The following is a 288,358-nucleotide window of genomic DNA, read 5'->3' as shown; positions in this document are numbered from 1 at the left end:
CTAATGATTGACAAGACAAAAGGATAAAGAATGAAGCACAGGCCCAGAACCATCCCCCTGGTGGTCTTATCATGGATGATTGCTTCCAGTTGACTCTGGCATCTAGTTTGATATTTATCTCGGTTTCATGCCATTCTGGCAATTACTGCAAGAATCTCCGTGGCTACAGTGTGTAAGTTTAAAGAGCACAGATAATCTTTACCAATAAGGCATTGATATTGTTGCCTGAAACTAGTAAAGCTAATCAGAATTGACAGCATGAAAACTTGAACAGATAAAAAAGCAGGAGCTTCGAAGATGGGGTCAGTCTTGTTCACATCAACATCTGTAAATGCTCCCTTATGTTTTCCTCTCTCACACCCAACACAGCAACAAGCTCTATAGCACCAAGGCCCTGCCTCCAAGACATATCTGGAGCGAATTCACTTTTTTAAATTTCCCTGCCACCACTCTAGTCCCATACACAGTGACTTCTTACCTGGGAACTCTGACGTAGCCTCACCAGTACCCTCTTGGCATTGTAGCCAGGGTCACTATTTTTAAAACGTAAGTCAGGTCATGTTCACTCCAGTGCTTGAAGCCATCAGAGGCCCTCCATTTGCTTCACCCAAACCCCAAACTTGGCATCTGATCCTGCCTAATGTAGTCCTTGCCTATCCCTCAACCTCATTTCACACTGCCTTGCTCTCTGCACTCCGGGAAGTGTCGGTGGTCCTCCCTCAAAGTCTTTGCATGTGCTGTTCCCTGTGCTTAACACCCTTCCCTCCCATATACCATGCCCTCTTTCTATCAAGAAATTGCTTTCTTATCCTTGGCCTCTCAGCACAAATTCTGCTTTGTCAGAAGAAACTTCCACGCTCTGGGATATGGATTAGGTTCTCCAATTGTTCTTATTTGTTCCATAACCCTGCACTCAGTTGTACATTTTGTAAGTAAAATGTCATTTCAGTTTAAAATCTGCTTCACTCATTAGATTGTAACTCTATGAAGATAGAAGCATGTCTGCTTTTCGCCCCAACTATCTACCCCACATTTACAGACAATATAGAGCAGGGGTTGACACAATCATCACTCAGTAGCATATGTAGAAAGGGTAAAAATGTTTGACATTTTACAATTATAACATATTTTCAAATGTATTTTTGAAATGTACATCAACCTCCATATTTTAGACATATTTTGAATATGTGACTCTAACTTAAGGAATACAAGCAAAAGTTTATTTAATGGTTATCTCTGAGGGTATTATACACTTAAAAATATATTTGTTTTCCAATTATCCACTGAGTACTTTCATCTTTAAAATTAGACACAAGCCCGGCCGGTGTAGCTCAATGGTTGAGCGTCGACCTATGAACCAGGAGGTCACGGTTCGATTCCCTGTCAGGGCACATGCCTGGGTTGCGGGCTCCATTCCCAGTGTGGGGCGTGCAGGAGGCAGCCATCCAATGATTCTCTTTCATCATTGATGTTTTATCTCTCTTGCCCTCTCCCTTCCTCTCTGAAATCAATAAAAATATATATATTTTTTAAATTAGACACAATATTCTATTTTTGTTTTTGAGAATATCCCATTCCTGTACTAATATGAATTCTGACCACCCACCATGTCCTATGATATAACTAGGCTAGGGGTCCAAGATATTGTGTTTATCAATTTCAAATCCAACTATACATGTACATATTTATCACTGGCATTAGAATACGTGTTAAATTCTCAGAAAGTAGAATTAATGTTTTTGGAAAAAAGTCCAACATAGACTCAGAAAATCATACCATACACCAGAAAAATTGAACTAATAACAAACAATGAGGATAGCATAGGTACAAAAAGAACTATATTCTTAGATCATGGCAAGTTCCTTTTTGTTAATTTAAGAATTCAGATAAATTTCAATGGTGGCATCTTTGGAGCATTAATATGGTCACTGTTTTAGTTCCATAAGTGTGTATTAAAAAGCCTTGTCAGGGTGATAACAGGTGGACAAGTGCTTTTTCCATCCCTACAGTGAACCTGAACAACGAAGACAGGTACCTGCTCTATCTACTCAAAGACGCCACTCCGATACTCACTGGTGGTATGCACTCCTCCTTTCTCTAACAGCCCTGTCGCCTGAATTAGACTCAAAGCTCCTTGAGGGCAGAAGAGAACTTTCTATACCTCTGTATACCTATCGTCACATGCATAGAGTGCTCAACCCACTCACATATTCATTTCATTCACTCGTTCATCTCACACATGTTATTGAGACCTGCAGGCTGTTATTCACAGCTCTGCTCTAGGATTTGGAGATGCAGCTCTGCATAGACCAGGTCGCTGCTTTCATGCTGCGTCCCTTCTAGTCGATATTACACAGCACAAAGAAATGAATTAATATCTGGTAATTCCTTGATTGAACGGCTGTTGGAAATTCTTGTCCTGAGAATCAACTACTTTAAAAGATTTAAGAAAGTATTTAAGAAAATAAGAAACTTTTTTCTTTTGTGGTGGTTCTTAAAAAATAAAATTAAGATTTTTTTTTTTAAATTCAGAAGCTAATTTTAGAACCCGAATACCATATGTAAGGAAGAAGATAGTGGATATGTCTTTCTCTCTTTTTGTGCCTTTTTAAATTTATAAATGCACAGTAGTGTGTTGTTCAGCCTGCATTCCAGAGTAATCATCACCATGGAAATTAGTATTCATTGCCAATCAGATCTCAACTGGAGTTCCATAAATGTTTTATAAGAAGGTTTATATAAAAGAGTATTATGACAGATCCAAGAGATGCAGGGCATACTGTTCTAACATGAGCCACATAGATCCAAGGTTGGCCAGAATACACCCCAGGAAGAATATGGAAGAACATAGGAAAGGACACACTCAACTTGCTTAAGATCTACTCAGTATCTGCTGAGCACCCCAACATAAAGGTTATTCCTTTAATCCCCACAACCTCATGGAGAGTTAGCAATAATTATTGCCAGTTTACAGAGTAGAAACTGAAGCTCAGAAAGATTGAGTAGCTCTCCTAAAGGTCCTTTGTCCTTAGTCAGAAAGCTTCTCCAGGGCTTGTATTAGGAGACAGGTGATATGAATTTTAAGTACGAGTTCTCTCAATTTACCAGCTTGAAACCTTAAGCAGGTTACTATGAGAATAATACCTATTTCATGTGAGGATGTCAATTTTTAAAGGAAAAGTTGCATGAAATCACCCTGTAATCCATAAAATACCATGGGAACTATAACAATTACTACATGTTAAAAATATGAAAAGTCTATAAAATATGAAAATAAAAATATTTTTTTAAAAAAATGGAGAAGGAAGATTATCATGTATGTTTTATGGGGAACAGAGAGGGTCAATAGCTATCATTAATCAAAAACAAATGTTGTGACAGGTTCCAGAAAAATGAGAAAATCACCAGAATATGATTGATTTCTGCAACTGAATTCCATGACTCATTCCCATGAATTCAAGGTGTAAGAATGAGACGGAGCCTAGCATGAGGAAACAGACCTGAGGTGTTCAGTGACTTGCTCAGAGACAGAGGCAAAATCAAGACCCCTGGCTGCTCCCCCCCAGCCCACACACATTGTGGTCCCCCAGCCATTAACACACTATAAATCATTTCATGTAATGAATGATGTGATGGGGACGGGGTAGTGAGAGGGACTGGTGAAAACCACTGTTATCAACAACCTGCTCAACGAAAATTAAATTGATGTCTTGGAAATTTTCACGATGAAGAATAACCACACAGTAGTGCTAACCATGATCTTTAAAGCTAAGTACATTACTACCCCACCCCCCTCCAAAGCCAACACTAAAACTTTACTATGTGTAGCCACCATAGACCTGATTAGGGCTGTGGCAACTCGTACCTGAACCAAGGGCTTAGTCATTAAGGAACCATGACTCTGTTCCTCAGATGAGAATGCTCTCATCCAGTGAACAAGTCCTATTTCCCCAAAATTGACTGGAACTTTGGGCCACCAGGTGGCTTCACACAATCTGTGATAGTCCTGTCAAAGGTAAAGCCATAGCGGAGCAGTCTGAATAATCTCTGGGCGCGAAGGATCTGAAGAGTGTTGACACTTGAAGTGCCGAGGAATGCAAGACTTCTTTCCTGGAAGACCCAAAGCATTCCTGTGAAATCCTAGCGGGTTTGCAAACCAAACATCCTGCACGAAAGAATTGGCTAAAAATAGCAGTCAGCGTGGTGGCACATTGATACCAGAGGAAATGTCAATGGCTTTGTAGTAGCTATAGATCTTTATAAACCTCTGTCTCCTCGTGGATATTCTCTTGCCTTCTTACTATGCAGTAAAAATCTACCCAATTCTTCTTTTCTCTCCCTCTCTCTCCAAACTTTGTTGTAAGACATTTTCTGCCGGGATAATAGGGAGACCTTTAATAAAATATCTTCCCCAAACCACCATTCCAAATCACTTGAGTTTCTCTTCTTCACTTCCATAAACAACTCATCATTAAGAGATAGTTAATTTGAACAGCTCCATAAGAGATAGGATTCCGTTTTGAAGTGACATTTAAAAAAAATGACAACCCTACAGTGATTGTCAAGTACCTACAACTATGCTCAGCTAATCCTCATGGTATTGCTGTTATCCCCAATTTAGAAAGGGCTAAGTGCAGAGAGATTAAAGCTGCCCAGTCTAAGATTAAAGGGTCGCTGACTAACATCTATAAGAATGAGAACCATGGAAAACTGAAACCCACAGATAAAACTGAAATGCTACTTAAGCCAAGAGCTACCTGTTTTGCCCGCCTTCTCTCTCTTTCATCTTCTGCGTCCTTGATAAAGAGGAAGCCAGGCTGGTAATTGCCAGGGAAGGAGCCAGCATTCTCCTGCAAGCCCTCTGATTCCGGTGGGCTGAGCCGTCCGTCCCCTTCAAAGAGAGGAGTCCCACAGCTCTCAAACATATTTACTATCCAAGCCTTCCCAACAGGAAGTCTCATCGAATGAATCACTGAAAAAGCATTTTGATGACCTGTCTTTAGGGCTATCATATCTTATGAATTTGTGCAGGTGACTTTTATTATAATGTTCTCATCAGCAAAAGAGAGAATAATAACGTTCTCTCTCTCTCGATTTTTCTCTTTTCCTTCTTATCAAGATTCACAGTTTTGATTTGATTCAAATTCAGGGTGGATTTTATTAAATTCCAAGACTTCATTTTTTTGAGTCTTTGAAACATCCTATTGTCTTGAGGGAAACTAGTAAAAATTCATGAATACACTATTTTCTCATAAATTTCTTTCAAGTTGTCAATGTTTTAAAAAATAAAAAACATTCAAGATTTAAGTTACATCACATTTGGAATGTTGAGCTGCCAGACGCTCTCAGACATACAACTCTATTCTGCTCTACTTTTTCACTTTCAATCACTCGAGCCCCTTTAGGAAAGATGGAATGGGGGTACTTTGTGTGGCAATGCTAGACGAAGCAGGTTCTGTTACAAGTTCCCTGGCTGAAAAAGTACACTTTCTTTCAGCACTATTGTACATCAGCTGTCTCTAGTTACAGCCCAAGTAGCTGTATAACATATGACTGGACTTGCTGCTAATGCAGGTACACAAATCCTGGGACAGAGACACCTTGTGCTACGGTAAAATGATCCGCCCCAGGCTCCCATTAAGTCATCCGGCACACAAAATGGGAGCTCACATCAGAGATGGTGGGAATTGGCTTGCATTCTGATTTTTATCTGGCCATTCAAAATCTTTAAAAAAGAGGGGATTTAAAAGTCCTCTTTTGTAGAAACTACGAATCCCATTTAAATAATCCTGACTCTCCTGGATTTAGAAGTAGGAGTCTAAGGTTGTGCCACTTTAATATTTAAAACAGTTGGACATACAAATTTAAAATGCTTATCATTACTTTTAAACTGATTTTATAATACTTTCTCTTAGAATTGCTTTTTATCCAATGTAAATGACATATGGTTTGCATTTTCCTTAAATAACAAGACTAAGACTATCATCATTGCCATTGTGACTATATAAGAAAGGGAAAGCGTGGGCAAGCAAGGTCAATACCTCACTATGTAATTCACCAGACATTACTGAGCATCAAGTGTGCCACCTTGGGCGGGGTTTCCCGGAGAGGCATGACATGGAAAGATGACAGGAAGAAAATGAGATGTCACGGAAATAAAAAATGAAAGAGAAGAGAGGAGAAGATAGCAAGCCCATTGTATTCCTAGTTATCTCAATCTAGTAACGTCTCTGTGAAGTGGTCTAATAGCACATATGGTCACATTGCTTCTTGTATGCGATATGTTTTAGCTTTCTCATTTTGACTGTTTTTCCAGACCAGAAATTAGAATTAATTTTTTAAAAATCTCTTCAGACAAACACTGGCCTAGACATTTTATATTACCTCATTTAATTATTATCAAGTGCTTAGGAAGAGGTCATATTAACTTCATTGCTCAGATCATGAAACTAAGACTCAGAAAGTTTCAGGAGTTTATTCAGAAGCACAGATCTAATAAGTGGCTGAGATGAGATACGAACCAAATTGTCTGGCTGCAGAGCCTGTGCCCATGTCACCACACAGAGCTGTCCACAACGACAAGTATCATCTGCCTTCAGCAGAGCATCCCACGGATGTGAACATGGAGACAGGGAGGCCTGAGACGGATTCGAGGCAGACTGCTTATGTGATAAAATATCTGAGTGGTATTTTCCATCTCCAAGGCAGCTGGAGGTTGAACAAATGTATGCTTTGGAGACAGGTTGGCTCTGCTAGGTCTGAAGAGGAGGGATTTGATCATACCAGAGGAGTTCATGAAAGAATTCCTACACCATTCTACCTTCTCACCAACAGTGCACAAGGGTTCCAATTTGTCCACATCCTCACCAACACACACACACACACACACACACGCACACACACACACACGCGCGCGCCATCCTAACTGGGCATGAGGTGATACCTCATTGTGGTTTTGCTTTGACCTTTTCATAAACCTTATCCACCCTCATTTTAAACTACCACAATTTCACTCTCTGCTTTCTTGCTACACAAATTCGTATCAACCTCTCTCCATGGGCCTTCCCATGTGCTGCTTCTCCTCCAACCTCCTTTCACTCCACATTCGTCCTATTCCAGCTCAAATGCTGCTCCACAACCAAGCCTTCCAACTGCAAAGGTCCAACAGCCAAAGAGACCAGTGCTGGGTTTTCTGTTTAACCCTCCCATAGAGCTGTGTCCCTTTCATTCAGAGCATTCGCCTTGCTTTGCAATTATACATTCAGTCAAGTGATTATTTGATTAATGTCTCTCCTCCGTTAGACTTAAAGCGTGTCAGGGCAGGACCAGTTATTTATTTCTCATCAGTACAAGACTAACCAATGAAAAAGTTTAGTAAATATTCTAAAAGAAAAGAAGAAGGAGCTAATGAGGTCGAGGGAGGGAGAGAAGGGAGGAAAAGGAGAGAAATGTAGGACAGCAAAGCAAAATAAATAAATGTCAAATGTCAGTGTGTGTTACCACCCAACCTGCTAGTCTTTCCTCTCCTCTCCTACCCAGTCTAACTTAGTAGATGGCTCTCTTTGCCACACTGCACAATGATATTTTTCATGCCATCATAATGATATTTTGAGCTGATTATCATTTAGGCTTCTAGCCAACAGGCAAAATGTTCCCAAGACTTAGCAGTTTAGCTTAGCAAGGTGTTAGATAAAACGTGTGTGAGTCTGTGGTACTGTCCTTAGAGGAAGGCTTATGTGGGATGAAACTGAGCACAGCAAATGTTTCTTCGAAAATAAATGCTCCAGCCTAGCTGGTATTGCTCAGTGGTTGAGTGCCCATCTATGAACCAGAAGGTCACAGTTCTGTTCCCTGTCAGGGTATATGCTTGGGTTGCGGGCTCCATCCCCAATTGGGAGTCGGGTGGTGGGGGGGGAGGGGGTGCGGCACATGCAGGAGGCAGCCAGTCAATGATGCTCTCTCATTTTTGGTGTTTCTATCTCTCGGTCCCTCTCCCTTCCTCTCTGAAATAGATAAAAATATATTTTTTTAACGAAGAGAAATGCTCCATTCACATCCATTCAGATCTCCCTCAAAGCCATTGTTCACTTGGTTCACTTGATTATGTAAAAACTAGAGGCCGGCCTGCCCTGATGGGGGCTGATCAGGCTGGGCCAACTGGGGGGAGGGGCCACGGGAGGTTGGCTGACCCTGCCCCCAATGGGGGGACAGATGGAGGGTCAATGGGGGCTGGGGCCAGCCAGGGAGGGGGGGACGTGGGAGGTTGGACAGCCAGCCCCGTCCCCAATCATTCGAGGTGATGGGGCCTATCGGGGGCGGGGCTGGCTGGGGGAGGGGCCATGGGCAGTTGTGGGGGCTGATCTGAGCCCCGATCAGGCCAGTTGGCTGCTGCAGTGCGCATCATAGTGACCGGTCATTCCGGTTGCTGGGCTTTTATATATATAGATGTTGTCAAAAGCAGCAGAAAGGCCAAACAACATTTTTAAATAACATGAAAAATAAAAAAATGGCCTCAGCCACCTTGTTCCTCAGAACATCCTTTCAGTAGAAAGCCTTTCCCTTTCCCTCACTGTCCTTCACATGGGTCTTGAGTGTCCTGATTCATGACACAGGGGAGCTTCTTCATCTACAATTGTTCTGCCACACGTCACCATCACCAGTGAACGAGATGGAAAAAATCCATCTGACATAGCTCAGGCTTTCTCCTACCAGTGGGACTCCAACAGCTGCATGAAGTCATTTCCAATTAACTGCAAATGATTGTGTATAAACGTTTCAACACTATTTTAAAATGATAATAAACAAAGTCCCGTGACTGGTTACAGAGGTTAGGTAAAGATGGTGGGTCGGAAAGAGGGGAAGGGAGTGGCAAAGAAATGAAACAAAGCTGCCTAACAGTCAGGCTTGTGGTATTTGTAAATGTCAATTGGCACTGAAAGATGGATGAGTTTCAGAACCTCAAAACCCTAAGAATGCATAATCTTAACTTAATAGATTCTTTCAGGCCCGGGTTACCACAGTATTCACAGTCATCGTACATTCATGGTAATAACATAATAGCACCTTTCATTCCCAAATCTCAGCTATTCGCACATCTATAAGCTAGCAACTTCTGAGCCTGTGATGAATAACTTCCTGGTATGTGCCTATGTAACTTGCTATAAAACAAGTGATCTAGTAAGTGGCTTCTTTTAGTAGAATGACAACTATGTGGACTAGATTATAAAAGCATAGCTTTAGGACAGGGTAACATCATGAAAATACTCTGCATATGGAAATTACCCTGGGATGGGGAAATGATAGCGTAACAAGTTTTTCAGCTGAGTTTTAGTAAAAGAACAATCAATGCAGTCATAGAATGTTTCTTTTTCCGAAGTTAAAAGGAGAGAAAACACACGCATTCTAAGTCGCCTAGAGAAAGATGGACCCGCAGCGTTGTCTTTTTTCTTTGTATTTTGTGTGTTTACTTGTTGATTGCTCATGTTGCATCTTTGGCAAAGCTAGACGAAGCTTGTTATTGTCCACAGTAAAAATAACCAGTTATTGGCGACGGAATTTCAGGCTGGGAAAGGAGTACTTAAAAACCTACCTATTTGGGGGCTCAAATGTACTCTCTTTTTTTTTAACCTTTGTATGTAAACAGTTGAACATATTTGAAGGTATGTGTCCTAAAAACCTTAAGAAAGCTATGGTTTTTATGAGGAGCTGCTGTAATTAAATTCAGAGTTAACCATCTCCCACAGGGAATAGTATAAAGATTAAGTTATGTTTTCTACATAAACTTTTAAAAATGTAATCTTCAAAGCTCAAAAAATTTTATTTTTCTGGGAATTCATTCAAAGTAAATCACTGCAATGAATGGGTCTTTGAAAAGTCATCCATACACCCTAAAACCCAATGATGAGATTCTACTTTTAAGATCCCAAAGAAAGACATTTCTTGTTAAGAATTTTTTTTTTTTTAATCTCACTGCTGCCTCACTGGGGTGACCAGCAAATCGCCATACTCTTCAGAGTCAGCTCTAATTAAATCCTCAAGAAGAAATGAAATGAGAACATTATTGGTGGTAGGTGATTGCTTCAGGTTTTCAACACACTAACTGAGATCAGAGAAAAATAGTACAAATTACAAGTGTAGATACAAGTCTATCTTAACTATATTAGACTTGTCATAAAAATGAACGGCACAAGCTGAGCTTGTCATAAAAATCATGTGGCAAATCTTTCGGTATAGCTTTCACATATCTAGATGCTGGCCCATTAGGTCAATATAATAGTAAATCAAGGTACATAAACATTCCAAAAAGTTTTGGACAGAATGAATTTCAATTGTCATGTTTTATTGGATGCCATCTCAGATCTCGTAAAAACTGGCTTTATTTGGTTTATGTTTATTTGTTCCGTCAATATATGTGACAATCATGAATGCTTGCTTATGTAATAAGATATCACTGTTCGCTGGGTCTCAGGAACATTATATTCGTTTGTTTTTGTTTTCCCAAATGGATGAAAGAAGCAAAACATACTCATACATTTTTTAAATTTATTGCAGCTTTTGGATTGCCATTCAAATTGAATCAATTTCAACACAGCAATTCAATTCAATTCTAAATTCAATCCTCCAGCACTTTAGAAAATGAAAACTACATTTTCCATGAGTCAGTCTTTGAATTACAAAATGTCCATCATCCAGGAGAGCTTGTTGTATCCATAAAACTAACGCAGCACAATGCAGGTGTTAATGTCCGCGGTACCCGCTGGTTATTTGGTAACATCCAATACTGAAAGGTTAGTGCTTCATGCTTGTATCTTATGTCTAACATTTCAAATTGCTCATGCTATCAAGTGCTTAATCAGTGGATCAAGTTTTTTTGTGTTGTTTTTTTTTTTCTTGACATTCCCCAGAGGGAGAAAAGTTTATTTTTCTTTATAATCGCAATGATGGAATGGAAGACTTTTAAGGAGAAGCAGCTGCCAGGATCACAGTGGTAATCACACTTCTTCCATCTGGTTCAGCTTCTCGTGTTGGACAGTCTCCCTTCTCTCCCGCACGGAGCGAGTAGAAACTCTTAGAGATGGAAAGTATGCATCTCTAACACCTACAGAATATATCCACTGAACTGCATTGCAGAACACTGGCATTCTCTAACAGGACAGAATGCTCTTCCTACTATTAAGGCATGAGTGAGACTTAAACATTCTAAGTTAGCATAACCTAGACTCTTTGTCCTACTTAAGTCCATTTCTTTCTTATCCCAATGGAGAAAAAAAGAAACTATATAGAACTTTTTGATATGCATATTATCCACTAACAACTTCCTTAAATTAACACACTTCATCTCCAAGTAAAAACAAAACCAGTTCCTCATAAAAAACAAACAGGTTTTGAGAATTAAGAATGTAATCATATAACATTAATCATGTCAAATTTTACTTCCTTGCTAATTTGTTGTCTCACAAAAAAAAAATAAATGAGTAAAACTAGGGATCAAGACAAAAGGTTCTATACTCTTTATTGGAGTTTTATTATTTGAACAAAACCTGTGCTGTTCATTTCCCTCATCTGCTTTCTCAGGATAAAATATCTGCCCAGTAAATAGGCTATGAGAATGCAAATATGAGTTTAGGTGGAAGTCTTTTAAGGATAAAAGCATTAGGTGATGGAAAAAAAATAAAATTTTAAAGTTTTTTTTTTAAAAGAATAAAAGTATTTTGCTATATTAGCTTTGTCATAAAGTAAATGAAGAGCTCACCAGCCATTTGCCACAGAAAAAGATCCTCTGACCTGGGACTGAAGGTTAAAAATCAAGGCTCTTCTTCTGAACGGATTCTCACAATGAGTTTCACAAATGACATTGCTCCACATAGACTTCGCATTATTTGGGCTCTGAGTTCAGGATACAATTTAAAAGGCTAAGTTTTGGAAAAAAGAGATGGAGACAGTCCTGCGATAAATACAATGGGATTCTTTAAATGACTGAGAAAGTATATTAATACCCAGACCAATGAGCACAAAAATCTCAACAGGAATTTTCCTTGAAGTTTGGCAAAATAAAAAGGGGAATGGGATGCAGCGGCTAGAAGGCTGGTCATATAAAATGGGAGGCATTTTGTAAGTTTTCTAATGATTAACTGGGCTTCTCTATTTTGTAATCCACATTTCTTTTCAGTGGGAGATAGGTAACACAGAAAACACAGTGAAAATGGAGTGCGGTGTGGCCAGGCCCTTATCTCCAGTTAATACAATATATTTTATAAATACATCAGTTAGGGCACCAGCCGGATTCTACTGCTACTATTTGTGGTACCATTCAGATAGAAGAAAATAGGGTCAGTGGTGGGAGGAGCACGGTTATACAGCCAAACTGGTCTTATCAGAATTGGGGCTGAATCATGGACAGGGTGTGTCTTACGATTTCCTGTCATTGTATCTTGAACAGGGTTAAACACACAGCCAGGCGTGATGTTGAATCAGTGAAAACTGACTAACAGAAACCAAGATGTAGCAGAAAAACCAACCTGTTGAGAGTTAACATTTCTTCGCCTGCTTCTCTAGAGTTCATGATTAGTTTTCACAGCATCAGTTATTGAATCGAGTGGCAGTGAAATAACATCCCAACATAAGCCTCACCATTCTTCAGAATCCTTGGCTGTGGTTATAAGATGATAAAGCATTGCTTGAAAAAAATTTTAATATATGAACTTGATTTAATTTATATCTATAAAGAGGGGAAGGATAGCAGAGGAATGGGAAGTGGGAACTTTTATATAGGTAGTTATTTGGGGACTATATAGGTTATCCCAAAAAATGTATATATACACTTCAAATAATTATAAAGGCAGTGTTTATTAAAATACATTTAATTTTCAAAATTGAGCTATCAGCTAGTAAAGTGTGTATACATTTTTTTTGAGCCTCATACATCCATGTTTCATTGCCCATCATATCTATCTTTTATCTTGATAGGATGGAGGCTCTATCATTGGACCAAAACAGGGCTGCTGTATTCCACACTCCTGGGCCCAGATCACTTTACTAAAAGTTTTTCCTAGTTTTTAGAAACATTCGCCAAAATTCACTTAGTTAAGGAGTCACTGCATTTCATAGGTCTGAAAAAGTATCTTCTGAGTGAGACACAATACAGCGTAAAAATCATCGCCATACCATCCTTTTAGAGTCTCTCTGGGTTTACTCAGCAGACAGACTCATTTTCCAACAAATCCTTTCAAATTTTTGCAGTTTAGCAGCTCATCCCCCCAAAAAAAGCAAAAGCAATATCCTGAGGGTGTGTTTGTTTCAGAAGAATGTGTGAAGAGATAAACATTTCTCTGCCAATGACCTCCTAAGGTAGATTTCCCACAATTACCTCCCAAAGTTCCTTCAATGTTTCATTAGACTTTATAATTAGCTATGTTGAGAACATAGTTCTAAGATGGTTCCAATTCCCTGAAGAACAAACAATTGTGTATATGACTATGTTTACCAAGAGAAAGCATCGTCTAATGAATGTGTGAAAACTAAGGCACCTTTATATAAGGAGAACATTTGAAATGAGCTAAATTAAACTGTGCAATTTAATACATGGTGGGGTCAGCGGGGGGGAGGGGAAGAGAGAGGAGGCTTAGCTACAGGTCTAGCACTGTATCTATACTATGTCTCCATCTATATCCCCTGCATTTTTCACTGAAGACCTGAGATAGCTTAACAACCCAACAAAAGCACTATGAAAGGATAATACATGATTTCAAATAAAACATCATTCATCAAGAAATAAAGTAAAGAATAGGCCAAAAAAAATCACCAGAAAACAACAGAATGCAAATATGCAGGCCACAAAATTTGTTTCTTGATGGTCCAAGTGAAAATCAAGACTTGGCAATTACATTATAAAGACTATACGTAAGTACCGGAGAGAATCTAAACTTGTTCTACCTCATAGCACTACAATATGTTTCTTATATGACGTTTTACATTATAGAGCTCCAAATGAGATAGTGGGTATATACTAGTATTCATAAACATTGGTGGGTATATATAGGAATAGGAATTAAAGAAATAAATAAATACTCTCCAAATATGTATATTGGATTTGAGACAGTGACTTCTTATACTTTCTAAGCATAAAAGCTAACATTATAACATCAAAAAGCAACTCAGGAAAGACATTGAAGGTGGGGAAACAGACGACCAAGGGAATTGGGTCTGAACCTCCACTATCCTGTGGTCTGGCTTCAACCAACGATGACCACTGAGTGTCTAAAGATGGACAGCAAGTCTTCCCAACAAGTCTATATATATTTTATTATATTAATAGAATATTAATATCAATATCCCCTCTCTCCAGTAGGGATTAGGGGCATAATGAACAAAAATCATTTATTAGAAGATCTTTGTCTTTTTATATAGATACAAATTCGTGCACCGGTAGAGTCAAGTCAGCCCACCCTGATGGGGGCTGATCAGGGGCAGGGCCAGCCAGGGTGAGGGTCCATGGGTGGTTTGCCTGCCAGCCCCACCCCCAATGGGGGGGGGGGGCTGCTCGGGGGCGGGGCCAACCGGGGCAAAGGGGCCCTGGTCGTTCTGGTCATTCTGGTCATTCCACCATTCGGTGGCTGGGCTTTTATTATATAGGATAATATCATATTTAGATGTATTAGACTCATGCATATAATCCAAGATCTATATAGAATCATACAGATGAGGAGGAAAAGAATTTAAAGATGGGTGCATGCTAACCACAAACTTATTCTTCTCCAGAATACTGTCCCACATATCCGTGGGGAACCTCTGCCTATTGGCCTCAACCATCCATATGTCAAGCCAAAATGGAATAGAAATAAATTTATGAAATTATGATGATAGCAACAATTGCCCCTCCTACTACTTACTGAGTATCTGGCACTATGTGACATACTTTACATTTATTATCTCAAAACTTCACACTAATCATGAAGAGCCCAAGATTTTCCTTTAAGGATTAAGGATTTTGAATTCAGGATCCAGAGATACAAATCATTTCTTACAGCATACCCCGAGAAAGACCCCTGAAACAGATAAAGCTATGTTCCATTCCTTTTAGTTCTTAATCATGATTAATGACGACGATGTCTAATATTTATTGCAGGTGTGTTATGCACCAAGCAGTCACCGCATTGAGAACCTCCCAGAATGCGACACGCCCATGGAATCGGTGCTATTGTTACAGATGAGGAACCTGAGGTTTAACGAGATTAAGTAACTTCTCTAAAGGCATTCAACTAGGAAATGGCAAAGCCAGGCTCCAGCTCAGCAATTAGGACTTCGGAGCAGGAGCTTTTAATTACTTTACCCTAGAATTAACATGTTGGTTGGGAATTATGCATAAAGCCCAGAAGAGCTCAGCCATTTGCTCTCAACAGAGGTGGACCAAAGACTTTTACAAAATCAATAACTTAGGAAATGTGATAGCAGCTTTAGCAAGATACAGAAAACAATCCGGATTGAACATGCATGACAACATTCATCTCAGACCACCCCTATCTCTGACTTCTTCCTCACAAGAGAAGCCGCAGAATCCCCCCGGCAAACTTTTCTCCCTGTGCTTCCTCCAGAGCACTCATTGGCCGCAGTCTTCCCTAGAAGAAACCTATCAGAAGGTTTAGATAATAAGTTACATTTTAAGAAGGATATTTTAATTTGAAAATTCCTTGGCGTTAAAATGTCAACTTGGTTCCCTTGTTTCACAGACTTGGGTATTGCCAAGTTGTCATTTCTTTCCAAAGATGATCTCTTATAACAATTGTCTTTAATAACTGTTTTAGGGATTATACTCACTAATATTATAATCAACATTGTTGACCCTAATATACTAGAAAATATGTAGTAAAGTATTTAAAAATAATTTGTCTTTTTGTCTTGAAGTATTCAAAGTGACACTCAGAAACTGAACTTTGAAAAAGCAATGTTACTTCAAAGCACTATTTACATCAGCAGTGATATCTCAAGAAACATTTTTAACCCAGATTTTGAAGAATGCATAGAAGTATATCTAACATGCTTTAAAAATACTATTTCCTGGTGCAATTTACAGAGAAGAGGACAAAGTACTTCCATAACAATCAGATAGATAGATAGATAGATAGATAGATAGATAGATAGATGATAGATGATAGATAGATAGATAGATAGATAGATAGATAGATAGATAGGCGATGTAACAGCTCTTTTTTTCTTTTTACAATAGATCTTTCCTTATGATACCTATACTTTTACTAAGGGACTATTTCATATTTTTAAATAGGATTTAAAAGGTAAATAAGCAGAAAGCATACAGTGAAGGCTCTTTTCAGCACAACATTTAGGTTTCAAATGACATGGTTACATTAATTTTCTGTCCAATTAAACTTTAACCTAGGAACCTTGTTTGTTTCAATGCTTGCCTCACAAGAATTGTCCAATAAATACACATTTATCTCCCATGCTAGGGAGTTTGTTTGGCACCCTACTAGTTATTTTGATATTTGCTTTAGTAAGAATAAGTTAGTAAATATAAATTTATCTTTGCACACTAACCAAAGATCTATAATCATTGTTAGAAACATTGTTAAAAACAATTGTATAGACATAAGAATGTGAGTGGTTAGTATGAATACATAATAACCTCTAAGTAGGCCCTCAAATTTTTAAAACATTTCTGCCATAAGTTATTTTATTGTAAATTTACCTTTTCAATTTGTTGGATAAAGCAAAGGGAAAATCTGATTTTGGAAACATATTTTTCACAATATACGTATTCTGAAAAGATGGATATGACATTGTATTTTAGACTGACTAAAGGAATCCCAAAGCTAATTCTTTAATAAAATTAATAAATGCAAGATAATTTTCTATCTTGTCTCATTCAACTGAGATTGCAAATGTCATATTTGCACCAAGTGAGGTCAGCCTTGACCCAGAAAAAAGAAGACATCAATAAAGGGTGGATGAGACAATTGAACTGCTTTCACCAGACTACCCTTGGGCTCTGTATTAAACTCAGTCCTTGCTTTTAGTGGCTGAATCAGATTCTTGGTCTGAAATGTTATATTTCTTCTTCTCTCTCGTTCTCAACACACACACACACACACACACACACTCACGTTTACATACAGAGTATTACAGGAAATGGCAGGCAGCTTCTGTCTTCCAACATAATTAATCATAGATTTTGCAAATAGAAAAGCATTGTGTATATAATACACATTTATCCTGGTATCACTGCCTTTGCTGAATTTGATCATTTTTATTACTATTATTATTACCATTCATCATCTGCTCCTAGTTTTGCCTTAAATTCTTTCAAAATTATTGAGAAATGAGGTTTCTGTCATTGTGTAGATAATCATCACCATAGCATAGCAGTCTGAATCATTTCATGTGAAGGGTGGATTTCAGGTGAGACGTACAGAGCTGACTCCTTTGACCTTCACGTAAATCCAAGTTGAATTCTCTTTGATATGAGAACAGGATTAGTATACTCTTGGCCGAAGAAATTCCCATTGTTGACCTAGAGTCTATGGTTCTCTGTCAGGTCTCACTATGTAATGGGCAGGTCTGTTATTGATCACAAGTTAGGATATGTCTAATTTAATCTCTTACTGGTGTGTGTAGTATTTGATTTGCCTTATGTACTGTACTATTTTTTTTTTACTTATGAACTATTGACTGAGTCTGTTTCTCTTGCATCTGTCTCTTCCCTACTAAACCACTCTCTCTACCATAGATCAGACCTCATCTATCTTCCTCTAGAATAGGGCGCCTAACTAGTTGCATTATTTTTAGCTTCATTGCTTAATAATAAATCTTCCATAGTGTCCATGGATGAATGCTAATGGAATGAATAAGTTAATTCATATGGCTGTAAATACTCTTGGTTGGGGTGTGTTTGGGTGCCGTACTTATAGGATTCTAATATAACATTTAGCTCATCCAAGCACAAATCCATTTATTCAGAATGAATTTGGTAAAGAGGAAATTTTACCTCATTTTTCCAACTCTAAATGTCAAACCCTTGACTCTGCTACACACTCTTACCTCTGGGAATTCCTGGGAGTGTTGGTTTGTTGGTTTCTATGTGGGTTCTGAAATCAGTGCTTCACAAAATAAAAAAGGATTATCAGGAATGACTGAATCCACACTGAAATGAAAAACAGAAAAGCATTGTGTATGTAATACACACAATACTTAAGAGTCCAAGTCACTGTGCACTCTTAAAATACATTGAATGGACTAGAACCACGGACAACCCTTAACCATGCAACTAAGGAATAGTTTCTGGGATCATGTTTAGTGTGTCCAAATGATCTTATCTGGACCAGATTGGCTGCTTCCTACGTCTGAGCCATTGGGTGTGAATCAGGATTGGTTGTGCAATGCCATCTTTCGAATGCAAGCACTCTGTAGGAGACTGATCTGACGATGCCCATCTCCTGTGGTCCAGAGCAGGGCGCCATGGAGATCAGCATCCTCTCTGTGCACTGAGATGAGGAAAAGATTTTAGGTTCTTTTAGCTGTAAGAGCATCTTCTTGCTTTAAATATGAGTGAAAAAGAATCCCTCGTTGAACCAAAACATACTTTTCATGTGGCTCCACTGAACACCCCTAGGCAGGAGATGTGATTTGATCACACCCAGCAAAACTGTGTGGAGTATCCTAGCGGTGCCATTATTTAGATTTATGGTCAACACACCTTAATTAAAGCACACGATGTCTTGGCCTCTATAGTGAAGCTCGTGACATCCAAATAATATTCTCTTTGCTTTTCCTGAAGACATGGGTATCCCATGCCAAACTGACACCTTTTCCATGCCCCTCCCATTTTATTGCAAATACATCTCCCCCCCACCCCCCCGAGATAAAGACCAAGCAACAGGGCTAACATGCACATCGATATAGTTTAATTTTTGTTTTTTATATAGTCTATTTTTAACCCTCAACCAAGGGTATATTTTATTGATTTTAGTGAAAGGGGAAGAGAAAGGGGGAAAAATTGATATGAGAGAGAAAAATCCATTGGTTGCCTCCCAAACATACCCAAACCAAGGATCTAATGCACAACCTAGGTGAGTGCCCACAACCTTTTGGTGTATGGGACCATGCTCCAACCAACTGAACCATCTGACCAGGGCTACAATCTTTGTTTTATATTTATTTTGCCACCTATCTACTAACCCCAAACAATAGTCTCTGAAACACCCAAGAATTATTCTTGATATTTTCATTTTTTCTCACTCAGTCTCCCATCATCAAATGAATAATTAATTGTGATGAATTGAACTACTGAATTAAAAATATTCCCTTTCCTTCCTTACAGACATGGTACTAGTTCAGGCCTTTCTAATTTTGACATAGACTATTGAAATATTTTCCTTTCTAAGTTTGCGTCTTATATTACATCCTCTTTCATTTCCCCTCTGTTCAGTTGCTAGAATGATCTATTTAGAATATAAACCTTAAAACTTACAATGGCTTAGGCTATCACTTTGAATATCACATGAATAAAAGTATTATCAGAATTGTGCCCTATCATCTTTGTTATCTTCAAGCAGAAGTAGGATGTTAATAAGAAAATATTCATTATACAAAGTTTATTTACATAAAAAAAAAGTCATAGTATTATAGTCACTATGTATGGGCAGAATGTTAACTTCTGCTATGGAACTGCCAAACCCTTTAGCTTTTCTAATTCTCTCATATCATGACTTGGACCCTTATCCCTAGATATGCCATGATTTATTCATGGCTACATGTACTAGGCTGTGGGGTATAGCCTTCTCAACATTCAATATTTATGGTTGCTATAGATGACTACAGCTTTTCCAATGGTTCAGCAATCCATACTAATCACTGATATGTGATCATTTCCCCCCATATGTATGCAGTATTTGTAATGGAGGACAGGTATGTTTGGAGTAGCTGAGAACTGTTGAATGAAATTCATCAAGACACTGATGTTACTTCCCAGTGAAGTCATCTTTCAAATGAGACCCCTCTGCCTGCAGCATTCACAGAGGATATAGCTCTTGGTTAGTGGGTACACACTGCTGACACATGTGCCTCAGAAAAGAATACAAAGAACACCCACTGGGGGTCACCCAATACCCCTTATCATTTTATCTATACCACACATTAGTTCTGTGTTTATAAAAAGCAGTAAATTGAAATTAGAAGGAATTCCCATGTGTCAAAACCAATTAGCTGTTTAAAGAAAATTATCCTATAATGTGTAACCTTGGTCTATCTGGTATAAAATATTGTTCCCTAAGTTACATTGTGCTTGTGTTTCTGAAAGAAGCTAGCTCACGAAAATTCCATTGTTTGAAGTTTTACCTTATCAGTATATTAAGGTTCTAATTAAGCTAAAAATAATAAAGTTCTCAAATATTTCTACTTCCCTGGTGTTCTTCCCTTTTTAGAGTTCTCCTCATTCTTGTAATTGTTTGAGAAGTACAAAACTCTGCTCTTCCACCATCCTCAGAACTTTCCCATTGCTTTCAAAATTAACCTTTAATGTTGTGTCCATGATTAAATGAAAACAAACATCACTGGCATTTCCTGTTCCCTGACCTACGTTTCCAGCCCCACTGAGGTCAGCTCCCACAACAGCCTGTTCTTGCTGCAAAAGTTACTTCAAAATATAACCTTTGCTTTGTGGGGGGAGTGTTAACACAGTCATCATTAACTATTATTCTCTTGAGTCCAACAACCCATTAATTCTTGCACCTGCAGAATATACTAATAGCAGCTAACATGTCTAAACCTTTCCTCAGCGTCTGTCTCAAATTCAGAACCAATCAGCGAATGCATGAAACTCTCCATTTTCTTTGCTTATTTTCTTACGTATGGATCTATTGGAATGTATCTTTTCCATTCATTTCCCATAACAAATTTATTAATAAATTTGGTAGGGAATCCACTGGAGTATGTATTTTACCCAACTCCATTTAAAAATCACTGCCAAATCTTAAGCTTTTTTTTTGGTCAGTAATCATTTTATCCTTCCTTAGAGATACATAATTATGGCCATGTCTATTCATTGGTATTTCAAACCCCATCACTCTAATATATTCTCCTTTTTAAAATATATTTCTATTGATTTCAGAGAGGAAGAGAGAGGGAGAGATAGAAACATCAATGATGAGAGAGAATCATTGATTGGCTGCCTCCTGCACGCCCCCTACTGGGGATCGAGCCCGCAACCCTGGGCATGTGCCCTTGACCGGAATCGAATCTGGGACCCTTTGGTCCACAGGCCGACGCTCCACCCATTGAGCCAAACCAGCTAGGGCTCTAATATAACTTTTAATCAGTCCTTACTATTTTCTCTGATGAACTATAATCCAAGTGAAGGTTTGCACTACTAATTTGGGATCAAACTTTTTCAATAATATTTTTGCAAGGAAAAGAAAAACTAAAATTTCATTTCTTTAAAATAATTATTAACATTACAGCGTGCTGAAGTCGCTGTTATTCTAGTTTCTTATTGTTCAGGCTAAGTTCTTAGAGAAGAACCCAAGTCCTTCTGCCTTGTCTGATCAATCACACTCAACATACTGCCTGGGGCCATGGACAATGAAACCCAGACACTTGCGCAAGGAAAGCAGCCAAGTGCTGGGAGCAGATTGCTAGGGTTCCTGACTGGCATGGTGCTACTACCTCAGATGCCACCCCAGCCTGGGCCCATGGCCACTGCAGCCTGGAGAATGAATGTTCGTGCCACCACTGCACTTGCCCCCACAGACTCACCTCTTCGGGTTATTTCTTCCCTGTTGAAAGCCTGAGGCTGGAGCATAGGCTGAGCTAGATTATAGGGCCAGAGAAGGTGTGTGCCTGGCCTTTTCAGATTCTGTACTGGAATTGTTCAATAGAGTAGGCATTTCCATAGCAGGGAATTGCTCAGTCACAGGCATTGAGTTCAGACGATGCTGTGCTACCAAAGCAATGTGCACTGTACATTGACCTTGATGTAGGTGGTCGCCTTTGCTTCAGAGATATCTTTTTTTCCCCCCAATCACTCTAAGAGCTTGGTTCAGGGTCATAATTTAGGTTCCCAGTGAGCCTGTTGCCCTAATCCATTCTTCTTTCTTTTCCATGTCTTGGGTTCTTGGAAGCACTCAACTAGTAAATCACATTTTACCAAGTCTGAGGTCAGTGAGGGGTGGGGGATGGGGGGGGGAAGAAAGGCATATGTACTATTTGAAATTCCTTAAACAATAAAATTAAAAATAATAATAATAAAAGTTAGCTACATATTAAAAATATTTAGATGCTAAAATAAATCACTTGTTCCTGTTTAAAAAAAAGAGAGAGAAAGAAAAGCAAATGTGCAAGGTGACTGGATGGAGGGGTCATTTAAACACTGATGCTGTGGCCGTACTCGGTAGTGCACAAATGGAACCGGCCTGACAATCAGAGTTGGGGGGTGGGGTGGGGTCCAGGCTCTGTCACAAGCTCACTGTGTGGTCACTCCCCTCCTGTCTCTTCTGCAGGAAAATGCTGGGCTGGGGTGAGACGGCCTCCAGGCCCCCTGCACTCTCTGACATCTATGATTTTCCCGTCACAGTAACATTTGCTGTAGCAATGGGGCATGGTGCCTGGGATGATCGTGTGCTTTGTTCCCTCAATGGAGGCTGAGGCAACAGTTTTATTGGGCACAAGCTGAGCTGTGTCAGCACAATGGAGCTGATTGGCTGGGCCCCAAGAGCAGACCCCAGAGAGATATTGATTCTGACAGGCAAACAATTAAAGAGGGAAATTGGTGGCTTGTGGATAAGACATCTGTGTGCTTGTGATACCCGTGGCCCAGCCTTCAATGTAACACGTGGTTTAATTGGGATGGACAGAAATGCTCTTAAGGCCATTCTGAAGAGGAGCTGGAGAATGTCTGTGGAACTAGAAATATACACTGAAATTTTCAAATCTATTTTTATTTTTCAAGACTTCCAATAGTAGAAATGACTTTCTCTTTATATTTATCACTTCTGAAGCCAAGTAATATGTTGAAAAATGAGTCAAAATCTAATTTTAACGTTACATGAGTACACTGGAGGCTGAGAAGCATTTGACAAGCCCCACTCCCACTTTTCCCCAACACCCCCCCCCCAATGAGGTGTCCTGCCAGCATTTCCTTCTGCATTTCATCCTTTTGCTCTGTGCTTTTTCATATTTGTCTCCCTTAATATATTTCCATACCATTCTTACTCTTTCAGAATATGCATATTTCTATGATTTTGTCTATCACAGACTTTCATCGTGTCCGTGACTGAGGTGCGGGGGCGGGGGGGGTGGGAGGGCAGACCCCTCAGTGTCATAGAGGATGATGAAGTTCTGCAGTGGGTGTGTTCCAGCACCACAATCAGTCCCTGGTGCTCACCCTTGATGTGATTATGGGCACACTGTCTGGTGTATTTCAACCTACTTCCACCAGGCTCAAGAGTGCAGATGTCAGGACCCTCTAGCAAGCCTTCTTACCACACTTGTCTCTTTAGTATATGTACAGGGTGACCCCCCAAAATGTACACACACTTAACAGCTGATAGTTCAACTGATGTTTCTTTTCTTTCAGTTTTAACTCATTGGAATTAATAGTTATTCAAAATGTGTATACAGTTTTGGGGGACACCCTGTATTAGTTTGTTAGAGCTGCCATAACAACATACTATAGACTGTGTGGCTGAAACAATATATTTCCATTGTTTAATTCTGGAGGCTAGAAGTTCAAAAGATCAAGGTGCTGGCTGGTTTGGTGCCCGACTTATGGAAGGCCACCTTCTCGCTGTTTCCTCACCTGGTCTTTCCTTGTGTGTGCAGGTGGGGATGAGAGAACCCTTCCTCTTCTTATATTCACTAATTACTGAATCTTATCACCTCACCTTCATGACCTAACCTAGTCCTAATTACCATCCAAAGACCCATCTCCAAATCCTATCACATTAGGGGTTAGGGCTTCAACATAGGAATTTGGGGCAGTGAGAGGATGCAATTCCGTCTGTAAGAGTATAGTACAACACAAAAACAGTCTATTTCCCAAGTATAACCTCTTCAAGGCCTACCTCTTCATGCTCCTTTCTCATGACACAACAGAGAAAGCATAGACCTTCCTCACCTGCATGCATGAGTTCTCTATTCCTGTTCCTCCACCTCTAGCATCCTTAGCAAATTCAAGGCCAATCACTTCATTAGATCTCAATAAAAGCTGGTCATAGTGTCTGAACCAGAGAAGAATGTATTACATATTTTCCTCATTCTTGTATTTTTGCTATTACAGTTGTCCTTTTACTTCAATGTTCTTCTTTTTTTCTTTGTGGTGGAAGTAGAAATAACACAAAATTTACTATTTTCACCATTTTTAAGTGTACAGATACATGGCATTAAGTACATTCACATTGTTGTGCAACCATCACCACCATCCATCTCCAGATTTTTTCATCTTTCAAAATTGAACCTCTGTACCCATTAACAACTCCTCATTCTTCCCTCTCCCCCCACAGCCTTGCAATCAGCATTCTACTGTCTGCCTCTATGACTACTGTAGCACCTCATAGAATTGGAATCTATGATATGTGTCCTTTTGAAACAGAGTTAGTTTACTTAATAATGCCTTCAAAGTTCACCTATATGGTAGCATGTGTCAGAATTTCCTTCCTTTTTAAAACTGAATAAGATTCTATTATATGTAAGCATCAAATTTTGTTTATTTATTCATGGACACTTGGGCTCCTTCTTGGGATATTACATATAACACTTCTATGAACATGTATATCCAATCAAAATCCTTCTTAATAAAACAAATCCTTGGAATTCTGACACTGCTCTGAGGAAGAATGACATTGATTGCTTGGTCATTGCAAAAAGGAAATGTTGCCGAAACCGGTTTGGCTCAGTGGATAGAGCGTTGGCCTGCGGACTGAAAGGTCCCAGGTTCGATTCCGGTCAAGGGCATGTACCTTGGTTGCGGGCACATCCCCAGTGGGTGATGTGCAGGAGGCAGCTGATCGATGTTTCTCTCTCATCGATGTTTCTAACTCTCTATCTCTCTCCCTTCCTCTCTGTAAAAAATCAATAAAATATATTTTTTAAAAAAAGGAAATGTTGCAAGCTATCTGAATGGATATTTTGATTGTGTGTAACCTTTGACCTTAAGGATACCTGACACAATTCTAAAACGTTAACAACTTCGTAGTTCTTTCATAGCTGATTGTCTTCATTAAAGTCTTTTTTCTTCTGTATATGCAGATTAATTTCTTAAGCATTTGAAACATTTCAATTTACTTTGATGCTTAAGGATTTATAGTACAAACAAGAGTAAAAAAAATTACCTGGCATCAAATTTAACATAAAATGAAATATAAAAATAATTATGATGTTTTCTTAGATTAGATTTCAGGAGATATAAAAGTTCACTTATATTTTCTTTCCTGGTGCAACAGAGAAATGTTAGAATATAGAGAATCTTAAACTCTTAACATTTAGATCTGGAAGAGGTTTTAGAGACAATTTATTCCTATCCCTCTATTTCACAGTTTAACAAATCCAGAGAGCTTAGATGATTTCTTTCTTTTGTTCTATTCATTCATTCCTTCATTCATTACTTGTGTGTCAATGGTGTATGCGACAGTGTCTAATACTATAAAGCATACACAAATTGATTATAATTTTGTTCCGACCCTTAAGCAGGCTATCTTCTAGCAAGATGGAAACTCTGGGCATTGAAATTCAACAACGCTGAGTCACTGCTATGTTCAGGCCAGTGTGCTAAATATTGAAGAAGGCGCCAAGATGAGAAGGAAGGCACACCCACGCTGAGTGAATGCACAAGCCAGTGGTGGGACAAGATGTGAATATGCTGAACTGTTAGAAAGGGCCCACGGGGGACACTGGGCACAGTGGGGGCTTGAAGGAGGTGGGGGTCACATCCATCAGGGGAAAATAAGTGACTTCTTAGAGCTGGTACTGCGGCAGGCCTCAGAGTACATGGATGAGCTGAAGAGGCAGAGGTGAGAGAATTGAGGAAGAACACAAGAGAGGAAGGCAGGAAAGGCTGAGGCTTTGCGGGGGCTCAGGGAAGGAGTGGAGGAGGTTTTAAGGGACAGCCTCCCTCGTGGGCTCTCTCATTAAGCTGTAGAGATAGAGGGACCAGTTCTAGTCCTGGTTAAACCTCAGGATCCTCATTTATAAAACCACAATATGACAGTCCCTGCCAACTAGGGTTATTGCGGAGATCAGAGGAGCAATGCTTCACAGTGTCTGGAACACAGAAACGCTCCCTAAATGTCAGCCATGGTAATGACTTTCGTATTGCAAAGAGCATTTTGATGTCAGTTGAAGTAAATGGAATTGAATATAATTAATTCAATTGAAAATGGATAGTCATTAGAGGATTTTGTACAAAGGAATGATATATTAATAAATACATTGTTAAAAATTAATCTGTCAGAGTTCTCTAAGAACAGGCAGAATGAAAAAAAGCAGGAGATAGAATATATATTGGCGGTAATGCAATAGCCCAGGGGAGAAGTAAGTAACAAGAGCCTCTTTATGTCTGTTGGAGTAGCAGTAATAACCAATCCATTATATTGATGTTAAGGGAGTAAAATTGGCAGAGGGGGAGGAGGAGGATAATGCCACTGATGGGGGGACAGTGGAATGGAAGGGAGAATCAAAGATGAACACTTAGCACCTAGGTTACAGCTGAGAGGGACATTGAAAGACAAACTGGAGTTCAAGGGGAGGATATTTTTGGTTGTACATATGTTGAATCAAAGAGACCAGCTAGGATGTCCAAGACACAGCCCACAGTGGAGCTGAGTGCTAGGTTTGGGCTCAGCAAGGTGATGCCCCAGGAGCAGGAACTGAACTTCATAAAATCACAAGGGAATTTGAAAGAACAGCAGATGGGAAGCATGAAGACTGGGTTTGAAATGATTTCTAATGGGTGAATGGTGAGGCATTGGAAGTGATCTTTAAAAAGGAAGTTAAGTAGGATGGTAGAGAGCAGGACACTGTTGCATTTTCTCTATTTTAACATGTTTTTCAAAATAGAGCAGGTGCAGACAGAGAGGAATGGATGGAAAATTATTTCCAGAAAGAAAAATGGCGAGAGCAAGGTCCTAGGGGAGGTGATTAAGATGCAAAGCCTAGACTCAAGGGGTTAGCAGCTTTCTGTGTTAAGGGTTGGGTGGTGGAGCCATGTGACTCCCTGTTATGCTGGTTGGAAGGGAGACAGGAGGCTGCTCGGACCAGGCTGTGTGAAGAGGAGCCTTGAAGCATCATCAGGGTTCTAGTTCACTGTGACTAATGGGGAAGGGAGTTCCCGAGCATGTGTGAACAGTTCTAAGGAATCAGGAAAAAAGCAGTGAAACATAATCCAGGAGGGAGAACACTGTATTAGTTTCCTGTGGATGCTGTAACAATTACCATAAATGAGATTACTTAAAGCAACAGCAATTTATTCCCCCAGTTTTGGAGGCCAGGAGTCTGAAATCAAGGTGTCATCAGGGCCACACTCCCTCTGGATGGCTGTAAGGGGAAATCCATTCATTGCCTCTTCCAGCTTCTGGTGCTGTGAGCATTCTTTGGCTTGTGGCTGCATCATTCTAGTCTCTACCTTCATCTTCATGTCATTTTCTCCCCTGTGTGTCTATTTCTAATCTCCCTCTGCCTCTCTCTCTTATAAGAATACATATGATTGTATTCAGGACCCTCCCATATAATCCAGAATAATCATATCTGCAAAGACCCTTTTTCCAAATAAGGTAACACTCACGGTTAATTAATTCTGGGAATTGGTAGGTGGACATATCTCTGGGAACCATTACCAGCCGAGCACAAATACTTTACAGGACATGACAAATGCAGTGAGAGTTCTAAATAAACAAATTAGGACAAGCAATATGTTGGATGCCAGAGGAGAGAAATCTAGAATGGCAGGTTTCTTACAGTGTGTGCCTATCAGAATTGTAACAAAAATGTCTAACAATGCAATGTGTACATGTATGTTACTGTGTGACTCAGCCATGATAACTCAGTAAGACAAAAAAAAAATAAAATAAAATACACCTCTTTCTACCTAATAACACCTTAAGGATAAAAATTTTGAGATACAAAAGTACAAATTTGTAATTGGATTATTTGTTATTAAGAAGGTCAGAGGTCACATCTTCTTACTAACCCTCCAGAAAATATGAAATGAAATGATGCCAACGTCTCTCCAGGTTAGGGTACTCTGTGTGAGAATAACCTGTTTTACTTAGGTTACAGAAGCTTGTTTTGCTAAAATACCAAAAATAGCGTATTTCAAGTCACTTGCAAGAAAAATATTTGTAGGAACTACAAAGTCTCTGGTCCACAAACCTGCTCACCGCATCGCAGGAACTTACAGTGGCCAGCTCTCCAATAATGCAGGCCTCAGTCCGGGACAGCCCTCCAGTTGTGATTTCCCCTTCCTGAAGCCAGGTTGTGGTTCTTAATTAAACAGTGTTCAACCCTTTAAACAGCCAACTCTTTATAACAGTCTTAGAACTGTGTAAAGAGGGAAGTGTGTAATTTTGTTTGCTCAAAGACTTCCTCCATACACAGAGCACCTTCTCTTCTACCCTGTCCCGCTCACAGAGGGAAATGTATTTTTTCCTCATCCCTTGGCCTGTGAGTGTATATGTAGGTGAGTACATCCACGTTCTCACTCAACAACCACGCTTTGTTACATGGACTCCATCCCTCGCTCCTGGAATGCCTTCTCCTGCTTCCCACCCGATGGACAGCTGTCCAGGCTTTGCTAATGCAACTCCTGTGCACCCGCAAAGCCGGCGCTCACCTCTCAAGCAGCCCCTTCTATCTCCAGGTGAGCTGGATGGTTCTTCCTCTGACTGAGCTGAAATCTGTTTTTCTGTCGTTTCCAATCATTTGGTCAAAGTTAGACCATTGGGAGCTCACCGAACAATAAGCAACTCTCTTTCAAAGCCCAGCTCATCAAATGCTTGATGTCCCTTCTTGCCACATAGCTGGCTCCAGGCTAAATGACCCAGATCTTTTCAATCAGCCTTCACACCTCCTAAGTCCCAGTCCTCTCATCATGCTGTTTGCTTTTGTTGTTAGTGATGTTCTAAATCCCTTTTCACGCGTCCTTCTCCACACCGCATCCCGTGTCCCAGATTTGGCCTGAGCAGAGAGGATGGCGGAGCAGAACCAGACCACATCACAGTAACAGCATGTGTCTCTCCACAGCCAAAAATACCAGAGGCTTTCTGACGCCGCCTCACGTTTTCTTTACGGAACAGTGTCTAGCAGGGACTTTAAACGCCTTGGACAGAGTCCTGGAATAATTGGCCTCAATGCTTTCACAGTAAATTCATAATTTTCCATCTTTGCCCATGGACTTGCTGTGTCTACTTGTTACATATTGTATTTGTTTGTAAATACTTGTGTTTACCAGGTCGACATGTGGTTTGCCACAGTCACTTGTAAGAGCAGACATGGCTAATGGCATGGGTTTTCTCAGAACTTTTAAGCGGGAACAAGTTGAGGATGCTGCCTTTTGGTACTTGTATGTTACAATAGAGAGTTTTAAAATCACACATCATTGACTTTATAGAAACTTATACGAATAAGACCAAATTCTTTTTCTCTGAAAAGATATCCCCCAAGTGTATGATGGAAAGTGGAGTGGGGGTGTGTGTGAAGCACGATTTGGCATTTAACAGACTCGCTTTTTTCTCTCTACAGAGATGCCAATGATATTTCTACAGCAATCTTAAACAGAGTCAAGGATTTAAGTCCATTTCTATATTAGTATATATTTTATTCTTTTTAAACATTTTGAAGAGCGTGATGAGAAATTATAAAAATAACGAGTTGGTTTTTTTCATTTCAGTTTATATATGGCGATATAGATGGTAGACCTAAAGAGATCTTGAAGTTAACCATGAAAGGCTACTTTTGAGCTATAATTGGCTGTGGTCCTATCCCACCAAGCCAATGGGTCTATAAGCATGGAAGTGGTCTGGGTGAAGATGTGGCCCCTGAGCTATGGTGGGTGGCCCTAGTGGGTGGCACTGTGCCTTCACTCTGGTCTCAGCCCTCTCTGAAATGCTCGTTTATTCAGCAGCAGGTGCCCTGGGCCATGTCTTATCTTTCTGAGGCAGGAGTGAAAGTCTACCTCACTCTCAGGTTATGTAGTTAATATGACAGCATTGTGCCCCTCCCCAGCATCCCATCTGAAGACTACAAACCCAAACTACATCCCAGCTTAAACCTTAATGGCTTTCAAGAAGAAGCCTGGAAACTGGTTCTGATCGTCTATAAATTCCGTTTTGCCAAACAGCACCTTCTCCTTTTCTAGGAACTTTGCTTGAATGCGTGAGGGTTTTGTCCTTCTTCCTTTTGCTACCATTCCCAAGCTAATGCTCACATCAAGAACAGAGGGTAGGTTGATCTATCAGTGTAGTCCAGTAATGGCAAACCTATGACACGCGTGTCAGAGGTGACACACGAACTCATTTTTTTGGTTGATTTTTCTTCGTTAAATGGCATTTAAATATATAAAATAAATATCAAAAATATAAGCCTTTGTTTTACTATGGTTGCAAATATCAAAAAATTTCTATATGTGACATGGCACCAGAGTTAAGTTAGGGTTTTTCAAAATACTGACACACCGAGCTCAAAAGGTTCGCCATCACTGGTGTAGTCAGTACTACCAGTAGAGTTACCTAACTTCTTCTGTAGGGAAAGCAGCAGCATGGCTAGAACTTTATTACTAACACTAGAGGCCCAGTGCATGAAATTAATGCACTGGGGGGGAGGGGGTCTCTCAGCCTGGCCTACACCCTCTCGCAGTCTGGGACTCCTCAGGGATGTCTGCCTGCCAGCTTAGGCCCGATCCCAGCAGTCAGACATCCATCTCACAGTCTGGGGCTCTCATATCTGGGACCCCTTGCTCCTTACTGCTCGCCTACAGTGGAGATGGGAGAGGCTCCCGCCACTGTCGCTGCGCTTGCCAGCCATGAGCCCAGCATCTGGTGAGTGGCACTCTCCATGTGGGAGTGCACTGACCACCAGGGGACAGCTCCTGAGTTGAGTGTCTGCTCCCTAGTGGTCAGTGTGTGTCATAGTGACCGGTTATTCCGGGTTGTTCCACTGTTCGGTCGATTTGCGTACTAGGGTTTTATTATATAGGATTGTTGTATTAAATATGTAACGATTTCTCCCAAGGACTGAGAAAGAATTATGTTAATACAATAAGAGAACTACCTAAGGAACTTCTTATTATATGAGCATTCCAGGAACACAGTGACTTCCTAAAAGACTAAATTGTTAGGAGCCTCTTTGAGTCAAGTCTGTGTTTGAAAGTAAAGAAATTGAGAGATCATGTGGGAAGTGGGTCCTGTCCCGGGGAAAGTGTTTCTAGATGAGTCTCCTATCATCTACCTGCTCAGCTCATGGACTGACACCAAGAAGGAGGCTGGTTCAACTCCCCAGTGAAATCAAATTATCCTACCCTACTGGGCCCTGAGTGCCACCCTGTGCTCCTTTTTCCTGATCTTATGAATCCTTTCCCTTGTTTTGGGCCTTTATTTTTGAGATTTTAACAAAATGTAGTAACTTTTGTTTTACTAAAAAATAGCACATAGCAAAAAATAGTACGAGTTCATTTTAAACAACAAGGAATACAGAAATATATAAAGGAGAATGCAAAATGCCACCCAAAGTCCCATCACCCTGATATGTAACTACCATTAATGCTAATTGATAAATATTAATAATTATCTCTCTAGAAGGACATCCAGATAGAAAAGATAAATGGGAACAATTTCCATCTGTAGGCACTATAAGCAGGTTAATTTAGTTTTTAAAGTCAGATTTATTGAGGAATAAGTTACATTCAGTAAAATTCATCTCTTTTAGATATACAGTCCTATGAGTTTGGACAAATACAGTTATATAAGCTCTACCACAATCAAGATATAGAATATTACTGTCACCCTGTAACATTCCCTCATGCCCCTTTCCTTCCCCCCAGCTCCTGGCTAAAACCGATCTGATTTCTGTCTCTCTAGTTTTGCTTTTTCCAGAAAGTCTTATAAATGGAATCATACAGGATGCAGTTTTTGTGCCTGATTTATTTCATTAGCATAATGCTTTTGAGATTCTCCCATGACATCATATAAAACAACAGTTTCTTCATTCTTACTGCTGAATGATATTTCATTGTGCCAATGAAAATTTTAGAGCTTTTCAGATGAGATTAATGAGTTTTTCCACATTCCTGCTTGCCCTTACTTGCTAACGTGGAGAAAACTTATTTTGAAAAAAATTAACTGACATACATGCAACTCTTGCATTTTCTTCATCATGAGAATCAGTTGGTTTTTCTACATAGAAAATACTATCACCAGCAAGAAGAGGGAGCTTGGTCTTTTCTTTTTCAATGCTTATGCAAATTACTTTATACCTTAGTCATATATACTAAAACCCATCGGGGTAATAATAGTAAGAAATGTTGTTGTCTAGTTCTTGATTTTAATTGAAAATATTTTAATGTCATACCTCTTTGGATAATGTTTATTTTTAGTTTTTGGTAAAGAGTTTCTATATTTGTCTGTCTCCATTTATTTATATTTTTAATGAGCAATGATTGCTGAATTCTGCCTTGTCAGTATATGTTTGTCCCTTTTTTTTCCATTTTATGAGTTTAGGATAGATAGTTGTATTTTTAATGATCAAGTCAAATATATGTGATGCTAATTCTTGGTTTACACCAAATAGAGAACAATAACGTTTAATATGGCTTATAAATGCATTCAAACTGTTATGTAACCAGTAATTCCCTGAGAAAAGCAACTTATTAAACAAATCTTTTCTTGTTGTTTTTCTGCTTATCTTAGCTTCTTTATAAAAAAAGATAACCTTTAGGGTTTTTTTAATCAGCTTTTACTTTTCTATCTAATGTGTTTAACAGATTGCAGATTGTAGTAATAGGTTTTATCTCTCTGGCCCTTTCATGGATGGTTAATATATGACATTATTATGGCTGCTGTTGATTTGTGCCCCCAGGAAGCCATTTTTAAAGGAAATATCATTATGCTTTTATTCTTCATGATCCAGAGGTCATTACAGATAATTTTATTCTTTTATTGAAGCAGATCTCTGACTTATGGCCTCCTTATAAAAAAAATTGCATTTCAAAATCCTGAGCTACAACCATGACTACAAAGAATTAACCAATTAAAAAGATACCTTGTTATTTTAACCTCACCAGCGCATTTTGTGCATTTTGCGATTCCTAAAGTTAGATTTGGGGGAACATGAACTATCATTTGGTAACACTCTAGTTTGTCCAGTACAAACCTGTGTCTGTCATTGCAGCATCCCATTGGGTTTAGCATTTGTCCCAGGATTTTAAATTTAACTAAATTAGTATTATTGCCGTTGTTAACATAAAATGTGTTAGCATTTACATTGCAATAAGGTTTGTTAACACTTGCATTGAAATAAGCCAATAGCATTTAGATCTCTGCTTTATTCTCCCAGGCTCTTCCATGGTCTGGTCTATTAATGTGTGAGACACATGAGCAGAGAAAGAAGGCGTATTTAGAACGGCTAAACCTGAAAGCTGACCAGTGATGCCTCTGCTCTCTCAGAAAAATTTTGGACATATTAAAGCCAACCCTTTCTTCTCACCTATGGACTGAAGGGTACTCATTGAAGGAGGTGTACAAACAAGAGACATGAGCGTTGAGGGGCAGCTAACTCCTCCCAGTTTCCATGAAGTATAAACCGGTAAACCCCTTTGTGAGTGTGAGAGCATTGTACCAGTGAAGATCAATGTTGAAAATGTATAACATGTTTAAACCTTAAAGTAAGAGTGATTGCAATTTTTCTAGGATTCTGTCATACCTAAGTACTTTACAGCCAAACCAAAAGTTGTACGAAGCACAAAATACAGAGGAGACTTGTTTTGTCATGGGTTAAAACGGAAAAGAATAGAAATGACCACCAGGGGTTGGGAGGTCGTTGATTAAAGTAGAGCATTTCCATATTATGACATATGATGCAACTTTTCAAAACAAGAAGATACATTTGTATATACTGAGGTTGAAAAAATGTCTTGAAAGCCATGTTCTTAAATGAAAAAAGACAAGGCAAAGGACGATATAGACTCTAGGATGCCATTTGTGATCAGTAAAGTCACACCTGCATCCATATGTCAATGTGTAGTCACATACGTGTGTGAGCGTGCAGCTGAGAAATTCCCGGAAGGTGCAGGCACACTGCTCATAGCGTTTGCCTCTGGAAAGGGGAGTTGAAGATTAGGGCTAAGAGGATGACTTTCATATTTATTCTCCTTGTATCTGTATTGTTTGCAAGATTAACAGAGACCCAAATGTGTATAATTTTTTTTAACTAAACATGGAAAAAAGAAAAGCCCCTCTCGCCCAGCGGGAGTGGCTCAGATGGTTCAGTGTCATCCTGGGCACCAAAAAGTTGCCAATTTGATTCCCAGTCAGGACACATGGACACATGCCTGGGTTTAAGGTTCCATTTCCTGCTGGGATGAGTATGGGAGGAAACCATTAATGTTCTCTCTCACATCAATGTTTCTCTCTCTCCCTCTCTCTCTCTCTCTCTCTCTCTCTCTCTCTCTCTCTCTCTCTCTCTCTCTCCCCCCCCTTCTTCCTGCCTCTCTCTAAGCATGTCCTCAGGAGAGGATTAAAAAGAAAAGCTACTCTCTAATAACTGCATCAACCCATGTCCTTCATGTGCAGATTCTGTTACCGAGTGACACGGGTTGACCACAAGGGGAATCTAAATGCCTCCACAACCTCCAAGAGAAGTTTTAGTGTTGTTGTTATTCTTATTGGGTTGTCTTTGTTTTGTTTTAACTAGGAGAGCTTTAACTTCAGAGTTGGGTAGATTGTAAAACAAGTGGCTCACGTATACCTCCTGGGACGAGAATTTTCAGATGATCTCCAAATGAATGACTCCCTCAAATTTGCTTTGAATCCTCCCTATACTTTCATGATGAAATCTGGTTCCATTCAACCAAGTATTCAGTTAATAAAAATAAAGACATTCTGAATTTTTTAAAAAAAGAATGCTTGCACATAACATGCAAAAACAAAACAAAACAAAACAAAAAACAAGGTAGGGGGAAATGTGATAATAACTATTTAACTTTGGAATTAAATAAATAGCCTTGTCCCTGTACTGGCATCGAGGTCATTCACACAATTAGAGCCAAGGGCACCTAATGGGAGGTTAATGCCAACAGTAAGGGAAAACAATCATTGCAGTGCTCAAAGTTACAGCAGGATTTATTTATATTTAGCTCTTTCATTTTTTTAAAAAAACTAATAAAATAGCAACAGAGAGTTGAATATGTGTGGGGAGATAGCATTAGAGAATGCCTAGGCCCTAAAGTTGTTGCTTAATAACTTAAGCAGGCCCTTAAATATGAGTTTTTTAATTTCAACAAACAATAGATATTTTAAAATCCTAAGTATGTAAAAATGAGAATAGAAAGTCATCCAACCTGCATTTGTTGAAGCCTCACTCTGTATCAGGCCCTATTTCAGGTGGGAAAAACACCCAAATTCCTGCCCTGGGTGGAGCGGGGGTGGAGGAGTGGGGGGAGGGGAGGGGGGAGGACTTACTTTCTAGTGAGCAGATTCTCTGTAAACCCACTACTCAACCAGAACTAAAGTATATAGTTTAGGTAATATTTTTTAATCTCTTCTTTTTGTATTTATTTATGTATTTTTTTGAATTTGTATTTTTTCACAAAATTGGAACTGTGATGTTTTATACTTAAACTAATGTAGCCACATTTTCTATATTATTAAATATTCCTCAACGGCATTATTTTCCTGGCATCATCGTGTGCCAAGTGAACTGTAGTTCATTCAATCAGTCCCTATTGTTTCAAGTCATTTCCTTTTTTCTTTCATCATCATAGATAACAATATGATGAACATCGTTGCAGATAAATCTCTGCACAAGTCCAAGACTACTTTTCAGGATAAAATATAAGAAAGGAAGTTGCAGGATAAAGGGGTTCCAGGATAGTTTTCTATTTCTGGTGAATTAACACATTATTAAGTATTAAAATTAATTCTTTTTTTATTTTATTTTATTATTATTAGTTAAGGTATTACAAATGTGTCCTCATCCCCCCCCTTAACCCCCAACCTCCCCCCCACACACACTCATGCTACCATCCCCCTGTTGTCCATGTCCATTGGTATGGCTTATATACATGTATACAAGTCCTTCGGTTGATCTCTTCCCCTTACCCCCGCCCTCCCCTACTTTCCTTCTGGGGATTGATAGCCTGATTGCTGTTTCTTTTTTTTTTTTTAATATTTTATTGATTTTTGACAGAGAGGAAGGGAGAGAGATAGAAAGTTAGAAACACCGATGAGAGAGAAACATCGATCAGCTGCCTCCTGCACATCTCCCATTGGGGATGCGCCCGCAACCCAGGTACATGCCCTTGACCGGAATCGAACCTGGGACCCCTCAGTCCGCAGGCCGACGCTCTATCCACTGAGCCAAACCGGCTTCGGCAAAAATTAATTCTTGATATAAACCAGCAAACATTTACTAGTACATACATAAAGGTAGAAATTTATATATCTTTTATTTAATTTAAATAAAGGGAAAATTATGTTATTTGATTTATATTAGTTCAATTACTTAGAATAAAGTTATGTTTTTATGTAGGTTATGTTTTTATGTCTATATATTAATAGTTCTCCTTAAGAAAATAGCATAATTTAGTTTTTAAACTTATTTCTTACTAGAGGCCTGGTGCACGAAATTCGTATACTGGGGGGGAAGGGTGTCCCTCAGCCCAGCCTGCACCCTCTCCAATCTGGGACCCCTCAGGGGATGTCCGACTGCCAGTTTGGGCCTGATCCTAAACCAGCAGTCGGACATCCCTCTCACAATCCAGGACTGCTGGCTCCCAACCGCTTGCCTGCCTGCCTGCCTGATTGCCCCTAACCACTTCTGCCTGCCAGCCTGATCACCCCCTAACCACTCCCCTGCCAGCCTGATCAACGCCTAACTGCTCCCCTGCTGGCCCAACCACCTCCAACTGCCCTCCCCTGCCAGCCTCGTCACCCCTAACTGCCCTCCCCTGCTGGCCTGAGCGCCCACAACTGCCCTCCCCTGCCAGCCATCTTATGGTGGCCCCTTGTGATGACATGGGTGTAGCCATCTTGTGACTGTATGGGCGTGGCCATCTTGTGATGACATGGGCGTGGCCATCTTGTGATGACATGGGCGTGGCCATCTTGTGACTGTATGGGCGTGGCCATCTTGTGATGACATGGGTGTGGCCATCTTGTGACCACATGGGGCAGCCATCTTGTGTGAGGGTGGATGGTCAATTTGCATATCACCTCTTTATTATATAGGATACCTTATTTTAGGGAACAAATGATTTTTAAAACCATAGTTTTGAACAATATTCAGGATAAATTATGAGCATAAAAGTGCATCAAGCCCCAGTCTTTCTCTAAAGTATTGATTTTTTTATACAAAGGCAGACATTGCAATCACTGCTATGTGACCACCCCATCCTGCTGGTCAGCATCCGGCAGAAACAGACACTCACTCCCCTAGATTTCTGAATTACGACCACAACACCCTTTCCTGGGGCAAGGTTTTTAAAATTTCAAGTTTAATTGCACTATAGTATTGAGAATTTCTTATCTGGCTAGATTCATGCTGGAAATTCAAGAGGCAAGGTGAGTTTGTTGACAGCTGCCACTCAGGAGAAGGAAAAACAGAAGCAGGTGTCATGAAGAACATACTTCTCCATCCCCATCTCCATAAGCTCCCAGAAGGTGAAAGACAAACATGTGGTACTGGGATTCAGTCTATCACAGAAGATGAATAGCAGCTTAAAAATAAAGCCATTGCAATGACTATAAATGGTAGATTCTACAAGAGGGGAAGAGAAGTTGGACCACTCTGTAAGTCCTTTTCTGGGTGAACTATTTGGGGAAAACACCTCTTTTGCACAGAATTAATTTTATAAGAGCATTTATGTAACTATTCATTCTCTTAGAAAATATTTATTGAGTCCTCTATATGCCAGATATTATGCTAAGCACTAACATACACTGATGAATAAAACAGATGTGTCAAGCTTACCTACCATCAATTCATCAGCAAACAGACCAATAATTCTTACCACAGTGACTCCCTCCACTACAGATACCCCATGAATATGAAGGTGTGATCAGTCTCACCAGCCACTGTCCCCATGGAAGGAAGTGATTAGGAGGTGGAGAGAGCTCCCCCGTCCAGAGAGAAGCCTGTGGTGCCCACTTCTGTGGAATAAGATGGAAGTGCAAGAGAAAAAGCACAAAAGCTCCTTTTCCCACCCGCTTCCTTGCCCTCCTCCCTCTCCCCTCTCTCTGTTCCTCCCACCTTCTTCTCTTGCTCTTCCTGAAGTTAATCCATAAATAATCTTCAATTTAGGCTCTGTCTCCACAAAGTTAAATAAAAGATGAATAATTAATTGTTGCATTTTTCCGAGCATCTAAAGAATTGAAAACAGAATGAAAATATTTCCCTTAAAAGCTGGTGGCATGTTTTTATTCACCATCACTGTTCTTCATTGCCATCGTCATTAGTCATTTGTGATATTTAGTGTACTCCAAGCACACATGTTTACATGTAAATCTTGTAAAATTCTCACAGCTCTACAAAGGGCGTATTATTGTCCTGTGTGAACTGATGAAGGAAAACGGGGGCCAAGGCTATTTATGCAGTTTGCCCAGAGTGGCGCCGTTGATAACACACAGGGCCCAGATTCCATCTCCCGTGCTATAAACCATGCACCAGCCTCCCAAATTAACTGCAGTTACTGTAGCTTACGCCTCTTGGATAACAGCTGCCTATAGAAGGAACCATTGGATTTCTCTTGTTTCCCTTGCATTTATCCCCCAAATAAATCAAGACAGAAGTTCTATGAAAGAGTAGCATCCGAATATGAGAACGAGGGAAGATACCAACTCTATATACTTTTAAAGCCTATTATACATTTTAGATAAAAAGTTTCAACAGAAATCTATGCTACTTCTAATAGTTCCTAAAGGGAAACCTATAGGAGAACCCCGGGAGAGAGAGGTCACCTCTGCATGTAAACCAGGGACTGTCATTAGCCATGGAAAGCTGCTATTTGTCGATCCAGAACCCTGGCACAATATCAGAGTTCTGTGTGTCAGAGGACAGGCATACTTCCAAACCAGAGCTCCTCAGGTGAGAAGATCTCTGAACCCCCAGAACCTGCACACGGACTGCAGCCATTAACACCAAGACAGCCTGTAGGTGGGAAAAGCAAAGGCCCATGGAGTCCCAGGGCACGCGCCCACCACAGTCACTGTCATAACCACCACTTCTCAGCAGCAGCAGAAGCCATGAAAGGAAGAAGATGCAGAGCCCCATGCAGGAGGAAGCCATGCATGCAGGACTCAGGAATTAGAGCATTTCAAGTGTCCACAGTTACATTCTATTCCTTCTGAGCATCAGGGTTAGCCTCCAGTATTCACAATTTATCAGGGCTTGGTTGCTTTGTCAGGGCTTTTAAACAAGTAAAGGGGAAGCTACGTTTCTGTAGGAACTAGACATTCCTCACAACACTTGAATAGCTACTTAAATCCTCGTGTTGTTCTAATTTGTAAAATCTACGCTATTCTGTTTGTACTGTACTGTAGGACCCTTGTATTGTAGGATTGTTTCATGGTCTCAGTGTCATTTATTGTCAGTCACAAGCACTCCTTATTCTCAGAACTGAATGTGCTGAAAAAGTCTCGTGTGGCTCACATTTTGTTAAGGTATAAGAAAATATGATTATGTTTGGAAAGTGCCTGGCACTATCCCATTGAAAGACTATATGGAAACATTGGTTTGGGTTTAGGGGTATATGCTATTGTAGTTTCATTGATGCAAAAGATACATACTAATTGCTTTTTGGTAATTTCATTAACTTTCTTTTTTTTTTACCTTATTGAGATATAATTGACATGTTATCTTGTATAAGTTTAATGTGTAGAACTTGCTGACCTGATACCCTTATATACTACAAAATAATTACCATCTTAGCTTTGGCTAATACCTCCACCACATTGCATAACCACCATTTCTTCTTTGTGGTGAAAACATAAGATCTACTATTTTAGCAACTTTCAGTGATAGAGTAGAGTGTTATTGCTATACATTAGGCCCCAGAACTGACGGTATCCATCTTATAACAGCAAGTTTGTACTCTTTGACCAATCTCCCCTTTTCCTCCAACTCCCAGCCCCTGGTGACTGCAATTCTACCCTCTGTTCCTATGAGTTTGGCTTTTTGTGATTCCACATATAAATGAGATCAGACAGTATTTGTCTTTGTCTGACTTGTCTCACTTAGCATAATGCCCTCAAGGTCCATTCATGTTGATGCAAAGAGCAGGATATCCTTCTTCCTCATGACTGAATAATCTGTAATAATAAAAGCATAATATGCTAATTAGACCGGACGACCTTCCGGACAAAGCCAGGATTATGAGGGAAGACTGGGTGCCGGGTTCCAGAGGGAAGCTGGTGCTAGCAGCTGGGGGAAGGAAGGCCTACCTTGCATGAATTTTGTGTATTGGGCCTCTAGTTGTGTGTGTGTGTGTGTGTGTGTGTGTGTGTGTGTGTGTGTGTTTAATATATTTTATTGATTTTTTACAGAGAGGAAGGGAGAGGGATAGAGAGTTAGAAACATCGATGAGAAACATCGATCAGCTGCCTCCTGCACACCCTCTACTGGGGATGTGCCCACAACCAAGGTACATGCCCTTGACTGGAATCGAACCCAGGGCCCTTCAGTCTGCAGGCCAATGCTCTACCCACTGAGCCAAACCGGTCAGGGCTATAGTTCTAATATATATGTCTGTATACAGCATCTTTTTTAAATTTCATTCATCCACTGATGGAGGCTCAGGTTGTTTCCACTTCTTGGCCATTGTGAATAATGCTGCAATGAATATGGAAGTGCAGACATCACTTCTGTTTTCGTTTCCTTTGGAAATTTACCTAAAGGTGGGATTGCTGGACCAAATAGTGGTTCTATTTTTAACTTTTTGAGGCACCTCCATACTGCTTTCCACAGTAGCTGCACCAATTTACATTCTCATCAACAGTGCACAGGGGTTCCCTTTTCTCCACATCCTCCCAAACACTTGTTATCTGTTGTCTTTTTTACGATGGCCACTCTGACAGGCGTGGGGTGCTGTCTCACTGTGGTTTGGGTTTGCTGCATCAACTTTCGTTTGGGAAATTACTTCCTGTGAGTCCCCGAAACTACTTGAGGGTCTAGTAATCATCAATGTGCATATGGAAAGAAGCTAACACAAGAGAATGACCAATGTCACTTAACCTCATTTTCTCAAACCCTAACACAGTGATGGGGACAGAAGAGGTGCTTGGAAAGTTTAAATAAATGAAGGCGGCTTCTTTCCTTAAGGTTCATGGAATGATTTAGAAAAACAAATCCTCAAGTAACATAGGTTCTACAAAAAGGGCGACAGTGTTCTCCTTCCAACCAATAGCAACACCTCACCAAAGTGGATTCACCTGGCAACAGTCATGATCCCAACGCCTTTGAAAGGGGGTGACAGTTCACAGCAGAACACACCTGAGTAAGCAAAGCCGGCGGTTCTCCCTGAGTCCTTAGTGCAGCATCTGTCTAGCTCTGCTGACCTCAGAAACTTGCTGGGCCGGGTTTTCTGATGCTGCCAGCAGTTTGGTCTCATTAGGGACACAGTTACTGTGATCAAAGTTCAAATGGGATCAGAGACAAACAGTTTGAAACATAACACTAAAGGAGTGGTTGTGGCTTCCGATTATTTCCAGCAAGTTGGGATAAAAACCCAAGAATCCCACAGTGGGTCATGAACAGAAGAGAAGCAGGAAACAGAGAGTGAAGGGCTTTCTGGGGGAACAAAGGCGGGAAAAGGGGGAAGGCAGGCTGTGATGTGCTAGTCTGTGGGTATCTTTCATCTCCTGAAGACAGTGTGTGTCTTGTAATTCCCCTAAGCAATGAACCTAACTTCTCATTGATGTTCATCTGCATTCATTCTCAAACTATGGACACTATATAATAACAATTATGTTTTCCTTACTTAAAGACAGATGTTTAGAGCATACAATAGCCCAACAAGTTTGAAAATGTGTTGTTTGGTCAACTCTGCAAATTATTGTAGTGGCTGGTTGTTACAATTATTTTATTTCTAATGTACAATACAGTTCATTGAAATTTTATCCTCTCCATGAGATTTTTCAACTTTTTATTCCCCTGAGGCTTATGCAGTGGTTCTCAACCTTCCTAATGCTGCGACCCTTTAATACAGTTCCTCATGTGGTGGTGACCTCCAACCATAAAATTATTTTCATTGCTACTTCATAACTGTAATCTTGCTACTGTTATGAATCATAATGTAAATATCTGATATGCAGGATGTATTTTCAGGGGTTGCGACCCACAGGTTGAGAACTGCTGCAAGGAAGGGACAGAGGGGTGTATGTTTTATGGCTATCTTTTATTTGAAGAAAATGTTAATAAAGCAACTGACACATTTAAATGATTCTTCAAAGAAACCCATTCTCCCAGAAGTAGAAAGAGAATCTTCTTTATTTTGTACCTGGGAAATTTGCTAAATGTGCCGAGTCAAACGCAGAAATGAGGCCCCATTTCCAAGTTCAAAGATCTGTTCATGAGACTTTATTCATTGCCTGGTGACTATGGCAGGCACTCCAGGTTGTCTACCCAACAGCCAATCTCTTTTCTTACCAAGAGAACCCCAGTTGCATGTGAAGTGACAACACGCACAAGTAAAAACTACATTTCTCAGTATCTATTGCAGCCAGTTGGCTCAATGAACCATGAGCATAAGTCACTGCATGGGATTCAAGAAACATTGGTCTATGCCTTACTGTCCTTCCTGTTTTCTCCCTCCTCTTGACTGGACAGTGAATGTGACTGCCAAGGTTGCAGCGGCCATCCTGTTGGAGCCAAATATAAGTCCAGATGCTAAGGATGACAACGCACAAAGATAGAAGGAGCTGGAACAGTGAGAATACAGGGTGTCCTTCATATAAGTCTGGATTTACCCACCATATGGGGTAGAAAAAAAATAAGCCCTTCATTTGTTTAAGCTGCAGTTATGTGGGTTTCTCTTACCAATTGAATGAATACCCTAAATAAAAGAATGTCCACATGCCATTCCTCAGTAAATGAGAGAGACTAGAAAAACAATTTTCTATCAATTATTTATGTCATCTCTGGTCTTAGTCTGCTGGTTAACATGGGAAACTGCCTATCTGATAGGGTCTGGGCTCTGTGACAGGCGCCCATCTTTCCCCAGGTGCTTGTCCATTTGTTTTCACTTGTTCACCACCAAAGGCTGGTTCTTTCCCAACAGTCTGAGCATTCAGAGCTTGGCTGTGATTGTGTGTTTGCCTCATGCTCCAGAAATCAGCGTTGTTTCTCCTCTGGATTTTACCCCAGAGGACTGTGTTTGCCTTTAGTATTTGGTTCTTATAGCAGAACATTCTGACCTACCTTGAATGAACATCAGATTTATATCTGGCAAATTGCCCAACCACTGCCCAAGACCAGGGATTTTTCTGTCCTGGTTCAGAATTTCTGTCCTGGTTCAGAAGCAATATTTCTGGTAGTTACCTGACACAGTGTGACATCCTCCTGGCGACAAGACAATCACCTTGCCACTGCATTTTGCCAGAGACCTTGAGCTTTTCTCTTTTCCCCTTAGCAGGCTTTATAGAAAGGGGTTGGTTATAAAAAATATTACAACAGGTGATGGTATAAAAAAGATGGAACATAGCCAACAATCCACACCTCAAATACTGGTGGGTGACTTATTGAGGTATCAGTGTGTCTGTGTGCTCTCTGTTCTCTCCCTTCATGTGTCTCACCCCAACATGAATTCCTGAGATTTGAGGGGTTTGCTCTGCAGAAAGTAGAGGGTTTCTATTTCTACTCTACTCCAGTCCTCTGACTTCCTGTTAAAACTTAGAGGCATTTCCTGTCTTTTATAGGGGCTTAAATAAACTGTCCTGAAGGGAGGAAAGAAAGAAGAACTTGGCCTTCGAAGGCCTCCCACAGGGCAAGATTTCATAACCAATGAAATGGAAGGGGTGGTATTTGTCCTGTGAGTAGCCTGGGGACTTGGTGGGACCTCAGAGAGTTGGCTGTGAGATGGTCCTAGAGAGGGTGCCTCTTCGAGGCACAGATGCCCTAGCTTCACCAGGGACCTCCAGAGCCATGTGTGGCAGCAAGCAGTAGAGTCCCCAGACCTGAAAGTAATAGAGAAACTAGATAACGAATGGATGCCATTTGTACTCAACACTGGAGCCTCGCCTCAGTGCTTCTGGGCCTAGGAAGACACCAGGACGTTTGCATGGCATGGATGTGGCTTAAGGAACAAGCTCCAGTACTGACTCAGGTTTCCATTCATGCCAGTCCAATGTTGAATCAAGTTGTCTTAAACAACAGAGACATGTGACCAGCCCTTCCACCTGACTTCACAGACTGAGTTCTCACCCTACAATACTGTTTCTAGAGGAAGTGAAAGATCTGCAAATACAAATCTCACAAATCCCCTCCAACCTGGCACTTTTTAGCTCTACTGGCGCCTGTGTCTTATCAGGTGACTAGGGATCATCTTGACATCACTCAGAGTCTGGATTACTTAACAACAATTACGTGCCCCTTGGCTAATAGGAAGTACCATTTTGACCTTTAACATAACTTCAGTGTTTTAGTACCCATGGCACTGCCCCTGAATGAGACCTATTCTCATTTAAGCACTGTTAGTGATTATTTTCTCAGAACCTGGGGTCCTGCCTTCATTCTGGAATTCTGAAATTGAAACAACCAGCTGAAATAGGCAATTCTGATTAAGAAATGTGCATTTATCAAAGTTGGAAATTCAGGGAATAGTAGCCATGGCAGTAATCTGTATGATTGATTGAGGTTGCTAGCCAACTATCAAGATGAAAAACAAATATATTTGCTGTGAAACATAATTTGTCATACTGATTACAATTAAGAATTTTGAAATGGAGAAAGAAGAGAAAAGGGGAGGGGGGGAACTGGCTCTGTCTCACCTAGAAAGAATTTTAAAAAATAATTGGAACTCAATGCATTAAAACAGAGCAGTCTCAATTTCTATTAAGCAGGCTAAATGAATCTGTTATTACCTTCACTATGTATGATGGGACAAGAAAAAAGAAGAAAAAAAAAATGACGCCCTCGAATCAAGTTCATGGCCCTTACAAAATCAAATGTGCATTAAATGCAATAGATAGTGTGAGTTCATAATTGTTTGCATCCAAGAAGGGCAGTTCTATTGAACTCAGACTCATTTCCAATGTAAGATACTTTATTTTAAGTGTTGTTGCTTACAATTGGATTAGCTGAATTAGAAAGAAAATGAAATTTGGTTTGGAACCAGCACTCCTTCTTGGCTTCCTGATTAACACTGAACTTGCTTTGTTCGCTGCAAGGCTGGGAACATTGGCCCATTTAGTCTCAAGACTGGGACTCACCCAACACCAACTTCCCCAGCGCCTGCTGGTAACAGTTACAGTATTTTGTAATGCCAGCTGTCCAGTAACCACAGAAACCAGGGCAGGGATTAGAAAACATCAAAACCCTCTCAAATATGACTGAAATTCTGAAGCTTTCTAAGCCTTCTGGAATTTCCCTTGGCAATTTGCAGGGATCAAGATCTGTACTTCCTGGGTGAGAGTTCAAGAAGACACATGACAGAAAGCCTGGTCAGATCATGTCACTTATAGCCAGTTTCTCCTTCAGAGCCAACCCTGTTCCATCAGTAAAATAAAAACCCAGCACCGTGCACAAGAGAAATAGAGTCATGTTTACCTAAGAAGAGCTAGAACTTCGGCATTAGGGTATCTGGTAGAAATTGGGGGGCAGAATTTAAAATCTGGTTGTGCTATGGCTAAGCTAGGGTTCTTCAAGACTAGAACTAGAGGTTATATTAGGGAAGACTGCAGACAAATATGAAATGATTGAGGTGGTAGGAAACTTCTAGAAGTTAAGGTAGGAGGACACTGAAATTTTCCTGAGTAAAGATTTCCTTTAGTGAGGATGCTCTTGGAAGTGGTACTGTGCAATTTTCAATGGTCCCAGCCCAGAATGTAATACCTCCCTCTCTCTGCACACATACACGCTAAGTTCCTCTGAGTTGTGTTGATTTACAGGCCCCAGGGGAGACAGGAAATAGTTAATCTGCTGATTTTAGGGCCTAGGTTTGTGCATGGCACTCAGTGAAGAGTGCCGTATTATTTCCATAGTTGGGCTAATTCCGGGCCTTGGTGAAGTTGGGAGTGCCAGGGGCAGGGGGCGGAAGGGCCAGGCAGGGGAACAAAGGGCCAGTGTGCTATTGTTACTGGTCTCTCTCATCGCAGTCAACTGAGTTGGAGGTTGATAATTAAACTTATGGGAACTATTCTCTCTTAGTGTGAAAGGCAACTCTAAATTATTCCGCCTTGGCAGCCACATCAAAGATAGGAAAGCACAGAACAGAAAGATGCCCAAGGTAATGTCTAAGCTAAGCAATGCGTGTTGGGAGATAAGCAGGTTGCAAGAACTCGGGCCAGGCAGGGCAAGGTGAAAGTTTATCTCAAAGCACCCCCTCTAACTTCTGCTGCTGCATGCCAGCTTCTATTAATCTTTACGTCCTATTCTCATGACATACCACCGCTTTCTCCACCATAGTTTAATTGCTGCCATGAAGCTGCTTTCTTTCGGTAAATTGTTCAATCATTCCTTGCCCACCCCTGCCTCCCAGGTCCTTAGAACTTCATTTGATTAAACAAATCTAGTGAGAGCTAAGGGTAGATGATTTCAAATCCTCATCTGTTCTTGGCCGCACAGGTATTTCCTTGGTTGCATGAGATTTTTTCTTTTTCCTGAGGTATGTGTTCACCCTCCTGGCTTTTTATAGTATTATGGGAACAATGACCTCATTCTCTCCAGTTGATAATCGTGGCATACTTTTTATAACTTGAAAAGGCATCTGCTTATTGATATGGGGGTTAAAATTAGCTATAACGCAAGTGCTAGCTACCGCATGCCTCGCCTTATCTCGTGGAGCAAAATAAGTAAGACAGAAAACACGTGAAGTGCGTGGCTCAGCCTTTGCAAATGATAATCTGTGTTCCGGTAGGGACCTTTGTCTCCTTTTTATGCTTGATTTCACAGCTGAACACTTAAATAAAGAACCCAGTGTCGCTGCACATCTAAATAGAACTACAGTGGGAAGGAAATAAAAGTCCTATAATGAAGAGCTCACATTTAATTCAAAACCATAATATCTGACAGTTGGCTAAAAATGTAAAAAGTGACAAGCTGGTCTTTTTCTGTGGAGAAATACCACGCACACGACGGAGTTTCAATCCTAAACAAGAGGAAGGATGATCAATGAACTTAAGGAGGCTGATAAGATAAGAAACCTGAAAACTGAATAATTGTAATAATTTTATGCAATAGCACTAGTATTTCTAACTCATGTGTAATGTAACGTAATCCTAAACGGATAAAAAAAAAAAAGCAATACATTTAACATGTGTTCTGTTGATTATGAGTTCATGCTGCTAGGATGGTGGGTTGCAAATCGTGATAAATTCCATAATGAAATGAGGATCGGACTTTGCACAATATTGCAATTGTCTATTCACTTATCTGACTCCCTGAATGAATCAAAATATCCTTATAAGACCGACTGCCTATTATTTTTGTCTCCTCAGTACCCAGCACACAGCCTGGCACACACAGGCACTAGATAAAGGTTTATTGTCATTCAGATGATCCACATTAATGAAAGGTGGATCCCATTCTTAATCCAGCCCAGGGCTCTTTTTAAATGTTTGAATACCATGCTTCTCCTATTGTAAACATGTAAATGCCATGTGGGGGGATTTAGTCTAATCAGCATTGAACACATTAGGGAAACATATTTTAAGCTATTTGAGAGCTTTCCATCACTCTCTCCCTGTCCCATCTCACCACTGGCCTGGCGTGCAAGGCACTGTACTGGCAGGGAAGAGAAGGTACACAGAGGGTGACATTAGGCCACTGAGCAAGTGACCTGCCAGGGTCCAAAGGCTCTGAAAGGTAGATGGAGTTAGAAGACAAATTTTCCCAGCTGCCCAATTCTAATTATGTCTAGGCTTCCTCACCTGTCCAGAGGGGCAAGTGCCCATGAGGAGCAAACACAAACCCTCACTGCCCTCAGTGTAGGGGAAACACCAGGCGGCCTGGGAATAAAGACAGAGAGAAGACGAGGCAGAGCTCCTGAACTTCACCCATGTGCAAAAATGATCTTATAATATGCGCCATTCATTCAAGAACCATGCTTCGGTGCATAATGTGTGTGAGGCTTTGTCTGGGCTTGTCAAATGCTTTAAAACGAATCACACAAACTGCTACCTTCATTGCACAAAGACCAAGGAGGCAAGGGCTATGCCCAAATGACCACAGAGCCAGGCAAGCAGTGACCTCAGCCACAGGAGGGCCCTCAGTGAACTCCTGCTCATCCCATCGTCCCCTCCACTGGATGATGTTCCCAGTTGCTCCCCTATTATCAACACAGCAGGCAGTGTTCTGTATAAAGTACAAATCACATCCCTTTCCTCTCTGCACTTATTTAATATCCTACAATAACAAAATCCAATCCAGGTCCATCTCCACCACCTCTAAGGGTCTGCCTTCACTCTATTTCTCCAGCCCCTTTCTTACCAGTTTCCTCCAACTCTCGCCCTGCCCACACCATCTTCTTTGGGTTTCTCAGGTTCTCTGAACTTCCCTCTGATCTCGGGGACCAGACACATTCTATCTTCCAGTAACAGTCTTCTCCCAGATGTTCTCCTGGCTTTTCCATTCACTGAGGTCTCAGCATACACGCCCTTTTCAAACGAGCCTCCAATTATGCTCATTTCACGTGGCAGACTTTATTATCTCCATGACACTCCTCATTATCTGAAATTGTTGACTATTAATCTGTCTGCTTGTTTGTTTACGTGTCTGTCTCCCCCTGCACTGGGAGGCAAGCTCCCTAAGATAAAGAACCAGGTCAGTCTTGTTTACCCTGTGCCTCGTAGGAGGCTGGTGATTTATAGAGACTCAACAGCTATTTCCTAAGTTAATGAGCGGATCTTCTTCCTCTCTCTTCTGTCTTCATTTGCTCAGTACATTTTTGTGTAATTCCATTTCATCTCCAGTGGAAAGTTTCACAGAACCAACAGCTGCTTACACAATCACCAGGAACCTTTTTATTTATGGATCACCTTCAAGCAACATCCAAAATTAAATAGATTTTTTAAAAAGAGTTAATGAATTATGGAAAAATGTTTAGCATGTGGTTAAAATTGTAAAGACTCGCCCTAGCCAGTTTGGCTCAGTGGATAGACCATCAGCCTGCGCACTGAAGGATCCCAGGTTCAATTCTGGTCAAGGGCATGTACCTCAATCCCTGGTTGGGGCTCCTGTAGGAGGCAACCAATAGATATGTCTCACATCAATGTTTCTCTCTCTCTGTGTCTCTCCCTCTCCCTTCCACTCTCTCTAAAAGTCAATGGAAAAATATTCTGGAGGAAGGATTAACAACAACAAAGAATTATAAAGACTCAGTGTCATTTTTATCTATCATTCATCTCTCTAAATGACTCATAGCTTTTGTTTCTTTACCTGCCTGTTGGTTATTTCCAAGGTACTAGAAATAATAGCCTCCAGTGCCTTAGGTATTGTTTATTATCCACACTCCTTGTTGCCTCAAGTCCTTATCCCTCCACTGTATCTTTTCACTTCTCAGTCATCTTTTATTGGTCACCTACAACGCACCAGGCCCTGAGAATAAAAAGAATGACTTACAAATGGTCCCAGCCTCAGGAAGCGTGCAGGCCGCTAGAGAAGACTGGCGCGTGAAACACTGTGGGATGTGTAGGGGTGTGGGCAGTGGATTAAGAGATGCGAAGTGAGAGGCAGGTGGGAAGCAGAGCATACACTCAGGGTGCCATGCTGAAATCTTTGAGTTTTTTCCCGTGGGAAAAATGACCAATCAAGGTGTTCATTTTCCACTCTAAGGAATTCTAATAAAGTCATAGTCCATTAGCAGAATGAATTTAATTTCTTCAGTCTTTTTAACTGAAGTTAAGTCCTATTAAGGCCATTAGTGTATTTTCTAAAGACTCTGAAGAAACCTCCTTGAAACAATAAAATAAGCCAAGGTGGGTGATTGTTGTTGGATGTGCAGTTTCCTGCCATTTTTCTCATCCTCTGTTTTCCACTAGCCCTTTGGGTTCATGAAAACCTAGTATGCATAAATGGACTAATTCCAATAATGAAAAATTATAAAGGTTTTATAGGGTCTAATAAATAAATAGACATTCCAAGGCATCATCAGAGACGTCTATCTAACTCTTCTTGATGTTCTTAGCCTCGTTTGCTTTCTTGTAAGGAAAGGAAATGAGGAAAGTCACAAGGAAAGGAAATGAAACACTGTCACATTTTTTTTACCATACCTTTTGGATTTTTCTCCACTTATTACATACAGTAAGGTCCTGAAACCAGTTAATTCTTCAGATGAAAGTGTGTTCAGTTTTTGGTTTAAACGTAGATTTTGATGTTATTATACAATGGGTGATGTGGGTTTCTTTAAAATCTCTTCTGCATCGCTCTCTTAATGGCACGCTATGAAATGCTGGCTTTCCTGAGAGAAACCAGTGTTTAAGACAACCTCAGCAAAAAGGCAATTTATGGGCCTGGTGGAAAGGCAATATGTCCAATAGAATATGCAACACCCAACAAATGCAAAGTGCCTAGTTCTATTTACCATTGCATTTTCATTTCTGCCACCTAAGGGGAGAAACGGTGAGAATGGGAAATACAAAAACAAGTCATAAAGAAAGAATTTTAACTCATGATGCTAGAAAAAAAGAGGGACTTTGACACCAGTGAAAAACCCTATAGATTTACAAAACTCAAAAGGTTTTGGCTGTTGATCAGAGAATGGGGTGATATTAAAAGAGAAGGGAGGGGAGTAAGGAGGAAGTAACTTCTACTGTGTGTCTTCTATGGGCCCAGCGGTGACCTCGGCATATTCATTCATAATCCTATTTATTATTTGGCACAATTTTGAATCACAATCAGATGGTATTACTGGGATTGAACCTATAAGGAAGTTAAACTCCAGGAGTTGAGTAACTTGAGCTGGCCACAGAGCTGTGTGGAAGACAGGATTAGGTTCCAGCCTAAGCCTGAAGCTCACGACCTTTCCATGTCATGACACAGCTTCTTACTCTAGCCCAGGGACATCGTAGGTAAGATGCAGGATTTAAATTGGACTTTGGACTAAATGAGTAACAGAGGAAATGTAAGAAATGCACTGATTTGTATCTTAGTATTGAATTGTTGGAATTTTAAATTAGTCAGAAACCGCTAAATTGCGGGGGCGGGGGGGGGGAATGGAGTGTTGTAATCTACAATGTAGATTTATATTCAATTTCCATTTATTGGTGCCATGCACTGAGACTCACAAAGGCACATTCCTTTTCTCATTAAAACACAGTGATTCATTCCACAAACCCAACAACCACAGCAGTGCCTTATCTTTGACAACCAATCCTTGGTCACCTCAAGTACCTAAAGGAAAGGGCAGCTGAGTGCTCAACTAGTATCCCAGATGTAAATGACCACAGCGGACGTCACCGGTGGGATTGCCGAGGTGGAGGAGCCCCTAGGTGGGAAGTGAGACGTGGGAAGGATTTCGGGAGAAGACCAACATGTCATCAGGTGCAGACTCTTGGTGCTTATTCCGCTTTGATTCCTGATGATGCTTTAGGGTTTATACTTACGAAGACAAACAGACCCTGGGAGTGTGCTTTCAGAAAGTGCTTCCCCCACTGTTTTGCTTGACAGTGAAGGAAAGTGGGTAGCAGATCAATGTGCTTGAGGAGATGAAAAGCCCTTGATTAGCAGCCAAGAAGCCTCCTAATGAAATGACATTTACCTCCAGGGAGTTCAAGTGGCTCATAGAACCTAGTGCTTTCTGTGGAAAGTGCTTGCATTTGTTTGGTGCGCTCTGAGGTGCACTTCATCAACGTTGATACAGACGTAAAGGTGGCCCCCAAATAGATAAATTTGCACGTCCGTTAAGTTGCGAAGCAAAAGTTTTGTCTGCATCCCACACCTGGGTGTTGATGAGGATTGTTTACTGTGTGCACATCCCCGAATGAACTCCTCATAAGCCTTAGGTCTGCAGAGAGGGACCGCCATATGTTTTAGCCTGAAAACAACTAACAAGTTTTCATTTTATCTCCTAAAATCTTGGGGAGAATGTAAGAGTATACTGTGAGCAAAAACTATGCCCCAAATAAAGAAGTTAATTCCTGAAAAAATTAATAACCTCTGATGATTTTTGCAGAGGTGAGTAAACTATTAGACTATGATTTTTAATGTACTATCGTTTAAATGTATATATGAGATTACAGTTTTTGCGATGACTTCATAAAAATGTGTGCATATAAAATGCTTCCATTTTGAGATGAGAAACCCACTATTACTATGAGTAGTTTGAAATTAGTAGAAACTACTTTAATGCTGTGGGAGAGTTTCAAGGGCACCCAAGGGCAAGGATGCATTTGGAGTCAGAGACTAGCAATCTCTCCCCGCTTCCCCCATCTCTGTGTCTCCCTTTCTCTCTGAGCAGCTTCGCCATCCCTCTTCCTTACTGAGTAGGACTTCTCCAGCCACCAGAGAATTTCCAGTTGTGCACCTCACTCATCAAGAGAATGTCTGCCTGTCACCGGCTCGATTCCCAGTCAGGGCACATACCAGGGTTTCCAGCCCAATACCCAGTAGGGTGCATGCAGGAGAAGCCGATTGATGTTTCTCTCCCATCAATGTTTCTATCTTTCTATCCCTCTCCCTTTCTCTCTAAAAATCAATAAAAATGTATGTTTTTTAAAGAGAGAATCAGCTTGAGAATCTTTTAGCTCCAACTTTAGACTCAAAATAGACACATTTTATCTCATTAAAACATCATGATTTGCTCTACAAACTCAACAACCAAGACAGTGTCCTAAAATCTTTTGACAACTAACCATAGTTTACCCCATATGACTAAAAGGAAACAGCATCTTAAAGCTAAACGAGTATCCAGATGTCAATGACAACAGCAAGTGTGTTCTTGCCTCTCTGTAGACAGCGGTCATTCCCCCAAGCAGTCAGCTGTAGCCAGGGGTTCAGGTTCACAGTGGGGTGAATATGCTGTTGTGCCATTAGAACAATATGCATTTAGAAGGGCACAGCTACCCCCCAAAAAAGAGATGAAGTAAGAAAATTAAGTATGTCTGCCTCAAAAACTGACACAATTAAAGAGACTTCATTTCAAACGGGACTATTGCATTTTGTAGCTAAACTTCAAAACAAAAAATTATGACTATTAGTCTTTTTCATAGTCCCTGTGAACTGTCTCTGCCCTCCATCCTCCACCCCCCACACCCTTGCTGATGAATGACTATTCACCTTCAAAACTCAGCTCACATTTCTACTCTCTCTGGGATGCCTTCCTCAACTCCTCCCTCTTTACTTCATAACTTCTAATCGTGCATATTTGAAAAAAGCACTTGTCACACTCTTTAGTGATTATCAATTTAAAGACTATAACGGATGATTTTGTATTGAGTATTTTATTTCAGAGACTATTTTCTGAAACTCTTATGTAAAAATAAGCCTCAGTAGTACCCTGGTTACTCTTTAAGGAATCTAAGAATAACATCTGAGGATGATAGATAGATAGATAGATAGATAGATAGATAGATAGATAGATTTTTAAAAAATCAATTAGATGCTTAATGAAAACCTTACAAAAAGTCCTAAACACGTCAGTTATACCGCAATTAAAAAGAGAGCAAGTGTCGACCTATGAACCAGGAGGCCATGGTTTGATTCGGGTCAAGAGCACATGCCCAGGTTGCAGGCTCACTCCCCAATAGGGGGCATGCAAGAGGAAGCCAATCAATTATTCTCTCTCATCATTGATGTTTCTATCTCTCTCTCCCTCTCCCTTCTCTGAAATCAATAAAAATATATTTTTTTAAAGAGAGAGAGAAAATGAATTAGTGAGAGCAAGAAAAAAAATCCTAGACACACACCAAAGACTCCATAGTTTTGCCTTCACCTTAGAAAATACAAAAACAAAAACAACAACAACAACAACAACAAACACAAACAAACGTGATTTTCCTTATTTCCTCCTTAGACCTGTCCAGGGTTCCTAGGTGTTAGCTCCACTAAACAGGAATGTTCTCGCACACTCTCTGTGTTTCTACTATACGTCTGGAAGTGTGGTAATACTACACGAGTATTTCTAAGAGAGCATTTGAGAACTTTGATAAATATAACATAGAGAAAGACATTCTGACACTTATATTATATCTCACGTAAAAAAAGTTAAGGTGACATATTTCTCCACGAAAGTGGACATGAGATGTATCTCATTAAGGTATCCATTGTATGTCCCCTCTTTTTATACCCATGAGAAAGAAAGAATTACACAGCTGCCTTCGTCTGTCACCATGTAGGCAGCTATCCCAGGCATACTCATAGAACACATTTGGGGTGTGGTAAGAATCTTATGTATGAACTAAAAGGGGCCAAGATCATGCCTCAAAGATACCAGAATAACCTACTTTCTAGTTCTACACATTATGTTGTTTTAAAAAGACATAAACTTCTTCCTAAAGGACTTTGAAAAAGTTATCTTATTTCTTTTAGCTTCCATTTCTTCATCCATAAAATTAACTTCATGATACCGGATTCCCTGGATGGTTGTGATGTTTGATATTATTTATCTCAAATTCCAACTACATATGGAGTGTCATTTCCCTCCCTGAGCTCTTCACGTTTATAATGATACTCAGGTAGGAAGCCAGGCCCAGGGCCGCACACGTACGTATACTCCCACGAAATAGGCACTCTACACCCGTATGTACACAACACTCACTCGGTGTGCATACTTGGCAGTTTATTTCCCCAACCTACTCCCTCACAATCCCCTAAGGATGCAAGGCAGGGGCAAAAGGAGGGGATGCCTACCAGAACCCAGAGGCCCAACAGAGTGGCGATTTGCTTGGTGGGAAATAATTTAAAACACTGTTTTTATATTAATACAAATAAACAAGAAGGGAAACCACAAAGGCATTGCATGCTAATGAAAGACCGCTTTCAATTCTCCCCAGACCTCCAAGGTCTGAGTCCACTGGTCTCTGCACTTAGGGTCTTGGGTGGACGTGAGAAGCACCCGGTGTGTGAGAAGCACCCGGTGTGAAACATCTAAAAGAGCTGTGCGTGGAGCAATGTAGCTTAGGGGGTAGATAGCTAGACCCTAAGAGCCCACGAATTCAATCTGAAATGCAACTCAAATGTGGAAATCCACTCCTCTTTGCAAGATTTTTCCTGACATTCAAGGAAATCTCTGGAAAGCTACAGCAACATTGAAACCAAGGAACACGACACTATAAAAACAACCAGATGACCTGCGTTTTCTAGAACAGACCCAAATTAAAATGTTTGCTCCTATTGTCCCCACAAATAGAGTTATAATTGTTAGACCATGTGTTCCATTTGTTGGTTGGTTTTGAATTTGACAGTTTTGGTCATTTTGCACCCATGACAGATGGATACCATCCTCAATTAGACAGAATGCTACCGAACTCTGCAAACATCAACTGGAACCAAAAGGTGACAATGAGATTGAAGAATTTACGGCAATGAATGCAAAATACTACTTTTTAACGTTTTCTGTTCCAGCCTGCCAGAGTGATAGCATATATGTACAGTAGCTCCTCCCCCCCCCCTTATCCATAGGGCTATATTCCAAGATCCCCAGTGGGTATCTGAAACCATGGATAACACCAAACCCTAATCAACTTCTGCAACTCTGCCAGAAATGTGGTGGCAGCTTCTTCATCCACAGACTCAGACTCTCTGGTAATTTTTATATTTCACAGTCCAAACCTATTCCTGAATCTGTGTGACCACCCCTCACTTGCAGTAAATGCCTTGGTGTCACTCATTTCAGGGGATCCCTTACTTAAGTCTTCACATAACCTCAGTGCTTTCTGGCGGAACATGTTGTGATCAATTGTTATACAAGGGTCTCTGTTAGACTGAGCTTTTCTCGACAGTCTTCCACAGAATGTCATTAAAAAATGGAAATAAAAGTGAGGATGGATCATGAAGATTCCATAAAGGACAACTTGTAAGCTATTGAATATTTGTAATGTCTTGCATATATATATGACAAAGAGAGGAGGGGACAGAGAGATACAGTAAATTGTTACTCCACTCACTCATTTATACATTCATAGGTTGATTCTTGTATGTACTCTGACTGGGGATCGAACCCACAATCTTGACGTATCAGGGAGGATGTTCTAACCAACTGAGATACCCAATGGCAAGAAAACCATTTTTAAAAACACTTGTTTGTAAATAAAATTGTAAATACCGATTCATGGTCTTTGTGGTAGTTTAAGATAGATTTTTTTTTCATTTCTGAGAAAATACAGGCTCTCTTGAGTCCAGCAACAAGCATGTTAAAGGCAAAATACAAAAGGAGAGCTGTTCATCTTCTCAGCTCTGAACGGATTTTGGTAAATGCTCTAAGGTACATCCTGACCCCACTCAATAAAACTACTGTCTTCCAAAATGTATGATAAGCACAACTCAGTGGTTTTCAGCACCGGTGGTTGGCCAGGTATCCAATGTTCCTCAAAGGCGAGAGGGCGGGTTTTTCACAGCACTAATGAATCAAAGGCATGAAGTCCCTCTTCTGATGTGCAAGAACAGTTATCCTTTCAAGCAAACGTTCTCTAAAGCCAGTGATACCAAGCTATCAAAGAGCTACACTCTGTCATCTGCTTGAGTGTCTCAAACAACCATGAAGAAACCATCCTCTTTCTTTAACGGCTTTTTCATAAAGATGTTAGACTCAACATATGGGATAAGCCATGGAACAGAATCTTAAGCTTCCTATAATACCTCAGCATCTCTCAAGATTGTTGTGACAACCCAGGACACGTGGACAGTTAGGGAGTCGGGTGTTTTTCCCAACTTTGTCATTACCGATTGTGCAGCCCACATGAAAGCCACTTTTAGAATCTCTCCATGTTTAAAGAGGAAATGGTGACTCATGCCTGAGAAGCAGGAAGAGGAGGTCTCATCAGCATCTTCGAATCAGATTCTCCTCTGCTCCACACTTAGGCCATGAAGGAGCTTCATTTCATAACAAACCAGAGACCAAGTCTAAATTAGCATCCACACAATCTTGAAGAATTGAAGGCTTATGCAGTTGTAGTCCTTGCCAGGACGGGTGTGGATCAAAAGCAATGTAGAAAGCCTTGTGCCACTGAAAGCAGCTTGTCTTCTCCACTCCAGTTGTTCATGTAATTTTAACAACCATATGCTTGTCTTCTGTTTTCTGGCAACTTAGATCTGCTCTTTATTTCTTTTTTGGTCTCAATAGAAATTAAGTGGTTTTGGCCATCAACATTTCTGCCTGTCTTCTTTCAGTCTCCCGTGAAGAGGACCAGATGGAGTAAACCTTATAGTTCCAACACAGTCATTGGAATTGAAAAAAATGGGCTTGTAACTTTCCATTTTTATAGGCAAAGACTTAGGCTGCTCCATGAGAGCATGGTATGCTGGGCTACTGTCTTATTCTACAATGAGGGGTGAAGCATCAAAGATTTCATCTAAAAGAACAATTGCAGAGATAGGAGAGGATTTAGGTAGGGGAAAGAATTTCAGAGCATTTGAATGACCAATTTTCTCACTCTGGACATGACTTATTTTATCATGGAAATGCTACCAAAAAAAAAAAAAAAAAAAAAAAAAGGCAACAGGAGGGAGAGTGGTAAATGATAATCCAACCTAACCAGTTTGAGCAGTCTATTCAGAATATCACTTTGAATTCATGAATTCTTTATTTGCCAATTGAACAGAAATAAGGAAGAAGGACTTTTCCATTAAGGAAGATCCTGCTTCAAAATACAATGGGCTGTCTAGCAAAATCTCAAGCTAGAATCCCCAGTGGCCTTGGGGAAGTTCAGTGGCCCCAGCATGTAGTGCCTGCTCTCTGGAGTGGCAACAGAAGCAACAGCAGGTGCCAAGATGCAGGGACCTGGACCTGGACCCTGCGTTGGAAGGAGCTTCTGTGTCACTCCCACAGATGGGACAGCACCAGTCATAAAGAGGGGGCTCACATGTCACTCTTATGATTGAAGGGCATTACCCGCCCTCCCCAGCCCCCCCCAAAAAAAAACACATAAAAAAATGTTTCCAGACCAGCCAGCATCAGTCAAGTCACTGTGATACAAGTGTGTCACTATTATTAACTCCTTTGATATAAATAAGCCACGGTGGTGAAAATGCCACTGTAGATATTTTACTTTGCTTCATCTGGGGCATCCAAAGATCTCAAGCAACTTTAAAATGTTTCAGATGTGTTATCTGTATGAAGGAAGCATGGAACAGCACCCGGTGGATTTAATAATCATAGGAAAGATTCAAACTGTTGTCAGGATATGCATATATAGGACATTTATGTGTCCTAGATATAAAGGACATTTGTCCTTATATATAGGACATTTAAAAATTATGTTTAATTTTGATGCATGAGAATCTTCATTTCTGTCACAATTTTCCATTTGAATTTCTCTTTGCTTTCAGGTTGATTTCCTAGTTTCAAAACCAGAGACACAGAAGTCATTGACATAAAAGAAATGGCCAAAACACAATTTAAGACTGTGTGTCACAGTAGGATTTCAGGGGTTAAAAATCCCCCATGCCCACCCTGTGCATTGATTCCCACTTCTCTTTTTATTCCACGATATTAGGGGATGTGTGGTTAAAGGCAGGTTGACTGTTACCCACAAGACACCTAACTTCCCTGGAATGCCCTTGAAGACCTGAATCATCATGGGGACCATTAAACTTGACCTGACTTATAAAGTCTTTATGAAAAAAAAAGTCATAGCTGTATCTTCTCTGCCTCATTCAACTGTACCCATATAATTTGGGGGTACCTCGGGCTAGAACCTAAAGCAGAGTTCCCAGGGGGTCTCTGAAGTTGACCAAATTTTCTGGACTTCCTCTATCCCAAACCATGACTTGGAGACAAATTTTGGCCTTCTTAAATCCCTAGAAAGTCCAGTCCCAGCGTGAGGCCAGCAGGAATGTGAGAAGCTAGTGGGATGCCAGAGCCTGCTAGCTCTAAAATGAAAGACAAGTCAACTGTTCTTTGATGAGACTAGCATCAAAAAACCACAGTAGAAAAATCCTTTCCCTTGTGTAAGAGACATCACTTTTCCTAGATATTTCAGTCATTGTTGAGCCCATTTCCGCCTGATGAACAAGTCTTAGATGTGAGTCTCTGTGATTTGGTCATCATTCCAGGGCCCCAGGGTATAACTGACTGCTCCGGAATGACACGTTGCGAAGTAGTCTGTGGGGTTTAAGCTGTCACATTCCTTATGGAGTCAAGGTTACCATAACCGTCACTCCATCACTCGGGCAGCTCCAGGAAGGGCAGTAGGGTGGAGGGGAATTTCACACATGCCATGTGTCGCTTTCTCATCCTGTGAGCTCTGGCTTGGACTTGCTGCTGTTGAGAAGAGGGGAGGAAGCGTGTATGGACGATACAAACACAGGGACCCGAGAATGGACTCTGAGCTATAATTGCTCACCATGACTCACATGTTCGGCTTGATTCTATGGTACCAGCTCTTCAGCACTCAGCGGTCACCTCCACTCTGGGCAGAGTGAGAATTTGGTGGGCCAATCCAAAAGATACTGAAGGTGTTTCCAAAGGGAAACCAAATCAGATCATTTCTTCCAACCCCAGACAAAGTGACTTACCTCACTGTTTACTTAGTCGGAATAACAAAATTAGATCATTTTTCTTATCTTAGAACAAATGGTTTATTGTTAATTACAGCTCAAATATGTGGTGGTAAAAGTAATTAAAATAATATCGACGTTGCATCTATTATTAAATGCAAGATGAGTGTAAGTTTATGGGACAGTTTCTCTAGTTGTTCCGGCCCATGCTTCCTTTCGTTATAAAATGCCATCTCCAGGTTGGGGGTTAATGAGGGGATGAGGACACATTTGTAATACCTTAACCAATAAAGAAATTTAAAAAAATGCCATCTCCAGCCCACTCCTGCCACACTGAAAATCTTCACAGAGAACTTGATTGATGCTACACTCAGCAAAGGCCCGCTCTTCTCAATGTGGGTAGAGTGCCTCGCTCTCTACCTCACTGAATAAATGTATGCCATTTTCTCAATCTTGCTTTAGGCTTTACCAATGAAATTGCTCTCTATAGGGTCCCCAATGCCCATTCATTTTCCTTAAACAACTGGTGTTCCCAGTCATTTTTTAATGTCACATTTATAAAACTGTAATGTATTATATAGTAAAATTCACCCTTTTTAAGTGTACAGTTATATGACTTTTGAAAAATGCATGCAATCATGTAACTCCCGCCACATTAGGATACAGAACATTTCCATCACTCCAGATGGGTTTCTCGTGTCATTTTGTACTCAGTGCCCCCTCCTCCCCCTCCAGACCCTGGTCACTTCTGATTTGCTTTCTGTCCCTAGAGTTTGGTCTTTCCAGGATGTTACATTAATGGGAACAAGTAATGTATAGCCTCTTTGTCTGTCTTCTTTCACTAGCATCATATATTTGAGATTCACCCATGTTCTTGGATATATCAGTAGTGTGTTTTTCCCTTCTTATTGCCAAGTGACATTCAATTGAACCGATGTACCATTGTTTACATATCCCTCCTCCAACTGATGGGTATTTGTGTTATTTCCACGTTTCAATGATTCTGGAAAAAGCCCCTCTAACATTCACGTACAGGTTTTTGTGTGCATACTTGTTTTCATTTCACTTGGATAAATACCAAGGAGTGGGATTCCTGGGCTGCATGAGGTTTAGGTTTCACTATATCAGGAAGAGCCCAGCCGTCTCCCAAAGTGGCTCTACCATTTTGCATTCCTGCTAGCAGTGAATGAAAGACACTGTTGCGTCCTGACCCATTTGGCTCAGTGGATAGAGCGTCAGCCTGCGGACTGATGGTTCCCAGGCTCGATTCCAGTCAAGGGCATGTGCCTTGGTTGCGGGCACATCCCCAGTGGGGGGTGTGCAGGAGGCAGCTGATCAATGTTTCTCTCTCATCGATATTCCTAACTCTCTATCCCTCTCCCTTCCTCTCTGTAAAATATCAATAAAATATTTTTTAAAAAAAGAAAGATACTGTTGCTCTATAGGTTTGTCAGCATCTGCTATGATCGGGTATCTTTTTTAAAATGTTCAGTCATTTTAATTTGTGTCATGGTATTGATACCAAAGGATCAACGGGAAGGCCAGATATTATAGGCATGTCATTTTGGCGGCTTCACCAGGAAGCTGCAAATTTATACTCCCCAAAAATCCACTGGACTATTACTTGTAAAATACAAGGGGAAGGGATCCAATAAAGAATAGGTGGATTCATGTCCAGTAAAGTTGGGGTGACATAAGGAAGGCGCTTGCCTGTCAGCCACATCTGGGAACAAAAATCATTGGCCAGAATGGGGATGGCCACTGCAAGAGCATGAAAATTTGGGAATACTTAATCTCCTTAAAAAAAAAAAAAGAGAGAGAAAAACTAAGATGGCGGCATAGGTAAACACCGGGAAATTGTCGCCTCCCACAACAATTGAAAATTACCGTAAAGGACTGAGCAAACATCATCCAGAACAACAGAAAGGCTGGCTGAGTGTAAATTCTACAACTAGAAGGAAAGAGAAGCACGCTGAGAGCCAGAGGCGCTGCGGAGGTGAAGTGCAGAGGTACGGTGGCGTGCGCGCGCGAGGAAAGGGGGTGGCACCTGAGGACGTGGCTGCCTTTTTGAATCACAAACTCCCGACTGCTCTGAACTCCGGTTCCGGGAAGTCTCTGGGGACCCAGGTCTCATACGGGGAGAAGCTGGTCTGTCTGGCAGCGGGCGAACTTGAAGGCGGCTTTCCCTCAGAGGTGCTTGCAGCCGTTACAGGGACACTGAGACCCGCGACTCCGGGCGGAGAATCGGCCATAGCTCCCTGATCCGCCCTTTGATTCCCTGAGACCCCGCCCCACCCAGGCTGCGGCAGAGGCTTTTGCATGTGAATGTACCTAACTGCAGCCCAGCCAGGCAGACCCGGAACTTCCAAGAGAAGGCCCAAGGCCCCGCAGCGGCTTGCATTGCTTCACAGCTGAGCCTCTTCATGGCTCCTGCTGTGTGGCCTCAGGCAGAGGCTGAATTAGCACCTCCTTAGATCCAGGAGCCACTGGACCATCCAGATTGCAACTCCTCAGATCCATAAGGGACACACTCAGGGAGCAGACTCAGTGAGCACCAAAGCCCCACTGAAGCAAGTCTTGCCCCAGAAGGGTGTCTTCAGCACAGAAGTTCTCCCACTTTAGACACAGCTGATTCTCACAGCCAATTGGCCTGGAGGTCAATTCCTCCCAGTGATTCTACAACAACCAAGGCACCAAGAGTGCACCAAGAGTGTCCACCCCAGGTAACTGGGGAGGCTGAGCTACTGGGCCCTACAGGACACCTGGCGCGCAGGGCCACTCTATCAACACAGGGAAGCTGCCAAAATGCGGAGACAAAGAAACAGGTCACAAATGGCAGAAATGGAGGAAAGCAAACGATTGGATATAGAGTTCAAGGCCACGTTTATAAGGTTTTTCAAGAATTTTATGGAAACCGCCGATAAATTTAATGAATCCCTCAATAAGTATAGTGAGACCATGGAGGACATGAAAAGGACCAACTAGAAATTAAGCATACACTGACTGAAATAAAGAATAATTTACAGAGATCCAGCAGCAGACAAGAGGATCCCAAGAATCAAGTCAAAGATTTGAAATACAAAGAAACAAAAAATACCCAACCGAAAAAGAAAAAAGAAAAGAGATTCCAAAAATATGAAGATAGTGTAAGGAACCTCTGGGACAACTTCAAGCGTACCAACATCAGAATTATAGGGGTACCAGAAGGAGAGAGAGGGCAAGATATTGAAAACCTTTTTAAAGAAATAATGACAGAAAACTTCCCATACCTGGTGAAAGAAATGAACTTACAAGTCCAGGAAGCGCAGAGAACCCCAAACAAAAGGAATCCAAAGAGGACTACACCAAGACACATCATAATTAAAATGCCAAGAGCAAAAGATAAAGAGAGAATCTTAAAAGCAGCAAGAGAAAGACAGTCAGTTACCTACAAGGGCGTACCCATACGACTGTCAGCTGATTTCTCAACAGAAACCATGCAGGCCAGAAGAGAGTGGCAAGAAATATTCAAAGTGATGAATAGCAAGAACCTGCAACCAAGATTACTTTATCCAGCAAAGCTATCATTCAGAATAGAAGGTCAGATAAAGAGCTTCACGGATAAGAAAAAGCTAAAGGAGTTCATCACCACCAAACCAGCATTATATGAAATGCTGAAAGGTATTCTTTAAGAAGAGGAAGAAGAAAAAGGAACTCTGACCATTTGCCACAGCATGGATGGAACTGGAGAGCAGATAAATACCACATGATCTCACTCATTTGTGGAATATAATGAACAACATAAGCTGATGAACAAGGACTGATCCAGAGACGGAGAGGCATTGATTGGACTGTCGGGACTTGGAGGGAAGGTAGGGGAGGGTGGGGGTAAGGGGGAAAGATCAACCAAAGGACTTATATGCAAGCATATAGGCCTAATCAATGGACATGGACAACGGGGGGGGGTGAGGGCATGAGCGGGGGGGGGGGGGTAGAGGGTAACGTGGGGACAAGGACACATATGTAATATCTTAATCAATAAAAAATATATTAAAAAAAAAAAAAAAGGAATTCGCTCTCTTGTTGCTCATATGGTTCTTGGCTCTTGGCTCTCTTGTGCTCGCCCTTATGGCTCATGGCCATTCAGACCTCGCACACAGTGGACTGATGGATTGCAGTGGAGAAACACAGATCAAGTTAGCCTGATGCTGAACTGGACTGTGCAGACACAGAAAGAAAATTCTAGACACTGGCTCTGATTTTAGTTCTGCTAAAACTCCAGCTACACTTGCTCTATGGCAAGACAAAGGGAAACGGGGCTTTGGAAACTCAGGGGTATAATTCTACAGAAATAAAGCTTTCTGTGATGCCTCATTCACCTGTGCAAGTGTCAAAAATTCTTTTTTTTTTTCAAGATATCACAAGAAATCTACCCCAGCTAGCAACTGGGAGAGATGAGGACCTCCCCACACCCGTAATAGTATCTCGCCATGGTTTTAATTTGCATTTCCCTAATGACTAATAATATTGAGCACTTTATCATGTTCTTACTTGGCATCTGTATCTCTTCTTTGGCAAGGTGTCTGTTCAAAAAAATTTTTAATGGGTTGTTTGCATTATTATTATTGAGTTGCGAGTTGTATGTATTTTGGGTACCAGTCTATTATCAGATACATATTTTGCAAATGTTGTCTCCCAGCCCATGGCTTCCTATTCATTTTCTTAGCAGTACAAAGTGCAGATGTTTTTCATTTTTATTAAGTCCAGTATTAATTTTCCCTTTTATCAGTATGTACAAAGAAAGGATTCTCAAAGCAACACATGGAGTTGCACATAAAATGGGGCCAGTACTTCATATTCTCAGAAAACATCTCTGATTTCTTTCCCAAGAGTAATACATTTTCTTTCCTCCTGCCTAGCTGGACTTGGTGGGGAGAGAAGATCAGAATGGAGCTAAAAGGGTTTTATACTGCTCAGAGAGCTTACGGACATGTCTTTAGGGGAAAGTTATAGCAGGGGCCACAGACCATATATGCAAGAGACTAGCATTGTTATTCTTTTGAATATAGGCAGGTGGCCACACAAGAGAGATGCTTATGAAAGAACCACACCAAAATCCAGCCAGATTCCACCTAGCATGAAGGAGAGATGGTTTTGGTCTACCAATAAGTAGATGTTTAATACCTTGGCCTTCTCTTTGACCCATTCATACGAAGTTGCCTTTTCTTCTCAGAGTGTTTCTATAATACAGGAAGACTTGACTTTTATTTCTTTATCTAAACAGTATGCTTACAATGAACAGGTTCTGTTCATCCATAAGATACCCTGACTCTGCCAATAAGCTACCAGCACAGAACCTCCTTATCAATCTTCACAACCAGTGGCCTACACCTGCACTGCAGGCTGTGGGCAGCCATGTTCTCCTGCAGCTGAGCCCTGGTGTGAAACTGCTCACAGCCACTCCTCCTCCCCCCCATTTCTCCCATGGGAAAACACTCCGGTGAGCACCAGATGATCTCCTATCTAATGACCACACTGCTCGGTGCTGTCTGTCTCCTGGCCGCCCACCAATGCTCTCTCAATGCCCTTTGGTGCCAGCACCCTGCCTCTAGGACTCTGCCCCTCAGAAAACCCTTCTTTGATCAAACCTAATACCTAATGCTCCTAGGAAGTCACTTAAGATTTTTTGTTTCACCTCCCAGGCACGACACTCTCCACTGAGCCTTTTATATATTTTATTGATTTTTTACAGAGAGGAAGGAAGAGGGATAGAGAGTTAGAAACATCGATGAGAGAGAAACATCCATCAGCTGCCTCCTGCACACCCCCTACTAGGGATGTGCCTGCAACCAAGGTACATGCCCTTGACCGGAATCGAACCTGGGACCCTTCAGTCCACAGGCTGACGCTCTATCCACTGAGCCAAACCGGTTAGGGCGGCACGACACTCTCATTTGTACAAACTGCCTTATTTTACAGTGCTGTAGCTTTTCGTTTGCATTTTAGGCTTTTGGATGGGTGCCCTTTATTGAACCAGACTCCGAAGACAATCCCACCAAAAAACAACTCCTGGCAGCGCTCTAAACCAGCGGTCACCAACCTTTTGGACCTCATGGACCACCAGTGATCCGCAGATCACCGGTTGGCGCCGCTGCTCTAAACAATTACAATCCCACGAGGGAACATGAGAAGAGGCTCCTGCTCTCCTCCCCTCCACCCCCGCCCCTCCTCGTGCCTCTTCCCTAGGGAACGCTCAGTGCTCCGTAGCTTTTTCTTTAGAACAGTGACTGCAGTATACACGGATGTTGTAAATATCCCCAAAAAACCCTGATCCCTTGCAGGCTTCCTGCCTGACCCTGGCGCCAGTGTCCGAGTCCCCAGACATCATTAAGGACATGAATCTTGGGTAAAACAGCTGACTTCCCCATTACCTGCCTCAGCCACATCTGAAGACTCTTTGGGAAGTTCTTAGAACCTTTCTCATCTTTGCTATGCCCTCTTTCTCTGCCCAGAGCCGGTGACGGAGCGCAAACCAGAGGGTTGTATCTGAGTTATCTTGGGCATCTGCCTTCTGAAGTTGTCTTCTGACTCAGTTCAATTCTGAAAGTTTAAAAACCTTTTTTTCATAAGGAAGCATGAGCCCGCTGAGGCATATTCACAATACAAAGTGGAGAAATGTTTTTTCTCCCTGGCAAAATAACACCATGTAGCGCTGGGACCATGAAGATTCTCAAAGGTGGAGAAAGAAAGCGATGCCTCATGGCAGACAGTGGTACTTGCGAGCAGGACAGATACACTCATGTGTCTGCTTAGGGACCACATGGCATCTGATGGCTCACATAGGAGAACCTGGAAGTGTGGGAAATTAACACTGCCCATCCGATGCCATGTGGTCCCTGAGCAGACACATGTGTGAGCACAGGTGAGGTAACTCCTGGTGATTCTCAGACCCTTGAGGTGAGCTATTCGAGATAAGAGGTTCTCCATCAAGGTGAGGAGAGTGAAGTCTGGATGGTTACTGTTACCAGGTCTTCACCAGTTTCTCTACAACACAGAGCCTGGCCGGGCTTACATGCTTAATGAATATATTACAGGGAAGAGAGGAAGTGTGCAATCTCGGGATGCAAGAGCGAGAGAAAAGAAGTGAGGAAGGGAAAGAGGACAAGCAAACACAAGGCGAATAGTTGCTAAGCTGGCCAGTTTCTCAGGAAATATGAGTGTTTCTCAGGAAATATGTGTGTTTCTCAGGTCTCATGGAGTGAACCACTACAGTTCAGCTCCGCTGGCTCCTCTCTCTCTCTTTGCTCTCTAGGGTTGTGTTAATTCCCCATACTCCATGCTTCTCCTACATGAGCCCTCTGGGTAGCCTCTGGGGAAACCAGAGTGTCTGTGAGTTGAGTTGGGTGGATCTGGGTAATGAATTGATGTAGCACCAACCCCACTGGGTATATAGTGGCTTAGCCCTCTTAAGACCACGGGAGAGGCAACTGGGGGTGAAGAGGTGAGATGGCAGAGGAATGGCACATCACTGGCTAGGGTTATGGTTGGGACCACTCCAGCTGGGAAGCCAGCAGACAACTGAGGCCGATGGGGTGGGTGTGGTCAACCAGACCAGGAGCACATGTTATGGGGGTCCTTTCCAAGCACCACCATGTCACAGGTTAGGAAGATGTGACGAGGTTTTGGTTATATCCAGAGGTTGTCAGTTTTAAGTAACAGCCCTAAGAAAAGTGTCATCGATTTGAATTAGCATCAAATGGCAAGCATAAGGAAAGATGCAGAATTTCATTTGGGGTAAATACAGACTCCTAAACTAAATAGAGGAGCTGTGAGAGATCATCTTCAATGAAAAAAAAAATCTTCAAATGGAAGATTTTCAAAAGAATCCAGAATTCTTCCTTCTCTCAATGCAATGGGTTTTTTTGTTTGTTTGTTGATAAAGAAGCTGTACCTTTGGGGGATAGTCTGTGTAGTCTTAGAGTAATTTAGATAATGTTTCTCTTAGCTCCTTTTCATATTTACCATGTTATATTATAATACTTTTATGATGATTTCACAGAGATTTATAGGCTTTTCAAAAGAAATATCTCAACATGTCTCAAAGAGTTCTATTTGAATGGAACAATCTGGCCACAGGAATGTTAACAATGATTTTAGGGGTTATGTTCATAAGTCTAAAAAGGAATCTTCTCCCTCACTTTCATTAGCATGAAAGCCATTCCAGAGAGCAATAAGCAGATACCCTCTTTGCACACAGTTGCAGTTGATGAAAGATTGCATGAGGACTTTTCTCATCCTTGGCTTTTTTTTTTCCTGAGGTTTTTGAAGTTCTGAAGGAGAAAAAGTATTTACTATAAGAGCTTTGAAACAAATAGCCTCTCTGTTTCTAAAATGTGGCAAACACTTGAGCCTAAAAATCAACAATTTCAAAAATATTTTTCAGGTTGAGCTACTCTGGCTCACCTTCACTCCTTGGCCCAAAGTGAATGGCACTGCAACTTCTAGGAGAGACTTTGGCCTTCAACTATGCTTGGACCTGCATTTTTCTGGGCACATTTGGTGAACTCTGTTTCTGTAAAATTCAACCATGTAAATTTAACAATTTTCTGGGTATAAGCAAGATAGATTTATGTACTTTTGTTTCTCACATATACATTAGAACTCATCATCAGTTCTATATTGATTGTCTAATATACTATGAACAAAAGTGAGGCCCTGCCCAACTAGTGTAGCTCAGTAGTTGAGTGTCAGCCTATGAACCAGGAGGTCATGGTTCAATTCCCGGTCACGGCACATGCCCAGGTTGAGGCTCGGGGCGTGAAGGAGGCAGCTAATCAATGATTCTCTCTCATCATTGATGTTGCTCTCTCTCCCTCTCCCTTCCTCTCTGAAGTCAATAAAAATATATTTTTTAAAAAGTGAGGCTCTAAGCATAGTCAAGGGATATGATATGAATAATGTAAGATCTCTTTTTAAAATAACCTGTAGGTAAGATAGACCCATAACCAACTATCCATTAGTAAAGGGGGTAGTTGGATGTCATTCCAAGTGTTCCTTGAACATAGGCACCATACAGTGTAGAAGTAGAAGGAGCTTAGCTATTGCTGCAAACTGAGTAAACTGGAGTCAAGAGATCCCGGTGACTGTTCTTATATCACAAAGTTGGTTTTAGGCAAAAATGCATCTTTTTAAACTCCAACTACTCACATCATTTCTTCTTTACCTCTGCAATTTTAAGCAATAAAAGTAATATTTGTCCAATGAGGAAGTTGGGTAAAAGGAGCATGATTCTTGGGTGTACTACAGCTGCACTCCCTTGGTTTGAATCAAGGATCTCCCACTTGCTAGTTGTGTGACCTGGGCAGGTTGTGAGACTCTCTGAAACTCCGTGTCTGGGTCTGTACGATAGAGACAATGCCATGTCCACCTCATAGGCTCACTGTAAAGGTTAACTGAGTGGCTTCTGTAAAGCCCTTAGTGATGGGCACATACTAAGCCCTTAATAAATATTTGTTTTTCATTATTTAAATGATTTTAATAAGCTTAAAGAACAATTTTGTAATATGTTTACCCTTGTAATCCCTAATGTTTTTCTCTATCACCTGGCCTTCCGATAACTTGACTTGGATCTGCTCTGATCAGGACCCTGGCAGTGTAGCTGCTACTTCAAAGCAGAAAGTAAAGCAGATGCACAAGGAGATGCTGAGGACTGTGAATGGGGGACTGTATAGGGCAGTGGTTAGCAAACGGCGGCTCGCGAGCCACATGCGGCTTTTTGGCCCCTTGTGTGGCCACAAAGTTTCAATTTCACTGTACGTGCATGCCCGCATGTGGTATTTTGTGGAAGAACCACACTCAAGGGGCCGCAGTTTGCCAACCACTGGTATAGAGCCTCCCTCACTGTTCAGTTAGATTCATTGGATCCGTGTGGATTTTGACACATTAACTTTCCAACTTCTTTAGAGAAGTGCTCCATGATTATTCTTTCTAGCAAATGAGACATCAACTCGTGATCCAAGTTCCAAGTACATAGCTACTGCCCTTCACCTGAATCTTCTTATCAGAGCCATGCTGGGGCCTGGGTCATTGTTCATTAGATCCTTGCTTAGGTTCCCCAGTTAAACTTGATTGTCATAAACTTGGTTGACCTCAACTATGGATATGTCAGGAGGCTTCATATTCTCCTTTGAGTTTATAATGGACTGTTTATGGAACTTCTTCTTGGCAAGAGGCCGGATTGCGTTTCTTCAGAAATTCCTCATCTTGTGAAAGCAAGTCTCCCACCTTCAAGGGAGTTTTTCAAAAATTTGAATGTTGACTCCTGTGCCATTCTGCTGGTTTCTGGGTGGAGGCGAACTGACTGACGGGTTTCTCTAGTACTTAGTGCTCATTAGCTGAATACTGCAGCCAAAATAAAAATTCTTTTCAAAGTTGGCAAAAACACAAACAAGAAAATGCGTTTTTATCATTTTTGAGCAATGCTCATATAAAGTTTCATTTGAATTTTCACTTATGTAAGCACATTCTAATGTTCTATTTTTTTCTTTTCTATTTAATTTATTGGGATGACATTGGTTAATAAAATTATACAGGTTTCAGATGTACAATTCTATAATACATCATCTGTATATTATATTGTGTGATCACCATCCCAAGTCAAGTCTCCTTCCATCACCATTTATCCCTCCTATACCCTCTCCTACTTTCTCTCAGCCTCCTTTCCCTCTCGTAATCACCATATTGTTGTCTGCAATTATTAGTGGTTTGGTTTTTGAGAAGGTTTTTTGCATAATCCCTTCACCTTCTTTACCCAGCCCTGCAACCCCCCTACACTCTGACAGCTCTCAATCTGTTCTCTGTATATATGAGTCTGTTTCTATTTTGTTTGTTAGTTTATTTTGTTCATTAGATTCCACATATGAGTCAGATCATATGGTACTTATCTTTCTCTGATTTGCTTATTTCACTTAGCGTAATGTTCTCCAGGACCATTCATGCTGTTGCAAAGGATAAGATTTCCTTCCTTTTTATGGACGAGTAGTATTCCTCTGTGTAAATGTACCTCAGCTTTTTATCCACTGATGGGCACTTGGGCTGCTTCCAAATCTTGGCTGTTGTAAATAGTGCTGCTATGAATTAGTGTTTTGGGTTTCTTCAGAATGGCTATATCAATAAATCAACAAACAATAAGTGTTGGTAAGGATGTAGAGAAAAGGGAACCCTCAGACACTGCTGGTGGGAATGCAGATTGGTGAAGCCACTGTGGAAAGCAGTATGGAGTTGCCTCAAAAAATTAAAAATGGAGCTGCCTCATGACCCAGTGATTCCAATTCTGGGAATTTATCTGAAGAAATACATTCTAATTTTTTGTTGGAAAATTCTTTTTCTGTTGTAGTCTAGATTCCTCTGAGAAAATGTTAATGGTTCACCTGAATGTAAGATGATATGGTTTCATTCTTTTTCTACCAAAGTCGATATAATTTGGAATGCCATTCTAATTAAAATATTTTATTTTTCTTGATCAAGTGGACCAGTGAAGGACTTAAAAATTATTTATATATTTTCTGGATCAAATTTAAAAATAATTATTTCCATTACAATTATAGTGTTGACTTTTATTACATTTTAGCTTTTCATTAACTTCAATAAAGATTAGTTGAGAATTACTATTAAATATTAAAATTAGCCCTCACTGGTTTGGCTCAGTGGCTAGAATGTAGGCCCAAAGGTTTGATTCTGAGAGCACGTACCTGGCTCACTAAAGGCTCAATCCCTGGCCCTAGGTGGGTGTGTGCAGGAGGCAACCAATCGATGTGTCTCTCTCACACCGATGTTTCTTTCTCTCTGCCTCTCCCCTTTCCTTCCACTCTTTCTAAAAATCAACTTAAAATCAAGGGGAAAATGTCCTCAGGTGAGGATTAACAACAACAAAAATTTAAACATTAAAGTTAAATATTAATTGAATTAAATGCCCTGAGTAAATCCTTATAAAAGCCTATGAATTAAATTCTATAATTCCCATTTAACATGTGGTGAAACATAAAGATGAAATTCCATGGTCATATAGTTTTAAACATTGATAATCCTTTTGTATTTCATAGGTATTATTAGTAATACTAATTACTAGTACATTCATGTTCGTAGCAATCTACTACTCAAAACATTTCTTTTCCAAACCATTTTATTTTAAAAAGTGTGCTCACAGCATAAATTAATTATATGGTTTAGTAGCACTAATTGCTTCACTTTTTACATTTGAAAGGATTTAATTAGGCAAACTTAAAAGCCCAGGACAAGATGATCATCCCAGGAGCAGTGTACATGATGCCGTTTAATTAATTTGAATGACCAGTTTCGGCAACGCTGAAACTGTGTTGGACTTTCGGGAACAAAGGGGACAGTGACCTCCCCGGGAAAAGAATGTGGGATAAGCCGATCGGTTACTTATCAGCCCTGCTCTTGTCGCGGTGCCAACCAGACATGTTCACGTTGGCTGGACACGATCTGCAGACGGTGGCTACCCTCAGGGTGACAAAGATAAAATTATGACTTCACTTGCTATGGATAACTTGTCTTTGTTCTTAGCCATTTTAAGACCAAGTATGAGGACAATGTATTCCAAAAAATGTTTCAGCTTGCACAGTAGCACTTTTAATTCTTTGTAACAGTTAGATAGACAAGATCTTATAAATATCAGACGTGCTAAACTCTGCTATTATGAGAAGGAAAGGATTTTTTCAAAGAAGTAAAGACAAGTTTCTAAAAGAATTTAAACCTCAGCATTACACTTGAATTCAGACTAATGATTATTGATAAAGAGTTTCATTTAGACAGAAATGATTCCCAACTGAGATCTTGAAAATGGGTTACAGTGATTATAAGATAGACTATATTTATAACCAGAAAACATCAATAATAGTGATAATATTTAAAAATTTATTGAGCAGCTAATATGTGCTAAACGCTGTGCTATAACCTTTGCAGGAATTGTTTCTTTTAATCTGTAGCCCTGTTCGTTAGATGTTCTGATTAGTTCCAATATAGAGATAAGGAAATTGAGGTCCAACTTCACACTCTTGCTTCTTTTCAGCTCTAGTTAGACACCCAGGGAATTTGTATTTTTTGTTTGTTCGGTTGGTTGGTTGGTGTTTTTTTAAGCACCAATCACATGGCAGCAGGTAGTGGGAAGAGCAAAACTTTGGGAATCAAAAGATCTGCTTTTTAGTCTAGACTCTGTCTTTGTTACCATTCTATGCCCAGCACTTATCCTAATACCTGTGACATAATAAATATTTAATAAGCCTTTCTGGAATGGAATGGAATGGAATGGAATGGAATGGAATGGAATGGAATGGAATGGAATGAATGCCAACTTGGTATATGATCTTGGCCAAGTAGTTTAAACATTTTAAGCTCTACTTCTTTTTATCCCTTTTCTATTTCATACCTCCCTTGTTTCCAAAAATGATTTCAGGCATCATAATAAAGACACAACTGCATGAAACCTTTCCAGTAAGGATAAAAGGTCAAAAGTGAGTGACTTTAAGAAGGAAGAAGTCTAGACCCCAAATCAAAGATCAGAATAGCTGCTTTGCCTGGAGTTTAGATTGAACGTTGCTGCAGAAACAGAGCATCTGCTGGCAACCACCCCCCCTGCCAGCTCTTCTGCCACGATTGCCCAGAGCAATCTGCTCCTGCAAGGAGTTGTAAGTGAAGCAGAGGAAAGCCCAAAATATCAGCTTTGCTGTCTAATTATTTTTGATCATTAAATCATTCCAGTTCTAGATGATTATGTTAGGTCCATTTTAGAGCCTGTGATCAAAAATCTATTTAGCAAGACAATTGGATATAGGGGGGGGGGGGAGGCTTCTTTCTCTCATGAAATCTGAAATATCCTATTAAATGAAGGAATTAGAAAGGCTTGAAGAGGCGGGTTTAAAGATCAGAAAGAACCAAGTCACAGCCAACCGTGAGTGCCAACATGGCAGCACCAAGCAGCCCTCCCCCTCCCTGGCTGAATGGTTCCTGGGAACAAGAGAGACCAGGAGAGAAAGAACAGAAAATGTCCTGTCCATCGCATTCACACCACTTCACATGATTACCAACTGTTTGTTTTGGGTGCAGACCCAGCAGTTTGATAAGAAAAGAATCTGAGCATTATGGTGAGAAAGGTAAATAATTAACCGTGTTGCTGACACACAGCAGTAATCTGAGAAATCAGGTTTTGCCTCAAAATAATAAGTCTTCATCCCAGAAGTTTTTCTTCACCCTTGGACATCCACGTCTTTACTTTTACTGCAGGAGCCACACCCTCCTTACGTGGGACCAGGCTGCACTTTGGACATCAGGGGGTCTTTGCTAACACACTGAGGATCTATGTCTATTTCTTCAGTGTTTATGGTGCTGTTTGTTCAGCTGCTTCCTCTCTAACCGCTTTCTGTTTGCAGACTCAAAATCAGTCATTGGTGATTCAAAGAGCTATTCGGCAAAAATGGTGCTTTATCACCTCCCCAGGCCCTCATCAGCACCCTGCATTTCCGGCTTCTATGTGGTCACCCAGCAGGTTTATTAACTGGGAAATGCCCAATAGTTTCGTGGCTCCTTCTGCAAACTGGGGGCTGAGAGCAGACAGCTGACCAGACTGTGAATTTTCTCCCTCTTTTCCTAAGCACCTTTCAACTCACTACATCTGAGTCAATCACAGTCGTCAGGGAAACGGAAATAAGGGAAAAAGTGTGAAGAAGTGATGAAACGAATGCAACTGGACTTGAAAATTTGCCAGTATAAATGTATAAGCAAGTGATATGCAACTGCAGTTGCGCCTCTTAAAATTATATCATGCACAGGTTGGAAGCCTTGGGAAAATTATAGTGGAAATTCCTGAATTAAAAGATATAGGCAGTGCCTTTGGCGGACCCGGATCTGTCTCTTGCTTCAACAGTGTTTGGATGGAGCACACCCAGGGATGCCCTTCTTCCAGCCTCTGGCCTCTCTCCTGCATCTTATCCAGTCACCACCTTCAGAACCACCTCCCCCACCCTCCCCCCCACCAGCACTGTTTATTTGTTTTTCTATCTTAACTCCTTATTGCCCAACAACCATGAGCTCCCAAATTTGTCAGAATTACTCCACCCAGGTGGAGACTGTGGTCACCCTCCTGGCCAACCTGCCTCTGCTGGCCGCCTACACTCACCTCTCTTGGGGCTTCTATCTCCACCACGATGTGGCTCTCGAGGGGAAGGCCTGGGCTGCTTCTTCCTCAAGTTGGCAGAGAAGAAGCGCTGGGGCTCTGAGTGGCTCTTAATGTTGCAAAACCAGCGTGGTGCCCGCATTCCCTTCCAGGACGTGCTGAAGCCCCCCAGGACAAGTGGGCAAAATTCAGGGATCCATGGAGGCTGCCCTGGCCTTGGAGAGGAGCTTGAACCAGGCCCTTTGGGAGCTGCAGGCCTTGGTTCTACCCACAGACCCTTGTCTCTGTGACTTCCTGCAGAACCACTTCCAGGGTGAGTAGGTGAACTCATCAAGAAGATGGGCAACACCTGACTCACCTCCGCAGGCTGCCGGCCCCGGGCTGGGCTGGGCGAGTATCTCTCCCAAAGGCTCACCCTCAAGCAGCATTAGAAGCCTTTGGAGCCCAGAGGCCTTTGAGGGGCCCCCTGGCATCAGGCTTTTACCTGAGCCTCTCCCCCAAACTACTAGCCATTCTTTTAACCATCCTGAAGCCCTCTCCCATGCATTGGACCAAATGAAACAATAAAGCTTTTTGCAGCAAAAAAAAAAATAATAATAAATAAATAAATAAATAAATATATATTTATATGAACAAATGAACAAATGAACAAATATATATAAATATATATATATATATATATATATATATATATATATATATATATAGAATACAAGAGTGTTCGTTATACTTCTCATCCCCTTCTCAGTCCAATTCAGTAAAGTTATTTCAACTGAAGATTTACATCTAAAAATGAAATTACTTACTTTGATCTACTTAGCAATACATCTTTGGTACCACTCAAGAGGTCAGGTGCAAACAGGAGTAAGTATGGAATGTACAGTGAAGATGGATGGAATCAATAATCAATGAAAAGATATCTTATGACTTCATGAAATAATGTTATCATAGCTGTTTTAGTCCAGTGCATAAGTATAGGGGAGGTGTGAACATTTTATAAATAATGAGTGTGTGACAGAAATTGGGAGCCAGACTTAGTAGGTAAGTGGGATGCTCAACCTGCTTCATCCAATCCTTCAAAGTCCTCTCTTGGTTTGTGTGTTTGTGTGTCTAAAGAGGGTGAGGATGAGGATGGAGTAACAATTACTTTTTTTCTTTTTTTTGCTTATGAACAACAAACATTTATTTCCCACAGTCCAAGATCAAGGTGCTGGCAAACTCGGTGTCTTGTGAGCACCCACTTCTGGTTTATAGAAGGCAGTCATTTCAGTGTGTCCTTACCTGGAAGCATTTGGGGAGCTGTGGGGTCCTATTATAAGGGCACTAATCCCACTCCTGAGGGCTCCACTCCCATGAACTAGTCACTTCCCAAAGGCCCCACCTCCTAGCACCATCACATTGGGGGTTAGGATTCAACATATGAATTGGGGAGGTGACACAACCATTCCAACCATAGCACTATCTAAGACATAAATAATTTGCAGATTAAAAACCCTGTTCCAAAAGCAATGTATTTACATCAGGTCTACGGAACACAACACATTTTTTCTCAGCTCCTCATCCCCACTTCAACATCCTTCATCAATCTCTTCAGCTGCCTCACACCTTCCCTTGTGTGGTCCAACACCCTGAACACAACATGAAACCTGGTTTAGGTTCCTCTGCAACTGCAGATATTGAAACCCTTTGGTTCAGAGCAATCTTCAGTGATGAACCAACGTTGTCGGATACTTATGAAAGGAAAAGTATTATTGCATTTCTGGTTATGTAAATGGCAATGCCCGAAATGAACAAGCCAAATTTTTCTCAGCAAACATTCATTTGAAAAATCATATTTCTAATTCAATTACACATGAGCATATAAGAATGGCCAATATGAATTTACATTTGATGCTAAGTACATTTGTGTGGACTCTAAAATGCCCATCATTTTAGAATAGTTTTCTCTCATCTGCTTAATGCTAATTGTATGAGAAGACTACATCCAATTCCTATTCTAAATCAAGGGATATAAGGTACCTGTTATAAATCAGGATTCGGCTTCACTCTGTTGGTTTTGTATATAAAGCTCATGATTACGGTGACTAGTCCATGGCAGCTAAAGAGAGGGAAAATGGGAAATATAATGCAGGAATCCTGCTTCAATGAAAATTATTGTAAATTGAATTTGACAGTATCTGATGGATATTATTCTAGTCACAGACAAACAATGATTTAAAGAGTAATATGAAGCAGAATGTGTTACTGCCTCACAGACTCAAAAGCAATAAATCTTCCTCCAATGTGACACAATCATTTTACAATCATTTCTCTCAACCTTTCTCTTTCCCTAAATTTTCCATGTTGTTCTGTTCAGTATTTTCGTGTGTGTGTGTGTGTGTGTGTGTGTGTGTGTACAATCACTTTAATAGTACTGAAACATCCTGAAACAAAATTAGGATCCACCAAGATCTCATAGTTGGAATGAGAGACAAAATTCAGTTTGACTCTGATCTATGTAGAGTCCTACAGTAGCAGTCAAGAAAGGCCAGCTCCATTTGTACAAGACAAGTGACTTTAAAACTGAGCTGTTTATCAACCATAGCACAACAGAGAGTGTAGAGTCTAGCATTTTATTATCCGACCACGTGAACAGAGGCTGAGGAACAAGAATGAAGATACTTGTTCCATCCTTCTTTGCAGGGATAAGAAAAAAAATTGGAGCAATCTTCACAGTTTAAGAGAGAAAAAAAGAACACATTCAAAAGACAGGTGTTTTTTAAGTGTCACAAATTGGGGATAAGTTTTGGGAACTAAGCACAGTGAGTTCAGCAAGAGTATGTGTATGGCACCTACAGAGGACAGATTAAACCTCTTCTACTGTCCAATAGCACAGCAATGGGACCAATGGTAAAAACTGGGAAAGCAGATTCCACTCACACAAGAAGTCCTTGACAAGAGAATGCGCTGCTTGGGAACGTAGTGATCCCTCATCTCTAGAGCTGGTCCATCCAGTAAACGCTGGATAGTGTTTGTCAGGATTCCTCAGGAGAGCTCAACCACAAAGTAGCACTTATATCAACTGCCCTGCAAAGTCCCCCTCTCACCCCGATAATCTATCATCCAATAAACGAAATGGAAGATGAAAGGCAATCGATGTGGAGATGAGATAGTTGATTGGAATTGATCTCCTATGCTAATGTGTCTGCTTCCTGGGCCACATAGATCTGATCTTGCCAAGACTTGAGTGCCCCCTGGTTCCATGCCTTCCTAAGATGCTCTTGAGGTTCAGCTATATTTCGGTGCTGAGTTCCTATCAGGGCAGCTCTATCTTCTTTTCTTTTGTTGCGTCACAGAAGAGAAATGAAATGATTGTGCCTCTTCTTAAAGCCCTTCCACGCCCCAGATGATGGTGGTAATTTTACATCTCCCCTTCAGAACCAAGTTGCTCACCCATCCAGCCCCTAGGAGTACGCACTACCGAAGGCTCACAACTGAGTCTCTCTCCAAGAATGTTGCCGGAAGCCGGTCCATGCTTGCTGTTTCAAATATGTTTGCTCACCTTCTTGGCACTATGTGTTTTAACCAAGGTCTCTGAGAAAGGTTGTTTCCCCAGGTAGGGATTTTCCCCTGAAGTTAGGGAGGGAATAAAACCTCTTAACTAAGTGCCAGGTGGGTAATTAATCACTTTAACTATGAACAATCATGCTTAAGCTACATAATCTTTACTCCCTGGAATGGAGATAAGAAACGCCCTAACCTTTGAAATAGAGATTGATAGGATTGGAATCAACTGGTATAAATACAGATGTAAGAAGACAGAACGAAGAGAGACAGAACCTAGGCACAGAACCTACACAGAACGTTCTCTAGAGACAGAAGAACTTCGCTGGAGAGAACATGGCAAAAGATCCTGGACTGAACCTGACTACAGAAATTGGCAAGAGAACCTGACTAGAACCTGGTAACTGAACCTGGCTGGAGAACCTAGCGAGGGAACTTGGCTACAGAACCTGGCTGGAGAACCTGGAGAACCTGGCTGGAGAACCTAGCAAGACAACATGAACACAGAACCTGGCTGGAGAACCTGGAGAACCTGGCTGGAGAACCTAGCAAGACAACATGAACACAGAACCTGGCTGGAGATCCTAACCAGAACTTCGCTGGAGATCCAGACCAGAACTTGGCTGGAGATCCTGGCTAGAGATCCTGGCTAGGCTGCTGATCAACTGAACACTGTCTCCATGTCCTTCCTTCTTTGCCGACTCCGTCTATGCCTTTGGAAACCCCTGGACCTGCTGGGGCTGGACCCCGGCAGAATGTCTTCACCCACAGTGACACCTCTTCCATGTAGGTTGCCTGCATGCAATAAGTGGATGCAGGAATACAAAGACTCAATCTTCACTTGGGAGAACTTGAAAGTGTTGTTTCAGCACCATAGCTTCCTGTATCCTCTACCAGAGTTCACCCTCTCTGTCCAGTTTTCCCAGCCCCTCCCTCTTACAGATATTATAACCAAGGGCACTCCCAGTAAACTTCTTCAGTAAATCCCCTTTTTGTCATGTTTCAAGAGAATGAACCTAATACTGTAGCAATAATAATGATGATCACAATAATGATGATGGTGACAATGATGACAGTTTGGGTGAGGAAGCTAGTGGTAGCAGTGCAGAAGGAAAACAAACTGCATTTCATTTGCATTGTCCTTTATACTAGCAGTTAAAAAATTCATTTGATCCTCATCATAACTTGTGAGTGGGAAGGGGCCCAAATAATTTCCAATCTACAAATCAGGGAACTGAGAAACACGATCAGTGAAAGGCTCATGATTACAAAATAGAGATAAATTTTGTAGTAAATCTTGTCTTCTGGTTCTCATTTTAATGTCATTTCACCTAATTATAGTGCCATGCGCTTCACAAAATGCAGAAAAATATTTGTTGGATAAATTAGTATAATTTTATTACTTCTTTATCCCTGTTTTTCTCCTGCTGATTCTGCAAATTGGGGGTTGGGGTGAAATAATATGTTAGTGCTCCTGATTTTGAAAACTAACCATAATTCCAAATATTCTGAATTAGTTTTCAATAAATATGCTCATACTCACCAGCTGACATGACCAACTTCTGTTTGGAAATCAGGACTTTTGTATGAATAATGTACAGGGCACAGAAAAAGAAAATATTCCAAAGAATAACACTCAAGAAAGATTTCCATGACATGCTGACACACTGCTGTGGTCCTGGATCTCTGTTTACCATGGACTGGTGTAACTTGAATAACAGGTATTAATGGTCAAGGTGTGCACATACCTTAGCTTGGTGCATGTACCCGATGGGTCACTCTGGGAAAAAATATTTCCACCACGTCCCAGATGTAAAGAAAACTTTAGAGAACAATCCCCTCTCCCCCAGTTCTGAAGAGCATATGAGCTCCAAGAAATGTTTATTATATAAATGCATAGATGAGGCCAATGAATTTAAAAGAATTTGAGTCCACTTTGATGAGGTGTCACTGATGAAAATATTGCTAGCTATAATTTTGCTCCCCTTCTTTGATTTTGCTCCAGTGAAGTTCCTGTTTGGCTTGTTGGCCATGGACTGTAATGCTTTCAAGTTAAGCTCCTTTAATTAACTGCAGAAAGACTCCCTGTGGTGGCCTGGGATACCTCACTTGGTAGGAGTTGTAGGTGAAGATATTCTATAGCAGAGAGAAGAAATCTTGAATGAGCTAGGTCATTGCAACTGAGAGAAAATCAAAACCATTATTCTTCCTTCACACTGACTTACACCCAGTGTGAAGAACAGCTGGACACAGAAACTGTTTCATTCATTTCAGGAGCAACTCGGTAGTTTGAATGTCAAGTGATGACTATTGCTGGTAAAATAATCTAGCTTCTAAATTCTGATAGTGCTTTCTCCCTGTCCGCAGGCCTGTGAAAAATGTGATATTTCATTCTAAGATGCAGAAACTATAATAGCTTGATCAAAATGATTTATCCATGCTAAGTGGCAAAACAACAAGAACACTGGGAACATCACCATTCCTTTACAGTTGACTTTCATTCATCCCATCCAAACAGAGCCAACAATAGTCTCTACATTTGCAGGCAATGAATTAAAACAGGGCCCAAGTCAGAAACCTAGTACAGTAGAAATATCTGCGATTCTCTGCTTCAGCTACATTCAACTCCTTGGGCTCCCCAAAGTTTCAATTGGCTTCCCTGTCTCTGCGTGGAAATCCTGTCCCTGATTTCCTAGACTGGTGATTCCCTCCTCATCTTTTTCTTCTCCCATCACTCCCTGGGTAGAAATGCACTAAACAGCAAACCGCATTGAAACATAACTACTTATTCACTTGTATTTCCCCCCACCCAGAATGTGAGCTGTAATTTCGTCATCTGACACCGGATGAGGTTCTTGGCAGGTTGTACAGGTTAAAGGAATGTGTGTTGGACTGAATTGAGGGACAGCCATGGAATAAGATACAATTCAACTGCGACTTCCCCAGCCTGTCCATTCATTCATTTGTTCATTCACCATATCTGACTCTGTATGCCAGGCTCCATGCTGAGCAATGGAAATCAGGTGAAAATGAAACAGAAATGATTCCTGCTCTCAGGAAGTTGATAATCTAGCAGGACACAGAGAGCTTAAATAAACGCGTGCACATCTATAATAATAAAAGCGTAATATGCTAATTAGACCAGACATCCTTCCGGATGACCTTCTGGATGAAGCCAGGGCTCTGAGAGAAGCCCGGGTCCTGGGTGCTTGCTAGCAGCTGCAAAGAAGCCTGGGTCCCGGGTGCCAGAAGGAAGATGGTGCCGGCAGCCAGGGGAAGGAAGGCCTACTCTTGCACAAATGTCATGCATCGGGCCTCTAGTGTAACTATAACTACACTGTGTCTATATTGCCTGTAACTGTGCAGCCCTAGGCCCTGTCGGTCAGTAGTGTCCCTCCCAACGTCCAGCTGTAGAAGCCTTGAAGGAGACTCATTCCTCAAAGGGCCCCTCTGACATGAGTCATGACTGAGGACCCCTGGCTGACACCTGGCAGAGGCAGCTCATGGCCTCCCCACTGGCATGCTCCATTTCTTCCTCAATAATGGAATGCTGATATACCTGGGGCCACAGTATGCCCAGCTGAAAGATGGCATTTTTGAGCCTTACTTGTAGCTAAGACTGGGCAATGGGATATCAGCAGAAGTTCTCCTTACAAGAGGCCAACTTATAGCATTATATGTCAATTATATACCAAGTGAAATAAAAAGAGGCCAACCCAAGTGGAAAATATGCCCTTTGCCTCCTTCCCTTCTTCTTGCCTGGAAAACAGTCATGATGGCTGGAGTACAGTAGCTATTCTGTACCATGAGGATGCCTTGAGAATAGAAGCCATTTTCTAAAGATGGCAGAACAGAGAGAAGGAGCTGCAATGATGTCCATGGGGCCAGTTGTTACTACCCCTGAACTCCTTGCCTTTCACTTCCTACAGTGAGAGAAGGACTGGCCTCTGTCTTGTTTCAGCATTGTGATCTGGGTTGTATCAGATATGCAGCTGATACTAGTCTTAATAGATAAATATGGCGATAAGACTATTTCTCATGTTTTACCAAAAATGAAAAAATAACTTGAGTTTTCTTTAATAATTGTTGAGTTTAAAACTTGTTCATACATTATCTTATTTGATCCTCTTTAAAAAAAACTTAGGAAATCAAGGGATAAAATTCACCCAGTTTATGAAAGAAAATCCAAGCCTCCTCACCTATCTTAGGCTTGGCTTGTGTTATTCCCTTGGTTAATAGACATTTTTCTATGTCCTTCCCTCATCAAGTCCTTAATACCCTTCAAGGTACAGTTAAGATATCAGATCTTAGAAGAGTCTTCTTTATCCACCCTCATGCCTATAGTAAATTGGTTGTGACTTTTTTCTCCTGCTAATTTAAACCCACAAGGACTGTTTACAAAGCCCCCCTTCCTTCTTTGATGTAGAAAACAACCAAAAGCACATTCTCCCTAGTTATTAGTTCAAGGTAGCTAGCCAGCAATTAGGACCCCTGAGTCTTACTTTTAAAAGCACGGGGAATGAATTCAGATTTTGAGAGACTTGGTGAAATAATTACCATCCTGGCTTATGGTCCTAACATGATAAAATGGAGCTCCCATCCAGGATCCCACAGGACACATCATTTGTTTTCCTTAGCTGTGTGTGCTATCACTGGTGGGCCTTTAACTGAGCATCTTCTATGTCCAGTGCGTGTTATTCTTGGTTTACGGTTCTTCAACCATTTTTCCCACTTGGTATCAGATAGCTGGATTCTAAATCATGTACCAAATTATATATTATGTAGACCTTATTATATGATGTGTTCATTTGGATGAATAAATCTCACTGAACAATTCTAGCCTAAGTTCTTCCCATGGGGAAAAGCTGACCCTCCTCATTTTTCTTTCTCTGAGATTCACGCATTTGGCTGCTGATGGGCTTTGGCTTCTGCCCCTTCAGAGTTCGTAGAAGCTGCCAAGTTTCACCCTGTGCCCCATGACTTGCTCCGTGGCTCAGGTGAAACCAGCAGCATTTGTTTGAAAACGCTTCTTGCCAGCCGTTGTTTGCGGAGGCTGCTGCGTTTCGTTACTAATTCAACAAGGCGGTGACGGCAGCACCCCAAGGTCTCCCTGTGCAGTGGGGTGTTTGTGGCAGGGCGCCTGCAGGTGCCTGGGCTCACTCAGTCCATAGGAAACAATGGTGAGTTGGAAAGGTCACTGGAGATACACTCTGTTAATTTGGTCAGAGTGCCTCTCAGAGAACAAAGCACGTGGCCCCTCACAGGAGAGTGGAAGCAACCAGCCCCCTCTCTCCAGGTCGCTTTTTAAGGTTATCATCATCATGTAGTGCAAACAGTCAAATTCCTTGGGAGCAAGTGCGACTTTTTCTCTATCGCTCGTGGAACCCCTCACACTGTGGGCTTAATACAAGCCAAGTGTGTGCTCCTTAAACAGAGGGGGAGCAAGATGTAGCTGTGTTTCGGGTTGCTGGGAGGGTGGGGGGTGGTTGTTTGTAGGTTCCTTTGTTGTTGTTGTTGTTGTTGTTGTTACTGATTAACACTATAATTTTGCCCCATGTGGAACGGACACATATTCATGCACATTTTAAGATAATGGTGTTCTTGTAAGCTGCTGCAATTGTAGGCATTTGCAAGCCCAGAGCTTGATAAACCTGAAATATTTAAAACAATGTTGTTGCTACTAGCCAGTCAAGACCAAGATCTCCGGTTAGGCCTGGCCAAGTCTTCCTCCTGTGTTTCCTGCCACATTTCTCATGTGCCACCTAATCTAGAGGGAATGCAGAACTTCTCGTGGTTTCTAGTAACTGCTAACTGAATTTTCTTCTATGGTGCACATATGGTATTCTTGTGTTAGTAGATTTCACTGTATACTCAGAATTTAAACATAGGTTTATGTTGCTGATATTCATATTCCTACCATTTGTCCTCTAGTAAGGTGTTATTCTTCTATAATCATTTTGTCATTTTTAATTCATTCGATAACTGGATTTCCAAAAGCCTTCACTCTGGTGGGTTTGTTTTGGTTTCAGGTCCCTCTGATTTATCAAGATCATTCTGGATACTTATCAAGGACAAATTGCCTCAGAGGATCTGCTTTACTGAGATACTCCAGTCCTCTTTCTAATCCTGTCCAAGGCAGTGGTCCCTCTTCCCGTCTGGGTCCCATTTGACAGCACATTGTTTGTGTCATTGCTCACGTGACTAATTACTATGGATTTAGGGATAGCCTTTGGTGTAGTCTGTTGGTTATTAGGAATTAGAATCTTTATCACAGTCTGTGCTACCCTATTTAACAAACCACACTCAAAGTCTATCCTTCAAGTTGTACAAAGAGCTTCTTTGTTGCACCAGGGACCAGATGCCTTTGCAGGGTGTCACCCAGCTATGGAGGCTAAAGGGAAAGGTGTGATGCAGGAGAGGCAGGAGGGTGAGCTCCAGTCAACAATGATCTTGTTGAATTTCTACCGCAGTGAGGGAAGGAGATTAAGAAGGAGTTCAACATGGGACCCAAGGGATAAATCGCTTAATCTCAGGATACAGAGAAGCAGTAAATGTAGGGAAGTAACTAACTTCTTTCAATAACGTGCAAAATGTTTCCAGTACTCTCTACCAAAGTAGACTCATACTAACGTTAGAAATAACGGCAATACTAATCACCTTAATCCATCCATAACTTATCAACTTAAGTTTTAACTTTAATAAACAGGCCCTCATCAAGTAATCTTATCAGAAATCTGTTTTTATTTTAATTTTATTTCAGTTTTTATTTCATCTTGAAAATAAAAAATTTCAAACTTACAGTAAAGTGGAAAGAATAATAAAATAAACTGAAATATCCTTCACCAAAGATTCACCAAATGTTAAGCATTTTGCCACATTTTTGCTAGCCCTTGCTAGATAGGCAGATGATAGATCAATATAGAGATAGATCTATTGTTATGAGCTAAATTATACCATACATGCAAAAATACATTCACACACAATACAAATATATTATTATCTATTATTCTTTTTCCTGAGACATAGTCATTGACACTTTAACATGTTTCCTTAATAATAAAGACATACACTTTTTGAATATATATATATACATATATATATATATTTCAGAGAGAAAGGGAGAGGGACAGAGATAGAAACACCATTGATGAGAAAGAATCATTGATCAGCTGCCTCCTGCACACTCTCTATTGGGCATTAAGCCCACAACCCAGGCATGTGCCCTGACTAGGAATCAAACCATTCATAGGTCAAAACTCAACCATTGAGCCACACCAGGCAGACAACACTACAATATAACTATCAAATTATGGGAATTTAAAATGCAAAGAACACCATTATCTAACATATAGTCTTTATTCAAATTCACCAACTGTCCCAATTATGCACTTTCTGGCATCTTTTTCCTGAGTCAGTATCCAACCCAGCATCACACATTACGTTCAGTTGGTCTCTATGTCCTTTTATCAGTATTAGTTCCTCAGTCTTTCTATTTCTTTCATGCTGTTTGCTATGTTAAACATGAAATTAATATTCATTTTGCAAGACACTTTTGCTAACTTTTTGTGATGTCATTTATATGACTTTAGGTTTTAATTTAGAAAATCATTCTTCATAGTGTTAGTCTATATTCTCATACTGAAAAAAAAATTTCTGAATGGTGATATTCATCCATACTCTGAATTAAAAAAATCAAAACGTTTAGCAGTGTGAATTATTGGTTTCTCTTTATATGTCAATGTATCTTTTATTAACTTTTAATCCTGTAACAATTTAATTATACCTTTTAAATATATAAAATTTTCGAAAATACCTTTTCATTTTAAAATTCCACACTAAGACAGCAGTCTCAATAGAGAAAACAGGCAAAGAGCTATGAACAGGAAATTTATAGAAGCGATAACCCAAAAGACCATTGAACATGAAGGGATGTTCAAGTTCTCCAGTAATTAGAGACGTGCAAATTAAGACAATACTGAGCTACTACTTTGCCCCTTTGTATTGTACTGGCCAAAATTTGAAAACCATATAATGCCAAGTGTCCCTCCATAGCTGATTGGACCAAGGACAGGGACCTGACATAGGGCAGTCGAGGATCAAAGCTGCTGGTATTCTATGAGGTGTCTCATCTGGCCCAGAAAGATGAGCTGGAAAAACAATATTCATGTCTTTGGAATATGTATTTAGCAATTTCTTTTCTAAGTTAACAAGTTAGGAGGGAGAATAAAAGAGAGAGGAGATGGGCAGAACCATAGACCATCGCAAATTGGCTGTGGCCGCCAGAATCACAAGGAGAGGCCGTGGGGAGGTGAAGAAGCCATGGCGCATGGGAGTAGCAGAGCCTCTCACAGACTGATGTGTAACCATTAACAGAGAAGCCATGAGGGACGCTGTGGGAGCAAAGTGATCCACCTCAGTTCCTAGTCTTGGCAGCTTCAGTGTTTTCTATTTTTTGGGAGGGGAGGGAGGGGTAACAGGGGAAGACTGGCAGTTAGCGTTGTAAATAAAAGAAGAAGGCCTTCAAAATCCCAAAGATTCTTATACCTAGCCAAGCAATCAATCAAGTATGAGGGTACAATAAAGACATGTTCAGATATTCAAGGAAAAGAAAAGCCACCAGAAAGCACAAAATGAACTTAGGATGTTTCTTAATAACTTTTTGAACATGCCAACCTTTCATCAAAATCTCTGAAGTCATTTGAAGTTAGAATATTGAAAAATACGTGATATTGAAAAAGTGAACCAAAACACAGACTTCACATTCTCCAGTCCTCCAGCACCTGTTCAGGCAGTGTTTAAGGTTCTCATTCAAAATGTATTGAGATAATCAATGATTCCAAGCATGGAAGACAAACAAGGCTTGGGCCAGGTTGGCTTTCGGAGAGTTGACAGAGCAGCATGGAGGCCGACATGAAAGGAAAATGGCTAATAAGTCAACAGGGCATGATAAGGGCTGTAACAGACAGGTAGGTCCCAGGTACCGTGGCAGCACAGAGAGGCCGCTGCACACTCCGCCTGGGGGTGCCATTAGTGAGGTGGTCTATTTGAGCACAGTGTTGAGAGGTCAAGTAGGAGCCAGACTGGGATGGAGGTCAAAGGTCCTGGGCGGATGGGGTCTGGTTGGGAAGCTTTTAGCTAGAAGGAACATCTGCAAGGCAAGGAAGCAAGAATTAGGATGTAACTCAACATTGCTGAAACATGGGAAGTGAAGAATCTTACCTAATAATAGACAAACATGTAAATTGACCATCCCTCCGCTATGCTCACCAGCCAATCAGGAGAGTATGCAAATTAACCCAACAAAGATGACAGTTAATTTGCATACCTAGGCGCAAAGCAGCAGAGCGAAGACTGAAGGCTCCAGCTGGAGCGAAGGCCTGGGTCCCGGGTGCCAGAGGAAAACTGGTGCCGGCAGCCAGGGGAACGGAAGGCCTATTGCACAAATCTCTTCATGCAATGGGCCTCTAGTAGAATATAAGGCTGGAGTCAAGGGACAAGTTCAAGGATAACAAACTCAAAATAGCGAAAGGGAAGAGGACTTAAATGAGAATAGGCAAATAAGACAATGGGAAGTGGTGAGGAAGGGTTGGAGATGGAAGGGAAATGGGATGCTGAGACCGGCACCCTCAGGTTTCCTCTGCTGACTGAATTCGGGGAATTACTACCTAAGGCAGGAGTGCTGACACAGGGAGGGAAATGCGATACTTAACAAAAATACCCAGTCAGTGATTTCTAGCAAACGAAGCATCTATGTCAACAAATTCTAAGAGTTAACACAACTATTTCAGACAGTTGCTAGAAACAAAAATAAATGGGACGGTGTCTTGGAAATATGTCAAAGAGAATATGACTGGCGACAGGGTGTAAAAGAAAAAACTGGGGAAAGTTTAAATGGTTAACCATGTTAATCATGGGAAATTCCCTGAAGAGATAACGTTTTAAGGACAGGTGAGATGTGATCCATCTCACTGGGGAAGTATAACTATTCCTGTCTTGGAGGTTAGGTTTAAAGTAAAGGGCTTTTAATTTGGTTTGTATTTTTTAAAGTATTCTTAAATTACAATTGAGTGAAAGAATCATCTTCTGCAATAGGAATTTTTAAAATTCTATTTTAAATAGTATAGTGCAACGTGTGTTAAAATAATTAGATGGATGGAATCCATAGGTAACATCTTATTAAAATATTCTCTATCTCATTTGGTTATTATGTTGGCCACATATAACGAGTCACAGGGCTTTGTTTTCATTAAATGACTACAAGATTATCATTTAAAAACAAAACTATAACTGCTCACATTTGTCAGCCTCCTTTTGGCTCCTTCTAGGACGGAAGGTGGTACCTGTTTTGACAGTGGCCCCAGTTAGTGTCTCCACAGTGATGTGCATGTTATTAACCTGATTAGACCCGAATCCGTCTGTTGAGAAGGGCTCCCCTGTCTCAGTTCCACATGGAGCACTGGCTCCTGTAACCTAAGCTCCTCCTGAATGCTGAAAACTTGTACTATCAGTGAAACAGTCAGCAGGACAGCGGAAGCCACCCTCCTCAAGAAGATGATGAGCTTGATGAAAAGAAATTCACAAGCTGCGTCCCCCGGCTGCACATGACCAGCCATGCCTGCTGGCTCCGCTGTCTGTTGGTTGTTGCTATGACTACGCAAAGCCGGTGGAACCCAATGAGCTGCCTGCAGCAGGGCTGAGAGGACCAGCCATTTTACTTACGGGAAACAGTGTGGCACATTCTGCTGAGCGCTCCCCTGGAAGGAGCAGTTTTTTAAAAAATCTGTTCAGAGGAGAGAGGAGTGATGGGCATGTTAGGATACAATGATCAGAGCCCGGCGCGCCTGCAAGCTGCCGTTGGGACGGGCTGGTGACTGCCGCTCCTATTAGCTGATCTGAGACACTGGAATGCAGCGAGATAATGCTCATATCTGCTATCAGACGGCAGAAAAGGGTTTTGTCTCGGAAAGGCAAGCCTGCCCTGCAATCGTATCTCAGCAGCTCTCTAGCTGCTCAGCCTGAAAACTACTGACCCTGAAGGGAGGGCGTTACCGCCTGCGAGCAGGGTCCTGTGCGGCTGGGCCGTGAGCCGCGGGTCTGCAGAGCAGGTGTGTGCTCGATGGGCACTGGACTGGAACCCAGGCGGCCGCTCTCAGGTTCACCTGCTTCCTGTTAACAGATTGTTGGCTCCGAGAGCAGCTGCCTGGCCGCTGAGGTCGCGGCTGAGCAGGCGGTCCCCGCGTGTCCACTGGACTGACAGAGGTAAGCTTTTTGCTTTTCTTAAAGCATAGCTTTATCAATAACTTGGAGCAAAACTTAACCTGCAACATTTATATACATTGCTGTTGTCTGATTTGCCATGGAAGTATACACACACTCATTCACATACACACACACACACACACACACACACACACACACACTTCCACAAAATAGTGTCCGAGACACAGAATTGTTTCAGTGAGTTTAGCTTCTAGAAATCGGATGATAAAGCAAACAAACAAATGAAAACATTACTAATGTGCCTTGGGATGTGAGATAAATATTTACTATTTTAATAAACCATACTGGCTTGTCATTCTGCATAGTCTTATAACCAACAACCTTTCTCTCTCACAAACAATGGATTCTTTCATGAACTGCACTTTGACATCTATTAAAAGAATTACGTGGAAAATCAGAGGCTTGAAAATTTGAAGCATTTGTTTTTAAGCCTCAGCATTAATGAGTTTTCACTCTGAACACATCTACGTATACTACCAACTTCAGGAATTCTATTCCGAAGGCAGAACCTAAGAGCCAGTGGATGTTATACTTGCTTGCTCTGAACAGAGCCTCGGTGTGCTGTCTGGTTTGGTTGGGGGGTGGCTGTAAAGCAAATAGTGTAAGTGCTGGAAGCAGCTCACACGTCCTCTCCCAGTATCATGCACGCCGCGCTAGCCCAGAGCACAACACCCCCATTGTGCACCTCGGCTCAGAATCCAAGGAAAGAAAGGAAGTGAAATCTGCACATTGAATGCAAGCACGGCTACTGTATGTGCTGGTCAAACTTCTTTGACGGCACAGGTTCTTCTCACAAGCAGATAGGTTTCAGAGATAGAGAGTGAAACCAAGACACCACACACCTCCTGCGAAGGTCGGGCGCTAATGTTTGCGGTCGATGTTTGCTGTCAATCGCTACATGATAATAGCACAGACTTTGAACTGCAGTAGGAATTGCCCCTTAGTGCGTGTTTCTTTGATTTATGGTCTCCTAGGAACAAAGCTGTTACTGTGGATTGAAATTGGTCAGTCACATCGAAATCCTTGCTAAGGATGTGACCAAATAATGATGAATTATGTTTCAGCAGCATTTCAGCTTTACCGAAATCAATTCTATTGTTGGTCTACCAGGACTGTCAGATAATTTACATTGCTATTGAAAATGTATAAGGAAAACTGTTTTTGTTGAAAACTTTGAATCAAAACCTCTGCTAAAGATTAAGTCTACCACAAAATGTCAAATAAATAGTATATATAGTAAATCCTAGACTTACTTCTAAGAAATATTTTTATTTGCTTCCTTTTTTCCAAAATATGAGTGACATGGGAGGCACCTTTTAATTTTAAGTATAATAATACAATTTTCATTGCTACATCTGAGTACACATCACTTATTTCACAAGTATGTCAATATACCCCAAGATAAGAGAATTATAAAGTGTAGTCACCAATATTCTGCTCTCAATGTCACCAATATTCAGGATATAAAAACACAGATCTTAGTGTAGAGGATCAAATCCAAACATTTAACAATGAGAACAAATAAGAATATGCCTCTTGGTGTGTGAGAGACAGTGTATGGGATAAAATGGTGAGGTGATGGCATCCTTCTTCACTTATGTTTAACTTAAAATGAACAGACTTAGTTTTGAGTCAAATTCTATAAATAGAAGTAGCCAAAAGAATGGTTCTTTATAGCAGAATGAAAGGTAAGTAAGACTTTCTCTTCGGCTGAATTCCCTTCAGAGCTTTGCACTGCAAAAGGAGTTCTCAGACTTAACACAGTGCAAAGACCTGCAGCAAGAAAATGATTTTGTATTCGTCTTTCTCAGGGAGTTTTAGAAGAACTGGGTGAGGAAATACTTAAGACACATCTGCCTACCGTGACACACAAACTTTATACCTGTGTTATTTTTCTACATTAGTAACCTTTTAAAGTGATATGCTATGAAAGATGAGCATTTTAAGTTCACTTATGTCACAGTATATCAACATAGTTATTAACTCCACAACTTTGAGAATCAGATGCAGAGATATAATCCCTAAATTTCAAGACTTTGCACTTTGGCTTTTATCTATTTATATAGCTTTATAAATGCCACTTTCCAACTCACCTGCTAGCAATGTCGGCTACTATGTAATTTCCCAAACATACTATAGCAAACTTTTGCAAAGCTACCTACAGGCTTTTTTCCTAACGCTCCTCCCCATGCTTCGTAATCCAGTGAGACTCTCTCTCCGGACTCCTCCTCGCCTTCCCCTTCGGCCACTTCAGACTCTTCTGTCTACAGCTCTGTCTGCTGTACCATAGTGCACGTGTCTGCTCATGGCTTCCAGATTCCCTTCATCTTGTATGTGCTTCGTCCAGTGTCCAGAAATTGGCATTCAGATGTGTGCTGGTAACCTCGGCCTTCACTACCGTCTGATTGGTTACTGTAAATATAGGCTCAATCTTGAAATAGAAGCCCTATTATCTATTATACTGCCTTTTATCAGATAAAACTCAAAACATTTAAAAAACAGCAATGAGGCTTTCATTGTCCTGATATGAAAATATGACTTCAGGGTCACAATTTGAAAAAAAAAACAATGTTATATATGCTCCATAATATAGCAGAATTTTCTGAGGGAAAATTTTGCAATGTGTAAGTTTTTAACAAAACAAGTTGAGAGCTTGAGTATCTAGAAGATGCTGTTTGCTTGCTTGCTTGCTTGCTTGTTTGTTTAATTTACAGCTATTATAAAATTTGCAGGGGAAAATAAGTATACTAAGTTTTCCCTGTTAGAAAGCTGCTCTAAAATCAGACCATTAAAATGAATGTTGAATTGATGATAATGAATAGCTGATTGTAACTGAGATACTTATGGAATTGTCTTTCATAGTGAAGCCAGAAGAAAATCAAACTCATGAAATGGAAAGAGACCAAGTACTGAAATAAAGTCTACAATTGCAGAATTTATTTTCATTTTCTCACATAAACCTGAAAGGTTACTTGTCATCACTGATTCCATTATCCTTCCCTGTAGTATCTGAGTTCCTGGGAGTAACTCTCCTGATACAGACATGCTTTTAGTTACAGAGACTTCCATCCTTTATTCGATGGCATGCCTATTATATTTTTAAAATAAGCTTCAATTTCTATAGCTTTTTATAGAAAAATTTCCATAATGCTATAATAAAAAATAAGAATGGATCAGGAATTTTAAAATGTAATAAATATATAATGCCTTATCTCTAAGACAAACCATGTAGAAAACAAAAGTTGTAATTAATATTGTATGTATTCTTATACATAAAGTAGCAAAGGTTAAGAAGTTTAAATGTCCAAATACTTAGAATTAAAAAGCAAATATTTAAGGACCTCGTGGCGCAATGGTAGCGCGTCTGACTCCAAAAAGGAAATATTTAGGAAATCACTTAAATTCTTTCACATTATATTCCATCATTAACTTGTATAAAAAATAATATAAATATCAACTCTTAATTAGCATACTGTCCTTGAAATGTTTATTTTGGCTACCTTCCAGCTGATTTTAATATACAGCATGCTAATTAAATAATAACTAACATTGAAATTGGTTCTGTTCATCTTAAAGACAAGTCATATTTAATCAATTATTTTAAATTGTACGTAGTAATTAGATTTTAAACATTGTTTTATAGTATTTCTGCATTATTTTTAATATACCTTAAGTAAATTATAAAATTTAAAGGCCTAAATTACGTATAACTATTTTTGATATTCAAATGAAAAGAGTGTGCTCTCAATGCATTTTATAACATATGATTATTTTAGATAATTTTCTAAATGTTCCTTAAACTAATAATTTAGTCAAGGATATGTCCATTAATTCTAAATTATCACTGCAAAGAATTATATGAATATTTTCAAAATCTTTTTACCTACATCACTTCTCAAAAAAAGTTAAAACAAATACACTTGATTATAAGGAAACACTTCTGGAAATATTGAGTTCTAAATAGCGATGAATAAGAACTCTCAGTCCAGCTTAACCTCAGGGATGATCTGACTTGAAAAAGTGACTGAGAATCAGCAAGGTTTTATTCTGAGTTCTGGCAACACAGCTTAGCTATTAAAACTACACTACACTGCACTGTCCCTAGTCTTCAAACAGAAATGTCCTATTTACCAGCTAGGAATTGTAGCCAAAAAGAGTGATTTCCTCTTCCACATTCAGGTCAGGTACTCATAGATCCAGCATTAATTCTGCACCTTTAAAAAAAAACATTATTTGAGCAAAAAGTTCAGAAAATTTTCACTTTTCCTGAATTTAACCGAGGGTCTTCAAAGAAAATTGTCTTACTTCAAAGACACTGAAATTTAGCAATATTCTCATTATATTTCCTAATTTATTTTTATATCCATGTGATAATTTAAGGAAAATTTATCTTTAATAAAGAACATTATTTGAACATTTCAATGATAATTGAGGGTTTTTTTTTTTCATTTGAACTGTTGCCTACTTTTTAAATTTTTGATTTTTTAATTTAACCTAGATATTCAATTCTTACAACTCTCCTTTGAGATGTTTTCTCATAGTTGGTGTAAATTGCATATCATACTTCCTTCTAATGAATTGTACCCTCTGCTTTACATAGAAGACTTGGTCCAATCAATATAAAAATCATTATTTTGGGGTTCCTTTTTCTAGTAAACTTTTTCAGGAATGCTGAATGTGAAGGCAGCATAAACCTCTCAGGCTCCAAACCTTCTGGTGTCTTACTCAATTCACCATCCTTTCCAGATTGATACGGTTTTAAGGACCAGCCACAGGAATCCAAAAAACCATAGTAAAACAGGCTTCTAACCAAGAGCTGCACCACTTACAAAAAATCCCCTGAGTGTACAAGCAGGGGATGGCATGAAGAATGGCACCTCCATGCAAATGAGACATTCTAAGGGAGAACTGAGCGTGCTGGAGAAAATGAATCAGTATACACGCTTATTCTGTCCTCCTCTAAAACGTTGGAGTCCCTGTATCTAGTTCTAGAGAAAGGAAGTTAGCTTCTTCAGAGACACGTGTTCTCTAGGAAAGTGACCATGTGTGGAGACAGCAGCCCCTTTGATAAAAAGAAACAAACTTTGGACTGTGGGAATCCCCCTCCACCCATTAACAAACAAGTCAGCTACTTCTGCCTCCGAATAGCACTAATATCAGATCTGAATGCTTTGTGAGAACGTCCTACCCTTTACACTATTAATCAAATCAGTTTAAGAAAGCAACGCTTGGTTGCTTTAAAGTGAGCTATTTTATAGGTCACCAAGGCGCTGTCACACCTAATGATTTCACTTCTCTGAGCTAAAGTTAACAGAGGGAAAGAGATTAGATCTCAACTTCAGCTGTTCTTTGCTAACTGTGTCATCTGGGGAACCGTCTGAGCACCTTCTTAAACAAGTGCAGCTAATCTGTCCGACATATAATTGCAGTATAGTGAGTCCTCTCCATTATATCCTGTGGGGATAAATGGGTTTTAAAGGAACCTGCCTCTCAACATCTAGATTTGGAACCTTATATAACATAGCATTCGAGTAGTGAAGATAAAGACTTCTAACCACTTAGGTGTTCTGGAACAATGTGAATGGATGTGTGCTGTTTAATACACCTCAAGCACCGGCTTGAACCAGGTTAGGTAAAAGGCGGTCATGAAGGTGGTGAGGGGCAAGAGGACGGGAAAAGTTACGGGTTGCTTGGGCAGGGTGGAAGTAACAGGGCAACTCAGCTCGCTTTAGAACAGCGGCTGGAACGTTGTAGGCGCTCAGCAAACAGGTCAACATATTAATATTCAGTGTGTGTGTTGAATGAATGAAGGGCTCACAGCAATCTCCTTCCCCTGGTGGAGTGCTGATGCTAACACACTGAGTGAAAGATGCTGCTTGAATGTAGAGATAAAATCGTAATTTACAAGTTTTCCTGTTTTGTGCTGTTGTTCTTTCTAAATCATAAAACAGAGGAGAAGAAAAAGAGATGAAAACTAGAAAATGCTATTATTTAAAAAAATGAAGTATAGGTGAGAAGCACTATATTTTACCAATGATATAGAGCAGGAATATAACCAGAAGCTTAGCTATTTAGTGACTAATTCAAACACCAGGAAAAATTGACTCCTACTCTCAACTTTCTTAAAGCCTCTGGTTACAGCCACATTCATCAAGTACTGTGACGGGCACTAAAGAGTTATATTTCCTTTTAAGTAAGCACACAACAAAAAAGTTTAAGCCTAGAGTCACAAAACTGCAGATCTTTATTTTAAGCCTTTAGGATATTGTTAAACAGAGAATTCAGGACAGAAAAAAAGTACCCATCTGGAAGATCTTTTCAAGTTACAAACCTTAAGAGCTACTTACAGGGTCAATCAAAATAGCTGCTTCCGATTAAACTCAAGAAAACAACAAAAACCTGGTAACTAGGTTTCAATAAACTACCGGAAAAAATTATTCATTTTCTTCAATCCAAGAGATATTGATAATACAAATCATGTGCATTTACTCTGTGCTAGCTACTATCCAAGAGCTTTACATATATTAACTTTCAATGAAGGGTTTGGGAAATCACAAAACTTTGAAGGACATTTTAACTGGAATTTTCCAGAAGTATTCTGTGTGATCTAAAATTGTTTCCCAAAGAGAGATTTAATGAACAACACATTGAGTTGCTCCTTCTTAGCGGCTCTCTTATCACTTGCACATTACAGTGTTTTTTAATCTCATTTTAATGAAGTTTTCCTATATATCTGATCTTTCCAGAAGCAAGTGAGCTCTTGGAAAAAGCAATAGTGTCTTCTTCCTGTTTTCACCCCTCTCATCTTGTCATGGGTACAGCCAAGAGTAAATGAGGCATGATTAGATGATTAACCCAAGAAGGTTGCTGTCTCAAATGTTGACAAAATTCACACCAGGAAAAAGAGATAGACTCAAAGTAATGTAAACAGTATGTGGTTCCATGTAACCTTCATCATGAGAAAAATAATAGAGTCCACATATCCTTCAACGTGTGTTGGTTTATTTTGTTGCATTTTTTATGTGTGTTTGGTTAGTATGCTTTTCATGTAAAACACTAAGAGAAATCCTTCTCTCAACTCATCAGACTTCCTCAACAAAGGAAATCATGGCACAACCAAAAGTGACCTGGCTCACTTTCACCACTAGGGACTTTCCCCCAGAATGGAATCTTCTGAGCAACTTCGTTGTATGTTAGTTACCTCTGGCAACCAAGAAAGCTATAAATGTGTGCAAAAGCTCAGTTATCGCCACTACCAGAAAAACGATTCTTCGCTTGTTGAAAACACATCTGTTTAGGGAAGAGTGCTTTCTTAGGTTAATAACTCAGAGGACTGGTAATATATCGTGATTTCCTTGACACTGACTTTATTGAGAAACATAACTTTTCATAGGCTATGTGGGCTGAAAGCTGATTGTATCGCTGACTTATTTTCTACCAAAGATTTAATTTTGTAAGACTAGCATAACTGATTTATTTACATAACAATTAATATGACTTTTTTCTTGAATTTTAAAAAACACTCCCTTCTGACGTGCACAGAGTGTTTTAATATATTTTAAATTAAATTTTAGATTTATTGGTAACAGCGAGTTCCATCTCCCTTGTTGTAGAAATAAAAGCAACTGACAATAAAAGTCGTAAATAATCTAGTTCGGTTTGAAAATCACCTTCCTCTTGACCCAATGTCCCAAATGTCCTTTCAGTGCCTCAGACTGACAGTTCTCTGGTGAAATAATTGAACTCGATCTACATGTTATTATGTGGTATGTTAACACACCCTAATCACTCTGAACCTTAAACTTAAGCTTCCTTTGGGATGCATTGAGAAAACATGCTGTCAAAACTCTGGCACTGATATTCACCTTTACAGCTGTCAAGAACTAAATGATTATGATCATAAAGTTGAGTTTCCTGGGGAATATTCTGTTCACAAACTGCCTCCTTCGCAGACTCCTCAGTCATTTTATTACATCAGCTTCTACCCCAGCCTGTGAGAAGCGGTGCCGCGTTTCCCTGGTCCAGATAAAGGCTGAGTCGAGGAGGAGAGGACAGGAGCGTAACAGCTAGGACCTAGAAGAACTTTGGTCCTCCAAGTATTTGTTATTGGACGGGGTCACTTGACCAAAAGAACTTCTGAGTTCAGTAGGAATTAGGGAAAGCATTGATATGAAATTCACATGTTCTGATTTCCACCCAGAAGAAAGGCATTTTTGAGAAACCTGTATACACGCTATCCGAAGCATCTCAGTGAGAGCATTTTATCTGGCCAACAGAGCAGAAAGGCCTGTGTTGGTTGACAATGAGGAATGTCACATCCCAAAAGGTCAGATTATTCATTGGTCAGTGTGTTCTTTTGGGAAATAAAATCAGAATTTCATTTGGCAAGAATAAGTGATTCTAAGACTATCATCAAACTATACTTGCCCAACAAATACATCAGAGCTATAAGTTAATAACTGCCAAGTGGGCTAGAATATCTGGAGTAACCCTTTCCTGTACATGGGCTTGACTCCATACTAACAAGTTCTCCAACTTCCTATTTCCAGACTTTTAAAGTTCATTGTCTCTCTTGTTGCTATGTTAAAATAAGGTAGCTGGTCACATCCTCTCTAATTTTAACTGATAGCTCTATGGCTGCTGAGACTGTGGGAACAGGTCCCTTGGCCTCTCTAGACCCGTTTCACACCCTATAGAGGGGAGATAATAATAATACTCACCTCTGAGGGTTATCATTAGGATTATATGAGATGATTATAAATGACTGGCATAGCACCTGGCACACCACAAACACAGATGGAATTGTAGCCACACCTATTTTGGTCACCAGCACCAGGACCAGCCTCACACATGCTGAGTAGTTTGGATTGATTCTTTACAAGAAAGAGAACCATTGAAAATTCCTTTAAGTGGGGAAAAGTCATGCTTATGTCATGTTTGTGTGTTAAAAAGATATAACTGGTAACAGTATATCAGATCAAATGAAGAGAGCAATAAATGTTTATAGAAAAACAGTTTCTATATCTCAGGCAAGAGCAAAACAGCCATGAACTGAAGAGGTGGGTCAGGAAGAAAAGAGTGAGTGATTTATTCAGTCAAGATGACTATCAGTCACTCGCCTAAGTGGGATGCATCTAAAATAGTGACTGCCAAACAGCCTTAAAGATAGATTGTTCTACAAGGACCTTGTATGCATATATGCATGGCCCATGGCCACAGACAATGGGGTGGTGAGGGCCTGGGGCCCGGGCCTGGGGCTGGGGCCTGGGGCTGGGGCCTGGGGCCGGCTGGGGGGGGGGCAATGAGGGGGGAACATATGTAATACTTTCAACAATAAAAAATTATTTTTTAAATAAAGATAGACGGTTCTACCTCAGTGTGGTATAGAGTGAATAGGGATACACGACATGCATAGGAGCTCCAGAGGTACCACTGAGGAGAGGGTGGGGACTAAGAGTATGTGGGTTTGGTGTCAGACTGCGCTGAACCAACCACTACCGTGGAACAGCACGTGCTAAAGCCCAGAGGCAGAAGGAAGTGTTCTCAGGACTTAGAGTCTTTAGGTATGGTTGGAATGCAGCATGCCGATATGGAGAGCCAGAAAGTCAGATTGGGCAAGCAGACCAGAGCCAGATTGTGGTGTCACTGGTTCCTACTCAGATGAGAAGCCATTGAAAGAGCTCAAACTGGAAAGTGACGTAAGGAGATTTCTGTTATAGAACATCTGTGCTGGGGAAGGTGTTAAGACTGCGGTGGGCTGAGAGTAATCCCAAGGATTTTGCATAGCAGAATTGTGCAAGTGACAGGAAGGAAGGCTGAAAGCCTCCGCTAGGGCAAGACAATAGGTCTGGAGAGAAAGTTCTGGAATCAAGAGAGATTATGGAGTTAGAACCAAGAGTACTTTAGTATTCACTTGGGGATGGGAGCAGGGGAATAGTTTGATGACCAGGTTTCTGTCTTGAGAAAATAATATCTAGAAAAAGCATGTTTGAAGGAGATGAGAGTGAAATTGGTTTGAGACTTTTTGAGGTGGAGAACATTTAGGGACATTTAGGGGAAATAGTTCAAATCATAGTTTAAAAAGGAAAGGGGGTGTCTAGACCAATAGAAATATAGTTTAAGCTGAAAATTCAAGCCACATATATAAATTTAAATGTTCTAGTGGCCACATGAAAACAGGTAAACAGAAACAGATGACGTCAATTTTTAGAATATATTGTATGTAACCCAATATATCCAAATATTATGATTTCAATAAGTAGTCAGTATAAGAAATAGTAATGACTTACTTTGCATTATTTATGTGTATGTGTGTCTAGAGTGTGTGTTTTACACTTATAACATCTCTTTTATTGAATTTATTGGGATGACACTGGTAAACAAAATTATATGTGCTTCAGGTGCACAATTCCACAACACATCATCTGTACACTAAATTGTGTGTTTATCACCCTAAGTCAAGTCTCCATCCATCACCACTTACCCCCCTTTACCCTCTCCCACCTCCCCTAACCCCACCTCACTTACAACATCTCAATGTGAGCCAGCCACGGTTCAAGTGCCCAAGAGCCAACTATGGCTGATGGCATCACTTTGGACAGTAGAACTCCAGACCTCCATAGCCTGTGCAGCACATATCTACCTACGAGTGACCAGTATCAATGTCTTCCATGAAGGTGTGAAGGAAGAAAAGCTTCTATGAAGGTGCAGAGAGGGGAGGCGGGGATAGGGAGAGCTTGTGCAGAAGCAGGAGAGACGGAAGAATTGCCACAACTGCTCCTGATCTTGATCTGTCTTTCAAAGGTGTGATGTGAGACTGGAGTCTCAGAAATTTGGGGCGACTTTGGTGATCTGTGTTGAACTTATTATCCAACCAGCCACTGCTATATAAAGTGCAGAGCCCAGAGCAAGAGGAAAATGGAGAGTTTTTTATTCAACAATTATTAATAATTTCAAGATACAACCACAGAGCATTAAGCCCAGAACCTGGTCCTTCCAAGTGCACAGTCAGGTGCAAATGTTCAAGTCACAGACCGTGAAGCCAACCCTGCAGGCAATTTGTATTTCAGGCGTTATATGTGAACACTCTTGCCCTTTGGGACTCACGCTGGGTGTGTATAACAAGACTATTAGTGATTTTGAACTAGTGTGAGGCATCATTTTCATTACTGGCAGCCACACTCTCTCTGGCCAGAGGAAAAGCTGCTCCTCCTCGGGATGGGGTGCTTAGGATGCATGAATCCTGCGATAGCCTTCCCACACACCCCACAGACAGCACCTCAGTCATGCCAGAACCCTGTCATCCTGAATCCTGCCTCATGTCGAGGGGGCCCACGGAATCCCCAACCTGGTAGGGGTCTGGCAGCTTCTCGCTAACATTGTCCCTTCAAGAAAACACTCTTTCCCCACTCCTTCCCTTGGTAAGAGAGTTTTACAACATGGAAGTCAGAAGACCGTGGATGGGGAAGTAGAGCTAGACCAAGGGAACAGAGCCTGGAATTCCCTCCGAGAACCAGAATCACTGGGAGTCTGGGGTGGGCTCTGCTTCTGCAGTTCCAGGATCATGTTTGAAGGCACATTATTTGGATTCTTGTGTTTTTGGGCTTTGTGTTCATGGACCCTCCCTACCTTAAGAATGTGAAGCTAATGGCCAATGTCAGACTTCCCCTGTATTGCATCCTATATGAAAGTAGGGAACTGTCTGATTGAATAGCACCAAGCACCAAGGTGGCCACAGGCACTCATAAACATCAGTGTGACCCCCACACCCCCTATTCCGGTCTACTTTCATTCTTCCTCTTCATCCGTCTGTCTCTCCTCCCTTCCCTCACCCATCTCGCCAGCCTAATGTCATTTCTTTATAAGGTTATCATACAAATCCTGATTGTAGTTAAAAGTGTCATTTATTATAGTCCATAAACAATTTGATGTTATTTATTCTTGGTTGCTTAGTTTTAAAAGTCAATAAATAAGAGTGTTTCTTTTGAAAAAGGAAATGTAAATTACTTTCTAGTGTTTTGAAATTTCTAGTGTTTAGTGTTTCCCTTTGTACTGTGCCTTGTCAAGGACAAGGTTCCCCCAATTCTGCATGTAAGTCCCTCTGATGTGTCAGGAAAGGAGGGATCAGACAGGGCAGGCGTCTGCGGGTGAGGTCCAGTCATGAGCCTGGTCTTCGTGGGCATGCGACTTAACATCTTTCAACCACAGGTTTGGTACCTGAAAAACAAGGATGTTGTGCCTAGATCATAGAACCATTATTTCTATCATATGAAATAATTCACGCCAAGTACATACAACAGTGCCTAGCACATAACTGGCTCTAAATCAAGGACATCTCTGCCCTCAGCAAGCATCTCCTGGGATGAGAGAAAAATGGGGATGTGGCAGAGATCTTGACATAATAAAGCTTGGGCCCCGAGCAAAAAAACTACATAAAATAAAAATTAATTTCCACAATAAGTAAAAAATTCTAAAACTTCTTACTATAAAGATCCACCAGGCTTCCAGTGATCACAGTTCTTAAACTTGAAGTTTAACTTAAAACTCAAGGAAACTTCTAAGAGAGGCTAACAACACACTTCTGTACCTTCTGGCCTTGACTGAATTACAGCAGACCAAGGCAAGCTAATCTTTGGGTCATAAATTATCAGAGTATTAGCTGCAAACATGACGTTAGGCTAGAATGGGGGAGATGGCTATTTTTAAAGATCCTAATGGCAAATAGCCATCCTGCCACTTACCATGTTAATAGAGAAGAATTTTAATTAATCCTGCCATGCCAAAGTGCTTGCTTAAGAATACATTATATCATCTTTTCCCAAGAGATTGACTTGCTTAATTATGTTTTTCTTGGGCTGATCTAAAATTAATCTTCATGCTACATGGTGTTGACCTACAGGGTTAGTTAAGAATGCAAAATAACTGTAAGTATTCTTGTAAATAATAATAATAGCTACAATTCATTGAATGCATACTGGGGCAGGCAGCTTGCCAAATTCTTCAAATACCTCGCATTGACTGTTCACAAAAACACTCTGATGAGGCTATTATTCTCATTTTATAGAAGAGGAAGCAGGCTCTGAGAAGCTAAACAGCCTGCACAGGGTCACCCGTGTGAGGAAGGTAGGATTCAACTCGAGTCGGCCAGATTCCAAACCCTGAACGCTAACATTTTTCTAGACTTGCCTGTTTGTGGGAACTACAGATCAGCCAAGAGAAAATGTTATAACTCCCATTTCATCATCCGCTCTACAGTTTTGTTTGGGGCTCTGTGAAAACATTTACTTACAAGAGCACACCACTTTCTTTATTATCAAAGACCAGAAATAGCGCCACAACAAAAAGAGGTAGGGAGGAAAAACAATCTAGGCTGTCAATGATGGTTATTTCTTTGGCATGAGATTGTGGGTGGTTTCCCTCTTTCGGCTTGTCCATGTTTTCCGCATCTCCATTAAGTTACGAAAGTTTCTAAAGAAGAGGCGCCCATAGATGAGGACCAGAGGACACTGGTGTGGCACCAATCCACTTTACACATCTAATTACAACGTTACAATATGAAGCAAGAGAAGTTGAAAAGAAAAAAACAACCTCTGGATAGAAATATTTTATCGATTTCCTTTTTAAAAAATATATTTTGATTGATTTCAGAGAGGAAGGGAGAAGAAGAGAAAGATAGAGACATCAATGATGAGAGAATATCGGCTGCCTCCTGCACGCCCCATACTGGGGACCGAACCAGCAACCCTGGCATGTGCCCTTGACCGGAATCGAACCCGGGACTCTCAGTCCACAGGCCGACGCTCTATCCACTGAGCAAAACAGGCCAGGGCTTGATTTATTTTCATTGCAATACTGTGCCCGCACTTTGATTTGGGAGGTCTTTTGGATGAAGGAGCCCTGGAAAACGGACCAGCTAACCTGCATCTGAGCTCAGTGGCAAGGGTCCTGTTTACCGGCTGAGATGGTGTTACCTCCGGATTAGGAACGATTAGTTCTACTTTGGAACCCAAAACAGTTCAATTGGAGTTCGAAAGCATTAAGAGTCTTGTGCCTGTGAACATGCCGAACAAGTTCCCTTTGTTAACAACTGCACTTTGATCTGAAAAAGAAAGTGGGCACTCAGGGAGCATATATTTTGGGAGGGAAACAATCTTATTTTCTGCACACTTTTTAAAGAGGACCTGGTATAATTGATAGCAAGTGTGAGCACTGATGTTTATGTTAAATTTCATTGCACGGGTAAGTCCTAACAGACTAGGTCAGTGGTTCTCAACCTTCCGAATGCTGCGACCCTTTAATACAGTTTCTCATGTTGTGGTGACCCCCAATTTCATTGTTAGAAATTGAACATAATTAAAGCATAGTCATTAATCACAAAAACAATATGTAGTTATATATGTGTTTTCCGATGGTCTTAGGCGACCCCTGTGAAAGGGTCATCCGACCCCCAAAGGGGTCACGACCCACAGGTTGAGAACCGCTGGACTAGGTGAAAGAGATCACCCAAGGCATTTATACTGAGAAAAATAAGCAAATAAAAAAACAATTCCAACAATCATCCTGAAAGCATCCACTGTTCAGAATGGCTTATATAACCTGCCTTGTCTGACTTTGCTCATCCACTAGCCCATCTCTCACTTCTCACTGGCAGGAGGGAAGCTGTACCCCGAGTTAGGCTCTGACCTCTATGAGCAAAAGAGATATACTTGCCCTCATGGGACCTGCTCTCTCCAGGTCTATTTATACTTTGTACCTGAGGCCGCATTGCCCAACTTATGAATATATGAGCCTTATAAACACAACACATGAAGTTTTGCCTTAAACATTTCTGTATTCGTAAATGTATTTCTCCTATTTGGTTCGTATGGATGGAGGTGGTGAATTTATGCATCCCACCAGATGATAATGAAATGTGGCAAGAGTACTCATTCTAATTTAAACAGATTTCGTTTCACCGAAACCGGTTTGGCTCAGTGGATAGAGCGTCAGCCTGCGGACTGAAAGGTCCCAGGTTCGATTCCGGTCAAGGGCATGTACCTGGGTTGCGGGCACATCCCCAGTGGGAGATGTGCAGGAGGCGGCTGATCGATGTTTCTCTCTCATCGATGTTTCTAACTCTCTATCTCTCTCCCTTCCTCTCTGTAAAAAATCAATAAAATATATATATTTTTTTAAACAGATTTCGTTTCTAAGTTGTATTGAAAATTGGCATACTTTTCGGGATTAGTGCTTAGAAAAACCTCGAAGGTTGTTCATGAGAAATACCATGTCAGTAAGTGTTGTTACCAGTAGCAAACGGCTATGCTCTTAAAAGCATATCAATGGCTTTTATTACCTTTCCCTGCACTCATGGTTTTCAACTCAATGTTCAAATTCTTCAGAGGATTGACACTGCTGACTATTTATAACCACGCACCACGATCAGCTCTTCTTCCATTTATGTGATGTGGAAGAGAAAAGCCATCTCCATGATACAGAGTCAATGCCCAGTTAACAACAGTGGCTCATGGCAGGAAAACAGGAGCAGGGAACCTTGAGTTGTGCCCCAAATTAATAAAGTCAGTTGTTCACATTCTTGACATTAAAATGCTAAAGTTTCTTTTACATGAAGAGACCATCTATAAGCGCGATGGTGCAAATGAATGGAGTTAAATATGAGCCCGTAGATATCTTGGCTGTCAAAATTGAAACAATTCCAATTTTAGAGTCACTCAGCTACTCGGTGTCTTGTAATAATTCCCAACATTTATAGTCCTTATCTATTTTGGACAAAACCATTAGCACATATCCAAAAGATGAAATGACAAAGATACATTTATTTTCCGTGTTGAGCTACAGTGATTATCACGTAAGTGAGAATCAGGACTGTTTTAGTTTAAAGGCGTCTTTGTATGTGAGTCTGGACACTAATCGGTATGTGTTAATAGACTGATTTACTTACCTCATTGTGTTTGTGTTTTACATCTTACTCCAGGCTAGTTCCTCTTAGAACCCAGTTAACATAACCACTGGAGCAGTGAGTGGAGATAATAAGAAATAAGACCCCAAGTCTCCTATCTCCTCCAAGTCTGTGAAACTAGAGCCATGTTTCATCAGCTTAGAAATTAGCCAGGACCATGCATAAACCTTTTCATCACAGAAGGTATATTGTTTCCTGTTGAAACAGAAATGGCAAACATAGCCCATGAGAAACTGCTCACTTTGATTTGGCAGCAGTGCAAGACTTTATAGGTATTTATATGTGTAGGAAGAAACCTCAAGTTCAAAACCAACTTCCAAAGGCATTAAGACAGTGAGAAGATGGTTGACAATCAAGAATAGCAGCAAAATCACATAACCTTCCTCATTGTGTACATTTTCAAGAATTCTTTAATAGTTAAAAAGGAGATTAATGAAATATTGCATTAAAAATCAAGATGACTTAACTGTTATGTCTGTCTTGAGTGATTCTGTTGTAAGAAATTAATGTATTCTGAAGGCACTGCACGAATTTATCCTTTAAAAACAAAAATAGAGATGAGTTTATAAATAAAGTTATGACTTTAATTTGTAAATTTAATTATTTATAGTTTGTACATATATATATAATCCTATATAATATAGTTAATATATGTACATGATTATATAATATGTAAATTATTATAAATGTAACATAATTGGATAAGTTATATTTGGGGAAAATGAAATTGCTATGACTATATTTTTAATAAGTTGTGCATGAGTATCTTTCTATTAAGCTCAAATTCGGATAAGATAAGCTGTAGTGAATGAGATGGGTAAGAGTAGGAAAAAGGCAATAAGCTTTAGAGATGGGCCTTAGCTGATCTTTGAGGGTAAAAAGAGCAATATTATGTTCACTGGAAGAATAAACTCATCGTAACAAAGGCAACCGGCCCTGGTCCATTCCTGTAAGTCAACTATCCCAAAGCATCACGGGAGCCCTCGGCCGCCCTCTGAAACCCAGAGCCGTGTACGCACCGGCTCATGTTGTTCAGTTTGTCGGTTAGAGTGTTTGTTACTACTTGAAATTTCCACCACCTTTGTGGTTACCCAAAATAGAAGGTGGTGCCAAAGTTCAACTTGGAGTCTCAAAGGCGTGTTCGAATGGGCACAAGTCATTTAAAAAAGAGGCCAAGTGGCTAGATCTCAATCGGTAACACGAAAACCAAGTTCGCATTACGGAATGGTAGAGCCACTGCAATTTATAGCTCGGGTTTGGCCACCAGTGATGGGCACCATTCGTTCAAACCTTTCCAATTCCTCCTTCTCTTACCCGGCATTGCGTGTGCAAATCTAAGGGTGACCTCAATTTAGTCCTCTTTATCTGTCCTTGCAGGTAGCATTCATTACAGGGTCGAATTGTGAAACTTGCCAAATAAGTGCACCCTAGCAGAATGCTATAAAATGAACTCAGCCGCTGCTTTCTATTTTTTAGAAAATTTTTTACTAAGCAAGCCCTGCACTGATAAACATAATTTTTCACTGAGAGTTACCTCATTTCATGAGCCATTTTTCTCATTATCCTAAACGGTGTTGTTTCCCTTTGATAATTAATTCCAAGATCATTTTATTCTACTCGAGTGTCTCAATTAAAATGTACCTGATATTGAACTTTAAAGCTCCAAACTGTACTGATTTTCTCTTTGGGATACAGTGTATTAATGTCTTTTCCCACTGAATCCCTTCTCACTGAAATTATTGCCAGTCTCATCTTCTCCATTCTCTGTGTCCATTTCCTTTTCTCTCTCCGAACCTTTTTTGCTCCAGTTGGAGCCATCACCTGATACTTAAATGAGTTTACTATTGTGGGCAGCGTTAACCTCAAACCGAGTTCATCGTGCATTAGGGGTTTAAATAGCAAGTTCCTATCAAACCTGCTCCCAAGCAAAAGAGAGGGGCAGTGGGTTCTGTTGTAACTGGTGCTCCTATCCAACGGACAGGGCCCAGTGGGAATTCCTGTCCCCTCTCAGATATAGAATATGCTGTTGATATACTTGTGCCCTTTCACCCCCACACACACACTATTTCTCAGACCCCGATCATAGTGATCAGTGGCTTTCCTATAATGTGAGTCTCTGCACCCCAATTTTCTAAATGTAAAGGGAATAAATAATTGGGTAGGTTTTGTAAGACTCCTTCCAGTTATGTACGATTCCAGGTTCAAAGAAAGGTAAGAAATAGGAGAAGCCAAAATTGGTGCTAAAGTCTCCAGACTATGTCCTCGCTGAGAAATTTCAGACACAGCAACTAGGGTAAAACCCACACACAAAACCTGCCCCTCCAGGATCAGTGTCACTGGATTTAGGCATAAAACCTATGAATTCCCAAGGTGGAGATACTCGCCCAGTGTGGGGAAGAGAGAATAGAGGGAGGGGAGAGGGGGGCCCAGGAAGAAAGCAGAAGATTTGAATTTTATATAACTCCTGTGAATTAAAGAAGTTGGACAAAGTTAACAGAAATCATGAGCCTACATCATTACCACCTTTTTACAAAGGAAAAAAATATAGGTGAAATGCAAACATAGCCCCATTTAAAGATGCTACTTCTAACCCAGCCGTGGGCAAACTACGGCCTGCGGCCGGATCCGCCCGTTTGAAATGAATAAAACTAAAAAAAAAAAAAAGACCGTACCCTTTTATGTAATGATGTTTACTTTGAATTTATATTAGTTCACACAAACACTCCATCCATGCTTTTGTTCCGGCCCTCCGGTCCAGTTTAAGAACCCTCCGGTCCAGTTTAAGAACCCATTGTGGCCCTCGAGTCAAAAAGTTTGCCCACCCCTGTCTAACCCCTCCAGTAGCATAATGGTCACTGTGACAGCCTTTCTCTGTCTTTTACAGCTTGACTTTCCCTTCTAAATGCATTATGGGAAGAAAATGTTTTTTATTTACTTTTTACATAAATCTGCTCCTCAGAACATCAGTTGAATTTGTCAGCGCCTGTCTCTCTCGGCTACTTTCACTTCAGGGAGTCAAGCCTTCATGTGCTTTTGTGGTGGTTTCAATTTTCCATTCAGGGAAGCCTTGTCTTGCTTTGTTCACCACATACAGGGCATCCCCCCAAAATGTATATATGCACTTTAACAGCTGATTCTATTACATTTTTAAAATGAAATGTATTTTAATAAACACTGCCTTTATAATGACTCAAAGTGTGTATACATTTTGGGGGACATCCTAAATTCACTCAGTATTTTTGAGACGCTGGGCTAGGAATTGCTATACTTGTGTTTTTAAAAGGTGTCCTGCCTCAAGGAGCCTACAGTCTAATAATAAAAGACAGGTAAATAGCAACAATGACATATCAAACCCTGTTCTGCAACAGGCGTTTGACCTAGTTACTGATTTTCCACACACAGATTCATTTAATCTTCTCAAAAGCTCCCAAAAAGGTAGGTGGTGGTGTCTGTATGTTATAGATGAGAAAGTCAAGGCTCAGACAGATTAAGTAACTAGTCCAGAGTGACAGGGCATGCCACTGGGGAAGCAAAACCCTGAGGTCAGCTCTGCCCGACTCCAAAACCTTGAGGCTCTTTTCCTGCAATGTGATTCTTGCTCTAATAAAGGCATACTCCTACTTCAATTATTATCCTATATATTAAAAAGGTGATATGCAAATTAACCAAACGGTGGAACGACCAGTCACTATGGTGTGCACTGACCACCAGGAGGAAGACACTCAACTCAGGAGCTGCTCCCTGGTGGTCAGTGCGCTTCCACAGGGGGAGTGCTCCTCAGCCAGAAGCCAGGCTCACAGTTGGCGAGCGCTAAGGATGTCAGAAGCCCTCTCCCCAGAGGGAGCAGGCCTAAGCCGTCAGTTGGATATCCCCCGAGGGCTCCCAGCCTGCAAGAGGGTGCAGGCTGGGCTCAGGGACCCCCCCTCCCAGTGCATGAATGTCATGCACCAGGCCTCTAGTCCATTATAATTGTAGTTAATGGATAAAAGTTAGTCTCTGTTTGTTACATGAATGGATAGGACCGTAACTCTGCTCCTCCTACCGGCTAAGGGAATATAAATGCTCACAGGGACTAACAAAGTCAATTCTTCTCCACTTCCTCCAGGCTATTCCTTTTTTTTTTTCTTAATTTATCTTTATGGTTGGAAGTATTATATATGTCCCCCTTTTTTCTCCTCATTGACCCTCTCCACTCTGCCCCACCAGACCTTCACCTCACTATTGTCTGTGTCCATGGGTTATGCATATAAGTTCTCTGGTTAATCTCTTCTTACCCACCCTCCTCCGCCTTCCCTCTGAGATTTGACAGTCTGTTCCATTCTTCTGTATTTCTGGATCTATTTTGTTCATTAGATTCCATATATGAATGAGATCATGTGATAGATATCTTTCTCTGATTGGCTTATTTCACTTAGCATAATACTCTCCAGGTCCCTCCATGCTGTCTCAAAGGGAAAGTGATCCTTCTTTTTTACAGCTGCATGGTATTCCATTGTGTAAATGTACCACAGTTTTTTTTGTCCACTCATCTACTATTCCTTTTTATACCAATATCTTTCCTCTTCAATCTACTTCTACTCAGAAAATAAGTTGATATTGTTATTGCTTTAAAGAGACTGTTAATATAAATCACAGACCAAGTCATTAGCAGAGATGGAAATTTTCTTATTCCTGTCATTTGACAATTCCATGAATTCTTGTTTAAAATTAAAATTTTAAAAACCCATAAAACTCTGAATGTGAGCTCTCTGAAATAAAGTATACGGGAATTAAATTCAATATCTACACTTGTCCAATCCATTCCATTTTCCCCATTAGCGAAGTAAAAGTGCATATGTTTGTGAAGATCAATTAATATATTTACAAAAATATTAGTCTACCTGATTTTTAAAAGTTACCAATGATTACTGTGGACCAGGTGTGGTTACCATGCATTATCTTCTTCAATCCTCTTAAGCATGCTCTAGGGCAGGGGTGGGCAAACTTTTTGACTTGAGGGCCACAATGGGTTCTTAAACTGGACCGGAGGGCCGGAACAAAAGCATGGATGGAGTGTTTGTGTGAACTAATATAAATTCAAAGTAAACATCATTACATAAAAGGGTATGGTCTTTTTTTTTTAGTTTTATTCATTTCAAACTGGCCGGATCCGGCCCGCAGGCCATAGTTTGCCCATGGCTGCTCCATTGCCTTAGAGCAGCCCTTGTATTTAAAGGGCCCTTGTATTTAAAGGGCCAACCTTCTGGCCCTTTAAATACAATTCCTCATGTTGTGACCCAACCATAAAATTATTTTCATTGCTACTTCATAACTGTAATGTTTCTACTGTTACGAATCATAATGTAAATATCTGATATGCAGGATGGCCTTAGGCGACCCCTGTGAAAGGGTCGTTTGACCGCCAAAGGGATCGCGACCCACAGGTTGAGAACCACTGCTCTAAGGCCACTGATATCCTCACTTTTCAGATGAGGAAACTGAGACTCAGAGATGGTGCCCAATTCAAAGAGCTAATAAGAGGCAGAACCAAAAAATCAACTGAGGACTATTTATTATAAAATCCATGCTTTTAACTACATGTGTTGTGCATCAAGGAGATGATGATAATAATGGCAATAACCATAATGTAGGAGTGCCTATTGTGTGGTAGGCATTGTTTGAAGAGCTTTGCATATACTAACTCATTCTGTCTTCATAACAATCATATGGGGCAAGTACTGCTATTATTCTTATTTTGTTAATGAGAAAACTGAAGCTCAAGGAGATGTGAGTAGCCACCCTGCTGGGGGCAGTAGAGTCAAATTCCATGGTGGCCAACAGCCTCCAGAACCTTGCTCTCAATCATTGTGCTCTTGGCAAATATAGATAGAAAGACAAACTATTTATAGATAACTGCCTCTTATAATGAAATTATTATGATGTATATTCATTTCTTCAATGTATGGTATTTAATCAGAAACCATGAGACAAGGATGCTTAAAATAATTTCCACATTTGCATGTGTCTTTAGTTTTATGCAAAGCTGGAAAATTATTGGCTTCCTAATCCACCATCCCTTCGCCTCTGATAAGCATTCACCATTTTAAGAAAGCATGCATGGAAATGTCAAAGGTTATTTCATATTCAAACTCAATACATCACTAGCCTTGACTATCCTTTCAAAATCACTCTTTCTCTGACAAGGACAAATTCCACCGCTCAATTGAGATGTTGAAAGCTCAGTGAACTCCATTGAAATGACCCTGTTCAAAGTTTTCCGAACAATGCTCTGGCCATGTACACCCAGAACAGGATAAACAATGGGTTCCTGTTTTGTATTTCCTGTACATTATTACTGTGTTTTTATTTCTCTTGATATCACCGATCATTAAATGTTAGTTTTAGGGAAAAGGAGCCAACTACTTGACTATATTTAGAGCCCAAACTATTCAAATGATTCAGCTCCTGGGGCTTCCAACAGAATGGCTGTCTTTCACGGCAGTTTTCACTCCACTAGGAAATGATAATGGGCAACTGTGGGAAGGGCTAGTAGTTCATGTCCAGAAGATCTTTCAAAACTTCTGAAACTATCTATTCCACGATAACTTTTTATTTTTATTTTTTTTTATTGATTTCAAGAGGAAGGGAGAAGGAGAGAGAGATAGAAACATCAATGATGAGAGAGAATCATTGATCAGCTGCTCCTGCACGCCCCCTACTGGGGATTGAGCCCGCACCCTGGGCATATGCCCTTGACTGGATTCGAACCTGGGACCCTTCAGTCCACAAGCCGACGCTCTATTCACTGAGCCAAACCAGCTAGAGCTCCACGATATCTTAATGGCAGGCCTACTGGTCTACGACTGTCTTTCAGACAGCACAACGTGACAAAATTGTTCTTAGATGATTGTGTCTGGTATGTTTCCAGCTTCAACAAACAGGTTACTTCAAGAAAGCCATTTAACCAGGGAAGGGGTTGGTTTGCCCCAAACACCAAGAATCACAGAATGTGTTCAGCTCTGCCATCCCTCCCTTAGCATGTGCCTCCCAGAATGCATCTGCATCTCCATCCACTAGGTGAAAGGGTGAAGCAGGCTCTGAGTTGTTACTGCATATGTGAAGTGTCTCGCATTAGCCAGCACAAACTGCAAGAGAATTTTGGAAGATAAGTTTCCAAATAGGCATATTGTCAGGAGTCTGGAGTAAAGATCAAAGCGAAAATGGATCCTTAATAGGTAGACAGCACTGTCTGCCCCAACTGTTATATGCTTAATTATTTATTTTAAAGAGTAATAAGTATGGAAATAGTGACTTGACTGTAAAATAAAACATATCACTGAGAACCTTCCATCAAAAATGATGCTGAGTATTATGATAAGCGAAAAAAGCCAGTCACAGAAAGATAAGTATCACATGATCTCACTCATATGTGGAATCTAATGAACAAAATAAACTGATGAACAAAATAGATACCAGAGACATAGAATCATGGACTGTCAAATCTCAGAGGGAAGGCGAGGAAGGGTGGGTGAGTGGGAAGAGATCAACCAAAGAACTTGTATGCATAAATGACCCCCAAGGGAATGAAGAATATGATTCTTCAAGGTAAAAAACACCCCACAAAAACCTTGACCTTGGCTGGATCAGAGAAGCCCTTCCTGAGGAAAGGACACTTCAGTTGAGGGCTCAAGTGTCCTTGGGCATGAACTGCTGAGCAGGAAAGGCGTTCCAGCGACAGGGAACAGCACACAAAACGGCCCTGAGTGTGGCCTATCCCAGGCACTGAGAGGAGAGCAGAGCAGCTAGAAGAACTGGAGCTAAAAGAGAGGCAGGGGGGTGGGGAGGGGAGAGTGGGTGGAGATGCCAGAAGAGACCAGATCATGTGGAGCCACTTTTAGCACACTTATCTTAAAGATTTTTAGACCATATCTAGCAACTGTTGCATATGCTCAAATTTCATGGAATATAAATATCAAGAAAAGCTAAGTCATGGTTATGTAAAACAGCAGAGGCACTTTTTAATCCATATGGGAGTCAGATAGTACAGCTAAAAACATGTTTTAACTAGAAAAGTGAGTTTTAACAAAGGGTATTTCTATATAATCTCTTGCACTTGATACTAGTTCTTTTACATTCATGAAGATTATCACCTTATTTGATGAAGTTCAGTGCCGAATGGCACATGGATGGCAAATCACCTAAAACACATCTGCCTCACAGCAGTAATAGGTAGTAGGAATTACAGACGATTTTACAGCTTTCAAGTAATCACACCTCCAGATGTAGATTGGGGGCGGGGGTGGGGGGGAACGGGTGCCCAATGTAATTTACATAAGTCCAAGCAAAGGCATAGACTTTATTTTTATTTTTAAAAAATTTATGCTCATTGTTGAAAGCATTACAGATGTCGCCTTTGTGTGTTTTTTCCCATTGACCCCCCTCCACCCCTCCACCCAGATCTTCACCACACTATTGTCTGTGTCCTTGGGCTATGCATATATGCATATAAATTCCCCTGTTAGGTTAATCTCTCCCCCTCCCCACACCTCACCCCTTTCCACTGAGACTCCTCAGTCTTTTCCATGCTTCTATGTCTCTGGATCTATTTTGTTTATCAGTTTATTTAGATTCCTCCACCTGTGCCTCAGGGCACAAGCATAGAGACCCACGTGACTGGTCTGAAATCCCCACTCAAGTGCGTTTATTCATCGCTGAACTCTCTGGGGACTGAGGTCCCTAGATGGCCTGGCCAACAGTAAGTGCACGAGGCTGCCAAGCGTCATCATTTTTGTTGCATACGCTTCGCTTTGTTTCGTGTGGTTGACACAGACAAGTGCAAAAGATGTTATTACACTTCGTCTAAGGCAGTGGTTCTCAACCTTCCTAATGCCACGACCCTTTTATACAGTTCCTCATGTTGTGGTGACCCCCAATTTCATTGTTACAAATTGAACATAATTAAAGTATAGTGATTCATCACAAAAACAATATGTAGTTATATATGTGTTTTCCGATGGTCTTAGGCGACCCCTGTGAAGGGGTCGCTCGACCCCCAAAGGGGTCTCGACCCACAGGTTGAGAACCGCTAAAAGCCTTCAGTTTGCACCCACCATGCCTGATGTCAGGGCCCACCAGTTCCTTTATCAGCATGATCTGATTTCTGGGGGCTCTAGTCAAGAATCTGACTGCCTTTTCAATACGACTTTGAAACTCATGCCAGTGTTTCAGGCGGTCTTGCTGCCTCTCCCTAAGCACTAAAATGTGTAAGAGAATGACACATTGTTCTCCTGGAATAGTAGACAATGCTGCTAAACCGGCGTAGGCCACGGAAGCCTTCAGACATTTATAGTGCAGCGCACTTTTCAAAGGACTTCAGGGGGAAACATAACCTAGAAAACAATATTCATGGGAAAACTGCATGCACTTCCTTCCTCCTGAGATCCTCTCAAATAATAGGAAGCGATGAGGAATCAATTGAGAATTCTGAGTTCTCTTGGGAAAAAATTTTAAACAACTGTCAAAGGGCTCTCAGAATGCATGTGGTCAACAAGCCACGTACATCAAAATCCCTGGAAATTGTCATGGTGTTTGAAAAAACAACTATCTTTGGCCACATATGGAAACATATATGGAACATATATGCATAGTTATTCTACATTTTCACTATTTAACCAACAGTAACATTTACAACATGCCAGGCTTTTCTACATTTCTTTAAAATCCCTATTTTAATCCTCACAATAACCCAATGAGATAGGTCCTTGATAGAGAAGGAAACTGAGGCACAAGGAGGTGAAATCACTGGTCCAACGTTACACAAAAGCAGCAAGACCAGGATTCAAACCCAGACTCTCTGTTCTTAAGCATTATGCAGTTCTTAAAAGTTTTCTGAAACAATCAGCCAATTAAGTGAGAAGAAAACTGTCTCTGCATGCAGAATCGGGAATTTTAAATGTTACCAATGTGGGCGACTTTCTCTCCCACAATGATGGTTTAATTTTCTCTCCCACAATGATGGTTTTATTTATTTATTTATTTTGGAGTCACCGGAGCACACAAAACTCTGGCAACCACCTGAAAAAGTGAGGCATCATTCAAAATAGTGGGCACACTTGTCTAAGGGAAGGACAAGGTGTGCCGGAGAACCAGGTCTGTCACACTACAATACCCATCTTCCTCACCGTTTGAACAGTTGGAGAGTGGAGTTTACAAGGCCCTCTCCTGAGATATACATGCCCCCTGGGACAGTGTGGTCTTGGTCTATGTCAGCTCTGCCTCAGCATACATGGTTTTAATTCAACCAATACTTGGCCAAGAACAATCTCCATTTTTATTGTGTGCTATAGAGGGAGAGAAGGAAATGTAGAACCAAACTGACTTTCAACACTGCTGTCCATTTCTTCCCTTCCTCACCCCTGAAAGATGGTTCCAGCCTCTGAACCTGATCCAGTCCTGGAGAGGTTAAACACAGTCAACACGGTGGCCAGTCCCACTCATGACTGGCACCGGCGTTCTTGTGCCCAAGTTCTTATTGTTCAGAGCCTGCATCTCCACCCAGATGACTTGCGTAGTGTTCTGGTTCCTCTGAGACCACGGCCATGCGCTGCTTTCTTCACTCTTGAGCAGCTAGGGTCCTCTGTCAGACCTGAGGAAGTATAGGTCGCTTCTTCCCGGGTCCCTCCTGCTGGTGGCTATACCCCTTGCTGTCAGTTTCCACTGTCTCCACCTAGCACTGGACAACCTCCCAAGCAACTGCCCATCCCTAGGAGGAACCTGTCTGGTTTCTAGATTCTGGCCCCTGTGTGTGTGGTCTGATGGGCCCCACTGCCCATCAAACTCTCAGTGCTTGCTTTTACCCCATGAGATTTTAGATATGCAGATGCCTGAATTTCATCTAGATTACTTAAAACAAACTTTCCAGAGTTATGTCCAGGATACTGGTATTTAAAAGAATTCTCCAGATAAGTCTCATTTGTACCCAGGGAGGACAGACACTACTTTATATCAATTTCTCACAAATTTCAGTGTGCATACACACAATTTGGGGATGCTGTTAAAATGTACTTGCTGGTTCAGTCAGTATGGGTAGGGCCTGAGAGTTTCAACTTCTGAGCAAGTTCCCAAGTGATGTCTTTGATGTTGATCCATAGGCCACTCTTTACGGTAAGGCTCAGTGGTTCTCAAAGTGTGGCCAAGAACCACCTGGGGACTTGTTAGAGATGCAAAATTCCAGGACCCTCCCCAAACTTACTAAGTCAGAAAGTGGGGGTGGGGCCCAGCAACCTAAGTATTGACAGTTTGAGTCCGACTGGCCTAGATGGCACTTCCCAATAGACATTCATGCAAGCCACATATATTATGTAAAATTTCTAGTTGTCAGTTTTTAAAAGGAAAAAAAAACCAGGTAAAATGAATTATAACAAAACTTTTTTAACCCTACGTGTCTGAAATATTATCATCATTTCAACATATACCAATATAAAAATTAATTTGGTAGTATACTTACTTTTTCCATAGTAAGTCTTCGCAGTCCAGTGTGTTTTTTACTCTTAAATGCTATCTCGGTTCTTATTGGCCACATGCTAAATGATCAATTGCCACATGAATCCACCATATTGGACAGCCAACTCCTACACTTTTAATGATAACAGCATGAACTTTGATTGAATGCCTGCTATGTATCAGCCATTACTTAGCCAAGCATCTTACGTGCATTATTTACATAAACACTACCACAACTCTGGGGATTGGTGCAGTTATTATCCCCACGGTACACAGAGGAGGGGTGGTGCCCAAACCCTATGTGGTGTTTCACCAATATAAGAAGCCCACTTTAATAGAAGCATTTCCCAATTATTTTAAATCTACTTATTTGTTAAAAAAAAAAAGAAGGTTAAAGAATACAAATCGAAGCATTAAGATGACTATAATTAGTACAACTGTTAAGACATCAATAGCTTATAAAAGGCATAGTAGGTGCATAAGTAGAAAAGTCCAAATTTATTATCCTCTAACCTTTTAAAATATGTGTAAGGTCCAACATGCACTTTACTGTGACATCAAATGTGGTGAGAAGTGCTATGGACAGGCTGGTTGGTCAATGGGACCTTGGGGAACAAAGGAGACCTTTGGTGAGTCCCGTGGCAGGATAAGATGTGTCCTAAATGGAAGCAGCTAGCAGGGTCATAATCTGTTCATTAGGTGCAGACTCTAATACAAAATGACTCCAACAATAAAATCATGCACCGCATAATGACATGTAGATCAACGATGGACCTCATATACAATGGTTGTCCCATAAGATGACAATGTAGCTGAAAATTTCCTATCGCCTAGTGATGTCACAGCCCTCGTAGCGTCATAGCCCCACGCCAATGTGTTTGTGGTGATGCTGGTGAGAACAAACCTCCCACCCTGCCAGTTATATAAAAGCTTAGCTCATACAGTCACGTACAGTACATGATATTTGATGATAATAATGAACGACTATGTTACTGGTTTATGTGTTTACTATACTATACTTTCATCGTTGTTTTAGAGTGTACTTTTTCTACTTATACACAAAACGGGCAGCATCCCACCTAGCAACTACAAAGGGGGCTGTAAGGGGTTGTGCACAATGGAAGGTTTTTATAAGAAGAGGGTGGGGCAAGGGAGCTATTGAAAAAAGAAATGATTGTTTTGGGGCCAGGACACCTTTCTTTGGGGGGGCAGAGGGGAAGGGTTTTTTATCATGCAGGTTGCCTCTTCTTTCCCTGAGGGATGGAGAGGGACCACAGTGACAGGTAACCTTCCTGGGGCGTGACCAGAAAATTACAGACCAGTTGATTAAGATTCCTTTTCTGGAAGAGGTTGAAATTGCAATTAGATCAGGTATTAATCTAGGTTTGTTATCATGGGCTTTTATCGGCAGTGATGCCGTTTCAGGGCCTGTGGATTTTCTTTAACACCGTCAAACGGTGTGGCATGTTACACAGGCAGCAGCCTCATACAGCTCCTGTGTTTACCGCATCTCTTGATAGCATCATTTTTTTCTGGTGATTGATATCATCTCAATTTGTTTTGCACAATAACCTGTTGTACAGGTTCGTAGCCTGGGAGCAAACAGCCTAGGTGATTAGGACTCTGTTCCATCTAGGTTTGTGTTAAGTGCTCTCTGTGATGGGGGAACAAGAACGAAAGCACCTAAAGAAGCGTTTCTCAGAACACATCTCCGTAAGATGGTAGTTAAATGCGAGGCAATGTATTGCTGTGGGAAACAGGCAATTTGGAATTTAAAAATAACAGCTGATTTGCTAGTCAAATAGTTCATCTTTATTAGCTCCCGTAACTTCCATTTTTTTCAAGGAAGGCTGATATTTAAATGCATTTTCTTTTTATTATAAACTACTATTAGGAGGAAAAAGTAAAAACAATTTAAAATTTTCTGTCTGAGGCTAGGCTTCCATTTTTTTTTGTCAGAATTACCATTTATCATTTTGACCAAGTAATGTAAATATCCTATTTCAAACTGACAGATAACTAAGACATATTAACCTATGACCATTTAAAATAAATGAATGGGAAAAAATGCATTATTCTACAGAGATTTTTAAAAACTCTGCTATATACATTTTTAAATAAAGTTAATCTTATTTTAAAATTTGATTAGATATTTCAAACTTAAATTGTCATTTTTTATATTTAAATATCTGCATACCTTTAATATGTGTATTATGTTGAAGGATTTCCTATTTTACCATAGTACTTGAAATAGCAGTCATATCTTCTTTTTAACATAGCATGCATCATCCTCAGTATTTTCTATAATCACTTTCAGTGTCTCTCTTTAATTGCAAGGAAAGAATTGGATTTGATCTGAGTGTCTAGTAACCAACCTTCATCCTATTAATTATAAACTATCTCCTGGTGGTTTTAATACTGGCCTAAGGTCATAGAATCTTTCATCTCTCCACAGAACTCATTGACTGCTAAGCATTGTCTTCGTTATGGGGACTGGGGAGTTGAAAGGACTCAGGGTTTCATCCACCCAGAATAAAGGTTTTTATAAAAATACCTCAGTGTTTCCTTTGTAGGAAGCAACTAACTTTCCTTCTTCTTAGGGGTGTAAAAGGCAGAATGAAGCAATGGAAACCAGGAGTTGGTCTGATGATGTATAGCATTTCCCTTCAGTCATACTATAAAGAGATCTCATCTCCAATGGCTATGGCTTGAATAGCCTCATAGTGTGAAAAAAAAAAAAAAGAAGAAGAAGAAGAAAGAAACTGTGAACCAATTCTATCTTTATTCTTGCTGCATCTGTGTGCTGTAAACCATTGGAAGCAAAGACCCTATATATTTTGCCCACTCTATTCTTGAAGTGCCTGGCATATAGTAGGTTAAAGAGTACTTCTCACAAATATTTGCAGAATGAATGCATGTATGCATGCACGCATGAATACAACTTCTAGATCTTAATTTATAAGTCTAGAAACAAAATAAAGGCCCTAGTTTGCTGGCCATTGTTGGTGACTCAATCTGGATTATGTCTCCGTTGGCCTTCGTGGGGAGAGCAGGGGGAATTGGTGTCTGTCTGCATCATGTCACTGAATGGTCCCCAGTCGCTGCCAACAGATAAGAAACGTCAACAGCTTAACCAAGTAGCTTTCAAAAATAGCATCCTTGATGAAACTGGAAATGTGGGTGCGTGCTAGAAACAAACCATTTGCCTTCCATCTGAAGAAAGTTCGGCTGACCACAGGTATACCTACCACAGAGATGGAACATTTGTTTTTAAGACCCATATGTAAATGAGCAAGAAAATATCAGATTGAAAGCCTTCCCTCTCCATAAGGAACAGAGGGAAGTGTGCTGAACAGAAATCTTATTTTCAAAGAATCTGGCAGATCATTTTGGGGGGGAAAAAAACAACAAAACTTGGGGATTATGGCTAGGCACTCTGTTTCTTTAAGATTCCAGTCAAGGTTTTTATTTGTTTGTTTTCAAGAGCGCTGGGCAGTTTTCCCCAACATTTAAATGAATATTTGCACCGTAAACCACGTTGTTGTGGGTTTCCTGGTTGGTGTCCTCCCCCACCCCCTCCCGGGTAGGGGATGGGGGGTGTGGCGATCCCGACTAGATTTTTTCTTCCCTTCGCGAGTCCACCGCGGCTGCTGCTAATGCTGAAAATAGCTCAAAGGCGCTCAGAACGGTAGCACCACCCAGCAGCTGCGATCCTTTCGCTCCCTTATGTGCCTTCTCTCTGGCCTTCTTCCCCCCTTCAGACACTTGGATTGGGACTTAATCTGAAATCTCTGGAGTTCAAGACCTTCTGAAAAGGGCTAAATAAACAATCTCTACATGTAAAGGCCACTGACTCCTACTTCCTCTGCGCAGAGCGACCGGGAGCCCGGCTGCCCGAGGTAAGGGGTTTTATTCTACAAGGATTTCATTGGTTCCTCGGACCTTTCTGGTGAATGCTTTCAAACAAATGATTGAGAGTGGAAATAAGCGGGGGGCTGCGAACGGTCTCCAGGTAAACAGGGTGTCCCCCGTTACAGCAGGAGCCTCTGTGCCTGGGGGTTTGGGGGGGGGTGAGGGGGAAGCGATTTTAAACTTTGCTTCACGCTCTCTGTCCCCCGCCTGTGCCTGCGCTGCCCAGACCTCCCCGCCCTGACCCCTCGCAGCAGCCCCCCTGGCAGGCACCACAGTGTCGGTTTGTTTGTTTTTTAAGGAAAAAGATGCAACCGCCCGAATAAAGAAAATCTATGAGTAATCGTTCCTGAGGGACAGGGAGCAAGCTCTCTTTTCTGCGGTTCTCCGGGCGATCGCCCTGCGCGCGCTCCTAGCTGGCCGTGGGGCGGTTGGCTGGGCGGTTTGCTGTTTGTGTCTTCCTGGCGCGGCTGGCTGACCCGCGGGGCCCGGAGGACTCCCTCCGCGGCTGGAAGTCTTGCCGGCAGGTTTCTCGCACGTGACGATCTCATTTTCTGGAGAGCTCCCCGCGCCTGCCCGCCACCCCTCCGCGCGCGCGCGCTCACCGTCCTGCCAAGTACTTTGATCTGTGGACTTTAACTTCAAACACGGCGTTCGCTTTGATTGTGGGTATTGACTGCGGTCGGTGAAAAGTCTTTTTGTTCCGTGCTTCGAAATCACTTCCTTGAGGTGATCTCTTGGGCTTTGGTTCTCCCTCTGCTACGTCTTGGGTTTTACTTGCCTGGAGACCCCTACCTGCAAGGAAAAGACTGTGTCTCCCGGGCCAGGCTCTCCCACCACTGAGACTGGGAGGAATCCTGCCCCCCTGGCCCCCTGCCCCCTGCCCCCCTGCCGGCAGCAAAGGACAGTGCAGAGCCCGGCTCTGTCAGCCCCCCACCCCACCCCCCAAACCCTCGATCGCCCGCTGCCTCAAAATCACCACGTGTCTCGAGGCCTAACTGTTGCCTTTTAGCATGAACACAGATATCCTTGGTATTTACTGATTCTCGTTTCCAAAACAGTCTATTGATATCGCAGATCACATGTCAAAAGAAAGCATGCATGTTAAACATAGGGTGATCTTCTGGGTAACTTAAAAAAAAATTAAAAAGAAAGAAAGAAGGGGGAATTTTTAAAAAGGAAAACTGGGGGGGGGGGGAACCCCTGGGTAGCCAAAAGCCTGTTATGCCAGTGAAACTTCTGCTGAATGAGGGATAAGGAATGAAAAAAATGTATTTCCCAAAATAGGCCATGTAGCACTTCCTAGCCATTCAATCAACTTTTAAGTGTTTTCTTTAAAGAAAGTTCGTGTGTGTATTACACTTGTTCCTTACCCTTTTCTTCCCTCCCCTCGCCCCCTCCCTCAAAGCAGAGAGAGGGAATTTTCAAAGTCCTCAGCCTGATACTCAGTCTGACTTTGCTGGCAAACTGTCCCCATCTGTTCTGTTGAAGGTTAGGGCTAGAAGGAGCCCAATGCCGTCCCGGGGCTGTTGAAGTCCCCGGCCAGGACTGGGGCTCCTGGGAGCTGGCACAGCGGGCTCCCCGCACTCTGCACCTTGCTGGGAGGGAAGGGAGCCAGTGGCCACAGGACAGGGTTTCAGAGGGGAGGAGCTGGGGAGAAGGCTATGGGAGCGGTACCTGGGGATCAGGTGAAATAGAGTCTCTAGAATGTGGACTAACAGTAAGAAAACTCAGAGATGTTCAGTCCAGTTTTTATTTCCAACATCTGGACATTTAATTGCTAACCCCTCACCCCCCACTTCAAATCTGCCTTCTAAGGAGCATACTAATGATCACATTTCTGTGATGCGTCAAAATTTTAAATCCTCCAGTTATTTTAAGCGTGTACTTCCCTGCCTTTGGGGGGCTAGTATGCCGCCCCCCCTTCCCCTTAGTGCTAGGGAGCTCTGATGTGGCATCGCTGAGTGCAAATGTCCTGTCACAGGCAACACAGGTTCAGGTGCAGGGTCCAATGGCACCAGGACGACATGGGCCAGGAAGGTGTCAGACGGCCATTCCATTCTCAGTGGTCAAGCCATTGTTCCCTGTGCTGCTGCTGTTGTTTTGTTCCTTTGTGTCTCTTCACCCCTTCATTTTCCTCTGAAACTGGATTGTTTGAACGTGAAACTCCAGGTGAAAGCTCGCCAAAGCCACCCCGAGTTTCACGCAGCTTCTACATGAAAGGATTCTACCCGGCCTTGCTCGAAACTTGGCCCATGTTTTGCCCAAAGTTTCGTGAATGTCAGCGAGGCTGGATTTGAAACCTAATCCTAAGCCAGGTGACTTCTAGGGACCTGGAGACTTCCCTGTCCGAGTGTAGAACCTGTCAAGCAAGGCCGTCCCTTATTTTCATGCCTCCCGCGGCACTGCATGGGTACACACGTTTTTTCTCCCCCCAAGAAACTCCCATTTGTTTTATGACATTTGAAAGCCAGGTTCAGTCCTAATATGAGTTTTTATAGCTGTGGTATTTAAGCATTGGCAACTCCGAGTCTGCATTTTAAATTCCTGCACAGCCTGAACCACAGTGGTGTGAACATGTTGGTATAATTCAGCTGAAGGAAGTCCCCGGAGAGTCCTGGAATGTCTTTCTTTGCTTAAATATACCTCTGTGCCCATGCGGAACAAACAGTAACATTTTGTCCTGGCCCGTCTGCTTGACAGTATGCTTTTTGTTCGCGCTCCAAAGGTGGTGTCAAATATATTGGTGGAAAAAAATAATAAACTTCCAACTAATTTTTTTTTTCGCCTGCTCAAGTGATATACTCCTAGGGAACATAGTAAGCCTTGAAAACTTCAGTACTATTATTTGTAATGTAGACTGAGACTAAAGGGGTACTCAGCAGAGTCAATTTCCATCAGAAAGGGGTGGTGACTTGGAGCTGATGTGTGTATTTGAATGGTCAGACAGGGCGAGGTTGTGAAGGTGTGTGTGTGCTGGTGGAGGTAGAGGCGGTGGAGAGGAAAGGCGATTTGTAAACTATGTTCAGCAAATCTGTCATGTCTAAAACAAAAATAATCAGGCCCAGGATCCAAAAGCATTCCTTTCTTCTGTTGATCATCTAAATTTGTGTTGGCTGAATGTTGCATTTTTGGGGGTATTTTTTTTTTATTGAGGACAGCAAAGATTACATTCTGATCATTAGGATTCCAGAAATGACAAATAACCTCCCATGAAAATATGACCTATTGGGAGACCCATGCAGTTGTAAATGAAGCTGCAAGAGCCAGTCTCAGAAAGATCACGGTGTCTATGCCCATTAGAGATGCGAAGCCCAGGAAATCATGAGTTGATGTGTCATGTTATTAGTCGGAGGGTTTCTGAACTCATTTGAAGAATTTTCATAAAAATAAATTTGTGACCTCGCTAAAGATTTAGTTGGACTGAATTTAGTGAGATTTAGAGATAGTTATTTATTACAAAATTAAATTATGAAATTTCATTTTGAAAATTTTGTAGTCAGATATTTGTTTCATAAACTAGACTATTAAAGATGCAGTTTGCATTTTAGCAGGTGATTTGCAAAATGACTGTCATTGATCCCATACTACGTAAAGCTTTTGAAAAGCTCACAGTAACAAAACTCGCGGGTCTTCCATGTAGGAGCTGCACTTTAACACTGACTCCACTATTCATTGCGTAGCATTTACCAACATATCTGATTTTTATATCCCCAAACTAGTGCAATGAGTAGAGGAGAGGAAGATGCTCAAATAGAGGTGCTAGAGAGAAACAGGAGAAAACAATCAGGACCATCTTGCAAGGGGGTTCACTAAACACATAAAGGTGGAAGGAGCTCAACATTTTGAAAACAACCATCGCCCTGGTTGGTTGGAAAGGAGAAAGGGTAAAATTCCAGGTGGCAAATAAACACCAAACTTGTGCATATGCAAACTTGCTTTAAATCAAAATGTGATCTTTGTTCAAGAATGACCACACTGGTCATTTGAGAATGCAAAAATCAGCCTCTGACGCATCTTCTCTTGTGCTTAATTTACTGTCAGAAAATGGAGTCCATGTAACACTTAACCATTCCACAAGGATATATATTTTTTTAAATATATTTTTATTGATTTCAGAGAGGAAGAGAGAGGGAGATAGAAACATCAATGATGGGAGAGAATCATGGATCAGTTGCCTCCTGCACGGCCCCCACTGGGGATCGAGCCTGCAACCCGGGCATGTGCCCTTCACTGGGATCGACCCCAGAACTCTTCAGTCCGCAGGCTGACGCTCTATCCACTAAGCCAAACCACAAGGATATATTATTAAAACTTAAATGTAAAGATGCATGGCATTTGTGTTCCTAAAAGAAAAAAAAATTAGTTTCTGTCTGATCAGACCATGATGTCACAAAACAAAGTCCTCCCCTGATAGACCAAAGAAGATTATTTGCCTGAGACAGATAAACAGTCGTTTCCAGGAAAGTCATCATTCTCCACCCAAACTTTTATGTGTTACTTGGATGTTATCATTTTCTCTGAAATAATGCTTTCATCATTACAGTGCCAAAACACCTCAAGGATCCCAAAGCATTCTCTCAGCTACCCAAGGTGGACCGTCAAAAAGATGTGGGCATTTCTTGTAGGTTTATACGTAGACAGTGTTGTCAGGACACAGGTCCCCTTAAAGCCTCTCTCATCCTGAGCTTCATCATGGAGTAGGAGACCCTGGTGACCCTCTGAACCACTCTGATCCCCAGGGGACAGTGCAGCCCACTGGGGCTTGAGTTAAAGTAGAGAACGAAGAAGGCAACTCCTCTTACCTCTGTCCTTGGGCTGAGGCCTCCCTGCAGCTCTTGCTCTAACTTTCTTTTTTTCTCATGGCATTATTATCCCTCTTTTCTGTTATTTCCACTTCTCTCTCTTTTTTTAAATAAAGATTTTTTATTGATTTTTAGAGAGAGAGGAAGGGAGGAAGGGAGAGGGGGAGAGAAACATTGCAACCCAGGCATGTGCCCTGACCAGGAATTGAACGGCAACTTCTCAGTGCAAGGGAGGACACCCACAAACAGCCACACCAGCCAGGGCTCTGCTTCTCTTATTCTGGCGAGAACACAGTCTTCCCCTGCAGACTTCACCATCCTTGAATTGTTGGAGGAGGAAAAAGCCCAAGGTCTCTAGCTCTGTGGGCTGCCAGTTTCACACACATGGCAAAGTTCGCCCATGGGCCCCTGAGTTAGAAGAACATTCTCTTGTGTCTCACAGATAGAGTTTGTGTTTAGTAACTGTTGAATAATTCATATCAGAATAAAAATAAAATGGGCATGAGGGCAGCCCTTTAGGTCAGTTTTTGCCTAATATCTTTCTTCTGTTCCAAGATCCTATCCAGAACACCAGAATATAGCCCTGGCTGGCATTGCTCAGTGCATAGAGCCTCAGCCTGTTTGATTCCCAGTCAAGGGCATGTACCTGGGTTGCAGGTTCGATGCCTGGCTCTGGTTGGAGCATGTGTGGGAGGCAACCAATCGATGTGTCTCTCTCACATCGATGTTTCTCTCTCTCCTCCCCCCCCCCCTTCCTCTTTCCCTCTACTCTCTCTACAAAATCAATGGGAAAAATATCCTTGGGTGAGGATTACCAAAAAAAGGAAAGAATCAACCAATGAATGTATAAATAAGTGGAACAACAAATCATTCTCTCTCTCTCTCTCTCTCTCTCTCTCTCTCTCTCTCTCTTCTCATCAATAATTTTTTTTTTTTTAAAAGGACACTGTATTACATTTAGTCATCATGTTTTCTTAGACTCCTCTTGGCCATGACAGTTTATCAGCCTTTCCTTGTTTTTGTTGGCCTTGATAGTTTTTAGGAGTACTGGTCAGGTATTTCATAGAACATCTTTGTATTAGAATTTGTCTGTTTTCTCATGATTAGAGCAGGGTTATGGGTCTTGGGGAGGACGACATTCTCAGTATCTCACATCAAGGATACATACCATCAACATGAGGTAGCACTGTAGATGCTGACCTTGATTACCTGTCTGAGGGAACATTGGTCATGTTTATCCACTGGAATGTTTCTCTTTCTCCCCTTTTCCAAACTGCACTCTTTGAGAAGTAACTTTGTGCAGCCCACACTGACAGAGTAGAATTATGCTCCTCCCCCTGGTAGAGCATCTACATAAATTATTTGAAATTTTTCTGTGTGGGAGATTTGTCTTCCCAATTTACTTAAGTTCAATCATCCTATCTAATGAAAGGGTAATATGCAAATTAACCATCATTCCATCACAAAGATGGCTGCGACCATAGCCACAAGATGGCTGTGCCCAGTCCCCTCAGCCTTGCTGGAGTCCCCCAGTCCTGGGGGGTGGGGCGGCTGCTGAGAGCGGGCAGCATGAGCAGCCTGGCAGGACGCTTGCGTCATCACCATGGCAACGAGGCAAGCCTCCCACCCCAGCTGTGGAGGGCCTCTGGGCAGCATGCTTCCTGCCCTGGCCATGGAGTGCCTCTGGGCAGTCTGCGTGCATGTGCAGAGCAGCCAGGGCAGGACACGGAGAGACTCTGGGCTGCAGAGAGCCTCTGGGCAGCAGGCGGGGAGCAGCCAGGCCCTGCAGAGAGCAGAGAACCATGGGCAGTGGGCCTAAGCCATCAGGGCTCCTGGATAGGAGAGGGCTCCCCTGAGGGCTCCCAGATTGGAGAGGGTGCAGGTTGGGCTGAGGGACCCACCCCCTGTGCACGAATTTTGTGCATTGGGCCTCTAGTTTACTTATAACAGAATGAATGCATAGATATTTATTTTATGCTTTAGATTATAATTCAATACAACTTTTCTTATTTTGTTGCTCAAATTTTTCCACCTTTGGCTATTGGCAGCTTTTGCTTGGCTCCTATGTCCCTTTGACATATTCCTGTCATTGTGAGTTTTTCTTTTCCTTACCTGGTATCACAAGATACCCAGGCTCATTTTGTATATTTCCTGCCTCAGTCCTAGAATCAATCATCTCTTCAAGAAGCCCTGGTTTCTTTTATTGAAGAATGGTATTACAAACCAAGACCAGGGCATCCATTTTAATTTCTGAATATGACCTTATCAGCCACCTATTTTTTTAAGAAAATTTTCATTTTGTTTATGAGTTTTCAGTTTGTAGCTGGAAATACCTTGATGTATAAAAAGATAATCTTTCCTGCTTTTTCAGATTAATAGGCTACATGTGACCCTTGAATACTCCCCTGTCCATCCTTTCGAAACAAATTCAATTAAATATGATCATCTCTGTTTGTCATTGTTAATTTTGGTAGGAGATTCATAGTCTTAGATGTGGTCCTCAAAGGTCTTAAATGAAGTCTTCAAATGTTTCTTCCTTAAATAAATGTAAGGACATCATGCATTATTTACAATTTGATCGATCAAGACTATTAAATGAATATGGGATTCTGTTACCAAGCCTTCCACTTACTCTGTGCAAAGAACTGTGCCACAGACAGATGAACAGTTTGGTGAGACAGTCAGATAATAACAGTTGATAGGAGAAGATGGATGATATAGAGGTCTGCAGTGCTGTCAGACCACAGAGCTGGGGTTGAAAGTCAGGTATCTATAATGCTTAAAAATCAGAGATGTTATCACAGATAGAAAAACTGTATTTGAATTGGACTTTGGGTCAGATAAGAGGGTATTCAAATGTAAGAAGGTGATTGTGACTAAAGACTCAGGAAAAAGACAGCTCAGGCCCTAACCGGTTTGGCTCAGTGAATAGAGCGTCAGCCTGCAGACTGAAAGGTCCCAGGTTCGATTCCGGCCAAGGGCATGTACCTTGGTTACGGGCACATGCCCAGTAGGAGGTGTGCAAGAGGCAGCTGATCGATGTTTCTCCCCCATCGATGTTTCTAACTCTCTATTCCTCTCCCTTCCTCTCTGTAAAAAATCAATAAAATATATTAAAAAAAAAAAAAGACAGCTCAGTACCCAAAGAATATCCAGAAGTCTGGTATAGCAAAAACTTAGGTCTGATGGGAGTGCCCCTGGAAAGGGGTATTGGGTTGGCATTCATTTATTGAGAAGAAAATTATCATAATTGTGTACATATGTTAGTGTTATTGCTGATCAACATTCAAAATGATTAGAAGTGAAACACCGGACAGCCCTTCAAGTAGATGTAGCTAAAAAGACAGGGACAAAGATAAGAATAGTAAAAATGAGAGGAGATCAGCTGGTGTGGAGGGAGCATCAGGCATCAGGACTATTCGGTACTTCCTCTAACTAGACTTTGTCCTAGAAACTAAAACTCTACCTGCAAAATAATTGCACCTGTAATTTTATTTAATATTCAGTATTATCAGAGATAGTAAGTTGTGTTTTTATTGTTTCACCAAATACATAGCTGTGTCATATTCAACAACTACTTTGATTTCCTTAATTATCTATTTTAATGTAGGGTGGTATTACTATTAATATGGGGTTGGTCATGCAGGTATTATATACCCATTGTACAGGTGAGGACAGTGACACCCAGATAAATTGCTGCATCATCCACATTATCTCCCTAGTAAATAGCAAATGGTAGTTTGACACTCTTGTCCAGATCTTTCAAAGTGTGCCATTCCACCCAGTTATAAAATACAAAAGTATAAAACAGTTTAGAAACAATAGCCAAAGCATAACAAGAAAACTATTGGTCCAAGCAATAAAGGAGATATTTTCTAGTCATAGCAAGTTTTAATTTTCTATACTTCACTAAGTGGAAAACATAAGCAAAAGGGAGCTGAGGATTACAGAGAAAGACAGGAATGTGCCAATGGAATTAATGAACCAAAATTTAGGAGTTGGCTGATTGAAACAAAAGATGCAGGACAGTAAAAAGAATGAGGTTAGTAACTTGATACAGCGTAAATAAAATAGTGTACTCGCTTATGAAAGGTCAGTTCAATATTAAAAAGGATAGAATAGAAATATTAATCTCTTGTCCTAAAGACAAAATTGGGCCTGAAAAAAGGAACTGAATTTAGTTCAATGGAAAAATACATGTACGATGTGTTTTCAAAGCATCATATTTTGATTACTTTAAGTATTGCATTTCCTGGTCCAAGTACAACTTTGAATTGGTTTAATTCTAGTAGAGCTGTTGCTCTTGACATGTATTCAGCTCAGTGGTACTTGGTTCAAGTTTGCAAACCTAAGAAATTTGGTTGGTTTTGAATTTAGCTCCAAGTAGCATGCAGAAATTTTGTTTTTGTTTGAACTGACTGTTTAAATATTTTAAAACTATGCAGCACTCAACTTTTAAGACAAATTCTTAATGTTAAAGACATCCATGAGTGTTGAAAAGAGTTAAGAATGGGAAACTATGAAAAACAAATATGGCCACCTACCCTTGAAGTTTGATTGGAAACCACACCCAGCAGAGCTAATTGCTGGGAAGTATGGCCCAGTCTGGTTGACCTTCAAGTACACATCTATAAATAGACCACAACAGTGAGCTTGAAGGATTCACAGGGGAGTGGTGGGATAAAGAAGGGAATTTTGTGCTAATGCAAGAAGGGTGTTAAATGTCAAAGGTCTAGGCCTCATTCTGAAGTAGGAAGTGGTCATTGTCCCTGACTTAGGGCAGTAACATGATAACTTTGGGAAGAAGTAAATAGCTTTATCACCTCTTAGTGGTGGCGTATAAATAACAACTCAAATTGTTGACCATAAAAATCTTTTTATAATTTGAAATATAAGTTATTTTACATTTTTATCTAACTTAGTTAAATATAAAATTATAAATCATTTTATTTTATTAATTTGTTTAAAAAATGTTTTTATAATTTGAAATGTTTCTATATGACATATAAGCAATTGTTTACAAAGTGTTTAAAATAAAAAATTAATAGTTTACTATTACTATTTCTGACAAAATTAAATCATTAAAATTTACTTTTTATATCAAACATTATTTTCTTTCAAGGCAGAATAAAACCAAAATAAAATACAAACAAGTTTTAAATTTTATATTACTACCACAGAAGATGTAGTTTATGATTAAAAAAAAAAAAAAAAACTCTTAAAAACCAGGTAAAAGAATAAAAATCTGAGTGAAATGGAAAATTCAGTTAGAGGCAAGTTTTGTAGAAAGAATAATGTTTCCTTTTTGGGAAAAAGACATTTTAAGATGGCTATTGGTCTTCAACACAAAATATATTTCATTTTAATTTGTGTTTGAGCAACTTTACTTTTAAAATAATGAGTGCATTTCATGTCCCAAAATTCATTTAGAATTGGCACTTGGGTTTTCTTTGTCTCATGTGTGAGAACCACAGCTTGTGTAAAAACTTGTATAAACTTGTCTGGAAACAAAGTGATAATTTTTATGCTAATGTGAGAAAACTTGATTGCAGTTAGATTTTTATCCACCTTATCTATTTTGGAAATTAAAATTAAACAAAAAACACAGAGCATTAAAAATCATGTGTGCACCTCATAGTTTTATACATTCACATACATCCTTTTTCTAATCAATATTCTGAATGACTAAATGAGAGCATAGGTGTAAAAACACTTGGCAGAAGACCATATGGTGTAGCTGGTACATTTAACACTTGGCTGTGCTTATTAAGAAGAATGATCTACATGTAATAAATCAGGAAGGAAGGAAAGTAGAGTTTCCCAGTAAAATCAAATAGTGTTTTTAATGAAAAGAGATAATGACTTTTAATGCCTTAACCAATTTAATTATCAAATGAAATATTGTCAAAAGGATCTTTTACTGCTCCTCCAATCACTTATTGCTTCCTTTCACCATTAAATATGAATCATATGGGCTCAAAGTTTAAGACTTTACACTCTAACACTTGGACTATAGACCAATCTAAATGTGAAAAACATTGATGAAATCTCAAACAACCTTCCAAGAAAAAAACTCACAAGCAAACAAGGAATTGCTTTAACCTTAAAAAAAATAAATAAGTAAATGAATAAAATAAAAATAAAGAAATTAAAAACCTATGTCATAGAAGTGCACAGAAATATATGGACTAAAAAATAAGAAATTCAGATAATGGTTGCCTCTGGAGGCAGGGAGCATATTTCAATGAGAGAGGTAGACAACAGGCTTTAATTGAGTCCATGATGTCTTATGTTTTAAGGTGAGTGATGGGCACATGGATGTTAGTTATATTATTCGTTTCATCTTTTGAACATCTGAGTAAAGACCTGCATCGAAAAGTCTTTTTCCTCTATCTCCCATGCCCTAAATCTAAGATGCGTTCTATACACAGAATAAGTTTATCAGATGCTAACAATATTAATTATTTTTACTTAAAACAGCCCAGATTTTCTGAAAATTTACAAATAGAAAATAATACAGCTGTTATCGTGTTTGACTTAGATTTCTATATTTTTGGTTAGGGCCCAAAACTTCTATAAGTGGTGAACTAGGAAAGAAAATGAATTTTTTTCTTTAGCAGACAAATATCTTTTATAAACCGCCATTGAAGATCATTTCTATAGGATGTATCATTCCACAAGGCATTGTTGCATACAATTCATAGCACCTACCTAATGTGATACTTACTCTTTAAATTATTCGATAATTTGTCATTATGCTTTATGAGAATTTGTAATGGAGTTTGAATCCAGTGGTGAATAAGCCTGTCGTATCTTCCTGTTTGAAGATGCTCTGTACAGTAAGTGTTTGGAAAGTGGTTTCATAGAGGCAATACTCTATAGGACCCTGAAAACATGATACTATGCCAAATGAGGACTGCTTATATTCAATACTTAGTAGTGCTCCTCCTGAAATTTAATTTATTCAAAAGATTTACATACACACAACTGTTACTTAATTTTTACACTTAACACCTCTTTGATGTGGGGACGTGGGGAAACCTCATGCTTTTTCATTACCGTTTGGCAAGAATCAATGCTTAAGTTTGAGAATTTTTATTTTGATGTGTTCTATTTGTGCTACACTTGATATGCCAAAATGGAAACGCTGGAAGACATCACTATCTTGTTAAGAGTTGACAAATGATGGGTAATACCGAATGACTTTTTTCTGTTGTTGTTGTTGTTGTTTTATTACAAGTAATTTTACATGTAGTCTGAAAGTTCAGCATAAGCAAGAAGTTCATAATTTTATATCATACAATTCAAAGAAAAGAGATTTTTCTATATTTCTTGGTAAAGACCATGAAAGTATATAAAATTATATAAATGGGACACTAACACATTGGGAGAAATTGTGAAGTTCTAATAACACAAAGAATAACTTTGAATTTCCTCATGTCATCATTACTAAAGCTGAGAAAGCAAATATTACATAACCAGCCCACAGTACTGTTTGGAAGCAAATGTGAGAAGGCCTTCCGATCAGGCCCCACTGATTCCCTGGCCTTCCTTAGAATTTCTTCTCCTTTGCCTTCTGTCATGCAGCCATTTTCCTCCAATCTCTGATTACTCCTGAATTCCACTTACAGGTGCCTTTCTTTGCTTGACTTTAGTGCTATTCCCTTGGGTTCTGTCCCTCTTATTTAATCTCCCCAGAGTTTTCTCTTGACAATAATCCCCAAATCTATGTCTGTATCCCTGATCTCTCAGGAGTTTCAGACACATTTCCAAGTAACTGGTAAACAGCTCATTTGAATGTGTGCCACATACCTCAGACTCAATAGGTCTAAAACTCATCTTCCAACTCCCAAGCTGCTCTTCTTTCCCAGGGCTATATCTTAATAACTGTGCCACCCAGTTATTCGGGATTAGAATTTTGAGTATTCAAATTGTAGACATACCCACGTAGTCACTACTCATTGATTCTACCTGCCCACATATCTTTAATATCCATCACTGGCCTAGCTAAATGGCTGTTGCAACCTTCTTGATTCGGATTTCTCAATAGTGTCCTGACCACTATTTATGTTCATTCTCTCTGCCATCCAATTTCATCCCTTGAGGCCAGAATTATTTTACCAAAACAAACAGGCTTTGCATGTGGCCTTCCCATCTCCCAAACTCCATATACTACAGCGACTACATTCACTTGGCTTTCTCTTCAGAACCTAGAAAGAGGACCATGCCAACCAAAGGAAGTAAGTTCAGTTCACGCTTTAAGCATAAATAGCCCTGTGTTTTTCCACATAAAAGGCAGAGGTGGCAAGTGTTCCAGATTCAATAATAAAGAAAGGGTGGGGCTCGTTGTACCAGGCATAGAATAGAGATCCAATGTCATCCTGGTACTTACCTCAAAGAGCCCTTTTCCTCATACTCTCTGCCTGTTTCACTGCCATTGTGTACTGATAGGATGGTTGTAGACAAATGCTAAATGATAAATGTTTTGTTATCATGTCAGCATGCAGAGTTTTAAACCACCAACTCCACACGATGCATATGTGATAGTGAAAGGAGTCTTTAAGAAATCAATGACTGAAGTTACATAAAATTAGATCCTTATGACAAGATTTCATTCAATGAATATGAAATTGCTTCAGACATTAAAAGTCATTATCCTGTGGACACTCAAAACAGTATTTGGTCTTACTATTAAAGTCTTAATTTCCTTCCTTTCTAATTTATAGGTAAGATCATTTGCCTTAAATATAAGCACAGCCAAGTGGTAAGTGTACCAACCTATCATGTGCAGTAAAAATACAGAACAAGGTATGGAATCACAGCATAAAGGTCCCATTCATTGAATTACAGTATTACTATAATTAAAGTAAATGTAATTTTATCTGATATGAAGGAGGAGATTCTAAATACCAATCCTCAGGATCTTTTAACATTTATGGCATCCTTGATCTTCAGGTCATTTAATCAGTAATCATTTGTTGAGTCTGCTCCGTGCTGTGGCCTGACCTCTGGGCGGTCAGTCACCGGGGACCACTAGTCTTTCCCCCCTCACGGAGCTTATAGTGCAGTGAGAGACAGTTACTGAAAGGTAGTTGCCTGAGTAGCCACATAATTAAACTTGCAATTCGAGCTATGATAGAAAGATGCAGGAGGGGATGAGCAGAGCCTACAATTTTGAGAACCAAAGGTCAATGACAACACAACTTCAAGTGAAGAACTTGGAGTGGGAATGGGAGGAGGCATTGCACTACACTGAGAATGACAGCCCCTTTGGTCAGTAGCTGAGTGTGAAAAATAAAGAGATATGGCCAGAACTTCTCCAAAAACAGATACACCAGTTATCACCATGAGCAGCCACTCCCTAAATACAAGTGAACTTATGTAATGGCCTTTGTCTCTTGGGGAAAGTATCTTTAGAACGACAGCTAGCTATACTAGTATATATATAAATTCCCCATGGATTATAGAGATAGTGTTGTATTTGCACCTATCTAAATATTGAAGGAGTTTGATTTCTGAAAGATGTACGAAAGATGAATGTGACTCTGAGAAAACTTTATTTGAGCTTTGAGTAAGGGTTTTCAAGATAAACATCCAGGAGACATCTAACAGAGGGATATTGAAGGAAAGTTTCTCAATGAATAAAGACCTTACTGATTGCGGAGTATTTTGACATATGTTCAGGTGTTTGCTCTGAAGCATGCAAGGAGTTAAAGGTAAAAGAAAATGTTTAAAGTTTCCTTCCTCACTTTGAACTACAGTTCAAAGAAATACCTAATTTTGATGTAAAAGATATATTTATTTTATCAACCAACGCAAATGTGTATGTGTATGTTTCTGTGTGTGTGTGTGTGTGTGTGTGTGTGTGTGTGTGTGTGTGTAAATTAAACTTTGTGGTTGGGGTTATATCTGTTAATTTTTATTATCTTACTTGAGATAGCAATAATTTAAAAAATATATTTTCTGCTTTAATAGTATGATAACTTCTTCAGAGTAGGGTTGGCAACGATTTTTTCTTCTGCTCCTTATACTCATTCACATTTTTGAAATCAGCAACAAGATTGATTTTAAGGATAGCAATGTTTCCAAATAAAAATGTCTGCTGCAACTAAAAAGAGAGAGATGTTGGTTTTGATGCGTTACACTTTTTTATTTTTCTGGATATGTCCATGGCAATTTATGAATTATCATTTAGAGCTCAAGAGTTTCTGCACCACCGGCCTTATTGTGTAAACCAGGGGTCCTCAAACTTTTTAAACAGGGGGCCAGTTCACTGTCCCTCAGACCGTTGGAGGGCCGGGCTATAGTTTAAAAAAAAAAACTATGAACAAATTCCTATGCAAACAGCGGCGGCAAAAACACCCGGCGGGCCAGATAAATGTTTCCGGCGGGCCATAGTTTGAGGACCCCTGGTGTAAACAGTCACGTGCCTTGATGTCAGCAACGCTATGAATAGCAGCCTCTACACAACCTGAGATAGATCACAAATGGAAGCATTGACCTCTATGTCAGCAGTCTCCAGCAGGTTCCCTTTGTCACACTCCATCACATCCGCGGCCAACCAACGTGTATAGGCTACTACTGGAAAGTAGCTCCTATCAGAGTACAATAAGACAATCACCATCATAGAGATTGTTTTTAAAAACGTATGCTTGATCTTTACCACCCGGCTGTAGAGACCTAACTGGCGTGGAAGCAGATGTTTTAAGGGCTTGAAATAGCTGAACTAATTCATACACTTGTCTCTGTGATATGTTATACAATACAGAGCGATCCTATACCAAATAAGTTTCCCTGTGCCAGCCTATTGTGCCTCTGTGTCGATTATGTTACCTTGAAGGATATAGTGGTTTAATTTCCAAGGACTCAGAATAGTAACTGTGAAATACAATTGTGACGTTGGTACAAAGCCAGTGACATTAAAGATAAATACTATTTTCATTTCTTGAAATTATTTTATAAAAGTGCTGGTGTCTGAAGTCTCTTGAATGTCAAGGGAACAATGAAAAGGAACATTACCAAAAATCTCTAAAAGTTAGAATGTACAATTAAAGACTCAAATTTGACATGCGGCTGAGTTGTGTGTTTTTTGTGACTCAGAAATCAAAATTTGAAAAAGCAGTAGGGTTTTTTTGCCCTGCTCTGCCTTCTTCACATTGATGAATTTCCTGTCTCGCTTCTGAGGCGAATTATGAAATGACAACATAATCCATCAGATGTTTCTTTTTATAAAAATCACATTTCCCGAAGGGGGCTTTGTATGATCTAAATATCTTATGTCATCATAGAAACCACCGAAGTCCAGAAAAGTGAACTAAACTTGACAATATTTTAAAGGCTTCTAATAAAAGATCAGGTCCCCTGAAGAGTGAGCTTCCTGCTTTCCCAGGCAGTTCACTGAGGAAACCAGCCCAAAAGTAAAGAAACAGAAACTGTCTTCAGGTTCCAACCCTGAGCAGGACTTGAGTTTTGGATAACATGGATAGATGCAGATAGAATGAGCTGCCTAGAACAGGACTTGAGGTTTTTTTGTTTGTTTGTTTGTTTTTAATATTTTTATTGATTTCAGAGAGGAAGGGAGAAGGGAGAGAGAGAGAGAAACATCAATGATGAGAGAGAATCATTGATTGGCTGCCTCCTGCACGCCCCCAGGAATCGAACCTGGTACCCTTCAGTCCACAGGCTGACACTCTATCCACTGAGCCAAACCAGCCAGGGAAGGACTTGAGTTTTGGATGATAGAGATGGGTATTGATAGAATGAGCTGCCTAGAACCAGGACTCTAGAATAGAAGAGTGCACTTTGTGCAATATTCTCTTTTTCAGAAATTGACTGCCTAGGTTTTTGGAAAACATCATTAAAAATCCATGTAAAGTTGCCCTAACCGGTATGGCTCAGTGGATAGAGCGTCCGCCTGTGGACTGAAGGGTCCCAGGTTTGATTCCGGTCAAGGGCATGTACCTTGGTTGCGAGCACATTCCCAGTGGGGGGTGTGCAGGAGGCAGCTGATCGATGTTTCTCTCTCATCGATGTTTCTAACTCTCTATCCCTCTTCCTTCCTCTCTGTAAAAAAATCAATAAAAAATATATTTTAAAAAAAAAAATCCATGTAAAGTAAACAGCAAGATTATATGTACTGTATGTTTATGCTGCAACTGAGGGGAAAATTTTAGTTTGATTTGCGGTGATCTTTGAATCTGACAGAGCTACGTGTTCTCATGTGAATAGTGATTTTTGATGGCATGAACAAAATAGCAGTCAAGTGCTGGACTGATATGGTCTTGTGTTGAGCAGCTTCTATTTGAAGTTCTTGGAACATGCTCTCTCCAGGAAGCTGTACATGAAGGTCAGCCGATTTAACTCCTGTTCTACCAACCACCCATCTAAATAACTTGCACACAATTAAAACCCCTGAAGATCTTCATTGGTTTCACATCAAGCTGCCTTGATTTCATGGTTGCTTTAAAACATAACGTTGGTAAAAATCTGGGACTTTTTCTTTTGCATTTTAATCACCATCAGATAATATACTAATATTTACTTCAGATCTGACATTCACAATTAAATTTGTTCTTATAATAAATGTGATTCCCTGTGAGACCAGGATAAGTGAGATGAAGGGATGAAAGATTTTTGACCCCAAGTGACGCGATATGAGGACTGAGAAGCCATTTCCTTCTTCACAAGTAGAAGGAAAGGTCTTGAAAGAATGAATATCATGGTTGTTCTTCTTAGTCCCAAAAGGTGTTGATGGCGAGTTCTGCATAAAATGATGTTTGCTGGATGAAAAGAAGGCCAAAATGAGTCCATTAGCCTTTGTGATTCAAGTTGGTGGATGCTCTAGCCCAGGGGTGGGCAAACTTTTTGACTCCAGGGCCACAATGGGTTCTTAAACTGGACCGGAGGGCCGGAACAAAAGCATGGATGGAGTGTTTGTGTGAACTAATATAAATTCAAAGTAAACATCATTACATAAAAGGGTACGGTCTTTTTTTTTTTTTTAGTTTTATTCATTTCAAACGGGCAGGATCTGGCCCGTGGGCCATAGTTTGCCCACGGCTGCTCTAGGCCCTGCTTTTAATAGTCAAATCTGGTTTTCCAAGACTCGTTGCTGCTTCCAAGCTTTGTGAGCATTTTCTTTATCTATTTTTTTTTTCTATGAGCCTTTTTGTCCTGCTGTTTCTTTCTGCTGATGTCCACCAGTAAAAATATGGCTGCATTATTCAGGACCTGCTGTTTAGACCAAATTTCAAGTTGTGTATCTTATGATGAGAAAACTGTCTTCCATGTCAAACTTTGGTGCCTATTACATTCTTGTGACTTTTCCCTTCTAATACTTTAGAGGAGCCAACTTCTGGTAGAATCTAAGGATAGTGGAATCTGCAGTCTCATTCCAGGTGACGGTGACTCTTCCCCGTGTTAAGACAAAGAGGCAGGTGACACTAATCAAATCTTTCCCTTGAATTTGATGTGATTGCTAGGGGAAGCAAGACTGTCCGTCTCAAAGGGGGAAGAGCAGACTGCTTGGAGAGCCTACAGGGTGGTCTGGGCATAACTGACCAGATCAGCTCCTGAACAGCTGCTTGGGACAGAGGTCCCCTCACCCCACCCTCACCTCACCCGCACTGGTAGTTATTTTGTGCTAAGCCACTAAAACTGGGGGGATGTGGGTTACAGACATTGGCCGACCTTACACAGTTGGTGAAACTACAGAGCCCCGTGATTCTATAATGTAATATGTCAACGTATCTTAATAGATTTTGTGATTACATGTGGGATATTTTTCTCAAGGGTAAGTTTTTGAAAAGGTAAGTAATTTTAAAAACTCAGATCCAATGGTGCCATGATTTTAAGATAAGACAAAAACATCATAGAATTTAACTTTTTCATTTTAAAGTATTTAAGTTATATAATGTCTTTTGGATAAGGCTGATTAAATAATTCTCCCACCTAGAAGGAGAAATTATTCTATCAAAACTGAAGAATGCATAAGACATTACTTTAATTCCCCCAAATTAAACTGTTATCTTTTTCACTTTACCTGAGAGGAGCATTTTTTATAAATTATCTTTAAAAATACACTTGAACTTGTCAAATTTCAAATCAGAAACCCCCAATTAAAATTTGCCAGATTAAAGTTTTAGAGAGCATATTTTACCTGAACTCCTCAGTGAATTAAAATAAATTAAAGGAAATTTTGTTACGAAGTACATCATATTGAATCACTATGCAATTTATAATTCTCCTGATAATGACTGTGTATGTGTGTTTTATCACAACCTGTCTTTTAAAGAGCCTTCCTGACGATTCTTCATCACCCTTACATGACTTAGGGAAGTGAAGAATGTTATTGGTGGCGAGTAAATGGCTGTGGTTGTATAAACATCCCCTCTCCCTTTGTATATGTGGTCAGTGTCCTACAAAAGCATAGTGGATACAGAATAAAAATTCATTCATTAGGTCGAATTAGGATCAAGTACTTATCATGCACCAGTAGCTGCGCTAAGTGTACTTCCCAGGATGGAAATTGTTTGTGGCTAATGTGCTGTCCAACCCAGGACACACTGGCGGCTGCATTCACTAGTTCTGAGATCAGTTCTGATGTCTTTCATCTCAGTCGCTGTTCTCTATATGTGGCGGAGGTTCCCGCTCTTATTCTACTAATAAATGTGGCTCATTGATGCCATTTGAAAGATCAAATATTTTGGAGAACAGACATGCAATATTTTCTTGTCTGATAAACTTCTATTCATTACCTCAAAAATGATACAGATTCTCCAGGATATGCACTTTGTCAGGACTAAATGGGTCAGAAGTCAGTAGCTGTTTGGGAAGACAAGTGGGAAATGGGCCCATTAGCCGGGTTTAATTAAGTTGTCGCCTCCTTCCATCTTTTTTTGAAGGCAATTTGCCACTTGTTATATTTTAATTCCTTCTGACAAGGACAACACTCAGCATACCATTGCTTTCCATTGGCATGATTTGGACAGAGTATTTTTGTATTTTTTAAAAAAGTGATGAAGCTGAATATATTCATTTAAACATCTGTTGCAGTAGCTATTTATATTAAAGAATTCTAACCACAATAATTGTTGCTTCAATTCATGCTTAGGAAATGCTCAGTGTTCACAATCGTCAGTGACACAGTGCCATCATGTAGCTAAGTAATGTAGTTTATTTTAAGATAGTGTCCTGCTTTCACTGAATCCTCTAGGTTAGGTTTCTCAGTCTTGGCACTATTAACATTTGGGGCCAGATCATTCTGTGTTGTGAGAAGCTTTCCTGCCTCCTGCCCGCTGTGGGATGTTTAGCTGCATCCCTGCTCGGTACCCACTGGGTATCAGTTAGCATCCTTCCCTGCTCCCCCCATTCCCACTGTGACAACCAAAATGTCTCCAGATTGTCACATGGTCCCTGGGGAACAAAACTGCCATGGCCTTAAATAATAAAATACCCCTAAGTTTCAAAGTGATTTTGCTCGTGTGTAGATACTGACACTAGTAGAAAGCCTTCCCCCAAAGCATCCTGGACTCGTCCCAACTGTTCCTGCGCCAGAGCCTCTCATGGGGAATGTCTGGCATCTAACCTTGGCTTCTTTTCTACCTGCATTTATTCCCTCTGCGCTCAGACGTCCCATCCTCTTCCATGCATGTGTACATGGACACACACACACACACTGTCTCTGTTGTGGTCAATATGTATCGAGTGCATTCAAAGAGCTTCAACCATATTCTAGGACAGCTGGGCAGCTGCCTCTCCTGCTCCCCGGTCCACCCTCCTTGAACTTGGTCAGAGGTTAACTTTGCCTAAGGTTTGCCTCATTCTTGCCCCTGTGCCACCTAATTTAACAAAATGTCAAAAGTGATTGTTGACCTCTACTCATCTCACTTTCCCCCAGGGCCTGTCTCATCGCAGTTTTCCCTTGGTCTTCCGGTCCCGATTCTCCTCACCCTCTCCTACCCCCACACTCACCCTGCCACGAGTAGTTCGTTTCCCCTCCCCCTACCTCAGGCTAATAGGAAAGTTTATGGGTCTCTCTTTTTGAACTCAGGCAGTAGTGAGAGCTAACAGCATTCCTTTAGCAGTTGATTGAAGTGCCATGTTATATGACAAGTCCTCTATGATTCGTTTGAGCCCTTGTGTCAGTCTTGTATCATGAACTTCTCATCTGGTATGTCTTGTCTCCCCAAACAAGGCTCTACACTTTTTGAAACAGAAACCATGTTGTAAACTTTTTGGCGTACCGTGAAGTGCCTTATAGATATTGGGAATTTGGTTGCTACTTGCTCTTATGATTTGAATTTCAACAGTCAAGAAGAGAAAGAGAGAGAAATGATATCAAAAGGGAAAAACAGAGAAAGAAATAAGTGCTCCTACGTAGCTTGTAGTCTACCCCCAAGTTCCAAAAGGTAAGTGAAAGCCAGAAAGTGAAACAAACAGCCCCATGTCCTCACCCAAATTCACTATGGCTCTTGAGCACCACTGTCTGCTGGGCCGAGAGGGAGCATTTATTCTCTAGTGAGCAACTGACCCGGAAATGCGGCTGAGGGTGCTTTTTGCCATTTTGCAATTGGTGAATTTATGTAACTTGCAAAGAGTGCACCAAGTTTCTCTGTAAACTTCAATAAAGATCAAGGGTTGTGGACTCCAGGCAGCCACTGTTCTGATTCGTTCTGCCACCTGCCTGGGTCAGAACAGGCTGATCAACTTAGCTATTGTTATGACAGGGCACATGATGCTATTGAATTTGGGAGACTCTTTTCAAACACAGGGTGGGGCAAAAGTAAGCTTATTACAGTTGTGAGTACACGAAACACAGTTATTCTTGTAGCGTGATTTATTAGTTATTGTGTTTTCCATATGAACAACTGCAAACCTACTCTTGCTGCCCCTGTATATGATTTGAGGAGGGTAGATTCTGGATGTGGGTGGCACTAAGTTCTCAATGTTGTCCAGTGGGGAAGAGACAATACTGTTGGAATTATGAGCCAATTTAACCCCCCAGCCTGGTGGTGATAAAATTAAATAGGACTTTAGGATTTGTACATATTTGATATACACAGTTGACACTTAAAATGATGCTTTGTGTCATCTTTCTAGTTTATGCATGGGAGACAGCTTCAGAGGAGTTAAATATCTTGCTCTAAGTCTCATGTCTAGTGAGTGGCAGAGCAGGGATTCTAACCCAGGTGTGTGTGACATGCAACATCTGGGATTGGCCACTACAACACAGGGGATCAATATATCTGCATGTGTCCATTCAAGTGGTCACATTTGACCCGTGTACCATTTCCCCAATGACTAGACTTAGCAACCAGGCCAACCAGTGTTTGTAGACAGAAAAAGAAGCCATAGCACCCTGCTTGGGCAGCAGGTGAGCAACGGTCCCCAGAGAATAACGTCTAACCTTTGGTTTATAAGAGTTTCATGGGTAGACACTTGAGGCATATAGTTTCTTTTTTGTTGCTGTGTTAAGGGCTTTGGTCTCCATCTCTGCATTTGTTTTGCCTACATGGGCCACTAGAACTCTTCTATTAGATCCGCAAACTGCCGGCAAACCAGCCTGCTCTGGCCCATTCTGCCCTGGCCTCCACAGCATCTCCAAAATTATCCCTCAGCTTTCCACACATACATTGAACTAAGTGATCTTCGCAGCTTTGTTCCTCCATACATTTCTGCTAGCCTAAAAGTCCACATGCCCTGCAGTTGGTTGCACAATTTACCACATTTGTCCCTGTAACTGGGAGCCAGACTGGCCAGGAATCAGAGGCCCCTGCCACCGATTAATTGGTACATAATCAGCTCTGGTATCCAGTCCCGCCAAGATTTCAGGTGCAGACTGTCTTTCTTTTTTATTTCTTGTTGTTCTTGCTCAAGGCTGACTCTCAGTGGGATATCAAGAAGGCAGGATGCTCAGAGCAATTGTATCCTCTCTGACAGTGCCTGCTGCTCCCAGAGGTGGCTCAGGGCAGGGGCAAGGCCTGGAGTTGCCCTTGGCAACAACGCCCGGCCTTCTTGCTGCTGGCTGTGGCGCTGGCAGCAGTCCCGGTCCCTGGTCCCCTGCAGTTTGCAGTAGCCTCTCACTGGCTGCCCCAGGCGTCTCTCCTTCTCAGATGGCCTGCTGCGCTCCTGCCTGCCCGGGAAGGCTGGGTGGCTCAGTGTGCTCCCGCGGCACCCCCTCCAGAAGTCAGCTAGTGGCAATGTGGTCCCCAGTGGTGACTGTGCAACTCCATGGCTCTCACAAGGACCTGCTTTTAAGAGGGTCTTGCTCGAAGTTTCCTAAATGTGCTTTAAATAAAAACAAGCCGTAACCGCAGCAAGCCGAGCCGTATTCTTCAATGCTGTGAAGGCCACTGCCCGCCACCCTCCGAGAAAGACTGCCTTGCTTGGGTTTCTCTAGCTCCTTCCTCCCGTTTTCTCCCAAGAATTTGTAGGTGGAGCCCTTTGCTGTTCAGGTGGAAAGATGCTTCTTCATGCAGAAGGGCACAGGCGCTCGACAATAAACTCGACACCAGAAACAGCCCAGGGAAATCTCTCGTTGCCAAAGATGACATGTAAACCAGCTCTACTAAGCCCAGTTTAGCTCTCACTTTTCAAACAAATAGACGAAGAAGCTCAGTGACAAAATCTAATTGGATGGGAAAATTATTCTGAAGTGGTTTAACAAATCAACTTGATTTACCCCCAAAATGTCACTGATGTCAAACTGTGGATACAAAATCCATAATAAATCCCTCAGTAGCTCTGATCACCAGTCCCCCTACTTCAAACCCCAGAAACAGATGAAATAGGGGAGGATAAGATTGACGGACACTAAACTCTGAATGTGTTTCCCAGAACAAACCACATAAATCAAAGCCTGATTCAAAAAGCTCCCCTGAAAGACTGAGCCTACTCGGTGGCACCGTGGCTGGGGAGGTTCCTGAAATCCTGCCTCGCTCCCAGGGACCCCGCTGCTCAGCCTGTGATCCTGCACATTGGCTTCCTTAGAGCCCAGTCCTCACTGACAAGGCCCCGGTCATGCATCTGGATGACCTACGGTTACGTGCTAACCTCCTAGTTCCATAGTGTCGCCCAGAGCAATCTCCTCCACTTCAGATGGACCACCCCAGAACCCACAAAACATGCCTTGAGTCTTACACAGCTTAGACCTCCCCAGGGAGAAATGCAAGATCTCTGGTCCAGGAGGCGGCAAGGCACACCTTTCACAGCTCCAGGCACAGAGCAGTGCATGCTGGGAGGGGACAAGGAGAAGCCACTGCCCCATCACCTGGGGGTCTGACTCACTGATGGGCCAAGGTGTCCCCGAGAGAAGACCAAGTGCCCTCTTGTCTACAGTGTTCCAGCCGAGAGAGGTCAGGCACCCCGAGCTCACTGCCCATGACCTAGCACCTTCCAGTTCTCCCCAGTCAGCCCACTGAAAGCCTATGTGAGCTCGCATTCAAGCATCTGCCACTAAATTCAAATTACTGCCTCCCCAAAAGCTGCACCTCTTGCTTGTAACTTAAAACTCCAGGCAGCAGCCAGGTTAGGGGCAGTCTGGCTGGTGGGGAGGAGAGTGTCCTCAGAATGTGGTGTTTCTCACAGAGCTGACCCCACGCAGCAATCTGTGACCCTCTGTCAGTCCAGGATGAGTTCACCTTGTCAGGTGGCTTGTGGCCATCTGTCCCCTCCTGTAGTCACAGCCTCCATTCCCACTTAAGTCTAATCAAATACAAGAGGCCATGCGGGTCCACAGGACTCCATCATGCTTCTGAAAGACAACCCTAAAACCATGGTGACGGTGATGTCAGCAGAGGACTTTCCAGAAACTGCTCAAGGTCTGGATCATGTCACTAGGGAACCAACTTTCTATAATTTTTCAAGCCACTTCAGCGTAGAGGAAACATTCTCTCCTGGAAATCTGGCCGAAAGGTGACCCTGATGAAAAGTCACTTGCTCCCCTCCCTCCCCCAAGTGTCTGTCATTTTGACTCCTCCTATGACGTCTCCTGCTGCCTTTTCCATAGTCTATGGTGTAGGAAGATATAGTTGAGGTTTTGCTGATGAGGGGAGGGGACAAAGATAAGACCAGGAAGACGTATGTGTGGCAGCTGGGGCTGCCCACTTCTCAGGAAGGGCCAAAGGGCAGCAAGAGTCCTGGCAGGAGACAGTTCACTATAGATATCGAGGATATAGGCTTACATCACACACTCTTCAGGCTGCCTGAGTTGGCATCTTCAGATTGTGTGTGTGTGTGTGTGTGTGGTGAGGGGCTAGTATGTGCTTAAAATTAAGACACACCAGCAAAGAGAAGCAAAAAGAGAAATGCTACCTGTCTGTTGCTACTTTGCTTTTTACCTATGAAAATAAATTCTCCCCAAGTCTTAATTCTCTACTAAATATAATATGATCAGTCATACGCTGATTGATTAATATGAAAAACTGGATCCAATACCCACCAGGAGTCCTGGGACCCTGGAAAAGGCTGCATAGAACTACTTACTGTGTTTCCAAATCCTGTGGGAAGGCAGGAACTTGGACAATGGGGATCTGGGTCTGAAACCACCAGCACTCACAGGATCACAGTGCATAGTGATGACAGCATCCAACCCATGAACTTTTAGGAAACAGAAGTGGGAGACAGAATAACAAAAAATAAATAAAAAAGGGGGAGAGGAGAAGGGTGGAGTGGGGGGAAGGAGGAGAAGTAAATACAATGAATTTTAAGTTTGCCTTGTCCAACCACTCATTTGATACCTGAACCCTGCCTCACACAGAATTTGTGGGAGTGGAGAGGAGAATGCAGAGCAGTGAGCGGAGTGTAAAGGGAAGAAACCAGGTTCTAAACTAGTGGGCGTGTATGCCCTGAAAGGAGGTGTCAATCCTCGCAGATCACATCCTCGGGAGTGGAAGGCAATGTGGAATAAAGGACTACATGGCTCCGCCTGGCAGGAGACTGCTTGACCGAGGGAGGATTGGTCCTGTTCCCCACCATCCTAGGAGCAGCCAGGGGCGAGGGGAGCTGTCCTTGCAAAGTCCACAGCTCTCAGGCGTGGGTGGGTCTGCAAGGAAGAGGAGGAGCTACAACACTGGGTTTTCCTGCGGTGCCAACATTTAGGGAGGTCAGGTGACTCAGCAATGGCAAATTTCCTCTAAGCAGCATGTTGTGACACTAGCCCACCTCACTAGGATGCTACAAAAATAATCATACATAGAAATGATTGTAAAAATAAGGTAACTTAAAAGGGACAGTGAAACCCCAATCTTCCCCACCGCCTGATCTTGCGATCTCAGGTTCAGATCAAGGGTGCTTAGGTGGGTGGGTGGAAATGAGATCCCTGCTCAGGACACTGGAGCTGAGAGCGACCACGCCCAAGGGCTCCGGGCTGCTTGTCCACGCTCTCTGAGTAAGGAGGGCGCTGACTCACGCTGAGGGCCCTGCAGCTGCATGGCGCTGTCAGATGGCGTGCACATAGGTAGGAACTCTGTAAGTACATGTTCCCAATTGTGCAATGTCACTTCAAGGTCGAGGATTAGAAACAATCAGAATCAACTTCATGCCAGGGGCATAAATGATTTTAGCAAAGACTCCTCTTTCTTGACATCCTTACATTTTCTTTCCCTTTCGCTCCAGCAGGTATATCTTTATTTCCGATGTTTAAACCTTCCCTAAAAGCGCATTGTTGTTACAGTAACAGCTAGCAAGGTGAGTGGTTTAGGCGGGCTATCTTATTCAGTCTGCAAACTCCCTGAAGGCATGGACTCTTATCTTTTCTGGATTCCTGTTGCCTGGGAGATAGTGGTACTCAATAAATATCTGCTGAAGGAACTAGCAAATGCAGGAGGAGTGAAAGCAACTTATAAAGCAGGTACTGTTGTTGTCCCCATTTTGCGATGTCCAAGGTTAAGTGGCTGAGAGCAAAACGCAAAGTTGGCTGTCCATCCCCACAGCCCGGGCTCCTGGCGTGTACAGGAACCACCTTTACATAGGTCCGTGGGTTGGGTTGGGTTTTAGTTTTGTTTACTGACCGGCTCAAATGATAAAATTCTTTCAGGGTTGATTGGAACTCCACACCCAAACTCCCGGAACCAGACCTGGCCCCTGAGAACTAGAAATCAGTATCTTCAGCAATGGTGAGCAGAGAGAAGCCAGTGGGGCAGGTTAAATCAGAAATAGCGCAAGCAGCTGAGATACCAATCTCAGAGAGAGCAGGTGGGGGATCGGGAAGGGCCTCCGACCTCGGAGGGACTAGGGGCCGCATGGAACCGCAGGGACTGAGAAATGTGGGAGGTGAGGAAGCGAACACAGACCAGGACCAGGTCGGGCGAGGAGACGAGCATCTGAGCAGTGGACTCTGTGCAGGGCCAGGCTTTCACTTCGCTCCTGTGAGCAGGCCCGTGTATGGGTTATGGTTAGTCCAACCTAGTGGACCAGAAACAAGGAGACAATGAATACAAACATGTATTTTCAGATGACTTTGTGTAGACTCTAGGGCAGTGTCTACTCAGGGGCAGACACAAAAGCAAGGGTGCGCCTTAAAGGTGAGGAGGGTAGGTCTCAGGCACAGCATCTGAAGCAGGGATGGCCCCGGAGAAGCGAAGGTCTTTTTCACGCATTTCTCTCTCTGCCTTTTTCCTTCTCAACTCTTCCTGTTCTCGTACACCGCGTTAGTTTTCAGATGATGCTTCTCTTTAACATCCTCGTGTCCTCGCCTGCGTTCTTGTATTCTCAGACAGAGTACAGACACAGGTCCTCGTTTTGCAAGTTTTAGTTCGATTTTCTCTGCACAGGTTCAGACTCTGATTCTAAGCCACAGGACCTGTGGTGCTTATTTTGCATTTTGGCCTCTGAGCATCGTTCACGCTGCAGTGCAGACAGGTGACCTTCAAGGCTTTCTCTCACCGACTTCCAGCTCCGCTCCCCTGATGCCAAAGCCACAGGTCATTCTTTTGTGGGAAATCACCTTTTTTTGCAAAAGCAAAGAGAAAAACTCAAGCACCATAAATAACTTGCGCACTGCACAGCGATACTCCATAGGCTGAGGTTTCTGTGACAGCTCACATCTAGCGTGTGCCCAGCTCTGCCATTGATGCGAGTGCATCAGGGCCCAGAGCGGGTGAGGACACTGCACACGTGGGCTTGCCGGCCAGCACAGGTGAAGCCCAAGTTCAGTGTCTAGACAAGACCACCCCTTCGCTGTGCTCCAGGCCTGTCGAAGCCACAGGCAGACTTGTATTTCTGCCGAGGGCTCCGGTTTTCCGTCATCTATTTTTTATAGCACTGATACTAACCCAATTGCAGCGGATGAAGGGTATTATTTCTGGCTCGGTTGCATCGCGGTGCTGATTTGCTGGTCCTAGAAGGCAGGCTCACTGTGCTGGGTTTCATCCATCCTCTACCATGGCAGACCTGGTGCCACCAAACGTAAGTGTTCTGAGATGCTTGACATTTCAAAATGTAAATGCCTGCTTCGCCATGCGCGCGGGGGAATGGGCCTGTGCTAATGAGCTGGGAGAGGGATGGGAATGCTATTGGGTCTGACTTGGGCAGGATGGCAGTGGGCTGAAGGCAACGCAACAATCTGCTACGTCCTTCGGTTCCTGGTTCCTTGGTATGTCATTACTTTTGGAGGGCATCTTGGTTTATTCTGCGGCAACTTGGTGGCATTTCAGAGTCATATTGTCCTGTGCTCTTTCTGAGATGCTTCCGTGTCCTCATCTTTATGTGCTCTCCAAATATAATAGGCTTGTGTTTTGAGATTTTTAAAAAGAGTGACAAAGATTTGCAAGCCAGGAAGTTTAGAGGGAACCATTTATAAAGGGACAAAGATCCCCCATCCCAACCTCACACACACACACACACACACACACACATACACACACACACACACACCACTTTAGATACACACACACACCCCACTTTAGATACACACACACACACACACACACACACACCTTTACACACGGAGATTTTAAAACTTAACCAGCTAACTAGTAATAACGCCATATATCAGCTTAGAATGCTTTTTTGTTTATAGTAGGTTTACTTACAATGACTCATTCAATATCAACCACCACCGATGACCATTCAAGTTACCCAATGCTAAGCTTTGAATGCACTGGGCTATTAGTGGCTTTATGAGAGCTAATGCCTCACAGTATGTTTCCCTGTGACTATTAACCACATTCGAGTTGTACAGCTAATACTGCTTCTTCAAGCATGATACCGTTCTGTCCTGTATTCTCCACTCTACGACTGTTTATTAGCTTTTCGACTTTGTGAATGTAATTGCCGTTTTGTAGCTGGTAAAAAAAGAACATACCAAACCAACTCCTGACAAATTGCTATTTTTCAGTGTTCCTATGCGTCTTGCTTCACCTCACAGCGAGATCAGTAGGACACCAGCAATGGAAGCCAGCCAGCTCTGGGCTGCATTATTCACTTTCTATGAAGCTTGGCGGCTAATTTGCACGTTCACACTTATTGAATGCTAGAGTTCCCAAAGCCCTGACAGCCAGCCCTCCAATTCCAGCTCAATATGCAAACAGAGAATGGAAACCTGAGGGTTCCCTTGCACTGGCGCCATTTCCGAGGTATTACTTTGGTCAAAGACAGAAATTAGTTCTTGTTCAATGCTTTCTAGTAAAAGGGGAGAGGAAGAGGGCAGTGGGAGGAAAAGCAGAATGGAGACTGTTGTAAAACAAGCCTGAACTTTTCATTGAGAGTCACAAAAAGAGTTCAAAGGCCAAATATTTAATCAAATGTAATTTAAGAGGCCATGTCAAGTAAGGACCCCTCCTTAGCCCCACTGGTGGATGCTTCAGATGCTTTTTCTATATAAAGAGATGTTTGATCTGATAGCGCAAGGGGCATTTTTATGTCCCAGAAAAAAAATTATCATTCTTAGCAAAGAAGAAATCCCGGACATGTAGCCAGATATGGGAACAAATATTTAAGGGGTAACATTTTTTGGCACAGAACAGAAAGAAAAGAGTTTTTTTCTAAAACATTTGGCAGGGTACAAAGCTTCAGTATGTTTCTAAGCGCAGTTGCAAAACCCTGAGGCGTGTTTTGCTGTTTCTGTCAGGGAAGAAGGAAGAAACCTGGGCTGGGCTGGAATGGCCTCCGGGCCCATCACTACCCTCCCCACGGAGCTCAGTTAAATGAGCTCAGCCCCTCTCCGAAGGCCCAGTCTGTCCTCTGCTCCGCACCAAAATGAAACATGTGGCGTTCCCAGAAAGAGCTGAACACAGCCAATTTCTCAGGAAATATTTGAATGACCCCAGAGGTGAACAGCACAATCACTTACATGAAAATCGCCTAGAATGTGAATAACGTGTCCCAGGGTCAGCAGATATCTGCGTCTGCTAAAAGCTGCCCACGGAGGAGCCGCCTGCTTGCTTGAGGCATGGAGGCAGATATTAGAGAAGGAATGGAAATCACAAAAACCTTCCGCCTGCCCCTCCAGTTCTGTGGGTTCTTCCTCTCACACTTCCCAGCTGGTAGTTTCGTGTGTTGTAGGTTGTGCTTTGCTTCTCCCTCTCGGTTTCATTGATGGTGTTTGGCAACGAGTGGCTGGTCCTTCAAACCAGAAGCCACTAAGCTTCTTTCTGTCCCCTGTTTGGATCAACAGCGTGTGTTTTGTACACTGCGTGGAGAGGGAAAGGTTTGTTTATTGCAGGAAGCTTCACTGTGTTATTACATTTTTTCCCCCTTCCTTTTCCCTTGGAGCTCCGCAGGAGGCCGAGGCCTTTAGAGCGCAGGCAGGACCCGATTTTGCAGAGATGTGGCTTTCTGGGTGGGAAGGTCCTTTAGCTCCTCACCTGCCCTTCCACTGTGCGACATGCCAGTCCTCATGCAGGTGTCCTCCCTTCTCCGATGCTGGGGCCACACAGAAGCACCTAAGCATCCCACGTGGGCTTTAGGAGGACCTCTCGGCTGTCTGGGGGCTGACAGACCAGCTACTTTTCGAGTTGACAGTGTTTTCAATTGTTTTTTTAAGGCTGGGATTCCCCTTCTCTCTCCATCCCCCTTTTCCCAAGAAAATTTCATTTCCTTCGAATCGCACCTGTGTTGTCAGCACAGGTCTGCCTACAGGGTCCAGCCATTCCAGGGCCTCAGGTTCGGAAGGAGCAGACCCAGTCTGGACTGATTGAGAAAAGAGGAGATCCGACACCCATAATCCCAGCATCCTCTCCCTGCCCTGGCCACCGCCAGGCCTGGAGTGAACATCAGGCCGGACAGAGGCTGCTTTCCATACCAAACCCCTCTAAGCCCCAGACCTGAGACTTGAAAGCAGGAGAAAGTCTAAGTGCCAAGTCAGAACACCCACTGGAAAATCAACCTCTCCTTCTCTCTTGCCCCAAAAAAACAGTGAAAGCAGCAGTGTTTTCAGAGCACTTCAGTGACCACTGAAAAGGGAGAAACTGTGAGCCACCTCAATGCCAGTGAATGTCTCCAGTTCTTACCTCGGTCACTGTTCTTACTAAAGGAGGTTAGAAGCTCAGATTAGTAGATGTTGCTAACAGACACCCAGGCCTCAGAGGCTTCATTCTCCCTCACTGGACCTGCTCCCCTGGAGTGAAAATGTTGGCGATGGGGACAGGGGGGAATTCTGCCAGGAGGTTGGCATTGGTAAGGAAGATGGGGCAGGCTCCCTGGCTGGGACATCTTTCAATTCACTTCAATGTGGACAACCAGCCCCTGATCCCAGTCTCTGCCCAGAGGGAGCTGTGTGGATGACTCCTTTAGTTAGTTTGCTGTTCTTTTTGCTCTGCAGGCGACTGTGGGGTGCGTAGGTGGCAAACAGGAACGAATGAATCTTGAGTGTGGTCTTGGAGTTGTGGGGGTTCAGAGCTAGTCACCCCAAGGTGTGCTTCTGTGGTATGCTGATTGTTTTGAGCTAAAGGCAATTTCAGGTTCAGGCCCAAGAGAAACTCCTGCCCCTCCCTCTAACTACCTAGAAGAACCTGGACCAGGAGCCTCGCCCATAATAAGAGATGATCAGAGATAACCTCATTTGACCTATCCAGAGGGCAGGACAAACTTCTGTTTACTAAGCATCTTATCACCCTGCGGCGAAGCCCCTAAGGCATCTGCCTCCTCCCTCGCTCAGGATGCCTTACATCCCTCAGTCCCCCTCTCAGCCTCGGAACCTCTCATGGAGGTGGGGTCTCTGACTCTCACGTGCATGTGGGCTTCCCATACATACGTGTATATTAAACTTGGTGATTTTCGCTTGCAATCTGCCTCATACCCATTGGGTTATTAGACCAGACAGAAAACCTTGAGGGTAGAGGGAGGTTTGTTCCTCCCCCACAGAGCACGCTTGGGTTTCGGTGGGTTGTGTCAGAGTGGCCCTGGGCTCAGCCAGTGGCGAGGACCACCCCAGAGTCCTCCACATGCATACAGGGCCTGGGCCTAATCCAGCATCGGCTCCATGGGGGAAGGCCTGCTGTCGGAAGCCTCCTTTTCAGACTGTTACAGTTGTACAAGCAGAAACTAATGCTGTGGTCCTTAATGTCATGGGCTTCAGCCTCTCCTTAAAACTCTTTCCCACCCTTCTCTCTCTCCGGTCCTAGGTCCGCTCAGTAACCTCCAGGATACCCCATTCCTTTGTGAACAGGCAGCTTTTACCTTAAGGGTCCTGGGGCACCTTCAGACCAGGGGAGACTTTCGCAGGGGAGGAAGAAATAATTTCCCCTCTCCCTTTCTGCGTTCTTAGCTGAGGCCCCTGTCATAAAAGACACATTAACAAGAGAAAACCAAAAGGAAGTTTATTAGCACAGATACCTCATCTGTACATGGGAGAGACCCGGAGAAAAATGAGTAACTCCCCAGGTGGCTAAGAATTCAGGCTGCAAACCCACCTTCCTAGGGAACTGGGCAGGGGATGTGGGCCTCTCGGGGCAGAGGAAATGGTTTTCAGGACAGATGAATGGCCCTTAGGAGAGGGGGGGAGGTGTGATGGCTTGTGAGAGTGTGTCTGGGGGTGGTGTAGACATCTAGTCTCCTCTCCTGTGGTAAGGGTCAGTCCTCCCTGGTAGAGGAAACTCCTCCCAAAAAATGAATGACAGTTGAGTTTCTCTTAGAGGTTCTGTCTTTAGGCAGATAGGGGAGCTCAGAGGAAGCCTCTCCCTGAGTTGCTAATTTTCAAGTGTCTACATGTCAAAACAGTCAATATAGACCAGAGCGGCATATTTTGGGGTGTCATGTACTGAACTCTTGTACTCATATTTTGGGGTGACTTATTCTCTTATCCTTCACTTTCAAACATGGGCATCAATTTGCCATTTATTTCAATCCTCTGATTGCCTTAGTTGCAAAGCATACTTTTTTTTAATTTGGCACAAGCCTAGATGTGCACTGTGACACCTGCATGGAGGTTAGTGGTTAGTCATTTTGAAGGATGAAACAACTACAATTGAACTGAGTTTGCTTCTTCTTTGACTCAGTAGCCGAGCACGCAGGAAGCCATAATGAGCAAACTATTAGGGATCACTACAAAGGGGCACTTTCACCATAGCCATGGCCATGGCCATAGCAGAGTGTGTCTGAGCACTGATGCCAGGGCCCGGCCGCTGTGTGGAGGCCCTGCCCGTCACCTAGGCCTGGGGAACTGGCACCTGTCAGCGGCCCCACCTGGTATGATTGGGAGGATTACCTGAGCTAATATCAAAGCGGAAAAGAGCTTGGCACACAGTAAGCGTGGTGAGTGTCGGCTGCAGTAAACCCTACAGCTGTATTGCGGGGAACTTGGCAACACTGGCGCTGTATTAAAATTTAAATTCCAAGTATTTGCTGAGGTATTTGTTAATTACAACTGCTAAATAATCTAAGCTTCATCAAGGCATATGCACAGAATTTTAGTTATCTGAAGGGAAACATTTATTTTGATCCATCATTGACAATGGGGACAAAAGCACACACACACACACACACACACACACACACACACACAGAGGAATATAGACCAGGAACAGCAATGTAACTAAAATTTAACCAAAGCAGATGCATTTGAATGAAGACTTGGAGGGATTTTGTGCGAGTGTGTGTGTGTGTGTGTGTGTGTGCAATTTTCCTTTTTCTCCTTGTCGTCAGAATAGTTCCATTTAGAAAACACACTCCCTTCCCAAATTAGCAGATATCTGCAAATAGTGTTCTGCCCAGAAGGGACAGAACAGCTGACCGTGCGTCATTTGAAGCAAATTGCCCACGATGTCAAAGTGGAGTATTTATTGCTGTTTGGGGATTGACTTATCTGCAGAAACACATATTGCTTCTCACCGTGAAATCAGGGTCATCCCTTGAAATACGATGACCAGGCATCTGCCTCAGGAAGGGATGCGAGGGTCCCCGAGGAGCTCCCACCGACCCCCATGCAGCCCCCGCGTCCTATCACCCTCACCCCTCCCTGCTCTGAAATGCCTGCCCCTGGGGTCCATCCTGTGCTTAGAAAAGACAAATATCTCACTTAAAATACCATGTTCCCGAGGGAGCAGAGAGTGCTCGCGTCTCTTGCACACTGTAGAGCCTGGACAGTCCGCTGCTGCACCCCTTCAGTTGCTAGAGCAGACCCCAAAGGTGACTCTGTTTGTGAAAAGAGTCTGGGCAAGAAAGATTCGAGCTGCAGAGAGAGGGTGGGGATCAAGAGCTGGTGCAAATGTTCAGGGAAGAGTCTTTGAGGAGGGGGAACCTGAGGAGGGGTCTCCTTACATAGGAACTAGCTTTGGGTGGAGAGAGGATAGCGGAGGTCTCAGTGGGGAACAGGAGGGGGTGAGAGAGCCGACCTCATTGGGCAGGAAATGGCTTGCTCCCTCTTGGCCTTTAGATCCCTCCCTCTTCCATTCTGCTCCACACAGACGTGGAAAGAACTAGAAAAGCACAGAGCCGGTGGGAACGGCAGGAATGACGTGTATTAGCACTAGGGTCCTCGCCATACTGCACGCTTCCATCCTCCTCAGTGCTGATCAGCGGTGATGGAGCTTCATTAGAGAATCTTCGTTTCAAATAAAGGAGCAAGGAAAGTGGAAATTAGTCAGCAAACCGGGCCGGGGCTGCCACAGCCGCACTGCCTATTCACCCCCACCTAGAACCAACCCTGGGTAAAACAGTCCCGGTATACCCCTCTCCACAGCATTACAATGGCTCGCGGTCTCTTACAAACTAAAGATATGGCAAGTACATGGTGGGCAGAGGTAGGTTTACTCTGAGTAGGCGAAACCGGGGTTTATTTTGTATTATTATTTATGAATGAGTGCATTATTTATTTGTACACAACTGTAAACCTACTTTTGCCTACCCCTGTATTTGCAGTTTCCTTTTCATAGGTTTTTCCTGATAAGTAGGTGTCAAACCTTGTAAAGAAAAAAGCATTACATATATATATATATATATACACACATATGCGCACATGATGGTAAATTTACATTTTCTCAGTTTGGTTGCACGGCTGTTGTGGTTGCTTTGCGATTGTGGGCAGGTCCCACCCACCTACTCACTGTGCCGTTTCTTTTCTAGAGCCAGAATAGGACAGACTCATATACCATTGTGATCTGGGTGCACTTCTTCAGAAGGTACGCTCGCTGCACGCACGGGGAAGGGCGCTGGGCTGGGGCTGACAGGCCAGGAGATCTGCATGCATCTTAACCACAGCTCGCAGGGAAGGGAAGGGAAGGGAAGGGAACGATGGGCAATCGGAGTATGCGTGCGTGTGCTCTGGCCTCTCCTTGGCATTCATGCCACTGTGGTACCAGCAGAATTTCCACCTGGGGATTCCGCAGAGACACCCTGGATTGAAGCTGATTGAAAGAAGGCTGGGGGGGGGGGGGGGGGGCGGGGTGGTTGGAGTCAGAGGAAAGAGGCAGGCGAAAGGGATCTCAAGACAACACAAGTTTTTCCTTGCAGAATGGTTGTTCTGGGATTCTTTACTCTGCCTTATTTCACAATGAAATATATTGCTGGGGGGTCTTAGGAACACTGTGAGGAAACTGTAACTGAACCCCTCACTTGTCCTAAAAATCCTTCCTCCTGCTTCTGAGGCACAGCCATTCCCCACAGCGCCCCCTTGCTGTAGGGATGCCTCTTGCTCACGGACACTTCATAGCCACAGGCGCTATTGAGATGATCTTCCCAGGGCGTGAGTTTGTCTAAAGCCGGCTGTCCCCTGGATTGCTCTGCCTTTGGAAAGCTGCAGCATGTCATGCGTTACTTACTCCCACACAAATAATTCACAAGGTCACCGTCTCCACTGAACTTTCCACTTTCTACTGACATATTAGTTTTAAAAGGAAAATTTTGACTTCCTTAATTGTAAATGGGGTTTTAAATGTGCATATTTTTCAAGAAAGAGGATAAGATATCAGGGCATAGTTGTCAGATTGTGTAATTGATCGGCCACAGTAATGATCTGTGATACTTTCAATCCTGCATCTGCACACTGATTTGACTGTATATCTAGAAAGAGACCGAGACCGAGACAGAGATAGAGAGACACACAGAGAGAGTCCACTTTCTAAAAGCCCATGCCTGGTCATTACGGCAGACCAGACGTCACGTAAGGACAGAGGATCCTGCCGGAAATGTAAATACCGAGAGGCTTAGTGAGGTGCGGCAGTGCAAGGACATTTTATAAATATTTTGATAAGTAGATACAAAGGAGAGTGATGAACGAGGCGGCTGTGTTGCATTAGGCTGTGTTCACAGCCAGCGGAAATTCCTCATTTGCATCAGCCAGAGGGGCTGCTTTCTGTTTGGAGCTCTAGTTCAATCCCAGTGCCTCCCGGTCGGTCAGGTGGGCACCTAGAGCCTCTGGACTTGAATCTGAACTTTCACTGAAGCAAGTTCTATGCATCATCGATGAAGGGAAGGATTGAAGTTTCCCACTGGGACTGAGTTTTCTTAAAAAGCCATTGAAAGAGTATGGATACCAGACCAAAAGAAAAACATGCAAAATAGTGAGCGGCAAGAGTCATTTGTTCCCTAATTCAGCGGTCGCCAACTGGTGTTCTGTGGACCACTGGGGGTCTGTGAGGTCCAAAAGGTTGGCGACCGCTATCCTAATTGAAGAAAAGTACTAAATGACCTGTTTAGTAGTTTCTCTAGGAAGAATGCTTGCTAAGCAGATGACATCGATATATATATATATATATATATATATATATATATCAGTATACCATTTTATCAGTAACAGTGGTCTTTGGGTAGAACACTGATCTGCAGGTAAGTCAGGATAAAGCCCCTTGCAGGTATCACATGGATACTGCTCACCTGTTCCAGAGGTGGGGCTGCACTTAAAGCCTGGATATGCACAAATCCCAGGACTCCGGGGGCAGGGCCTGAGCTGAGCACACTGGCCACTGCGGCAAGGGCCTGCTCCCACAGCCCCACAGCTGTTCACACCAGGACTCTCTGACTGTCCTTTCTCAGAGGAACTAAAAAAAAAAAAACCCCACTCAAAACTCTTGTCAGAAATACTGAGTCATCAGTCTTCTTTCATCAAATGCATACGTTGCCTTTATTTTGGGAGATTCGTAAGTGCTGAAACATGACTTGGTAAAGTTTCTCGGGTGTCCTGACAGTCCCTGTGAGTGGGAGAAGGCATGTTTCACACAAAAAAGAAAAGGAGGTAATTTTAAAAAAAATTCAACCCACCCTTGAGATGATAAACATTTGGAGATATTTCTCTCCTGCGTTTGTTTGTTTTTTAAATTTATAGTAACCTTTTTAAAAAACAAAATCAGAATTACACTGTCTCTATTGATATTTTCCTTGTACTTCATTGTTTTGAGAATGTTTTTTCATATCATTAAGCATTCTTTAAGAATGTAAATTCATTAGAAACTACAGTAAATAAGATGCAGCACACCCCCAGGATAGAATACTGAAATTTTTTATCTCCTAACGTGAAAGGAGCCAGAAATGCTTCTGTGGTGAGCGGTGTAGTTTTCATTCCTTGAAAACTATTATATAAGTTACTGTACATGAGATGCTACAGGTTGTTCTTTTTCCTACAAAGTAGATCATGGTAATTCTAAAATTGGGCAGAACCAGCTGGGATGTGAGTCATTAGACTAAGTAAGAAGAAAAAGAGAAAAAGTAGTGGAGTGCCTTCCTAGGAAATGGAAGACCTGCATTAGCCCTTGTATTTCACAGGCTGGAAACCAGGGATCTGAGCAAACATGAGATGGCGTGATTTTCTAGAATTCACTGACCTGGGGTATTTGTAATTCACATTCCTACCCAACTGTGGCCATCGATTGACCGGATGGTGAGGGATGTTCTTCCTAACTCAGTTTGACATGAGGACCAGGCCACAGAGAAGGCATTAAGCATTTAGTTCTGCTCTTACTTGTTCAGAAAGTGAACATTCAGAAGCAAATCCCACCCGTAGGCCCTTGAGGGGAGTCTCTGAAAGAGTGGAGGTTTGCTCCACTGGCCCAGAGATGGGGAGAAAGTCAATGAACATCTAGATTCCCTTTGTTTCTCAAGTACACAGACTTGAAGGTTTTATCAATTTTATCCTAAACAAGAGTTTTACTTGTTAATACCAGTAGGACTTATACTTTACCACATAAGAAAATCAAGGAGAGTGGGAAATACAAAAGCATCTTTCTATGAACCAGAGATACGGCTTTCCTGTAGGAAGGTAATGATTACTAGTCATAATTCTTATACGCTCTTCCCTGTGCTAAACACTTTACATGTGTTATTTAATTATCACACAACCAGTGGCAAGTAGATATCATCATTCTATCCTACACCTGAGGAGAGTAAGATTGGAGGGCCAGCTTCATTCATTCTTCCACGTACTCCCTCAGAAACCACGTTCTTGGCTCCTAATGCATGGCCAGAGTGGTTTGAGCGCTGGAGGTATGGTTAGCAATGGGCCGCCATCTCTGCCTCCTGATGGAACGGACAGGACACCTAGCTCGGATGTCCATCTGTTTGCCTGTCTCCAAATTGCTGAACCCAAGACTAAGAGTGCAATTTCATGAGGAACCTGTGAGATCTCCCAGGAGACCAGTAAATAACATTGCCTCTTAATGTATTTTCTTCCCGATTTGAGAACCACCTTAGAATTAGGAATGAAAATGATCAGTGCTATGGTGCATCAGTTGCTTTTACTCCCTCACCAAAAAGAGTCTTATCGACCACAAGGAAAGAAACAAAGAATGCTTATAGGGCAGAGGTAGAGAAAGATGTATTCACCAGTATTTACCTAGAACACAAGAGTCATCACAATCACCAGTTAGATAGAACGGCAAAGACAGGCCTTAGCAAAACGTTTTCAAGTGATCCCCATCCATAAACACAGTGTTTTTGTTTGTTTGTTTATTTAGCCAAGGGCCCTTATGAACCAGGTGAAAACATTTGTCGAGGTGACAGATGGTAGAACCAGAGCTTGAAAGTATTGTTTCACAGCCACATTCTCTCCACTCCACCACACGGTAGGTTTTTCTAGGGAACACAGTCCCTGGCTATACCTTAGAGCTGTGCTCCATGAAAGAACGAGGGGACCTTAACCCAGTCTTACCTTTGGGTGGGTTGGATAGGCCCACAGACCCAGAAAGCAAGCACTTTGTTTTTGGAATAAAAATCTTATTTATTTATTTATTTATTTATTTATTTTTTATTTATTTTTGAACAGTCTAATAATGTCCACAGAACTTATTTTTCATAGAGTTACTAAAACTCTGTAAGCAATTGACCAGGTACATTTCAAGTGTTTCTTAGTGTCAGACCCCCTAGTCAAGGATTATCCCACCAGGATGGGTTTAATGTTAAGAGCCAATTATATTCCTGTAAGAGTTAGTCATAAGAGAAAGCATAAAATCTGTCTGGGGCAGATTTGGGGACAAACATTAACCAACAGTTCACAGCCCTGATTGAGGTGGTTTTATCTGGCTTTAGTTATCTTTCTTAAACAAGCTATTTCTCTTGCTTTATCTTCAAATGTGTAGCAAACCTGGTTTTATCAAACTAAACTAAGCCTAATAATGGAACATTATTTGGAAATGAAGTTTTATTGTTGCATAATGGTTTAATAACCTTGATAAATAAGTTATTTAACGGAGCTTATTGAAAGAAATGAATCGCTGCAGGCTTTCCTTTCTTAAAGCAGGTATGATCTGATAAAAGGCTTAATTAGGTAACCTGGTAGCAAAATTGCTCATATTTCACTATTCAAAAACAATCAAAAGCACTGGGATAAACAAGTAAGATTGGTTCATTAAAAATGCCCTACCCAAGAGTAAAATAAAGAGGCAATTACTGAATTTACTAAAACCCTCCTAACTTCTTCTTTATGGGAGTATTATTGCTTTGGTAGTAAGTGATTAACACAATATGTTGACTCTGACGCCTACTTAGTTAGCTGCAATTGTGATCACATAAGACATAAGATCATTAGTGCCAACTCCGGACATTTCTTAATAACCTGTCCACTTCTCAGAGGGGAAGATAATTGGCTTTGGTGAAGCCATTTCCATCACATCAGTGTTAATTGTGAGGAGTGACTCGTTTAGTAACCATGGAAATGATGCTGCCGGGGAGGATGAAGGGAGGGACATGTGAGCACACTTCCAGGCCTGCTATTTTGTGGACGCATCTGAGCAGGGATCCAAGTGCGTTAGAAGCATACTTCATGTCGCATAAAACCAGACTCGTTTGGTTTTGCTTTCCCTCCACAGTTTTGCTGATTCTCTATCACAGCCTCAGAATTAGGCAACGGAATACTTCACTCCCGGAACCCTATGTTCCTTCCAAAAATGGGCCTCATATTTAAAGATGCATGTCCAAATGCACTAAAAACAGACCCTCCTCCCAGACACATTTCCCCTACTTCTATTTCTGAAAGCACTGGTCAATGTCCAGGCTCTCGTACTATATTTATCTGTATATTTGTGTGTCTATTTTTCTGGCATCTGTTTCCGTAATTTTCTAATATTTTAATATATATATATATACTTATAGGGCATCAATACAAGAAAAGTAAAGAACATCAAGAAAATAGGCAACCAATCTCCTTATTCACTCAAACTCAGTCTAGTTAAGTTGAAGAAAAAAAAAAAAAAAAAAAAAAAAAAAAATATATATATATATATATATATATATATATATATATATATATATATTTTAACATGGTTTCATCTGTTCAGCTTAAGTAGCAGAGAGCTCTTATCAAGTAAGCTTTCTGAGATTTACTATCTTTGGGGACAGGTCATTTAAAAATGACCCATGAAAGCCTGGGTCTTTTTCTATTTTTAAGTATGTTCTACTAGTCTCTTACTAATATGTTCCTTGGTAATTTAGCAAGTATTTACTGAAAGCCTACCATGTATAAGGCACAATGAAGAATACAAAAGGGAATGAACATGATACCTGCCTTTAATAAAACATAAACACAGATAACATAATGTACACAGACAAGGAACTATATTAGCGTAAATGAGAGGGAGCAATTTATGTTGTTGACATAGGGGCTACTTTGAGATGGGCCTCTGAGAATGGGTGTGATTTTAAGAATAATAAGGAGTAACCCCAATGGAGGAAACATCACAAAAGAGGTGACTCACAGTCCTATCTGCCTGGCCACAGTCATGCTCTCCGGGAAGACAGGGATTTGCTTTGATTATCTTGGCACCCCAAGGACCCAGAACAATGTCTGACACATGGTAGGCGTCCTGTTGAAAAGGTGCTGATGAAACTGAAATGAAGGCTGAAATATAAAATATACCAAAAAAAAAAAAAAAAGAGCAGCAAAAATTCCAGTTTGACTAACGAACAGAATATGAGATGGGGACTAGATGATAACAACTTGAATGTTAGGTTGGGAACATATTGTGCTGGACTTGATTTGGAATTTATTAATAGCTAATGTGAAGTCACTGGTCCTTTTCAAAAGACTAACCTTGTAACAACTGCAACATGGGATGGAGAGAGAGAGAGAGAGAGATAGAGAGAGAGAGAGAGAGAGAGAGTTAGAGAACGATTGGGGGGAAGACTAGCCACAAGAAAGCCAATCAAAAGATTATGATGACAACCTCTTTACTAAAATGAGATTGAAAGGACAGATGATGAGCCTGGAGTTAGTAGCAGTAGTTACAGTATTATATAAAGAACAAAAATCAAGGATAAAGACCACAAGAGCTACTATTTAATGATCAATGCTATGTCCAAGAACAAAGTAAAATTTCAATGAATTAACTCTTGGGACTCTTACCACAAAGTTGCAATTCACAAGTTTATAGATGAGGAAATTGGGACTTGGAGGAATTAAGTAACTGCCTAAGGAAGCTCTGCTAGATGCTATAGTAGGGTGCTCTATTTCATTTGATCCCCTAGAACAGAGTATTACGTGGCAGGGGCCAGAAACCACATTTGCAAGCTTTGTCAAATGCAACTTCTCCTTTGAATAAAAATGATTAGCTAGAATATCCAGTATCCATGGCAATAATTCCAACCTAGAATCTCTACAGCATCACACTTTTTGCAAGATAATTCCCACCTTTTTGTAACCACTGGATTATAGCAGGCTCTATGGATTATAGCCATTGACCCACAAAAGGCTGAAGTTCATTGCAAATATTAACAGGAGAAATCCTCAAAAACAGATGCCTAAATCTTTTTATGAAACTAGTCAAAGGTGGGCTGTAATCGTGTGTGTGTGTGTGTGTGTGTGTGTGTGTGTTTTAAAAAACACACCTCTCTATTAAAGTATAAATTGGCAACACAATCTTATATGTGATTCATGTTTTAAAAACATGAGCATTTAAGATGTGCAAGGCGCTGAACTAGATGCAATCAATGAGAGATAAATCATGAAAAAGAAATTAATTTGATCTCACAGATATAGTGAGAGAAACAGACAGACATGGAGGAAATATATATTCCAGTACTGCTCCAGGAAAGTGTTTTGAGAACACAGAAACTGTAATCAGAGTCAATACATCAGATACGTGAACAAGCGAGTTTTAGTCTCCATGCCCAAGGCTGTGAGGGACACAGGCATGATTTCATAGACCCTTATTGACTTGGAAATACATGGTATATTACAGGATTTGAACAGATTAAGAGCATTAAAAAACAAAAAAACAAACAAAAAAAAAAAACACAGAGTAATTCAGGAAGGATGGGTGGGATTTGGGGAAATAAGAAAGTTAAGGAAATTTTCTATCCAGATTGGGAAGACAGCATGAACACCCTTGGTGGATTTCAGGAAGAGCAGATGGATGATGCTGAAGGGAGGGGAGTGGTGAAAGGTGAGACTTAGAAAGTGGAGTCAGGTCAGGGGATGGCCACGAGATCATACTGTTGCTAGAAGCTGACCTCTTGGACAATAGAAGGTTTGGAAGAAAAGAGAGAGGTAATTGAGCTAGGTTTTAGGAAAGGGCCCCCTGGCAACGGTATGCATGACTCCAGCAAAAGTTAGGAAAGTTAAGTTAGGGACACCTACTTCAGATCTGAAAGACAAACTATGAATGTGACCATGGGACGGCACATTAGGAAACTGTTACAGAGGTAATTCTGCAAACAGACCAGAAAATAATTGGTTTTGAAGGATAACTATGAAGACCACTAACTTGCTGCTCATTCCTTTGCCCTATTTTCTTTGTGCATGAAAAACCCCAAATAGTAAATACAAACACACACATGTTGTCCCAGCACAGCTTAAGGTCTAAATTTATGGTGTCCTTGTATGTCCAAGAGGCTACATGTAAGTCAAGAAACCCAAGACCTTAATTCTAAGCACCTTGGATTGGAGACTCTATGAGAAGGTGAAGCAATGAAAAGCTAACTTATCATATGCACAAAACTGCTCCTTATTGTCAATTTGTCAAGACATTGGCACACACACAAGAGCAGAGCAAAATTACATGGAATACCAGATGCTAACAAGTAAATGCTAAAAACCCTATAAACTGTTACCTATTAGGTACCTGCCCTTTGTGTTCATGGCAAACCCGGAAGAGTTTAAAGGAAGTAAAGTGATTGAAAAGAAGTAGCTGCGGTGCTGCTGGGGTCTGTAGATTAATATGCCACAGTTGCGCTTTCCTCATTACTTATGAACCCAGGACCTTGGCATTCACTGAAGCAAGGTCAACATCCTGCTCTATGTCCATGAATTGTGTTTCTTCCTCAACTCTACAGAGATGGGTGAACTAGAAGGACACACGCTCAGAGAAGCAGCATTCCAGAACTCCAGAAGTTGTAACATTTCCAGTGTAGATAAGACACACTCCTCACCTGGAGCCCGCACATTCTGTATGCCTTGACAAACATGAGGAGTTGTTCTAAGGAAATGAATGGAATCATTTTGACTCAGAGTGGTGCTTGAAACCAATCAGCATCTCCACTTTTTCTGGATATTGAACACACGCTAGGTTGGGTCATTTTTTCCCCTCCTGGCATCCCTTAAGGCCTGATAGTTACCCTATATAATAAAACCCTAATATGCAAATCTACTGAACGGTGGAATGACCGGTCTCTATGATGTGCACTGACCACCAGGGGGCAGTTCCTGCATTGATGCAGGAACTGCCCCCTGGTGGTCAGTGTGCTCCCACAGGGTGAGCGCCGCTTAGCCAGAAGCCGGGCTCACGGCTGGTGAGCACAGTGGAGGTGGCAGGAGCCTCTCCCGCCTCCACACCAGCAGTTGGACATCCCCCGAGGGGTCCCAGACTGCAGGAGGGTGCACACCAGGCTTAGGGTCCCCCTGCCCCCCACCCCCAGTGCACAAATGTCATGCACCAGGCCTTTGGTTTTCTCATAATCCTCATAGGAACTGATTGCTGTTAACATATGTTGCTTAGATTTAAGCTTATGAAAATATACCCTGTTGCGTGTGATCTATAATTGAAACTAAATTAGTACTTATTTTCTAAAGCAGATGAATGTTTTCAAAGTTTTTAAGGGAGTTGGAACCAAAGGGTACTTTTCTGTGAGTTTTTGGCAAAGTGGCTGTCACACCAGAGCAAGAAGACACGTGTGTTATTTCAGCTGCTTACCTTCATGGCCAGAGCTGCTTCATAACGCGACATACCTTTCAGTGGCTCTGGGGTGGGTTCATTTCTCAGATGGTTTTTCTTCTTTCCCCTTTGATGATGCAAATTCAGCTATTGAAACAAAATAAAATTATACTCCATCTTAGAAAGCTGGTTCTTTTCCCGGCACTTTGGGTGCCCATTTTGGTCAGGGTTTCGGGTACCTGAGAGGAGTGTTAAAAGCTCAGGTGCTTTCTTGTAAATAGACATTTAATATCAAAAGTGTTATCAGTGCTTCAGCCTTAATCAAAGGAAAGAGGGGACCAAGTTCTTAGACTGAACGAGGGATGAAGGAAAAGGATGCCCCGCTCTCTTCAAGTCCCGCTCTTTCAACAGCTTTCTCAAAACTGCCCCAGAATAACCAATGCTCCATTCCTCATTCTTTTTATCACCAACCAGATGCCAGAAAGAGAGTCACTGTAGAGGAGCCTTCTGCAAAGCCTGAAGTGATATTCGGGATTTTCGCACCTCTACTGGTATAAATACCCAAAAGGCAACATAGCTGTTTCACGCTAAACTTGATTTTTAAAATTGCAGAAACAGTTTTCCAAACAATGCCACTTTCTAATTCAATACCCACATGAATAATAATAATAAATAAATATAATTGCCCATAGCTCATTAGGATTGAAGAATCCTTTTTGAGGTCCAAAGAATTAGAAAGCCTCCTGTCTCCTTAGAGTTTCATGGATGTTTTTCACTTAAAAACAAAACAAGCACCAGCTGGTTTGGCTCAGTGGCTAAAGCGTTGGCCTGCAGACTGAAGGGTCCCAGGTTCGATTCTGGCCAAGGGCACAGGTTGCAGGCTCAATCCCCAGAAGGGGGCATGCAGGAGCCCATCAATGATTCTCTCTCATCATTGATATTTCTGTCTCTCTTTCCCTCTCTCTTTCTCTCTAAAATCAATAATATATATACACATATATATATATATGAAAGAAAAATTCTGAAAGTACCACATACATCCCCACCCATGCTCCAGATGAGTAGATGAAGCTTATACATGATCATAGGTGTTTTATCACTCTTCCTGGGCCCAGTGACAAAGCATAATCTCCTTTCATTGGTTTCTTGTGGATTTTTTTGAAGTGCAATTTGTTCTAACACCCCTTAGGGAACTCATGGCCCTTTAACAGGTATCCCTGGTGTTCATTTCTATAATGACTTGGAGCTTACAGTATTGTCTTAGCTAAAGTCTAAAGAACTTCTCATTTTTCTCCCCTACTACATTTTGCTGCCCATTGAGAAGGTTGTTTTGGAGAAAAATCCTAGTCTCACATGATAGTTTCCTCTACATTATTTGAAAGTTGAGCAATGCAAGGCCTAATTACAAGGAACAAAGGTCTCTAATTTCTCAGAGGAAGTCCTCAGGACTCTGGACCAGCGCCCTTCCTCAAGTGATTGATGGAGTCTCCGACTAAAACGCTCTTGTTTGCCCGCGTTTCCAATGTGCATGTTCGAACAGAGACCATTTGACTCGGCAGAAGGTTCTGGGTATTTTCATCGCCCACTTTGCAGAAAACATTGGGCTTCTCTGACGCTGTGGTCTAGGCTTCATCTTCTGGTTAGACCAAAAGAATTATTCCTTCTCCACAGTGTTTGCCTCCCCAGCCCGTCTGCCAAAATTCTAATTGAATTTGACGAAACAGTTGCAGAAAGGTTGCCGACATGGCTTCAGAGGGTCCGCTGCTGCCTGTTCTGTGATTCATTCAGAAAGACAAAGCAATGTGCCCATGGCCACGGGACAATTAGGGGTTGAAGTCATGGCTGGGGTCTAAACTTTTTGAAAATCTTTACTGAGATATAGTTCACAAATAAAATCATACACTGTGATAATCTGAAATATGTATATCCTGTGAAAAGATTTCCCCCATCAAGTTAATTAACACCTCACATATTAACCTGTGTGTTATCTATGTGTTTTTTAAATATATATATAAATTTTTTAAATTGATTTCAGAGAGAAACATCAATGATGAGAGAGAGTCATTGATTGGCTGCCTCCTGCACACCTCCTACTGGGAATCCTGAAGCTCGGGCATGTGCTTTGACTGGGAATCAGACTGTGACCTAGTTCATAGGTCCATGCTCAACCACTGAGCCTCACCAGCCACGCTGTGATCTACGTTTTTAGATCAGCCACATCGCCTCAGTCCAAAGGATAGATTTATCAATACCTCCAATTTATTCTTTGAGATGATAATGAAAATACCTTTAAAAAATTCAGTAATTGCGTGCATTCTCTAGGTCTTAAAATCAAAGGGTAATAAGCAAACATCCTTCAGCACCTGTTACAGTTTTCATACAGGTGGAACACCTGTAAAACTGGAGACGTTCTCCTTATCATCATGCATAAATGTAAATTGAATGAAATTATTAAATTTTCTGGATTCCAACTGTGGTAGTTCATTAATTGGGATCAAAGCTCAGTGCTGTTACAGAGATCACAAATAATAGAGCTTGAACAGGAGAGATGCTCATTGCCCGCTCAGGTGAGAGCATGGGGTGGCAGTGCAGGGCGAGCATCTCCATAATTGTCAGGGCTTCCCTTACATGATCAGGGTGGCTGCTCCAGATCCTGGTCCGCAGTCCAGCCAGCAGAGAGGAGAAAGGGGAAGGCAGAAGCTGAGTGTCTTCCCTTTAAACCAGGACACACACTTCCTCTCACACTCTGGCCAAAGTGCGGTCACAACCCAGGGGAACCTGAGAGGTGTCCTCTTAGCCTGGCTAAGGCTATGGCCCAGCTAAAACTTCCGCTGTCAGGTAAGGAGGAGAGGCGGGGTCGGAGAGGGCACTGGTTATCTCTGCCCTGTGCAGTGACCACGCTGCAATCCCCTACCACAGGATCAGAGAGTTTTCTGGTCACATATTACTAGGGCTTTCGTTTTCAAAACAGATTAGAACTGCATCTTGGATGATTTCAACAATCAAGGAAGGATTTCTCACCTTGTCAAGTGCTACTCCTTTGCAGCTGAAAGCTAACACCTTGTGCTAAGCTACTCAGAGCCAAATAGAATTAATTAGCGTAAGCCTGTCACTGAAATATCAAGACAAATGTTCTTGAAACATGGCACTTTCTCCCTTTGCCTTTTTTCCCCCTCATCTGGTTTATTTACAATAAAAAAGTAGGTTGAGGGATGAAGTTGCAGAAACTGATCCTTCTAACTGTTACTCTATATATCACATAACCGATAACCAAATGCTGGAGAGAAAAACGTATCTGAATTGTGTCAGCATAGGCTGCCCCCGCCTGGAACACGTTGAATAATTAATTACAGTGTACGGTTCGCGCTGGTTCGAGAGGCTCTATAAAAATAGCACTGGCAAGTCTGGTACGTCATCCTCCACGGGCCTTCTCCCCTTAGCACCAGGGCTGTGACTCGCACCTGCTGCGCCTCAGACCCAGAAAAACTGAGTTTCCCTTTTTCTTTCTTTCTTTTTCATCTTTTTTATTTTTTGGTAACCTCTCTTTAAGAAAATATTTGCCAGAACAATTTTTAAAATGCACCATTTAAGCCCAGCTGGTGTGGCTCAGTAGTTGAACATCAGCGTATGAACCAGGAGGTCACAGTTCGATTCCCGGTCAGGCCACATGCCCGGGTTGTGGGCTCCATCCCTAGTGTAGAGTGTGCAGGAGGCAGCTGATCAATAATTCTCTCTCATCATTGATATTTATATCTCTCCCTCTCTCTTCCTTTCTGAAATCAATAAAAATATTTTTTAAACACACCATTTAACAACGATCACGTAACTTTATATAACGAATAGACAAGACAAGCTGCTTTTTTTTTTTTTAACAGCTTGTCTTGTCTGCTGATTCTAGTTTAGAGTCCTTGGGCAAACTTGCTATTTAGTGGAACTTGACAATCCATCTGTAGAGAGTCTAACTCAGTTGTGGAGCGAAAACAGACCAGCTCGCTGTTTCTGGTTAAAGCTCTGGGCTTCCACGTTTTGGCTGAGAGCTACCCTGCAGAGGGAATTATAGCTGCTCTTTTAAAGAGAGGTCGTAAAATGACGAAACTGTGGAGATTCAGAAAACATTGCCTACAGGTTCCAGCTCTCTCAGTTGCAAAGGAGGACACAGACATCCACAAAGGCAGAAAGGTTCCTGAAGGCACCACCCAGTGAGTGACCAGAACTTGGATCGCCCAGATCCCAGAGAAGCGCGCTGTCTGTTGACTGACATGCCTGGCAACATGACCCTAGTGGCATCAACATAAATGTCTGTGCACAGGCTGTGCTGAATATGTAGCCAACCTGGAGTGGCCTGAGGCACGTGTCCACGCAGTTACTGAGAAAAAGGTGGGAAACAACAACTAACAGAACTGGAGACTTAAGAAACCTCTCTCTGTTTCCTCGAACTTCTCCTGCTGTGGTGAGTCTGCCCTGTCTCTCCAAACTCGTGGCTTTCCAAATTTTTGAAGTTTCATACTCTTGGGTAGTGATGAGCTATATCCAGGCCACCGATAATTATTTTTTAAAAAAATGCTTTTATTTATATCATAGAGGAAGGGAGAGGGGAAGGGAGATAGAAACATCAATAATGGGAGAGAATTATTGATTGGCTGCCTCCTGCACACTCCACACTAGGGATCGAGCCCACAACCCGGCCACGTGCCCTGACCGGGAATGGAACTGTGACCTCCTGATTCATGGGTTAGTCAGTGTTCAACCACTGAGCCACGCTGGCCAGGGCACTGATAACTCTAATAACCATAGTGAAGATGATAGATTATATTTCTTTAATAATTCTTTGTGCCTGGTACCTTTCTAAGTGTACAATTTTGAAATATATTACATTATTTCATTACAATGACATGTATTAATTCCTCACATTGAGCCTATGAGGTACATATTATTATTTTTCCCATTTTTTAGTTGTGGAACCTGAGGCAGAGAACATGTACGTAATTCACCCCAAGTCACACAGCTAGTAAGTAGCAAGAATTACTATTTAAACCCAGGTGGTTACTTTTAACCACTACACCATGTTGGCTATCCTAGAAAAAGAATTATGAATCTCCTAACTAAATGCATGGGAGACAGGGGGCATAATGGAGTGAGCCCGGTCCTGGGGCCAGAAGAATTACAGTCTGTTCTCTTTGTATTTGACCTTCATCCAGAGGGTTGGGCTAATTATACTTCTCAGTTCGTGGCCTTTTATTTCCTTTGACCTTGCTAGGCTCCTCCATGCATGTGTAAGCACTTCTTTTAAACCGTAAGCCGCCTATCATATCTATCCTTAATATTGTTTTTTAAAGAAATTAGCAAAAAAAAAAGTATGTTTCAGTTTGGTTGAACTAATAATATGTATTGAATACTGGTCACATGCCCATCACAACCGGAGAAATGCCGTCCCTGCCCCGATAACAGTTCTTATCATTCTACTGCACAGATCTTCAAGGCTCCCTTCATCGCCACCCTCCCTGCCACACAGTCCAGGTTTCAGTACCCACTGCAAGTTACCGGGGGAAAAATGATTCTTAGGCAATCGCTGCCTTTGATTTTCCTGTTGGCATTTCGACAGTGGGCGGTTATGCCCTGTAATCAAAGGAAAGTATAACCCGTTCATCTCCTAGCAACTCACTGGAGATTACTGGCAGGGAATAATTTGTGGGGCTGAATCTGAGTCCATATAATTTCAGACTCTGAAGCCAGCGAGTTCCTGCTCTGGGCCATTAACTCTCCTCAGTATCCTGCAAATACAAGAAACCCGGTGTTGATGATGTTGCCGGAAGAATGTGCATTAAAATATCCCAGACACGGGCAGTTGTATGTGAAAGAGACTGAGGAGTTTGATGATCATTTTTGTAGTTGTTAAAAATCTAATTGCAATTAAATGTCGCTAGGAATCAAGATCATTTTGCTGCTCTGCAGCTTCCCTTTACCGAAGCCTGTAACCCAGCCCTCTCATACAAGGGCACATCTGTGGCCCAGGCCTCACAGCACCCTGGCCACCCCTGATGTGTTCTCCCAGGGGCTTCCTATCTGCCCACACAGGCTGGTGCGCTGGGGAGCCCAACCAATCAAACGCGGCTCCTAGTCAGTGTCAGGAAGCTGCTGCTCCTGGGCCTTGACATACAAAGTGCAGGTGCAATCAACACCCACTTGCTCAGCCATCTGTGCCTCAGGGAAACAGCTGTGACTAGAGGATGCATCCCATCTCATCACAGAAGATTCAGTGCAGTCCTTAAAATTAGGTTATAAAAAGAGAAAACCTGACTCGAGAATTTATTTGAATGAATGACCAAGGCAAGAAATGCTTCAGCCACTAGTCACATGTATCAACACCAAAGAAACATCCACTTTGTATAGCAGTAGTAGTGACATTGTGGGCGTTATCCACTTCTAAGGGCTTTGTGTATATTAATCACCGCATCCTTCTACAACCAAAGGACAGTGGTCGGCTAACTGCGGCCCCTTGAGTCTGGCTCTTCCACAAAATACCACGTGCAGGCGCGCACGTATAGTGCGATTGAAACTTCGTGGCCACACTCAAGGGGCCAAAGAGCCGCATGTGGCTCGCGAGCCGCAGTTTGTCAACCACTGCCCTAGGAGGTTGGCACCACTGTCATCTCTATGTAGAAAGGAGGAAACCCAGTCAGGTTCAGGGAGTGGATATGGTAGAATGGGCTTTTAACCCAGTGTCTTGGCCCCAAAGTCTACACTCTAGATCACCATCCCCACCCACCCCAACAAGAGACATGGTCATAGCACCGCTCCCATCTCTGTCTCATACCCGAGGGCAGAGGGTGATGCTGCAGTCCTTGAAAATAGCAATGATCTGGAACGTAAACATTAGTTCAGAAATACTTTCTCTATAAATTCCTTTGATGACACAGAAATTGTGTCTGTTTGTATTTATTATAAAGGGGAAGAGGCCTGCTTTCTTTTAGGTGTCTTGCTGTGTGGTTGGTACATAGGAAAGTATTCTTGTTCTGAGCAGACTAAAGACATGTAACGAAGACTCCACATCTGCTCCGTGCCCTCCAGAAGCACTACAGGACTTTGTGCAGTGCGCATGTATAGCCTTCTTTTAAAAATACTCTGTTGCATATGCCAGGAACATTTACGGAGCAGTTAGTGTTTATGATTTATCTGATGCACATTTAGTGTTTTTCGTTTATTATTTTTGATCTCTGTCTGTAAGCCTTGTATAGCTGAGAGATGGAAACATGAATGGAGCTGTCACTCATGCATTCTTCAAAAGGATTTTGACTCTGTCTGCATTTTCAGTCCTTTATGTTTCAAATTATTGAGTGCCAGAGATGTTCTACTCACTACATAAAATAGTTTTTAATCTACTTTTATTAAAAATAATATTTTTAAGTACAATGGAGTGTTTTTCTCCCACCAAGTTAGAACTTAGGAAAAAAGTAGCGTTAGTTTTACCAGTGTTTTTTTTCTGATTTTAAAATTTCAGTCCCATTTTTATTCAGCCTTAACTATTCTGGGCTAAATTAAAATTTTTCTTCTTTAATCTAACATGTTGTTTTCTATCTGTCCTTTTTCCCACCTTCATTATCTCTCTCTGGAAGTGCAGGAGTTACCTCTTAGAGAAAGAAGCTATAAATTGCTGGAGACTAATATTAAAATACAACAAATTTTGTTGTTATCTCTGTTTGTCCATATTGCCTCAGATAATCCCATTTTATGCCTAAATCAACATAATTTATTTCTTAAAATCCCTCTTTCCAAAAGCAGAATAACCCTAATGATTAAGTAAAATAAATTTGTTTTTAGTTGCAAACAAATTCATATACAAGACAAATCCTGGTATTTCCTAAAACTGATCATGAAAAATGCCACTGTAGATATATTTTTAGACATTGATTCACAAGCCTTTAAATTGTGTTCCAAAAACACAATTCCTTATCTTTTCATAGAATCATGCTTTCCAATATGACCTAAGTGGAAGTTTTAAAAGATTTGAGATACACACATAGCAAGATATTATTATTTATTATTGCTTTAAAACCTCTTTTCTGTGCAAATTTTAGGTTACAAGTTCTGTGTGCAGATGCGGTAGAGAAGAGTATAAAGCAAATTTAAGTAAAGATGGCTAAATGTTAACTTTGCACAATCTGCCACAATTCTACCTGATGGCAGCTCAGTGAATTCATGAAACTCAGGTGTAGACCAAGCACAGAGTCAGAGGGCCAGCTGGGGACCAATGGTATGAGTTGAGGCTCATTATAAGACTTAGCTCAAAAACATCTTATACTCCAGCCTTCTGGCTCCTCCCATTATTTCGGGAACTCCTTTGGAAAGAAATTGAAAACAACCTGTTAAAATGAAACTGTGTTATTTTTTATAAGGCAATACCTCATCACTCATCTTAACAAAACTCAAAGAAATCAAAGGTAAGATAAGAAATCAGCCATATATGCATTTAAATAATGAGGGGTGACATCATGAAGAAAGTAATGTTTTCATTGTCCTCGGGATAGGCGGTAGTTATTCTATCCCTTTCATAGAATTGAAAATTAAGATCATGAGCAGTGGTGGCGATCCCACATTTCACTGAATTGCGTCAGCACTGTTTGGAATCAGTGCCCGTGATCAGAGTCCAAAGTTCGATCATGATTGTCTAGTTTCACATGGAAGACAACAGCGGCAAATAATGGCGTTCAGTATGCACACAGGGCAATGTTAATTAAGCGATGCTGCACTACAGTGACAGTGAGCCCCTAGCAAACAACAATGATTATAGTTTCTATTGATCAAGTTATAAAGCACTGACTTGTTCCACTCTTTCACATTCTCTTGCACTCCTGCCCACAACAGCAATATTTCTCCCAGCTGCCTAAGTGGTCAAGTCCGTAAGGTTGACTACCTCTGCACATTTCCTAAAGGAAAAAAAAAAAAAAAGGATTGATTTCAGCAATTTGTAATACTCATCCCTTCCCCTAACTACCCCGGGTGGGGCCACCGGATGCCAATGTGTGGGTGGAACCCCTCTGTAGACTCCACTCCATGACTGAATTTCCTGCCTCTGAAGCAAATTCTTCTGATAACGATCCCAAGTCTTCTGAGTTTATATTCTTACCGTGGGAAAGAGATAACAAACAAACATGTAGGATGAGAGATGATCGGAAGTACTCTGAAGAGAAAGCTCTCAAGGGTAAAGAAAATATGGAGGAGGGCATTTTATATGGGTGGTTAGGAGAGGTCTCTGATAGGTGGAATTTGAGCATGGACCTGAAAAATGAAAGGAAAGAGCTAGAGATACGTAGAAGTATTCCAGGCACAGGCAAGGACTCTGGGGTCCTTTAGTCTTGGCTTATTCAAGGAGAAGTAAGGGTCAGAGATCTCAGAGCAGAGATAACAAAGAAAGAGATTGGCAGCAATAAAGCCAGAGACATGGTGAGGGCTCAGGGCATGGAGGACCCTGCAGGCCCTGGTGAGGATGGGAGATGGAGGCCACGGAAGAGTTTTGAACAGGAGAATAAGTGATCTCTCTTGGATTTTGGGGACATTATTCTGAGAACCTTGGGAACAGTAGAATGCAGGTCGTATAAGTGGATGACAGAAGACCAATTACAAGGCTATTAAAACATTTCAGATTTAGACTAAGGTGTAAGTGGTAGTGGAGAGGTAATGACACGTATTACGATTCTGGGTCTAGTTTGAAGGCAGAGATTGTAGGATTTGCTCATAAGTGAGCAGAAGGGATGTAAGAGGTCATTTGAGTCAAATGTCATGTCACTGGCTTTGATCTGGGCAACCGAAATGGTGATGCTGTTTATAGAGAAGGGAGATGCTCCAGGAGGAAAGGATGGGTGGACGGTAGAGTGGAATGAGGGGCCAGGTTGATGTGCCTGGGGACATCTAAGTGGGCACAGTGAATAGGCAGTTGATATTCCAAGTCTGGCATTCTGAGGGCAGGCAGGGTCTAGAGAAGTAAATGTAGGAGTCTTCAAGCAGCACTAATTTCAGTGACATAGCCCCTTTTTCAAACACATCACATATTTTTTAAAATATTTTTTTATTGATCTCAGAGAGAAAGTGAGGGGGGCGGGGAGAGAGAAACATCAATGATGAGAATCATTGATTGGCTTTCTTCTGCACACCCCCTAGTGGGGATCAAGCCCACAACCCAGGCATGTGCCCTGACCAGGAATTGAACCAATGACCTCTGGGTTCATAGGTCAAAGCTCAACCACTGAGCCATACTGGCTGGGCCAAACACAGCACATCTTACTCTGAGATTGCCTCAAGTATGACTGCCTACACCTCTATATAAGTTTGAGAATTTTGCTTGGGAGGAGTGGCGATCCAATTATAATGAAAGACAAAATAATGTAAAAAGACGACGGGGGGTGAAAACGTGAACAAGGGTGGCAGGATGGCAATGACATGCCTTAGCTGCTCTGTGATGGCTGTAGGTCCTTATCCCTTAGCCCTTATTTGGATGATGCTGTACAGCAAGAGGCCATGTGAGCTAAACATCAAGTAGACCCATACATTCCTACAAAATCCTCTACTTGATCTTGAGAAACATGATATCTATACAAACAAGTTGCCTACATCTCTCACACAATTCTATCTTGTCGGATCGTAGAAGGCATTAAATTGGTTTTTAAAGCAATTCCCAACATCTAATGAGCCATATGCTTATTATGTTTTGGACACATTTATTTGCCATTTCCTAACAGAGCTATGACTCAGCTGTGTGTCTCTGAAGGCCCGTCCGCGTTTACCCAAAGAGCTTGGTTTCTCTAAGCTCCATCGGCAGCGTGGCCTGGGCATCTCTGCTGGCAGCCTACCCGCTGGGCTCCCACTCAGTGGGCAGCGGACCGGCGAGTGCTCACTTTGCCATTAGCAGGCACCGCCAATACATGACTCAAGTTCTGTAACTGGTAAGACAGGGGCTCCTACAGCAAGAAAGCAGCCGGTCTCTTACACGCTCAGCAAAGTCAAAAACAAAAAAAAACACTTCAGTGCTGGAAACTAGCAACCATAATGCAAATACAGGCACGCGCCTTCATGCAGGAAAGGACCGAGGTGGTCACTATGGGGAAATGCATTTCATCCACCTTGAAATGTTGGGGTAAATGTAGTCTAATATAAAATAGGAGAACTCTCAGTCTTTGGATCTGTCCCTTTTCATCAGTCTATGTTGTTCTCTATAATCCACAAATGAGTGAGATCATATGGTATTTATCTTTCTCTGACTGGCTTATTTCACAGATCCAAAGACTGAGAAACAGCAATCAGGCTATCAATCCCCAGAAGGAAAGTAGGGGAGGGCGGGGGTAAGGGGAAGAGATCAACCGAAGGACTTGTATACATGTATATAAGCCAAACCAATGGACATGGACAACAGGGGGATGGGATTGTGAGTGTGCGGGGCGGAGGGGCGGGGGAGGTTGGGGGTTAATGGAGGGGATGAGGACACATTTGTAATACCTTAACTAATAAAAAAAAAAAATAGGAGAACTCAGACACTCAACCAGCAATAGAAAAATTTCTCTTTGCTTATTTTTAAAAAATGACATCAGTAATAACTTTAAACACTTTATACCATTTGGCCACTAAAGTGATGTTGTTTTATGTCCCAAGACAAGAAGCAACTAGGCATCCACAGCCAGCAGACCTTGGGAATGAGGCAGCATTCTCTGTCTTACAGTTTAGGCATCCAGATCTCCAGGTTAGGGCATGTTTTGTGAAAGCAAAGCTAAGATAATGATGGCGACTTTCAGTCCTGGGGACAAGAATCCTAAGATGCTTGAACTACCAAAAATTAGAGGCCTAGTTCCCTTAGTTTTACAGGTGAGGGAACTGAGGCCTGAAACTTTAAGTGACTTTGTTTCTCCCCTCAAGGTGCTTATGATATAGTGAGAAAGGCAAGGCATGTGAAAAGGTAAATAAAACAGCAGTGATAGCAGAAAGCTGCAAGAGAGTTTATGATTCAATGTCAGGTGAACGGCCCATGGGCTAAGCCTGTAGAAATCTGCAAAGATGTGGGTGATTGGGCCCGGGTGGGGAGATGTGAGCAGCTTGAACCAAACTTTGAAAAGCAAGTGTGTGTGGTTTTGATAAGGACAGCCGGGATTTTGAGAACATCAAAGGCTTATGATAGGGAAAAGGAGGTCGATTTTCCTGCCAAGTCACATGGATATATTCTCTTAAATGTAGGCATGTGGATGTGCTATGACTTACTTATAAGTTTATTTTCATTTCATCTAAAAAGTAACAGGAATGCATCACAAACACTTGGAAAATCAGAGAAGTCACCCATGATTATTCCTACCCTATTACAAACAATTGGTCTCTCTTTGAAACCTGCCAGTTAGTTTTAGCAAAATGTAAGCTCCTTTATTGTAAATTTAGTTTCCATTTATTTTTTAAAAAAAACAAAACTGGAGAGATCCTTGGTTCACAATAAGAACTGAATTGAAATTTTTGGCAAACAAAAGAAGAGGAACTCAAGTTTATACATAATCAGCTCTGACTTTTAAGCATTGATATATATCAAAAAAGCTGCATGGAGAAAGAAGAGAAACATTTTCACACATGGGTAGACACAGATACAAATATGGCTAAAGTTGGGAAATGCTGACATAATGTTTTAATCAGATTTTAAAAGCAATGATAAAGATAATATTGAACTGGCTTGAAAGTACTTTATTTGCATCTTTGAAAGGCGCTCACTTTGAAAATATTACTTCTGTAGGGCCTTTCCCCGTTGCTGTACTGATTTGAAGGTTGCCATGAGCACCCGGAAGGGAGGAAGGGAGAGAGATAGTGACAGGCGCCCTGGAGGGTGGAAAGAACCTGTGAGACAATTCCAGGGAGAACTAAAATAGCTAGTCAGTCATTTGCCAAATGTATATGAAGTAATTTACTTTTTATAAGGTTCCTTCAGCTGAATAAAATGATTTCACTTTTGGATGTTTCTGTGATTCTAACGAAAACATGACTCATCCATCTGATGGCTCATTCTTCCTCTTGAGGCTACACCTTCATAATCAGGAGGAAGGAGGAATGAGTGGAGCCACAGAGGGTGGTCTGATGACGGCTTTGCTGCTTGCAAAGTAAACAGATGCCCCATGTGCTTCCTGTCTTTGTATTGACGTATACCTCTGACAATATGGTTTCTGGACTGTAATGTTTGTTATTTTGTAGCACTACACGTACATGTCAGCGCAGACGTGCTTGAAATGTCCGCCACACCACCCAGACCTTGCTGAGGAGGCTGCTTTACTGACTGATGAGCATGTTTGCTCTACATCTAGAAGCTTCTTTCCCATGGGAAGTGAGGGTCCAAGTCACTTCAATTCATTATCTGATTCTGTGAAAGCCACCTCAGCACAAAGGCAGAGAAGAAGCCTAGCTCCTTAAAGGGGAACCAAGATGGGCCTGGGGTAGCCTGTGCCGGTGACAACCAGTAGAATGATGGCTCAGAGATGTCCTGAGAAGGCATCAGAGGACTGACCCCGCCCCCCACCCCATCTTGGGGTATTCCTTTAGCGTCAAAAACAGTGGCCACCTCATGAAAACAAATCTGCAAAGAGCTTTGTTCCCATTTAAATATATATACCAGAAAGTTGATATGAAGTGTGTTTTAGGGTAGTTATAATGCCCATGAATATTTTCAGTATTGCTCATTACAGGCGTACCATACACTGATTGATCCAAATTACGGCAGTCCTACACTCACACTTCGGTCAATAGCCAATTATGCATTATAAACTGTTGCAATCCTTCAGGTTCTTAGATCTAAGAAAGACATTATAATGCAGTGTTTAGGACACAAATTACCTGGGTTCCCAAACTTGACTCTGCTAGCTAATAGTTGTGTGGCCTTGGGCATGTTTCTTAACTTCTCTGAATTTTCATTTTTTTAAAAAATCAGTAAAATAACAATAGTAGCTATCTCATTTGACTCTCTTGAGGCTCAAATGAATTGATATATATGTAATTACTGTCAGAACAGTTCCTGGCACACAGAAAGCACTTAAATAAGAACTATTATTATCATTTAAGTTCTCTGGCAAGCAGCTAATCAACAAGCATAGCTATAAGAAACATGTACATAAATATTCATGAACATGGCAGCACTGTTCAAAACAACAAAAATCTAGAAGCAAGCCAGATGTCCATGAATAAGAAAGTAGATGCATAAACTATATTATATTCACACCATAGAACATTATACAGGAGGCAAAATGAACACCCTACAGAAACAGGCAACAATATGAATGAAACTTAGTAATGTAATTATATCCAGCATGATGACATCATTTTAAAGATAAAACAACTAAAATAAACATACAAGTATGTTTATTACTCTGTTGAATCAATGAAACCACATTAAAAGGAAAGCAAGAGAATGACTCACATAGGACTAGAGTAACAGTTACTTCAGGTGTAGAGGGGAAGGATGGAGTGAGGCCTTCTGGTTCTATGTACTTACTTATCAGAGTCTACTTTGTTTTAGATGGTGGGTGTGTAGGTGTTTAATGATAAAGAAGAAAGGGAGGAATAGGTAGGAGGAGCTATGGTAAGACTTTGTCATGAACCAAGGATCACAATTTATCAGATTGTGTATACATAAGACCTACCCCCAAAATAACAGCAATCATTGTCCACTGTTATAATCAATTTTGTTATATTATATTACAAATAATTAAGAGATAAAAGAGTCCAGGGATTGCTTGTTTGCATTGTGTTGTTCTAATTTTGGTTGGAATAAAGAGTAGTAAGATAGATATAAACACCTTCTATACTGAGGATTTTTCTAAAATAAATATTTGTTATTTGTTTTCTCCTCTTGGAAAAACAAAATGACAGGTCATGTCAGTGTTTAAGGTTCAGACAATGAAGATGATTTTGTTTAAAATATATAAATCAGTAATTTACTACTGGTTGAATCAGCAATTTTCAACTGATGTGCCACAGGAATTTTATTGAATTAAATAATTAATGAATGGCCTAACTGATTTGGCCCAGTGAATAGAGCTTTGGTCTGCGGACTGAAGGGTCTTGGGTTCAATTCTGGTCAAGAGCACATGCATGGGTTGAGGGCTTGATCCCCAGTGGGGGGCATGCAGGACTCAGCTGATCAATGATTCTCTATCATCATTGATGTTTCTATCTCTCTCTCCCTCTCATTTCCTCTCTGAAATCAATAAAAATATGTTTTAAAAAAAATAATGAATGAATGATGCCATTATCTGGGGTAAGGAGTACTGGAAAAATGGGGTGAGGTTTGGGGAGAGGGAAATACCATGAACCAAGCATAAACTGGGAAATCAATATTAATTATATTTGTATTGTAACTTAGACATACCAACTTAGAAATTGGAATAATTTGATGAGGGTCCAAGCTGTTGTATACTTTTGATGACATTAGGTTCTTAAGCAAAATGTTAACATAAATACTTAAACTACATAAAATAAGCCTTCTGAAATATTTACTACATATAAATTAATGTCATATGTACAGATCATTCTTATGTGTTCATTAAAATACGACCCCAAAGGATCTATATTGGGCTTTATTTCCTGGACCTAGAATTAATCTATATTTCTTGAAAGAAAATAAATTGCTTCGTCCCAAATATTACATAATTTAAACTTTTCCCTAATTTGTCTTTCTCAATCATTTTAAGTTAATGGTATATTTATCACATAGTTGTACCACAAATAGCCACATATATTCAATCATAACGTATGTTAAGTATTAACATTCTAATTCCAAAATTTCTGAAAGCGGGAACAGACTGATTGAAAGGTTTGTGGCTCATAAGTAAGACTGGCATCATCCACATGACAAATAACTCGAGATGTCACTGTATTTCCCTTGTTGTAATTTAGCAAGCGATGACATGACTGCTCCAGCCAGCAAGAAAAAGGTAATGAAAATATTGCCTTTGAACACAATGTGCTTAGATCTTTTAGCCTTTTGTCTCCTCAAAGGCCAATAGACTTTACTCTTTGAAATATGAGATATGCAAAAGAATGTAACATTTGGAATGCAAAACTGCATTTTGTGACCTATCTGTTTTGAATGTCTTCTCTACTGCAAACTCTAATAGAAACAAACAAACAAAATCAATGATTCTCATCACCTCCAATGTCCCTACCAACACCACACCACCGTGATGAAAAAGTTTTAAAAAGGTGATGATAATTTATTAACCAAAGTTTATTTTTCTACACATTGTTTTGGTGTAGATTTATAAAATGGATATTTTTGGCAAGTGAAATCCTATAACTGATCATCTCAGTTAAATGGCACTTGTGACAATATGGGAAGACATGTTATATAATGAGAGTTCTATAGGTCGTGTTTCTGGAGTTAAGTAAACTAGGCAGGTAAGCTGTCTTCCAATAGCTTTGGATGATGGCTTGGACTCATGTCAGTATATATCCATCTCATTCTGAAGCTATTAGATATATGAATCTGTAAAAGTCTCTTTCTTCTGAATTTTAATATGCAAATCAATCATTTTTAAAAAGTTCAGTCAATATTAGTCAACTAAATATAAGAAGAGTTTGATGTAGGCAAATTTCAGACCATAAAAGGACCTTATGTGCTTTTGAATTTTAAAACGAACTTTTCATTTTATAAGTTAAAAAGCTCAGGCCCAAAGAAACACGTGATTTGCCCAAGCGCATATTCACATATAAGGCTTGAAACCTGACTCTGCCACTTACTAGCCATTGAGTTAGTGCATATGTATATTTCTGACATTGCCCCTCCCACAAGAAAGTTGCTAACTTTAAAAAAAAATATATGTTTTTATTGATTTTAGGGAGAGGGAGGGAGAAGGATAGAGAGACAGAAACATCATTGATCAGCTGCCTCTTGCACACCCCCTACTGGGGATCAAGCCCTCAACCCAGACATGTGGTCTTGACCAGAATCCAACCCAGGACCCTTCAGTCTGCAGGCTGATGCTCTATCCACTGAGCCAAACCTGCTATGGCTAAGTCAAATAAGATTTAAGTACATATGTTTAAATATACCCAACAACATCTTAAAAAGTGTTCCAATCATTTCTAGATTTAGCCACCATGTCAAATAAGTAAGGGTGTTATGAAACAAAATCTTCATTCAAGTAGTCCTTCAATGTATAATTTAAGTATAAATTTGTATATTGTTTTCTTTGCCTATTTTTGGATGTTATAAGTGAAGGTTTTAGCTTTAAATAGTGGCAGGGTATGAGAACTATATTAGGTATAAAAAAATGAAGAATGCTGAGACCATGTGAGCGGGTTAAAAACTAGAAATGAGGTCATTTGCGTTGGCATTTCACTGAACCAAAGGGCAATAGATATCCACCCTGCGTTTTGCTGTACAATTCAGAAGGCTCAACACACTGGTAGTTCTGATGAAAGTTGTAAACCTGGTTGTTAAAAACACAGCATAGATCAAGTATGTAGTGATGGAAGATGATTTGACTTAGGATGATAGGCACACAATGCAATGTACAGATGATGTATCATAGAAATGTACATTTGAAACCTGTTTAATCTTATTAACTAACTAGTGGCCTGGCACATGAAATTCATGCACATTAAAAGGGAATTAATTAGAGGAATTATTTTAATATTGCTATTTGCCCTTTCTTTACAATAGAAGTGTCAGAGATGAAAGAAAATTAGTAAAATGTATATGAAAATCTCCCTCCTGTCAGAGTCTGGGGCATGCTGCGGGACCCAGAGTCAAGTCCCTGCCCACCGACGCACTCCTCGAAATCACGTGAGACCCAGACCTGGCCGGCTCCACCCTCGTCAAGCCCAGCAGGGTCGGGGGGCAGGGGGGGTTGCAGCCTCAGGTCCCCTGGTGCAGCTTCAGGTCCCCCAGCCCAATGCCGGGGTGGGGGCATGGCCTCAGGTCCCTCATCAAGCCTTGCTGGGCAGGGGTGTGGCCTCATGTCCCCAGACCCCAGCGCAAGGGCACAAGGGTGCGAGGGCATGACAACCATTTGCATATTAGCTCTTTATTATATAGGACTAGAGGCCCGGTACACAAAATTCGTGCACTTGGGTGGGGTGTCCCTCAGCCCAGCCTGTGCCCTCTCGCAGTCCGGGAGCCCTCAGGGTATGTCCGACTGATGGCTTAGGCGTGCTCCCAGTGGAGAGCAGGCCTAAGCCATCAGTCGGACATCCTTAGTGCTGCCGCGGAAGTGGGAGAGGCTCCCTGCCATAGCGGCTGAGCTCACCAGCCATGAGCCCAGCTTCTGCCTGAGCAGCATTCCCCCTTGGGAGCGCACTGACCACCAGGATGCAGCTCCTGCATTGATCGGGATGGGGCCGAAACTGGCTCTCCAACATCCCCTGAGGAGTCCCAGATTGCGAGAGGGTGCAGGCCAGGCTGAGGAACCCCACTGGTGCACGATCGGGGTTGGGGAGGGATGCAGGAGATTGGCCAGCCAGGGGAGGACCACGGAAGGGCTCCAGGGAATGTCCAGCCCGTCTTGCTCAGTCCTGATCAACTGGACCCCAGCAGCAAGTTAACCTACCAGTCGGAGCATCTACCCCTGGTGGTCAGTACATGTCATAGTTATTGGTTGACCAGTTGATTGTCTGCCCCCTGGTGGTCAGTGCGTGTCATAGCGAGCAGTTGAGTGGCCTTAGCATACCATTAGCATATTACACTTTGATTGGGTGACCGGACGACCGGACACTTAGCATATTAGGCTTTTATTATATAGGATGTCACCCCTAATGAATTTAATAAAAAAAGAAAATAACAGCAAATAAACAACAGCATAGAGAAAGTCTCATTTGGATATCATGTTTCTTAAATTCAGAACATTTTAAGGAAATATTGAACCTTCCAGTTGCTACTGTTATCCATCTGTTTTCCTGTCAACACAAAGCATACATTTGGGTTATTTAAGAGCATTAGCCCTAAAGTCACTGGGATGATTCCCTGAGATGAAAAGAAAAACAAACATCAGGGTACATGTCAATAGTTTTCTTTTTGCTGCCAACAGTCACCTGGCAGCTCACACTAGTCCTTCTACCAAATCACTCAGTGGCCTCACCCAGACTCCCTCAGCCTTCAGTGACAGCCTCTAAGCCTGCCCATGGACGTCACATCCAGGCCAAACTCGTTCATGCGCAAACACTAAAAGAGGACATTCTGAAATTGAGCAAGCAGGCTCCAGCATGGCTGTAAACGTGGGACCATAATCTTCTTGGATTTATACCACCATTGGTCATTGATTTAATTATATTTTAATCACACAGAGCTCACAGCCCACTAAAGTCCCTAGACTTATTTCAGATAAGGTTATAAGAAATAAATTTTTCAACCTAATCATAAAATGATTTGGTTTAGCAAAGTTGTAGAACTTCTTGTTTATCCCTGTTAAAATTTAATTCAGCCGTCAGCATAATCTGTCTTTCTACTTATTATCTATTCCTTTCTTGTGTGTGTGCCTTCTGTAGAATTGATAAGCATGCCGCCCTATTTTTCCCCCAGAATAAAAATGTTGAAGACACACAGCCAGGGAGAGGCACTCCTGAAAGCTTTTCATTCACCGAGGATTCCCCTAACACTTTCACACTTAGCACACAGAGATGTCATGAAGAATTATGCCAGATTTCTTGCTAAAATTTAGGGAACCATTTTGCACTCCAAAGAATCAGCAATATATAAATGATAATAATAATATTACATTTCTGATATCAGAAGTAAATAATTTTAACAATGAAAATAGAAGATATCTATCATTATTATCTATTTTCTTTAGATCCAAATGAATATTGTCATAAACTATACATTGTTCAACAAAAATACCAGAAGTTTCCAATGTTAATAAATTCAAAATTTCTTCAAAGACAGTTATTTCCCCACATTGGCCCATTTTTCTCCTTGGATTTTCTAAAATTAGTCAAATTACCATAATGTCTATACCAGGGGTCCTCAAACTTTTTAAACAGGGGTCCAGTTCACTGTCCCTCAGACCGTTGGAGGGCCGGACTATAGTTTTAAAAAAAAAACTATGAACAAATTTCTATGCACACTACACATATCTTATTTTGAAGTAAAAAAACAAAATAGGAACAAATACAATATTTGTATTTGCATGTGGCCCACGGGCCATAGTTTGAGGACCCCTGGTCTATACAAAGTGATTTAACATATTTTCATTCTAGATAAGCTTTGTACGAGAAGTATTATTTAATTTTGGAGACTAAAAGACAAAATTGGAGCAATTGTGTACCACCTCCGTCCCCCAAAATTCAAATGCCATGGAGCAAGAGGAGTTTCACCATTTCATATCTGATACACATACAAACACAAGTTTATAATAACACTGGTGGTATACAATGACCTTGGACATTACTAAGTTATATAAACACTAGAGGCCTGGTGCACAAAAATTGTGCATTTGGGGGGTAGAAGGGGTCCTTCAGCCCGGCCTGTACCCTCTCGCAGTCCAGGACCCTCAGGGAATGTCCACCTGCTGGCTTAGGCCTGCTCCCCGGGGGATTGGGCCAAAGCTGGCAGTCAAACATCCCTCTGGCAGCCCAGGAGCCCTCAGGGGGATGTCCAACTGATGGCAGGGAGTGGGCCTAAGCCATGGTTGGACATCTTTAGTGTTGCTGAAGAGGCAGGAGAGGATCCTGCCATTGCCGCTGCGCTCGCAGCCGTAAGCCCAGCTTGTGGCTGAGCAGAGCTCCCCTATGGAAGCGCACTGACCACCAGGGGGCAGCTCCTGCATTGAGCATCTGCCTCCTGGTAGTCAGTGCGCATCATAGCGATCAGTCGTTCCTGGTTGTTCTGCCATTAGGGTCAATTTGCCTATTACCCTTTTATTACATAGGATTATTTCAGCTGTTTAGAAACAGGTGTGTTCAATCAGAAGAAAACATGACTGTTTCTTTAATATTTAATTAACAATAAGCAGGATTATTTCACTAGTCATTTAATAAAATAGCATTGCCATGGAAACACATTAAAATGAACATACTTATTAATTTAAAATTCTGAGGCTTTGAAAAAATAGAGATAGCTATTGGTCTGGGCTTAAATATAAATAACACTTTCCATTTGTGCTTATAGAGATTATCCTTTCCTTACTGTATATTCTTGGCTCCTTTGTTGTAAATTAATTATGCATATATTAATGGGTTTATTTCTGGTCTCTCTATTGTGTTCCATTGTTCTGTGTATTGATTACTATAGCTTTCTAGTATAGTTTGAAATCAGGAAGTCTGATACTTCCAGTTCTTTTCTTTCAAGATTGCTTTGGCTATTTGGGATCTTTAGTGTTTCCATGCAAATTTTAGGATCTGTAAAAAATGTCATTGAAATTTTGATAAGGATTGCACTGATTTGAAGATTGCTTGGGGTAATATGGACATTTTAACAATGTTAATTCTTCTAAGCCATAAAAATGGAATATCTTTCCATTTACTTTTATCTTCTTCCATTTCTTTCATCAATGTCTTATAGTTTTCAGTGTACAGATCTTTCACCTCCTTGGTTAAGTTTATTCCTGGATATTTTTTATACAATTGTAAATTGTACTGTTTTATTAATTTCTCTTTCTGATATTTCATTATTAGTATACTAAAGGCCCAATGCATGAAATTCATGCAAGGGGCTCAGCCCTCACAGCCCCAGCTGCCTAAGCCAGCCATCACAGCCCCAACTGGCCCTTGCAGCCCCTCACAGCCTCGGCCGGCCCTTGAAGCCCCAGCTTCATGCAGAAGGCCATACGGACGGTTGTCTGGACGGTCGTCTAGACGATTGTTCTGCTGCTCGGTCTAATTAGCATATTAGCTCTTTATTATATAGGTTAGAAATGGAACTGTTTTTTTTCCATAGTTTGTATCCTGCAACTTTACTGAATTTGCAAGTTTTAACAGTTCTTTGATGGAGTCTTAGGGTGTACTATATATAACATTATGTCATCTGCAAGTAGAGACAGTTTTACTTCTTCCAAATTGAAAACAAAGAAGTAAATGGCTCTTTTAAATGATCAGAGATTTGCTCCACAAAAATAATTGTATGGTACTCTATACAATGGTGAAAAGAACGGAAGATGCTTTCACTAACAAACTAAACAGGAATGGCTGATATCAGGATGTTATTACTCAGTAATTTGTCACACGATTCTTTATGTGACATTTTATAGACATCTCTTCCCTCCAACCATCACCTTGGGTGATAAGCAGTCAAAGTCAATGGAAAAGGTTTTTGAAAGACTAATTGTCACAACCTTTAAGTGTCACATTCCTTTAGATGCAGTAGCAGTGGCTCAGCTGGGCCAGGAGGCAAGTGTTTGTTTCAACTGTTTCTTTAGGTCTGTCTCCTCTTGTTCCCTGCAATATGGGGGGGGGGGGGGGGGTGGGCCGGTGGGGGCGGGAGGGGACGGTTAAGCCTCAGCTAAAGAAGGCTCTGTTTATGGAAGAAAGAACACTGCCTGGAAAACAGAATTCCTTTTCAAATCCATTATGTTGTTAAGTTGGGGGTGGATAATTAGAAGATGGGAGAATACGTACAAATTAACCTAATAAACCATAATTGCTCATTTCAAACTAAAGCAGTGAAATAATGCCCCATGTATTTTTTCAGGAAAGTCTAGATTATTTTCACAAGACTTGGTCAAAGCTAAAGATCTTCCTCAAGCTATTTGAAATATGGGTGAATGGGAAAGATGCCAGTTGGCCAGATTGGGGATGGTTTGCTGCGGTGGGGGAGGGGATAGGTTTGATCCTGCCGCTGTTGCCACTGCCGAAGCAGATGGTGATGGCACTGGCATGGCTGGATATGGCAGAACTGAGTTTTGATTCCACGTCTGCCAGACTCAGACCTCCCCTTCCCACACTATTCAGTTCCCCTGGAGCATGTGTCCCAATCTTCTCATTCCTCAGAGTTCTCTGATAATGTGCCTGCCTTGCCGGACCTCCATTAGGCACCTGATTCCCTTTCATCAGGAATCCATTTGGCTTTTGATAGACATAATAGAAGCCAATGGACGTTTTCTAGCACTGTATTACCCACTTACTCAAATGACTTTGAGAAAAAAAGATGTGTTTGTAAGTATTTAGATGTACCCTGTAATCACTCTTAAGCATAAGTAGGGAATTACCATGAAAGTCAGATACTAGAGCAACATTAAATCTCAAGACCATTTCATGTGTAAAAAAAAAAAATAAAAATCCACATTCTTTTACAGTTAAATAAGAGAATGATCACAGACTCTGAGGCTTTGGAACAGTATCAGAAAGAAAATGATTGACCAGGTGGTGACTCCTTACTTCTAACCAGTATGGTCTTAGGGAAAATATGTCCGTATTTTCACTAGCTTGCATTTATGAAGACTCAAAAGGAAAATCGCGGATTTCCTTGAGAAACATATGGTGCTGTTCTTCAGGAGGTTTTTCCAGGCATGGGAAATTTGGTGTGCGTAAAGAGAATACTTAGTATATTCTTGTGAAAATAATCCATGGCCTCGTGTGCTTTTGTTCTTCACTCTTCATGGTGATTTCTTTTATTTCTACAAATGCTGTGAAATACGTCCTGACCCCAGCATTCACGCCTACAAGCTGTGGGTAACTTGGCTCCTGAAAACTTAAGGACCCATCTTCAGGCCCCACTAGCCCAGGAAAGGTGGGAGGAATTTCGAGTTCTTATTGCAGACTCTGAGCATACACAACTGTGCTCACAGTTGACTGTGATGATTGGTACCGCTCACTCAGAGGCAAGGGAGCCTGTGAGTTGGCATCAGATACTGGCTGTCAGTCAGGAGGAACCTTTCAGAGGAGTAGTTGAGGTGGATTCTTATGTTTCTAATCTCAAGGACTCTAAAGAGAAAAATAAAATACTTGGTGTATTTCCTGTGCAAACTTCAAAGCAGCATGTTTGACAGAGTATTAGAAGAGGTAAGTAAAAGTAAACGTCACCCACCTACGTTAAGTCATTTGACTATAATTAAATAATGAAATCATTTGGCACTTTCCCTACCCCAGTCAGAAAGAGAGCGGAATGTATTGACCACTCAGGGTAGTTTATCCAGAAAAAGTGGTACGCATGATCCCATTTCAAAGTAAATTCAGGTTAAATCTGGTGCATAACCTTAATACGCATCATTTTTTCCTTCTTGTGTTTCAAACAGATCTCTAAAAAATCAAACATCCCTCAGTGTTTTCTTACCATGTAGACTCTGCCCCTTATTCTGAATAATATTGTATATGAATTGTGAAGAGGTTAATTCCAAACTAACCCTAGCAATTATTTGATTACAATTATTCCATGAACAATCTTTGGGCAACTTCTAGCATTAACCGAGCTAAAACGGAGTCCTGTAGTTGTTTAGATGGCCTTGATGTCTAAATTCAAGTCTACAAAAGCAAAGTGACACACAATTCTCAGACAAAATTGAGGACAGCATTTGCCTCTGCTCCCCTTCAGAATGAGATGCCTGATAAAAGAACTCAAGCCAAATTACAAGATCCTGGGCACAGTCACGTAGGTGCCTCTGTATGAACAATCAAACATCTTCCTAGGACTCTCATTCAGAAGTTAAAATACCCCATCTACTGCCCAGTGCATGTTGGGAATAAAAGGCTGTTCTGATCCATAGATCCAATGGGATGTCTGATAATTGAAAGAAATTCAAGCAGAATTAAAAGACTATGCACACAGACCGATGTTGTGGCCATGCATGAACAACCAACACAATCTATTGCCATATACTTATTGGGGATGAAGCTGCTCTAACCCAAACAAAAAGCAAATCCATCGCTGTACATAAATTCAGATACCTATGAAGTTGCCTTTCATATGAAACTTTGGCAAGAACTGAATTTAAGTAAATACAACTCCACACCCCCTACTGACCACCCTTTTGACTCACTAATGCGCAGAGTTCTTTGCTCTGTGGATTATCTGCTGAGGTTTAAGGCAATCTGCATTTTCCCGTCAGTTCTCACTGCCTTGGCCCTGGTTCAATTCCAATTTAAGGAAATACTTGAAATACTGTCTCTTTTGGTAGCACGCAAACACTCCAGGAATTTGATGCTTTCCAGAATAAGCCATGCTTGTTATGTAAGTCCAATCAAAGACACACTTTCAGAACAGAACAAAAGGGATTAGATCCGCTTCAGTTTAGACTGTCTAAAGAGAGTTCTCAGTCATGGATTTGTTAATGGCTTTTGTGCAAATAATGGAAATGGAATCATGCATTTTTATTAGTCACCCAAGAAGCTTTTGGGTTTCAGGTTCTGGGGGGACGAGGGGGGGACGGGGGCTCCATCACTCGGCTCTTAACAACTTGGAAAACATCTTGCCTGATTAGGAAGTTAGTCATTTCACATGTTGACATGTACAACAGTGTGAAGTCGAAAAACCTCACAAATTTCATTTATAAGTAACAGGATACATCACTTTAAAGGTGAAACGCTCAAGGATTTGTGGCGCCTCTCTTTGTTCCCGATAATCCGATTTTACTTTTGGAGTGTCAGATATTTTGTAAATATATGCAGTTGAATTCAAACCACAAATTTTGACAATCCATTCTCTAACTCACTATCAAAAGCACTATTCTGGCTTATTGGTAGGTGTTGGACTCTGAGAGCCCAACCTTTGAGACAGGTTTAATATTTCACCAATCAGTAGTGTTCCAGTCCAAGCGCTCTCTTGTCATTCAGTTTTAAAACTTAAAACAGTTTTAAACATAAAGTGTTCTTGGAAAGGAGTGAGAAAAGAGAATTTGGGGAATGTCCTTGCAGTCCTCAATTTCTGGAGAATGTTTATCCCTTCTTGTTTTAGCCTTGGTCACAGACATCCCCTGAGGGTTTTCCTTTCCATTTATTTTCTCCATTTAAGGTTAACATATTAGGAGTTTTGCTACTGAGAGAGTAAAATAAATAGTTTGACGGAGCTTTCTCAAGCCTCCTGCATTGACCACTGCCTCCTCCCGGTTCACTGGCCTCTGTCTCTTCAACACAGGTGGTGTGCAGGCTACCAGCAGAGCTTCTTAGTGATGTGGCATATTTGTCTGTGTATTCTGAGGAAGCTGGGGGGAGGGGAGGAGGGGAGAGGAGCTGTTAATTTGTACGCACTGAAATATAAGAGATAAGTTTCTCCCTATCGCATTTTAACATCAATTGGCCTATGAAATTTTATTGTGAACTCCACTGTAAAATCATGGTACTAGGTGTTCGGTTCCGTATAACAGTGAAAACAATTGGGTGATATGAAAGCACTACAAAACAAGAATAGCATCTGAATTGTTTTCCGTTTATAACTCTAAGATTAAATTGGGGTGAATATCAGCACTGTGATTGTATTCATTCTTTATGTTCATTACCCTTGTCCTCATTGAGTACCAAGGTATCAGTTAATTCAATCTAGTCATCAAAGGTAAAATCCTTTTCCTCTTGGTTCATAATTATACCTCATATATTTTAGGTGCATTTTTATGCTACTTTTTCTTTGTATAATTTTCCCATTTATTTCAATATGCAAATTCAGCCTCTTCCTTTCACAGTATAAGCTCTGTAAAAAATCAATAGCATAGTCCATGTTTCAAAATTGTCACAAGATATATTTTCCAATACATTTGCAAAAATTCATAGCCCAAAACAATTGACTGAATAAGCCAAGTATGATTTTTATAAGAAACAAAAAAAGAAACAGATTTAAATAGTCATTTGAAATAATACACATTTTCAAAATAGTAAAGTATAAATTAATAAAATCTGAAATTCCAACAGTGCTATAATCTCCCTCCAACAATAGCTGCTAAATATAAGTAAAACTGCTCTAGATAAATAATGAAGATGAAACCATCTGATGAAAACTGGTTACATTTAGGGACTTAATGTTATAAAAAAAATTAAAGTCCCTGGAAATAAGTAATTCTCTAGTAAAGCATTGGAAATCTGACTAGAAATAGCTCCCTAATTATGACTACTTTCATGCTATTTTATTTCACCATTTCTTTCCCCACCCTGGGAGAGAAAATGGGTATCATCATCATAGTTAGCTGGTGTTTGCATTTTAGCTTTATTAGAATTTCACAGTAGTAATGAACAAAACTCAGCTTTCTAACAGAGGTGAACTGCAATGGCCATGTTGGAAGAGAATGATAGATGGTGAGCGGAGCAGAGCACATGAGGACAGGAGAAACATTCTGAAAGGTGGAGAGGGCGAGAACCAGGCAGACAGACAAGAAAGCCAAAGAAGCTCATTTGGTGCCCTTTACGGATTGAAGAAAAACATATTTATCGACAGTCTTTTTTGACAAATCATGACAGATTATTTCATTTCAACATTATCCCCACTCATCCACAAAGTATAAAAAAAAAATTAAACTATCAGATGTTAGAGTGCTAATATGCATGGCAACTCAGTTGCCGGAAGCCGGTCCATCCTTGCTGCTTGACACAGTCGCTGCAGGAAAGAAACATCTGCACAGCATATGTTTCAAGGGACCTGGCGTATATAGCATACTGTTCTTAATATGTTTGCTCCCCTTAGCGCTGTGTGTTTTAACCAAGGTCACCTCTCCGAGAAAGGTTGTTTCCCCAGGTAGGAATTTTTCCCTGAAGTCAGGGAGGGGATGCCTCTCCTAGAAAGGTTGTTTCCCCAGGTAGGAATTTTTCCCTGAAGTCAGGGAGGGGATGAAACTCCTTAACTAAGTGCCAGGCGGGCAGTTAATCACTACAAACAATCATGCTTAAGCTACATAATCTTTACTCCCTGGAATGGAGATAAGAAACGCCCTAACCTTTATAATAGAAATTGACAGGATTAAAATCAACTGGGATAAATACGGATGTAACAAGACAATAAACAGCAGAACTTCGCTGGAGATCCAGACCAGAACTGGCTGAGATCCTGGCTAGAGATCCTGGCTAGGCTGCTGATCAACTGAACACTGTCTCTGTGTCATTCCTTCTTCGCCGACTCCATCCACACCTTTGGGAACCCCTGGACCTGCTGGGGTGGGACTCCGGCACTCAGTGAGTGGTGTTGGGGAAGTTCATGTCCATCCAACAGTAGGCCCTAGCCATTAGCAACGGCCGCGTCGCTGGGATTAAACATCTCCAGAGAGCTCTGGCTCTTGTAAGGTTTGCTTCCTATGAGAGCATGTTCCTCATCTTTGGTCTTCGGGTATGGATAAATCAGAAACTCTAAAAATGGGCTAAGACGATATGACAGGGAAAGAACTAAGTCATCTCATGCATCATAAAATAATATTCAACATTAAAAAATGTTTTTCCACAATAATTGTTCTGCAAACATTTTATTAAAATGTTTATTTTTAATTTAATACATTAAATATTCCCTGGTAATAAATTGTTCCAGTAATAAATTGAATATAATAAATTGAATAATATGTTAGATTTCAAAGTTCCTGGGTATATTTTAAAACTTTGAAAGGTGACACTTTATAACTAATGATCTCTTCAGGCTTAAAGAGCAAAACCTTTTAGTTATAAATGCGTATGAGAGAAATTGAATTTTTTAAAATGAGAGCTTTTCTTCATTTTCACCCACTAATGGTCACCGTAAAATAAAAACTTAAGTTTATGGTTATGAGCATAGAACTAATAATAACTGAAATTTAACTTTAATAGAATTATAGATTCTGCCCACCTTATTACATCTTGATTTAAATAAGACTAATGATAATGAGATATTAACTCACAGGTACACCAAAAACCAGTTGCACGTTATGATATTTTGTTCTGCGCGCTAATGAACAAATTAAAACATCATTTTTTTTCTACAGGAAAACTGAAGACTTTAATAACAAACCCTCCAAGGTCACAATGAATACAGGTATGCCGTCTCTCTTAGTTTTAACCTTTTCAGCACTGCTCTCTACACACCATCTTGGCCCTAAATCATTAGGTTAGCACTCTGCTGACTCAAATGTGATCCTGAGTTTCTGATTAGATGGATAGTGTACACTCATTACTCAATGTCTTTGTCTTTATGTTCTAGTCTTATAGCAATTAAAAGTAGAATTTTGGGTTTTATCTACTCTTACTCAATTTTTTTCTGTTAATCATGTCTTGAAATTAACTCCTATGTACCCTAGGAAGAGGTGGAATGTCATTTGCATGTATACATTTGAAATCCTTCTTAGAATAGGCTAAATTCATAGGCAGGTTGCTGAGTGGAAAACATTTAAAGTTTCCCATTATAAACCCTTTATGTTGACAGCCAGCAGACAGTGCCAAAGCTTCTTATGAAATCAGCTTAATTAATCCATACACACAATACACCAAAGCAGCGGTTCTCAACCTGTGGGTCGCGACCCCTTTGGCGGCCAAACGACCCTTTCACAGGGGTCGCCTAAGACCATCCTATATATCAGATATTTACATTATGATTCATAACAGTAGCAACATTACAGTTATGAAGTAGCAACAAAAATAATTATATGGTTGGGTCACAACATGAGGAACTGTATTTAAAAGGCCAGAAGGTTGAGAACCACTGACATAAGCATTAGATTTTTAGATGTGAGAACAGTATTTCCAATTAGCTTAACAACATGGGTGCCTCTGAACTCTGTATTGTATACAGATTAATTGTACAGTCTTTGTGATACATGCTATGTACATGAATTTTTTTCCATAGTAGAAATGTTTTCGCATACATTTTCACCTTTTCTCCCCTGAAATCTTTATATTCGATCGTAAGTAATTCTGGAAAACAACTTTCTCACTGAAATTTTGTAACTTGTGTTTAAAAAATACTGTTTCCTATCTGCAAGCAATCACTGGAAAGTTTGCTGTCTCTTGTTATCAGGGGAGGATTAGCAACCACTGGTGAGAACCAGTCTCTAATCCCTAGATCAAGTGTAGACAACATGCCCCATTCCCCGTGATGCTGTGACTGCCCCTTAGCAGAAACCTGCCCTAACTGACCTCTAAACTCTAGGTCAGCTGGCCCCTGTGAATGTCGACAACTCATAGATATGTAGAGCAACAGGCAAGACAAGGATACTGGAGACAGTCAAAATATACAAGGAAGACTTAGAAACCCAGAGAAATTATAACCCTGGAGATGAACCAAGTAAAGGCATTTGGACAATGGGAAGTGTGGGAATTGGACATGGGAAATAGAAGAAGGAATAGTATTAGGTAAAGGAGATTAAAGAAAGCAAATAGAATAGACAGCTCGTAGCTGAACTAGGATAAGTCATGTTGTGAAACTGCAGTCAATGCAGCAGAAGGTCCGCAGGAGGAGGTTATATTTCCACAACTAATAATAACAGAAAGGCATTGATTTCCATAATCGTTCTGAGACATCTTCTCACAGACTTAAGTTGACTTAAGACATAACTTCCCAATATCCTTCACCTTGTGGAGTGCTGACTTCTATTTATTATAACCCTATCATGACAGATGTATAATATGTGATTAAATAATTAATCCTCCTGTGCATAGACTTCAACTCTAATGGCAAAGTAGGCAAATAGACATTTGTATATTTGTTTAGGGTACTTGAGCCAGGTGTCTGCTATAGTAGCATGAATATAACCCTCTAAAGCAGTGGTTCTCAACCTTCCTAATGCCACGACCCTTTAATATACAGTTCCTCGTGTTGTGGTGACCCCCAATTTCACTGTTACAAATTGAACATAATTAAAACATAGTGATTAATCACAAAACAATATGTAATTATATATGTGTTTTCTGATGGCCTTAGGCGACCCCTATGAAAGGGTCATTCAACCCCCAAAGGGGTCGCGACCCACAGGTTGAGAACCGCTGCTCTAAAGCATCCTCTCATGTAAAAGGAGCTTGGCTCCATGTAGAATGCCAATTTGCACAGCTATTTTATTTATATGGGCGAACCTATATGTACATATGCATGTGAAATATGATATTCAAACTTATGCACACAAAATTGGTAAGAAGTGACAAACCCTTTATTTAAAATTCCAAACTAAAACTATAGTGCTATTATAAAAACATGCCACTTTTTAATATATGTGTAAATATTGCTGTAGGAAGGTGAAGAAAGCATTGTTGCTATATCTACAAAATGAAACGTTAGTACTGAAATATCTAACACATCAAATTAGTCTTCGTTATCTACCTACTAATCACTAAAGACATATATTACTATTTAAATACCTATGTGTCAGTCACTGAAGTTAAAAAAAAAGATTATTTTCAAGCAAAGCAGCTCTTTGTTTTAGTCAAATACTAAATGAGCCAGAGGAAATGTGTTCATTTTTTACACTAAAGTCTCTGAACAATGTATAAAATATGTGCAAAACATGCTATATTTCCACTCTAAGAATCTGTGACCCATTATTTTCTAAGGCAAATCTTAGCTCTGGAAGAAAGGAAAGAGAGAAAGACATGAAGTAATCCATTGTATGTGCTTTACCCATGAGTGTTTTCAGCAGTGGAAACAGCTCTCAAGAATCATGCATCTGGGAGGAAGAGGTGCAAGTCATTCATGACTAGGTGAAGGTGAGAGTGGCACTAGGGTTCTTCAGAATGACCTAAGGCATGCAAGACAGATCCTCATTTTGAGATCTTAAAAACACCCTTAAGAAAGCACAGAAAGTATCAACACACGAGTAAGTAGGAATGGGATAGAAAAGATTTCTCTGTTCCAGCAATTTCACAAATGCCTCAACTTTTCTAATTAAGCTCCTTATTAAGCTGTTAATAAAGACAGATTCTCCATTTATTTCATCTAGGTCTTAGAGTTCCTTAGAATATAGATACTATTTAACCCAGAGGTTCCTACACTCTCAGGCCAAAAGAAATACCCAACAGTTCCATTTATGAATTATCTAGGGGCAAACAACTTAATAAATACTTATATTCTGTCAACTCAGAAGCAATTTGAAAAAATAATACACTTAAATTGAAAAAAAATAATCATTTTATTTTGTTTTTTATGACTGCAGTTAATAACTAAGGGAACGTGTGTGTTTATTGGGCACTGCAAAACCCCGCAGACCTTGAACTCAGATTGTACATCACCAGTCTCATTTACTGCCCAAAATTACTTTCATGGGGTACTTTGTCACAGCCATCACCAAAAACCCAACTTTTCAAAGATATAATATCATCTAAAGGAAGACAACACAAGCTTTATTATGGTGAAACTGGAAACTAACTCAGGCTAGTAGTTGATGTAGTATCTAATAGATACCACTGAGTTTTCCTAAAAAATGTAAAATATCCCTCAAAACCCTCATGAACCAACTGAAGTAGCCAGGGCACCTCAGCACAGTTTGGGAACCATAGGTTTTACCAATGACCTTGAATCTTCTCATTCTGAAATCCCCCCTTTTTATCTTTCTCACTGCTTGTCTTCAGATGTTCAGAATTAATAGAACTAGAAAATAAAGTCTCTCCAAGAGCCATCAGTTCACTTGTATGTGTAGCCCCTTGACTACACAACCCTGTTAGACCATCGAAGCTGCTACAACCGTATATTCAAGAACATTACCTCCATTTATCAGAAACTCTCATCCCTCATAGCTATTTTCAGTTTGCAGAGTTTGCTGTGTCCCATTGTTGCCTCCCTTGAAGACATCTTTAGTTGATGCTTCCACCGTTTATGTCTTTTTATGTTGGGTCTTTGAATTATAGTCTTTGATTTATTTGACTTTCTTATGTTGTTTCATTTTTCTATTCTAATTATTATCTGCATTAGAAAACTGTTATTTTAAACATATTTAAGAAATTGTATTTTGATATGAAGACAATTCCACCAATTTTAAGGTCTACTGACCTTACTACTTGTGATTTTACCAGTAATTAGTTCAGATCATACTTCCAAGCATTAAGTTCCTTCATGTTCAGTAAACAAAGTGGATACTTTTTTTAAAGAAATAAACAAGAAGTATAACTGTCTAATCACTACATTGTACACCTGAAACTAATATAATATTGTATGTTAACTGTAACTGAAAAATAAAAAAATATATTAAAAAAAGAAAAAAAGAATGAGAATAGCATGTGGCAATATATAATGATTTATGTTATATTGCTGGTTACATTATTTGTCTCTTTTGTTATAACTTTAAAAAAGATTTAAACTTCGGTTATTTTGGTTTCAGGGGAATGAGAAAAACTATTTATTGCACATTCCATATACAAAGGAATGTGGGAATGGAATTGGAATCTGTTCATAAATAGAACATTAACCTTTCAATTTTAGAAGTCTTGTAACTCAAAACTTATATCACATTATAATAGCTGGTACCTTTTCACTTACTTTACTTCAAGTTGATATTTGTGTAAGTGTAAATAGGTAGATCATCATGTACATGTTCAAAACTATAAAGCCAAATTAATTTTTAGCATGGTCATTTCAATACTCTATGTGTCAATATTGTCTTGATTTCAACTAGGCTAATTATTTCCATAACTTATAGTAACTATGGGAAGACATCGAATTTCCATAATGCTATATTTCTCTTTAAGAATCCCATATATCAAACATATCATGGCTATATCTGTTAACAGCATTTACTTCAAGAGGTGCTTAAAACCATCTTCAGGATTCATAATAGCTAAAACACAGTAAGCCTAAATGATGGCTACAAAAGTATATTATATTATGGCTCTTAATCCTGAACGAGCGCTTATTCATAACTCTAAAAGCTAGTTACTCTGCATAAAAATTTAACAGTTGGATGAAAAAGGTATAAACAAAGTTGAGTTTTATACTTTTATGTTTTCATTAAAGAAAAACCATAAAATGTTAAGTAAATCATTTTTTTAAAAAATTTTTATTAAAGGATTGGCATCTATTTCTAAAACAAACCCCTGCTGTTTTGTTTTATTTTGTTTTGTTTTGTTTTGTTTTGTTTTGTTTTGTTTTGAGTTTGGGGTGGTTGTAAAATTTGCGTATGGATTCTCCTGGTTACTAATTCTGGCTGTTCATCTTTCCCATGGATGTCTGGCATATTCCACTTAAAATGCATGAGATTGCATGTGCTTTTCCTTTGCTGTGGCTTCTGCTATATCATTTTTTTGCTTCCAGATAGCGGTGGGTGTGCTCGCAAACGTGCCGCCATGTCTGTTACATTAACATCTGTGAAGAGAGTTCAAAGTTCTCCAAACCTATTGGCTGCAGGTATAATATCACTAACTCCAGAATGTCACACTTGAATGGCTTTGTCTGACCTTTCTCTCTTTCCAGAATTATCTTGTTTGGATGAAGAAAGTGACTGTAAATACCTTGTGAATGGCCCACAAGTTCTTACATTTCTTGTCTCAAGAATAGCTCCTATCCCTCCTGACTGTTTTTGTTCTAAAAATAAAAAAGCCAAAGGAAACCGATATCTTGTAGAAAACATTTTAAAAATCTAATTAAAAACAACAGTGACTTGCCAAAATGTGTTGGGTAACTGCAAGTGTTAATAACTATTTAAGCTTTTGTCTCTTATGAACTAAAGTAACAATATTTAATCAAGATAACTCATAGTTGCTTTTGCTATTGTTGTTTTAAGCTAAAAACTATTGAGGGATGGGGACACAGGGGTCAGAGAGAGGGATTTGTAGGAAACTGAATATTTATTAATTCACTTTTTCACCAAAGGTTGCAAACAGGATGATAATTTGTTTTGAAAGAGATCTTAAACCTTCCTTTAACCCAGTCAGCAAAGACCCTTCTCATACGTATTTTTAAACACCTTGGTGCAATTAAGATTAGCACCATATGTATACCTGGGTGCAACCACAGATATACATGTACTCTAGAAGGTAATTGGGAGCGTGATATTTCAGCAAATACCGAGGTGGGTATCTCTAATAAATGTCTGTGGGGACTTACCTAAACTGGTGGGCACAGTCTGCTCTGAGAGGGGGCATGGCTCTGGCAGCTCCACGTGAGCCTGAGAACCTCAGGGACTCCAGACCCAGAAACAGGCCTGCACCTCTTTCTGACTGATAGGTTTGGTTCTTGGTTGGTTACTTGGGGGTGGGGGCGGGGGGGGGGAGGGGGCGGTTCTTTGTTTTTTATTTCTATTTGTGGGGTTTTGGAGCAGAAGTGGAAAAGGGATGGAGAGTGTTTGAATAATTTTAATTCTCACTCTGCACGTCAGTATCTTGTACACACATACATGTGGTCGTTGATTAAATGCTCAAAATGTCCTTGGTCCGAAACTATCCCACGCTGTTGAGGAAGAGCAAGCTTCCATCTGGAGAAACCCACTCCTGCCCGCCACCTCCAATCCACAAACGGATCTCAATGTCCAAGTTTAAATAGCAGGCCAGGTGGTTCCAGAATATATTACATTTTTTTAAAATGCAAGTTTCATTGCAATGTATGTAGTACCATTTCAGTTTAGTTAAAAAATATTTCTATACATATATATGCTAGTATGTATTTGTACATGTTTGCTCATGTGTATATGAGCATGAAAAGATGTTACAAAAGCTACAAATGTGTTTACATGCGATACCTGAGGGAAATGGGAATAAAGGGAAATAAGAAAATAAATAAAATGAAGTCCAGAGCCATCAGGAAAGGGGAATGCCTATACCATGAATACCGCTGACATTTCAGCCAAGTAAATTCTAGCCCATGCTACACAGAGGTGGCCCGCGGCCTGCAGCACCTTCTAGGACGTGTGGCATCGGTTCAACAATGCCGAGTCATCATTATCTACAAAGGTAACCACTGAAGGAATAAGTGACCGGGTTAGAGATTGCCACTTTGGAGAGTCTACACTAGAATATCAGCAACTTCATATCACAAAACTTACAAGAAAATATTTAATGCTTCAGAATCAAAATAATAGCAAACATTTAAATATTTTAGGAATATGAAATAATATTCAGCAATAAGTATGTAGTGGCTATGGGCCGTTTTAAATTTTATACCATAAGGGAATAAGATTTCTAGAGAATGAAGCCCCCTGGATTTTGGACTTCATTGTTACATTAAAAATAGGCCTCTTTTGTATTAAGACACATAGGTACGATCCCTTCCTAAAATTAGTTTTAATTCCATTTTGAAGAAAGAAAACATCCTCTTTGTAGGCCCTTCACTTTATGGTAGCCTTCAGAAGAACTTATTTGGCACAGTATCTTTTCGTGAATTAAAAGGGGATTATCAAGTATTTATTGCATTAGGTATTGTTAAAAACCACAGAGCCTTTAAGTAAAAGACTAACTACCTCCACAAAAGGTTCCCTCTCTCAGATGAAAAGCTGCTTATATTGATAAGCTGCTGGTCATCAACTATTAGTTGTCTAAGTCAGTCTTTCTCTTTCCCTTTTACAAGAAGTAGAATCCCATCAGATAATTCATAGGCACATAGATGTTTTAAAAATCTAAGCTAGAACCAAAATGACAAGTATAGAGAGATGATAAGCCTTTCGAAATTAATTTTATTTTACCAAAACCACCTGGCAGTCTCAGGTAACACTGCTAAGGATGAAATGCAGTGGTGACCACTGCCCCAGGAAACAGCGCCTGCACGTTTTACACCCTTGGGAAAATTTGTGTCTGTAACTCAACTCTCCTTTAGAAGAACAAGAAGGAGGAGGAGGAGGAGGAGGAGGAGGAGGGGGAGGAGGAGGAGGAGGAGGAGGAGGAGGAGGAAGGAAGGGAGGAAGGGAGGAAGGGAGGAGAAGAAGAAGAATTTATTGTCTCCCTACTTCTAAGAGAAAATCATTTCCTAGACTCCCAAAGATTTGTCAAAATTAAATGAGGGTAATGAAGAAAATAGCCCTGACCAGTTTTGCTCAGTGAGTAGAGCGTCAGCCTGTGGACTCAAGGGTCCCAGGTTCGATTCTGGTCCAGGGCATGTACCTTGGTTGCGGGCACATACCCAGTGGGGAGTGTGCAGGAGGCAGCTGATCGATGTTTCTCTCTCATTGGTGTTTCTAACTCTCTATCCCTCTCCCTTCCTCTCTGTAAAAAAATCAATAAAATATATTTTTTAAAAAGAAAATAAATAAAAAGTCTTATCCCAGTACTTAGAAGCACTGTAGGCATTCAATTAGTTGACTTGAATTTAACTAATGGGTTTAAATTAATTCTTGCAAAGTAATTGAGCCATCTAACGGAAGGAGCTATAAGATTTAAAATCATCATAATTTTCAAGAAAAATATAGTTTATTATGTCTAATATACCACATCAGTTAAAAGGACTTTAAACGTTGGAATCATAAAGTTGGAAAGGACCTCTGAGGGCATGCAGTCCAGCCCCTGACACCAACCCTGCAATGAGCCTGGACAACCTCTCTGACAGTGTCCTCACCCCCCTTCCGCTGGGCACAGCGAGTGCTCATGGTACCAGTGAAGAGAGGTCATGGCTCTTCATTCTCCAAGACCCTATTCACATCTGTCCCAGTTACTCATTCTTAAATTTTCAGAGATGCAATGACCATTTACTAAAGAACACTAGAAATTTAGAGCTCTGATCCCTAGAATTCTGGCTCTGTTTTTTCGCAATGAATGATCATAAATAATATTGAAGATATTGGACAAAACCATCTTCCCCATGCATCTGCCAAGTCGTTTACCAGCTCAATCGTTTTTTAAAATTTATCTTTATTGTTGAAAGTATTACAGATGTCCCGGTTTTCTCCCATTGACCCCGCTCCCAACTCCTCCCCAGGCCTTCACCTCACTATTGTCCGTTTCCATGGGTTATGCATATATGCATATAAGTTCTTTGGTTATTCTCTTCCTGCCCCCTTCCCTTCCCTCTAAGATCCATCAGTCTGTTACATGCTTCCATATCTCTGGATCTCTTTTGTTCATCAATTTATTTTGTTCGTTAGATTCCACATATGAGTGGCATTATGTGATACTTGTCTTTCTCTGAATGGCTTATTTTGCTTAACATAATACCCTCAATAGTTTTTTTTTAACATATATTCTCTTTACTTGACATGGATCCAGGATGTTTTCAAGCTTTCTGTCACCTGCTTCCAACCACACTCATCCTCCCTTTCCTACCCTTTCCTGGCAGGAATGAAATAAAAGCAGGGCTGAGGTCAACAGTATCCATGTGGGAGCTATTTATCTTTCAGTGCCTCTGAAGAACTATAATAAAATAGAAAATCAGGACTGGGTGCTTTAAATATTATAATTGGATTTATTTTAAATAAACTGCAATGCTGTACACTTGAGTGTCCTTAAGAGACCACCCTCTTAGGTGTGGACTTTAGTCATTAACATAAACTTCATTAAAATACAGATTCATCCTAAAGTTTTAATCCTTGGCCATTTTTATTCTTTGTCCTTTCTCGTGCTTCTACACATTCAAGTCTCCTATGTTGAGCAGGATTTTTTCAGCAGAGTTTGCCCTGATCACTAGCTCCTATTTCCGGTAGCACAGGTACAATTTCATTTGGAAATCCCTGGGCAGTATTGGCAGGGGCGGGGGTGGCGGGAAGAGAGCCCCTGGATTCAGCTTAGAATGACTCTTCTCTGATTCTCACACTTACTGTCTATCCCACTCACCATTCCATAATCTCTAATGTGGTCACCAGTAAGAAAAAGAACTGGCCCTCTACAAACTATCAGTTAGAGGAAGTTTATTTCAAAGTGTCCTTCAAATCTTCTCAATATGCCCTCCTCTTCCTCACCAGGCCTATACCTCTTGCACCTCCAAGCAGCGGTCTCCTATAACCTCCATCCCCAATACATACCCACACACCCTTCTTTATAAAAGCCCAGTTCTATCAAACCAGAGGAAAGTGAAATCCCTATTCTCAAGCATATAATTATAATACAGATAATTATTACTATTATCCATACTGCTCATCTTTCCATTGCCATTTCTTCAAGTCCGAAAACTTGTTCCATATCTACAGTGTGTGGTAACCAGGTGGTTATTAAATCTCCCTCCCTGACTGCCCACAGCAGAATTCTAATTGCTGCTCTGTGTGTTACACCGTTTTCTTTATAGAGACATCATTATCATTTAAGTGATTAAGAAGTTCAGTCATTTCTGCTCCCATCAAATCCTAGAGATAGTCTAGTAAGCATTTCATATGTAACTCCTCGAAGTTATTTTCACTGTATGGTCCCCACTTACCACCCTGATTTGGAATTTACTGGAGTTACGATCCATACTGAATTAGCAAATATCCTTTTTAAAAATTGCGGATTTGTTAGTCTTCTCTTCCGCATTTGAGCTGGAGTCATTCTAACATACTCTGTGCTGGCTCATTTATTTCTCTTCCTTTGATTTGGAAAGAATCTACATCACATATTTTATCTCAATTCAAACTCTCGCATTTCTCAACTAATTTTTATCATTCCTAATTCATGTGTTTAGATTTCAAAATAGCCATTTCCTAAGCATTAAAAAGAAAACAAAGAGTCCTTTTTACACGTAACATTCATGTTCTACTAGGCATTGAAATAACAGCAATTTAATAACGGTCTCAGGGGACATATAGAAGGGATCCAGGAACTAATAGTACATGTCATTGAGCCACTTCCCTCCTGCATTATCAAAGCAATTCCTTGGTACTGAAATTTGTTTTCCACAGCTTACTGCAACACAATGAACTATACTGTAACAGCTCTTTTATATTTGAATAGAATGTGACTTTAAGTGGCAATAAGAAGAAAATTCAAAGTCTAGAGAATGATTCAAAGTATCACATAATATGGTAGACACATTTACACTTTCTCCAAATTATAAAAAAAAAGCAAATCACAAAAAAATTTATTGCTGTCTCATACAGGAGTTGAATATGGAAATATCAGGGCACCAGAAGCTAAGGATCCGGAGGTTTGATTTAATGCTGGAGAAACACTTATTGTGTACAAGCCAGATACCCTTTGATGCTTTAATTTGGTATTTAGAAATTCATACATTCTGCATGGGCAATAATAAGATAAAATTACTGGTTGCCATAACACAGGGGAGGGGGGAATCAATGCTTTATATGTGTGTTAATTATAAATTATGGTTATATAATGAATAATATTCTAATTGAAGTAAAAAATTAATGTACAAACTTCTCATTGGTATATTTTATGTACCCAGAATTTTATAACTGAGATATTGTTCCCCCCCAAATGCATGTAGTTCTTTGACAAATGATCTTACTGAATTGTTCCTTTCCTTTACCCTCATAGTAATTTGAACATTTCTTTTTCTTTTAGGGCGTGATTCTCAGTCACCAGACTCAGGTACAAAAAAGCTCTTCTGAATAAGCATTCCATTTGCTTTTTTTTTTTTTTGCTATTTAAATGTGGGGTTTTTAATTATTTTAGAGGGGGGAGAGGGAGAGGGAGAGGGAGAGGAGGAGAGGGAGAGAGAGAGAGAGAGAGAGAGAGAGAGAGAGAGAGAGAGAGAGAGAAATATCATTGATTGGCTGCCGCCTGCACACCCCCTCCTGGGGATTGAGCCCACAACCCAGGCATGTGCCTTGACCTGGAATTTGAACCCGTGCCTCTTGGTGCACTGGAGGACACTCAATCAACTAAGCCACACCAGCTAGGGCATTATGAGTTGTGTGTATTTTTAACATATTCATAACCACATTGTGAACCTCACAGTAAAGTTAACTTGCATGTACAGTTATGCATATTGAATTAAATTAAATTTCTGAAGAAAATTTCACATTTATTTTTATTTCAAAAAATGTTAAAAGTGAATGTAGATATGTTTGTATCCAATTTGTGTTCCCTTAATAAAAGCTTGGAGATCTTACAATGACCAAAGTCAAGACACACTGAACGGAGATGCTACATATTCCTCTCTTGCAGCAAAAGGCTTTAGAAGCGTTCGACCAAACCTGCAAGAAAAAAGGTCGCCCACTCAGGTACTCGTGCACACGCTTGTCTGTTGTGTTATTTTAAAGCAAGGCTGTTGGCCCTCTGCTTTGGCATCACTTTTCTAGTAGTAGGTGCATATTTTGATACATGTTTTATTTTTAATATGTTTTTGCTTTCGTATTTGTACTACTGGTCAGACTTGTATAGACAATATGGAAAACAAGTCTTAAGTTCAAAACAGGTTCTTTTTTTCATTCAGCTGATAAAAGCAGATCAGTTTCTAACCTAATGTTTAGGTTATTTTCTGAATTATAAAACGTTATCAGCTGATGATTTAGACTTCAAAGTGATGAGTTCAGCAATCATTATACACTTATAAATGTGAGTTATGCAACTGTTAATTATATAAAAGAATTCTGTGTTGGAGATAGAAGCAAAATTGTGCTGCAGCATAAAAAGAGTTATCAAAACAATGGAACTAAATTGGGGGGGGGGGGGGTGCGCGCACGCGCACTTCAAAGCCTAAACGTATGCAAGAGAACATATGTTCACTTTTAAGGTAATTTCCCAGGATGTCAGTAGAGACAAACTTTATAATGTATTCTGTATAAAGACTATTTTCCCCTCGAAGGCAGCTTTTGATAATAAAATAAAACACATTCCTAATGGAATAAAATTGATCAATCTAGCCAACAAAATGTATGCCATAGTAAGAAGGTATGACATTGCTGTAGCCTCTTTAAGGATGGAGTTAACACTGGTTTCTTTAATGACTAACTTTGACTTTCTCTCTGTTTTTCTTTCAACATTATTTCTTCCTCCGGATGCTTTTGGCAATCCAGGCACCCCTTCCACCACTCAGAACAGAAAGCTTTTGTAGCCCCTTGACAACCAGTCACACAAAGGGTGACATTTTAGACCAACTAGTAACTAACACACACGTTCCTTCCAGTCCAGAGTACTTGACTAATAAAAAATTTCTTCAGGGAGCTATGCATTCTGATGAAGGCGACCCCAGCCAGACCATTGTATATTCCGAAGAATCTAACACCACTGTGTCGTACACACAGAAAATCACTAACCTGCTACCAGCAGCTTCTAGCACAGGTTCCCCACCCAGTGCTGACACGAGTAGCACCCCATTTCTACAAGAGGACTACATGCAAGATTCTCAAACACGGAAAATCTCTACACGGAAACTAATCCATAACCAAGATCTAGGAAGTAGCATCCCCTTTAATACCCCACCGTTTTCCAAATCTGTCGACCTACCATCATTCCTCAAAAGGCCCTGCTCACCGCCCCCTAACCCAGTGCCTGAGAAACACACAGCATCTCTCTCCATTCAGATAGCTCCCCTGTCAGGACAGGATCCCGAAAGCCACAAACAGCTACCTGAGCTTTCTCCAGAGACTACAAAGATACCTCTTCAGCAAGAGAGACAAAAACCTGCAGTGGCTGCGACCGCTCAGTCCTCAGACTGCCGGGTGATCCATTACACTTTCCAATCTCTTCTGACGGTGTCCTGCAGAGACCCTAACCCCTTCGCGCTGGGCTTCTTGCCTAACCTACTGCTTTGGTAGTGTCCAATCAGGAAGGGAAAGGAGAAAGAAACCATCCTCCCATGTATAACCCTACGAAACCCATCAACACATTTCTAGGTTTCTTTTTTTAAATATTTTTATTGATTTTAGAGAGGAAGGGAGAGGGAAAGAGAGGAAGAAACATCAATGATGAGAGAGAATCGTTGATCAGCTGCCTTCTGCACACCCCACACTGAGGATCGAGCCCACAACCCAGGCATATGTCCTTGACCAGGAATTGAACCCAGGACCCTTCAGTCCACAGGCCGACACTGTAGCCCCTGAGCCAAACCAGCTAGGGTGATTTGTTTTAATTTGAAAAATATGTAATTATTCAGATATTTTATCCAGAAATCATGTTCTAAAAGTTTCTTCCTACTGATTTATTAGAAATCATCTATGGTCATTTATCATTTAAGACTCTGCAAACCACTTCGGTGCTCCAAGTACTTTATATATATATTTTTTTTTATTGATTTCAGAGAGGAAGGTAGAAAGAGAGAAAGGTAGAAACATCAATGATGAGAGAGAATCATTGATTGGGTGCTTCCTGCACGCCCCCCACTGGGGATCGAGCCCGCAACCCAGGCATGTGCTTTTGGCTGGAATCGAACCTGGGACCCTTCAGTCCACAGGCCAACGCTCTATCCACTGAGCCAAACTGGCTAGGGCACTCCAAGTACTTTTAAGTGTTAAAGAAATGTGTTTCGTGCCAGATCTTTCAGCACCAAAATTGTCTTGATTCACATGCGCAAAATCTCTTAACTATTTACTCCCCTGATTCAGATGCCACACTCCCTCAGTGTGCCCAAATCTGTGTGACCATGTTAGGTCACTTGTCACCCAGGTCTTGGGTAGAAACTCTAAGGCTATTAAGACTTACGTAAAAATAATTGAATCATGAAAGGAGGTGGTACAGCCAGGCCTTAGGGGAACTGGAGAACATTAGCTGCTCTCTCTCCACCTGACCTGCCACATAGTTCCCGTTGTCTCTCCTGTTTCTGAGTTGACCTCATTCTCATCTCTCAGCCTCTGCTCTCTCATTACTTCAAGTTGCCTGTGAAAGTCCGTGACATTCTCTGTGTCAACTTGCATCTGCGGTTCTGCGGCACAAAACTCCCCGACTGGGGCATTCGGTACATATAATTCAAATCCCCAAGGAGAGGCAGTGGCTCCCGGGCCCGGGTTAGTTCCGTCATTCCCCCTCCCGACCAATAGCTGTGGCCGGTGAAATGGAGCCGCCTAAGGATACAAGTGGCTGCTGGACGTCTCCTCCTTGTCCCCAGAGAAGGGCTGTCAGAGAGGACGTCCATTATCACAGAAGGAGATGGGGTAGGAGGGAAAGATTTTCTTTCACAAAAATGCTTAAATCATTTATTTTTAAATTATCATGGAAACTTTAAGTCTTAATAATGATATAGGTAATTCTATCATTATAAGTACCCATCGCAAAGCGCCAGCAATTTTTATTATTTCACTTGTTTCCAACTGTCAACTCCAGTTATCCTGGTAGTAAAGTCAGTGTAAGATCCTTAAGTTTGTAAAAATGTTAGTACCTATATCTAACAGGTGAAGAGAAAAATGAGGCAAATACCATTATGACACCTAATACAATACAAATAATTTCTTAGTATAAAGATCAATTTTTATATCACTCCTCCCTAGGTATTTTCTTTTTTAAAATTTATTTGTATTGATTTCAAAGAGAAAGAGAGGGAGAGTTAGAAACATCTTATGAGAGAGAAGCATTGATCGCCTTCCACCTGCACACCCCACACTAGGGATCAAGCCTAAAACCTGGGCATTTGTCCTGACTGGGAATCGAACCATGACCTCCTGGTTCATTGGTTGACACTTAACCACTGAGCCACCACGGCTGGGGTAGGTATTTTCTTAAGTATATTACTGTCAACTGTATTGAAAAGGAGAACAAAACCCATCAATTCCCTTTGCTGGGTATTTAACATATTCTGTATGTTCCTTGAGAAGTGAGGCCTACAAGCTAAGCCATTACAGAGCTTAGAAGAGGGGTGTTAAGACTACAGAGCACAGTGCCATGTTAAGCCAATTGGAACCAGAGACAGAAAGAAAAACATGTCCCCATAATTATTTTTTTAGGTATTATTAATTTTTTCTAGAACATTTCAATAGTTTAAAAAATATTGAAAAGTAGAAAAGTAAGTGCATTAAAACTGAACATTATTTTAAGTTTAAACATTTTATTTATACCAAAATCGAATTTATTATCATTTTACTTCATTTTAAATTAGTTTAAAAATATGTGACATCATCACTGGTCATGGTGAAATTATCAAACATGGCTATTCTCTCAATTGAAAATAAGATCAGGAAAATACAGATTTTGAAAATATTATTGTATTATAATATTACTAGAGGCCTGGTGCATGCATTCGTGCACCGGTGGGGTCCCGTGGCTTGGCCTGCACCCTCTCGCAATCTGGGACCCTTTGGGGGATGTTGGAGAGCCAGTTTCAGCCCAATCCCCGCAGGCCAGGACAAGGGACCCCACCAGTCATGAATCTGTGCACCAGGCCTCTAGTATGCATATAAGATCTTTGGTTGATCTCTTCCCGCCCTTTCCCCTCCCCCCTTTTCTCTGAGATTCATCAGTCTGTTCCATGTTTCCAAGCCTATGGTTTCCGCTCCTACATTGAGTGTCTGCCCACTGGTGGTCAGTGCGCATTATAGCTACCGGATAGTCAACCAGTCCGCCAGTCGGCTGGTCGCTTAGGCTTAGATAGATAGATAGATAGATAGATAGATAGATAGATTGCTTTCATTAAAAATCCAGGATACAGACTTTTCTTTCCTTTTCTTCAGTCTTTAATATGGCTTGATATGGCACTGGTCATTATTTAAATTTTGTTCAGTATGACTTTTTTGGGGCACTGATTTTTATTTTGTTCTAAGAGTGCATTTTTCCAAGATTGCATTCTTCCCTTTTCCAGTGAGTTTTTGTTACTCCATTCAATTTTGCACCCAGGATAAGTGCCTCACTCATCTCACCCTCTGCCTTTATATCTCTGGCTCAACGAAGTGATGGCCTGGGAGCTTATGACTACACATCTAGTTTGTTTGGTTGCCACTGACTTAATTTTACTTTGGCTTCAGGAGGACCGTGCTCTCTCCATTCCACCACAGTTCCTATCCCCTCTGTCCAACACTAGGCCTGCACATTCTGAATCCATCCCAGGCCCAAGGCAGGCATTTGAGTTTGCAATGCTGACGTCCAACCCAACATGCTTTTTCCACTGATGAAGCTCACACTTCCTGAGTTCCCTGACTCCCTAATTCCTCGAGGGGTTCAGCCTAAACTTAGTGATCCCTTTTATCCACAGGTTCTCCTTAATGTTCTGGTTTGAATTCCATTGGACAAATAAGCTCAATGTGGTCTTGAATACTAGGTGCTCTCTCTTAGAGCATTCGTATGTTGAGGCATAAGCACTGCCCTTCCCTTGTCGAGACCCGATAGCAGCAAACTGGTGTTTCAAGCTCTGACCTCCCTTCCAGCGCAACAGTAAAAAGAAACTTAAACTTACAACAAGTTGGTGACTTTTGGCTTATGTTCAAATACCTCAACTTTAAATAGTCTTGAAAATATGGAGACACAAACAATTATGAGATTTTTCTGCAGTCATCTATCTGCTGACAATTCAGTAGGAAAAATAAAACACATACACACACCCCTCAAAAAAAAAAAAGCCTGTTTTTATTTGAATTTGTTTTTCCTACTTCAAGGTAGTCCAGGTTGAGAAAATACTTCCTTCTTCCCCTTTTCACACATTCCACTTTTTCCCTACTCACCTCACATCCTCCTCCAGGAAATATGTATATTGTGATTCTCTCTCCTCCTGTGTCTAAGAGGGTATTTCTCTCCTATAAGAGGGTATCTCTTTAATGTGGACATGAGGGTTATGTGAAAGGAGCCCCAACTAGTCTAAGAGGTAATTTACACCTGTATCTCAAAATATTTCAGAGCATTTGTGTGGGTGACCAATGGACTGTTGAACTTCTGAGTTTTATTTATAGAAATTTAAGTGTGGTATGATTCACCTGGAGGCATTTCATCTGTTACACACACACACACACACACACAAACACACACTTAAAATTGTGAGCATATCAGAAAGTAGAGAGAGAAATTCAAAAAGTGTAATAGTTCTGTTTTCTGTAGAGAGTCTCTTTGGAAAAACAAATAAATGGTTAAAGACCATTCCTGAACACAGTACTATACCAACTGATCATATTACCCATAACAATGAGGGGTTTTTTTTGTTTGTTTGTTTTTTATATTTTTTAAAATATATTTTATTGATTTTCTACAGAGAGGAAGGGAGAGAGATAGAGAGTCAGAAACATCGATGAGAGAGAAACATCGATCAGCTGCCTCCTGCACATCTCCCACTGGGGATATGCCCGCAATCCAGGTACATGCCCTTGACCGGAATCGAACCTGGGACCTTTCAGTCTGCAGGCCGACGCTCTATCCACTGAGCCAAACCGGTTTCGGCAACAATGAGGGTTTTAAATAGAATGTGCTTTAGCCTTCTACATGTTTATACTCCAAAGGATGCGGGCCAGCCAATCCCATGAGATTTATAGTCATTAGATTTTTCCTTTTAATTGTATTAATATTCTGTAGTACTTTTGGCTATCTACCTTACCACTGGCACCACACCAAACAACAACAATAAAACCCTCTATTCTGAAGGTATGTGTGTGGGGGGGGGGGCGGGGGGGAATGTCTCTATACCTTCAGAGTTACATTCACTCATGTTAAGGTTGATGCTTATCGCATAACCAGTGGACATAAGACATTGGGGGATAGGGGAGGCTAGGGGACTGTCTAGGGCGGGGGGATAAAATGGACACATATGTAATACTTTAAGCAATAAAAATAAAAAAATAAATAAATAAAAAATAAAATAAAAAAAGGTTGATGCTTATCATCATACTAGGGCCCAGTGCACAAAGTCGTGCACCTTGAAAGAAATTGTGGGCCACAAGGCTGCTGTGGACAGGGGCAGGTCTCTGCCCATCATCTGTGACCCCTGTCCAACCCCTTCCACCGCAGCCCCTGGTCCCCTGTCTGCAAGCAGCCCCACTCACGCTGCCGCTGCTCCCACACACTGACAGCGCTAGCCCCACTCGCACCCGCTGACAGTGCAGAGTGATTGGGGTCAGCATCAGCAGCGGGTACAAGCAGCGGCTGCTGCCCCAATCGCCCCTCAGGAGCAGAGGGAGGTGGAGCAGCCCTTAGGGGCGATTGGGACCAATGCCGGGCACTGGCAGCGGGTACGAGCACTGGGCAGGACTGCAGTGTGCGGTAGCAAAGAATTTTCAGTAACCACCAGAGGCTTGCCCCGATGACACTGACCAGCACCCTGCCTTGGTCTGGTACCCCCACTACCTGCTCCACCATCCCACCATGTTCCGTGCACACCCCCTGGTGGTCAGCGCACATCATAGTGACTAGTTGTTCGGTTGTTCCGCTGTTCAGTCTATTTGCATATTAGCCTTTGATTATATAGGATTACACATGTGTGGCCAGACACCCTCACAGTTAGAATGGAGAGCTCCAGACCTTTAATGGGCCAACCCCTCCCTCCCTTTTACTACAACCCTCCACCATGTCGAGCCTCCTGGGTCATAGCCTTGGGGGATTTAAACCTTTTCTTTCTCCTTCAGTTTCTTTCTCCTTTACCTATGACTTGGTAGGTAAACCTACAGTAGTTCTTCTAACGAACTAGGCTCTATCCTAACCATCATCAGTGGCTGGCTTTCTTTTGCACGTCATGGTCACACATGGCTACCACTATTTGCATGGTAGGACATTTCAACGTTTAATTCTTTTAGTATTTCCTAGTGAAATCAAGAAAGAGATTCAGTGAGTGGGAAAGTAGACAAAATTCCCTTTCCCTTTAGTTGTTTTTCAGTTTGATCAGTCCTGATGTATATCTTTAATCATAAAATAGTAAACAAACTGATTTATATTTCGGGGACATTTCCCAGGAAGGGGCTGGGGACAGTAGATATGCTACAAAGATTTCTCTAGTGAAGGGAAAAGTAACTCTTTTGATCAATAGACAACCTGATGGCATTTTACTGTCACAAGTACAAAACCTAAAACTTTTGAAGACAAAAATTCCACTATACCGACACTCTCAAGCCCCCATCCAGAAAGACCATGCAGTGCTGTATGAAATCTGGTCTTGTCTCCAAAAACCACTTGCTGTGTTCCCTTTCCTCGTGCTTTCATGCTTTTCTGTCCTGTGTGGTGAGCACCTAATCCTCTCAATGCATTTCCTTCAAGTGCTTGCAAATAAAGCCCAAGGTTTGCCTTCTCTCCACGTTACAAATAGATGTTTTCTTAATTGGATAATTTATATCTCCTCTTATTATTTCTTCCTGAAACTCAGCTTCGAAACCAGAGCTTAACTGCCAGTGTGCTGGAGGTAAATGCTTCACAGACACACAGACCAGCTGCTTCACAGGTCTCTCCCCATTCCCCCTTCCATGCCACCTTTTATCCAAAATACTTTGACCAAAACCAGGCTTCAGGTCAGCACCCCTTGCCCTGCCTCCACCTGCTGATTTGGGGCCTTCACACCTACATGGACCCCTGTTGACATGAACACCTCTCCTTGCTCCTGATTACCTTCCACAGGCAGCACCGCGGGCTCCCACCATAGACTCCTCCCAATGGAGGGAGTGCTCCCAGCCATCCCAGAGGAGCCCCTGATGGCTGACTCTCACACCACAGGTGTCATCGCCTTAGTGGCCACTGCCATGCACAAAACTATGCTTCATCCCTCTGACCCCGTCATTTTCAAACAGGTCTCCAAAGGCCAGAGGACTGATTGCTTGTCTACCATCTCATTTTGCTGCGGAGCATTTTATTCCCATAGATGCTGATTATTAGTAAACTGATTCTCTGTAGTCTACCAGGAAATCCATGACACTCATCCTCAGAAACCCACTGTGGGCCGAAAAATCAGTTACATTCTCTTCATTCATTTTAGAGTGATTTACGTTCACACTGGCTGCTCTAGCTAATTAGTTGGACGGTGATTGGCCTTAATAAGAAATCACCTCAGAAATGTAGATAGACACACATATAATATTATGGTGATTGGATTATAGAGAAACTAGAATTTTTCAGAAATGGTAACCCAATATTAGATCATGGTAGGTAACGGTTTAACTGGGAGATTCATGTGAGTAGTTTATGTATTTCTTTCTCGCCTGCACAATTACTGACTACATCATGCTAATGCCTCTTGCTCCACCTCACTAACACCTTCATCTCCTGAACCCAAACTATCTTTCAGGACTAAATGATGTAAATGATCCTAACCTACCCTGCAGAAATTGAGCCCTATAATATTTTTGGAATTCTTTTTCCTGAGCCATTCCAGGATAGAATTTTATGAATACAGATATTGTTTCACATATCAATAATTTATCTTCCATTTAGAGCAATACATATTTCCCATGTATATTCTATCATTTCAATGTCTGTGACAAGTAGTCTCTACTAAATGATTTATGAATGGTTAAAGTGCTTAAAATTTTATGACACAGATTTTCAGTTGCATATAATGTGTAGATAATGACTTCAATTTGAAAGGCATATAATTTTAGGCAAAAAAAATAGGAATATTTTTTTCTAAAAAATTGACTTTATAATGAAGTTTTAAATAAGCACTGTCATAGACAAAATAGGATTTAGAATGACTTTTTTAAGTTTAGTAACATAGTACCATGATAGTTTTAAATAGAAATTTTCTTGGTTTTAACATTAATTATACCAACAGTTTTAAAGTTATGTTTACAAAGATCAACCAAACTTGATTTGGGCAGGGAGGAAAAATAGTCTCAAATAATTCATCCAAGGTAAATAAGAGCTCGAAGCTTTGGGGTGCTTCCAAAGCCAGTGCCTCACACTTACTTGCATGCCCACTGCCCTTCAGGTAGAAGATCCTCAAAACACAGGCACTTGGGATATGAGGGTGATTTCCACCACAACTTAGAAAAGTACGTAGTCAAGAAGCACCTCACTGTAATGAAATGTTTGACGTCAGGGCAGATGTGGCAGTGCTATAGAGTCATGAAATTAGGTTTAGTCTAGGTCACTTGAAAACATCTACTTTAAAGTGAAAAAATCATGGAAATAAGCAACTAATCATGCATCTGTGTGTCAGGCCTGTAGAATTCTTTATTTTGTGTTAAACTAAGTAGAAAAAGTTCACCAATTCTGTTTATCTATGTGCATATGTGTGTTTGGTGTGCTCAGCTGTAAGGACATCTTAACTCCATGCTCTTACCAATGTTTTGTGTCGTTGGCATGCATTATGTAACCTCCTCAGTGCTCAGCGTGTGTGGACAGAGGGGCATGCTCCGCCTCTGTGAACTCGGCCGATTCAATTCAGTTAGAATATGTACCTGTTGAGTATCTACTATGCTCTTAGCACCAGGATGCGTGTTATAAAATCTGTGTTTAAAAGAAGCACTTATATGACCATCTCCGACAAGAAGCTTGAAATACCTTTGGGATTACAATACTCAGGTATAAAGCAATCAAAACAATACATTATTAAGAAACCAAACAGAGGCCCATAAAGTGCTAAATGAGATCGGAGGAGGGAGAAGCCAGCGGTTAGCATGTCTTTTACCAGGTATTTGACTCTCCTAGAATAGATTGATTTATGATGCATAAATCCAAACAACTGTGTTCCTTCTATTAATAATCACCTTGCCCCGGAAACATTGATTGGTTAGAGGGTATCCCTGACCAAGTCTGAACCAATCCCTTTCATCGGTCAAAGAGCATTCACTTCAAATCTCCATGCAGAGCAGTGTGACGTGCTCTGACAATTTAACTCGACAATAAGAGCAAACTTGCCCTCCAGGCTTACTTTATACTGACTCCTTACTGGTACCTTTGGCATCTCTGTTGGCAAAGGGGCATGCCCACCAGTCAGCTGCTTTCTAATCACCCCCAGCGCCCTCTGGCATATAGGAGAGTGATTTCAGAAATAAGGGAAGAGTGAGAAGACACTGAAAATGTGCACCCTGTCCCTCTAGACATCAGTTTTCAGAGTAAATAGAAGCTGGACAGCTGATGCCTGTCATCTGAATGAAGTCTTTCACTGTCATCTAAAGGAACGATGCTTTAACGGGATGTCCGCACTTTTCTCAGAGCCAGGTAACAGTGAATGGAAACTCGGGAGGTGCTGTGAGTCCGATGAGCTACTACCAGCGGCCCTTCTCCCCTTCAGCCTACTCCCTGCCAGGCTCCCTCAATTCCAGCATCATCATGCCTCATGGCCGGTCACTCGGTAAGTCGCTGGATCATCATGATTTTCATGATAATTTCAAAATAGCGAGTACAGACCACATGAGGAAAATAATATAAAGCATTGGAGTAACTTTTAGAAAGGAGGCAGACACGTTCATCAGCTCACGATTAAAGACCCTATCCTCGGGAGGCATTAGGGACCACGTGAACTCAGCCTCGGAAGAAACAGGCACCCAGTCATCCCAAGGCAGCGACTGCTTCTGTACCTTCCTCTGGGGAAGGCAATTTGATATTTGGGGTAGGGGGGGTTAGAGAGAAAAAGATGGGCCATTAGGGAGGGGAGAGCTCACATCACCAGGAGAACATTCACAGGGTGCATTTCCATATATGGTAAATACCATCCATGTGGAGGCACCCTGTTCTTTCGTGGGGAAACTGTCATTGTAGAACATTCTTTTGGTGTCTATAAAGAAGACCTGGTTCACAGTTAAAGCAGACCGACGGGCACAGGCTGCCTCACACAGTAGTACACACTGAACTACTGCCTCCCAAAGCAGTAAACTACTCAAACTGAGGCCAGAAAACCATCCGTCAGATATGTGAGTCCCTTTAAAGCAGCAGTTCTCAACCTGTGGGTCGCAACCCCTTTGGCGGTTGAACGACCCTTTCACAGGGGTCGCCTAAGACCATCCTGCATATCAGATATTTACATTATGATTCATAACAGTAGCAATATTACAGTTATGAAGTAGCAACGAAAATAATTTTATGGTTGGGTCACAACATGAGGAACTGTATTTAAAGAACCAGAAAGTTGAGAACCACTGCTTTAAAAGATGATGCCAGGATTTCATCAAAACATAGCTCTTTTGGGAAATAAAAATTAGACGAAAGAGAGAGCTTTCCTCCAGATACAAAATGAACACTTGAACATTTATTTTAAAAAAAAAAAACTTTCCAGCATATAATTTCACGGGGCTCATGAACTCCTTGAAGCTTGCTGGGGAAGAAACTGCTATATAACGATGGAAATATTTTTATGTGGCAAAATATATTACAACAGCTTAGAAAACAAGGTCATACATTTTCCTAGTTTTCAGAAATGTAAAAAAATAACCGAGAACATTACCAAAAAAATAAAGCCAACCCAGACTAAATCAGAGCATCATATGAATTGAAGCTGAAAAAAAAAGGTTTCATGATGTTGAACCAGGCCTCCAGGGCAGCAGGAAGCGGAGAGGAAGGCAGAGGACCACGTGGTCGCAGCACAGCTCTCAGAAAAGTAGGAGGGGCCCATCCTCTGGCCACCAACCAACTACAGGGAGCAAGAAAGGAGAGCAGAGGGCTTTAACTCCCATTTCCTCCCCAATAGCAGCAGCGCCCTCGTCTCCCCAACACTGCTGTGTATTGAAAGAACACAATGCCATTAGTTTACCCAAGAATATTCGCCATGTGCACTGTGGACTCAGCTTCTGTGTCAGCACAACCTCTGTAGCTCACATGTAGCCAGGAGACTCGTTAAAGAAAAGTTTAATGATGCTTGTGCTTTACTAATGCTGCTCCTGGAATGATCGGGGACTCTTATAACGACGGCCTTTTAGAGTATAAGAAAGCAGAACGTCCTTGTGCCAGAATGTTGCCCTTAATTAGTCACTGGTGTAGTATTACAATAGGAGCTCATTATATCTAGATTTTTTACAGAGCTATGTATTATGACGCATCTGCAGTAAAACTCTACAAATGATTCTAGCCATAATATTTTCCCAAATAATTATTGTCAAAGTCTGACTCTTTCACCCCCATTGCTCACCTTAATGAACACAATTTTTTCACGTCACCTCAACAAACAATATATATAAATACTTGAATGTAGATAGGGTTCTATATTAGAGAGTGCCATTGAGTAGATTTTACATATAAACTATGAACATGGAAAGAAATTCTCTGTGTAAACATTGAACAAATTCCAGTTGGCCAATGCTGAGTTAGGTCCTGAGGAGAATGTACAAACCTATCCTGACCTAGAGAAACTTGATGTTTAGTTTAGGACAAAAACAGCAAAAATGAGAGTTAGTGGAGCATATAAGAGCATAATAAAATAAAAGGTTGACTTGTATTATTTAAGTTCATAGACTCTTATGAACCATAAATGAAGACAAAGTTAATACAGGCAGAAATTTTACACATATTAGGGTCTCAAAAAGCTTGGTTTTTTTTATAGAAATACTAGATCATGGTTGCTCAGTCAAATCCTTTTTAAAATTAAATGGGAAAGCTGAGTCAAATATCACATTGTATCTTACTTTGGAGCTGCCTGGAAAAGATTACTTTTATCTACTACTATAGTGGTACATAAAGCAGTTTTATTTCAGCCTTAATCATTCTTCATCAGAAATGGATTGAAAATGCTTTTCTGTTGCAAATGAAATAGAAAATAGCCATAATAGTAATAGCAGTTATAAATAATATAATGGATTTTAGTTGATCTCTTCTTATCCTTATAATGATGAGTTAAATTTTTAAGTGAGTATATCATTGCTAACCTAAAACATTAGGACTTTTCCATATCTATATTTAAAAAAAAAGACCTTTCTGAGAGACAGATCTGACCACCTGTGACAAAGAATCATTCTTGGTCACCAAAATTTTGAAATTTATTATTTAAAAAAAGGGGCGGGGAGTAAACAACAACAACAACAAAGATAAGAACACAGGAAATTGTATTATCAGTTGCCCCAGGTGAATGGTAATAATGTTGATTTTCACAACTATCTCTGAACTAAGAGTAAGTGAACATATAGTACACTAAGTCCCCTCCTTTCTTGAGAAAGTATAGCAAAAGTTAATAATCATGGCATGAAGATAGGGACAGAATAAATCCCATCTTATTTATATGCTTAGGGCGGTTTGTATCCTCACGGGGCCAGAAGTCGTGGTGTTTGGTACTTTAAACTAAAAGCAAAGACATGACGGCCATCTTGGCTACTTGAATAAAAGTTAATACTAATAAAGTCGTTTATTTACCCATAAGCCAAGTATATGTTCGGATACTTGGAAAGAGCGAGCAGTTTCACAAAAAGAATAGTAATGTAAACTATGAGCTGGGATTCAGCTCGCCCCAGCTTCTGCCCCCACAGAATGACTGGAACAATGAGAAGAGGCGGTGCATGCAAAGGGCTGTGTTACGGTGGCTGCCACAGGCCACAAGGCCTCTCACCAAGGCTGTTCTTGCCCTCACCCTTCTTCATGAAACGGGAGGGTCTTGTTATAGGTGTGTTCAATATGCACCTCCCTGTTAGCAACCAGTGGCTCAAATTTAAGGTCACTGAGTTAAGAGAGATCGGGATGGGAATACAGACCATGCCACGTTTGGCACAACTATGCAAGAGGCACCATTAATTTATGATTCCCCGTGCATCACACGCATTCTATGTCGCCACATTCTCTCCCCAGATTCCACGGAGGCGTATGCCCAGCACGCGCAGTCTCTGGACGGCCCGGTGGGCAGCTCCATCCCGCTGTACAGGTCCTCGGAGGAAGAGAAGAGGGTGACCGTCATCAAAGCCCCCCACTACCCCGGGATCGGGCCGGTGGACGAGTCTGGCATCCCCACAGCCATCAGAACGGTAGGCTGGATTCGGGCGGCTCCGTGCACCCCTTGTCTGGTCTGATGAGGATTGCCCGTTCTCATGCAGCTCACGCTGTGTGTGGCGGAGAGAGGGCTGTCCATGGGAGCTAACCACACAATCTGTTTCTCCATTTGAATGAAAAATCATGAAACTTGTGATTTTGTGAAATGACAAGAGTCTTGTTTTACCTTCTACTGAGGAGTGTTAGGGCAATAGGACGAGGAAAAGGGAAGGACTGAGAAATGTGACTGCTTTGCTGCGTTGAATTCCCATGTGCATTGCAGACAGCCCGGGCGTTTGTTCCCTGAAAGGGGTGTGTGTTAACCCCAGGAGGTGAGGAGCTGGGGGCTGAGGGCTGGGAGGTGAGGTGATCAGAGTGAAGGGAGTTAATGTCATGGAAAGAAACAACCAGGAAAATACACGTTTGAGAGTTTTCCTTCTTCAGCTGGGCCTGCTGGGAGCTCTCGGGGATGCTGAGTGAGTGTCTGGATTTTTTTTAGTCTCTGAACGCTGCCAGGGCATTGCTCAGTGCACGGGGCAGCCCCTTCTGGCAAAGCTCAGCAGCAGCAGCGGCTCTGGGAGCCGGGCAGGCAGCCGCTGGCTGAGCCAGTCCACTTGAAGACAAGGTCTGTGCTACCGGCGGGCGGACTTGGGAACCACCAGGATGAGAGCAGCAGCGCCTTTGCAGGTGATGTTGGGGGGCGGTTGGAGAGCAGAGCTCAGGCTGCCTACACGTGTCCGCAACACCCACATACCTGGCTGGGATGTTGCCAAGAGCTATTTCCCTGGAATGCAAACCTGGAGGAGAGAGGATGCGAAAACAAGAGGGTAGAGGAAAAGAAGGGGAAAGGGATCAGGAAAATGCAGTGGTCCGATCGGAAACGCTGCAGCTGGACGAAAGACCACGTGTGGGGGTTTTCTCTCCTTGAATCTGTATTTATTCTGTGGGGATTACGTGTTCTGTATACAGAGAGAAAAGTTAAAAATTAACTATTCCAAGCATCTGTACTAGAATTGGAAGCCAAAAAAGTAAGTCTGTACAGCAGTGGCTGTGGGTTTTATACTCGTGAGATTCTGAGAACACTGAATGTGACTAATTATAAAATCCTCAAAATCTAAGTTGGAACTGTTGATTGTCATGTTTAAGGGACAGAAACGGTTCAGGGATCATGATTAACATTCTTAATCTTAGGATGACTACATGTTTCTGGTGACAATGTTTTGTTATTGGTTTCCCTTTCAAGATTTCTGATTCAGAATGGTTACACTTAAAATGTTTTTCCTAATAATGTGGAGCTATCGTGTCAGACAAGTATGCTGTCATTGGTTCTGTTTAATTGATCCCTGAGGCACAATATATATATAAATTCGGAGATCCCTGATTCTATATAGTTATAGATTCTCTCTGAAAATTTTTATCTGAGACTCTGGGTGTGTTTCTAAGTCAACAAATGATGCTAGAAATGAACATGCAAAGCCTGACCTTCTGTTTTTAACCCATTAGACGTAATTTTCTTAAATAGCAAGGCCTTGCTTGTTCGTTTTTAAAAGGAAAAAAACCTGAGATGATGTGGATGGTGAAAATCAAGTAATGTTAAAATTTGATATTGTTTATATATTGCTGAATCATGAGCACGTCTAGACATGCACACGTTAACACATATACCATACTCAATGCTAGTTCTCAATCCATAAAGTCAAAGATAAAATATAGTTTCTATGTACAGCTGTGCTCTTATTTGGCCATTTAGAACTTTACAAAGAAGGTGTAGGTCTATTTCCTATTTCCCAGCCTGCCCCAGCACATCCCCAAGTATAGCCGTGTTTATAAATGCCAAGTCAGGCCATCGCTGAGCCTCTGCAGGCCAAGAATCCAGGGCTGTTTTTCTTTCTCCTCCATGTAGACTGTAATGATTGTCAGACTGGGTTGCTTCACATGGACTTTCTGCTGAGCGAATGTATACACCAGAGGCAGTGCCGCCTCCTGTATCGTGTTGTAGTCTCATTCTAGAAACCGGCACAGTCCCAGGGAACAGAATTGTGCAAAGTAACCCAGAAACTCTAGAAAGCCAAGAGTCAACAAATGTACCTTTGAGTTACTTGAACGAAGGGAAGTGGCTCCCCCAACTGCCCTCTCTCATGTGACCCGGGCCCTCTGTGTTAGCCTTTTACCGCCATTCTTAGCAACAACAACAGAACCCACCAGGGTTCAGATCCCATGGGACTGTCTAATTACGGCCAGCTAGTTAAGTGAAATACAAGACTCCTTTCTTTTCCTTCAAATACAGCACCATTTGAGCATTTTCTCTTTTTTTAATCTTTTTTTTTTTTAACCCTCACCTGAGAATATTTTCCCACTGATTTTCAGAGAGAGTGGAAGAGAGAGGGAAAGACAGAGAAATATTGATGTGAGAGAAGCACGTCGGTTGGTTGTCTCCTGCACTAGCCCTGACCAGGGCCCAGACCAGGGAGGAGCCTGCAACGGAGGTGCATGCCCTTGACCAAAATCAAACCTGGGACCCTTCAGTCTGTAGGCCGACACTCTAGCCACTGAACCAAACCGGCTAGGGCCATTTGAGCATTTTCAAAGTTGAAAGGAGCAAACATCGACTAGAATAACTGCATACTGATGTGTAGAGAATGTGCATATTTCCCCTGTTGGAAATCCCTGCATGTTAAATCACTTAGAGTTCTGATCATCTGTAAACTGTAGGAATGTGAAAATCCAGGTATGCTCAGCCGAAGTGACTGAAAACACTGAATAGTGGATTTCTAGTAGTTAGTGTCCATGCAAAATAATTTTGAAGGACACCTACAAAAGTAGACATCCTCACATGTGAGTAGGCCTCTGTTTACTTAGTCTCAGGATTAGCCATAACAATCTCCACGATGGCATTTATAAGACAAGGTTGAAATGCTTAGAGGACTTCTTTTAGAACGGGACACAGAGTTTTTGTGTGGCCAGTTTCATATTCCCCTTTGCCAACTGGCTGGGCATGTCTGGCATCTCTGTGCTCACCATATAAAGCTAGCAGATGGCAGAACTGAGCTCCTGCCCGATACGTGCCCTCCAGCCAGGCAGGAAAAGTCCTGTCTGTCAGGATCCATTGCCATATACAGGGCTATGACTTATTTATTAGGCATCCTTGTTGCCATCGGTCGTGTCCAGGTGTGACTGGAAAACATTTCTGCACAAGCTTATGTCTTCTTTTCTGTTGCTGAATACTGTAAAGGAAATGAAGCTTAATGAAAGAGAAATCGATCTTTTATGAAAATAAATGTCCCTTAAAGACACTTGATCAGTTACTTCGTTTAAACCAGCAAATAATAACTGGACTTCATCACTGCACCCCATCCTACCAGCCACCACCATTTGAACATAAAGTCCATCAACAATCCCCTCAATTTTTCCATTCTGAAAAAAGCGTAGAATGAATGAAGAGGTGATTCGCCACAAAGTCAAGTAGCCCTTAAAGTTCATCTATACTTGTGGTGATTACAGACTCATGTATTCCTAGACACCAAAATAAAATTGGATATAGCACAAAACTCAATTCCCAGATGAAAAAAATGCAGTGACCACATTTCTGAAAGAAAAATGAGGGTATCAAATTGAAACCAAAGCTGAGTCTAACCAGTATAAGAATATTTTTGTGGCAGTCCTAACGGAGTATTTTATATCAAGGGAATTGTCTCAGAAAGTCTGGTATATTTAGTCACTGTACACACAATGGTTGAGCCTCTTGCCCTAGTAGCTCTGGAAAAAGTTAAGATAAAGATCTTGACAAGAAAAATCTTTAATTAGGATTATAAAGGTGTCTGTCTACTTTCACAGGTACACAATATGGTCAAGTTCCATGCAACAATCTGGATTCATTCATTTTTTATTCTATAAAGATTTGATGTTCCCTATGGTTTTTTATTGAGCATTGTAGGCATTGTTCTAAATCTTTTTGTGTACATTGTCTCATTCAATTTCCATAACAATCTTATGATGTGGATATATTTTTTCATTTTAAAAAGAAGGAAACGAGGCTCTCAAAGGTTACCTAACTTATCCAAATTCACATTGGTAGGAAACAGCAATGAAAGGATCTGAGATAGGAATCTAGGCTGATCTGACATTAATTGTCTTCTCGCTTCTATCACATCAAAAGCCTGGGCTGCAGATGGGGGCACTTCTGTGCTCAAGGAATTTGCCATTTAGCAAAGCAAATGTTGTAAATGTTTTATTATCAGGTTAACAACATTTTTGAAACAACATCTCCATTTTTAGACTTGCTCTCAGACTCTGGATTGTGTCCCTACACTTGGTACTTTAGTAACTTAGAGTAGAAAATATTCAATTTTTCTTTCTCTGAGCCTAAGTTGACCAGAATACAGTTGGAGTCAAAAATATTCCTTTGTTAATTCTAAAAATAATGTCTTACACAGAACACTCACTAAAAAGTTTTTTAAGGATAATGATAATTATCTCCAAAAGGAGTGAAGAACACTGTAATAACCCTATATCTCTTATTCAGTGACTTTTATATAAATACTAGAGACCCGATTCACGAAAATCATGCAAGAGTAGGCCTTCCTTCACCCGGCTGCCAGCACTGGCTTCACTTGCAGCCCTGGCTTCGGTCTAATTAGCATATTACACTTTTATTATTATAGATGTTTGTGCAAACATTAACTGTCGAGTGCTGGGCAAAACTCTGATGAGGATAAAATAAAACCATAGCACGTATAATGCTCCAATTCAGCCTAAACTGGTTGATAGATTTTTATCAACCAGAGAACATAAATTTGCTAATAAAAAAGATAAAATATAGAAAGAAAAACATGAAGAAACGACATCGATCTGGAAGCAGCTTTGTAACTGTTGGACATTCTCTTTTATAGACAGTTGACAGACCGAAGGACTGGTACAAGACGATGTTCAAGCAAATTCACATGGTGCACAAGCCAGGTATGCATGTTGCTCTCTGTTCCCATCGGGTCCCTGTGGGTTGAAGGATGTATATGTATCCTCCCCGTTTACACAGTTGGTTCACCCCAAATGTCAAGACCCTAACAAGCTTCCTGGCCTCCCTTGTTTCTTGTGAAGATTCCTCCTTATATCACCCCTTCAAATCCCAGACTCTGTGCTCCTGCCTCACCCCTGATCTGCCAAGAAGCCTCTTAGGTGGTGACCTTGAGGAGGCGCCAGCTGCTCTGGTCTCTTCCCTTCGTCCTTCCTTGTCCACAATTTGAACTCCAGTGTGGCCTGTTGTTCACTTAGACAGACTCATTATCCCTCTGTCCACGTGTCTGCTCCCTATCCAGAGAGTGAGCATAGGTAGGTCTCGCTGAGTTGACAGAGATATTTAAAGCACTTTCTAAAGGAAAGTCAGGCCCCAGAAGAGAAGGCCGGGAAGTGAGGCAAAGTTACTGACCTTGGATGGCCAAAGAGCAAATACGTTACAGACTGTCCCAAAAACAGTATTTGAAAAAAAATATATTTTTATGGTATTTTGAGCTAGGCAAAGTACATTGGTTTTCTAACAAATGTCTGCTGTTTCTGTGAAGTTCTGCTGTCTTGTTGTGATGCGGTGACGCAATCTGCATTACCATCATATGTATGTTTCGTTTTCTAGATGATGACACAGACATGTACAATACTCCTTATACATATAATGCAGGTAGGCCGGCGTCCCTTGCGTGCAATGAGTATTTTTCGCCTTGCAATGCTTGGAAGAACTTTAGCCTCACTTTTACCACTGTGGGCGCATGTTTTCAGTCTACACAACGAGGAGGCGGCTTCCCCCCCCTTTTTTTCTCATAGCATGCCTAACAAAAGGATTGATCTCTTCTCTCGGATATGAGAACTAACACTGTTTTACAGCCTTCATTCCTGTGTTAGTTGATTCTCGGCTTCAGGAATGTTTAACTCAACTGTGAAGGCCAGCCTGAAAGAACACACTGTAAGGGTACAAAATAAGATAAAGATCGCCTTTTATCAGAGGAGAGAGGGAGCGCCATTGCGTAAGATCTTTCAGATACACTTCACGGCAAACAAGTCAGGCACAGTGTTCTGTGACCTTGCCCATGCTTTTGCTCCAAAGTGCACCCATTCATGGAAGGGTTGTTTAAAATCCCACTTTGCCGGCCACTCTTCTGACTCAGAGTTGCCCAGGTCATAAAGAGCCACTTCAATTCCGGGCATTTCTGCTTGTACTTGAGTGTGTTGGTATCTTGTGAAGTGGTTGCAGACTAAAGTGAGGGAACCCCTAGAAAATGTTTCCTGTCATGACTTCCTCCTAAATGGCACACCAGGGAATCCCACACGGGGCTTCCTGTCCCTGCTCAGCCTCGGGCTCCAGACCCCTGCCCGTGGCCTGTTCTTCGTTTAGAGCAGGCTCAGTGGATGGGTCTGCTCTCCCCTTACTAGTACACACCAGCAGCCCCACAAGGGGTGCCCTTGCCGGCCTGGCTCAGAGCCGCAAATGTTCCCCACTCCTGGACACCTAAGGGCCAGTGCACAGACTCTTGAACTCTTAGGGATTTTGCTACTAGTCTCCAAAGACAAATAGAGAAGTAACAAAACAAAAATCAAACAAACAAGAGAACAGAAAAAGCATAGAGGTGACAAGCCCTTGGTTTTCTGCTCCCGATAGTCCACCTTTCACATGGGGCCCACTAGATGTTGCCTCAATTTTTACTCCTGGCCACAGGTACTCCGAACTCACCCCCTGTGCTTAGCTTGGTAAAAAAATCAAAATTCATCTGAGTGCATTTTAAAGATCTAATTGGCTTTGGTCAATGATTCACGAGTTGGGGAGCCTCCCATCTAGCAGGCAGACAGGAGCTCCGAGGAGCTGCACAACATAAAAGACTTGACAGGCAGAAGGGAGCAGGACAAGGAAGGTAGATCAGGCGAGAAAGCGGATGGTCACTGAGGTCACCTTCCCTTAGGGGAGGGCTGGGGCCTATCAGGCCGATGGCCTAACTAGTGCTGCCCAGGTGACTCCTGCTGGTTTAAGGTTTTATTTCTGAGAGAGGCCTACACTGGAATTAAGTTGAGTCTAGTTTGTGACATGGGATCTTTGCATAAGCAACTCCACTGGGGGCCTGTTGTCCTGTTTTTAACAAGCTCTGAAGCTGAACTCAGACAGTAGAATTGAGGCCAACAAAAAGTGCGGACATCATCTCTTTGTATTTGTCATGGCAATTTGCATGGAACTTCCGGAGAAGAAAAGTGAAAATAGGCTTAGCTCAAAAGACTGAGGTTGCAGGAAATTCAGAATGTTTTGCATCCATTAGTGATTAGTCAATCAGACAATAGTCACATACAACCTTGCGGAGCTCTTTGGAGAGAGTTTTACCATTTAATCAGTAGACAAAGCAACTGCAACTAGTCTCTTCCCTTCTACTAACCCTCCATCCCGCTGTCATGGGTCATGCTCTTTCTGCCTCATTTTGGTTTCTATGTCATCTCTGCTACCCTCTTCGCCTACCCTCCAAACCAGCCCTTCAGGGCCCACTCTGGTGCCTTCGGTTCCATGATATCTTCTCAGACCAATCCACCATCTTCTAAAATCCTTTCATGACTAATGTATATTTTCCGCATTTGGCCTTTACCATGTTCCCAATTATTTTCCAGCAGAGTTCTATTTGTGTCTCTTTTCCCAGATGTGCTCCAGGCTTACTAAGGGCTTCTGTTTCCTTAAGCCTTACACGGCACATACATAACTTGCTCAGTGTTGTGTTTAATTACAATTAACATGTCAATTATCATATATGAATCTTAACTATGTCATTAGTTTATGTTCTCCAGGAGAAAATTTGCTGAGTACCTGTAAGTTATTCCTAGTACTAGTCTGAATGATTACTAATTCTAAAATGATTGACAGAGATTTACTGTCGCCAATTCTTGTGTACAGAATACAGTAATAACAAATTAATCTCTTCATAAAGATTAATACGTTAATTACTAATGATCATCCTGCCCAATGCATGCAGTATGGATATGCTTATTCATGATAATGTGGGCAAAATCATTGGATATTTTATGGGGTACAAAGAATTTAATGCACTTTTTAAATGTCATTTGCCCCTGTTTTGTTTTGTTCTATTGTGTTTCACGACAGGCCTGTACAACTCGCCCTACAGTGCTCAGTCCCATCCTGCTGCGAAGACCCAGACCTACAGACCCCTCTCCAAAAGCCACTCTGACAACGGCACGGACACTTTTAAGGATGCCACTCCCCCAGCCCCTCCCCCCCATGTTCCTCCTCCAGTCCCACCACTTCGACCCAGAGATCGGTCTTCAACAGAGAAGTAAGGCATTTCCCCCCAAAGTGGCCTATATTTGTTTAGCTTAGTATAAAAATAAGGCCGCATGGCATTCAGTAAACAAATTGGTGGAGACAGTATATGTATAATCTTCAGTCAATAAGGCAGTCCTCGGGTTACGTCGGACTCCACGTACGTCGTTTCATGGTTACGTCGCCATCTCCCATGTATTTATAAAAAAAAAAAAGTTCTGTCATTTTGACGTATGTACATATGTGCTTTATGTTTTTTATTATTTATTCACCACAAGTAAAGGTCAGGGATTGTTATCTTTCTTTCAATTTTTTTTTTTTTACTGTTTCACTTCATTCCTGCTGTGTATGTGCTCCATGTGAGTGACGTAGGTGCTTCTGTAGGTGGGTTCCGACTTACGGCGAAAATCATCTTATGTCGCGCCGTAGGGACAGATCTCTGATGTAACCCAAGGATCTACTGTACATGTGCCTCACTGACCCCCTATTGAGATGATAGTGAGCACCTTTGCAAGTTTGGTTCATAATATTATAGTGACCTAAGTTAGACCTGGCATAACATGGGCACAAGATCTACTTTTTTATTTTTTTAAATGCATAGAAGAAGACAAATAAAAAGAAATCATTGATGTAGTCTTTTTGGCATAGCACCCCAGAGACTACGCAGTTCATTTTCAGTTTCCTCAGATTTGAAATGTTAGGTCTATTAATTATTTAAAATTCCCCTCTGATACACAAAAACATATCTTTGAAAGCAGGAAAATTATTCATGAATCATAAATAAGTCATTCGTTAACAAGTGTCTGCCGGAGACTCATTTCACCAGTTTTTCAAGATGATCCGAATTTTCATTTCCCCACAGATGTGTTTTGATAAAAACTACTGTCACAAAAATAAAAATTTATAAGCAAACTTTTATGGCATCACTTAAGAATTAAGATTATGACTAATAATCCAATTATAAGTGACCTTTATTGAGAATATGCTATGAGCCCAGCACTAGGCAAAGTATTTTTCCTCTATTATATCATTTAATTCTGAGAACCCAATGAGATAAGGTTTATTTTAAACCCATTTTAGAGAGAAAGATGCTGTGATTTAGAAAATTGAAACAACTTGCTCAACTCATACAGCAGAGTTCAAACTCACCTCTGACTGAAATCATGGCTCATGTTATACCAGCAGTTAATAAATAAGGATATAATAATTATTCAGTATTAATACTGATTATTAAGCATTCACCTACCATACCCATTTCAAAACTATTATATTCAACACTGCATGGTATCATTAAGAGTAACTGATGATTGTATAGGGTATAAGATACCACGAAAATGGACACACTTCATATGTGAGAAGATTCTCATTTTACCAGTCTTCTCATGATGGATTTTATGTTTAGAAAGGTGATGTCTTAAATTTGATAAATAACTGTCTAGACATAAATGGTATCTCTGCCATAACACAGAACCAGAATTAACTCAGAATTAAGTGTATTATTTGTTCTATGTGTTTAGTAAAAATAAATCTCTCATTAAGAAATATGCAAATCTCTTAAAAATTTCAAAAACACCTGTGCTGGATATTATTCCCAAAATTACCAGAACGCCAGCACCTGCCCCTAATTCTCCTGTCCCTTAAGGCATTTCTATTTCCAGCATGCCATGGAGTCAGAATTCCATCCATTCCAGGGGTCAACATTGCCCCACCTAAAGCCAGGAAATTCCTCTTCCCCTGGAAGCCTTCTTCAGCACCAGCTACCTAAAAAGCTTTATTTTTGAAGTCCCTCTGTGGCTGCCCCTCAAAGGACATTAGTTCAGGAAAAGGCTGGTTCCGGGGTCTCCCAGGGGATGAGATGGATGCCTGACTCTGGCTTTTTAAGGGTAACACAAGGGAGGATCCCGGCCCACAGCTGGCTCCTGTGGATGGCAACCCAAGTGGTCCTTTGGTACTTTCCACAAACCATGATGCCCTTTGAACAAGATCCAACATGGCGTGTGCATTACTCCTTGTCACTTTGAGTCAAGGATGCCAGGTCAGAGTGACGGGAAAACTTGCATGGCGTAATGGAGCCTAAGCACCACTTATTCCAAACACAGACGTGCACAGCTGCCATTGTGTCCGCCCTAAGGGCTCACAGCAGCTCCCTGGCCACGTGTCTCCTCATCCTTTGTGTGAGTGTGTGAGCCAGCAGGAGGGTCATATCAATGTATGAAAGAAAAAACAGAGGAAAACATAATACAAAATAAAAGAAATGACTTTCTCTAAGTCATTTATGTAAAACAAAACATAAATGTGGCCAAGACCGGCTTGGCTCAGTGGATAGAGCGTCGGCCTGCGGACTGAAAGGTCCCAGGTTCGATTCTGGTCAAGGGCATGTAACTTGGTTGCGGGCACATCCCCAGTGGGAGATGTGCAGGAGGCAGCTGGTCGGTGTTTCTCTCTCATCGATGTTTCTGACTCTCTATCTCTCTCTCTTCCTCTCTGTAAAAAATCAATAAAAATATAAAAAAAAACAAAAAAAAAACATAAATGTGGTGTTTGGGACAGATTAGTTTTGATCCTATGAGACTTTTTTAAAACCTACACGAAAATTAACTTTGAAAACAGCGAGTGGGTAGATACGACTGCTTTGAGCCTAGGGAATTATTTTCACATGTAACTTGTTGGTTCTTTCCAGGCATGACTGGGACCCTCCAGACAGAAAGGTGGACACGAGAAGGTTTCGTTCTGAGCCCAGGAGCATTTTCGAATATGAACCGGGGAAGTCGTCGATCCTGCAGCATGAACGACCAGTAAGCACTTGTCCCGAACACGGTGCCAGTTCTCTAGGCTCCCTGGGCTCTTAAGTAAACCCACATTTCATATCATTTAGCAATTTTTGTCGCAAAGTGGATTAACTTGGCATTATTTAGAAATCACGTTTATTCTGAATCATGTTTTATGCATCTCGTCTTGGAATTGAAGATGCAGTTTCTAATATGTATCGTTCCTACCAATCAAATAAAGGATGTAACTATATTTGCATGTAACTATAGCCATGTCTAATCATAGCTCTGAGTTTAATTGGAAAAAAAAAGAACACTCATAAATGCAACACTTACTCGCTAGTCTACAACACTAATGAGGAAAATCATTCATTAATCTCTTGGATAGATATGCACCCAGGCAGTATGTCCCTTCGTTTCTACATGGATTTGTTATTATTTCTCGGGCTTCGGGGGACATTTTCCGAATGTCTTTTTATAACAAGTTGGTCTTAATGGATTCTTATTAAATCTCTCTCAGGTTACCGAGCCTCGAGCTGCCTGATTGTCCATCTAATGGATCAAGATTAAACTTTGCAGTATTTTACGATTATTTATTTAAATCCTATGCAAACAAAAAGCTATAGGAGGTGGAAAGTAACCATTTGCTTCTCCAAAGTGCAGTTAACAAACAGGCTCTTCTTGCTTGGCCCTCCTGGTGTTTAGGTCCCTGTCTTCCTTTCTGGCCTGTTTTCCCTCCTTGGTCGGTGCCCTGGGGATCTCTGAACTGTCATTCCTCCGCATCTCTGTCCCAGTCTGCTTCCAGGGAAACAGTTGATGTCATTTGCAACTTACTCTCTGCCTTGTCTTGTCTTGTCTTAAAAGAATTTAGGTGTCAGTGAACAGGAGAGAGGGTTTTTTTGGTAGCTCCTTTAAGAGTATCCAAGAAACTACATTATCGTATTGAATGCAAGGCCAGCTCTGAAATTTGACTGGAAACCCTGGCCTCACCACACCCACGTTGAATGTCCTTGATTTCGTTTTTGAAGCCCTGTATTTATGGTTATGTTCTTGAGAAACATGTCCAAGAACCTCATAAGCACATAATTCATATGTGATGTTTATCTAAGCCTTTTTTTGTCATTCTACAAATAACTCATATCTTTCAAAGTAACAGAATTTTAACAGAAAAACTGACAAAAGGGAACATGCCTGAGTGGCAAGCTCCACTGCAAATTTATACCCCACTTACTAGGTTATGTGATTGAATTTTGTCATTTCTAGGATGAGAATTGAGTGAATCATGAGGTCACCATTGCATAAAATTGAAAATAGCAAAATAATGTCTCAGATTTAAGTGTCAATACCAAAACTCAATGATCATTCTAACAATTTATGATACTCTTCGGATGATGCGCGTTGTAACTGTATTGAAATGTTTTGATGGCTGTGGCATCAGGGAAAAAGATATTTCTATTATTGACTCACTGAACAAAATTACTGAGCACCAACTACGTGCCAGGCATTGTATGAGGTGCTGGGGACACAATAGTGAACAATAGAGGAACCTTGAGGCTTTCATTTAATGGAGGTGCAGGGTAGACCTGCATTTGTGTGAAATAGACCATCTGCTAGCCGGTTAAAACAGGCACACCTAAGGAATCCTCCCTCTGCCCCCTTAGCAACTCATTCATGGGCCCTGCCACTGTGACTGAAATGCCCACGTTACTTGTATCTTTGGGCTTAATAACAACAACAGTAACAACAAAAACCATAGCAATAGTTGTAGATCCTTAGTGAGCACTTACTATGTGCCAGGCCCTGTAATTAGTAACTTATGCCTTATATCATGTAATGATCCGAACAACCTATGAAGTAGGCACATGGCAGATGAAGGACTGAAGCACACAGTCAGTAACTCTGTCCGGGTCAGGCTGCTGGAGGGTATTGGGACCACGCGTGAGCCCAGACTCACGCATGCCTGGTGCACTCAATCACCACTGCACAGAGGCACCAGCACGATTAGCTGAGTAGGAAACATATTCAGCTAGTAGTCATTAGCATCTCAGTGGATTTGATTATTCGATTCTTTTGCAGTCTAGCATACTTTATTTGCCAACTTCTAATAAATTAGTGCACTTGATTAATTTAACCAGGAACCTGGGCCCTGAGTAGTTAAGATGCAAGACCCAGGTGTTTTTAACTGTCCCTCGGATCAAAAAGATCTGGCCTCCCTGAGTCAGAAAAGAAAAGGGGTGGGGCTAAGTTCCTGGTGGCGGTGCAGACACTGGCTGTATGTTGATACCGTCTGCATGGGCGCTGGAGCGGCTTGAGCACACAGGTGTGGAGGACGAGCAGCAGGTTTGCTAGGTGAGGGTGATGTCTTAGCAAATGGGCAACACCGAAGGATTTCCAGAAGTTCTGAATGCACTCGCAGGTCATTTTACTCCAGGGGGCGTGTGAGCAGAGCGTTTGCTCTTTTAATATTTAACTTTATGTAAATTATAAATAGCTAGGTAATTCTCCGCTGCCCTTTTCAATTCTGAGATGACTCCATCATCTGCCCAGTTTTCCCAAATGTCATCTTGGATTCTCCTCTCCCCCAGGGATCCCAAAGTCCTACCCCCAAGGAGAACTGTCACTGCCCCTCCGCCTGCTCCCCCACCACCCATGCCAGGATTGCAAGGACAGCCACCTGATTCGTTTCCCTAATTCTCTAGTCTTTATAAAATCTCCTGCTCAAAACTCCCTCTGGCTCTCAAGTAACTTAAGAGCAAAATCCAAATTCCTTCTATAATTTCCAAAAAGCCTTATGCATTGGCCCCACTAACCTCTCCAGCCTCATACCTCTTCCTGCCCTTCCTGCCTCACTCACTCTGTTCCAGCTCTACCAATTCCTTCCCTACCAGACCTTTGCACAGGCTGTTCCCTCCGCCAGGAACGCTCTATCCACCACCTGCTCTTCACATGGAAATGCCTCATCTCACTTCCCCAGGGCACCATCCCGGACTCCTCAACTGTAGGTGCAAAGCGCCCCCTGCTGTGAGCCTGGGGCGTTTCCCCCTCATTCACCACACTGAATTGTAATGGTCTCTGGTCTGTCCCCCTCACTAGACTTTAAGCTCCTTGAAAGCAGGGACCATGTCTGGTGCACCAGTTGTATCCCCAGCACTTAGCACAATGCCTGGCACAGAGTAGGTGTTGAGTGAATGCTGGTTGAATTAAAAAGTGAATGAATCAATGAATATAGGTTTTGCCCTTGCTGTGAAAGTTGGTGAGACTGAATCCTTGTTCTGTTGCTTATCTGCACAGTCTGCAGATCTGGTGACAAAAAGGCACAGTGTGTTTCCATCAAAACTCACAGGAGAGGTTCGATGCACTGCTATTAGTCATTGTGATCCACTGATTTCACAGATCCCTGGTGCAGGGCATAGCAGGGCAGGACTGTGTCAATGAAAGTCCTTCCCCAGACTCTGGCCTAAAGGAACCCCTTCTTCCTTAGAAATACATAGACTATGCATTTATGTTCTTCAACGTGAAAGTTAAAGTGAATGCAATTTTTTAAAGTGCATAGATGTTCATCTGACTGTAAGTTTAGAAATGTTGATCAAATGGGCCAATGTTTGATCTTGAAAAGTACTTTGCAATCACCAGGAATCTAACTTTAACTGCCTTGAACCACCATTTATTCCATGAGACAGTCATACAAATTCTCTACTGGGATTATAGCAATAGAAACTTTACATCCCATCTGGATTGGATTGTATATAGGTGAGCCCAGGAAAGTAAAATAAATTTAAATACAACATTGATTTAGGACCTCTCTATGCTTGATAAAAATGGAAATAATACGAAGATGTTACCTTTCTATGCCATAACTAACCCAGCACATAACGATAAAAGCAGAAGGAATAATCATTAAAAACACTGTGTAGAGTTGAAATGCAATTAAATCTCAGTGAACTTAAGCTTCTTTATCAATGAAGATTTTCATTCTAAACTTAAACTCTAAAAATTTGGGGGGTTTCATCTGCTGGTTTAAACCACAATTACCCCAAGTCACAACATGTATGGCATTTATTGTGGAACCACAACAAATACAGAACATAGTCGCTAATGCCATTAAAGCTTGAAAATCTAATGAGCATAAAATTTAAAGAACCAAATTTCTATGCTGACACTTCTTCTGGTTTGAACAATATGTAAAAACTATATGTCTGCCATGAGAATACTGAGAACAGTGGAATTTCTGAAACCTGAAAAGCAACTAAATGCTTTTAAACTGTGGAAAACATAAAAACTTTACAATTACTCACTCTTGGTTGCTTTGCAATAAGAACCATGTGTGACTTGTAGGTTTAGATTTTCATAAACACTTCCTTCTGCACTGATTGACTTTGGTTTTAAGCACCAGTTGGCTAGATGTTCTGGAAAAGTCAGAAATAAGTTTAGAAAGATATGCAGCAACAGTTCTGCTCTTGTCTTTTATGAGCAAATAGAGCTACCTCTATGAGTATCTGAGTGTTCATATTCACGTCCAACCACTCAGAGGAACTTTCAAGTTACAAGTGAAAAGTGTTGATTGAGTGAGATTAAGAGTGTGCATGCATGTCTGTTGGCTGACTGTATGTCTATCGCTACTGTCTTCAGGCCTCTGTGTACCTTAGCAGTGGGTCTAGGTTGCCACCTAACACCGTTAACTGTCACATGACTAATGGGATTCAGTAGATCAGCCACAGCAAAGAGAACATTCCAGTTCTGCCGCTTACGGCTTCTTTAGCCTAAAGGATCTGCTCAAGCACGTGCCTCTCACCACATTCCAATGTGATAGATAATGACCAGTTGTCGCTGTTTAGGGTGTCGCCTCTATTTTCTATTGGCATGGATTCCAGATAGCTGCCCACTGTGACTATACACTGAATTTTTAATCTATAAAATCATGATTCAGAGAAAATTGCCATTCTAAGGCAGGGTGCAGGACAACAGACATTCTGTTCCCCTTTCCATAGTGTAGAAGAGAAATATGTTTCTGTAAAATCAAAATTTTGTATATCCGTCTTTCTATGTTTTTTAAGGGGGAAGTCAAAGTGAAGTTGTAACCACGAGTAAATACATGTTTGTTTAGTGAATGTGCTGCCCTCTGCTGTTCAACATGTGTGTTGTTTTTTAATTTGTTTCCTCTAAGAAAAAGTTATCTCGCCTTAGAAAAACAAAGACTGTACTCGAAAGCTGAGATTACAAAATCAAGAATTCACCATTTTTTTTAAGTACATAACATTAGAAACAATGAGATTTGCAAAAAGCCAAAGATTCGTTTTTCTGTGGAGAAATGATTAGGCCTCGCTCTATAAACAAAACAAAATTTGCTGGAAAATTCTAATATGGTTTTCCCTAAAGATCAGCTCCAGCGAACTATTCCATAAAGTAGTTATATGCTTCAGTTGTTATTTAAATGCGTGTGTTTTCTTACGGAGCTCCACCAGCCACGGTCCTGTGACTATTGTACAAACACACGGTCCTATTCTGCTCGTATCGCTTAGCGGCCACGCGAACCATTCCCCAGGTTACTACACGGCTTTGACCATGATGATCACTGCACAGGTTGGATAACTCAGACCCTGTCGCTATTTTGCTGTGATGTCCCAACTTTTCCATTTCTGTCTGTAGCTACCATGATAACCTCATATTATAAAATATGAAATAAAAAGCACATCTCTAAAAACCTTTTGGATATAATAGATTAATAAATACAGGCTATATATTATTTTAAAACTATTGGGGAAAAAAACAATAAAACACTCTGACAAGCTAATTTCAAAATAATGGCTTTTGTTTGAATACAGACTACCTCAAAGCATCCAGTAGGACAAAGAATATGCCCTCCCCTGATTGGGAGACTGGCTTCCAGGGACCCAAAGGGGTCTTTTTCTGACTTAAGCATGAGTTGCTTGAAAGCACTAGGATATCACTGGGTAATGTAAATGCTCTGAGGCTGAGTTTGCTCTCATTTAAAGTAATTTATGTATTTTTTCCAACAGTTTACATTAACGCTCCCCGTTTTTCTCTCTTAAATACAATAACCACTAAGGGGAGCAAGTCAATTATAAATTGGTTTTTTCTCTAAATTACAGTGTCAACCAAGCCAGGGTCAACTTTTCTCCCCCACCCTTTGCCCAGCCCTAAACCACCAAGGTGCTGTGGGGAAAAAATAAAAAAATAAAAACTAACCCACCCAAATCCACTTCCATAGCTCGAGGTCGGCAGGAAGAAAGTGATACTTGGGGTATCTAATAAAATGTGATCTTTCTTCATTTAAAAAAAAAAATGTTCTTATTGATTTCAGAGATGAAGGAAGAGGGAGAGAGAGAGAAACATCAATGATGAGAGAGAATCATTGATCAGCTGCCTCCTGTACGCCCCTGACTGGGGATGGAGCTCACAACCCGGGCATGTGCCCTGAACAGGAATCAAACCATGACCTCCGGGTTCATGGGTTGACGCTCAACCACTGAGCCACCCCGGCCAGGCAATATGTGCTCTTTCCTCCCTCTCTGAGAGGCTCCTTACCTCCACATCTTTCCAGTGGTTCAGACCATCCCCAGTTGTTCCGCCTTCTCTTGCCTAAGGCAAGGCCCAAGTTGCTGCTGCTGCTGTCCCCACCATTCCCTCAGCACCTCCACCTACTGAACCAGTTTCTCCTCGCCCTTTCTTGCAGCCCCCTCTCCCAACAACTCCGACACCTGTTCCCCGGGAACCCAGCCGGAAGCCCATTCCTATGTCACCATATGGAGAAGTCACTGGTAGCCCCTCCCCTCCGCCCAGGAGTGGGCTCCCCACACCAAGCCCGAGCACCCCGGCTCTCTCTCCCATCTGGGTGAGCTCCCTCCTGCCTTCACTTTCCTAACGCCTGTCTGGACATGTAGGTGTAGTCCTTGCGTTCCAGGGGCTAGGAGACAGTCAGAGGCCGGCTTCTAACCTCCCCTTCCCCCTCCCCCTCCACCTGGCTGCCCCTCTTGCTCCTCACCCAGCCCCAGTCTTCCTGCCAGTGGACCCATAACCACCTCCAGCACCTCTCACTCCTCCCCACCTGGATCTCTCCCCACCTCCCCTCCTGCTTCCCGGGCTCCCGCCTCCTGCACCCGAGTGGACTGTCTGCACTGCAGACTGAATGCTGGACCAGCCAGGGCAGATGTGCTGACCCCCCAGAGGAGCTGCCTGGTGACAGCTGAGTCTGGTCTAAAGCTCTGCTGAGCTGTCAACGTGCCTTCTCACTGTCACCGGCAGTTTCTCACCGTCGATGCCTCAGGCTAAGGAGGGAAAGCAGAGGGTGGACAGAGGAGACTGCCAAGGCTCCCGTGATGCCCCCGAAGCTCATCTCCATTCCTGATTTACTCCACTCCCCTGTCCTCTGTGGCGGAGACGTGTGGGATGAGAGCAGGTGCATGTTGGCGTGTGAATGCGCGCGCGGGTCATGCCACACAGCCTCCTCCTCACCTGCTCAGTGTGCCTTTTCCTTCCCTTTTCCTTCACGTCTGCTCTAGACTGACCGCATACATCCCGATGACGTAGAGTTAGAGAATGAGCCCTGGTATAAGTTCTTTTCAGAGCTGGAGTTTGGACGGCCGGTAAGTGAGGCTAGACTCTTCATGTAAGAACACCAGGGGAATGTGGCCTGACTTACACAACATATTGTCAGAAGCGATAGGCGTCATTCAGAGAACAAACGTTGAGTGTGTCCTTAGAGGCACAAACCTGGTCCCGCTCAGCCCACAGTCACTTCTGGACTCAATGGTTAAACGTGTCGGACACGTGCTAGGCAGTGTTTCTTTACCACCGAGTCACCCGCGAGGCGCACTTGATGTCTGAGCAAATTCAAACTGCTCAGAGACGGTGTCCTAGTGCAGCCAGACAATTACGGGCCTACAGAGGCTGTGTATTTGTTTACAGTCCACTTTGGTCTAGTTCACTCAGAAGAATACGGTGGCTTGATGATGACAATCCTATCTAATAAAAGAGTAATATGCAAATTAACCATCACTCCAACACAAAGATGGCGGCGCCCAGTCCTCTCAGCCCCACTGGAGTCCTCCAGTCCCGGGGGCGGCGGCTGAGAGCAGGGCCTGCTTGGCTGTCGCCATGGAGACCCAGGAGCGGCCAAATGGGCCCCGCAGACAGCAGAGAACCCCAGGGAGCAGGCCTAAGCTGTCAGTAGGACATCCCCTGAGGGCTCCCGGATTAGAGAGGGTGCAGGTTGGGCTGAGGGAATTCCGTGCACCAGGCCTCTAGTATTATTATAGCCCCCATTGCTGAAGAATCACCAAGCACCTGGCGAGGCTGGGTCTGCAGGCATTTTCCCAGGGAGCCCTCACAAGGCCCCTCCAAGAAAAAGAAACCAGAGACCAGAGGGGCTAAGTAATTTGCCCAACATAGAAAGTGGCTGAGTCAGATGTCAAGCCCAGTCCTATCAACCAAACCAACACCAACAACAACAACCTCTGGGCAGTTCCCACTGTAACCTCCTGCCAGAATATCCCCACTACGAAACACCTCTACTCTCAGGGACTTAAGGAAAGGGGAAAATAAGGAATGATTTCCAGTCTTGCTACTGAAAGCCATCACCACACCCCTACTCCCCAAACCCCCACCAAAGGGAACCTTCCAGAAATCAGTCTGTGTGGTACAGAGTCAACAGGCCTCAAAGAGCAATTTCCTTCATCAACTCAAGTTTTACTGGGGAACTCTACCTACCAACAGCAGTGCATTTGAGGCGTGCCGGTTACATATTGTTGATGCTTTTACTGGTGTTTCTGGATTTTAAACTCTCAAAGAAAACACTGTTTATTACACTGCATAGAATTTCACTAAAGACCAGGGAGTACAGTCTTTCTTTTGCCGTATCATAGACTGATTTATAAGCTCAGGTACTAAATCACATTTTCCCTCCTGGGTGGACATAGTAATCCCTTTTTCCCATTAAAATTCAAAGGAGACTGGGTTAGAACTGGACCAAAAGTGACTGTAAATAAATATAAACCAAAGAATTTTCCCTAGACTGTCTATGCCTCATAAGGAAGAATATTTTCTCCATTTTTTTTTCTAATTTGTATCCAAGTAATCACATAAATGTATTTTATTTCAGAGACAACAAATTCTCTAGCTTTACGGTATATGTGTTCTTATTGTTGATCAGACAGTTTATAGGGACTGTCCCAATTTCTGTTCTGAGCCTAGGTTAGCAGCATTTTTCTATTATCTTTTCCAGCCACCCCTGGAAACTCACCAGCACGCTCTCCACGTGTCCACTTGCTCCCTTAATGTTCCTTTAATCGACCTTGCATTCCTCTGTGGCCCGAGACTAGGGGTGCTAATTGGACCTGATGAACCGAGTTTATAAATATACTAATCACACCACCAGTAACGCTGCCCAGTGCTTGAGATTAGTGGCGAGCAGAGTCCCCTTCCTCCCAGGCCACGCCCCTGGTGCTCCATGCGTGTCCCTCTGTGCGTGTATCTGATGCTGTCGTCACTCAATTTCTAACTGTTGTCACCTTTTCCACATGTCCATTCCTTGCTGCCATTGACTGTCCTCCATTCCATCTCTACACTCTGCTTCTGTGGTGTGCACCGACACCCAGCCTCCTAAAAAGGCTCTGGACTATGTTCAAGATCATTCTCCTGGTGTTTCCAATGAGGTAAAAAACAATTACTCGCTTTTTCAGATTCCTCTCTTAGGCGCTGTTACTGTGATTCCGAACGTCTGTGTTTTACAATTCACCACGGTGTCTACGCTATTTCTGAAAACCTACCTTCGCCTCATTACGTTGTCACCGGTACTATTCCCAGGACATGAATTATACCGTGTTGGCTCTTTCTGAAATCTGGGCTGAGGTGAACTGCTCAGTGCAGCCCTGGTATCCTGAGGTGGGGTCATAAAACACCAAGCGCAGTGCTGTTTGTGCAAACATTGACCACCTGCTTCGATTAGACTAAAATGCCACCAGGAGGCTTCTCGGAGCCATTTGAGCATCATGCCTGGAGGTGCAAAATGACCCGTTAGGTTCTTAAATATTCAGATGGTTAGGCCCCCCATATTCCTAAAATGTATTGTAATTGTTTCATTTTCCTAAACACAATTTATGCATTTCAGCATCAGATAAAATCAAGAATAGGGCTGACATGCATCAGAGTAAATATTGAATGTAAACTTGAATTGAAAAAAAATTTAAAAGCTAAAAAAAAAAAAAAAAAAGGACAGGGCTGACAAGTAACTGGCACACGTGTCACAACTTCCGGTTCCACACTGACAGGCATTTCTAATCCTCCTCCACCCTGTCATCCACACAGTACCTGGGTTACCCCTGGAGAATGACATGAAATGCATTTGCCATCTCTCTCTGGGAATGCTCATCGCCGTCTGCTGGGGACAATAAAATTATGCCCGGCAATGTAAAATTTTATTTGAATTGGTCAAAGGGAATATGAAAAAGGCAGAAATAATCTAGAGGCAAAAGCTTTTTATCCTGCTCTCTGCAGAGAAAAATAAAATATCTTGGAAAGCAGATTTAGGACTCGTTAGTAAACACAAGCAAAAGTGACAGTCTTGCTAAACAGCAGTTGTATAAACATCTCTCTGAGAACTCTTAGAGAAGCAGGACGAAGGGAATAAACTGGTGTTTGAATAGTAGTGTTTCTGTGGTCCTAAGTAAATATAAAAACACTTAATATTTCGTCTTCATTGAAAAATCTTAGCTCAGTTTAATACGTGCAACTAGAAAATAAAATAAAGCTAATGGAATGCCTATGCTGCTGGAAATAGTACTGACACACAGTGGTAAAAACTGGAATTGCAAGTACAGTCTCAGAAGGAAATAGCTTACCAGAGCTTCAATTGGTTCCCCTGAGCTATGTATCAGAGTGTATGTTAAATAGAAGTTATGCAAATATTTAGGTATTCATTCAATTAAGAGTAAAGTAGAGTAATCAGGAATATTCTGGGTTAGTGAATTCAGTCACTTCTAAACACTTATTTTTTTGTAAATAGGCATGTAATGTAAAGAAAATCAAAGAATTTCAATTATATTCTGGGAAGCAAAATAAGTATATTCTTATGCTTCCTTCACATCTGAAGAAAAGGTATCAATTAAGCACAGGAATGGCCTAAAATTTTACTTTGGAATTCAATTTGGTCAGCTATTTCTCTCAGATATTTTGGTCAGATATTCCTAGGTTGTTTTTAAGGCAGTTGGCTCACTGAGAACTGAAATAGAATTTAGAGATAACCATATCCAACTCCCTTGTATTTTGGTCAAGAAAAGTAGCACTCAGTGATTTTAGGAAGTAATGTCCAAAATCACATGGTAAGATAGTGGCACATTAAAAATAAAACAGAACTCATAACCTTCACTTATAGGCCATTTCCTTTATACCACCCTTCTTAGCACTTCCAGGAGATGGATTTAGGGCTCAAATCTTTTAGAAACAAACTATATACTTAATACTATTTCCTATTAACTCTTGATTTCCATTAAATTCTTGGGCTAAAAATGGTAGAAACTTAATTCTGTGCATTCTATATTGTTATGGGAGTGACAATAAAAATCACATAAAACAGCTCTTTGCTGATGGTTAAACTGATTTGCCATTACCTCTTTGGGATTGAGAGAGTTGTTGTATGATCCTGAGAGCATATTAGCTATGTTATTAGTTTCACATCATGGTGTGTTTTGTTTTTTTTCAGAGTGTAAAAAAATACTTTGATAAGGTACTATATTCTATAAAAATTGTAAATGATAAGACATTACCTTCGCTACCATTTATCAAATGCCTAGTACATGCCACAAACAACATATCTATAAATAAAACTGAGAAACTGGCATCACTGAACAATAATGAAGGACTTTTAAGCAAGTATAATCACATGATCACTTAACAGAAAGAGTGATTCGGTGACTCTACTTTATTAAAATGCCCTTTGTTTAGGTGTGTTAAAAAAAAATGGTCACATATAAATACCCAGTTGATCATAATAGGTAAAGCAGGTTGCCTCCTTTCTGGAGACAATTTCCATTTCATGATGAGTACCATTCATACAATTTCATACAAGGTTTTCTCTTGCTCATCTACCCAGACTTTTTACTGTTTCCTTTTAATTTAATACTAAGCCTTTTCCTTTGAGTATACATAAGGTCACACAATCCATTTCAGTTTATTTTGGATTGTGGAAAAACCAACACAAGGAGGAACTGTTGTAGTTTCTGAGCCTAAGTCTGAAACAATAAATAGGAAGTGTAGAGCCTTCACTTCCTATAGGATGTTTTAATTCATATGACAATATTATTTAGGCTCATCCCAAGCTGGCAGTCCAAAATTTCTGACCACTCTAGGGGTGTTCTAAGAGTTCTCTGAAATGGACACTTTCTGATGATCCACTGTGGTTTGTGGTTGGGTGTCCCAGGAAAGGAGCCATCCACACAGATGCAACGTTCCAGGCTCTTGGGTGTCGCTCTTCTGAGAGCATAGAGAATTAATATTTCTAACTCGAAGTACATGGTTTTATGTATTTACGTGTTAGTCTTCCTTCTTATTTAGTATTTATTTTTCTACCTTTCCAGTGTCTGATTCAGAGTTGAGTTAAAATAATCTCGTAAACTTATCACATCAGCAGACCAAACTTTTTTTTCCTAAGTTTGTATTTATTGAGAACCTAGAAATCTGAATGTTTTTTAGGAACTAAAATTATTACAATATGCTTTTTCTGTCTAACACGGGGGGACTATTCTCTTGCAGAAGATGCTTTTGTTTGTTCCTGGGCAAGATTCCATTCTCATTTAATAAATTAAAAGAAAATTTTTAGGAGTTAAAAGAAAATAGTACTGAATCAAAGCAATTTTAGATTCTGCTTCATAAAAGGGCTTGTCAGACTGATCTACATAAAGAATTTCAAAATTATATACTGATATTTTAACTGTTTAATTGGTGTGCTAATTTACAAACAGAAACTACAGTTCTAGAAGTAGTTCTTAAAGTGTTCAGTTTCCACTAAGAAGGTTTTAATCTAGTAAAATATTTCTTAGAGGTAAGAACTAAAGATAAAATGTGTCAAATTCTGCATTTCCGGCTAACATTTATCGACATTCATATAGAAGAATATTTTCAAACTAGAATTTCAATTCTTCATCAGATCAGTTTGCCGGGGTTCTTGTTCCAGCATCTTAGAAGGGTTCAGCAATCTAGAGAAGGGCTGTGTGTAACTTAATAAAGAGTCCAGAGACAAAACATAATTTTGAAAGACATTTGGGGGTCAGAGGAGCTTAGCTAAAAGGAACTAAGTTCTCCTTGTCTCAGGACCCCTTGCTTTTTATTAACACAATTTGTCCTAAGGCTAGGTGGAGATATACACTTCAAAGGGTAGGGTTAGGTACAGAATCCATTGTCAGATTGGAAGAATCTGCCCACAGCTATTCAGGTGTTTGGCCAATAGGAGGCAATAACATGTAGATTAAGATGCCCTGAGCTGTCTGGCAGCAAGCAATCATCCCTTTTCAGGTTTGGGGAAATGCCTTAGCCATTCCAGCAGGCGATAACATATGTGACTCAGCCCTTGTTGAGTCCCCAAGTTCCATCAACCTTTGGATGAAACCCTTGCAGTTATGACATGCAGGAACTGGCCTCCAGCACCAGTTTATTTGTGATAAAGAATTAATCAATTATGACCAAAGCCAAGACTATTTAATATGCATTTTCCGATACATTCTAGACATCAGTGTCACCTCCAGCATTCTAGAGTGTGATTCTCTCTTACCTTTTAGATATTTTAGCAATTATTCCAGTGGATGGCCATTGGAAGTGAAAAATTCTTATGTAACACTTTTGCTTAATAACTATTTCACTATACTGTTCAGAATGGGTCATGAAAATGGTGTATATAATAAGCATTTGGAATTATTTATCAGTTTTTAGTTCCTCCAACCATGGACAACTGAGCGTTGATTTTATGATCAAAATGTTAAAGGTCAACTTTTTTTAAGGCTATATATTGGGTCATTAAATCATTTATTATAAACTAACCTGAAAGATAGTTAACTATTTGAAAGATGTGATAATCTGTACCTGATTTGCGTACCAGTAGTTTAGTTTAATTTCAAGCCAAGTTCTGTGGTTTTTATTAAAACGTTATGTCTATGTTGACAGATGAAAGATGTCTCAAGTTCTGCTTAAATTTTAGGTTTTAAAGATAACACCTGCAACATGACAAAAATTTATTTTTAAACAGTTTATGCTTTATAAGGATTGAATGACTACAAAGTTTTTTAAAAAATCTTCAAACCATTCCTTTATGTAGGAAATTTCTATTTATAGCCGATTTCCAATATAAGAAACATTGATTGAATTTTCTTTTTTTCTCCCAGGCAGGGTTTAGGTTGTAATTTGAATAAAACAGAGCAATACAGTGCAGTAAGTCAGAAGAGAAAGTAATAGATGGGGAGAAAGTAGAAACCCTGTGGCGTGATTTCTTTTAGGGGAGACATTTTTCTGATCATAATAAATGGTATTTTTAATCTCAACTTTGGCAATATCCTTTTTAGCATACCTAATTTAATGTTCATGGGCAAAATACAATTTTTTCACGGTCCTATTCTTCTATCTTAACAGGCCTCCTTGTATCAATCCTCTATAGACAGAAGCCTGGAAAGACCCAGTAGGTAAGAATGTTATTACATTATGCAACTGGAATATTGTATACCAGTGCTTTCTCTTTCCATTAAACAGCAATGAGGATTATGTATCATGTTTTTATTTTATGTAGCACACTTCATGAAGTTGTTTTGTTTCTGCATCATTTTATATGATCATATTCAAGAATTTATGAAAATCAAGTGAAATATTTCTGGACTCCTTCACAGACTGAGAAATTCTCCTCTTCCCTGTCTCCTCTATAACCATATCTTTAAATGGGGATTATAAACAGCTAATTTTCAATACTGTTATATGATGCATTTAATATAGGGGTGGACAAAAGTAGGTTGACAGTTATAATACAAATAAATAGCACAAGAATAAATAGTAACACAGAACAAACTATTTTGCGTATCCATACCTGAAAACTATTGTTGCCTATCCCTGTATATTTGAAAAATTTTATAAAACACATGTGTTCATTATACTCTTACCACACAAATGAGAATTATGTTACGACCAATAAATAAGGACTTACACTATATACCAAGCATTCTAAGTACATAAGCATATTCAGTCCTTAAGACACCACTCTGACTTAAGTACCATTATCCCCATTTTATCTCTGAGTATGCTGACACTTAGGCTCCATAACTTACTAAGTTTACTCACTTGACAAGGAGCAGAGACAAAGTAAAACTGACCCAAAATAGCTTGTAACCAACCACTAGCCCTGCCTTAAAAGTCTGCTGGTGTAAGTTCTGTCTGTGGGCTTTGTATATCATACTTTAAAATATTACAGAAATTCAGACACAGTTTGACAGCAGTATTGAATAATTCAAACTACCAGCCACACTTTATCATCAACAACACATCTATGTATATAAAAGCCTAATATGCAAATTGTCCCCTTGAAAGTTCGACCAGGAGACCCAGAGTTTGATTGCTTGCTATGAGGTGCACTGACCACCAGGAGGCGGTGTGGAACGAAGGAAGGCCTTGGCAGGCAGCTAGAAGACCCTGATCGGCTCTGATCGCCAGCCAGGCCTAGGGACCCTACCCATGCACGAATTTCGTGCACCGGGACTCTAGTATTTTCATAACATTAATTTGCCCTTCACTAGATTTCTCTCAACATAAGTAGAAGACTTTGTAAACTGGGTTCATGAGTGCCATCCAATGACATGAATGTCACTAAGAAAGGAGCTCCCCAGTCCCTCTTTTTGTGTCTTTTTCTATCCACACCTGCACCTAAAATGTTTGAATTTCAGAGTTCTGATCTGGCGTGAGGATTGCTGTAGACACACAGACCCTCACATGACAGACTGGTGACAGCAAAACAGGTCTAGGAGAAGATGGGGCGCCCTCTTTGGAGGAGTGCGGGCAGATTCTGAGGTCTGCTCTGCCTCTGTGCTTGCAGAGCCAGCGTGCTCCATTTACCCACTGATAAACCGTGATAACCCTGTGGGCTGGGTAAGACCACCTGTCAGTACAGCAGACAGCACTCGGCTGCCTCCTACGGGCTGCTGTGCTTTAGCTGCCACTGCTCATGCCACTGTAGCTAACGATGTGGCAGACAGCGGGCTATGTGATGTGTATCTCCGCTCACTGTCTTGAGTTACATACTCAGACCGAGAACCGTGAGGAAAACATCCTGCCATTAAAACCACTGACACCATTGAATACGAACAGTGAAAGGACACTTTACTAGTCTACTTGCTGACCAAATCACTAGCCATTGATTACTTAAACAGGAAATATTGGGGTTGCAGTGTAATTTTTTAATTACTAAGATTATTAGGACGAGCCATAGGGAAGCCCTGAGGTAAGAAGTTTGTCTCATCAGGTGTCGGCCTCTTTCCCAGTCCTTCCCTGCATCCTGGCCCCCTCCTCTGGATGATCTGTGTTGTTGGGACACTTCCTTATAGGGAACAGGTAGACAATACAAAGCATCAGACTGAATTGTCAGTCATAACGTATTACACTAATTGGAGAATTTTCACTTTAAAAGATGGTGATAGCCCTGGCTGGTTTTCTCAGTGGTTAGAGTGTCAGTCTGCAGACCGAAGGGTTCCAGGTTTGATTCCTGGTCAAGGAATTGAACCTACCTTGGTTGCAAGTTCCCCAGCCCCGGTAGGGGCCCCTGTGGGAGGCAACCAGTCAATGTACCTCTCTCACATCGATGTTTCTCTCCCCTCCCACTCTCTCTAGAAATCAGTGTGGGGGAAAATATCCTCGGGTGAGGATTTTTACAAAAACTTTTTTAAGAAGGTGATTATAAACTCATATCCACACAAAAATCCGCTTTGTTTATAATTGCCAAATTTGAAGCAACCAAGAAGCCCTTCAGTAGCTGAATGGGTAAGCAAACTGTGGCACAACCACATAAGGGAATGTTATTCAACAATAAAAAGAAATGGGCTATCAGCCAAAAAGAAAAAAAAGATGGGAGAAAATCTTAAAGGCATATTGCTAAATGAATGATGCCAATCTGAAAAGACTACATCCTGGTGGTTCCAACTGTATGGCATTCCAGAAAAGACAAAACCCTGTGGACAGTGAAAAGATCAGTGGTTGCCAGGTGTCCGGGAGGGAGGGAGGAAGAGGTAGAGCATGGAGATGTCCAAGGAGGGGGGACATGACACTATTCTACAGGATGTGGTAGTGATGGACACATGTCCCACGTTGGTCAGAACTGATAGAATGCTCAACAAAACACATAAACCCTATATAAACTGTGGACTTTAATTACATTTAATAATAATATTACAATATAGTTCACCAACTGTGACAAATGTACCACACTAATAACGGATGTCAATAATAGGGGAAGCTGTATGCAAGGGTATATGTGGGACTCTCTATATTTTCCAATTACTTTTCCAGACACCTAAAACTGCTCTAAAAATAGTCTATTTTTTAAGTGACAATTACAAAGAAACTAGAGGCCCAATGTATAAAACTTCATGCACTTGGGGGGTGGGGGGGAAGGGGGGGGGCAGGGAAGGTGTCCCTCAGCCTGGCCTGCGCCCTCTCACAGTCTGGGAGCCCTCAGGAGATGTCCATCTGCCAGCTTAGGCCTGCTCCCCAGGGGATCGGGCCTAACTAAGCTGGCAGTCAGACATCCCTCTGACAGCCTGGGAGCCCTTAGCACTACTGCGAAGGCCGGAGAGGCTCCCGCCACCGCTCACAGCCATCAGCCCAGCTTGTGGCTGAGCAGAGCTCTCCCTGTGGGAGTGCACTGACCACGAGGGGGCAGCTCCTGTGTTGAGCATGTGCCCTCTGGTGGTCAGTGCGCGTCATAGCGACCGGTCATCCCAGTCATTCTGCTATTAGGGTCAATTTGCATATTACCCTTTTATTATATAGGATAGTGTTTAATATCAAGGAATAAATTCCTAAAAATGCAGTTGGGGGAGGGGGGAAGAAGAGTTATAACACTGTTGCTAGCATATCCCACCCGTCTTTCTGGTTCACGTTAACCCCCTCCAACACCAACCACACTGCAGTGATTCCTTCTTGCAGCTCTGCAGGCCTGGCCAGTGACTTCAGGAAAAGGAGGAAGAGCGAGCCAGCCGTGGGGCAGCCAAGGGGTCTGGGGGACCCAAGGGCGAGCAGGACCAGCCCCGGCCGGGCGGACCTCCCGGGATCGAGCGCCACCCTGACCCAGTCTTTCATTAGTTCTTCCCCTTCCTCCCCATCCAGAGCAAAAGGTAAACAGCCATGAATAGAAGTGTAAACAAGTTACTAGTGCATGTTTTAAGCTGGATTTCCCTGTGAAGCTGGTCCAGGGATAACTATCCAGAGAGAGCATTTAAATGAACTTTTGGAACAATAGCTTTCTTCCTACACAAACTAACTCAGGTTGAGCCACCCAAGTGGTGTAAAGGAGTCTATCATCTATTAATGCCTTTTTCCTTCCAAATATATCATTTTGGGGTGTTTTTTGGGGGGGTGGGAACAAACTCAAACTCAAAGTATCAATTTATTGGCAGGCTATTAAAGGATTACGTTTACAAACATGTGCATATTATCAAATTTTTCTAATGTTCTACAACTAGCAAAATTCATCAAATTTATAGAATTGGAATTAGAAGTAGCAACAGAGAACATTGTTGCCTAAAACAAATCGGGTTTTTTTAAAATTATTATTTAATTCTAGATAAAATCTGCCTAACCTGTGAAGTCATTTCTTTAATCGTCTGCTCTATATTTTGGGCAATATGCATATATACAGTAGACTATCCATCAATATAGCGTTCAATCCACAGCGACACGGTGGTAAGAACTAACTGGTTTTCAGCCATAATTGTAAAACCTAGACACCACCAAGCCCTTTTTCCATATGACCTGTCTCCTCTCCGGAAATTCAGCGAGTTGTGCTGAGAGGGGGCAAGCTGCTCCTTCCAGCCCCTGAATCCTGTTGCGTGCACTAGTGCCACCGTAACGGGGATATGGCTAAGGCGGAGCCTGGGGATTGAACCAGTGTCGCTAGGCACCTGGGTCTGTACCAAATCTGGGGCTCCACAGTCTCCCCCAGCCTCCTGGGGTTGAGACAGAACTGAGAAGGAATCTGAAATGTGTGAAGAAAGCCGCCTCTCACAGGAGTTTCCGTGAAATAGCACCGATTCCGCCACGTCTATCAAATGCAGGCACTAAAAGTGTGGCCACGTGGTAGTTAAAGGTGAGAGGGAGCTGGTTTGCGTGCAAAAGACAGGCTGGTTTTGATGCCTAGAGTCTGGATAGACAGAAGACACCAGCTCTGCTCTGTATCCTAATAAAGCTGTGAAAACTAACCAGTAGGTTCTAGGGGGAGGGGGGGCCCTTTGATCCTGTCCTCAAATTAGCAAGGTTGCCTTTATCAGAGTCAGCTCATCATGCAAGTGAATATCTTAAGGTAACACATAGGTCACGAAATGCCCTAGAGTCTTTATGCTTGGATACCACCCGGAAGCTGAAAGAATTGATTGATTTAGCTACTTGTTTTCCTCCTGGGGAGTGTAAAGCCAACCTCCTTTCCCAAATACTACCTGTCTGCTTTTTATGTGCTTATTCACTTTCCAAGAATTTGGGAAGATTGCAAGGCAGGAGCTCAACAGAGTTATTTTCTTCCACTAGGTTTATTTCTAAGAAGAAAAGGCCTCGTCAGATGGACTTGGCCTCTCACTTACTAGTTAATTCAGCCAGGCAAAAGAAAAGCGTTTTCCCATACATGTTCCAAACTGAGGCCATGCTGAGCTCTCTGTTATCAAATGGTACATGAGGCTTTAAAAAGACCCTCCCTGGGGAAAAGCAGGATGCCTTTTACCTCTGGTGAGAGCTTTACATTATATATATCCAGCCATGCTCATGACATCCTGGCTACCAAAAGGTTCTAGGTAGAGCTAGTAAAGACGTAAGGTAGTTTTGTTTAAAGACACACTAGTTATTTTTTCTTCTCGGGAAAAGGTTAGCAGCCATAGTTCACAGCATCTTGATGCTGTCATTTCGGAAAATACTTTGTCTTATAGCTTTTCCCATCTAGTGCCCATGGAAAATTAACTAATACAGTTGTGGGAGTTTTAATTAAATGTAAATTTATAAATCACGCTTTCCCTTTCTACTAGTATACATCAAATGAGACTCAAATCCTGACCCTATTAACTTGATTATCCATATCATTTGGGGCATTAATTATTAAACCTTTACATTGCTACCAGGACATGCTGTTAGCATATAAGGTACTATATTATATTTGAGGCAAATAACATTTGCAGAAAGATGTACGAAGTATTCAATAGAAGCAGAAATAGGTCTTAATAGCTATTGGTCGTATTAGCTACACCAATGACGTTTTACACATGGTTTTGTCAACTCTAATATCTATCTTTAAAGCTACGTTCGCTGCAAACGCAGTATCGTGCCTTAGAATTAGACTGTTTTCTCTGGAAGTGAAGCTTCGAGGGTAACAATGTGTCTATGTTAAACCCGCTGCCTTCTCTTGCTGCCTGTCTGTCTGATGCTAACTGACCTGCTCTCCTCTCTGTGAAACTTTTAACCTCTTCACACGTCTCTCTCCCACCACGCTGCTCCGGATTAAAAGGTGGGGATGATAGCAAAATGTGTGCACCCCTTTGCAGTTGCTCAGGGCCCCGCGGCCGCCCCTGCCAGGAGGTCGATGACTGTCCCCCTTACAGACAGCACCTGGACGTCCCGCGCGACTCGCAGCGGGCCCTCGCCTTCAAAAACGGCTGGCAGATGGCCCGGCAGAACGCCGAGGTCTGGAGCAGCACCGAGGAGGCCGTGTCCCCCAAAATCAAGTCCCGCAGCTGCGATGACCTCCTGAACGACGACTGCGGCGGCTTCCCCGACCCCAAAGCCAAGTCGGAGAGCATGGGCTCTCTGCTCTGCGAAGAGGACGCCCAGGAGGGCTGCCCGGTGCCGTGGGCATCCTCCTTCCTCCAGGAGACCAGGGCCACCGGCAGGTCCCGGCTGCGCCACGGCTCAGCCCACAACGCCCCGGGCTTCCTGAAAATGTACAAGAAAATGCACCGCATCAACCGCAAGGACCTGCTGAACTCCGAGGTGATGTGCTCCGTGAGGTCGAGGGTCCTGCAGTACGAACAGGAGCCGCACGCCCCGGGCCTGCTCCACGGATGGAGCCAGTCCTCCGCCGACGAGGTGCCCAGGGACATGGTCCCCACCCGCATCTCGGAGTTCGAAAAGTTGATTCAGAAGTCAAAATCCATGCCCAACCTGGGGGAGGAGATGCTGTCCCCGGCGGTCCTCGAGCCCCAGCACCACGGGCTGGGCCCCACCAGGCGCTTCTCCATCGAGTCCTTGCTGGAGGAAGACAACCCGGGCAGGCACCCTTGTCCGGGACCACGGAGCTGCACGTCCAAAACCCTGGTGCCCATCCACATTGAGGTCACCAGCGAGGAGCCGCCGAGAACCCATCTGGAGCTTTCGGACAGCGACCAAGACGGGGTGGTGTCCGAACACAGCGACTGCATGCACGTCGAGGGCTCGTCCTTCTGCAGCGAGAGCGACTTCGACCACTTTTCGTTCACCTCCTCGGAAAGTTTCTATGGGTCCAGCCACCACCACCACCACCACCACCACCACCACCACCGGCACCTCGTCAGCTCCTGCAAAGGCCGGTGCCCGGCCTCTTACACTCGGTTCACCACGATGCGAAAACACGAAAGAGCGAAACATGAGCCTCCCGAAGAGCCCAGAAGACATGACCCGGACGCCGGCCTCTCGAAACTTGCCTTTCTAGTCAGCCCCGTGCCTTTCCGGAGGAAAAAGCATTCGCCGCCCCAAAAACAGACGGAAAAGGCAACATGCAACACCGCCGTATTCGAGGCTCTGGACTCCGCCCTTAAAGACATTTGTGACCAAATTAAGGCTGAAAAGAGAAGGGGGAGTTTGCCCGACAACAGTATTTTGCACCGTCTGATCAGTGAACTGCTGCCGGACGTCCCCGAGAGGAACTCCTCGCTGAGAGCTCTAAGAAGGAGCCCCATGCCCCAGCCTTGCCACCCGCTGCCCCAAGACGGTGCTACCCACTGCCCGTGGTACCAGAACGGCTGTGGGAGGATGCCCCACAGTGCCTCTCTCCAAGACATGGACACCAATAGCAACTACCACCCAGACCACGACAGTGCCCTGGGTCTGCCAGGTGGACGAACCTTTCTTTGTTTCTCCTTGTGGTTCACATACCCACCCTCCAGCTCTGTCATTTTCCATCCCCGCATCTCATCACTCCTGAGCTGTGAGCCCACCTGGCACCATTGCTGTGCACACGTCCCTCACCGCGTAGTTCTCATTTTTCCGTGTGATGGTTGGACGTGGTGTGTGTGGCTGGACGTGATCACCAGTTCACAAAAATTTACTCATTCGAAATTGAAAGGGAAAATGGTTTTGTAGCTTGATGTTAGGGTTGAGACGACTGTTAGTTACAACACAACAAGAAATTAAACACGTTACCAATTTTAAAAGATATCAAGGCAACCCGTAATTGACTAGCGGTCTCCTTAAGAGATTAACACCTTTGCACTAGCTCCTTTATTGTTGGGAAATGAATCAAAAGCAATAGTTTAATGACTAATTTTTTCCTTGATTTTTTAAAAACTTTGTAGTCATTCACTCGATAAGTAATTTGCTTATAGTCTATATAGAACGTACTACAGCAAAATACTCTAGGAAGCAAAACTGAAATATGTAGCAAAGTAATTGATGGGTGATTACAAGAGACTAGGATTTGTGTAATAACTTTCTCCACTTGAAGGGCACAATTAGGGTAAATTTTTTGTGAATGTATCTTTAAGCTGTATATATATCACAGTCTCATTTCCGTCACTCCGTGTACTCATTTTCTCTTCCATTCCATTGCTTAATTTATCTATTTTCTATTTCTGCTACAATAATCCTCTATTGACATTAGAATTAGGCCATTTAAGTTAAGCGTGACTCTCAACTCTGTTTTCATGGATGGATTATCACCTTGAATTGGCAACACAAGGACAGATAGCAATTCAGATGCAGAAAATGTTTTTTTGAGGTTTACAGAACTGAAAAGCACAAAGTGTTTTGATATCTTTATACAGTTGTTTTCATTAATCCTTAAGGTGCAACTGTTTTCTATGTAGATTTTAAGAAGTTGGATCACCAGACATTATACCCGACATTGCATAATGTTTCACATACATTATCCAGTGAACACTGGCATAAGCCTGGGTGATAGGGATTATTATAGGCACTGTTTTACAATGAAGGAAACGGAGATCCAGAGAGGACAATAAACTTGACCAAGAGCATGTCGAGAGAAGGTAGCACTAACAGATTTAAACCCCTAACACTTCAGAATTTGTAATATAGACTATATCTCTAGGCAAAAAAAAGACATAACTCAAGCTTCATATTAATGTAGCATATGGCTCACTTGTTAATTCTCATTGCACAACTTCACTATATTATTAGTATTTATCTTTGCTCTACTTATACTATGCAACATGATTCAAAAACAACAAATTAGCATTTTCAAAATCAATTTCTACAATTTGAAATTCTCACCAACTGAGCCCTGTCAGCATCTAATTTTTTAAATAAATTAGCTACCTTTTCCAGTTATTCAAAATCCTAGTTTAATCACCACTCAACAGTATAGAGTACGTACTATCAGTAAGGCATGAGTTCAGAGGGCTTTGCAATGCATTTAAAGGGTATTTTGTATTTTATTCAAATATTTACTTTTCCAGTTGTGTTTAGCAAAAGTAATATAAAATTTATGATCACTATGAGAGCCCTATGATCATAAAAATATGCTAATTTACAGTGAAAAAATACTGCACATAAACCTCTAGCATTCACGAAAATAACTGGTTAAGTTTACCTGAAATATTATTGTCATGTTACCTTCCTAAGCCTAGAGACTCCACACCTCACGGAGAGTTAGGCATTTATCTTTATCTGTCATGGAACTGACATCCCACCTACTATCAGTGGACAATTCTTCCTTGTCATCAAAGCCGTCAAAACCTTTAGACCATGTTTTCTTTTTATAAATCGGTATTTCTCATCCTCACAGATGGATTTATTTCACAGTTACTGCATCTTGTTATTCAACATAACTACATTTATTAAAGGGACAAGAGAAAGAATTTACAAATTTTGACCCAGTTATACTGGTAAAATTTTATAACATAGGCTACTGGAATACTTTGAGTTACATTTCCACATATAAATGTGTAAAGTATAAGATAACTATTAAGAGATACTTGCAATCATAATTCTGTAAAGTAACTAATTATTTAGACTTTGCTTTAAGGGGAACAAAAACAATTCACTATTTCATAAGCAATTTGGCAACAGACGTGATACTTTCTATTTCGAGAATATTTATCCCTTTGTTTCTTGGAATAAATATTTACTTCCTGATAAGCTAAGTTGAGCACAAGCTAAGAACAGAAATAAGGCCCAAGTCAAGTCTCAGTAAATATTTAAAAACAGAGAGAGGGAGAGAATGGACATGATCATAGTTATGTCATCATCATACTTTCTTTTTCTTTACTACATTCTTAAATTGTTGCTCCACAAAATGTCCATCTTCTATAGGCCTTAAAATAGTCATTATAAGTTGAAGGCAAAAAGAATAGAAAATATTTGAAATTCTTCGAGATGAAAAATTCCTGCAACTATGAACTTTCTGGCCTGGAGGATGCTGTATAATTATATCAGCAGTGCAACAATTATATTTATAGGTACGACTATAATACTTCTGCAACCTCAGGTAATTTTCCTTTTGAAATGCTCTGTTTTTATGTCTAATGTCACAACTGTATGATTCCTTATGAGTTTCATACCCATGTTCTCCATTGTGGTGTCTCTCCATATTTTAAGGGGGGAAATAGTTGTCACCAGGAAAAATAGCTAAACACGTCTGCTTTGAATAGGTGGGTACTCACTCTCACCCTGTCCTTTCCAATAGACCGCGAGTCCCCTAGAAGCTACGCGTCCACTGTGGCTGACTTGGGGAGGAATGCACCAAGGGACAGAAGAGGAACTCCAGAAAAAGAGGTAGTTTGTTCAATAGCATTTAAGTTTTTGTCAGTAAGATACCTGAAAACGTTGCCAGTCAAAGTTACATCCAAAACCAGTGAAGAACACAGACTAAAAACATAAAAATGACAATAGAGAAACTTAGAACGTTTTCCCTGGAGCCCGAGCAAAGGACTGGAGAGTTTGCATTCTGACCCCAGCTGCAGATCGGCTCCAGCTGCAGCCCAGCTGTGGCAATGAGACCTCTGTGCATCTGGACCTCACACCCATGAATGGGCAGTCGTGGTCTAAAAGCATCTGCAAACTCCTGGCCCAGTGATGTAGGGAGAGCCCTAGGTCAACCATTTTGCAGAACAATACAAAGGCTATATAGATATTTGTTGCTGGCCTGCTTTTGTTGGTGAGGGTCCCTCAAAAACCACTGCCCCGTAAGAGATCAATCACAGGACTTGTATGCATGCATATAAGCATAACCAATGGACACAGACAATAGGGGGGTGAGGGCCTGTGCAGGAGCGGGAGCAGGCTGGGAGAGGTCAATGGGAGAAAAGGGAGACATATGTAATACTTTCAACAATAAAGAATTTAAAAAAAAAAAAACAACACTGTCCCTGGGAACCACCTACCTACTAGCTCTTGACCAATGCCTTGAGCCAGGCCTGGAGCTCTGGCTCACACTACCTTGGAGTCATAAGGGTCTGGTGGGGTCTGAAGGCTGGTCTTGGACTGGCAGCCCCTCCAGGAGTATCTCTGTAGGTGTCTGTTAAAGTCCTGTGCCCGTGGGACTCCCCGCCAAAAGAAGTCAAGAATGGTCCAGGCTGCCTGAATCACAGGGGAAAGAGTGGGGTGAGGGACTCATTGCGAAGTAGGGAAGGAAGAGGTGGAGTAGCTAGCTTACCGGTGCCCCAGTCAGATCCATGGGCCCCACGGTTTGATGGGAAGCACACGTCACATGTCATGACTAAAAGATGAGCAGCCGGTGTACCATGTGCTGAAGAATTCCTGAACCTTCCGGGGAATGCAAGACCATCCAGCCTATACTGTTGGCCACTAAACAACCTCCCAGCGATAACTGGGCTAATGTTTCTCTGCTACTATGTTCATAAGTGTTTAGAAAAAGGGATGATGACTTCCTTCCCAACTTTCACCAGTCTTTTTATTACGATTCAGAAAGAGCTGTGCCAATACATAAGACATAGATAACTGACTCCACAATTATCCCAGGAAATGCCTTGGTTACAGCCAAAATTATAACTGGGACAGAATCCTCTGCAGACATTTTATTCCCCTATTATGGCATTTATCTACCTTAGTTGCTAAGCTGAAATATGACTTTCAGTAGTTATGGTGAATAAGCTATCTATTATATTCCTGCTATAGCTTAAGCATCTAAATGATTGATTTATTCATAAATTGCATATAGAATTTACATTACATATTTTTAATCATTTCTTGAGGTTTCACTCCTCTTTAATTCCTATAAAACTGCTTTCTTATAGGAAACCCAAAATTTTAAGTTAGTGCTAATCATTTTTCTTCCTTTCCAGAAATTGCCTGCAAAAGCTGTTTATGATTTTAAGGCTCAGACATCTAAGTAAGTAAGATAAGTTCATCATATGATTTAAGTTGGCTATATACACTTTAATAATACTTTAAGAGATAAATATTGCAATGGGACATGTTCAAATAATGCAGCAATCCACTCTAATTAAATGGTTCCTTCTGAATTAACTGGAATGTGGGTAATTTTATTTTCATTTTGAGTTTAGTTGAGAATCATTGAGTTTTAAACTATACTAAACATATTACAGCACAATGAATTCAAATGGGTAGGTAAAACAAAAAAAGAAATTAAGCATCTTTGTTTCTCGAATTTTCATGTCAAGATGAAGTAAAAATAAAGAGTTGGGGAGTAATTAACACTTCCTGGGAGAATTTGATAACATTTATTTATCCAACTAAATCAAGGATAGTTTGCGGGGTTGAAGACTAGAACTGTGCACAGATTCCCACCATAAAATCTCCATGTATCAACACTCAAAGCTTAGCGATTCCAGTTTGGCTTAGTGGCTAGAGCGTTGGCTGCAGACTAAAGGGTCCTGGGTTCAATTCCAGTCAAGGGCACATGCCCGGGTTTTAGGATCAATCCCCAGTAGGGGACATGCAGGAGGCAGCCAATCAATGATTCTCTCTCATCACTGATGTTTCTATTTCTCTCTCTCTCCCTTCCTCTCTGAAATCAATAAAAATATGTTGTTGTTGTTGTTTAAAAAAAAAAAAAAAGCTCAGCAAGTCTGAGCAACATTCTCTCCTGTGGCCTTTGATATTGGTGTTGTCGTACTCCTGTGTTGCAATACTTTCTTTCCCTTTTTTCTTTAGACTCTTGTTCATCAGATGGGCATGTGGTTGAGGAAAGTCAGTACAGGTACTAGGTACATGAGTTGGCTCAAATGGGAGGGAGTCTGCCGCCTCTCAGTGGCCCATGTGCCCGGACCTTATTTAAGAAACTTCAGTCTCTATCAGAATTCAAGATATTAAATTCATTGTAAATTGGCCGAAAATTACACTGCGTGGTTTAGACTGAATATATACAATAACTCAAATATTTATTCATGAAAATGCATATTATATAAGTTAATTGTTCCAGAGTCTGTCTCTAGTAGAAGACAGAGAGAAAATAAAATCATTCAGAATTGGCTAAGGCTGCTGAGATAGGGAATGAACCAAATAACAAAAATGCTATTTAGAAATTAAGATGTTGAACATGGCTTAAATCTGGTGTTAATAAAAAAATTCCTAAAAGAAAAGCTTACATTTTTAAAATTATTAGAGAAGTAACATCCGCTTTGTGTCTACTATACTATGGTCCTCACTACTACTGATTTTTGAATATAGTGTGACAATTGGAGGATGCATATTGGTTTTATAAAATAATGATACAGAACACGTGAATTTCATTTCTTCTTTGTGACAGTCCAAGGTTAGCAAAGGCTCGGGGAAGCCTGCTCTTCCACCAGCCACCCATGGGAGCATCAACAGCACAGACTTAAGGGTTGCCCGCACCACCCCTCCCATAAAGCTCTTCCTAATCCAACTAAGCCTAATGGTGTACGTCTCAGAGAAGCAGGTTAAATAGTCACCATGGAAGCCATCCCATAATTTTAGGAAGAGAAAACTGTTCCCCTCCCACCATAAATAAATATATCCTATTGCAGCTTCATCCCATTCCTCTTGCTCTGCTCTGCTCTCATATACGTAGAGCTGTTGCTCATCATCCCTGTACAATGACCTATTTGCAACAAAAGTCAAGGTTTCGGCCAACTCGGGCAACTTTCAGAGGCTCCCACACCCAGCCAGCACTGAAAGATACAGAAGGGCTAGCCTCATTTTTAAGCCATTTCCATTAATGCCCAGACAGGAGCGCTTTTCGTGCCTAACATCTAACAGGCAAGAGATGGATACCTGTTTTAAATAAATATCTATTTTAAAAGCTATTTTTATTTACCTAATACATGAAATGTATTTAATTTTAAAAAATACAGCTATGTAATTCCTCCAATGTAATGTCTCCATTGTTAAACAGGAAAATGAGGTAAAATCACATTTCCAAAGGTATATAATGTTGTGAGCAAATCCTAAGAATTTGTAAGGCAAATCCTTATCCGACTGGGCTCGACAGATTTTTTTATAACGGCCACACATCCAAACGGAAGCCATCCCCACACGCCACAATATTTTTAATTTAATTTTAAAAAATAAATTTGCAATGAATATTATAAAAATAGATATATTACAATTCAGGTGTTCTGGAATATTTTCAGCTGAAAATTCTCACCAAAAGAAAAAAAAAATCTTAAAGTTGGTCTATGTAAATGCTTATGGCGTACAATGGTTTAAGTATCAGAAGTATATTTCCCGGCCGAATGCAGGTCTAGTGACCTTAAGAATAATTGCTCTTCATCAAGAAAAACCCATTTGAGCATGTCTCTCCCAGGGAGCTGTCGTTTAAGAAAGGAGACACTGTCTACATCCTCAGGAAAATCGACCAGAACTGGTACGAGGGAGAGCACCACGGGCGAGTGGGCATCTTCCCCATCTCCTACGTGGAGGTAAGTCCTCTCCCGGCCCTCTCACATGGGTGCTCATCCCAAAGTCCTCGTGGATCAGGAATAAACAACTGTTTTCCTCCTAGAAACTCTCACCTCCTGAGAAAGCACAGCCCGCAAGGCCGCCGCCCCCAGCCCAGCCTGGAGAAATCGGAGAAGCTATCGCCAAATACAATTTCAACGCGGACACCAACGTGGAGCTGTCGCTGAGAAAGGTACCCGGGCTGCCTTCTGACCTGGTGCCTTTCAAAGGCTGTCATCCTCCTTAGACATGTCTGTGTTTTTCCGTAAAGAAAGGACAGAGCACTCCCTGGGCCACTGTTTCCTGCCCCTCCTAGTGTCCAGATGAGGTCCCTGTGAGACTCAAAGCTTCTCAGAGGGGCTTCCCTTCCCAGGGGTGCCTCGGCCTGAGCACCATGGAGTTGAACTTGTGGAAAGGCATCAAAAGGAAAAGCACTTCAATAGACTGCAAAAGATTGTTCTTCTGCTCCCTTCTCCTTCCGTTTCTCTTTAAATTTTAATTAATATGTTTATCTTGGAGTCATGAAGCTGTTTCTTCCTGGGGAGCATTTTTCCTTCTCTAGGCCTCATGACTGACCCCCTGTTTCACTGGAAGCCTAGCCAATCCTAGTGCCTCTTCCTAGCAGTAGGGAAAGCACGCTACCTCGCTGCTTTACACAGCTGAGAATGGTTCCATGATGGTTTTCGGTGTTTGCTAAGCAATCGTGTCCGTTTGCTTGAGGCACCTGTATGTTTGCCCACCACGTAGACTAGACCGTGGTTACACGCGGGCGGGCCAAGAGCGCCTCCTGCCTGCGGTGAATACAGGGAAGGACCCCTGTCCTCCTCCTGGCTCCAGAGCCTCGCCTCCTCCTCCCCTGTGAGACCTGGGTCTGCACCATCGACAGATTCTCTCCTACCCTCCAAGCTGCCGCACAGCATCTGTATCAGCTTGTTTCATACTTTCCATCGAAGCTTCCGCCAATGCACTTATAGCTCGAGCAGTAGCCTGGCATCAGCCTCGTGCTGGTGTGTTACAGAGAAAAGCAGTGCAATTTTAAGATGCAGGGAGAGCCACTTAGCTTTGGTACGTCCTGCTCTGTGGCAGGGGGACAGTTTGTATAAACCACCCAGCATTTGCGAAAAGCAAGCTTTCGCTTCGAGTAGCCCTGACAAAGGCCTCCCTACGGTGCTGAAGCTCTGACCTTGTGTCAGTCGCCTCTCTCGTCCTCGCAGGTGCAGCTGCCCAAACTTCTGCATGATCTGCTGGATGCAGCTGCACGGAGTTTTAGTGTCTAACCGAGTGGTTCTCAACCGTGGCTGCACGTTAGAATCACCTGGGAATCTATTTAAAATCCTGATTTCTGGGCCTCATCCTCCGGAAATTCTGTTTCTTGGTTATGGGGTGGGGCCACAACATTAGTAACAAAGAAACAGAATTTCCGGAGGATGAGGCCCAGAAATCAGGATTTTCAAAAGATCCCCAGGTGATTCTAATGTGCAGCCAAGGTCGAGAACCACTGCACTGGACGAACCACATCTTGCCCGTTTATTTCTGGGCCACGTGTGGTTTCGAGTTAAAATTTAAACTGTTTTGTGGCATTGGCTTGATCACTGCAGGTGGCAGGAATAGTGACTGTAGAAAGTTCTATTATTCCAAAAGCCAGGGGCTCTATAAACAGGCTTAATGGCCACTGTGGCATGGCGATCCATCACTCAGCATGGATGCCGGTGTGAGGCCGTCTGCATGCAGACCAGGTGGGTGTCGGCCCTGGCCACAGACGTGGATTAACACGAGGGCTGTCTTGGCGCCACCCCATTGGCTTCACCCTTTGTTACTAGTTAGCATGTGTAGGGTAAAAAGAAAAACGGTGTGCCATTCAACTTCATCCCTCCCGGAGGCTGGTTCCTGCAACCACCTCAGGCACGCCGTCACAGAGCTGAGTGACCTGTCAGAAGCTCTTCCTTCCTGTGGAAGCTCGTTCTGTGGACTGTCCATGGCAGGATGCTGCTGTCTAGGAGACATTGCCTATTAAACCGTTCTGCTTTTTGACATTACACAAGTCATTTCACACGGAACCAGTATGAACACGCATGAGCCCATTCACATTAACCAAGCACCCTTAGGGAAAGATGTCGTGCATGGGTGACTAAATGGCATATATGTTGATCAGCTATAATTTGGGAATGAACTGAGACTTTAGTTGCCTTCTCCTGACTAAATAAAACTGGAGGTATAACACTCTCCCAAATGAAAAACTATTGTTTGTTAGAAAACGTTGGCAATTATATTTCTGATGTTGTCACCTCCCTACTTACAATGCATTTTCCTCATGTTCATTACAGGGAGACAGAGTTATTCTTCTCAAAAGAGTTGATCAGAACTGGTATGAAGGTAAAATCCCAGGAACCAACAGACAAGGCATCTTCCCTGTTTCCTATGTAGAAGTCGTGAAGAGGAACACAGCCAAAGGCGCCGAGGACTACCCCGACCCTCCAATACCCCACAGCTACTCGAGTGATAGAATCCACAGCTTAAGTTCCAACAAGGTAAGAAGACATTTAGCATATTAGTAGAACACTGGGGAGCTTGGAGTAAGATAATAGCTGATATTAGATCATTAAGAACATCATCTTTATTGCAAAGCAAGGGATTTACATGTAATGCTTCCAAGTTTGAGTGACAAGTCAAGTCAATATAACTTAATTTTCCTTATGGGTACTGGCATAAAAGTTTAATGCTTAATTTTGAGAATTTCATTTTCAAATTAAAATACTGAAAGAGAAAAATTGGTATCATAAGAGCCTATATTATAGATAAAATACCTGCTTTCTGAAAGTCTGGTTTTTTGAAATGTGATTTTTTTCTAAAGCTTAATTTTATATATGTATATATTAAATGGATTATATACATATGTATGTATGCATATATAGAAAAATCAATAGATCCCAAAATGGTTTATTTCAAAGTACATGGTAATTAGGTTGAAATATTCTGTATAAGTCTTGAGATTTTTTAATATAGAAAGAGAAATAGAGTAAAATTTTAAAGTGTTTATTAGACTGAATGAAAATATCATTGGTCATTAGGGGCCCTCATGTGTAGTTCATAGTTTTAGGGTAATTATGTACCAGTTCTACTATCTCACTTGAGCTAGTGGCTGAAGATAATTATCTTTCTCAATATCTGGTCTAAAAGGAACTTTGCTCCCTGAACTGGTTAACTAGAAAAGGCTATTCTACTTTTTTTACTCATAATGTGAATTTCTTTTCTTAATTTTCTGTTAAGTTATAATATAGTGTGCTCTTCTTATGGGTGGTATTTAGGTATTTCTTTCAACTTTTTATTAACCTCCAAGTATAAAACTTTAAATTACCAAGGAATTAGTTTCAAAATATTGTAAGTACTTCTGAACATTTAAAAAGTGTATGATGTTGCATAATTTATTGATTATTTTAATAAATAATTAAGATCAAGGCTAGGACATGGGAAATAAACCATCTAGAGCCAGCAACATAACATCAACATCGGATGTTGTACAGTCATTTCATGTTCCAATGCCAGACCACCTCAAGATAGCACCCCCAGTGCCCTAACCCTCTCCTTGAAAATAAGTCTTAGGAGGATTTCACAAAAGCAAATACTAGTAATCTAAGATCTCCTATTTAAGAGAAGCATTTTCTTTAAAAGGGCAAAGGTTGGCATTATATTCATTCTACTTCTCTTTGAAAAATGGGTTTCAGTTGCAGGGTAATTATTCTCAATCCATTATCATTGGGCAATGGAACCATTTGGTACCATTCAATTTTGGTTGATTGGTTATAAACTTTTCCAGAATCTTCTTCAGTATATCTACTTCACTACCAGAGCTTAGCACTTAGAGATCAACATTCTTCCTTTAGTAGTTCCTACTGATAAATGAAAATATAAGAATCCTCATCTGCATATTTGGCTTATCCACTACTCAGTCATCTTAAATGAATGAACTACCAAATAAATTCAAAGCAACTGTACTTTCAAATAAAATTTTATAAGAAAAAATAAGCATGTATCTCTACAAAGGCTTATTTTAACATTTAAGAAATTCGTCCATAATGTCCTAATTAATATTAGCATGTAATATTTTAGATCACAGTGTTTTAATCTTCGTTGTGAATATGATTTAAATGTATTTTCAGTTTCCTAAGTTTTTTCTTAGAACACCAGATTTTACATTTTATATAAATAGATGAATGTACAAATTTCACTGATAAATAATTAGTGTTTTATTCTCACTGCTGGGGAAAAATATATTGAAAATCTTACATCCACAATTTGGAAAAAAATTTTAATGGTTTTTATTCCATCTGATAATCTGTGCTGTGATATTGGCTTAATGAAGGGAACTTCTCAGTAGTGTAGAACTCCATCATTTTCAGAAAAAGAACTATAATGTACTTCTAAACGATGATATCCAATATATGTTACATATCTTATTTTCTAACTGATATTTGCAAATAAGGAAGGAATTTAAGTGATTTATGAATCACTCTTTGACACACTCAATCACATTTCTTGATATACTGTTTTTCAGGGGTGGCTCAAATATAAGTTGATAATATTTCTGATATTTCTGCTTTTTGTACAGTAGAATCCAATTCTAATGATTTTTGTATTATAGGTATATTTTTGTGATATGAGTATCCCAGGATACTTAATTTGACGTTCAGTAGAAATAAGTCCTTTATAAAGCTAAGTGCTCTGAACCTGTTAAACATAGATTAGTAACTATGGTGGTAATGACACTGCAATAGTAATTGTGATCGGGGTAGAATTTAAAGATCTTTATCATCCACATTATATTCCTGACCATGAGAGAAAGTGAAAAGTAATCATCTTGAATTTATTATATATTTCACAGGCTTTCAAAATCTATTCTTGTGTTGCATAGCATAGAGCATACAATTGGACTCTGGCCAATAAGGGAACTTCTCTAGACTATCAAATAAGACTTAGATCATTTCTATCTTATTAAAAATTAAATATGTATAGGACTTGCTAGGAATCTATCCAGTAATAGATCACGTGTAGAGTATTTCTTTGTATCAGGTGCTAAGAAGCCTTAGTGCTGAATCTTCTATAAGATGCTCACATAAGTTTTATGACACTTTGTCTCTTTTATTCCACCACATGGTGACATGGCATATTTGCTTAAAAAAGAAAAAACACGGCTAAATAAATTCTATAAATGCCCCTTTCCTATTATAGGACACAGAAGTCAAAGGTTAAGTGGAGGTGTGTTGTGCGCTGATACCTACTAAGGCCCTGGCACCCAGAGTGCTGAGCGCAGAACAACCAACTCACCCTGTACAACCAACCAGAAAGCATATCTCCATACTCTTTCTTGAACACTTTTTCTTTCCAAAACCAAAATCATTCCCTGGGAAAAACTAAAGTAAAATGTCAACCTCCAGCCTCTCTCAAGGCCTTCACACGCATGGCATGAACCATCCTTCCCAGCCCAATAGCAATAGGTACATGTATTAGAATGTTACTAGGCAGCACTTCTAGACCTTTGAATGAATTTACATAAAAATTCTGTTTTGTTCAATATATCCAGAATATAGCAATAATATTAAGATACGCGGAAGTCTACTTTTACTCAGAAGGTTCAGCTTAAATTATACTCCCCCCAAGTTTATATAAAATGTCAAGCTATTGAGAGAGATGAAAGTCCTAGCTGAAGATTTTTCCCACTAACATCATATGCTCCCTTTCAATGTAATCACTTACTTTGAATTTTTTAAAAACTTTGAAGTCAAAAAATATAATAAAATAAAAACTTTGAAGAATTAGTGTAAGTTCAGTTTCATTCTGATCATGGGTTTCTGTTCTCAAAACATATTTTTCCAAACTTACTCATTTAGAAATGTGTTCATATATAAAGATGTAAAAATATTTTATGCCATATGTTATAATCACCTGGCAAACATAGGTGAGAAAATTATGGGAAGTTCATGGGATTGGGCACTGCTTCCGGCAGCAAGAACACCTCACAAATTCAGCAGCTGAGAAAGGGTTAATTATTGGCTTTCATTCTACATTAATACCATTTCAAAGCCATTTCTACTACTAAGTCAAAATCTGGGAACCTAGTTTAAAAGAGGTAGTCTGTTAAATGAAATTAAACCTCTTAAGTGTTCACTGTCTATCCTTATAATTGCTATGACAGCTCTACTTTGTCATTTGACACTGACGACCCCTTTCGAATACTAGGAGAGTTTCATTTTCCAAATAAATTTCTAACATGCTAGTGGTTTTATGTAGGAAAAATTCAGCAAAATCTCTTCAAATCTACGCCACAGCATAAAATACTGTTTTGTATTCACTACCTTCCCTGCATTTCTGTCTCTGTGTTTTGATGCACTGTTGTTATTTTCTTGGTTTCTTCCTTTCTTTGGCGTCACACTCGCTGCTCATTTTTAAGTTGGCTCCCAGGGAACCAGCCCCTCCTCTCATGCACAGAACTTCTCCTGGCCCAGATAACGGAGCTCAGCAGGGGCCTAGCCAGGGGTGGCCTTCCCTGACAGCTCAGTGTCCTCTGGCAAACCCTCTGATTCCTTTCCTGGACAACTTCTTGGATGAATTAGAGAAGCTTAGTGCTTTCACCTTACCAGCTGACCAAGCCGAGCCAAATATCCCAGAGGAGATCACCCTTGAAATTAAAGAGGAACCCTCAGTTCCCCTCCCATGGCCTCTAGCAGCTGTACCGGCCAAATCACCTTCCCCTCGGCCACCCTTACGTGGCACAGGTACGACCTCAACTCCAGTCCAGCCCTATGAGACAACGCCAGTCCAGGACCCCAGAAAGACAACTCAGAACAAGTGTGCAGATTTGACAATGAGAAAAGGCTTTGCGAGCCCTGAAAAGGTGTCTGAAGTCCTAGGGGATAAGTTTGTGGCCTCTGCACACACTAATGTGGGTCCCTTGCCCCAAACCCTCCCTGTCATTGGAGAGGAAGAAGAGGAACTCTGTGAGGGGCTGATGTCAGGCATCCGAGGAGGGCTTGAATATCAAGACCCAGATGCCTCGTGGTGGGGCCATGATGGCCCCGAGGTGAAACCAAGTCTGTACATCGAAGAGGAGGAAGAGAAGAGGAAACCCGGCTGCTCACAAGGTGCAGTAGCCACCGTCCCAGGTCCTAGAGCCCCCAAGGAACACAGCCGTGCAGCTCACACCAATAAGGAGGTATTTCAATGTTGCCTAATCCCTGAACAACTAACCTGTCCTACGACAATTAGCTAGGACAGCTAATCATATTAATAAACATTGCCTTAGATGTTGTCCTTTCAAGAAACAAGCACTATATAAGTCGGGGTGGAGGAGTGTATGGCAACACAGCAAATTTTAATAAGATGATGGAAATGTATAATATAATTCCATTATTTATTTATAGTTATACATTCATATTTAAGGTGGGTTATGCTATCATTTTAGAGATGAGGAAATTGATACAGAAAAGAAAGAGAAGGGAAGGGGAGGGGAGGGGAGGGGAGGGGAGGGGAGGGGAGGGAGGGGAGGGAGGGGAGGGGAGGGGAGGAGGGAAGGAGAGAGAGGAGGAAGGAAGGGAAGGAGAGGAAGGAAGGAAAGGAAAGGAAAGGAAAGGAAAGGAAAGGAAAGGAAAGGAAAGGAAAGGAAAGGAAAGGAAAGGAAAGGAAAGGAAAGGAAAGGAAAGGAAAGGAAAGGAGGAAGGAAAGAAGGAGGAAGATAGTGTTCTGGTTCCCTCTCACCTCTTTCTGAAGAGAGAGCTTTCTTCCAATCGGTGACTACTGGGTCCTGCCATTTTCATTTTAAAAACCAAGAAACTTGGGCCATAATTTTAATCAGTAAAGAGGGATAACACCCTGAGTCTTTAGCTTGTCAAGTTCTCTTTTAAGAAAACGAAAACTCGATATCTCACATATGTAATCTGTGAATTACGTAGCAAATATTGGTACTAGAAAATATCAAAATTATGAGACAAAAAAAATGAATGATTCATATTATGCAACTATGCAAGTCCCCCATGGATCTTCTATTGAAAGATTTCTGAACATGAAAATCATGTTTAAATACCATAATTTGCTACTTAGATCTTACCAATAACAAATGTAGAGGCACTTGGCAAACACAGGGTCTCCTTGGGCTTAAATAATGGTCAGTGCCCATGAGGCCCGTGGACAGTCACAACACCCTGAGGCTTGGCTGTCCCTCAACCCAGAGAGAAAACGTCACCTGAACAAAGAACCCAGCCATACCTGCATCTGTACCAACTAAACACACTGCTTAGAATAAAGATCATTCATTGCAGTCAGTCAAGCATGACTCTAGTTGATCACTTAAATGGCTCACATTCTCTTCAGTTTAATTTTAAGACATGATTAGATCTAGGGCTTGGGTCTCAGGAACTTCTACCTGCCTATAGACTATGGGGATTCTTACCCCCCACATCAGAAAAATGAAACTGATCATACCCATTGAAATCTTGAATGAAATTCAAAAGAAAAAGTTCATGCTTTTAAAGCAAGAATTTGTCATAAATGTCACCAGTACTGGTTAACTTTAAACTTGTTTCAATATGGGGGATGTTACCTAAAGGCTGACCATGTGACCTCATTCTGGACACAAGCATAATCTCATCTTGTCTTTCCTCAATATTTAAGCTACCTTCATTTCCCTAGAGAGATGGACCATCTACACCTATCCCCAGCTGTCTGCTTCCCTCCCCTCCCTCTCCTCCTCCCTCGGCCTCGGCCTCACAGCTGGTCTCTACGCTTTCTCAGCCTGCCCAGTCCTTCTCACCACCTCTCCTCCCTAAACACTCTTACCAACAGGAAATAAGTTCACCAAAATTAAAGGTAACTGCATCTTGTGTGTGGTTTCTTGCATGTCTTTATATGGACTTAATTAACTTACATGTATGTATTTCGATTTGTGCCATCTTACACGATCTAAAAAAGTCATGTCAAGACTGATTGCTAACTTTTAACAACAGCAGCATGGCCTCTATCCAAAAAGTTAAAATATATATTTGCATAGCGGCTATACCCATAGGCAGGAGAAAAACAAACTAAAATTTACATAAGATTTTTTTTTTTAAGTTGAGCGTCAGCAGGAGAACCATCCCACTCAAAGGCGTCAGCTTTGTACCTGTCACTCTCTGTCACTTCTCAGGGGGCTCACCTGCCCACCCACTGGCCAGGTCAGCAGAGCCTGAGGGCAGGATGCTCCTGGGCCTGGACTGCCTTGAGCCTTGTTCTCCCACAAAACTGAAGTAAACTGATGAGGATGCAGGAACGCAGCTCCTTTCATTGTAGGCGTTAACAAAGCATCTACCTCTGAGATGTGCAGGCTGGCAGCTCTACTGCTATTTTCAAACACCCTCAGGAGAGTGTTTTGAAAGATCTCACCAAAATGAAGGACTCGCCTTGGAACGAGCCTGGACGACACTCACAGAATGAAATCACCCCCTCCTGGGCAAGTTTTGCATTTATGACGCGAATGAGCCAAAATTTTCCCCTTTAGGCAAGAGGTGGTAGACTTCAAGTCATAACTCACCTTCACCCTCAACCTTTAGAACTTGACACGAGAGACCCTGCAGAGAAGGGGCCACGCCGAGGCTGTTCTGGGAAGAGCCAGCACCTGAGCAGGGCCATTTGGGCAATCTCCCACCCCCCACTCAGCAGATCCACCCACCAAAATCGTCAGCCATGTGAATTCCTCTTACTCATGAAAGGAAAAATGTCTGAAAAATGGAATACTGCAAGACTAATTGATCTTTGCCCTTTGAGGTTTTAATCTTTGCTGGCAGGAAATTTTTAAGATAATAACACTTGGATAATGTCTAAGACTAAGAATTTGCCTTCCCCACCCCACCCCCCTCCCCCCACCCCCCAATCCCCCCAGCTCTCTCTGTGGTTTTCTTTTTAAGGACAAAGTATTTATTTCTTGCCTTTCTCCTTGTTCTCTAGCCATTAAGCTTAATCAGTAAGGGGAACATAACTTAGAATCGGTGTTCTGTAATTTAAGAGACGGGGGCTTTAGGTCTCAGGCACTGGCAGAATGTGAGGAGAGAACGGAGGTGTTCACAATAAAGCTGTTTGGAAAGAATACCGTAGTAACCACATCAAATAACTATCTCCAGAAAACTGAACTGGTTTTTTCTCTATTGCATCCCCTGTGTGAGAGCAAATGTTTATTTTTAATCCCCCACTGAGTGGGTTGTTTTGGGTTTTTTTTTGAAACCTTATAAATTACTTTTCTATTCGCAGAGAGATTATAAACTGCCTGAAGTTATTTGTGCCTGTAAAGATATTGAGTTTGATAAAAAGAAAATCAGCATCCAATGTTTTCTAGTCTTGCTGGCATCAACCCTGAAGAACAATGCCTAACGCATTTCCTCTCCAGCGACTGCAAATTTTAGGTCAATCATCACTAATTATTATGAAAATTGTCCTAAATAAGACAGTAATTAAATACAAATGGAATCAACTACAAGTTTTAGACCATTATTGTCGTTTAACCCCACATCTGACAGTGACAAACTGTGCTGACCTGAGTCCTTTAAGAAGGCTTCCTATTCCTTCCATGTCAAGGATATTGGAGTTACAAAGGAAAGTAACCCAGCACTAAAAGCTAAGAGAAAATAAAATTTTAATAATGTTTTACTACGCAAAGTACAGTATGCAGGAAATTATTACAACTTTATCAACCCCTATGAACCACTTTTTTTTTTAACTTAACCCACCTTAATTTTTTTTAATATATATTTTTATTGACTTCAGAAAGGAGTGTAGAGAGAGAGAGACAGAAACATCAACAATGAGAGAGAATAATTGATCGGCTGCCTCCTGCACGCCCCCTACTGGGGACTGAGCCTGCAACCCGGGCATGTGCCCTTGGCTGGAATCGAACCCAGAACTCTTCAGTCCACAGGCCGGTGCTCCATCCATTGAGCCAAACTGGCTAGGGCTTAACCTATCCTAATTTAATGCAATTTGATTCTTTTAAAAAATTTTCTCGGACAATGTAAGTTTGTCACATGCAATCCAAAATTTTCCATAAAGTAAAATTTACCACTACTTTGTAAGTGACAGAAGACTGAAAAATAGAATGAGGTTGATAGATAAATCAGCATCCAATATTTTCTTGTCTTGCCAGCATCTTTTCTTTAAATAATGGTGTTTCATAATACAAGTCATTATACTCCTCAGCGTGTCCACAAGCTGAGCTTCCTATTCCACCTAAGAGAATGTTTTGTAAAAGAGACTTACAGCACGAGGGCTCTACTTGCTATAGAAGCTCTTTATGAAGCGCTAGGAAGGCTCTTCCTTGGTTTCTTCTAAGAAACTCACTGGGGTCCCATCAGGAAGTCTCCTCACCCGCCTGCCATCCCATCAGAAGGTGGTCCCCCCGAGCACAGCTTCCAACATAAAATGAAACCCTGATTCTCCCTAATGTGTTCAGATGATCTCACCAGCTGTTGATCCGCATCATTCTAACAGCTAAATGGTATTTCTCTGATGCTTATAGACAATCTCCCCTGTATTAGTCAAGACTGGGGTAGCTGCAGTGCCAGAAGACATAAAAAAAGTATACGCTTAAAACCAGGTAGAAGTATACTTCTCTTAGGCATAAAGCTAAGCATCCAGGGCTTGTATGTAGCTCTGTAGTCATTAGAGAACCCAAGAGATTCCCCTTTCCTTTGGTCTCACCATCCTCAAGGAGATGCACCCACTGCAAAGTGGCTGCAGAGTGGCTGCACCAGCTCCAGCAGTCCCGTCCTCATCCTGGCACGTGGGAAGGAGGATAGAGGCAGGGAGTCTGTACCTCTTGAAGGCCACTTCCCAGAAACCGCACGTTCCCCTCTGTCAGCACGTATCACATGAGCGCATCTCAGTACAAGACTGGGCTAGAGACTTCATTCAGAATGGCCACATGCCTACCTAACATGCGGGATTCCATTACTGAGGGTGGACAGAGGAGAGAATGGAAGTTGAAGGGCATCAAGACTCCCCTGCCATAAGCTGAAGAACAATGCCTAACGCATCTCTTCCCCGGAGGCTGCGGAGTTCAGGTCACTCATCACTGATTATCATGAGCATTGCCCTAAGTGAGAGTTGAGAAAACCCCACGCTTTTATTTGAAGGTCCTTTAGTCCCACAAAAGTTCTCATAAGCCAAGTCAAATACCACACGATGCACTGCTAATTTTGTCCACCGCTGGAAGGAAAATAAAGCACTCAGACGCAAGAACGGTGGCTCATTCGCGAACAAATTAAAAGTCTTGCTTTGAAAGAACGACAACATAGTCTCAGGGTGCTTGGAGTTAGGGCAATATTTAGTATTTAACTGCATTTCATCATTTTCCCCAGAAAAGTCATATTTTCTTCTTATGAGTTTGGTTAGAATATCCCGCCCCCCAACCACCACCACCCCAACAAATGATTGGCACTTCCTATGCAATTTGATGGATAGTAAGTAAAATTGCCCTCTGTCTTACTTTGTATCTATTCAAATAAACAAAGAAAACAGGGCAGATCTGAGGGTGTCTTGAACCCAGTTGTTAAGCATTCTGTGAAAGGCATACATTTTCTGGGATGTGCTCTTAGCCATGTCGGCTGCATTCAAGCATCTTTTCTGTGCTCTGCTCTGCTCTGCCTGTGCGTTCGGATTGAAGCACAAGGGATGCCTGTGTGTGAAAGGCAGGGGCAGCCGGAAGAGCTGTCTGCAGGGTGAGACCTTTCCCTTTGGCCATGTGCAGGGGCCTGGCATGCTGTGTGTGCATGGAGAACAAGCAGGCAGCTCTTCCTGACGCTGGAGGAGGAGACGAGAACTAACTCCCTTCTTGTGGCTTTTCCAGGCTGATGTAAAAGGCGAGACGTTTGTCTTGGGTAAGCCTCCGCGTAGCCCAGTGATGACTAGGAGGTCCTGCAGCTCGCCTGTCAGAGGGCTCAGCAGTTCCCACAGGGTAGGGACGGACCGCCCGCCTTGCGCCAGGCACCCTGGCCACACACGCGCACCCTCAGTGGTCCTTGCTGTCCTTTGCCGGTCAAGTAGGGTAAAGGGGACCTTGAGATGAAGTGACCAACTGATGATAAGCTATGATAGCAGATCAACACGAAAATCCTATCTTAAGTGTTTGCGGAATGTGCTTGTGTGAACTCCCCCAAATCCAGACAGACATGGCCAGACTCTCCACCAGACAACTAAGGGTGCAGATGTCTTCTACCGCGTCTCGTGCTTCTGTGCAAATGTTCTCTGTACATCTCTGCTTTGCCGTCATTGTCCTCCGTGCAAAGGATAAAGCTGTTGCCAACAAAACACAGGCTGGGGCAGAAGTAGGTTTACAGATGTACGTATGGAAAATAATACAGGAATCCATAAATAATAACACAAGAATAAACTCTGTGTCTCGCGTGCTCACAGTTGTAAACGCACTTTTGCCCCACCCTGCACTGAACTCACACGCTTCCGGTAATGTTTGCTTCTGTGTCGTCCAGTTTATTGGGATGTTTTAAAATCCGTGATCTTGTTGCAAAACATTGAGTTGCTCTGGTGATGTGTGCTTCATCTGCCCAGTCTCTTGACAGCATTGATTAAACTTAAAGGTTATATTTCTTTTCCCTTGAACTACTGAGTTCTACACCACAGGCCGCATTCTCAGTGGAGGGATGCTAACCGGTACTGCGGATCCTGAGGAAGGCGGGGGGCCGGGGAATGTTCCTCTCTGCATGAGCCAGTCCTTCCACCGTCTCTGTCTTGCTGGGCCTGGTTTGACCCTACCTGGTCTGTTACATGACTGTGGGTCCGCAACTGGTGAAGGGCTTCCTTGCAAAGAAAACTGCCTTTTCCACACTTTAAAAATGTGGAGATTTCTCTGCGCTGATCCCATCATTGTGCTTTTCACGTCTTTGCATAATAAGACCTCGTTTTGTTTCTGGGGCAGAGATTTGTGTGGCCGTAGAGGAGGAGGGATGTTGATTTGAAGAGATTCTTAGACTCCACAGAAGGGCCTTCTCCAGAAGCAAAAAAAAAAGCTTTTTCCATAATTAGCATGGCCAGCCACGAATTTCCCACCGGCAGGGACATGGTGTGCTTTGGGTCACCGTAAGGTTTTTTTCTTTGCCGGATTTTTACATTAGGTATGTTATATGTGTTGTTGTGGAACATGAATATTCTATACTCTTTAGATTTATGCAAAAGTTTGATTTAACTTCATAATTTAAGAAGGAAAAATAAGCCGAGAAGCAGAAACAGGGGACTGTTGAAAGGAGATGCTCATCCAATTCTGGTTGGCAGGTGCTACAAGTGACATTTTCGGGGCGGGGGGGGGATGACTTAAGAACTCTAGAGCTGCTGCTAACTCTTTCAAAGATTTTCCCACACTTTAGTGTTTACAGTAGCAATGACTCCCTATTTAAGAATTTCCTACAACTAGGTATAGGTGATCCTCCAGAGATGCCTCTGAGCAGCACAGATAAATAGGTGGGTGTCAGGCAGACCGAGCTAGGGAAGTATATGTTTTACTGATACCAGAGATTGTGGGGTATTTCAAAGCAGCTTCCTATTCGAGCAGTGGTTTGTGACTTGGTTCTGGCTTTGAAAATTAGCATGTGCTTAAAACCTGTCTCAAGTGTACCCATATTTGACATTTGACATTAAAAATAGCTACACTAAAAGATAAAAAATAATTGTTACATTGCCCAGGAAAGGGTTAAATATTCAGGCTTCTGAGAAAACAGCACGATGCCCCATTGGGCTCTCGCATTTGTATTGTCCACCTAAGGCTCATCAAGATAACGCAAGCATGATGTATGTAATTCTCACCCGACATTTCCAGCACGGTGTCTGTAAACTGTTAGCTTGAAAACCATATTCATACACTCACAGCTCACGTGAGCCTTTCTGGATGGCACAAATGTATACTGTTCTGTATTTGTCGCAAAACGTCTACGAAGTCATGAATAATAGAAATGCCTGGGTAGATGGTTAAAATAGAAATTATCATAGACCAAAAATTTTGGTGGTCAGCGTGATCCTTTCTCAAGAATTTAAAATGCGGGAAGGGAATATCTTGGTCGGAAAAACAGATGAATATCGATTCACATTGCTCTGTGGTCTTTAAAATATTCTTCCAAAATGAATCCAGGTTAAAGGAACTCGGTGAGAGCTGAGTAAAGGCATGAACTCTTACATGTTGCTGCCACTACTCACCATTAGGTGGCAGTAGAGTGCAGCTACAGTACAGAGCTCTTCCTCTAGGTTTGTGCCCATGGTCATAACACCAAGAGAAGGAACTGCAAAAGATAGTCCCCTAAGAGAATTCGCTGAGTATCCACACAGAGCATAAACAGCTGCCTAAAGGCAAAAATAAATAGGGTTAGGGTTAGGGTTAGGGTTAGGGTTAGGGTTAGGGTTAGGGCTGATTTTAGCCAACTTAGGCCATCTATTCCCTCACAGTAATAAAGAGTAAGAGCCCAAATTATAATTCTATTATTGCTTCTTACTTATTTGTGCTATTAAGAAATCATCTTTGGTTTTGGCTCACTGATCTGCAAAAATGAAGTTGAATTATTACTATTACTGTTCTTACATGACTGAGACACTTGAGAATTATCCAGTGAATGTCCCTTGTTGCAGCTCTCTGACAACTGAATGAGTAAGGTCGATGATAGCACCTATACATAACACAGAAAATATGTCTGTGAAATGTGGATTCCTTTATGGATTCCCTGAGGGGGACAAGCAAGATCTTAATCCTCATCTCGTCCAACTTCTTGATTTTAGAGATCAGGCACCTAAGGTGCATACCCAAGGTTACATAGTCAATGCCAACACCAAAAAGGCATAAATGTATCTATTAATGCTACCTATTCCTCTAGAGACCTAATACTTTTACTAGTAAAATAAATGAATTCAAAGACTGTAATGGTCGTCTTTCCTCAACACTGGTTCGCAGCCATACACATTCACATGGAAATGATTCCTCTTAAAGGGAACCTTAGGGAAGTTCTAAAACTCACCATTACAGTAGGTACATGACATCTATGCTAATAAAAGCTGTGCTAAATCCTGGCCTGAGAATGTGAACGTATAGAAAACTGGTGATTCAGGGAAAAAAAAAAAAGTAATGGAGGATCCTTTGGAAGGATGTGACAGAATAGACACAGTGGGGAAGATGGGTGAAAGCAAAGACGCTACTGGCCAGCAATCCAGGAACACAGTGCTGGAGACTCAGGGGCCTATGGAATCAGGGAGCCATGACCTCTGGTAATAGCCCAATTTTTATCATTGTCAAAGGGATGATTCAGTTCAATGATTTATGAGGTAAGTTGAATTGAATTAAACCAGTAAAACTGTAATGACAATAACAGCAAGGTGTTATACTAATTTTCAAAGTATTATATCAGTTGTATTCACATTTGCTTTTACCAAGCCCCAGATGCCACAAGTAAAAGTCAAGTTTTTACTCAACTGAAAAGTATCAGGATGATTTAAGTATTTGGAAACAGGCACACCATTTTTAGAGCATAGTGAAATATATTTTAGAAAACGTTCTCTTCAGGCAAGAACAAATAATGTTTATTGTTTATAACTTTGTTGTGCACTGAAATGGTGCTATGACTATTTCTGAGAAAACAGTACCTGTCTTGATGTGTGATTTGAAATATGGTAGTTTAGATTTTTTTTTAGTTACATATGTATATACAGTGTGTTTGAGTGACCGTCGTGAGCAGATTCAATAGCATGTGGCTTGAATGTATAATCTTTGGCCAGAAATTTTACTCCTGGAAATGATTTCTCAGGAATGGTTCAAAAGAAGAAAATAGTTCTTTGTATAAAATGTTCATAGCATTGTTACTTATGACAATGAAAAAAAGGCTAGAACAATCTTAATTTCAGAACAGAAAAGAGCAAAATGGTTAAGAGAACTAAAATGTGTACTGGAAAATTATTACAAAATATTGATTGCAATTAATATATATACAATATATAAATATACCTTATTTCTGCATTAAAAGTTAGGGAAGACGACAGGGGCTGGGTAGAGGTGGGCAAATGGGGTGTGGGGGCATCTCTAATAGTGTCAATAATAAAAAGTGTAAAAAGTTATATATATAGTGTCCCCCAAAACTGTATACACACACTTTGAATAATTATAAAGGCAGTGTTTATTAAAATACATTTCATTTTCAAAATGGAGCTATCAGCTGTTAAAGTGCATATACATTTTTGGGGATAACGTGTGTGTGTGTGTGTGTGTGTGTGTGTGTGTGTGTGTGTGATTGGACAAGAAATTGAAGAAACGTAATAGCATATAGGCTTATAAATAATATATTTACCTCTTTTCATATATTTTAATTGATTTAATGTATTAAATTAAATGATCTTAAAATGGCTGAAAAACAGCTTAGTCTTTATCATTTGTAAAATAGTATATTTTATAATTTTAATAACAGATATATTGTTAGTAATTTTATATTGATTTATAGGGGTAAAGTATTCTACTCTCTTAAGCCATACATGTGCCTAATCATTTTTAGCCATTCTTTAGTCTTAAATCTATGCAGACTGTTGAGTGAAATTTCTAAGAATACTGTTAACAAACACTTCCAATTACTACAGTCAAAGCTTAAAATTTTAGTAGTATACTAAGTACCTAGTCTTCTTATGCTAGACAGCTTAGATGGAAAGAGAGTGGATAGAGAATTTAGGAAGGGGGAAAATTAAGACTCATAGACTGAAAGGAACCCCAGAGTTCCCCATCCAATCTTGGACCAGTGGGGTTTCTATGGATAATTTGCAGGGGAAAGTTAGCCAGCCTGAATCTACTCATAACTCTGGAATCCAGGAATCGGCCTTCGCCCTGATGTCTACGGACCTGGATCAATCTAATATCTAATTCAGTAATCACCAAGCAGTCACTTTGATCATTGCTATGTAAACTCTGATTTACTTCATTTCACCATGTAGCCATCATTTAGACGAGAATGCTTTTGAAATGTGTTGCGAATATTACAGTAATTTTCCCCTAAAAGGTAACATTTAGGTAGTCAGTATAAACATTGAGTTCACATATTCAACCGACATGTTAACTTTCATTCATTGCAGTCTTTATGTGGATATGCTAAGGTTTTGTCATTTCCAATATTATAAGTATCTATTACAGATACTGGTCTTGATGCTTAGTATAAAAAGAAAGGAAACTCTTTTGAGAGTTCAGTGCACTGGGAATTCCCACCAATATTTCTCTTCTAAGGTAAAATGCTACATGTTACCTGGATTATTGTTTGTTGCATTCTATTTAAAGTTCTCTGTTTTCTCTTTAAAAATGCATGTGTTTCTCCACACTGAGAACAGAGAACGTTAATTCAAATGTAGCATGGGATGTCCGCCTACCAATATTTTCATCCGTACTGTATGTGGAAATGTTGTCTGTGGGGGAAAAGCATACTAGAATGAGTGTGGATACTTTGCTATTGGACTCAATGTGGTTTCTTTTCTGCTTGCTTGAGAAAACGCTGAGGAGTGAGGCTGTATGAGGGTGTCCAGACTTCCCATTCAGTGGTTTGGTGTCTTTGTTCTTGCCATGTTCCTGGCCTTTGAAAAATCAATGGGACAGAGCCCTGACTTTTCCTTAAAACTTGAGCAGAATGGATTGTGGATATGTTCAAAGCATTCGAACCTTGGTTATTTTGAAGTCATTGAAAGGACCCTCCAAAATATTTCAGTGATTAATCCTGCAGAAACCCTTTATGTGGTTGTATTCTTTTCTTCCTCTTGGTTTTTTACAGCAGGATATATTAAATGTTAAGAAAAGTACCATGCCATTATCCAAATTATCTCTTACTTAGTATCAGTGTAAACATTGATTACATTGCAAATCATTTCATTTCAGCCACAGCGTCCTGTGTTTACTCATGAAAACATTCAAGGTGGGGGGGAACCGTAAGTATTCTTCTTCTCTTCTAAATTCAAGACTAACCTTGACCCACAACATGGATGAGTGATGTACCCAAGTAGAGGAAGGCCCCACTGTGCAACCGGAGGCCTCCTAGAGGAAGAGAGGTTGCCATGGTCTCCATCTTCATAACAGAAAGAGCTCATTTTAAAAAGAAACCCGGGATCTGCAGAGAAGACTGATCCAATCACTCCCAAAGCTGCAGTGATTCCCAAGACTGTGAACCTGTCTCCTCTCGGTTCACTGGCCACGTAGATCCTAGTAACTGCAGCTTTCACGGCACAGAAAACGTCCTAACGTTTTTGCACATTATTTAGGGAGGAGGAAAATGTAGCAGGAGACCTAAGGTGATAAATTAGGGGCGTAATTCCAAAGTTACGTTCTGAGAAGGGTCTTTGGAAATGGCAGTATTTAAAATGCACTGTCATTCATAGTCACATGCCTTTTCACGCTTTCAAATTCCCTCTCCCTGCTGATATGTAGTCAGGTCAACCCGAAGGTGTCAGGCACTGTCTTTAAGACCCAAATGTTGTGTGTCTCTCCTGCTCCATTTTTGCCCGTGAGAGATACTCAGAGGCGACCTGCCTCCTATTGGCTCCCACCTATTCTGTGAGTCAGGAGCTGACCCTGGAAGGAGACCCGTCAGGCCCATCTGAGCACAGGTGAGCCCCCAGCCCACTGCCCATGCCCTGCTCACTGGGACAGAGCAAGTCCTCTAGGGCCATGCATCCCCTTCCCTCCTCGCAGAGCTGACACTTAGCCAAAAGCATGCCCTTCAGAAACCATCTCTCACCTGAGGCTGCTGTCCCTAAGCACAACCAGAAGGTCTTGCTAAGGAAAAGACGATGAAAAGAACAGGTTGGAAATAAGAATCATTCAAAAATTCATTAACAAGAAAAGGTTTAAATATGGCCTTTTATTCTAAAGTTTCACTTTGGGTTTTTTTTTGGTTTTTGGGGTTTTTTTTCTCAAACAACGATAGGATCACGTCACACAAAAATAAATGTCAGGGCTGTTTAGGTTCATTGCATTACTAACAGATTACAGCAGCAGCTTCTAAGGACTTTATGAAGTAATAGGTATGTTACGTTAAGTAACGTGGAGTTAACGCTTCCAGTGTGGTCATTTGACTGTTTATGAAACTACTGCGCTCACGGGTGGAAGATGGCACATTTTCGAAGTCCTGCCTTGGACATTATAAAATATTCTTTATGAAATTTCTATTTGACTACAACCCCAATTAGTAGGATAATAGGGTGTCGCTTAATCTCTTTCATTTAAAAAATATAGTGACACAATGCTTTATGTCTCTAAATTCAGAATTGTGGTGAAATACGTTATAGAAAAAGTTGCAAGTTAGAGAACTTAAGTTTAGCTGAGGGTTTCCTATTGAAAAGACAAAGGTCTTTTTGAGGCATCCTAACCCACCACCATCATTCATCTCACCAACACATCTTTCAAAACAGCATTTGCCATTGTAATTCGACTGCATTTCCTGTTGTGCAACACTGGTTTTGAAAGCCACTGAGGCAGGAGGATTTCTGAAAAGTTTATGTTTCCCTTCAACCCCCCTCACCCCTCCCCGCCTTTTGTGGTCTAACTAAACCAGAATGGTAAGTAAATTTTGACAAGCACGCTGGCTTTCGTCTCACCCAAGTGAAGTAGGAGTTCGTGCCAATTTTATTTTAGCTCTTGGGACCTTGAGATTCTTCAAGCAGCTGGGGTTTGTGGCCTTAAATAGGCCTGTCTCCCTACGTGGTTGGAGATGTGCCTGGGTGAGGGCTGAGCCTGAAAAACTCAATCAGAAAATCAGTTTTCCAGAGGGAGAGACGCAGTGTCCATCCATTGAATTAGCAGCAGGGCGATGAATGACTATCTCACTCGTGTGAATTTGGAGAAGGAACTATTTTGCCATCACCTTGCCCCATGGATATACAAAACATAGCATCCATTCATCTGAAGGGCCTCAAAGTGAAATCCTTAAAGCAAACAGCAAAATCAGGGCTGACCCAAGCAAGCATCCAAATGAAGCAATGTCAGTATTCAACACCTCCCTGCCTTGTTGCCACTGTTCTCAGACTCTGGCTGCTTTCCCCTGCCCTTTCCCATAATCCAGTCCCCTCTCAACAGAGGACCTCAGGAGCCATCCCCACAAGTACAAACCGCTGACAAGGTGTACTAGGATAACCAACTACTGGCAGGGGAAGACATCTCCAGTGCCGGAAGCTCAGGCTTCGGGCCAGGCCAGGGAAGAGAAGGTTTTCTAGAAGGTGTTAGACACCACATCTTACCCACCCTTTCTCAGACACCCCCCACCGATGCCAACTTCATCAGGTCCCCCCATCCAAACAAGTGCACAGACCAAGAGGAAGCCAGGGAGCCCTGTCCCTGACTTATGACATGATGTTTGAGTCCACGTGACAGAATAGTTTTGTTCCACCTAAATGTGATTTTCCGACTGAATGAAGACATGAGAAATACACCATCCTTTTTCCTGAGCAGTGTTCAATGTCATCAGCTTTTCAAAGTTGGCTTTAAAAACCCCAAAATGCCCTGAAATGTGGTTCTTATATTCTTACATTGGCAGACTTACACAACTGTTATGAAAACAGCAGAAACCAGTTCACTGATTTTTTTTTTTAAATCCCCCTCCCAATACTGATAATATTTTAGAAGCACTGGGACGTCTTTGTCTTAACTGCACATCCAATGCTGCCTGACCTCAGCTGCTAGAATTTGTGTCTTCACTTTTCAAAATGCCAGTCCATGTTAATATGCGTTAAAATACAAGCGACTTTATTACCAAAAATTCAATGGCTGAATTTGTTACTGATCAATGTCACCAAAATATATGCTCTCAAAGAATTCAGACAGAGAAAGGAAAGTGGGTAGCATTACTGATAAGTAGTATTTTATGTAACATTTTTTCAAGAGAGTTTTTACATCAAACACTATTTCTCCAGAACCTTTTAAAAAGGAACTTATGCCCATAATACCCCTACTCTTTGATATTAGCTCAAGTGATAGTTGAGCATAGAATACATCCATTTCATTTCATAGATGGACAACATCAGATTTTCAAATTCTAAATCTGAGAAAACACGGATTCAAACTATGAAACCAAACCGTTTTTAAAAAATTCTTATAGTGAAAAGACAAAAAAACTCTTTTCTATAGTAATTCCCACTCAGTGATTTAGAAGATCTATGTCTGAGACGTGTTGCACATCTCCATTTAGAATCCTTCGGAAATTCAACTCGCAACCTGCAATTAATTACTTCTGCTTATAGATAGCTAAAACTGTAATTCCTTGTTTTCGTATAGCTGAATAATACACACGGCACTTTTTTTAATATTCTGTTCTATTGTTTAACGTCTGAATGCTAGAATCTATGACTGGCCAATTGAAATGTGGCTCTGGCTTATAAACGTTAAAATGTTTGAATCCAACTCATGGATGTTATCATCCTCCATGAATATTCCTCATTGCAAGTTTTGAAATACTGAGTGATTTCATTTCCATGAGAGTCTACATAGTTCTATTTACAAGCTTACCAAAGACTTATGTTAATAGGTCTTTATAATTACAATAATAGAAATGCTAAAAGCAAAATTAATGTTGTGTATCTTCTATAGTTTCACAAAGGTGTGGATTTTGTTTTAAACCCATGCATCTGTCCTGTTTAAGGTTTCAGGCTCTGTATAACTATACTCCTAGGAATGAAGACGAGCTGGAGCTCAGAGAAAGTGACGTCATCGACGTGATGGAGAAATGTGATGATGGATGGTTTGTGGGTACGTGGACAGCTCCTTGCAGACACCATTTGCCCACATTTAACGTGCTTGTGTTTGCTCCCTGCGTGGGTGGGCACGGCGGTCAGGCTTTCTCTGAGTTCACAAAGCCTTTGATCTTCCATACCTTCGTATGTCATCCCGAGGCAACTGCCTTTTTAATAGAGTTGAGCATTGACTGCTCCAGGTAGACGTGGTTTTCTGTTGGCTTTATTTCTGGTTCACCTGGGAGAAGAAAATTTCTTTAAAGAGCACCAACCAGGAAAGACTGAGATGTAAGAGAAAAACAAAACAAAAATGGTCCCTAGATGAGAAGTATTGATACTCTGTTCCGTGGAGAGTGTCAGTTGTCAGCCGTGAGGGTCAGTGTGAGAGAACAAGGTCACTCATGTTATATTACCCCCCTTTCATGTGTTGCTTCTCTTTGCAGGAACCTCAAGAAGAACCAAATTCTTTGGTACTTTCCCCGGAAACTATGTCAAGAGGCTGTGAAGCACCCTCCCTCCTGCGTATGCTGCGTCTCAGAACCTTGCCCGAAAGACCCCGCAGGCCTCCCGCTCTCATGCCTTATGTTTCCCATAGAAGTCACCACCATCCCCACCTCCACCTGCCACCCAACCACCAGCAGAGTAACCGCCGCAGCCTTGGGGGGTTGGCAGGCCTGTTCCGTGTGAAAGCGCATACCCCTGCTTTCTGCTCTAACCTGGAAGTCTGTACGTTAGGATCAGAAAGAAAGTCACCATACTTACAAAGGGGTAAATATTGGAGGCAAAAAAAAATTGAAAAGTGTCTCGAGGAGGCTCCCTGGTCCACTTTGAGGATGCCCCCCGCCCCTCCCCAGGCGACCAGAAGATGGTTTATCACTAAATACGTGGTGTGTGTGTCCATGCTCTTAGCTTGGCAGTCTGTGGTCCTTTCACGAGTTTGCCTAGAGCCCTCGTTTACACAACATGACAACCGTACTTCAGCTATTACTCGCCTGCACTTATATGTTGTAATATGCACAGTGATGATTACACAAGCTAAAGCAAGCGTAGGAGCGTTCATTCGGATGAGTGTGAATTTTGTGGATTGAATGTGGGTTTTCAAATAGCAGTCTTGCCCTGCGATTCCTTTGTACTTTTTAGAAGTGCAAACAGTAAGTGAATAAGAGCTTTGGGTAGTAATCATGAGAATATAAGAGATTTAGCTAGACTACAAAAAAAAATATTGTGTTGTAAAGTTGCGTTGCTATTTTATATTAAAATGTCATAATCAGCATCATAAATAATGAGCCCTTAGTGTTTATTTATCTGACAAAATTTAAATGAAAGCAGTGTTAGTGAGAGGTGCAAAGAGTTATTCTAACATAGACACTTGAAAGTATCCGTAAGCAATATTCCTAGGTAGGATCTCACTGGGTGTGCACATAGCCATTTGCGATTGTATGAGAACAGGCAATCCACATGATATGTCATACATTTTATGGAAATGTAAAAGAACCCCACGCATTATTTTATAGAAATAGAAACCTTTAGAAGCATCACAGGTATTAAGGCTGGTTTTAGCAAGGATTATGATCAATACAATTATTTTTACTATAATAATTATTTTTTTCCTATGGAACTCAGAATCCTGGCTTCATTTGAGGACAGGAATATGTTGAGCCTGTTTTTCTGGTGTGTATAAAATACTTCCTCAAAATCCATTAGGCACATTTTAGAGGCAATGTTAACTCATCCAGGTTCTGTTTTCTGCCCTGAGGTAGAAATTTACAAAACAATATTGGGACCTGGAAGGTTTAATGTGGCGAACAGTGCCTGAATTACACACCTCCTGAGAACTAGCTTTGTATTTCTTATGACTTTGCATAAGAACTATTCATATTTGGATCTTGAGCACCTTATAGAGAAAACTTTTTATGGCATTTCTTCTGTGGACAGTGACTGATCTTTTCACAATGTAAGTAGACTCTAGAATTTTGTACATATGGTTGCTCCTTTTTTTTTTTGTACAGACTATTTAGTTGTTGCGAAAACAAGGGAATTTCCTAACTTGGTCTTTATCCTTCACTTAAACTAAGCTAAGGTTGATTCTTTGTGTAGCCCACAGATCATAAGCACGCCTCGATAGTGTGATTCTATAAGATAGCATTTATGCAAAAGTTTATGAGCTTAAAAGATCTTAGCAGCCAAACTGAAATGTATATAAGTATCCAGTACAGAGGGGTTTCAATAGGAAGAAGGTAAAGAAACACCTTTGAGTAGTCGACCGTGATTACTGTCAAGTTCACAACCAGCTTTATATTTTAAAGGCCTTGGGTTTGAAATTAGGTCAACTGCATGCAGCTTTGCTGATCAATGAATAATTATCTTCCATGCCATTTATGAGAAAAGACTTCAATATCTGTTGCCTGTCATATTTAAGAAAAATTACTGTTTCTACTCTCTGTACCTGATTTTGAAAGGAAAAAAAAATTCCTACTTGGCTTTCAGGTCATTGACTTTGAATTCTTACAAGCAAAGGTCATTGTGCTTTTCTTGAATAGACATCTAATAAATTTTGCTTGGAAGTATACGTCAGTCTTTCTTCTTGACATTTATCCTTAAGGGAATTGTGTATTTTATCCAATCTGTTAGATAAGCTGAGAGAAATTGCATTTGCTCTGTGTTCTCTAGACATACCAATGGAAGGAAAAATGTATCTGCCTCAGCTCAGAGAAGAAATGTTTTTTTATCCTCCCCCAAGGATATTTTCCCATTGATTTTTAGAGAGTATGGGGGGGGAGTGAGAGAGACAGAGAGAGAGACAGAGAGAGAGAGAGAGAGAGAGAGAGAGAGAGAGAGAGAGAGAGAGATCAAACCCAAGATCCTTCAGTCCACAGACCAACAATATAACCACTGAGCAACACCAACCTGGGTGAGAGAAAAAATTTTAAACCCACCACCAAAGCCTGCTTGCTTAACACACTTCGGTTAAAAATTGCTCTTCAGCTAAAACAGCACATTAAAATGTTTCTGCCTGGTAATCAGCTATTTTTTCCCAAGGAAAGTTAATTACAAGAAGGTGTAAGCACTTTCCCAATTCGACTGTCTGAAAATTCTCCCAAACCTCAGCGCTAAACACACTGCAGATCACACTGTGCACCCCCAGCTCAACGGCTATGTCCTCTACCTCCTCCCACTCCACCATCCACACACTCTGCCATCACCAACAGCCACCACTCCCAGCGGCACCTGGCTGTGCCCAGGATGACAAGAAAGGTTTGTGTTCCATCCAGTAAAACAGTCTTTCCCCCAGGAAAGCTCACTTTGGTCTTTAAAAGTGTACAGTGACCCGTGAGTACACAATTTTGGTTATTGATATGTTGCTTTTTAATATATTTTTACTTACTTCAGAGAGGAAGGGGAAAGGAGAAACATCAATGATGAGAGAGAATCATTGATCGGCTGCCTCCTGCACACCCTCCACCGGGGATCGAGCCCACAACCCGGGCATATGCCCTGACCGGGAATCCAGTCGAAACCTCCTGGTTCATAGGTGGACGCTCAACCACTGAGCCACACCAGCCGGGTGATTGACCTCTGTTAACTGAGATTGAGTTTGCCCGGGAGCTGTGATCATTATGGCTGTGGGCCTGGAGGCTGTGGGCAGGGAGCCCGCACAGCAGCTGGTGGTGGCTTTGGGAAGTGCTTGGTAACGGTGTCACTGGGAGACAGGCAAGCCCAGCGTGTTCTAGGAACACGGTGTGCTCCCAGGACTCCTCAGTCTACAAAGCCCTAGGGTATGTATCCCAGCCGTTCTCTGCTGGTGACTCACTCAGTGACCAGGAGCCTTAGCTCACTGCTAAAT

At 41.3% G+C, this 288,358-nt stretch overlaps 1 protein-coding gene across 8 annotated transcripts; it reads left to right on the top strand.

Moving 5' to 3' along the window:
• Positions 1-89,443: 89,443 nt before the first annotated feature.
• On the top strand, positions 89,444-287,083 carry SORBS2 (sorbin and SH3 domain containing 2). Of its 8 annotated transcripts, XM_036298337.1 has the most exons (30): positions 89,444-89,977; positions 121,199-121,336; positions 194,898-194,947; positions 200,141-200,233; positions 206,239-206,265; positions 206,776-206,900; positions 207,696-208,340; positions 217,660-217,798; positions 221,212-221,384; positions 226,278-226,344; positions 227,012-227,056; positions 229,505-229,694; positions 232,362-232,476; positions 239,144-239,302; positions 239,970-240,053; positions 242,064-242,120; positions 247,081-247,130; positions 250,630-250,817; positions 253,187-254,767; positions 257,576-257,664; positions 259,194-259,240; positions 261,641-261,755; positions 261,839-261,967; positions 264,099-264,302; positions 268,220-268,981; positions 270,454-270,630; positions 274,634-274,741; positions 280,673-280,722; positions 284,424-284,530; positions 284,958-287,083. In XM_036298337.1, exons 3-30 carry the CDS (start codon positions 194,938-194,940, stop codon positions 285,017-285,019), a joined length of 5,598 nt encoding a protein of 1,865 aa, XP_036154230.1. In that variant the 5' UTR covers positions 89,444-89,977; positions 121,199-121,336; positions 194,898-194,937; the 3' UTR covers positions 285,020-287,083. The 8 variants fall into 8 exon arrangements, with proteins under 8 accessions (XP_036154230.1, XP_036154236.1, XP_036154238.1 ...); XM_036298343.1 differs by lacking the exons at positions 207,696-208,340; positions 268,220-268,981; positions 270,454-270,630; positions 274,634-274,741; XM_036298345.1 differs by lacking the exons at positions 207,696-208,340; positions 253,187-254,767; positions 268,220-268,981; positions 270,454-270,630; positions 274,634-274,741.
• The last annotated feature ends 1,275 nt before the right edge of the window (positions 287,084-288,358 follow it).

Source organism: Myotis myotis, unplaced genomic scaffold (assembly GCF_014108235.1).
Source record: "Myotis myotis isolate mMyoMyo1 unplaced genomic scaffold, mMyoMyo1.p scaffold_m19_p_3, whole genome shotgun sequence".
In the NCBI taxonomy this organism is placed as follows: Eukaryota; Metazoa; Chordata; class Mammalia; order Chiroptera; family Vespertilionidae; genus Myotis; species Myotis myotis.
The sequence above is the reverse complement of the archived record's forward strand: the minus strand, read 5'-3'. Positions and strand labels throughout refer to the sequence as shown.

What these genes read in the sequence shown, in the direction of transcription:
- SORBS2 (XM_036298337.1), top strand. An exon ending in GGCTCAGCAGTTCCCACAGG is followed by an intron (nt 274,742 to 280,672) that starts GTAGGGACGGAC and finishes ATTTCATTTCAG; the next exon opens with CCACAGCGTCCTGTGTTTAC. An exon ending in TGATGATGGATGGTTTGTGG is followed by an intron (nt 284,531 to 284,957) that starts GTACGTGGACAG and finishes TTCTCTTTGCAG; the next exon opens with GAACCTCAAGAAGAACCAAA.